Source organism: Tachysurus vachellii, chromosome 4, assembly GCF_030014155.1.
Source record: "Tachysurus vachellii isolate PV-2020 chromosome 4, HZAU_Pvac_v1, whole genome shotgun sequence".
NCBI lineage: Eukaryota > Metazoa > Chordata > Actinopteri > Siluriformes > Bagridae > Tachysurus > Tachysurus vachellii.
In genome coordinates this window covers 20,192,894-20,442,899 of record NC_083463.1, presented here as the reverse complement: position 1 = coordinate 20,442,899, position 250,006 = coordinate 20,192,894, and the positions used below count along the sequence as shown (strand labels likewise).

Genomic DNA, 250,006 nt, shown 5'->3' with positions numbered 1-250,006 from the left:
ACTTCTGCTCTTATTATTGCTGAACAGGAAAAACAGGGCATGCTCTGAAACTCCTCTTTCTGAGGTTTGTATGTTGAGTTATTGAAGAGAGTAGATAAAAAAGCAGGTTAGGGCTGTTAACTGCATGGCTCGTCTTTTAATGACAGGAGAATACAATAATCTCAGTTCTGCATATGATCCTTTTCTCAAGTGTTTTCCCGCCAAAAAAGTGACCCATCAGGGAAAACTAGCTCGCAGATGGGCCGTGAGCTCACTCGATGAGTGGAATCATCTGTTTGCACTGGAAAGTCCCTTCACTCTGTCAACAGTTTAAGGACTCCCTGAAATTCAGAAGATGATTCACTGAGAGACACAAAAACCAAAGCTTAAGTAAGTTGTAAAGCCAGATCTTAAGTCACGTTTCCTGAAATATGTGAAATGTGTTAATGGTATATTTCCAGAGATCTCTCTCTTATTACTTTTTTTTAATCACTACTTTGAATAGCATGGATAACTACCTGCTTTATTTGCTTGTTAAGTATGTATAGAGTAAAAGACAAAAGCAATAATGACTCATGTCACTGTTTGCTCCTGCAAGCCCGCAAATCCATGTGAGTCTTTCACAATTTATCTCCTCTTTGTGGGTCAAACATAAAACCTCCAGCTGATCCTACATCAGCCATCATTCCCACTAGTCCCGGAAAAGACCTGTGACTAAGAGTTTCCCAGTCTGGACCTCCTCTAAAGATTTTGTACCTGCATTTTGCATCACAACATCCTAAACACAAGTGGAATAAATTAAGAGGATTTGTATTCATTTGGTTAATGATTCATCGTGTGGCATAGTCATAGATGTCAAGATAAGTTGAAGTTGTACAGCAAGATTGAAAAGGAAGAACTCAGACCTGTTTTATATGAACATTAATAAACAATACTTTTTATGTTCCTGTTACACATGGGGATTTTTAAGCATTATATACTTAGGGCTCTGTAACATGACCTTTCATTAGTTCTTTTAATCTTGGTATTAACTGTTTGTCTTTGGGGTCCAGTGGGAATCTGAAATTCATAGCTGTTTATTTTTTTTTTTTGTCTTGAATGAGTTTTCTAAATCTGCCAAAAGCAACCAGAAGTAACTTAAAACCTAGAACCAATACCAAATAATAAAACAGAGTCTTTGTATATAATTTTTGTTTGTCAAATCCTAATTAAGTTGTTGGCCAATTAGAGTGGTTGGTTAAAATAGTCAATTACAAGGGTTAAAAAAAATGAGTCCCTTAAAAACAACTCTGATATCAACACTTTAATAGGAACAGCTGTGTAAGTGGAAATGGCCTTGTTAATAAGACAGGTCAGAGCAGGCTGGTTTGAGCTTACAGGAAAGCTATGGTAACTAAATAACCAGTCCTTACAAACATGGTGAGCAGGAAAGCATACCAGAAACTATAGAAACGAAAAATATATTGTGTTATTTCCTTCAGTCAAGATCTGTAATATCGCAGCTCTCTGCCTGGAAAATGATGTGTGTGTGTGTCTGTGCACTTTGAAATAGTGTTTCACTCACAATACCCTTGCTGTGCCATGTAATGCCAAAGGTCTTTTGAGCCTTGAGGGGAAGATAATTTGATGAAAGCAGCAGTGTTTTTGATTTCTCCAGATGTTAAGGATGGCTAAGGTTTTACCTCCATCTTTGTTTGTCAGCCTTCAATTCTTAGTTTCTAGATTTTACAATATCATCTTGGCTTATATTTCAAAATATTACAAGTTGAGTAAAATGTGTCAGCCATGTGATGCTAAAAGCCATCAAACTAATGAATTGGTAGGTTTTTTCCTGCCTGTAGGCCAGTCAATTGCTTTAGTTTCAGTGTGATTCTTTAACATATGAGTGTTGGGCATTCTAAGTGCTGTCGTTCCCACTGTTTTCCAGACCCCCGAAGTGGACGCCTAAATTGGTCACTCCACTGGTTGCCTCCCCTTATTCTACACCAACCCCCATCGCACTCAACACAACACACAACACACACATATATACACACACTCGTTCCCTCTGTGTGCTCCCCTCCCCTCATCCCATGCACTCCTCTCCTTATTTGGGCAGAGTACTTGAGAGCGTGGGGCGGCTGGGACGGGGTGGGGAAGAGGGCAGAGAGGGAGCTCGGTTGACACATGAGCGAGAGAGAGAGAGAGAGAGAGAGAGAGAGAGAGAGAGAGGGAGGGAGGGAGGGGGAGAGAGAGCAAGAGAGAGCTCTTGCTGTGATTCCTTAATAAGGAGATGTCTGGAATTTAAGCCCAACTCACTAATAGAGCAGCCTCTTTTTCTACACGCACACTTATCATCTCCCACCAGCACACACACACACCATATAACTTTGAAGTAAGGTACCTTCCAGGTTCCAAAGGAGTTAAGTGCTCCAGTATCACCAGTGGTATGTTTATGGCTTATATATATGCATTCACTAAGCTGCTGAAAGGCAGAACTTCAATTCAGCCAGAAATGGATGTTTAGCACTATCGCTCAGGGAGCACAGGCCCAAAGGGCTCAGGTTTAACTCAGTTTTTTCAGCAGACCAAATTTTGGTCATCAAAAGAAAACAAGTAACCCCTTTTAGCCTTGCAAGTCTCTTTAGCCCTTACACATCTGTGCTGCTTAATCGTCTACATTAGGCACAGCTCATTTTCACACTGCTTTGATCACCAAATATTAGGCTCACAACCTATAATAACGATGATAAGATCTAAGTAGTCTTTAATCCGTCATCTTTGCTTGACTTTTTTCCTTTTAAGCCCAGCTCGCACATGTATATGTAACCTACTTCTGTTATACAACATTGAGTTAACAATGATAACGATTAACAGACTCCTTTCACATAGACCTTATTATGCCTTGGAAGCAGTTTGCTGTATCACTAATTAATCTGTCCAACATTTTTAGACCACATCATAGCCTGCATTTGCAGTTAGACTGCTCCCATTCCAGACGGGCTCTCAGTTTTTTAGTTGTTTTGCTCATTCACTCTCTATGCCTGCCAAGCAAAGCTTATTCTTTCAGCATGGCCGTAACCAGAGCGCTTCAAGTATCCCCCCAGGAAGGTCACGTGCCGAGTCAGCCGTATTTACCCAAGCTGTGTATTTTAGTCAACATCAGCAGAAAGTGAAATAAAAGAATGAATTATGTGGGTATAATAGTCACTCCTGGGACCTGAGTCTTCGGGAACAATACCACGCAAAGAGAAGCAGCCTGAAAAACACTTAAGATCTCTTAACCAGTTTCAGACGTTCCGACAGCCACATTGGACCACTCTCTCCCGACCACAAGAATTCTTTCAGGCCTGGCCTGATTATTGAGGCCTTTTTAAATGGGGGTTTTATATAATGTCAGAAATTCGTTTGTCATTTGGAGGGGCATTAGCATTGAGGAAGTCACAGTCAGTATATGGTTCTTTATACACACCATTTTATGAGCAAATTAGAAATAAAATGTAATGGCTGCTAATTTGATGACTTTTGCAGTGATTGTGACATCTTCAGGTCAGGTACCAGAAACTCTGTTTGCAACCGAACATTATTTGTCTGATAGAGTTTTGCTGCCTTTTTTTTTTAGGGATTTTCTAATTGATCAGCATATCTGTACTTATATGAACAGTAATGTAAAAGTACTCTTATATGAACAGTAATTTATTATCACTCCTTTTCCTTCTTTTGTAGTCCCAGAATAGTGTGTGGGCTCGTGGCAGGGCCCGATCAGAGCCGGCACCATTGCGTCAAACGAGTGGAGTGCGAACGGGAGCCCTCGGCAGGGGCTGGAAGACGGCGGCGATGAACTCGATAAAACAGTGGACAGTGATGCAGAGGGTGTATGGAGTCCCGATATCGAGCAGAGTTTTCAGGAGGCACTCGCCATCTACCCACCCTGTGGTCGCCGCAAGATCATCCTCTCTGATGAGGGAAAGATGTATGGTATGTGAGCTTCATGTGCCCCTTTTTTAAATGTTTTTTTTGTTTTTTTTCTTATTAGGCAAACATCACTATAATGACAAATTAGTTGCATGCCTTTCTGATTTTATTTGTGTTCCCTTTTTTGCAAATAAAGCAAAGGATAAAAACTGATTATATGGTCATATCCAAAAGTATTATTTGTCTACCTTCTTTTATGGGGTTCTGTTTTTTTTTTCCTCCTAATTTGATTGGCCTCCTAGTCCCATGAAGCCAAAATCAAACAGCTGCGTTTCTACAAAAAAAAGTGTCCTCAAATGGCAAGAGCAGTAAACGAGAGGTTAGGTTACTGCTTTCTGATTCACTGTAACCATATTTGGTTGTTTATAACCTCGATCTAAAACACCTCTAATGAATAGGTTCAGATATTTTAAATAAGTTCAAATACAGTGATTACATTGGAGAGAAAAAACAAATCTGTTTACCAGCATGAGATTTCATTGTATCTAAACTTTTGTGAAGAGCACAGCGAAATGCATTTTAACTGATTAAAGCACATTTTAAATCTTTTTAGCTAAATCTATTATTATTCATTTTTCTTAATGGCATCAAGGAATTCTAGTGTAAAACAAGCTTTGGTCATTTTTTAAACACTCCAAGTAGATTTGTGTGTGCTTATAGCTTTATGAAATATTCAGTACTGTGCAAAAGTCTTAAGTGACCTAATAAGTGACCCTAATATTATTTACAATACACATTTGCAATATTTTATGCCTCCTGCATTACTGAGTCAGAAAATCTAAAAACTTAAAAAGATTTAGATTTAGATTTCCCAATGTTACAGGTAAAGGCTCGTTTAAACCTTCCAGACAGTTTTCTTAAAAATCTACACAATGTACCTGAGATTACAAATTTTTTTTTGGCACTTCAGATGCATTTTTTAGTTTATTACTGATTAATTCTCTTCATAGTGTTTCTATGCAGAAAACAATAAATACATTCTTTTTTTTATTAAAGGAATCTTTGCTTTACTGCATTTCAAAGTCTTTTGCCCAGTGCTATACATACTCCTAATTTATTTTTCTTCATTTTTCCCTAGCATCACAGTTACTACAGTCAGTTGGCAAGCCTAGTTGAATTTGTGCATTATATGAAAAAACGTATTAATTGCTGGTCACAAGTGTGCATATGACAGTGTTTACGGTGGATTTTAGAGCATTTCAGGGATTTGTATGGTTCAGATGGTGTGCGAGTGTGTGATCGCTGGAGGGAAAACATTTGCTTGGTGGTTTGTGGGTGTTTTCAAATAGAGAAAGTAAGACAAAGATGGAGAGAGCTGGATTAGACAGACCTGAAGTTTATAATATTTTGCACACTTGTGTGACTGAGGTGATGAAACAAAGGTTGAAGTCCACCAATACTCTCTGTCCTTTTAGACGCACATGTGCACACGCACACACACACACACACACACACACACACACGTGCACACACACACACTGCCATGTCAGTCACACCTGTTCTTTCAGAAGAGCTTATAAGCCATGCTTAAAGCAGCACTGTGATGCTACAGTTAATCGTAATATTAACCTACTTAATTAAACATGAGTGAAAGCTTATTTTTATAAATTGAGTTAATGAGTAAATTGAGTATAAGTTGTATTAATGTTTTAAGATTGTTGTAATAATGTGTCAATATGAAATATTCTGCCACTTTAAACATATTTAAAATATATATCATATATAATGGGTTTAAAATATTAAATTCTCATATTATTCAAATATTCACAGAAAAGGCCACAGACATAAACAGATCATAGCCAGCAGTTGTATTTTTCCTCGTGCTGTACTGAACAGGCCTCCACTTGCCCTGAGCTGGGGATGAGAAGACCAGGCTATAGACAGGTTTCTCTTGTAGAGCACAAACAGGACGATTTTTCTTCTCTGTTTTTCTTTCCCCTAAACTGGTTTGCTTTATCTAAGATCATTAGCAACTTCACTTCCTAGTTTGTTAGGTTTTCTCTTATATACTGTCTTTGTTTCTTTCTCTCTTCATTCCCAGAGTTGAGAAAAGTGGCAGAACCAGCTCTGTTTGTCTTGCTCAATCATAGTTTTATTTTTGATTCTCTTTTTGTTTTTCTCTCTCTCTCTCTCTCTCTCTCTCTCTCTCTCTCACTCTCTCACTCTCTCTCACTCTCTCTCTCTCCCATTCACACACACACAGGCCCCTTCTATTCAAAATTAGATAGATCATTAGTCTAAACTTTAGTCTACATTTGCTGGCAAGTTCCAGTTTTGTAACATCCACTTGGACGTTAGATTATCATTAATTGTATATTTGTCTGTTTTTCCCAAAGTATTCTTTAAAACGTATCCTCCACCTACAACATCTTTCTTTATTTTTCTTTGTACATATTCAGTTAAAATGAACTACTTGGATATTTACTGTTCACACAGCACATGAAGCTGGTACCAGAAAAAAAATGCCATTGGGACTATTGCATTGCTACCATTTTTCCGGCACAACTTGTGCTTCAGTTACATGGAGCATTTCCCTTTATGTGCTGTATGGAAATTTCATCACCAGAGTCTGCTTTGATTTATTATGATTGTATTTCTATTTTTAGAGGCACACCTGATTTCCAAAGATGTGACCGAATGATCCAAGCTTGGTTTCCCAAGGCCACTTTTCAGGTTCTTATGGAACAGGCTATGTTGGAAAGTCTGTCATAATAGGGGAAATTTTAGTGAATCAATAACGTTTTAGAAATTTTAGATGGCTATGGAGACTCATAATGAAAGAAAAAAAAATCTAAAGTAGTTAAACATGTTCGATGACATTTTGAGTACTGAAAAATGACTACTGAAATACTGAAAATCACTGTAGCCAAATCTTAAGAAACGCACATGTACACTGTAATTGAATTAATTATAATAAGTATAATAGTTAGAAATTATTTTATTACTTATTACTTAGAAAAATAATTGTCCCTGTGTGTGGATCTGGGTCTGGAACTAGTCTGTGCAGGCAGGCCAGACCATCTGTCCATCTGGTTCAGTGAATCTACAATGTTTAACATTTGATTTATGGCTTTACACTGTTTCCATTTGTGGGGTCATACTGTTTTCCTGGGAACTTTTGTTCTGACCACAGACCTGTAGTGCATAGCACCAGGACAGTAAATCTTAAGACCTTGATTTTTATGTGCTACAGTACTTCTTATTTGGTAAAGCTTGCCATATCTCAATCTGTGAGATATTTGTATTTCACTTGAGAAGAGTGGCTTGATGGCACAAAATAGCGTATCTTTCCACCTTTAAAATCTTCTGCTTTTTGATCATTGATCTTGGGGGAGTAATGTGGAAATGCTCCGAAATATATAGAAACCAAAATCTATGGTAATAAAGAATGTTACATTTCTCTGGTAATGTTACAAACGCTGATTCTCCCACGACCAATTTGCTCCGAATTAAACAAATATCTTGCACTTTTACACTTAAATATGCTTTGAAAACAAACATTAACCAAAACTTATGACCTTTGCACTTGCTCTCGACTTTTTTATTTTTTTGGCTAGTGAGCAGTCAGGACCCCTGCGGCTGTCTCGAGTGCTTGCTCTTTTCCATAGCTGTAAATGCCTTCTCCGCTTACACTCAGTCATGTGAGGGCCCTGCCACTGAAGAAGTCCTCTCACGAGTGGGATGAGCTCAGCATTCCTAATTCCACCACTGACGTGAGGCCAAAGGCATGCCGACTGCTTCTGTGTTGGTATTGCTGCCTTGGTCAGTCATTAGGGGGTGTCAATTTTGTAAATTTTTTTTTTTTAGTCGTTCTATTTTTTTTTTTTTTTAATGCATTCCTTATTGACTTCCAGAGCTGCACAATGGGTGAGAACTGGTTTGTGTGAATCCATCGAGTGGATTTTCAGTTTAAGTCTGAAACCGTTCTAAACGCTGTTAATTGAAGAGGAAACTGATCTGTTGGCCGGACTTGCTTTTTTCTTCTCTTTCTTATGGAGAGTTGCTGTTTTACTTCAGAGATTGGCTCAGGGCACAGTTAACTGGCAGAAATGCAGTCAGTCTGGTTCTGCTGTTACGATACCATATATATTTTGGTCCAGCACTTTAGGGAGGATAGAGATTTGGACCCTCCCTTTAGGGAAACGGGTTGAGCAGGGCCCAAATGTTTCATGAAGAGATATATCATGTGTGATGACTTAAATATTTAGTAGTATAGATATGTTTGATAGACTACATGGGGTGAAAGAGTTTAGCTAGGTTTAAGAGGGGGAGGAGTTCAATTTTTCTGTAAAGGTGGAAATTTCCACAGGGCATGCCGTTAAAAAGCTGGCTGGACATGTTCTGGCACAGGAAAGGTTAAAGCATCCGCCCCCGGCCTTGTCCCAATCAAGGTGAAATGACAACTGGAGCAACTCTCTCTCTCTCTCTCTCTCTCTCTCTCTCTCTCTGCATGTGCGTGTATGTGCCTACACGTTGACGCACATGTTGTATGGGTTTGCTTGTCTGTCACATGACTCTGGTGTTGCCGCTCCTTTGCCCCTCTTCCCTTGTGCTGTATGATAATTGTATGGATACACTGGTTACAGGGTACAGTATTCTGATTAAGACCAGCAATTGAACGTTTGGCCGAAATAGTGAGAGATTTCAGGGGAAGGGGAGTGGTAGTGAATGAGGACTGTCCACAGCAGATGCAAGAGTCCATTGTTGTGAGGGATTTTGGGGTGGGGGACTCCAGCTGCCCATTGTTGGCAGAAAAATTTAAGCTATTTTTCTCTTTCCCTCTCATTCTGTTTGCTTCTTTTCTTTCTCCACGCATACTCCTGGCTCTTCTTCATCCAGTCAGGCTGTGTGGGGCAGATGTGACAGGCGCTGAGGTATGTAAGGAATGCGGAGGCAGAGAGAGAAAGAGAGAGAGAGAGGCAAAGGCATATGCGGGTGTGTCAGTAGGGGGAGGGGAAGAGGGGGGAGCATATGGCTGGGAAGGGCTAACACAGTACATGTGTCTCTTGCTTTCTCTCGTAGCTTTTTTCTGTGTCCCTCCTCTGTTCAAAACGGCACTGTTTGACTTTTATGGTCAGAGAGAGTGAGAACAAGAGAGTGACGGATCAAGAGAGATAGAGAAAAAGAAGGAGAGACTGATGGTGAGAGAGAAATGGTGGCAGGAACCGTAGGGGTGTCGAAATGACATGATATTCATATGATACACAATATGATAAACACCACACTATAGCTTTGGTAACAAACTGAGGTACAGTGCAGGAAAATTTCAGTTCATTGATATTGTTAATTATTGTAAATGATTTGATAATAAAAGCTTTGTGTGATATATATATATATATATATATATATATATATATATATATATATATATATATATATATATATATATATAATTTTTTTTTTTTTTTTTTTTTTTACTCTTCTGTAATGTATTGAATACTGTTATTAAATCATAACATAGCCTAGCCATAGTAGTAAGCATTGTGCCTGCTTATCTCATATTTGGTTATTTTGCCATTTTTCTGTCTGTCCATAGGAAGGATTCATTTAAAAATTAGGAAATATAAATTCATCATAGCACATTTAATAGCAGAAAGATTGCTGTTAGTTATGTTGGATGTTAGTTGTATTAGTCTTTTTCTGATTTATAGCAAGTACCTAAATTATATGCCTGCAATTTATTCTAGTGGTTTTATGGTGATTTGATGATTTTCAATAAGCAAATGATATTAATTTGGTTGTAAGTCAGGCTTCCAGCAGTGCCCTTTTCTGACAATTGAATGACAGGACATGAGTTATAGAATGAGACAGGTCCAGGTGTTAGACCACTAGCAGGTCCATGGTTTCAAATTTCCTCCTGCACTCTGTTATCCTTGTGCATGCAGAAATAGCCACTCTCAGTGCCGTATTACAACAGAAGAAGGGGAGACGGCATGGCTGTTTTAAGGGAGGTTTTTTTGTGGTTAGCAGCATATGATCTCTGTACATATGCACACACAGCCTGTTGCTCTGTGTATAAGCAAACACACATATTCTCATATACTATTTTATGTACACATATAGACACAGACATACATCAATCTGCCATAATATTAAAGTCACCTGTCTTATAATGTGTTCACCCCTTTGTGCCACCAAATCACCTCTGATCCGTTGAGGAATGGACCTCTGAGGTGTACATCCTTTGAGTCCTGTAAGTTGCGAGCCCAGCCTCCATGGAACAGACCTGTTTGACCAGTACTGTCCACAACAGATGCTTGATCCGATTAAGATCTAGGGAATTGGGAGGATAAGTTAACACCTTGAACTCTTTGTAATGCTCCTCAGAAAGTTTTTAATTAGGGGGTACAATCAACAAAGTAACATCCACATGCATATCAGGACCCACGATTTCACAGCAGAACATTTACGATGTCATCACACTGCCTCTGCTGTTTTGTCTGTTTCCCATAGTTCTTCCTGGTGCTATTTCTAGCTCGAAATAAGCAACACACACACAACCAGATGTCCACATGATGTAAATTAGGATGTGATTTATCGGGCCAGGCAACCTTATTCTATTGCTCCATGGTCCAGTTTGGATGAGACATGCAGAGCACAGACAGCTTCTGAGATGTACACTGATGTTGGGAGGACACTTCCAGTGCCTGCCAAATACGATTAAAAGCATTATGTCATATTTAGTAAATAAAAATCTAATGCAATATAGCAAGATGACCTGTAGATTAATATTGTGCATTTTATGTTATCCGGGTGCACGTTTTTCTTTTGCAACTGATCTTTAAACTTTTGATCAGTTCTCTAGTTAATGTATAGTAAAGTTTTTATACCTACAGTGAAGTTTATCGATGTGGCTAATGCTCAGTGTTAAACACCACTTATCTATGGCCAGTCTGACTTTATTTATTTTCTATTTCTGGTCATTTACCTAATTAGTGAATCAGGGCTTTCTGTGGGTGTGAGTGAGAGCGTGCATGTGTGTGAGAGAAAGAACATGTGTTTGAAAAAAGGTGTGTTGAACATACACTTTATTTGAGTGCCACCTTGTGGTGAAGGAAAGAATGAAAAGGGCACTTTGTCAAAATCATTGTTGTTCCTCTGTCTCCACAGGCCGTAATGAACTTATTGCCAGGTACATTAAGCTGAGGACTGGAAAAACCCGCACAAGGAAACAGGTACTTCATTCTTCCTCAAACTAACTCCCTTCTTATTTTATAGTGTTGCATAAATCAATACAATTTAAAACATGAGGTACCTTTATTTAAATTATCAATTTTGTTTAAACACATTTTTTTTAATATTTATTTAATGAAGCCCTGGATTATTTGTAAATGTGGATACACACCTTTCTTTTCCAACACTGTAATCATGCTTGTGGCGGGTTCTTAGTAAATTATGAATATGTGTGCATCTTTCTGTGTCAAAATGTGTATGCATGGGTGTGTTTTAAAAGCATTTTACACTCCTTTAGGTCTCTAGTCACATACAGGTGTTAGCACGGAAGAAAGTCCGCGAGTTCCAAGCGGGTATAAAGGTAGGTGTCTCCTGCTAGCCCTCAGGGCTAGCATGCAAACACCAGTCTCTTTCCTCTTTGGTTATGGCTTCTCTTTTCTCTCTCTTTCCCTCTTCTCTCTCTCTCTCTCTCTCTCTCTTTTTCCTCTTGCCCCCTCTATCGCTCTTCTCTTCTGCAGGTTTCTAGCCATTTGCAGGTTCTTGCCCGGAGAAAATCTCGCGAAATACAGTCAAAGCTGAAGGTATGCGCTTTCTTGCGGGTGGGGCAGGGCTTTGCAGCATTTGGCTTTGCACTAACAAATCTGAGATAGCGTTACCTTATGAAACCGTGTATTCCGTTGTACCATTGGATGACCAAACCCTAAAGAAGAGCCCAGTGAAAGTCCTCTTAAAACAAAGGCTGCCTGTGTTAGATGGACGTTTGAGTGGTGTGGGTGGAGTTCAGTATTCAGCACTCTTTTGCTTTGAAGCAGTTAAGGCTAAAAGTGCATGACTGCTCTGCCTCTAGTCTTTCCTGAGGCTCCCTGTTTCTTTACCCTTTAACCCTTGTCCTCCTTTCATCCAGAGCCCCTATGTCCATCCATCCTTTCGCCCTGACCACTTGCACCCTGAATTCTTGCAGCACAATCCAGACAGATAGTTTTTTTTTTAAAAGTTTATTTTTTTTTCTTTCTCTCAGTTATCAGTTTACCAGCTAAAGAAAATATACATCATATGTGCGTTGTATTGTTGTGTTATAATGATTCGGTCAGTAAGTCCTGTACGAGGTGTGCTGCTTTGTTTAACCATGGTAAGGTAGACCTGACTTCAGATTATTCAGGAGGCTGTGCGATTCTTCGTGGAAACATATTAGCTTGTTTGTAATCTCTCCTAAATGGATCTACACATTTTAGCTGATGTAAAAGTGATCACCTTTATCTGACTTTAAACTAATTGTGTTGCTTATTAATCAATTCTTCTTCCACTATCTCCTTAAATTGTTTTTTTGTATTGTATTCCTAAACAGTTTTAAATGATATTTAAGCATGTAGAGCATAATGAAAGCCTGCTTTCCTACAAGTAGTTCAAAATGATATCCACTGTTTGTTTGTTTCTGTCCTTGGGCTGGGGAATAGACTTTTAGCGGACATCTCTCACATATTATTAGAATCACATCTAATCGTATCTGAGAGAGGAATAATCCAAAATCACTGCGAAAGAGCACACTAAATCTTGCTCCTCTGGATATTGTACTAACGGTCTTTCTTTTCTTTGATTCAGGCCATGAACTTGGTAAGTTGGATTTGGATATTTGTGCATTTTCTTGGCTTTATCACATGCTGCGCAGCACTCCTAATGCCCAGCACAGCTCTTCTGCTCTCCACAGCCTCGCCCTTCTAAACGCATTGTTCCTACGTCTTTACAAAACCTGGACATTGTGTCTCCATTCATTGCTTGCTTCAGCTTATTTATGTCTCATGACTTGTTTGCTTTTAGTGAATCATACAATTTGTGTGCAATAAATGGAAATTTAGAAATCAGCACTAACTACCAACTAGCGAGAAACTCTAAACATGTATAGAGTAGTTTGGATTTCTGTATTAGATTGTATATTATGTAAACAAAGAGTAGATGTTCCTGTCGAAAATGCTTGCATGCCTCGAATGTGTCCTGATTTAAGCAACCTTAAAATCTTTTTTAAGGCAGGTTGATTTGATCCTAGGTTGACCGAGCTGTGAATTAGGACAAACTGGCAGGATAAATTTAATTGCTTTGTTAAACTGGTGCTGGACCTGGCTGTTGTGTTGAACTCAGTATTGCCTTGTATCACAGCGTGTGCTCAGGAGCTGACCTGTTGATCACTTCTCTTAACTGCTTCTGCCTGTCTCCTTTTTCTGCTTTTAGGGAAACCCAGAGGAGCACTATAAACTAATCGATTTAATTTGAAGTTAATTGCACATTGCCAAGTGCTGTCAAAGTATTTGCCCCTTCCTGATTTTGCCACACAAATGATAATAATTTTGATGATAATCAAACAAGTTGTAATATTGCACAACGTTAATCAGAGTAAATACAACAGGCAGTTTTTACATGATGATTTCATTTAAGGGAAAAAAGCTGTCCAAACCTACCTGACTCTATGTGAACAAACATGAATGAACTGTGATTAACCACATTTTTTTGGGAAGCGGAGTTAAATTTCACTTGAGACACCCAGTCCTGATTACTGCCAGACCTGTTGGATCAAACAATCACTTAAATAAAACCTGCCTGACAAAGTAAAACATGCTAAAAGATCTCAAAAAGCATCATATGATGCCGTGATCTAAAGAAATTCAAGAACAGATGAGAAACAAAGTAATTGACATGTATCAGTCTGGAAAGGGTTAAAAAGCCATTTCTAAATTTTTGGGACTCCAGCAAACCACAGTGAGAGCCATTATTCACAAATGGGCATAACGTGGAACAGTGGTAAAACTTCCCAGGAGTGGCCAGGCAACCAAATTTACTCCAAGAGTGCAACGACGACTTATCCAGGAGCTCATAAAAGAACACAGAACAACATCTAAACAACTGTAAACAACCGCCACTTTCCTCATTTAAAGTCAGCATTCATGATTCAACAGTAAAAAAGACACTGGGCAAAAATGGCACCCGTTCCAAGGTGAAAGCCACAGCTGACCGAAAAGAACAAAAAGGTTCTTCTCACATTTGCCAAAAATGATCTTGACTAGCTCCAAGATTTTTGGGCAAATATTCTGTGGACTTTTTGGAAGGTATGTGTTTTACGTCTGGTGTAAAACTAACACAGCATTTAATGAAAAGAACATCACAGCAACAGTAAAACATGGTGGTGGTAGTGTGATGGTCTGAGGCTACTTTGCAGCTTCAGTAAGCCAAACTACCTCCACAGTGATGCGATAGACTCATTGGCAGTTATCACATATGCTTCATTGTAGTTGTTGCCACTAAGGATGGCCAGGTAGGTTTGGACAGTTTTTTTTCCCTTAATAAATGAAACCATCATTTAGAAACTGCATTTTGTATTTACTCAGGTGATCCTTAATTGTAATATTAACATTTGCTTGATGATCTAAATGATTTAAGTGTGACATATGGAGGAAAGAAAAATTAGGAAGGGGTCAAAATACTTTTTTACATCACTGTAAACCATATATTTACTGTGTTTGCTTGTGTGTGTAAATATACACACTCATACCATTTACTTTATTACACAGTTTTAATTTTAGTTTATAACAAAATATTGATTCTTTATGTGCTCTCTGATTTTTTTCTCTCTGGCATTCTTGCTGAAACTGTCTGCATTTGTTCATATTTCCGATGTTTTTCCTTTATACTTTATGGACAATAAACTGTTCAATTGTTCTAAACCCCACACAATGAATATCCAATTTTGGTGTGTGAAATACTAGCCTAACTGGTGTGTTCTGCTCATTCTCAGGATCAAGCATCCAAAGACAAGGCTCTTCAGAATATGGCGTCGCTGTCCTCGGCCCAGATAGTGTCTCCAAATTTGATCAAGAGCCAGCTTCCTCCACTGCCCCAGCCCCCATATGCACCACCACCTCGGGTCAGTAGTTCTAATTTGGCCCCAGACCCTGGATCACGTCCAACCTAACTGTCCATGTACTACTTTTAATTTTTCAGTTTTTTAATTCTGCTTTCTTTTTTCATTTTTAAAATTCTGCTTTTATAGTTTTGGCCGACTCCAATCCCAGGACAACCTGGACCCTCTCAGGAGTGAGTTTGATTTTAAAAATCTATGTGTAGTTAGTATGCAGGTCAGTTTAGAATAAGACAAACTGATGCATAGCTCATTCATAACAAATATATATTAAATATGACCAAGGAGATGCTGTGAACTACAGCACAACATAAGAAATCACAACTGAAATTATCAGTAGATAAATAAGTGTGCTATAACTATCCAGATGTTTAAAATAAAACTATTACAATATTGTTATTTTTACAGCATCAAGCCTTTTGCACATACCTACACAAACTTATCTGGAACTGTTCCACCTCCCATATCAGGTAGACTTTTTGCTCCAGATCATGTCACTAGAGTGCATGTCATGTTTGTGTTGTGTTTCACTGGTGCTCTTCTGTATCCGGTGTCCAGCGTACGAGCCTTTGGCACCCCCTCTGCCCCCAGCGGCCACCGCCGTGCCTGTGTGGCAGGACCGCACCATCGCCTCCTCGAAGCTGCGTATGCTTGAGTACTCTGCCTTCATGGAGGTTCCCAGAGACCAGGACACTGTGAGTGAATATGCACTGTATAGACGGGTGTTTTGTGTCATTTGAAATAAAGCATTGTCTTATAATAAAATGAATGGTGGCCTTCTTGAAAGCCACACCCCAAAATCTATCTATCTGGGTTATGGAAATTGGCTCTATTTCAGGAATACAATTTTTGATACCTTGTGTTTTCATGTAAGAGCAGTCAGATCTAATGCTTTGGTTTCTGTTTTACAGTACAGCAAACATTTGTTTGTGCACATCGGTCAGACCAACCCGTCATACAGCGATCCTCTGCTAGAGGCAGTGGACATACGCCAGATCTACGACAAATTCCCAGAGAAGAAGGGAGGGCTGAAAGAGCTTTATGAAAAAGGCCCACAAAATGCTTTTTTCCTGGTCAAATTCTGGGTAGGTATATTTCAGCAGTGCGCATACTGAAGAGGATTATCACAACTATTCCTATAGAAATGAGAATAAATGATATGGGTAGAACTTAAGCTAAGACTTTAATCTGTTTTGCATTTGTGATTTAGGCGGATCTGAATAGCAGCGATATGCAGGATGGGCCTGGATCTTTCTATGGCGTCAGTAGCCAATACTGCAGCACTGAGAATATGACCATCACTGTCTCTACAAAAGTCTGCTCATTTGGAAAGCAGGTGGTAGAGAAAGTAGAGGTAAGTTGTTGTTTATTTCTCCCTTATCTTCAACTAAAAAAGTCACTGTGCAAACAACAAACTTTTTTTCACTTTTTTCGCATAAATGCCCTGTTGTATATTTCTTTTTCCTAAACAGCCATGTAAATATAAATGTTCTGTCCAAGTTGTATAATTGATTGGTCGTATTTATTATATTGCATTCGATCAACAGACAGAGTATTCAAGAGTGGAAGGTGGAAAGTGTGTGTACAGGATCCACCGCTCACCCATGTGCGAATACATGATCAACTTTATCCACAAGCTCAAGCACCTGCCTGAGAAGTACATGATGAACAGCGTTTTGGAGAACTTCACCATTTTACAGGTTAGACAACACAAGTTCAGTCACTTATGTATGCATACACAGATTTGTATACATATTGATCATGTATATTTGCACATGATATATATGTGATACGGTTTTGATATTCTTTGATATTCTTTGTTGTCACATAATGGTAATTTTATGGTTTTGTATGTTTCAGACTGGCATTATGAGTTCATGATTTCTTTTACCTTTCAGGTGGTGACTAACAGGGAAACACAGGAAACTCTGCTTTGCATAGCATTTGTATTCGAAGTGTCAACAAGTGAACATGGGGCACAGTACCACGTCTACCGCCTTATTAAAGACTAGCCACTCTGCCCAGACGGGTTTTGCCAATGGACATTGTCTTTTTGTCCAGACGTCAGAGCAATACACCAGCATGTAGCCAAGAACGGAGGCATTTCTCGTTTCCGTACAGATCGGATTTAAAGTGAATAGAGGCTCGAATACAGGGCCATGCACAAATATAACTTAGAAATGACTTATTGCTCTGTTAAAGGACAGTGTTTTTTTATACATATTTAAATGCCTTAAAACAAAGTGGGTCTCACAGGTTTTATTTGCATACAAATTCTAAATGTTGTTTTTTTTTTTTTTGCCCTTTCTGTTTTTCTGAGGGACTATGAATGTTGAACATGTTGGCAGGAAGGTGAAGTTTTGGCATTGGAAGACAATGTGTGTCTTTAGATGCACAGTACATAATAGAAGTAAGGAAAAGGCCAAATAAAATATATTTTTTTCACCATGACCGGTCTGATAAAAAGATACTTCTACTGTTTCCTCTACATGGGAGCAATATCGAGCAATTAGTTGAACATTGTCACAAAGTAACAAGAGCTAAGGCCATTGTGTATTGGGTTAAGTAAAAGACAAACAGTTTGAAATATAGCGTGCAATGCTAATAGGCAACACCATTTTTTTCCTGCCCATGTTGAGAGTGAGGAACACTGCAACATATTTACTTTGACCTGTCCTTGATCTGGAAAGGAGGTGTCAGAAACAAGAAGGTTTACACACCCACTATACAAGTCAGTGAAAATTACAAGTGCCTCTGTCCAAAGAACTCGGTGTGGGTGACATTCTGAAGTGCCTTTGACTACCTCTTGACATAAAACACTAGCAAATATTTGTATTGATTTGATACTAGAGCATGATTAAGCATTTAAGCCTTTTTACTCAATCACTTCAGTTCTTTGTTCAGTTTTGTTTATTTTCAACTTGTAACGAGTACAATGACACACGAGTAAGCATTAAAATGGCCTTGTTACAAATGGAGAATGGCACATTGTACTAAAGAGGGTTAACTAAATGGATAAGTTCATTGTCAGCATGTAGATGTGTTTTGTGTTAACTTATCAGATAAGATTTCTTATCTGTGGCTGCCTATGGGTAATTTTGTGATGGTAGTGGTACTATACCCCTTTTTCAAATTTTTGTTGTTTTTGACAATTGAAAGTCTTGCCTTTTGTTATCGTGTGTTCTGGTACTTTTCGGATCCTTTAAGGAGATTCAGCATTCTAAAACTGTGCCTTCTGGATTAATTTCTCCCACACAAGACCGTGGGCCATACATGTAATTTGAGTTATTCTTTCAGTTAATGGAGAATAGTGGGGATTCCTAAACTTCCTAAAATACAATCTGCTAAATGTATTTTAACTACAAATGATTTTTTTCATTAAAAAGGTGATAAGTGGTTTCATCTTTGCCATGCCATTCCCCTTAGTCTACTTAGTGATAGAAAGCTGTCTGACCTTTGTTCTTTATGAATTGAAATATTATCAATACCCAGAAAGCATCAATATCTAGTTGCAAACTGAACTCACACAAAATTTTCATTGTCTCCCGGCAGAACATACTGCTTTCACCGCTAAAGGAAAAACCAATCGAATATACAGTTGCAGGGTTCTGAGAGTATTTGATTCATTGAATACCTTGTGATAGGTTTTGCATAAGCTTTAGTTGAATTTACTGAAGATTGAATTAATAATTTAGAAAAGACATTTGCCCATAAATCCATTCATCCATGCTGTTCATGCTAAACGGTACTTCGTGGTATATTGACAATGACAAGCTTAAACTGTTTTATGCTATCATTGCATTGGTACAGCCTGAGCATATAAATGGTGGTCTCTGTGAACTTGATGACAGCTTCCTCAATTGTACTTTTTTTTCTTTCTTTTTTTTTTTTTTTTACAGGCTCCTGTTTTTTATTATTATTATTAATTATTAATTTTATGTTTGCTCTTTGACTTTCAGTTAATGCTGTTTGCATCAATTGAAAATAGTGTGTTACTGTTGAGATTTTATATAATAATCTAAACGGTGTTGGAGTTTTCTTTTTTCCCCTCAGTACCCAGTAACGGTTTCACTGTGACCTTGGTTACCAAATGTGCATTGAAGTCATTTATGTTATATACAATGTGAGGGTTTTGTACAATATTATCTAAACAACAATACCAATACAGCAATACCAATAAAAATGTCTTGGCTCCCCTTGGGACATTTGTGTGATGAAATGCTGACTTGATAAACCTGTATTTTCCTTCTCTTGCCTCTGCAAAAACATTAAATTCAACTATTTATACAATAAAATACTAAACAATAACTAAATAAATTTCTAAAAGTATAAACTTCTCATACTATAAAAACCTCTTGTTGGTCACTTCCTTAAAAATTACTAGAATAATGCATAATTATACAATTTTAATTAACATTCTAGGGAACATTTGGTGTTTTTATTTGTCTGTTCTGACTTCTGTCATTCTAAACCTTGTTGGACAGTAGATTACAATGTAACTGTGATTCTACAATTAAAAAGAGGACTGCCGGGACTGACTCTTTCCTTTTGGAACTAGTAACATTTTCTTGCTTGCTTGTTTCAAATATTTATAATAATACATAGCGATAAAAGATCTCTTATACTATGACACTTGTCCTTTATCAGTTACACAAATTCTGTTGCTTTTTGAGGTGAAAATCGTTAACATTTTCTTGTAAATATTAACACAGCGTTATTATTAGAGTAATTAATCTATAAGTAGTAACATTGCTTTCAGTTAAATTCTAGTCAGCTAGGAATATACATATTATTAATATACCTAATATTTTTTGTGCACCTGGCTGCCTCACAACCCTCACTTGCCTAACAAGTATAATTGTACCACTCCAATTCTTAATAGTGGGCAAGGCGTTATTTTCCTTCCATATTGCTCCATTTTTAATCAAAAGATATGTTTGGTGATTACGTACCATTTTTATTTTCCAAAATGCCTATGAAAATGTATTGTTTTGCAAACATCAGATGTTCACTTTATGATGAGGATTTCTTCTGATGACACTTCCATTCAGATCATGTTTGTGCAACCAATCATGCAGGAATATCCAGTATACCTTTAGGTTCTTAGTGTCATATGTTTTTTGTTTGTTTTTTTCCTTTGCCTTTCTGGCTAGCATGTGGAAAATTCTATCAGTTTTCCAAATCTTGCCTTGAATTCCAAAGTTCCCTATAATTTAATTAATTAATGACATTTTATACATTGGAAGTTGTGAGCTGTAAGCACTTTGATATGCTAGTAACTCTCCCAATGTCTTTGTAGTCATCAATTAGCTTCATTTTCAAATTCTTTATGATAACCCACTAAGAGTATTATTCAATTCAATTAAATTTAATTCGAGTTTATTTGTATAGCGCCTTTTACAATGGACATTGTCTCAAGGCAGCTTTACAGAACATAAACATAGAACAGAAGATAAACATAAGGAGTAATATAAAGAATTAATATAATAAAAATTCAAAATATATATAGTTCACAGTGTGTGTGTGTATGTATGTATATGTATTTATCCCCCAATGAGCAAGTCTGAGGTGACTCAGGCAGCAGTGGCAAGGAAAAACTCCCTTAGATTGGTAAAGGAAGAAACCTTGAGAGGAACCAGACTCAAATGGGTACCCATCCTCATATGGGTGACACTAGATGGTGTGATTACAAATATAGCAATCAGGCAAGTGTTGTATTGGTGTAAGGATCACGTGGAGTTCAGATCTCCTCTTAGTGTCACAGAGTCCAACTGGAGCTGGTAGATCTGTAGATGTCTCAGGATTCTCACAGAGTCGGCCTCATCTCGTCTGGGTGTCTCGGTGTCATCACCTAGTGATGCCTGACTATCAGTATGAAAAAGAGGAAGCATGTGTTAGCTTTCTCCCTCTTGTGGTGCTCGCTGTCATATGATAGAGGAGAACTGGCTGGTGGGTGGAAATTGGTCAAAACTAAAAAATGCAGAGCAGTCATTGGGGAAAAATGTAACTATACATTTACATCAGCAAAATAGTGTTGTTTTTTTAGTTGTTTGTTATAGCAGTAGTGTTTTGTCAGTAGTCATCAATTAGATTTATTTTCAGATTCTTTTTGACAACACTCCACTGAGGGTATTATGCCATCCTGTGATGCATGACTAGAAGTTGGAAAAAGATGTGGTTGGCAGCTTTAACATGTCTCAGAGGAAGCATTTGTAAGATTTCTCCCTTCTGTGGTGAAAGCTGTCATATGATAGAGGAGAGCTAGTTGGTGTGTGGGAATTGGCCAAGACTAATACAGGGAGAGCAATCAGTAAAGGGAAAAAAAGAATTATACTGTGAACTACTGATGAATATTATTTATTTCTCTCTTTGGAAACCCATCATCATGTTTATTGAATTCTAGCATATCTCCTTCACCACCTTGAAATGTAAAGGGAGAGAAGTATGAATATCATGTGTACAATAAATCCTTTCTATACATTTAAAACCTTGAATATAGGCCCAGAATATAAACTCTTTATGAGAGCATTCACTCTGATAGATGTGTCTCACTATGCTTCTTCATGTGTAATCTTTATTCTGTTTATATGTACATTATTGACATCTTGCATTTTCACCAAGTTAAAGCAATCCATTAGCTCCTGGTGTTGAACAATGTAGTTACCAATGTATATATTCATATAAGACTATTTTTTAAACGTTTGCCGAGCAAGAACGCACTCAAGTGGTAAAGAACTTTCTTTAGTTTATTATCTTGTGGATGAAATGATATAGTACACAGATTAACTTGCAAAAACTTATTCAGTGAACATCTGGTGGTCTGTTGGCTAGCTCGGATATCTGTGAACTTCTGAATATCTTGGTGTTGCTGGAGTTGAAAATAAGGGAACCAGTCAATGAACTTCCAATTCCTTGACACAGTTTACTGTGAAACTCACAGAGAAGTAATAATGAAGGACCTTTGTTGTGTTTGACTGGGAACTTGTGTACTACTGCTGATATTTTACCACCATAATCATATTATTAATGAAATACACTGCATTTACTTCCTATATACAGTTAAAGCCAAACATTTACACATACCTAGATTAAATATATTCATTCTAGGTTTTCACATCTCCGCATATTTCATGATACCAGACATTTATTTTGTCAAGCCAGTTAAAGCATCTAGTTTGTTCACATCATGGGACACACCAGTGAGGTGAAATGAACAAACTAACCCCGCCCCCATGTTGACGTCACCCAGACCCGGAAACAGCAGGGTAATGAATCGGAGACTGTTATGCCTCTGTGATGTGACAGATCACGTTACAACAACGGAAACTTCTCAAGTCTACCACATCGTTTATAGCGGATACATTTTTTCCAGGTTTTTTTTAACTTGAAAAGAATAACGAGTGAATTAAAGGTAACCGTTTACAACGTTTCATTTAAGCTGAGCTCTCCTAAATGATTCTTTAGCTAGTTAGCTTTAGCTGCACTGTAAATACTCACAAGAGTCATTTATCATGACCGTTAAGTCAGGTCACTTTTTACATAGTTTTATTCATTTTTACTTCACATACTCTACTTTTTAAACTCGTACATATTTAATACATATTTAAAGTCACAGACATAAACGCATTAACTGTCGTTTTGGGATAAACTGCAAAAGTTCTTCAGAAAGCAACAAAGAGAAGTTTCCTGAAATATCTAAGCGTTTCCGTAAACAACACTCTACTGAACGTACCGTCTAACTGCTTATAAATGACCTTCTTACTTTCTAACTGCTTATAAATGTTTTTATTTTGTATTAGTGTGTTATTACTGATACGTATATAGCCACAAATGGTCCCACTGTTAAATCTAAATGACCTGGGTCTTTATATGATTAGAGTCTTCTACTGCTACTGCTACTACTACTACTACTACTACTACTACTAATAATAATAATAATAATAATAATAATAATAATGCACAATCATTTATTTTAATGTACAACTGGGTATTTAGTTTTCTGGAGAAATTGTTATATTGGCAATAGCACTGGCAAATCATAGCTTAAAGTTTGAGAAAAAACACTTGTGCCTCATTGTTCATACTGTTTATAATCTTTACATAGTTCATAATCACATCTGCAAGCTTTTTCTTCACAATCTTTGATTTGTGATGTGACTAAGCACCATCTTTTCCTTGCTGACCTTTTTGTTTCTTTGCTGACATGGCCTTTTTTCTGCAGAGGGGATCACACTTCTCTCACAATCCTGTGACAGCAGTCATGCCTCTAAGACTACGTATCTTCTCTCTCAACTGCTGGTGAGCACACATTCATGTATATATATATATATCTTAAAGTTAAAGCTTAACACACAAAGTGTGTGTATGTATACTATATATACATACACACACCTTACATTGCTGCTTTCAATGGAAGATTGGAACATCTTAAAAAGTAATCTCAACTAAGCTGCTTAAGGACAAAATACATGACTGGAAGGAATTTAATTAGCTCTACCTTTTTGACTCCTAATCTGACTACTTCTAGGGTAACCGCTGAATAATTTAGTCAAAGGCAGTATCAGGTTTATCACAGTTTATACTATGCTAGAAGACGAGGTATGGCGTTTTTGATATAACATAATGTGCCATAAAATCTTATTATGCCCAGTCACGTTGCTTCTTTGTTGCTTTGTGTTTCTATGTTTGTGCTTTTGCGGTTTTAGGGGAATTCGTTACCTTAGTAAGCACCGCGCTGAACGATATGTCATGATTGGAGATCTGCTAAGCAAGGAGCAGTATGACGTGGCATTACTGCAGGAGGTGAGATAAACACAAACACAAACAAACACACACACATTCTCATTGGCAGCAGAAAAATCAAAAGTGCAAATGTGCATCAGGATTGATTTCCCTCTGGAACAAAAGGAAAACTAAAACCCTAGAATATCAACTCGCAAGTGAATAGGAACAAAGATCACAAGACAAGGAAAGGTGTCTTGGTATGGAAGCCATTATGAAACATATTGTATTTTTTTTATGGTGCCTTTTCCAAATTACAGAATTTAATACAGCAAATGACAAACCAGCCAGAGACTGGTAGACTGCAGGACCCAATATTTCCATTATCATTGGAGATCACAGATTCTGACAGTACCACAGCCATCCATGGCCAGGACTTCTAGGGAGCAAAACTGACATGCTCTCTGGTTGGTAGGGATTACATTACCCTTTCCCTTGTCAATCACTGCAACACTAGCCAGTTGTGAGTCTCTGTGCGGTTATGAATATGTAAGAGGGTAGATATCACTTTCCTCAGGATGCCTTCAGCTACCTTGTAATGTAGCATGAAGCAGCAGTCCAAATAGATGCAGCAACTGGCTTCCCGTGTCTTGGAGGAAGAAAGAAAAAGGAAGAAGCATTTATTTGTCATATATCAATATCAATGTGAATTGCTTTTCTTCCCATTTCACAGCTTGTTAGAAAGTAGGAGTCAGAGCACAGGGTCAGCTATGACACCAGGTTAAGGTCTTACTCAAGGGCACTACATTGGCAGTGTTGGGTCTTGAGTCTATCATTGATGCATCTGGATGTTTACGCCTCTTGTCAGTGCAGATGCTGTCGGCACTCACAATGGGCCTCATTTGTCTTTTTTATTTCATTTTTATTGCTGTATGGCTCCACTCTGTAGTGCAATTATACTTATTAAAGGTTGTGAAACATCACCCATCTGTCTGTACACAGCAACAAAGTGTTATTGACACTGTAATACTAAAAGGACTTTGCTTCTTACATTGATCAACTTTTAATACTTGCAAGAATGCAGGTCACAAGCAACATATACTCAATAATACATAGTGCATTGTTTGTTAGCCTAGAAGCCTCACTTAGGAGAATTATAATGTTATTAATTTCCTACTTTCTACACTGATTCAATAACAGTAACATACAGATAATGAGTTTGTGTTTCATACTGAGGCATTAGGCAATGCTGCATTTTTTTGGTACACATTTACATTTACAGCATTTGGCAGACGCCCTTATCCACAGCGACGTACAAAGGTGCTTATGTCTCTATCACTGAATGCATGAACTCTGGTTCTCTAGGCTACAGACTTAAGATACCATGAGCCTAAATCACTGTTCAAAGTTTTTTTTTTTTAAATACACACCTACAACAAACATGGAAGAAAATGTTAGTTGAAGTGTTTCCATAAGTCGTATGGTAATAGCCATTGACTCAGCTATCCGGACACCTAGGGAAAGTTTATTCCACCACCTTGGTGCCAGAACAGAAAAGAGTCTTGTAGTATACTTACCTCTTACCCGGAGAGATGGTGGGACCACTCGAGCAGTGCTGGTAGCTCTGAGGGTGCGATGTGCAGTGCGAGGAGTTATGGGGGCTTTGAGGTAAGATGGAGCTGGTCCATTTTTGGCTTTGTAGGCAAGCATCAGTGTTTTGAATCTGATGCATGCAGCTACCGGATGCCAGTGGATGGATTGCAGCGGCGGGGTGTTATGCAAAAACTTAGGCATGTGGAGACTGAACAAGTACCTGAGCTTCCTGTGTGGACAAAAATGGCCAAATCCTTCTAATGTTGTAGAGAAGGAACCGACATGAGCGTTTCACATTAGCAATATGCGAGGAAAAAGACAGATGATCGTCCATGGTTACCCTTAAGGTTGCAAGCTGTGACTGAAGGGGAGATCAGATCGTTATGCAGGGATATTGCAAGATCATGACCTGGGGAGGAATCACCTGGGATGATTAGCTAGGATTGAGCTTCAACTGATGAGCCGTTATCCAACGATGATATATCTGCCAGACAAGCTGAGATCCGAACGGTAGCAGTGGTATCTGAGGGTGAGAAAGAGAAGATAAGTTGTGAATCATCAACATAGCAGTGGTAACAGAACCCGTATGAGGAAATAACTTTACCGAGAGAGTGAATATACACAGAGTAAAGAAGAGGACCAAGTACTGAGCCATGTGGGAGACCATTGAAGATTCTGCGTGGAACACATGTCGCTCCCATGTTACCTGATATGAGCGTCCTTCCAGGTAGGAAGAAAACCATTCCCATGCTGATCAGCAAATCCCAAGATTACTGAGGGTGGACAAGAGAATCTTGTGGTTGACCATATAAAATGCTGCTGATAGGGTGAGGAAGATGAGGACTGATGACAGCATTTAGTTTCTTAGAGACATCCACAAGGGCTGTCTCTGTCAAATATGCTGCTTTAAAGCTAGACTGGTTGGGATCTTGAAGGTTGTTCTGTAATACCGGTTTGTAGTTAAGGATGTCTGATGAATCCAGTGCAGGTTTCTTCAGGATGGGAAAAACCCTTGCTCTCTTGAAGGTAGTTTGTACATTACCAGATGATATGGATTCATTGATGATAGTGGTGATGAAGGGCAGACGTTCTTGCGAGATGGTCTGGAGCATTGTGGAATGGAGTGGAACCAGTGGGCAGGTGGAAGGACTGCAAGGCCGGATGAGTTATAAAATCTGTTCTGCTGCTATGGTTGAGAAATTCGACAACAAAGGAGTAGGGGAATCCTGACTGTGAGATGTAGATGCAGTCGGGGCAGAAGGTCCTGTAGATTTTCTCAATCATCTCATGGTAGAACGAAGCAAAGTCTTCTGCAGTCAGGGAGGATGAAGCAGGTGGAGTCGGGGGGTTGAATAGAGAACAGATGATGTTGTGGAGCTTAAGGGGGCCTTGTGTCGAAGCTTCAAGCTTTTCCTTGTAGAAGGAAGTCTTGGCAGAAGTTATTTCTGATGAGAACTTGGCCAGGAGTGTACGGTAAGAGTCAAGATCTGCATAAAGTTGTGATCTCTTCCACTTCCTCTCAGATGATCTTAGCTTTTTTTACCTGAATAACCTGATAACCTGTTTGCAAGGATGGAGGAATATTGGCTAGAATATTGCTGACCAAGTTCATCTGTTTTTTAAGGAAGTGGTTTAGTCATGTTATTATGGAGAAATAAACTCAGATAATGCAAAAAAAAAAGTTTTTGCTTCTACTTCTGGTCTGTGGTATAGGTTTGGAGTGAAAAAGACTTCTACTTCTTGAAAACGAAGCTTAGCAGCACACTTCCTTATTCCCATTATTTTAAAAGGTAAGTTTTGACCTTTTCATTTATGTATTTATGATTAGTTTACTATTTTATGCTGTGTAAGAGGTAATATTATTTCATGAATACACCCATATGCATTACATTAGCAGTCTTAAAATTCTTTTAAAGTTTTTAAAAAGTTAGAGATTCATTGTGATAAATCAGAAAAAACTTTGTAATTAATGTTATCATACATTCTTATTTGATTTGAACCTCTGCTTCTCAGTGGATTTTTTGGAAGTGGACTGGCGGTCTTTTCCAGGCACAGAATCCATGATGTCTTTCTCTACAAATACTCCTTAAATGGTTACCCCTACATGGTGGGTTCATACTGACTGTTTATTTTTAAAAGACAAATACCAGTTTGGCAGATCCTTTTGATTCGACTGCTGCTGTTAAACCAAAGCATTAATTTAAGCAGTGAATTCTTAAGTTTCTTTTCTATAGAAGCATGGCCATGACAGTAGATCCACCTGCACATGTTTATATTAATGGACTCTTTTAAAATACTAAGTTTTAGCTTCTATAGTAGCAGCTTATTCAAAAGCACTTTTAAGGCAGACCCTACACATAATAGTAAAATGTTAAAAAACTATTAAAACAATTCAAACTTTCTTTAAAGATCTTTTTAATGTATCAGCACTTTGTAAAAGTAAGATGTAAAGATGGTACTTTTCTGCACCAGGAAAGTTGCTGGTGAACTAACAAACTAACCAACCAACTAACTAACTAACTATTCTTTTTTCTTAGGAAAGTCTTTAGGATGGAGGGCCTTGTGTTTCTCTATAACACAACAAGCTGCACTAGTTTGTCTTATTACATTCAAGTTCATCCACTTATTACTTAACTAACTTACAGGAACAGGATTAATGGAGGTTTCACAAATTGTATTGTAACTGTAAACAATCACAGTATGGCAAATTACTCACTCACTCACTCACTCACTCACTCACTCACTCATTCATTCATTCATTCATTCATTTTCTACCGCTTATCCGAACTACCTCGGGTCACGGGGAGCCTGTGCCTATCTCAGGCGTCATTGGGCATCAAGGCAGGATACACCCTGGACGGAGTGCCAACCCATCGCAGGGCACACACACACACTCTCATTCACTCACACAATCACACACTACGGACAATTTTTCCAGAGATGTCAATCAACCTACCATGCATGTCTTTGGACCGGGGGGGAAAACCGGAGTACCCGGAAGAAACCCCCGAGGCTATGGCAAATTAAGATATTGCAAATTACTATTTAGTAAAACAGTTTGGGATGTGATGTTTCACATAAATAATCAAATTTGGGCTGGTTATCACACAACCCTGTCATTGTTTGCATTGCCCAAAGTGTTTAATTCCTTACATAAAGCAGGATTATAAATGTCTAGCTGGGTGGATGAGTGACTTTCAAAGAGTATTTTCTTCTGTTTCAGGCCCATCATGGAGACTGGTTCGGGGGTAAAGCTGTTGGGAAATTACTACTGAATATCAGTGGGTTGATGGTGCATGTCTATGTCACTCATGTAAGTCCAAAATATATATAGTTTTCTTAATTGTGCAGATGCGTGTTCAGTCCTGTATTATATTGCTGTCACTTTCCCCAACAGCTGCATGCTGAGTATTCCAGAGAACAAGATTCCTATCTCTCTCACAGAGTGGTGCAAGCCTGGGAACTCCAAAACTTTATACGGTATTAAACCACTCTCTGTTTTTAGAACAGGGCTGTTAAACTCATTTATGGTTATATGTGAAGTGGGCCAGACCAGAAAAAGTCAGTTTAGTAAACAATTTTACATGAACAAGGTATGTTCTGAATGTACTAGAAGCACAAAACAGACCTACATTTATACTGTTATCATATATACACAGTGGCTTATCTAAGTGTTCACCCTCTTAAATTAAGAATATGTTCTGATTCTTCATAAAATAACCTCTAGGTAAAATCAATACAACTTACAAATAAGACAATGTACGAGTTGTGATTACATCAGTATATACTACCATTACTGTGAAACCACTCAGTTGGTTATTTTATACTTTATATCTATCTATCCTTTAAATGCAATGCTGTCTACATAGCAATTTTATTTTAGCGCATGGATTCTAAGTGCATTTGGTGGGCATGATTATAACCTTTATTTGGCTTGTCCCTGCCTGTTGGTTATATATTTGTCTATCGCAGTGTACCATGCACGTACACATTCAGACTTCGGGACAATTTAGCATTGCCAGTCTACTTATTCGCATGCTTTGAAAAGTGGGATGAAACTGGGGAAGTTGGGATCCCACACAGGGACAACATCACAGTGTACTTATAAACAACAACAATAAAAAAAAGCTATAGCATAACTGTAATGCCTTTAGCTGTGTGTTTTTGAAATCAGAAGTGCGTTCTAACACAAATGCTTCACTATATGTTTAAACACTTTTAATGAAGTTTAAAGTACTGTCTGTATTTCCTCCCACTCAGACACACATGTGCTGGGGCAGATGTGGTGATATTAGGGGGAGATTTGAACATGCATCCTGAAGACCTCGGTGTAAAATTGCTGCGCAGCTACGCTGGACTTCGGGACTGCTTTATTGAGACAGCTAGCTTTGAAGTGAGTACATAAACAGTACTAAAATTGAGTAAAACTCATACACTCCAGTGTATGCAACAAGATGTATTTTCATGACCAGGCAGAGTGTCTTACTGTAGCTGTGTCTCATTTGTTAAGAGTACATAGCGTTTATTTTTCAGGGATGTGAACATGGATTCACCCATATAACAGACAACCCATTCACAAATACTCATGAACTTAGTCCATTCGGAGGAGGAATCCGTATCGACTACATCTTATTCAAGGTGATTGTGTTTGATTTTACTGTTGGACAGATCACATCAAAATTACACCTCCCTTCAATACCTCTTTTTTCAGGGACACTCACTGTACACACTTTTTTTTGCACATGATGTCTACCCACAGCACTGACTCTAGCACACTGCAAATTAGTGAGTCTTGTGCTGGTGTGATTGTTTTGAAGAGTGCAGCTCAGATTGATGCATGCATAATAAACTGACAACTGGGTGTTTTATTATATGAACGCAAAATGAATCTATGTAATTCCAGAAGGAATACTCCTTATGTTTTAAACTTCAGTATAAAGTGATTCATATTAGCGCACACAACATACAAGACATAAAAATTAAAATAGAATCTTGTATATAGTGCTGTATTTGATTTACAGGGATCAGGGAGAGTGGAGGTGAGCTGTAATTCTATGTCTACTACTAAGGGCTTCGTTCCTGGGTATGACTTCCCTTACTCAGACCATGAAGCTCTTAGCACTGAGCTGCTGCTTTGCCCTTTGAAATATGAGAAGGGAGAAACAGACTGCAATGCAGGTAATGAAGATTACTTTTAGAAATTTTTTTTTTTGTTTGTTTAACAGTTCCTCCTTGGTTCTCTTGTTAAACGCTTTCTCTGTTTTCCCTTGTATTGTTATTTAGCCAGTCTTTCTGAGCTGATAAACATTGTGACAGAGGCTCGTACGGAGGTGAAGGTAGGCCTGCACTGTGCTGAGCGCATGCGCCACACGGCTGCACGCACAGGGTTTATGGGCCTGGCCTTGCTGCTGCTGGAGATGGCCATAGCTGCTGTGCCAGTATTCTCGCTCGGAGCTGAAAAGCCTTTCCCCAAAGCTTCTTTCTACCTACTGGGGGCACTGTGCTTTGCCATCCTTCTCTCTGCTCTCTTCCTGTACATTTTTTACAGCATGGAGGTGAAGTCCCTAGAAGGTACAGAGGACCAGATGAGGCTTGCAGTAGGTAGCCTGCAAGAACAACTGAAGGAGCTACCTAAGGTTATAGATGAGGACGATTCTCAAAGGGAGCCTGACGCTGTAGAACCAGAAGACTGAATAACCATGATTCAAGATTCAAAATGTGAACACTTAACTAAATGTCTTGGGCATTTCCCACCTGTGTGCACAAGTTTAAGCTGAACCACACTCCACAGCATTCTGATAGTATCTGCCTCATTTTGGATAGTTACAAATCTGACTGATAGATCTTATTCTCTCTATGCTCCCAATCACACCTCCCAATTTGAGACGCAAGTATCTGCTCCTCATACTGTAGCTACTTTCATTGTCTAATGTTTCTTTCATTTAAGTTTTGTTAACAGACCACCATATGCTTAAACCAGTCTGTAAAGATTAATGTAAAATTGTTTGCGAGACAATTGAAAAGAAATGCAGAAGAAAATCAGAATAATAAATGGAAACATTTGACCAGCAGAAATTATTTATGTAATCACAAATGATCACTGAGGACACGTTCAAAATGGCAGGTGTGAGCGAGTGGCTATTTATCTCTGCTGTCTACTTGTGATTCAATCACACAGGACACATAATGCCAGCTGTGAATGGGGCATATCTCTTACTGACTTGCTTACTTGAGTAGGCTATATATTCTTCACAAAGGGGAGTTATTAGCACCACAGGCCAAAAAGCTTGTGTGTGGAAGTTTTTATTAATAAAACTATGTGTCATAATGATGAGATTGCAGACCAGCATATAACTAATGGATAGACGTCTGTCTCAGGAACTTGATCGGACCAATTATCTTGCTTGGTCACAAATGGAGAAGAACAATAATCAAGAATATCACTGAAAGATAATAGTAACCAAATTGTAAGCAATAACACTGTACTGTATAAGCAAATATATACCACAGCCCTGATTCTCCATTTTGATTAGTCAGAATGGGTTTCTTAATTTCCATTATCACCCTGCTGTTTATTATTTTCCTATAACAGCACACCCCATCATGTTTATCCCTAACACTTCCATGTCACATGAGAAAAATCTTATTTATTGTAGCAAGTAAGGCGTATATTCTTTTTACATTGCCATTATGGGTTTTTATTAATTTAACTAACAACACATTTGATTTATCAGGCCCAGAAGATATATATCTATATTATTTTATTTTATTTTTTTCAGAATGTTTTTTTTTCCTTTACGTAGTTTAATGGCCTGTTAAATTGTTTCTGATTAACACTTGTATTTGATGTTTACACAAACTTTAACAAGTTAGAACTACACATTTGAATTTATGTCTTAAAATAACATTTACACTTAACTCTGTACTGTAATCATTCACTCCGATTTTAATCATTCACTCCCATTTAATCACTTGACCATGTACACCTACCACAACATCACTTTCAATGTAATCGTGTTTGCATACCTCATATATCTCAGTACACATATGGTATTGTCTGCTTTCTGTAAACCCTATATGCATTACATTTTACTCATTCATCTGAGTATGATTTCAGTTGTTTCAACAGATGCAGTTTTTAGATGAAATAAATTATTCTTATTAAAAATGCAAAGCGGATATTTGTCTTTAAATATGTGTATGATTGATGGGTATTACTTGTATACAGTATATTAAAGATGATCTCAAGGGACCATCACAAGGCACATATACTGTATGTTGTCTTTTGTTGAACAGGCATCTCATTCTGGGACACTAGGTTCAACGACTAATTGCAATTAAACACTTACACCACAAGGGTGCAGTCTTACTGTTCAGACTGCTTTTGCTTCAACCCGATTTGAAAACGAATTTAAGGACAGATAAAAAAAACATTGATTAACCCCAAATACGACAGACATGTATGATATTATGTTTTATTACTGTCAAATTGTCTACTCAAGGCCTCATACTGAGTAGTCTGATGAGTAGAATCCCCAGATCTCAACCTAAATAAACACCAATGAGAGATTTTGGTGTTTTAGAAAGCACTTTCTTTCACTATGAATAAAAAAATACCAAAAAGATATTTTGTTAAACTGTCTTGGTGAGTTTGGAGTGTACAGAACTTTACTAAGATACTTTATGTTGTTCTATTTGTCCATTCAATTGTCACCCACCTATATGTGCATAAGGAATTATAAAGCCCGATTGTGACTAAATTAGCAGTGATATCTTCTTTCCCACGCCTCATCTCACATTTCCTTATACTGTGAATGTGTAATGAACATGTTGTAACATGGAGGCTTGTATCACTAACGCGCCATTAGCTCATAGGACCACGCCCGAGTGCGCGCCCTGAGCCGCACCCTTACACTAGCAGTGTATTAGAACACAGTCCGACGTGCTGCTATTGTTGTGGCGCACTATTGAGTGCTGTAGTGTTCGGATTTGGACACGACCCCGGTCCTGCCCATGGGTGCGGCGGATCTTTCTGGATGTTTATCACCGGGATTTTCTTTTCTGTAAACCAAGCCCAGGCCTGTCTAGTGAGAAACGTACTGAGAAAATAAGCCCTTTTTTTTTTTTTTTTTACATTTAAATATCCTTCATTTTCAAAACACAAGCATCATAATGATAGTTATTTGCAACACCCACGAAATAAAAGTGACCCTTTACCAAAAAAAGAGAATCACGTATTTTTGCACCTTAATTATTTATTTATTTTAGTAAGTATTTCCTTTTTTTTGCCCCCCTGAGACCCAGAGGAGGTCGTTTTTTTATTGTGTAATGATTAGCTGCTGAAAGATAACCGTTAAATCGGTTGGGTCTGAAAGTGCTGGCGTTGTGCTGACTGGCTGCGTGTCAGAGGGAAGGGTGTGAATCCCTAGAAGGGAGGGAACAGGTGAGCTTCAGGCTACCTGAGTCAGTCAGGAGGAGAATCAGGGACGTAGGATCACACATCCGTTTGTCTCAGTTCTCGTGTGCATTCGTGGCAACAAACTAGTGTCCAAAATGACACTGGAACCCTTGAGATCGGCTTTATCTCTCGGGGAGATTGGAGAGACGTCGCTGGCGCTTCCGTCAGACGGGGATTCCCACACGGGCAAGCGGCGCGTCATGGAGCAGGTTAGCACCATGAGAAAGAGCAAGAGCAAGTACAGAGGATCAGCAGGAACACTGTCCCCCACCAGTAAGTACATTAACTCATCCTCCCAACCACTCCAATTCACCACTAGTTCTAATGTTTACATACTATCACTATTTATATACTAGGACTATTTCTAAACAATAACTATTCATATACATTACAACAAAAACATCAACAACAACATCTCTGCCCGACTCGTTCTTTATTAAAGATTAGTCAAATAAACGAATTGTGTAAGTGAACTCTCACTCAGCTGCTCAACACAGCAACACGGATCGTTATAGGCTGTACATTAAAAAACTATTAGAATATTTATATAAAAGTTGGTAATAATGTCAAATAAATGAAGACAAATCGATTTTTCTGACACCTAAACACAACACTGGACTTTTGTAGAGGTGCTTATATAACTTAAACATATATAACTCATGTTTATAACTATATAACTACAGTTTATTACTTATAACCCCAGTGTATACTCTAGTGTATAATATCCAGGATTAATGTTACATTCACGCTTCCTAGTTGAAATAAACTAAACTTGAGCCTATAGAGGAAATTGGACATAATTTATATAAGCGATATTATTTGTATAATAATTAAATCTTATTTTGATGATTTATATTTATATTTCTGCAAATACCATAGACCTACTTATATATATACGTATATAGAGATAGATAGATAGATAGATAGATAGATAGATAGATAGATAGATAGATAGATAGATAGATAGATAATATTTCTACAAGTTCCCGTAATGGACCAATAGTTTGGACATGTATGCAAGGGTAAAAAAATTTTAATCTGGTAATCATTTATATTTATTATTACATAAAATATGTGTATTAAAAAAACAGCATTGTGCCTAGTTTCCAGAGAAAACATTCTCCATGCTCTGTAAATTTAGATAATTAGATTTATACACTGTATACACTTATACTTGTCCAAAAATTAATTCCAAAAAAAAAGGTTGTTGTATTGCTTTTGTTTGTTTTTCTTGACCACAGCCTACTGCAGCAATACTGAATATTGTGAGTACTGAGTACTGAGTACTGTGCCCCACCTGTTAAATAAGTTAGTAATTTTCCTCCGCCATTTTATAGGGCATTGTCCTGCGTTAGCTCAAGCACCTGTGTTGAGTTTATGATTGTGTATATGTACAACAACTTTGTGTTGCATAATCATTTTCTGAATAGATAGTGATTGTTCAACAGTAGCCGGTCACGCTCCAATGTAATAAGTACCGAATAAAATATAAAGGCTGCATCAAAACAGTATTCCAGGTTTATATACGTAAATTATTTAATTAGTTTTATTTATTTTATATACTTATTTCAAGTATCTGTACGCAACTTTACCACTGCAATCTTCTTTCAAATTAGGCCCCAAGAGTGACAGTGTCTTTTACGAAAGCAAGTTTCCTTCTTTTACAACAAATGGATCGGACTTGCATGAGAGCACTTTCGCAAATGGACATGCAAAAATGGTAAGCTTTATCTTTGTACTTAATAAATACACGTCATTCTATTTTTTTAAATGAAAGGATAATGAACGAATGCCTTAACAAAAGGTCAGGTATATGAAAAAGTGAAGGGCTGAGCTTGTGTTTCAGTGTACAAGTCTGAACATATACAGAACCTTTTTGGTTGTAACGATTTTTTCTGCACACACATTTGTTCAGATAGATTACTGCAATATACAAAGAAAGTCTTTTCACTTAGCGCTAACTTATCAGTTAGTTAACAGTTTGTTAAAAAGGTTAATATCGTAAACATTTATTGTGCTAGGTTTGACTAGGGTCCAAAATCTGATCTACCTAGAGATGCTGGGGGACATTCAAAACATTTGTGTTTGTAATAAGATAAGGGGAAGTGAATGTGAGAAAATGTTCATGTTTAGGTGAACACCGACATGTCAAAGCATAGTAGTTGCAAACACATGGAAGCTTCTTGTCCAAAATAGTCAATTAAATGAATAAAGAAAGAGAAGACTAAGCAAAACAGTTAAAGAACTAAAATTTATGTAAAGTAATGCATTTGAATTATTATTTGTTATTATTATCATTACATGATATTTTTATTTTAATAGACTAACTGACTGTTGTAACCAGGACAGTTGTAGGTATGAGGATGAAAACTTTTGACTTTTATAAATTCTCTAAAGTGTATTAAGTGATAATGAATGAGCCAGGTAACAAAGTTCAATACATTTATTCACAATATGCACACATACATTCTTAATTGTATGACTTGATATGCTAAAATGGCTCTGATAGTGTTTCTTTCATATCACTTTGACAATCGCGAATGTTACGATTCACGTCGATATATCAAAATTTTAAAATGTTGAGCAGTGTACATCCCTATATATTACTGTTGGTCATTTTATTTTTAAATGTTTAGCCACTTACATCTTACCTTTCACTCGTTGACCGTTTAAAACTGAAGTGCGCTTGGCCTCAGTGAACAGTAAAGCCTGACGAATGGTATAACGTCACTAAAGGCAGCTCAAATGAGAACTTTTTCTTGGCATGCAGTATCTTTGCGGCATCATAGTGGAGTTTTTTTTAGGCAATTTAGTTCTAGTAATTTAATTTTTTATATACATCTCGGACATGATAATGTGATAATGCTGTACTAATTTATAGTTTACAGTAAAAAACTATTTTTTATAGTAAAGTAGCAATGCAAAAAGCTGAGAGTTAAAAAGTTGAATAAAAATACAATAGCAAAAATATTAAAACGATTCTAAATAGATTTATTTGATGAAGATCATGAGATGTTAACAAGTGAATTTGGATTAAGAAATTGCTAAATAGGATTTTGGCTACAGGCCTCAGGCTGTAAAACCTAAAACAGATTTATTTTGTTTTGAATGATTTTTGTTTTTTTATACCTCATCCGTTTAGAGAAACAACATTCGATGCATTTTGTGAACATGACCTTTATTATATAATTATACGGTGTTCAACAGCTTTGTGTGTTTATGTGTTGGGCGTGTGTCAAAAAAAAAGGCTTAATGCTCTGTCAGGAAAACTACTGATAATGATGGATTGGTCTCTGGTTTTGTGTTTTGACGGCAATAAAGTGTGAACATAGTTCTTGCTTATCTGAGGTCACCCCCGGTGCATTAGTCAACGGAGTTTGTCTGATCTTGTCTTTTGCGTGAATTCCCATCAATTATATTCAGGAAACAGTTGTTGACAAAAGTTAAACTTGTAGAATGTATAAAGTTGTGGATATTTGCAGAAAGAATAAATGATACATAAGACTAAATAAATAAAAGAAACCACTCATGTTTCTAAAATGCAATTGTTTTGCAATTGTTTTTTCTTTTGCGGACAGATTTCCATGAACAAATGATTCCATGCATCAAGTATTTTTTTTAGTTTTTATTAGATTTAACTTCATAATAAATACCATATTTTGTTACACCTTGTGAAGAAGCATAATATTTTGCCTATACGTTGTACATAGTTGTACAAATTTGCTCACACATTGTAACACTGCATACTGTATATGCAGATATTGTACACATTCTTATCCACTTGTCTGATCCTCTTCAGAGGAAGAGAATTTTTATTTTGCTATCTTATACTCTTCATATTCTTGCAGGTTTTGGTGAACAGTAAATTTTACATGTGATCACACAGTGTAGGTTTTGGTTAACCACATTCATGTGTCTTGCCTGTTTATTTTCCAGAGGCAACAGAAGCAGGGCATGATGCAGAGGAGTGTTAGCACAAGGTCAGCCAACTATCACAGGGTTCAAAATAACAGTATGTTACCGAGCAGCCTTCCTGCTATAACCCAACCCTATGCGGACCTCTATGCCAATCAAGGGGCCATGAATACTAACACCACCCGTTGGAGCCAGAATTTCAGGCATTCAAAAAGCATGGACAAGAGTCAAGTCCAATCTCCACTCACCAACCCTGTACAAGTGAAAGGGAACAACAGCTTTCAGAGCACCAGCAATCAATTCTTTGCCAGCAATACCATCAACAAGAGACCTCCCTCTGCCCACTCAAACTCTGAGCCCAAGCTCTCAGTGGCAAGCAGGACAAAGAGTGAAATGAACGGGTGAGTTAGAAGACCTGATGTCCATCATTAGGTTACTTCCATTTTAGTGATCTCTGGCATATTTCTTTGAAAGGTCAAATGAGTGACTAAATATTTCTTTGGTGTTGATTACCAGAATGAATGGAGAGGCAAACATGTATAGTGTCACATTAGTAGACGCGATAGTAATGATCACCCATGGGGATGAAAGGCAGCAGCTGCATGGAGCTTCCGTTATTCAGCATAAAACATTCACAGATGACAAGGCCAAAGAAGAGGTGAGCAAAGAACATTTCAGCCATGCCCATATTTGTATATAACACATGTAATGTACAGAAATGATGAACTGTGATACTTAACACACTGCAAAAGCTTTACTGAATGTCAGCTCAATATTTCAGCCTGTATCCTTACTGTAGCAGTGTGTGTTGTCATATAGTGATTACAACTAAACTTTTGGAGTTTATTACTGATGCAGCACTTGAACATGTTTTTGTGATCACAGTGTTAATAAAAAATCTGATATTTGCATATTATACTCACTGAACCAGTGAACCCAAACACTAAAGTAAATACTGAATATGAGTGCAACTGCCATAATATGTTAAGTAGTATGTAGCAACAGCACACCACTTTTGGCATAAATGGGTTTAGTCTACAAATCATGTATTTTAGTAAACTGTCAGAGGAGTTAATAGCTGACATCATTGAATAATTTTCACCATCTGAATTGAATATTCCCTCTCTTAGGTATTGAAGCTTAATGGCATTGCTCATTTGGTGGCCTTGCTTAGCAGCTCGAACCCTGACATCCAACTGACGTCTGCCTCTGCATTGCGTAATCTTGTCTTCAAAAATTCAGCCAACAAGGAGGAGGTACGGCGCACAGGAGGGTTGAACGTGGCTTTGCAGCTACTCCGAGACACTAACTCAGCTGAAACTCAGAAACACGTAACCGGTAAGCAGCTGCACTCTCGTTTACTTTGTAGTCTTGGAGAGCTGTACTGTAAGTCCTGTAAGTCGATTAATTCAGAACTAGGATGCTGCACATGGTGGCTTGGTTTAGCATACTAATAAATCAAGGATAGAGTCTTCATTAGATAAAGATAGTATTTATTGGAGATTTAGCTGAGACTTCTTAGGCCTTGCGGTTTGTTTTTCTGGTGAATCATATTTTATTACATACCCAAAGCCTGATTTTATCCTGATTATATTAGAGTTAAATATATAAACAAACAATCAAATAAATATTTTAGTATTTAAAAGCTAATCTTTTTAAATTATAACCCACTGAATAAGGAAAGATATCATTAGAAGATCATCTACATCTTTTGTGAAGTGTCTGAACTACAAGTTTAAGGTTGTCAATTATCTGCATCTTTCTTGAACACTTAACCTTTCCCTGGTTTATTTTTCCATAAACATAACTTTATTATTTTCTTCTTGCATTTGGATTGTTTAAGCTTTCAGTGTTTCTGTGTCAAACCAGGTCTTCTGTGGAACCTATCTTCGGAGGAAAGCATTCAACCTGATCTGCTACGACAGGCTCTTCCGGTTCTTACTGAGACAGTGCTGCAGCCGAATGCAGACACCTCAGCCATTGGGTCTGAAGTTGAATCTCGCACTGAGAGCTTCTGCAATGCCACAGCATGTCTACGGTGAGCCACACTTACTGCTCTGATTTTTCTTGAAAGTGAAAATGTAGTGGGGGGCACGGTGGCTTAGTGGTTAGCATGTTCGCCTCACACCGCCAGGGTTGGGGTTCGATTCCCGCCTCCGTCTTGTGTGTGTGGAGTTTGCATGTTCTCCCCGTGCCTCGGGGGTTTCCTCCGGGTACTCCGGTTTCCTCCCCTGGTCCAAAGACATGCATGGTAGGTTGATTGGCATCTCTGGAAAATTGTCCGTAGTGTATGATTGCGTGAGTGAATGAGAGTGAATACACTCCGTCCAGGGTGTATCCTGCCTTAATGCCCGATGACACCTGAGACAGCCTGACACAGGCTCCCTGTGACCCGAGGTAGTTCGGATAAGCGGTAGAAAACGAGTGAGTGAGTGAGTGAGTGAGTGAGTGAGTGAAAATGTAGGCAAATTGTTAAGAGGACCATAGTGGATGATTTACATTTATGCTTCTGCTTTTATTCACTTGATTAATTTCGTGAGTAAAATATTTATCATCACACTGATGTCGTTATAGATGTCACAACGTTCATATCTAATTACCCCAAGTCTTCCTTTTAATGTTGAGTTTATTCAAAAACAGATGGCATAACAATTAATAAACTTAAAATTGTATTTGCCAACATGTATCAGATTTAAGTTTAGTCTAGGGAGAAGACAGAAGAATGACATTGTGCAAAATGAGCACTTGACTTCAATGGAAAGAGCCTGAAAATGTCTACCGAATGTTGATTTATTTTGGCAGCAATAAAATGGGGGGTAAAAACAGAACAGCAGAGATGGCATGATGGGAGATGTGGCATCTAATTGTAGACTTCGTGACACTTGACAAATCAAAATCTTGTCACTCTGTTCTGTTTTTGTGAGACAAGAAATGAGTCTGTCATGTTATCATAATTATAAGACTGAGCATGAGTCATTACACACATTGCTAAAACAAAAGGGAAATTCCTTATCTAGTTTACATCCTGGGGCTGTACTGAGGGTGTAGCTGCAGTACATTTACACCAGACATAGGAACCAATATAAAAAAGTCCCTTTTCACTGACAACAATGCCTACTCTACAGTGACTAAAGCAGTTATTAGGTCTGATTGTATCCGGTGGGACATACAGCCCACCAAACATATGATCAATAATGAACAATGTCAGAGCAACAGTTATGACTGAACAGATGTTGAGCGTTTTGGCTGTGATTGTTGCTGCTCTTTCTCAGCCTCATACTTGTAAAACCCACTTGATGATGATAAAAGCTCTTTCCCACAGCCTTAGTACGTGGGAAACAACACATGGTTGTTATTTCAGTTAACCACCAGCAAAGCAGACTTAAACAACTAACACACATTACGACCTCAGCAAATTTATGTTGTTAAAAATGGTAGATGAAATTCATGGTTTAAACGTGCGACAGATGTGTTAGTTGTGTTTCTAGGTCATTGTTTTATCACATCAACCTATGTTGGACTGTTTTCTCATAACAGATATTTATATAGAGATGAAAACATAATTATATGATGTATGGTTGCATTTGTTACAAGCTCTGTGTGAACATGTTTGTTTACTGGCCTAGATAGAGCAATTAGTAAAATTTATTTAAAAAAAATAAATAAAAAAAAGGAAAATGTTATGTTATATAATAGTAGCCTGTTCACTCTTCTTACCAACAGAAATCTCAGTTCTGGCAAACTGGCAAACCGGCAAGCCTTGCGTAACTGTGAGGGCCTGATTGACTCACTAGTCAAACACTTGCAGTCTTCTATGGACAACAGCCAGCTGGATGATAAGGTATTATTCTCTGCTAACCTGGGACCTGGTTTTCACTCTCATTAATGATAAATTGGTATTTTACTGCTATGTTGCTAAAAGGATAAAGTAATGTAAGTGGAAGAAATTTCCTATACAGAAAATTAGGTTTTAGATGATCTGTTAAATATTTACAGTGATGAGAATGTTTGAATGGTAGCTTAACTTGCCAGCTTTCATTTAAACATTTACCAGGAGCCTCTGTATTTGTAGTCATACATTTAGTAATAAAGATGTGCAATACAATACACATGGCCTGAGGTGAGTGTCTAATATACATGGTAAGTGGTAAACATTTATCATGTCCTAACAGGTGTTCTGTATTCTGCTATTTGCCCGCAGTCTGTGGAGAATTCTGTGTGCGTTCTGCACAACCTCACCTATCAGCTGGAAACCGAGGTGCCTGCTTTGTTTAGCAAGATAAACAACCAGGCTATGGCTTCTGAAAGCCGCGCTAACGCCGCTGACACCGGCCCTATCGGCTGCTTTAGCAACCAGAGCCGCAAGATCCAGCAAGAGGTCAGTTTACTGTCAGCAGTGTTTGAAATGCACTTAAGTAACTGAGTTAAAGGCACAACAGCAGATCAATTTATAATTCTGTAATAACTAAACTTACGTTCATTTTGTAAACTGACGTTTTATTATTTTTTTTCAATACAACTCTTAAACATTATCTTGTGTTTGTTTCAGATCATTTTTTGTAATCAGATTATTCCAGCATGAACAATTCATGTGTTTAATTTCATATGAGTATATTTTTAAAATCAAATTTCTATTAGAGTTTGATTGGTTATTTTAGTTCCTTTGCTAATGACCTGTTTTTTTCCATTTTGACAGATAAAGGGGCAATTCATACTTGTTTATGGATATTATTACATGTTGTTTATATTGCTATTAGATGCATAATAATATGTATTGTAATATTAGCTTCTAAGCTGGGAGATTAAGAAAGTAAAATTGAAGTAAATTTTCGCTGATGATGCATTCCCATGTCTTATGAGTCATATTTTGGGTTTTTGTTGTCTTGAAGACCAACATCGAATCCACAATGATAGATGACTTCGATCCCAAAGGCAAGACCCAACTTATTCACTCAAAGACGCTGCAGTCTTATCTGAAACTGCTGGACTCGAGTCAGAACACAAACATTCAGGAGGCGTGCTGCGGAGCTCTGCACAACCTCACTGCCAAGAAGGGCATCGTAAGATCAGATTTTTAAATCATTTCCTTGCTTAATGCCTAGCTAGTAATGCATTGTTTTACCTGGTGCCTCCTTTTTTAATTATACACCAATTAAGGAAACCCGAGTATTGGGTTTAAATTCTTCGATCAGTCAACACATTAGCGATTGTCTATCACTGATTTGAGCACTATTTTGAATGGACCAATATTTAAAAGTTTATTTTTATATCAGAAATATAAATATGACAGCAATGTAAAAAGTGTTTTTGTGGAATATAGACATGTCTAATTGTGTCCTCAAAATGCTTTAGTGTTCACTAAAGTCTACTTAAGTTTAGAAATTACATTTTAAAAGTTTCTCTGTATTCAGAATCAACTTGTGGTTACAATATTCTGTTAGTTAATACTATTCCTCACTTGAGCAGAGCAGATATCATGCGCTGAAATGGCTTAAGTTTGCCGTCAGAATTGTGCGTAGCTTGAGACACACCTATGTTTTTAGCCAAACTCACCCAAGTGCACGTAACTCATGTGTAATAGTGTGAGTAGCGCTTAAGTCATGCCTGTAATTCAAGTGTAATGTAAAGCATTAAATAAAGGGAACTGTTTGCTTTTAGGTGATAACACAAAGTGTATTGCCCTTTAAATAACAATAATACCGTATTAAATCTTGACAGACATAAAATGCTTGATTTTTAGTGTTAATTTCTTTCATTAAAATTGAGGTGGTTAACATGCAATAGCAAGGATGAACTGGATGAAGGATTTAGAATTAGTAATTCTAAATAAATGTACTCTGTGATTACCATTGGTTATCTCTTTACAGTGACAACTGTCAAAGATTTGGTTATATTAGGCAGCAAGTGAACAGTTAGTCATGTGACGGCAAAGTCAGTGACTTTGACAAGGGCAAACTGTGACGGCTAGATCAGAGCATCTCCAAAACAGCAAGTCTTGTGGGGTACACAGTGGTTAGTACCACTTTTGGTCCAAGTAAGGACAAACAGTGATCCACTACAGCTCGGCTATTCAATTGGCGGGTTTGTTCCGGCCCTTCAAGTAGCCTAGTGTGAAAAAGACAGCTCTAGAATACATTTAGTTCATACGGACCACAGACCTATAGTTATGAAGTGACGCGTGTCTGTTCCATTCAGCACAAGCTGCAGTCACGTCACAGAGTAGGAGTCATGTGACGTTAGGCGAGTTGCTCGAGCAGCCTATCCTGTGAGATGCGATGACTTACAGAACGATGACAGATGAGAACTTTTGTTAGTATCATTTCCTCTGTTCATTTCTTCCTTCAGTTTTTTCACACAAAAAAAATTTGAAAATTCGGTGAAACAACATTAACCCTACTTTACCCTAGCTCTACTTACATTCATTTTCCATTCTTTCTCATGAATAGCATTTACACGAGTAATCCCTCATAGGCCAGCTCTTGCACCACTGTATGAGTATCGCTCTGACAACATACTGTATACACCCGATTTCGCTGCTCTTGCGAAATCTAAAAATGTCATTTCTCTCATTAGAAGTCAACCTAAATGTTTGCCAATTATTGAGATGGCTGTTGTAGTTCAAATAAGCATACCAAAATTATTTATTTTGACAAAAATACCATGAAACTGTTATTTTTCTTATTGTGAACCTTTTAATAAAGTGCACTTAAGTTTATGTTAAATGAGTTAAATTCTAAATGAGTGTGATATGGCTCACTGATTTACCCATTTGAATGTAGAAACAGTCTACTTGGGTGTCGTATAATGCACTGAAGTTGTTCTAATGCAGTTTCAAAATACAACACGAGCATGTTTAAATGTAGGGAAAATAGCTTATGTACAACATATGGGGTCCTACAGTATATTGTTGTTGTGTCATCACTCATATTGCAAGCCATATCTCTCCGGCCCGTATTTGGGATACATTTCATAATCTGTCCACATGTCAAATTAATTAAACAGCTACAGGGTAATGGGTGTTTAAGGCTTATAGATATGCACGAGGAGCGAAAACTGGATTGCACTGTGTGATCAGACACTTCTCTGCCATAGCCAGACATTTTCATTAATTTGTGCTATAGTAGCTCTATGGTCCAGATGAGCTGGCGTTTGGTCCTCATTGTACTCAGATCCTTATGCTTGCCCATTTTCCATGCGTCTGACTAATCAAATTCAAGAACTGAGTATTTACTTAAAATATTGCCGCTGTAACGAGATAATCAATGTCTTCGTCTGTTTGTGGTTTTATTTTACACACACGCACACACACACACACACACACACACACACACACACACACACACACACACACACACACACACATACACACACATTATATATAGAATTATATTATATATAATGTAACATATTATATACATAAGTTTGTTTTCAAAGACCATTTACTTACAGAAACTATTCATGAGGAGCTTGCTAATGTGTGTTATCCTGTGTGTACATTTTAGGTGTCAGATGTGATGAGTTACACCATTGTCCAGAGGCTGAATGGTCTAAAGTACCTCTGTCCACATCTACAATCACAGAATTTGTCCCTGAAGAACGGCATCACCACACTGATGGGGAACCTGTCTCGAATTCCCTCACTGCACAAAACTCTAGGTAATTTGACCTAGATAATATTGTAATATTAATGTAAAATTATGTAAAATTTGTAATATTGCATTTTGTATCCTTATCCTGGTTGACTTTCAGGAGTAGTTTGTTGTATACTTGGAAAAAAAATAAGCATATCTTTTGCTAGAGCATATTTTTGTGAGTATAAAGAACACAACAGGATGAGACTCAAATTTTGTGTCTACGTGCGAGACTTTGAAGTTGGGAGGGACAACATTTTTTGTTTTGTAGGAAGCTCTTAGTGTTTAAAACAGGAAGCAACTGAAAGAGACCATTGACAAACGGTACATGAATAGTACATGAATCCTGTAGTTCTATAATGAATGGGATTTATTTCATTAATTATAAATGAATTCAGAGTTCTGTTGGCTGTCATTGTCATTTCTGTGCGTTGCTTATAATAAGTTGTGTAGTGCTGCATTAGTCTGGCTTGTGATACATTGCCGTTTGCTGGCAAGATGTAATGATAATTTACTCTGTATGTATGCTGAGTAGGTGTTTGCATGATTTTTTTTGTTGTTTGATGGGTTTTTGTCATTCTACACAGTATTACTTTTTATATTGTTACAGTATCTCACAAAAGAATGTGTACACCCCTCACATTTTTGTAAATATTTTATTATATCTTTTCATGGGACAACACTGAGAGAAAGCGTGAGAGCGATAACACCAAATTAAACACACCAGCTCCCCATTCACACCTGATACCTTGTAACTCTACCGAGTCACATGACACCGTGGAGAGAAAATGGCTAATGGGGCCAAATGTGGACATTTTCTCTTAGGGGTGTACTCACATTTGTGGCCAGCGGTTTAGACATTAATGGTTGTGTGTTGAGTCATTTTGAGGGGACAGCAAATTTACACTGTTATACAAGCTGTACACTCACTACTTTATATTGTAGCAAAGTGTCGTTTTGTCGTGTTGTCACATGAAAAGATATAATAAAATATTTACAACAATGTGAGGGGTTTTCTTATGTCTGTTAGATACTGTATATCCTAATGCCTGCTGAATGTGGCTAGTGTGTTAAGCTGGTAATTAGCTGTATATGGAGTTTGATAATATAGATACTGAGATTGATGTTTGTTTTTGTTGATTTTGTTGATTGTGCTCTGTTTACGCACGACAGCTCGTCAGGCTCTTCCCAATGTCGTCAAGACTTTGAAATCTGACATTACTCCAGAATCTGACAGCGCCATGGCAGTAGCCTGCCACACGGCAAACAACCTGCTGAGGGCGGACCCTGAGCAGGGAAAGACGTTACTGAGCAATGACCTGATCAACTCGCTCAATAACATGAGTCAAAACATGTGAGTGTCTTATTCAGAGGGAAAACATTCTACTGGTATTGTGACAGGTATCTGTTCTTATCTGCACTGTTATTCACAGAACCCTGCCGAAGGCCAGTAAGGCAGCAGGAGCTCTCCTTCATAGCCTTTGGTCTGACAAGACTCTTCAGAGTTTCCTCAAGAAGGTGAGGTGTTTACCCTGTGTTTTAAATCTAATAATGCTTTTGTACATTTCTTCTATCACAAACTGTGATACAACCAAACATACACAAAGCAATACCAGAGCTACTGCATAAAACCTAGAAGTTTTTCTTTGCAAGACTATGCAGGCCTGTGCAGAGTTTCATATGCAAATGAATCCCTGATAAGGACTTAACCACCATGCAGAGTACCTAATATGTAATGTATCACGTATGCATTAACAGAATACAAAATTCTGTTAATGAAGCTAAATATAATAAAATCTCAGAAATACTGTATATTACGGTCCTAATTATACGCTATTATGTTTAACATATTTTTTTATAGCAGAACTAAGAGAACGACTTGCAACAAGTTAAATTTCTTTCACTGTGTTAATAATAAACTAGGAGTGAGAAATCATGACCAAACAATGCAACAGCTATCAGACTTAGAGCTATTAGATACTGTAATCTTTAGATGTAGTTTCGCAGGTATGAACTTGTAGCATCTGATTCCATTTATGATGTTTTACTGTTATTTGAACCGGAGTGCAGTTAAATGTTTAAATTTGATTTGTCAAAAACAGATAGCTCGATATTAACACACTATAAAAAGCATATTTATGAAAACGTTTACATCTTATACATCTAATTATGAATTACTAAAAAGTACAATGAGCGATTCCTTAACATACTTTATGTATTAGCATATATATTTATGAAATTATTTTTTTTATTTATGTTTTGTTTTTTTTTTATGAACAAAATTTTTTTTATCAAATTTTGTTTAAGAATATGGTCTGTTGTGTGTTATTTCTTAATCAATATCCATAATCAATAATAGGCCACAAATAGTGGTGCAGTTGTGTAGGAAATGTAACCAGTTTTAAAACTGTAATCAACACCTGTTGTTTCTCACCATTTCAGTGCTTTGTCTACAGTTTTTTGCATTTATTTAAATTAATTCCAGCTTACAATGTAAAAAAAAAAAAAACACCCGGCAGCTAAAATTCAAGATGCCGAGAATACATGGAACTAGTTGGAATTGTTTGTTATATAGTAAGATAAAACTCCAGAATTGTATAAAACATGTAAAGTTTTATAATGGACCTAAAGTTTAATAGAGTATATATTTATTGACAGAGACAGGTGAAAGGGCTCGTAAAGTTTACTTTTAGCTATGTGAGTAGAAGAGGTGATATAATACAGCGAGGAACTTTGATAAGAATTGCTTGTGTTATAATTAACAGGCTCTTTCACACACAAGATTAGACACAAAAAGAGCACTGTGACAACGTTGTAGTCATATGCTTTTGCCCTGTCACATTCTTCTGCTCCCGATAGACTGTTTGACATCCAGGAAGAAATACATTTGAATGCTTTCATGATGAGTATTGATATTTATCAGTTATATACTGTATATATAGTTAAGATCTAACTTTTGGGGGGGGGGGGGGAGCTTTATTAATACTCATGATCAAGAAAGACTATTTCTAAGTGACAGGTGATATTTGTTGGACAGTTAAAACAGCTCTTTTAATTAAATATTTAGGAGTGAGTGAACATGCTTGAACATTCCTTTAATTTACTGACGCTGTGTCTAAATACTGGCATTGTCTAGGTCCAGATTTGAATGTAACCAGTGCTCAGGTGGACTTCTTTGTAAGACAGCAAAGAAATTGAACGTTAACATTTTTTATAATAATGGTGTCAATTTTGGAAACCCACGTTGCAAATTCCCTACTTATAAATTTGGCTAGTTTGTTCGCTGTCTGGATGTTTGACGTGTTTACATCTCCATAGCAATCATAACAAAGCGGTGGAACTTGAGAAGTATTACACATTTTTGCCAAACCTACCTGACAAATGTTTTTTTGCCAAACCCTGCCTTCAAGTAAGCCATCAGAAATGTTGTGTAATGCACATACAGTATGTGCAAGAAAGATCCATGGTAATGAGGCAGTGATACATAAATATACTCAGCTGGTCCAGGACAAAAACTGTGAAATGTCTAGAGGCTGTTCACATACACAAACTTCATTTTGTGGAGCTTAATTTCTCCTGCTCCAACCAGAGCTCTGTGCACTCTGACAGCTTGGTAATTTATGTCACTTGAGTTTCTGACATTCTTGACAACATAGATCTGTTTACTGCATCGTAGCAGATCTTAGCATGTAGCTGCAGAGGAGGGGTGGAGATGACAGAGTGTTTTATATTAGGACTGGGTGTGGAAGGGTGGATAGGTTTGGGTGTGTGACTTCTGCTTTCAGGTTAAAGTTGTTCAAACGTCTCCAAGCCAGTAATGAGGGTAGCCTGGGTGAAAGTAGGTGTGTGAAAGTAAGTCCAGAAAGTTTCAGTGAAAGGACTTTTGTTTGTGATTACGCAGCAGTGGGTAAAAGGTAAGGGGTGTTGAAAAAAAAAAAAACGTGTCTACCGGTATGCTTTCACTGATTTGAATCTTACCGTGCTAGTTTCCATGACAAAAGTTGCTGTCGTATCTCACTTTTTGATTGACATAGGCTTGCAGGGATTTTTTTTTCTTTTTCTTTTTTTCTGTTTATATGTAAAAACAAAACCCACCCAATGTTACTAGTTCTTTCCTAGAGCTGCTTTATAATGACTTTTTGTGCAACATTTTATTTGAACAGCTTTTATTTCATATTGTTATAATTATTTACAAAGAACAAAAGTCATCAGTATAGATTTCACTTTAAGGATTGTAAGCATAGTGTTTATTTTAATTTAACATTAAATCAATTAAATAATATTTTGTGTTGGTTTAATAATTCATTTTTGTTTTTTGAAGTTTGGATTACTGGATTGTTCTCTTTTGGATTTGAATTTTCATTTTTTTGTGTGTTTTAAGGATAAATTAGTCACAAGACTGTTTTGTAGTAATCATTTCTATATAAAACTGTGTAATGTAACAGACTTTTGAATATTTTATAATACTATTTTCTTCTTGTTTGTTCTTTTTCTCATTTCCAGCAAGGGATGACTAAGAACTTCTTTGTGAATGATATAACTTCAGCTGCAATTAGGTCTCTTCATATTGTTGAGTAAACTGATCATCATGCCGGTGACTTCAACAAATATCCAACTCTACATAACAGCTACAGAAAATAACTTGCTTAACTATACACATGAAATAAATCAGATATTCCTGTCCGCTTTGAATATAAAGAACTGCAAAGGTAAAAAAAGGAAAAAGCAGCTAAGGGGAATGTAAATGAGCTTCACAGCTCTGAGTTTGCACAGAAATTGGGAAAAAAAAGTGTATTTCTTTTCTTTATTTCAAATAGATTCTTTTTGTGTTGCATGGAAGCGCCATAATGGGAACATATTACGTTTTTTTATTACATTTATTACATTGCATCTAGTTGATGAATTTCTGTTTTGAGTTTGATGATGATATTCTGACATGGATCTGCCTACATGAGAGGGGATAAACTGCAACTTTTCATACCTTTTTATTTGAAATAAATGTACATGAATAAAAATGGATAAATGTCTCAAAGATTTAAGTTTTGGTTCCTGCCAACCCAATACAGTTAGCCTTAAGGTGAGGTATAAGACACCAAGGTATTATTATGCATATTCATGTTTTTTTTTTTTTTTCAGATTCATTACATTTTAATAATTTTTCACTTGATCTTACCGTTTGAAGAGGGTGTCTTTGTAATTGCTCATTTTATTCAAGTCTCATGTTTGAGTTGTTAATATCAAATTTTTTCAGCAGAAACCAAATAAAGCTTTTTGAAATGGTGTTTTTGTTTATTTTATATTCGTGGTGATTTAAAGGTAAATTCTCCCCTTCGACATGTTAAGCATATTTATACTGAAACATTTAACAAGTGCTTGAAGATTCTGCTGCTAACTTTTAATCTGTTGTAGTTTATTTATTCTCGTGAGAAGTTAGCAGTTCTTTGTTTTGCTGCACGTATGTCACAGGAAAACATTGCTAATGCTATTACAGTGTTTTACAGTGTGTATCAGGAAAATAAATTAGTTATCTAAAAAAAAATGATGAGTCAAATTTTGCTGTTAGAAAAAAAAGACCATCAGCTCTTAGCAATATGATCTATTAGCCATTAGCACCTGTTCTACTATATATGTGCTCTGTCACACCTGTCCACTTCAATACAAGTAATTGATGGTGATCTAGGACAATATGCTCATACTGGAAGACAATAGAATGAGGTCAGATTGTTGTCTGAGGGCTTTAAACTGTTCTGAGAGTACCCAGACCTTGGACTGGTCTTCCTGATTATTAAGGCAGAAAGTACAGAGAAATACAGAGGTTTGTTTTCTGATTGGCACTCTCCACTTGGCTGTTAGCTTTGTGGTTAATCTCACATAAAATAGCTTCACATTTAGGCTTGTGAATAGAAACTAATCCCAAATACCTGAACAATACTGAACAAGAAGTCAACAGTCTGAAAGATAATGGCAGAGCAGGCGAGGGAATCTGAGAGTAAACACTGAGATTTTAGTGTGTGTATTAGTTCTGGGAAGGGGGAGCTTGATGATGTCACAGCCGCTTATGACAAATATCAACAATTAGCCTGTGTTATGAAGCATGCTGTGGCACTACGTAACTTCATTAAGATTTTGATGGAAACATTTCACTTCAATTATCTTTACTTCAAGATATAACTGTTGCATTCTGGATCAGGTGCACGGTTGTGAGTCAGTGCAACATGGCTTAAATGTTGACAAACCTCAAGAGTATTCTGCGATAAGAAAAAGCCCAAACACCTCAAGTCAAAGAAATATAGAACAGTTGTGTGTCTTGTGGCTGTCTATAGAGCAGAATGCTGGCCAGTGACTAAGTAGCACAAACAAATCCTCCATGTTATGGAGATGAAGATGTTCAGATGGCTGATTAGCCTGAGCCAATTTAATCATGTGATGAATTAAATATAAATGTTTTGGATATTTCTTGGTCAGTGGAAATGCTTATTGCACTGTTCAAGCACAACATTGGTGTCTTTTGGGGAGATGGGAGCAGTCAAAGACATGGATCATGTTATCTGCTTACAAATCACACATTTTAATCTTCTTTTTATTTATCTATCATTAAAACTAACTTCAGAAACAGACATAACACCCTTCATTGTAATGTATTGGTTTCTTATTAGTTATGTTTAACTGTAATCATGGATGTTTAGTTACTGATATGAATATGGTCACATTTGTAAAACTAATGAAGTTCTTACAATAAGAAGATGCACAAGTCATTTAGATCAAATGTAGGTAAATATCTTGTTTGTAAAACTATTACTAAATAAAAAAAAAAAAAACACAGATTACCTGTACTAAGAATATAATTTTTTTTTTATTCCTAATTTTGCTATGAGGTCACCATGGTTGTTCTACAGAACATCATGGATAAAAGCTACATTTTCCACATTGGCATATTCCACTGATGACGATCTTCTATTTTCTCAAACCTCTCTTACTTCTGGGTCCTTTGGTACTAAAAGAACAAAAGCAAGAGAAAATGGCTGATGAGACAGATAAAAACAGTATTGTCCAAGCTTGTTAGTAAAGAGGAGCTCAATTTCCTCATTGTGCATTGTATAAAAAAAATAATATAATCTTTACTGTCTATACTTCTATCTGATTTAATTTAAAAATGTTGAAGAAACACAGTGTCTACACCACAACATTTGACTATACACTAATCTCCTGCTTCAAGATTCTCTTCTTCCATTTCTCTCACTACCTAATTATCTGTCTTTCTGTCTCTCTGTCTGACTCCTCCCTCCTCACCCAAATTTTCATTATATATGTCTTTCTCTCCATCTCACTCTTTCTCTTTGTATCTCTCTCATTCATCAACCTGCCTTGTGCCAGCCTGCCTACAACTGATTCTACGTTCTCTGGCATTTTTCCTCTGGCACATCTCCATAGAGAGAGAAAGAGAGAGAGAGAGAGAGAGAGAGAGAGAGAGAGAGAGAGAGAGAAAGGTAAATGAGACAGACCATCTGAGCTGTGAGAGAGACCTAAAGATCCTTTTTGAAATAGGTGTTGGGATTTGTATCAAGGTCATCCCACATGGAGCAAAATATAATCATAATTTAGTAGAAGCTCCTCTTTAGACACAAACAATAGTCAGCAAAGGAATGATTAGGTGAGTTTGGAAAATGGATGGACTTGTATTGTAATACTGAATCTCATCCCAGACATTACTTGGTAAATTAAAGGTGACTACACGTTTCGCTTATGCAAGCTGACACAGATTTGCTGTGAGTCAAGTATATATCTTAACTCATAGCAAATCTCAATATCACCCAGAATGCCATCCTGCCTTCATAGATCGTGCCAGGTTGCTTTTTTATTTTTAGATTTTGTTTTTTAAAAAATACAAACCTGTGAGTTGACTCATGCACATTTCTACCTTTGTGGACACTGACCAGGTGTCCAAGAGATTTAGAGGACATTATATTTTGAATTCCAGGTCTGTGGATTATTATATACTACTGGGTTGTATAATTATACTGCCTGACTTCACACACGGCTTAGTGTGGCTTCTCAGCTGTCCTTACTCCCTGTCTTTCTCTTGCAATTGTATCCACCCAGGTTGGATGTCTCTCTGTGTGATCCAGGGAGGGTTTCTTTTTTGAGACACCGTTATTTAACACAGTGCTTTTGTGTAGTTAGTCCCAATGGGCCTAGTTCAAAGGTCGTGGCATAATGGAAACCAGCTGCTACTTCAAACAGAAGTTCAGGAATATGACACAGTGACATATAGATACAGATGAAGAGACTCAACATTTCCAGGGTCTTGACTGTAAACAATTTATATCTGGTTTCTCCTGAAAGGGAATGCACACTGAAATATATATGTATATATATCAGGATACTGAAATATTGGCCATTTCTGTGGTTGATAAAAGATTGATGAAAACAATAAATATCAGAAGTACTTACGTTTTCTGATGGTCGCTGACCCTGTTTCTCAGAACAGTGACCTACAGACAGAATTACAGATATGACACAGAAACAGAGATATGTCTCTACACAAAGTATCCATGACACTTATATATGTGGGAAGCGATCCAAGGACCAGATATACAAAAGAAACATGTAGTTCTGCCAAGTCTGGCCTAGGTGTGAATGACACAGTCAGTGTGAGTTATGGTTTAATGGCTGTGTCAACAAAAATACATGTGAAAGTTTTGATATATTACATTCACTTTCACAGCGAATAGTTTACCTCGTATTTTTGACGTGCATATTTGTATTGCAGTTCAAATTTCTCTGCCTCAAGTTGGTACATCCACTTCCAAAGTTCACTGGCTTTTTCTCTGTATGAAATGAGACATGATAAACAGGATGAACCAGTCTCTGAAATGACTTCGGTTGTCTGTGGCAGACTTTACAGCATTTAGACTTTTTTCATGCCATGTTTTTAGCATACAGTAATTGTGAATTATCTATATCGAAGCAAGTTGGACATTTGCAGTGTATATCTTTCTGTCAGCTCCGTACCTGAGCTGCTCAGCATTCAGTTCTTCAACCTTAAGCTCCTTACGCCGTTCACTAAGAATCTTTTTTTTCTTCTCTCTCTCTGTTTGTTTTTTTGCTGTTCCACGCTTCTCGGTCTATTAACCAAAGCAAGATAATAATCGAGATAAACCAGGTTAAAGTTATTTAGTCACACCAAAGAATGAAAGGATTTGCAAGCATTACCTTATGCAGGTATCCAGTGAACTGTAAATTTGACAGAACCTTCTTTTTCTTGGCATCTTCCTCAGCTTTTTTCTTTGCTTCTTCTTCCTCTTTCCGTGCCCTTTCTTCCTGAAGAATACACATCTAATTAGTTTTCTGTGGATAAACTTAAAGTATTGAAATGGTCTAATTTGTTCACTCACTGCCTGCTTTTTCTGATGCTCTCGCTCTTTTTCTGCACGGATTCTCTGCTGCTCAGCTCTTTCTGCTCGTCGTTTTTCCTCATTTTTAGAATTAAATACAAGTGTCAATAAACATGAAAAAGTGTTTTGATTAGAATACAATAAAGCCCTTCAATGATCAATGTTGATAATTACTGATAGTGATTCATTCAGTAGAAAGTATTCTATCCTGATCAGGCTTACAGTTAAGTTGTAACCTATCTCAGGATCACTGGGTGTAAGGCAGAACACACCCTGGATGGGGCACAAGTCCATCACAGGCCAACATGCCCACACAAATTCACACACTCGGTTACACCTACAGGCAATTTAGCATAGCCAATTCAACTACAAGTGTCACTTTAGGAGCTAGGTGGAAATTGGAGAACCTGGATTAAACCCACGTAGACAAAGGGAGAAAAAATGAAACCCCACACCTTGTTGAAAACTTGTTGAAGCAACCTTTTTCCAATATTTGATTATGACAATATTTTATTCGAGCATGATTCAAAAGCAGTTTAGAAGTCACCTGATTTTGGCTACCATATGAACGTTAAGGTTCATAAAAGATGCCAGAACCATTGATCATCATAGTCAGTTGACTGATTAACATCTGCTTTCAATGGTAAAATTGCCAATTCTTGGTCCACTTCTTTTGCGTCCATCTGTTTTTTTGCCAAAAAGCATGATATTTAACTCAAATTTCAGAGTTACATTCATTTTGATGTTCCGTGAGTGAGAATTTAATAACATAGTTTTTAGTTACAGCATTCCATCATAGGCTTACTTACAGAAACATATTCATGCGATTCAATTATCAGAAATTAGAAATTAGATATTGAAAATTAAATCATTTCTATAACTGAAAATTTTTAGTCTCACAGTGTTATTTGTTAGGCTGTTTGGCTAAATGTTGTTATGTTTGTCTAAATTATGGTGCTGTGTTCTTCACCAGGGCTCGCATTAAATAGACTTTTGTCTCAATTTATCTACCATGATTTAAAAAAAGAGTGCAGTATTTTATCAGGGATCCAGAAGCTATGAAATAGCAACACTACCTGCTGCACCACCTTTTGGTCATAACTTGCAAAGCTGTTGTATGTAGCAGAAAGTAAACAGTTTGCCTTTTTTAACTCACCATTCTACTGGATAGGGAGATTAATTCCTCCTCTTCTTTTTTGCGACTCTCAAAGTGTGTCTCAATTAGGGACTGGAGCTCTGTCAGGTCCTTCTCCATGCGCTTACGGTGGATATCCTGCACAACCAACACCAGAACATTAATTTTATTAGCTTTATATTAGTATAGTATTAGTTACAGTAGCATCCATTAAAAATTGCTTATTGTATTGTGTAATTGTGTCCGATTGTATTTTTTTCTATAGTTTCTATGTAAAAACACATTTTTACATAGAAACTGGAAATCTGACAATCACATTATGACTAAAAAGAATAAAATGTTCGGTCATGCTTCAACCTGTACTCACATCAAAGTCAACTTTCTCCCCATCAGGTATTTTGGGAGGTACCATGGGTGGAAGAAAACCTCTGAAATTGAAAGAACAACAGTAAAGTCAAGTTTTTCCTCCTCTAAAACATTCATGAAATTTAAATGCTTCTTCCCAGAGTCTCTTACTTTGGCTTTGGCTTTGCCTCTTCTGTGACACCCATTGATTATGAAGAAGAAAAATACAGAAAAGAAACTCTGTAAACCAAGGTAACCATGTAAAATACTCAAAATATAAAATGAATATGCTTTTCCTTACCTTCATCTCCATGATCCATGGCTGCACCTACAGAAGGAGAAAGGCTCTAGGTTTTCTCATAGCTATGTAAGGACAAGTATAATACAGGCCCAACAGAGTGGTCATAAAATACTGTAAGAAGCTGTGATCAAGAATAATGTGCTCATATAATCAGACTGAGAGGAAGAGGCAAACGTCTGATTATATGTGCTCATATAATCAGACTGAGAGGAAGAGGCAAACGTCTGATTATTCACTCACTCACTCACTCATTTTCTACCGCTTATCCGAACTACCTCAGGTGTCATCGGGCATCAAGGCAGGATACACCCTGGACGGAGTGCCAATCCATCGCAGGGCACACACACTCTCATTCACTCACGCAATCACACACTACGGACAATTTTCCAGAGATGCCAATCAACCTACCATGCATGTCTTTGGACCGGGGGAGGAAACCGGAGTACCAGGAGGAAACCCCCGAGGCACGGGGAAAACATGCAAACTCCACACACACAAGGTGGAGGCGGGATGTGCTAACCACTAAGTGGCCCCGTCTGATTATTATTAAAACAAATTAAGATTAAAACAAAAATAGAGGTTGAAAAGGATTCTTACTACTGCCTGAGCCATTGGGAATATCACATATTATCAGATAGACAAATAGATAGATAGATAGATAGATAGATAGATAGATAGATAGATAGATAGATAGATAGATAGATAGATAGATAGATAGATAGTAGGCTCAATCTAAAAACTACATATAATTTTTAAAAGGACAGGTTCTAAAATCACATCCTAAGAAACCTAAAAATAGTTTCTCCAAAAATTCATTGTTATTATTTATAATCTTTTTTTAAACATGTTTCTGAAATTTGTAAACATGTTTCCAAAAATTTGTATATTTTCATTTATATTTTATGATATCAGAATTGCAAAAATCAATGCTGTAAAAACAATTAGAAAATAATGTATCAGTTGTCAAAAAGCAGGAATATATATAACAAACAGACCTAATGTTTCTTACTGTAAACATGTTTTATTATATTGATAAAAATAAGCCCTTTCTAAAACTATGCTCAAGAAAAACAGTTTAATACGTAGTACATGTAATACATTTTTAATGCAGGATTTTTTTTGTTTTTGTTCACTTTTCATTTAATGGATGAATGGCATGTATAGTGCATACAAAAGGCACCAATCCCCTCCAGTTTGCTTCTGTAGGTTCCCACCAACCAGTCTGATCTTCCCTATTACACATGTATGTAAAGGGATGCAAAGAAAAAAGAAAGTGTAGAAATTCAAATCTTGTCAGACACAGTGTACAGTAAAATATTCATTTAAATACAAATTAAATTTCTGTTAAATAAATAAAGTAAATATTTTTCTTCCTATGCGTTGATTCAATAACGCCTGTCTCTTTAAATAAATCTCGATGATATGCTGAAGGAAAAAAATTTGGTGTTTAAATCTAGTCCTTTATTTACGTTTGAATACCTGCTTTGGGGTTTTAATTTATATAGCCACTGTTTTGAATCATAGAGACAGTGGTTATATTAAAACAATTGGGTTTGAGAAGATTTGACAGCTAGCAAAGTAGACATCTTGTAACATCTGCAGATCCTGTTGGTAAATGGTCCCTGTACAATTATGCTGTTGAACAGACAGTAGCACAACATCTCAACAAGTTTCTTCCTAAAGCCAAACAATTCTGAGCAACCTAATGGAGAATTTGAGGAGCATGTAAAAGTAATATTTTTGCATTTTATTTCTTGTGACTTTTACTTGGTGTTATCATTTCTGTATTGCCCAAAAGTGTTGTTTTCTCCAAGCAGTAGTGACTCATTTGTCTGGTAATCTACATCTCTCCCAGACACTATGACTGGCACCAAAGATTGCTATTTGCCAGTCTGTTTTAATTTAATACCCAGGTGAACACATCAGAAACAAAAATGAATCTAGATGAAAAATTATTAACATGAATTTCAGAATTTAATGTCTTCTTTTGGTTTTAATCTGACAGTGTCCACATATTTGTGTAATACCTGACAATCGATGTTAGATCAAATCCATCAATTAACATAGATAAAAAATGTATATTGTTCATTAAAAGTTTGGAATATTGAAAAGTCATTATATATTCATCATTCATCATCATTCATCTTCTACCGCTTATCCGAACTACCTCGGGTCACGGGGAGCCTGTGCCTATCTCAGGCGTCATCGGGCATCAAGGCAGGATACACCCTGGACATAGTGCCAACCCATCACAGGACACACACACACACTCATTCACTCACGCAATCACACACTAGGGACAATTTTCCAGAGATGCCAATCAACCTACCATGCATGTCTTTGGACCAGGGGAGGAAACCGGAGTACCCGGAGGAAACCCCCGAAGCACGGGGAGAACATGCAAACTCCACACACACAAGGTGGAGGCGGGAATCGAACCCCGACCCTGGAGGTGTGAGGCGAACGTGCTAACCACTAAGCCACCGTGCCCCCGTCATTATATATTATTTTGAAATTTCGTTCTGTTTCTGTTACTTTTTGTAAGTTTTGAGAAGACCAATTGTTTTGCATTTGCTATACACTAAAGACATTTGGGACCAAAAGATAAATATGCAATGATAGACCAGAATTTCAGTTTTTATGTACTGATAATTTTTAAACTCCCTGGCACTTTTTGTTTAAACCAACTAATTATAAATGGTGGTCAGAAATATTGGAACATGCAATTGCCCAGGCATGCTATGTTAGATTTACTCTTTAAAAAAGTAATAGCTCCTAATGTCTATTTTTTGAGCTCAATGTCTAATCTTTTGTATACTCTTTTGATTTGAGCCCAGAGATTCACCTGTGAAAATGATGAAACCGTCAAGACCACAGAGCTGTCTATGGGAGAAAGCAAGGCATTGCACTAGCATTGGGCATAGTCAGTAAAAAAATTGGAATATAATGAAAAAAGAAGTGTATAAATAATCAAACATCTAGCAGTTCAGCCAAGGAAACAACAGCAAGTGACAGAAACAATAGTCAGTGATAAAAAAAAAAAAAAAACAATAGTCAGTGATATCATTCACATCCTCCACAGAATTTTGCCAATAGTATCACAAGGAAGAAGAGATTTTGTGAGCAGAAATATAAAATGCCATAAAGAAAATGCTATTTTGGAATTTGCAAAGAATGTTCAACAAAGATTGACCTTTTCCAATGTGACAGAAAAGGCCAAAGTGTGGAGCTTATCAGTCAAGCAAAGTGGCGGTAGTGTCATGGCTTCTTTGGAATTCGCAAAGAATGTTCAACAAAGATTGACCTTTTCAAATGTGATAGAAAAGGCCAAAGTGTGGAGCCTATTAATCAAGCATAGTGGCAGTAGTGTCATGGCTTGTCTGCTTCTGGAACAGGTTCACAAATCTTTATTGATGATGTAACTCATGATAGTAGGAGCAGAGTGAATTCAGAAGTTTATGGAAACTGATTCAGACTGTCGACTTACAGAGAAATGCATCCTATCTAATTAGGCGGAACTTGGTCAGAAGAATAATGAAACAACAGTTTTAGGATGTCAGTGGGTTAACAGCTTCATGCAGTTATTGTGTGTTTGTGTTTGTGTGTGTGTGTGTGTGTGAGCACCACAGATTTTCCGCACAGATTTACCAGGTTATGACCTGCACTGTGCATTCCATTTCAGTAGAATAATATTAATTTATGTGTATATTCTTTCAGTAGTTTTTGATAACCTTCAGAGCTTCACGGCTTGCTGATCATTGCTTGAATTATAAAACCGATGCATTATTAGCACTGGCTGAATCTGAACTACCTTCCTACTTCTGTCAAAGTTTGGGGAAGTCTTCACGGATAAAAAGACCCAAATGCCGGGATAACATAAAAAAATGGGTTTATTGAAGGGAAAAAAATAACAAAGGGCTTGAAACGCAAGGAAACCAGAAACTCAAAACAAGGAAACACAATAACAGGAGCAAACCTAAGACAAGGACTCAGCAAAAACACACACAAGATAACTGGTATAAATAGGGAAGGCTATTATTGAAACACAAGGAATAGGTGTGCAGAGGTAGGAACGGATTAAGGAAAGGACAGGGCTAACACATGTGAACACAACAAAAACAAAAGCACATGGTATAAGACAAACAAAGTCAGCCAGAGTGTATAGCAAGGGAATAGTTGAAAACAGTCGACACCTCCTCCTGCTTTACCTTCTGCTTCTACTCTTTCTCAGCCCCCTTAGTGCAAATTAGCAGATAGCACAGTGAGATAGCAGTCATCCTTTACAGCCCAAAATATACCATTTTGTTAATACAGAATTTTTTATGTTCATTAATTATGTATTGCATCTGTTACTTTATCTTGCTAATAATTTACAAACACACACACACACATACACACATCCACACACAAAGGTTGTTACTATTATGCTACAAAATCATGCGAATCAACTCAAGTGTGTGAGAACATCAAAAGCTAAGTACTAGTGTACGGTTATAATTAGGTCATATGACATAATTATTCCAGATTGAAGACAAAAGCCTGTAAAATCTAGTCTAAACGCTTTCTAATGCAAAAGAAAGAGAGAAGTAGTCGTGAGCTTTTCTACAGAGAATTGAAAGTAGGAGATAGAGTGAAATTAGCATTGTGCATCTAACAATAGCACCTCTCTCTAGGGGTCTCAGCTAGCTCAGCCACTTTCTCCCAACACAAAGCAGCTTTTCTTACTATCCAGTGCAGAACGATTACAATTACATCCTCCCCTGGTTTACCAGCATGTGCCAGGAAGAAAATGGCAACTGGATAGCTTAATAGAGGCCTTTATTTATCACATATACATTACAGCACAGTGAAATCCTTTTTGGAGGCCGGGGTCAACCCTGGAGCAGTGAAGATTAAAGGCCTTGCTCAAGGGCCAAACAGTGGACGCTTGGCAGTGCTGGGGCTTGAACTCCAGTCCTCCAAACAACAACCCAGAGCCATAACCACTTGTGCTACCACTGCTTAATAACATAACCACAGTTTCTTGGGAACACAAAACAAGTTCAAAAGAGCAAAGGTGTTAGACAAGAGTGTGAAGACTGTGTTAAACATGTAATTGTTCATAACTGTTTTGTTACAGTTGACTGGGAGTCTACAGTTAAATAAATAAAAAAACATTTCTGTGGCATAGTTATAATTGTTATTATTTATGAGCGTTTGAAAACACTTAAAGAGAACACTCCTTAATCAGAAAAATACCTCTGAGCTCAGAAATAGACAAGAGCATTGAAAAAACACACTTCATGGATTGTAACACAATGCTTCATTCCTGTGTCTTTGTTCCTTTGCCAAAACCTGCAGCAATTCCTGACTGGGCTGAGCCGACATTGCCCAAACAAATCCACACCCATGCAAAAAGCTCAGTCTTTTCTAACAGATATTATGGAAAGTGTAGTCCACATGTGCTCCAGTGGGTGTGGTGCTCTATGACTGTTGTTGTCTGAAGGTCCTGTTGTGGCAGGATCATAAAGCTCCCTGCTAGATTATTATCCAAGCTTAAAGGAAGCCAGTGAGATAATAAAAAAAACACTGCCCCAGCCCTATTTCAGTGCTGAATAAGTGTTAGTTGCAAGGCATACATGAAATCTGTCACACTGTGTGTGTATAGAACTTGCAGCATGTGATGTTGTATAGTGATAACATGATAAATCCTTACCCTCATTCTCCCTGAAAATCAGAAACAAATCAGAAAATTATTATTATTTTTTAGATTAACCACCACACGACCTTAGTATTGTATAACATAATTTATTCTAAATAACTCTGAATGGATATTAACATTTACAACATTCGGAAATATTTAATCAGTACTTACTCGTAATGAACTTCTTCTGTATCTGACATATTGGACTAAGACCTGTTTCATGAAAAGATAAGTAGTTTGCTTTTCTTTTCACAGTCAAGTTTTTATATTATTACATTATTATATCACAAGATGACGACAACAACAACAGCAACAGCAACAATAATGATTATCAGCAACATGGAATCTTTCATGCCATGAAAATTGATAAATAAGTAAATCCTTAAATAATTGAAATGATAATCAATCAGGACTGAGTTGAATATCAGATCTGGATGAGTTTTATTTATGCATTTAAAGCCACATTAATTAATTAGAAATAAAGAATATCTGCTTTTACCTGCCCCTGTGTTCTGTAGGTCTGGGGTATCCTTTAAGAGGTCTAAATACCCCCTGACTCAGTCTGAACTCTGAATCAAATCTGAACTGGTTTATAAACTGCCCTTGTATCACATGACTAACTTTAGGGCTTTACATGGTTAGTAAAACACTCTGTGTAGTATGAGTGCAAACATGCCTCATGATGGAACAATAGCAATCCACTGTGTCTATTTATACAGTTTATGCACAGCTGGCCAGCAATGAACTAATCCACCTAACATGGCTCTCTGTTTGCGCTTTGCTCTAAAGAGGGTTAGTGAAGAAGATGTGAAGTGTGGATGGCTGATTTGAAACTAGAGTATGTGTGGCTCGTCAGTTCTTTCAGGGGAGGCTGCGAGATTGGAAGCTTAGAGCACATGGATGCCTGACTCCACTCCAAAACCTCTGATCTGTCAGGCCAGACACAATGATGGCAGTCCACAGCTCATTGCAGTCTCATAAACAGGCCACAAGTTGTTGTTTTTTTCTTTGAAAGCTAAAAGAAAGTGCCATGAAAAATGCAAATGGCTTCCTGTCCTGATTTACAAATGTTGCTAAAATTAGGCTAATGAAATATTTAAATGACAAAAGTGAATTTTATATGTTAATCGTGTAAAGTGCAAACATTTGCTAAGAAACGGACCACATGGTTGCTATTTAACATACATTTACACAGTGCATAGATCAACAAATGTACAGTATATACACACACACATATATACAATGAAATTTATTTTTAAGCCTCAGTCCAGTGCTCTGTAGGACTGTCTGTTTCTCTATATTCCAAAAAGAGGAGGTTTCAGTGACAGCTGCTTTATAACTCACCAACAATGCATCTCTGGTCAGTCACTAATGTGAACTGATTTGATACGCTATCATTATGTGTCGGAAGGTGCCTTTATCACCTTGCTAAATCACTGAATGCTCCATGGGTTTTCTATTAATAGACAATTCCTTTCTTTTTAATCAAATGTAGTATTAGAATACAGATATTTTTATTATTTTTTGCCAGTGATTATTGTTCTAACACAGACTAATCTACATATATTTTGCATAATACAGACAAACAATAAACAAACAAATAATGTGACCGTTTGTGATCTTTACCACTTTATAGCTGATCTGAATGTGAATATAATTAATTATGGGCATGTCATCCTTTCAGCCTGCAAAAATAATCAAATCCTTATTTGATTCAGACCAATGTGCCACATACCATCATCCTGTAGGCTCTTGTGTGAGTAGTGAAACTACATTCTCTAACCCAAAATGTAAAACACTTCTGGCCATTTCTATTTAAGCCTGATACAATAAACATGATGGTACTCCAGGAAAATGCAAAAGTTTCTTGTAATGTAATGTGCTATCTGGTTGGCTAGTGCACAAATAAAATCTGACAAAATCCATCAGGTCATCCACTGAGCACAAGAATCTCCTGTAAGACCTCCAAAAAAGCTGTATGTGTCGTCTCATTTGATGGAGATTTGGGGGTTTGCACTTCTATCAGTTCTATTAAGAACTAGATGGTTGGTGAAAATTATTTCCGGTGTCCATCTTTAAATTCCAATGTTCAAAGTTTTGTTGAGGTCTGTTCTGTCTGTATCCAAGCCCATGCTAAAAGACAACTTCTTTAAGGTCTGCTTGAGCCCTTAACTGTTCCATACCAAACCTTGCCTGTCATCTCCAACAATTTCATCACTGATCTCCAAAAACTTCAAAGGTAATACCATCATACTAACGAACCAAAACCAAATGTCACTTGTGAATTTTCAACAAATTTCCCCTGGCCATGGAGACAGAGGATGCCATTTTCACAGAAGTGTTCCAGTATGATGGAGTTCAGTTTACCTCCTGGGTATGGCAAGCCTTTTGTTCTCAACTGACCATAAATGTCAGTCTGTCTTCAGGGTATTAGTTAAAGGAGATAAGCTTCCGAAGAACATAATACTCCACCAACCAAAATAGATTCAAGTGGCTACCTCCCCTGGGCTTAGTATGCTCATTGTCTCACTTAACCACTCATCCACAGGTCTCACTCTGTTTCATTGAGTGCTGGGTTGCCAGCATTTGCTTTACCCCCCATCAGGGGAACCCTCCAATGTTCTGTCAGTAACTGGATAAGAAAGCGCAAACAGGCCAGTGCTATTCATCAACAGAAGAATCAGGAAAATAGACGTCACCACAAAAACATGCCATGACAAAGTGGTCAGCTGCTCTGGTTGTTCACACAGGATCTGAGTTTGAAACTCCCATCACAAAAGCTAAGTCCTTATTTTATTGGTCCTTTGAAGATAAACAATTCAATGTGACAAGATAGTTAAACAAGTTATTACCACCTTACTATAGAATAGCTCCATAATTCTATAGCTCACTGATAAAACCACCAGTATCATGATTCCAAGCAGCTGAACAGTATACTCTGTATAATATATAATATAATCTGGCAGACTAGGAGGGTTTAGGCTGTGAAGAAAGATCAAAGATTTGGGAAGTGACATCCACGACACTTCAACTGTAGAGGATTTCCTCAAAGAACGCTCAGATTTCCCTGCTCCTTGTACCTTGCAGGGGCTGTTTGGGATTCTCTAACACCTCTTAGGGACATTCAGTGACATCTCTTGTTTTTTAAATGTATGAAACTCCAGTACCTACATTAAATGATGCACTGATGAATTTTATTTGTATTAAAAGGCATTTTAAAACATTATTTAAAACATCTTAAAAAAGCAAGAGATACGGCATGCTACCTACATTATGTTACCTACTACTAAGTATGCAGAGATTTTTAATTAGGCTATTGTTTTCAAATACTTTTAGAGATTGCTTTTGATGTGTATTTATTTCAAATTCTGCATTATTTTGATACTGCAAGACATCAACAATAAAAATGCTTCTTACCTTTTAGTGATGTGCTTTACTGCTTCAATGTAGTTATTAATTTATACTGAATTTTAGAAAAGGCTGCAACTATGGGGGATAATAGGCAATATTCCTTGTACAATGTAGCCTACTCTGTCACATCATTAAGATGTCAGTTCATTTGTCATATGTCTTCTTCCCCCTCCGGCTGTTTAGACAACTTCAGACAGACCCCACCTAAAATGCTAAACTACTGCACGACTGCATATCTGCTAAGTGGTGTGAACTGAACCACAGTAAAGACACAGAGGTTTGCGGAAATCAGCAACTGAAGAATAAAGAAAAATTATTCTGTTTTTCCCTCTGGTGGAGCCCTTAAAATGTAAAACCCTTCAATAAACCTACAGTGGAGGAATGTCATCTTGCAGATGGTTTGTTCAGATTTTTATATTTTGAGAAAATGTCATAATGAATTTGTCATCTAATAAATAGGTTTTTTTTTTTTTTTTGGATTTCTTCAAGTTATACAAAATAATCAAAATGTACAACATGCTAAAAAGTTAGCCATCAAGAAACTTTTATATAAGGTTATGCTCTAAAATACTTACTAAACATGATCATTAAATTGACCAGTTACATCAGGTGTCTTCAAACATTAGAATCATGAAACTATATAGTGTATATATATATATATATATATATATATATATATATATATATATATATATATATATATATATATATATATATATATATATATGTGTGTGTGTGTGTGTGTGTGTGTGTGTGTGTGTGTGTGTGTGTGTGTGTGTGCAGGACTACAGTGGACACAATAAACTCTGAATTTTGAACATGTACTTTATATATGCTGAGGCCATATTCAAACTAACGTAAGTCCAGAGTAATAAGAAATAATTCTAAATTACATAAATCCGTTTTCTAATTTTTTTTGGTTAGTGTTGAACTGTTTCCACAATTTCAAATGTCACAAACTAAATTAAAACTCTTTCATTAGCAAATAATTAACTTAGTAATATATATTATTCTATATTACCATCCTCTGATTTATTATCATTTCCAGATTGAAGAATTAAAACTCCGCCACAATTATCACAATTGCTAACTACAACACCTTTCCAACATCTATTGTTTGTTGAGTTGTGACACAGGTTTCATCTTCATTTCAACAGTTTATTGATTGTGACTGTTTTGTCCACAGCGCCACCTAGCATCACATTGTAGAAACAGCATGTGTGCTGGTCTCAGATTAATCACCATTAGTCTTAAAATATCTGAGCACTTGTGTATTTATGAACATTGTAAACAGCATGTATTAGTGAAGGTAATAATATAGTCCCCCGAGGTATTGTATGAACAGCATTATAGGTCATTCATTCATCTTCAGTAACCGATTTATACTGTTCAGGATAGGAGTACACCATTTTACCACACAGTGCACCCAGACAGTCACACCTAGCCAGAGTTTAGAGTAGTAAATACACCTCGCAGATGGTGTAAGCAGGGTGTGAGGAAAATAGAGAAACCTTCAAAGACAGTACAAAACCAGGTACCCTGTAGCTGTGAAGTGGCAACTCTACCTGCTGCAACACCATGCTGCCTGGTGTAGGGTAAAGTTTTTAGTAGTTGGATAAATAATGTGCCAACATAGTGGATATAATTTACCACCATTATACATATACATTCCCCTAACATGCTATATATTATATAAATCAAACACTACTGATAGATCACAGCAAAACAAACTGGCCAGTACTAGTTAGATGAATAGCATGTAATTTGTAGAGTCTTATTTAATATGTTCCATAAAAACAAACAAACAAACAAACAAATAAATAAATAATAAATAAATTAATAAATTAATCTGCTTAGTTATCTCTCACCCATCAGAGGCTACAGTTGGAAACAACCAAAAGAGATTTACAGCACAGTTGTTTATATATAATTATCTATATGATAGCTTTTATTAGATTAGAGCTTTTTATGGCCTCATCAACACTTTCAATCATGATATTCCTTGATTATTAATCACATGACTAAGTAGGTTGGAGGACAGAGTGGACACACGAGAAGAATGTTTATAGAAATGAATAGAGTTTATTGAGACGGTAATCAAAGACTATCAAACAAAAATGTTTCTATGGTCTGACAATCCAGTGTTGTAGTTCTGGTCAACTCTGACTGAATGTGTATATATCTTGACTCCTGGCAAACCATATAGATGCTTGTCAAGTCACTTTATACTGGACTGAAATATTTGATGATTCAGAGCAATGAACATTAAGAGACTTTTCTGACATTGAAATAAACTCACACATACTCTGATATAATAAACTGAGTGCTACACAATTATATGCAGAAATTATAGATAAACAATAAATGATTTGTATAAAGAAATTTACTTGGCAGTATGCCGACAATAACCTAGGATGCAGATGTCAGCATTGCTGCCTCTTCACACTCGACTGATCCCACATTCTGCTAAAGGGAGAAAAAAGTGTTAATCAAAAGTGTTAAGTCCCAAAACAACAAAAGTTTGTGATTCAGAGATTTTCTAATAATTTAGAAATTTCACTTCATAGAAAAACTTTCTACATTTCCCTTAAGTCTCAAATAATCAGTGAAATAAATATAATCTAAACTAAATTAAACTAATCTAAAGTAAACTAAACTAAACTAAACTAAGCTAAAATAATAACTTTATTTTACTCTTACAAATAAAACTGGTTCAGTTTTTTGAGGGTCTGATATCAGTGATTAATGCAGATTAAAGCAATCATCGATGTCAACCACATTATTTCCCCAGGATATATAGCTGAGCTACTACAGATTAAGACTGCATTTTTCAGACTTAAGATTCTACTATGTTTTCATCAATGTCACTGTTATTTAAGTGCGGCAAAAAAAAAACAAAAAACATTGTTTTCCAATCATTTATACTTTTAAAATACTTCTCTGACAGATATTGACAATGTTCCCTTACGATCAGAGTGTGAATTACTCTGTGTATTTAATGCCTATATATTACAAAGCACAGATATTTTAATCAGAAGCCGCAATTTCTTAATATTTATATAAATAAGTTTTGTTTTTTTTGAAAACCTATCCAAAATCTTTATATGTATTTTATGAAATCAGAGGGTTTGTTGGGTTTGTTAAGTACTCGTTCCATTGTATATACTGTATATATTACTTAAATATGTAAGAAACACACTGTGTGTGTGTGTGCGTGTGTGTGCGTGTGTGTGCGTGTGTGTGTGTGTGTGTGTGTGTGTGTGTTTCTTACATGTTTCAGTAATTTAGAGGTTGAATCTTTAACAATCCTTAACTGTAGTTCCTATTTTTTTAAAGAGAGTGCATTCTAATTATGTGACTGTTTTTATTAGGCTTAAGTGCGTTGCTGCTTTAACAGGGCAGGATCGGATATGTATGAAACTCATTTCACTCATAATAAAATTATTGTGTGGTGTCTATTACAAGCCTGGTTGTTTACTCACTTGATTACTGCACAGGTCCCTTGGCAGCATCGAACATTTTCTTACGGCCTTCCATTCCGGACATGGCCTCCACGTTTTTCCTCCAGTCACTAACCTCTACAGTTTTTTCCTGCAGCACGCAGACACACACACACACACACACACACACACACACACACACACACACACACACACACACACACACAAACACACAAACACACACACAAACACACACACAAACACACACAAACACAGATTTTATACACAGATTTTGTGCAATCTTTGATATAAGATGCACAGAAGTCCTCAGATCACTACCCCACCTTCTCTGTGTCCTCTTTCTTGACTGATTTGAGGTTTGCTCTCAGGTCTAATGACACTTTGTGTTTGGAGCCCAAGAGAGAGCGCAGGATGGCATCTGCTGACACTCTTACCCTTCTCAGATTGGGCCGCTTAAACTTCCCTCTCAAGTCTAAAACCTTAATGTTTAGATCTTTTATCTGCATAAAGGAAGACCATACAGATTTATAGCAAGGAGTATGTTATGCAAATCATTTTTTTAAACACATATGAGTGAGAGTTTTAACCTCTCTGGTGTTATGTAGCACTTTTGCTTCAATATCATAGCGCTCCTCATCCACCTCGTCTATCTTGGCATGAAGCTCCCGACACAGTTCCTGTCAGTGTTAGTTTTAAAATGAATGTTTCAGAAATTCTTACATAAAGAATGTAAAATTTGGTTGTTTTAATCTAGTTTAATGATTGATCTAGTGTTTATTTGAGTGTACATACTTGGAGCTCTGCAAAAGACATTCCACTAGTCTGTAGAACAGGAGCATTTTCTGCCAGATATTGCTGTTTTTCCTCCTCTTTATCCAATGCCTCCTGCTCCAACATCTCTTTAGCTTTAGCAACCATCAGGCTCTGCATACACATACAGAAATGGCACGATAGAGACCATGATTTTCATGTTAAATGAGTCTTGGTAAGTGATTTAATACAGCTCTATTCATCTCTACATTTTAGCTCATTTAACAGTTCACAGTCATGTTTCTCTATAATCTACTGCACATACAGTACATACCTTCAACATTAGTTTACGTGAAGCTGAAATCTTGGACTTTTTCTATTGGATATTAAACAAAAGCACAGAGCAAAATTTCAGAGTTTGTTTAGTCAAATCAGTTCAAGAATATTTGCAAGAATACTGATATAGCTATGTCTTTATTAGCATGCTATATTAAAATTAAAATTAGAAATAGGTCGCAGTAGTTTTTTTTTGCTACAGGACACAAATATCTATAAGTGTAGCTCTGTAGTATTTAGACAACAATACAAAATGTAAACGTCACTTACCTCTTGCCTGCAAAGTGAAAAAAAAAAAAACATTGTTAAGCAGTGACTGATATGAATAATAAGTATTCTTTCCTTTTTTTCCCATCCTAGTCACAAATCAAAGTTCTGCGATAGAAAATTCTACTAAAATGTTCCTATCGCTACTGTCGCATTCCAGATTTTATTAAAAAATTCCCACTGAAGCTCCTTGTTGACAATTCGGGCTAAATATAGTTTTCATTTGCTGTGAGGGCAACCACAAGAAGATGAGATGGAAGGCAAAACAGAAACACAACTCACTCAGGCATCTTTACAATGTGGATCCAACCTAGAGGACAAAAATAAAAGCTTTTGTTATAAAGCTCAGCACCATGGGGAGAATTAAGTGCTTTAGCCTTCAAGACTAACCGAAGAGGTCAGGTTTCAGTTGCCAGCATTACAAGAGTAACAAGATGCATTGTGAATATAACAAGAGCCATTCTAAAGTTTGTCTTGAATTCAAATTAATAATTTCTCACTTTTGATAAATTGTATTGTCATATTGAAATAACTCTTGGAGAAGTTAAAGAATGTCAACCCATTCACTGGAAAAGCCTGTATCTGTGAATGGATTAATCATTTTCAACCTAAAGTTAGACACATAATTGTATAATATTAAAATAATATCAAATCATTGATTATCAATAATCCATGCTGCAATAAACATAGTAATACACTGTATAGTAAAATTAAATCACTTTGCTTTGCAACTCTGGGCCACTTTGATGTGATAACTTTGGCCACACACACACACCTTAAAAAGAAAGTGTTGTCTGACACAAAGTGTGTCTGTGGATAACGGCATGCCAACTCTTTCAGATAACAAGCCGGCTTTCTCCTAGATTTCCACCAGTGCTGTGCCATAAATAGACTTGCATCAGGCTTTTTAAAGAGCTTTTGCCTTCTGTAAGTTTTGAGGAAACTCTTGACAACATCCACTTTGAACAAAATTTCCTTGTATGTGAAGTAAATTAATTGTACAGCTTGGAACTGGAAAATAATACTATTCTAATTTCAACATTTGAAATATTACATATTTAGCAATAGTAGTTTGTAGTAACAATCAGTTTGTATACTATTAAAGGACAAGGCTGCTTGAGGTTTCATATAACAAAGAAAAATAACAGTAAGTGAAAAATGTGTCTGTTTTCACAAATTATGAATAATGTATAAGTTAATTTTTGTTCATTTTTATTTAAATGATCATTTTTAAGACAATAACTTAAAGTAAAGGTATGCGCTTACCTCTAACACAGTGATGAAAGGAGGGATGCACCACAAAATGATGCTCAGAAACAATGTCTCCTTCTTTTAAGCCAACCCCTTATTGTTCTTGCCTTATTTCTCACTGGGAGATATTTATAGAAGCACCGACAAACACACACACACACACACACACATACACACACACACACACACACACACACACAGAGCTCTTATCCAGCACTTCTTTTTACTTCTAGAGTTGCTTAACAATGTCCAGCACCTACTTTATCGTTACTTTATCATTCCAGTATCACTGTATCTATCATTGTCTTTGCTTCAGTCCCAATAAACCTCAGTTTGTTTAAGTCAGAGACACAAGAACAAAACAATTCTATTATTAGGAATTTGCAATTTGTATATGAGTGAATTACATCTTTAATTCTTTGGAAAGTTTTTTAATTTCTTGTTGGATTTCATGATTATGGCTAAGCTCATAGTTTCATTAATAATTCATTCTTTTTTTTTATAAAGATCTAGTTTGCCTGGATGGTAGAGATGCTAGTCAATGTTTTGGTAAACAAAGAAGCTGTCTAGTTGCACCACAAAATGATTATGCATGTTTAAAACAGTGTTTTTCAAACGTATGTTAGCACGTAGCCATTACACCGATATATGCTTGGTGATATCCTCATTCAGAAACCATGGGCTTTAATATAGATTTGTCCATTCTTTCCTACTGTAACAACCTCCACTCTTCTGGGAAAGCTTTTGCTCATTCAGCCAAAAGAGAATTAATGAGCTCGGGCACTGATGTAAGGTGAGAAGGCCTGGAAATTCACAGGGGAATTTTCACACTAAAACCAGTTTTGGACAAGATCCCATGGTTCTCATGAAGTGAAATCTTAATGCTACAGTACAAGACATGCTAAACAGTTGTGTGTTTCCAGCTTTGTGTAACAGTCCAGGGGAAGGTCTCCAAATGGGTGTGATGGCCATGTGTCCACATACTTCTGACCATTGAGTATGTAATGTTTTTACAGGTTCTACTAAACAGTCTAATTATAAATATTCAAAAAATATAAGGATGTTAATATATTTCACAAAATGAAAAGTAAAGGTTTTTTTTTCATTTATTGCAAGCACGTCCTGAGGTTTCAATAACAGCAGTGTTGAACCCTCTCCGTAGTGAGAACTGCTCTGTGATCGTTCATAACATTTGTCTCATACTTTGAATATTAAAAAAGCTGAAGGATATTTGTTTAAATTGCTGTATGCTGAGAACAGCTAAAAAAAAGTTTAAAAATCCCTCTAGAGTTTGGCATGGCTAGGTTTATCATGTCTGTTGGGCCATGTGTTCCACAGAGTGGCTTAATGACTCTGCTATCATTATCCGCTTCATCTCAGTGTGTCCTCATCCCAACCCTCTTTCCCGTAACACTGCTTCTGATTAAAATAATAACTGTAGACAGCTCAAATCTCTGTGTCTTGATGACTGGATCATAATACTCTTCATACAACGGTGTCTAAACATAGTGCAGTATACCAGCTGATGCTACCACTTGGGTCTGTGTGTATAATGTGTGTGTGCTGTGAGACTTAAAAATGTATAACTCGGATTGTTGGCTATCGTTGAACTTAACTTACCCTCTCTCCCGAAGGACACCACATATCTAGCATGCATATTTGTTTGTAGATCTATTTGCCTGTTGTCAAAATACTTAGATATCCATGCCCTTGTTAACAAGCCTCTGCAGCAACATGAGAGTTTTGGTGTCGTGTGTGAACATAGTTTCCTCCACAGATTGATTATTAAGATGATTGTCAATTCATATCAGAGCACATTTGGTCACTGCACCCAGTCATTAATCTTAAAGAGTATATGAAATGGTAATGGAATATGATTTTGAAATCCACATCTGCTGTGAACTGTTGATTAGATATTACCAGCTCAAGAGAATCTACAAACACACTCAACTGAGTTAAACATGTGTTACGTTGACTGATAGAGCCTTATCTAATGTTTGCTGTTAGCAACACACCTTTTAGCCTAGATATTAGCCTGGGCATTTTTTCATCATAGTTCAACTGTTTTGCATCAAACCTCAGTCCATCTGGGTTCTAATGAATCTACTTATAGGCTCGTAACTACATTTACATTAGCATTTACAGCATTTGGCCTTACAGGCGCCCTTATCCAGAGCGACGTACAAAAATGCGTAAGTCTCTATCATTGAATACATTAACTCTGGTTCACTAGGTTACATACTTAAGATATTATGAGTCTACAACACAGTTCAAATATTTTTTTCTCTTTAACTGATTGATAGAGTTAATTACAGGGCTAATAAACAAACTGGACCTGTTTATAATATGACGCAGACATTTCTCTTTAGTGCATCCTGTAAAATGCAGAACTCCAGACAGGCAGTTTGTGTGTGTATATGGAGGTTGTCTAAACATTCACACTGTGTCTTGTACGTGATAAAGCCAGCTCTCTCTCTCTGGTAAATCCCAAATGGAAACAATTGTGCTTTGGTGTGCCATTATTTCCAAAGGCTAAAATGCATGTATTTATAGCTTGGAACCCATCATTATTCCAGCAAGGTCATCTAACATTTAATAGCCACTTATAATGAACAAAGTTTTAATCATTCTTTTGGGTTGTTGATATGAGCAAATTTTACATTTCCATATGTTTAAATTTCCCCTCCCCTCTACCGCCACCACATCCAACCTCTAATAAAACAATAGATTCAGAAATGTAGCATTAAATAATGCAGCATTTTTTCATGAAAAAAAAACATATCTATCAGGGACTTGTATATATATATATATATATATATATATATATATATATATATATATATATATATATATATATATATATATAATAGAGATATAGATAGAGATAAAATCTGCATTAAAGAGATAAAAAAAAGCCAAAATCTGCGTTAAATTGTTTTTTTTTAATCTGCATGACACTGTACCTGAGAAAACTAATGCCACAACAAATATTGATTTGATTTAATTTAGTTTAGGGGCATGAACATTGAGCAGTATACATAAGGACCCCCTCTAGTGGCAAAGCACTCTCCACTTTTTTCCATGCACAACACTGTGACTGTTTTACCTTTAGAGTGAAGACAAATTCGCTATTGATGTGAGGTCTGTTGTATATCTAAAGACTTAAACCTGCCTTTAAAGTATTTCATTTGAGATTAGCACAGGAGAGCCTGTCACTTAGCATGTAGCATCTCTTAGTCTTTCGCTCTTTCATGTGTCTGTGTCTTCATGGCAGCATGCTCGCTGTCAGTGCCGACAGACATAATCCCTCATTGTTCATCAACAACACTCACTGCTTTTGGATGTCTCAATGATGTCAGAAAGAAACAATCAGGTCATCTGCACGTGTTTATCATGCATCTGTGTAGGAAGGTTACAGCAGTCTAAAGAGATTTATTTTCTTCACTATTAGACATGTAACATGTTTCTGTTTATTCATAAATGTACCACAGAGGCATAAATTTGTAATTTGTACTAATGTATAGTATTGCATAAAGAGTTTATATATTTTTAAATCACCAGTGTGGCTTGCTGCTGACTCAGTGAAACAAGAATAGTCATCTTAATAATAATAAAAAATTTTGTCACAGTTTTAAAGGCATGTTAACCTCTCATTATTTTTAAGATGAATTAAGAACATTTAAACCCTAGTAGATATAAAACAGTATGAAAACCTCAGCTGTTTGATAAACCCATAAATGAAAGTGTAGTCATGCTGCTTCTGGAATTTAGTCCATGTAAATTAATGCTCTTTTAATGAACAGATAAAAGCTTAAAAGCATTTCTTTGTGCAAATTGCAAGCAGGTGGCAAGTGTAGTATGCAGGAATCAAAGCAGAGAGCTCAGGCAGACTCTTGGTCTTGTGTACTGCTTTTCTACTGGGCATGGGCTAGTGCTCCTGCTCCCTGGCCGAACCCAAAACCCTTCGGCCCAAAGTTCTTTGCATAGCAACCTGTAAATCCAAAGCATTGACAGTGTTACACATTTCAAATCCACAGTATAATACCAGAATAATACATAGTCTTGCTGTTTGGGGTTATGGGGTCATCATTAATAAATTGTAGGGATTTTAATTATGCATTTGTCTATTATTAGCTAAGTTAAAAATACCCTGAGATATTGTATTTCATGTTAATTAACTCATGAGTCAAAGTGACAGTACTAACGATAGAGAAAAGGGTGGAAAGGGGTGAAGCTCTCAAGTTGTGATAATGTAATAATGTAATTGGAGACCTGGCAATCATTCCTTATTTATATGTAGATTGACTTCCCTGCTGTTTTTATTGTTAGGGAAAAGGAAACTAATTTGTTATATTTTTTAACTGAAAAATACAGTGCTCTTATGCAACATGTGTAAAGGATGGCAGGTCTGTAACCCATTTATCTCCATATTATTCAGTTTACTCTGTTATTAGAATTAACTGGTTATTAATTAACTGATTCTTGAGTCCTGGAGCTGAATCATAAACACAAATGTACTCCAAGAACCAGATTACAAAATGCTGGGATATTTGATATAGTAACATGATACAATTTCCTGCACACTGTTAAAAAGTTCAACAGATGCTCACCTTTGCAGTAGATCTCTCCATCTTTATCAGCTAGTGTGGTGGACTCCAGGCTCTTTCCACACTTAGCACACCTGAAGCAGCTCTTATGCCATGACTGGAAAAAGATACACACAAAATAAATACCTCTCATGCCACCTAATTTTACCCACTAAATGCTGGGCCATCTTCCAGTCTACATTGTCTTTCCATTATAATACGTGTGTGTACATTAAGTTAATAAATGTTGCAGTTCATAGCATCATGGTATTTATTAATGAAAATAAAAACAGCAGAGATGTCACTTACATTTCCAGCTCCCACCACTTTTTCTGCTGCATAAACAGCTTTGCCACAGCGAGGGCATACATCCGAGCTGCCAAATTTTTGTGCAAACTTGGAGGCATTGGGGTTGTTGGTAGGTTGATGTTGTACCTGCCTATATATATGAAATATGAATATAAGGGCTTAAACACTCTCACTCTCATTTTCTACCACTTATCCGAACTACCTCGGGTCACGGGGAGCCTGTGCCTATCTCAGGCGTCATCGGGCATCAAGGCAGGATACACCCTGGACGGAGTGCCAACCCATCGCAGGGCACACACACTCTCATTCACTCACGCACTCACACACTACGGACAATTTTCCAGAGATGCCAATCAACCTACCATGCATGTCTTTGGACCGGGGGAGGAAACCGGAGTACCCGGAGGAAACCCCCGAGGCACGGGGAGAACATGCAAACTCCACACACACAAGGTGGAGGCGGGAATCGAACCCCAAACCCTGGAGGTGTGAGGCGAATGTGCTAACCACTAGGCCACCGTGCCCCCAAAAAAACAAAACAAAAAAACTGAAACAGTTGTGTTAATATGTCCATTTAAAAGCCTCAGCTCATCACTAATAAATATCAATATATCAATAAATATCAGTGAATCCACTTACTCCACAGGTTTAATCCCCAGTCCTTCGCCTGAGTCCATGCTCAAGGTTCCAGCACCACCACCATAACCATAGCCTTTTGGACCATACTTTTTGCCGTAGCATGATTTGCAGTAGATCTCATCCACGTGTACAGCTACTGTGGTGCTGTCCAAATTTTTTCTGCACACCACTGAGTGGAAACAAAACAGAGAAGAGAGACAGCTGTTCAGTTGTACACTGTCATGTCCTTTAGTGAGATGTTGGAGTCTACTGTATTAAAATGCAGTTTCAAACTGTAGTGATTATTTTTAGGTGGGCTTCATTTCCATAACCTGCTTGAAAAATCAAGTCAGTTGTTTTTCAAGATACAGATAGAGCATTGTACTGCCAATGCATGTTTTCAGCCTCATTGTACATGAAACCTGCCCTAAATACTTGTATAACACAGCATGTGATGTCTGCCTCTCAGTCAAGCATTCTTTTGCCTTTAGAGTCTCTGGGCTGTAAAAATTCTTTTCTTACAAAAAAACAAAACAAAAAAAAAACACTTTTTTTGAACTTTTAGTTCAAGGCTAGTTCACAGACACTAGTTTATATCACTGCAACAATGTTGTGTCTAATCCAGATATAGTATTGAGGACGGGCACACACTAGAGTCCCATATAAGGCATCCACCACCAAAATGACGTTCATCTCCTGACTTCCTAATATGGGCACACTTGTGTAAAGTAAAGATATTAGTCTTCTTCACATGCAACCTAATAATTCAAGGCATTCCATCGGTCTTCATGGATGTTTTAGTGATTCTGAATTAGATTAAACAATAATAAGCAGATAGGAAGCCTTGCCTATTATAACCAAATTCCCGAAGCTGGTGACTTACTGCAGAGAAAACAGGACTTGTGGAAATACTTCCCCTCACACTGGACTTCCTCTGCAAAGTACACAGTCTTTTGGCAACAGCCACACCTGTTTCCCCCTCCGAGGGGCATCCTAAACACACACACACACAAACACCACACACATTCAACCGTCAGATATTTGCAAGAAAACATGGTCAAATATATACAGCAAAACAAATCTAGGAACATGATGTAAATGAGCAGTGATTTTCAGAATAAACTAGAAAAATGACATAATTTATGTAACACTGACTTTTTTTATTTTAATAATTTAGCCTCAGCTCAGCCATATTTTATGCCTGCACAAACACATATATATCTGATTCATGGTATTTATTAATCTTTCCAAGATGGCAGCACATACAAATAAATAAATAAATATTGAAGTTCAAAATGTAGTGTACAGCATTTGAGATTATATGGTCCATACATAACATGAACAGACACTGGAAGAATATAATATGTGGAGCATCAATGTCACTTACCTGCAGTCAGTGTGTTGTAAGTGCTGTAAATGGATGCAGCTGAGTAAGAGTTGTGAAAAGTTCACCGTTGCTCATGGTAATATCAGAGAGACAGGGAGGGAGAAAGTGGGCAGGACAACAGAAATAGACAGAGAGAGAGGGAGGGAGAGTGAGAGGGAGAGAGCGGGAGAAAAGGCAACTCCCTGGAATGACGCAAATTTCTCTCATTCCAGTCTTCATCTGGATCCTCTCACAGTTATTTTTTTGTTGATTTACCACAGCTATACTGCCTTCCTAAATTGGCTTTGCATAAAGCTCCTAAAGCTAATTCCTTATGATTTCTTCATTTTTATATGTTTTTTTTCATACATATGAGTTATGATTATCTCAAATAGATCAGATAAACAACCACTAAACATTATAGCAGAGATGGATACATAATAATCAATGAGCGAGGATTGATTTTGATTAGTCTTGTGCCTAAATGATCTAGTATTACATGATAACATAGCATAGCATTTGTTTTGACCAGCAGACCTCCTGCTGTGTTAGTGTAATCAGTACTAGAGGTTTGTCTGTATTTCCATACAAGGTGTTTGTTATGTGAAACCGAGTCAGCATGAGTCCATCACACACACACACATCCACTTACTCACTCTTTCCACAGGACACCATAGAGATATGCTTGTTCGCTCCATTCACACAGGATAACCATTCCAGGATAAATTGTTTTGCTACTATATTTTCCTAGCTAACATATTCAAATATTCAGAGGACACAACCTTTCATTATGCTTTGTGCTGTCATTAAGGGTTTGTGAATTAAAATATTTTAACAAGCCGAAGGTGGTTCAGTACTGAGAGCTGGTTTTGACACAGTTAGCATTCTTAACAAAATAAAAACAAGGTCCAGTAAAGTGTTTTTCTTCTTCTTCTTTTTGTTTATTTTTGTATTTCAAAAGTACATTTGGGTAGGGACTCTGTTACTGAAAATAATGAAACCCTTTTTAGAGGAAAAAAAAACACACAGTACAGAGAGGAAATAATATTCATATCTGCCAGATTCAACTACATGTCGGGACATTTAGTCCACAACATAAACCTGATTTATGCTCTGGTGACAAACCCAACACTTGGATGCAGCCACATTTCATTTGAAATAGAAGGATATTTAAACTGGCCCGAGAGAGAGAGAGGGAGAGAGAGAGAGGGAGAGGGAGAGGGAGAGAGAGAGATTGAGGGGGTTATATTGGTTTTTAAATAAAAGCTGCATTAAAAAGTAGCTTTCTCTTTAGGCTTAATGCCAGTCAAATATTCCCACAAAGTCAAAAACCATCAAAGGCAGATAATTTTGTCCCCACAAAGATATAAAAACATGCTTATACATAGTACTAATCTCTATACTAAATTGACTCTTAGCAATAATATGGCTGTAACTACCGTAGTCCAAACAAGGACTAGTTTATCATGTATTAGTATGGGGCATTTGTTCTAAAGAGCCAAGTAAATGTTTACACATAAAAAGCATCAGAACAGAATATGCAATGACATATTTTGTGGTTTAATTAGCCTGTAGATAACATGTATATGTTATTGCATTTCATGAAATGCCAAAATGAGCCAGAAAACATGAACATAATGTGAGAATGATTTATTTAGCCTACTTCATTTCATACCTTATGTCTTGTCTTCCTGCCTGCAAAGATCGTTTCAAGTAAAGAGCCAACTTAAACACTGTTGTACATTTAGTCAGACTGCTTAAAAAAAGTAACTCAAACATTGCCAGCCATTTGATAATTGATCAATGAAATGTACATCATCCAAATCAGTTAAGTTTGTTAACTTATCACAGCTGCCATATTTTCCATCAAATGTTTAAATGACATTAATGACAATCTTTTTACTTATCCCAATAAAGCCCAGTGTAAACCACCAACAGACCACCTTCACAGTATTTGGCAAACACCCTTATCTAGAGCGACTTACATTCTTATCTCATATTATACAACTGATATTAAGAGCCTTGCTCACATGCCCAGCAGTGGCAGCTTGATGGACCTGGGATTCACAGTGACAACCTGCTCAGTAGTTCAACACCTTACCCACTATGCTACCGTGACCTACACCTGTTCTAGGATCCCTAGCTGGAACATAGGGTGCATTTGGGTGATTCAACTGCACCTCATGTGAACAGGTTAGATGGGCCTAAGAGCACATTTCAGACTTCCAGGACTAAACAATTTTCATTTTTATTTCCATTTTCACCCAAATGATTCTACCATCCAAAGCCTGTGCCTATCTCATTCACTTTTACATTTACATTTCTGGCATTTAGAAGACATTCTTATGCAGAGTGACTTACATTTTACTTCAATTTATATAACTGAGCAATTGAGGGTTAAGGGCCTTGCTCAGGGGCCATACAGGGCAGCTTGGTGGACCTGGGATTCAAACTCATGACCTTCCGATCAGTAACCCAACGCCTTTACCACGTCCGACGTCATTCAGGCACCTTCATATTTCATGGTACTTGTCCTGCTTGTTCTCCACTACAGCTCGCAATTCCAAATACACCATAATGCCTATGCTGGAAACTCTAGGTTCTCTTTTCTTTGATGGTGAGGATCTGCTCCTCAGCCATACTGTATGTGTTGGCCTAGCCACAGCATGGTAATGTCTCCTCTGACATCTCTTATGCTTCCATGAGTTGTTTGATCACACCCAAAAGTTCCAGGAAACCCCAGGACTCCTGGAAAGCTTCTCTACTGTTGATAGCTGTTTTGATTTAGCTGTTCCTCAATAAAAATTCAGAGAGATGCTCTGCAAATTTGACAATGTGAAGCGATTTAGCAGGCCACCATAGATATTAAATCTGAAAAAATTAAATTGGTGATGAAAAGTTATCCCTAACTGGAAGTGCCAAACTCAGCTTCATTATTAGGACAGACAGGAATAATCGGACTGCAAGGCTGTATTAATGCCTGCAACATGACACAGGGAATAGATTATCAAAAGTGCACTTAAGTGTACTTATATTTATATACTGAATTAAACACAGCTGAAAGGAGAAAATTTGTTAATATTTAGTGGCATTCTGGGCTATATATAATATCATGTAAATATACCACAGGTTGTGATAGGAAAAACTTACACTTATACAATAAAAAAGTCATATTTGCAAATTTTTGCTTTTTCATTCTTGTATCTTCAGCCAGCTCTGATAATCACCATTCCACAGGACATGCCAGAAATATGCTGGATATCTGATCCTTCAATCGAAGTGAGACAGAGGGTCTGAAACTCAACCTTTGTGTGTGTGTGTGTGTGTGTGTGTGTGTGTGAGAGAGAGGGAGAGAGAGAGAGAGAGAGAGAGAGAGAGAGAGAGAGAGAGAGAGAGAGAGAGACACACACACACACACACAGAGAGAGAGAGAGAGAGAGAGAGAGAGAGAGAGAGAGAGAGAGACAGACACACACACACAGAGAGAGAGAGAGAGAGAGAGAGAGAGAGAGAGAGAGAGAGAGAGAGAGAGAGAGACACACACACACACAGAGAGAGAGAGAGAGAGAGAGAGAGAGAGAGAGAGAGAGAGAGAGAGAGAGAGAGAGAGACACACAGAGAGAGAGAGAGAGAGAGAGAGAGAGAGAGAGAGAGAGAGAGAGAGAGAGACAGACACACACACACAGAGAGAGAGAGAGAGAGAGAGAGAGAGAGAGAGAGAGAGAGAGAGAGAGAGAGAGAGAGAGAGAGAGAGAGAGACACACACACACACACACACAGAGAGAGAGAGAGAGAGAGAGAGAGAGAGAGAGAGAGAGAGAGAGAGACACACACACACACACACACACAGAGAGAGAGAGAGAGAGAGAGAGAGAGAGAGAGAGAGAGACACACACACACACACACACACAGAGAGAGAGAGAGAGAGAGAGAGAGAGAGAGAGAGAGAGAGAGAGAGACTATTTCTAGTACCCAGTGGTCAACACGACACATTAGCCATTGTTTTGTTTGCAGCTGTACATTAACATGCACACTAGTAACTAGTGTGTTGACTCGGTGTAAGAACAGGGAACTGAGGTTATTTACTGCTTTATGAAAATACATAATTATTACATTTCATTTTAAACATCTATAGATTTGCCAGGATACCAACTCATCACATTACTGTAAGTACATTCAATTGTCTTGAGTGGAATTTGGTTATTACTGTAATAACCAATGTCACCTAGTTTGTGTCTGTCTCTATTAGCCTGCTCATTAATGTGCTTAATTGCTCTAAACATTTTAACCACGCACGTGTCAGCCAATCAGCGCGTGACTTCCGGTTTTAGGAGGACTTTACTGCACTGCCGTGTGAGTGAGGTGAAAATAGTGCAGGCTTTTTTTTACACATCACATACAAACCTTATTAGACTTATGGTGCGTTAAGAGATGAAGAGGTGTAATAATATAAGGCTCAAATAAGTCTGATATGCCAATCATATTTTTAAATCGGCGTATAACGGAGTCATGTTTCAGTACTACAAAGACCAGAATCCCATAACGACCCTCAACCAATCAGGACCTTCACTGTTACCATGACAATGTGACCAACATTACAATGTGGGCTTCATCCGCTTTTTTTTTGTTTTTCTATTTTTTTTTTCTATTTTTAACACAAGGGGAAAAAAAAAATAAAAACATTCTGAAACACTAAATCTTTCGTTGTAATGAAAATAAACTACAATATTATTGATAGTTTGAGGCTGAAAATGGCGAGGAAACGGAGTCGATGACGTCATTCGCAATTCATTATAGGAATTGTAGTTGTTTTCTCTACAAAGCCACTTTTGTAAATCATAATTAATCTCGTGGATATTTAGTTTGGTTTAAAATATAGGGATAACAGACTGAGAAATGTACTGGGGGGTCAAACCTTCCTTTTAAACCACACAAATAAATTATCCTGATATACTTTCAATGTAATTTACATGCTATGATTGTATTTGAACCCGTGACTTGCATGATAATAAGCAATAGTGTTTTAGAAACCACAAAGTGTGCTAAATATTAGCCTGGATTTTAGTTTACTACATTTTACATATTTCTGTTTAAACTTTTGTTTTATAACGCAACACTACCGCAGTTGTGTTGGTGTTTTGTCGTTTTCTAAACTGGCCAGTAGGAGGCGCCCTTATTCACTTATTAGATACTCTGCCTTCAGCAAGACACACCCTTTTTTTCAAAGGGTTCATTGACCATTCCCTGTAGTCCCTCTCTCTCTTTTCAGAAACAGGATTCACTTTATTTACTGGAGGATTACATGCTACATCCTTCTCCATTTGATCTCCTGTGTCAAATCAGAATATTGCCTTTAGATTATGTCTTGGCACTTAATGATGCTGCATTATATTCCAGTCTCAAACATTTGACTTTCTCTTTTGTCCTGCAGGCCAGCTATCCTTTACATCTCTTAAAAAGTGTGTAGGGGTCATTCCTCCATTTTCAAACAATGCTAAAACTTAACTCTACATGATATCTCTATATTGTTAATCCCATTTCATCCATTTATCTTTATATCAGAATAGTGGTGTGCAGCATGGTGGTGCAGTGGGTAGTGTTGTAGTTTGTTTCCTAATCTTGGATTACTGTCTGTGCGATTATTCACGTCTTCTCCCCATGTCACTGTTGGTGTTCTATATGAATATATTCATATATAAATTTAAAATGTCTAAAAGGGTTTGCTACAGTATGTTTTATTATAATTCATTATAACAGTGATATATACTGCAAACATTTTGACATGTCAGACTGTTCTCTCAGTTTTTTAATCATTTTATGTAGGCAGACAATGATTTAAAAGTGAGAGACTGTGCTGTAGTAGGTGCCATCTCTCAGGATCCACTCAACCTGTAATCATTAACACCACTCCAGTTCAAGAGAGACAGAAGTAGGTGTAAATAAGTATCACGTTGACTGTAATTAAAACCTAACAATGCTAAAGTTACAAACGGCTCCTCTTAAACCATTCAGAGAGCAAAACCTGAGTAGGTGTTTTTGTAAAAACAAAGCAGTAAAACTCCACTAAATCTGAGCATTAACTGAATGTAAGAAAAGAATTCCATTATGCATTTTTTTTTTTGCCCATATATACTGCTGCATGTGATTCGTATGTGAGTTGAAGCTTACTTAAAATTATTGCATTTTTTTTTTTTTTTTTTGCATATTCAGATTGTCCTTCTTATTTGTGTATTTGGGGTCTCCTTGTATTTTACAGTGCAACGTAATGTAATGGACCACAGACCGTATATACCTCAGCTTCAGTCCCAGGTAAAAATATCCATCTGACTTGGCGGCCAGCCAAAGAGTCCATTTCCCAGCTAAGAAAATCAGTATTTCAATGCAGGCAGTGGTTTCGGCACAGTAGGAGCATTTTTAAAGAGCCCATTTTCTTTTCATCAGACACAGAGACGGATGTAGGAAGATTTTCTCTTTAACAGCTGCAGCCTACACAGTGACAATGTTAAACTATGATTTAAATGCAGTGAAGACCGGATTCTGATACATCATTTTTCAGTTCAGCAGATCAGTTGGTCTTATTGTGGCTGTACAGGCTACTCAAGTCAAGAACTCGTGTGACTCCTTTGCATGTGTCAGCGTTTTACGTGGCATTGTACTTTAGCTGCTCCTCCCATTTTAAGTGAGTATATTATGACTCATACTAAAAGCAGATCAGTCACAGTTATTGCTTTTTGTGTGAACGTAAACCATGGGCTAATATAAACATTCATACTATCTGTTTATATAGTAAGGATCCTCCATGACAGATTAAGAGCTACTTAAAGTGATTTCAGCATGAATGTACATTTAACTTTTGAGCTCTTTTGCTTATTGAAAAATTTCCTTTCACTCTATGATTATATTATTTTAATTAGGAATTTAATTCTAATCATTATCCATAATGTCATGCCATCAGGTTTATGTGATTTTAAGTATACTAAACTAAATTTGAGAGAGTTTTGGAGCTCCTATACTTAAATTCCCTTTTAATTGGACATCTTACCTGTTTTATGAAAAGAAGTAGAAATAAACCTGTCACAGGTTAAACCTGTCACAATTATTACATAATTGCTTAACCATAATTATTCAAACTAACCATGAGCAATCATTTGATTTAGATTTACATTAACGTGTATGCAGATAGTAAAGAGGAATGTGATGTTGATGCTGAAAAATTTCAATATGTGCTCTCAAGAGCTACAAACCATGAGCTATATTACATGGTGTACATGGTTTAACCTCATAAAGTAAAAAGTCAAATAGATTAAAATATGACAGCATATGCTAAGAATGCAGTGATTTAATTCTATGTTAAACAGTGATATTGAACTTAGACACAGTCTCTAAAACTAAATGGCAAACTATGGTTAAATGTTCATTAACCTCTTTGTGTTTTTTTTCCACAAAGAGGTGTTTCTGTTTTATTAATCGTGTCACATAAATGCTGACGGAAATGTCCTTTATTTACAGTTTCAATATTCCTAAGTAGCTGCTCTCTTTTAAAGGGGTATGTACTATATTAGAGTAGTATAAAGCCTAATCTTCTCAGAATTATATATATGGCAACAATAGGGGAAAAAATAATTCATTCATCTACAGAAACACTTTTATTCTGGTCAAGATCACAAATGATCCACAGCCTATCCTGGATATTGTGGATAATCCCTGGATGGTATGCTAGTCTATCAAATTGCACTATGCATACATGTATATACATTCACACACTCATTCATATCGAGGAGCAATTTAGTGTAGCCAGCGCACCATTCTACATGATTTGGGGTGGAATGAAACCAAAGAACTTAAAGGAAACACACATTCAATGCAGCGCACACACACACACACACACACACACACACACACACACACACACACAAACACACAAACACACACACACCAGAGCTAAGGTCTAAACCTGGGACACTAGAGCTGTAAAGTGGCAATTATTTTTATGACAGTTTATGATTAGTTTTATGTCTTAATTGAGCCAGAACTAATACAGGGAAACAAATCCCAAAATACTTTGTAGTAAACAAAGCAAGCAGTCATGTGTGTCCTTGTTGCTTGTCACAAGGCAAGATGTGTGATCAGTAGTGCGATTGTCCTGAGGGCTGAGACTGGTCTGTGAGCAGGATGAAACAATGTGGATTTGTCTCAATTGTCTCTACTAACAACATAGGCTCCTATAAATTTGAAGCTTTGGCACTTATCAGATATCTCAGAAGGGGAGAAATAATATGCAATCTGTAGTCACTAGATACATTTACCATAATTTAGAAGTTAATTCAGTGCAGAAGCTTGAGCATTTTCATGTAATGGTATCAACTAAGACACAATGTGAGAAAGGAATCACACAGCTGTTTGGGAGAAATTTCCCTCGAGGTAGTAGAACGAATCAGCTTTTAAACCTTACAGTTTATTGTGAAATTGTCTTATTTGCTTTTCACAAGCTAAACGGCATCTGTCCCATGACTGCAAAAAAAAAAAAGCCTCAGAGCTAACGATAACACTATAGCAACTGAGAAGCATGCTGTGGCTCAAGATTTACTCAGATATGAGCAAAAAGTAAAAGTTGTGTTAGAAAACCATTAGAAGCCCTTTCCACTGAGAGCTACATGCACAGCATATGAATCACTGTCTGTGAAGCATCAGTCAGCACTCAAGCATTTGTGCTGGACAATGTGCTTTCTGACAAGCTGTTGTTTCCCAGGACAAACGATATCCTATGCCCGTGTGGAAAATTGCCAGGAAACATACATTGCCATAGAGATATTAGGAGGTATGTGATGATCTCATGGTGACTGTACGAATGCGATATACAGCGGGTGTCACACGTTTAGTAAAAAAAACATTAAAAGTATAGCCTGTAGTCCCAAACTATATATTGTGCATATTTGTACAGTGTGAGTTATTGCTGAAATCAGGACAAGGATTCAGTGTTCGTCAAAAGGTTACACTATTTATAATAGCATTCCTTTAATATTTACCTACATTCTATCAAACCAATTTATCTTTTGTACCCTTGTATGCATAAGCCAAGTGTATTCATGTAAATACAAAGGTAGTGATTTAAACCAATTCAAATTCTACATATTATTAAATCCTAACTGTAGAATTGCTGTTGTGGCCATACTGACTCTCTGAGCACAATGTGAGTAATGCCCTTGCCTAGACACTCTGTCTCCTCTGTAATATTGACGCCATCAGCAATATTTACTGGCCCTCCCTTTCTTTGGGGGAACTTACTATGTAGCCAAGCATGTTTATTTATGTACAGTGTTAATTTACAGTATATACAGCATTTGCTGTTATGCACACAAATTAAACTTAATTGACAGACCATCTCTATGTTGGTCTGGAAAATAATACCTTTATACTTTATTGACTTTTTTCAGTAAGTGCTTTATACTGGTTGGGGTGATTGTGGATCTGGAGCCTATCTCGGGAATACTTAGCGACAGACGGAAGTACACCCTGGATGGGAGGATTAGTCCATTGCAGTGACTAATATCTGATAAGAAAAATCACAATAACGCATTTCTTCTAATCAAGTCTTGTATTTCCTAAAGTAATTATTTTTTATCCAAAACAAGTCTTGTTGCCAAGACACTATAATAACAATTCCAGAATTACAATTCTGGCTTCTTTTCTCAGCCATTATTTAAGGTTGCCATTAGTTAAAAATCTTAAACATTTTATAAGCTGAGTTGCCAGATTTCTATATGCATTTATCAGCTGGTTGTTTGAGCCTGTGTGCCATGTAGTGCTCTCTTTTTGTGTTCTTAACCCAGTTCCTCTCCTCCGTGCAGTAGCCTCTGAATAGAAACCACCCACACTCGGTTAATTTCAGGGCTATTCTGTTTCTGTCTTACATTCAAACTGTGTCACTTGCTTAAACACCATGATTACAAAGTTTCCAAGCCACTGACAGTATACTGTTTGCTTCTTGGGTCTTGTAATATGTGTTGTTATTGTATAAATGTGTAACTACAGCGTCAAAGTGTGACATTTACTTGTCAACCAATGACAAATGTCCTGAAAGACCACCCGGGTCTCCCTTTCACAAAAGTCTCCAAGATTTAGGTTTGTATGTCATCAGAAATGTTTGTATAGATGCAAACTGATTTATGACTATTATGATTTATGAATGTGCAATGCTTTAATCTTCTAAATGTGAATTTTCTTTGAAACTTCTATCACAGACCAAGACAACAGTGTCATTTTGGGAGTTGCAGTTATCATTCGAAGCATAGAAGGTTATGATAAATTATAAACCTTATGGTTAAGCTTGAAGTTTTAAATACTTCATTACATTTAATTTAATATATCAATGGTACATGCTTAGTTTAATCTCTGCAACACCATTTAAAGTACTTTTGCCAGTTACTGTATATTGGACATTTTCTTCTCCTTCCTGAGACAATTTTGTTGGTAAAGGAAACATCCATTCTGATTCTTCACGGTCGAGTCAAACTTCTTATTTTTGTTTGTTTCAAAACCCTCAAGGTTTTCCTGAAGTATGTGTCTGCTGCGGGCATGTTACACTGAACGGCAGGACTGAAAACACATGCAGTCTCATATAACCAGCTTAACATTCTGACCGCTAGTCAGTCTATAAACAGGCAGGAAGACTAATCCAAACATCTGCTACAGCAGCTCACCCTAGCTCCTTAAGTCAATCATCGGATTAATCGATTTGGCACTAAAACAATTAAAGAACAAATGAGCATAAAGAAGAAGAACTGTACACAAAATTAGACTAGCTAATTTGTGTTTAATTTGCATCACTAATGAGGCAGCAGTGTTTTGTATGATGTATATACAGGACAGGGCAACACAAGCATGGTCAAAACTACAGACACAGTAAGGTGTGCTATCTCAGGTTATCTTGTGTTTGTATTATAATAAGGATTTAATTTTACTGTTGCACTGTAGGTGATTCTATTGGGTGCCATTTGTGTCTTACTAATGTCCATCATTTGTAAATGCCGGATCACGTCCCCCATATGTGGGATCTGTAAAATTCTTGCCACAAAGGTATATGATTTTCTAGAGTGTATTTGTATACTGTAGAATTACAATTTCCCTTAACTGGAACTAACAGGCCTAAACATGATTTTGTATGACAATGCCACATGATGAAGACATAGTTTTTCAAGATTGGTGTAGTAGATCGAGTGGTCTTTACAGAGCTCTGACCTCAAACTCACTGCATATCTCTGAGATGAAATGGATAAGTGCCTAATCTCTCTAATGATCTTCTGTCTGAATGAGCACAAATCTACCAAACAATATTTGAAATCTAGTGGAAAACTTTCACAGAAAGAGGAAGGAACAACGGGAGATCAAACTCCATATTAATGCCATGCCTTTGGAATAGTATGTTCAGCTAGCACATATGGGTTTCATGGTCAGGAGTCCACATTATTTTTTCATATAGTGTATCTATTTAGAAAATTTACTGCATTTTTAATCTCGACATCAACCTTGTGTGTATGTTTCAAATAAGAAGTAAAATGTCAAATGGATAAAAAAAAAATGCAGTTTCTTGGATTCCAATTTGGAAAATAATGGGACTAAATGGCACTTCAGTCATGATCTAACCCTGGTTTGAATAAATTGTTTACTAGTTTCCTGTTTTAATTACTTTTGTCCAAACATATAAATATTACAGATATTAAATTTGTGGGAGAGATGGGAATAGATTCCATTTGCACTCTTGGATGTAGGGCAGTGTTATAAATCACTTCATCCTTTCACATCAGATCTGCAGTTCACATGACATTTATAATGATAATACAAAACAGTCCTTTCCTTCAGCCTCATGTTAAACATCCTCCTCTGTGAATTGTTCCTTTATATATAATGGAATGAGTCTCTTAGATTCCTCTGGAAAAGACAGACTGTGTTTTAATTGTGTTAGCTGTATGACAGACTGAGGGTGAAGACTCCTTGGCTGTCAAGCGAATGGAGAAGGAATTGAATTAGGAATGTCTGGCTTTGGGAAGAGCGAGACTCAGACAGGCATGATAAAATCTTGTCTTGATTCTTCAAGGGTTACTGATGATGTCACACTGACACGGTTTAAACCAGACTAATATATAGAGAGCACCAATAAAAAGTATTGACTATGAAGTTTTCTTCACTTGTACATCTTTCGCTGTGAGCTTAGATCTGATCATCAATCGTTTAATTCCTGTTACACACTACAGCAACATAGTTGTGATTCTGCTTCCAGGGTTTCTGGTTCAATCCTGAGCTTGGGTTATCGGTCTGTGTGCAGTTTTGCTTCCCAAGTCCCAAAAATATGTCAGTAGGTGGATTTGCTATGTTGAATTGTCAATAGGTTAAAGAAATGACAATGTTTGTGTACACGGATGAATAGATGGAATGTTAAGAAGTAATATATCTTTGTTAGACCGTACATGTCAATTTGATCTATCAGACACTGTCTCTCTCTTTCTTTCTTGCTCTCTCTGTCTTAATCTCCCCCTCTTCACATCTTATCTATCCCAGTTTGCCATACTCTTCTCTCTCTCTCTCTCTCTCTCTCTCTCTCTCTCTCTCTCTCGCTCTGTTTGTTCAACACTTTATCCCTTTTTCTTTTTGTTTTTTTCACACAGTACAAACTCTCACACAGTACCTGTAAAAAATAGCACTTTGTTCATCTGTCAAAGTTGGTTCAAAATTTCTGTTATGGCTCTGTAGCAATACTAGTTCAGTAGCTACAATCGTCTGTGTAACTGCTAGTAAGGCTGGTATGATATTGTATCTATGTGCTATTGTGAGTATTCCTCCTTCAGGCAATAAAGGGTTTTTTGTGAAGATTAGCTAAAATTTTGGAAGTGATCTGTCTCAAGGACAAGCTGTTTGATGGTAAAGGGGTGAGTCAAACTGAAAGGTGGTCTGAATCCGTGTAGGAAATGACCCAGAGGGTTTTGGCATGATGTCATTACTACAAGAAATATGAGTCACTGGTGATGAATGTGTGTGTAGTGGCAGCTATAGTTGAGTTTATGCCTGGTGTCTGTGTGAAAGAGTGCATCAGTGTGTCACTTGCCAAGTTTAAAGGACAGATACAAAGAGAGAGAACGAGAGAGAGAGAGAGAGAGAGAGAGAGAGAGAGAGAGAGAGAAAGAGGTCCCCTCGGTCCAGATGTCTCTACTCCCCTCCCGCACACATGGAAATAGCGGCACGTGGCTCATCGAGGCTTTGTTAGACAGCATTAAAGGTTTATTTCACCACAGTGGATAAGAGTTGGCACAGCAAACACAGCCATGCGCCACTGAACATAGGAGTACTACTGGATTTTATTATTGATTATATTAACCAAAAGGACAAAAGCAAGAATACAGAGATCCCAGGTGAGATTGCACTTTCCAAAAATAATTTATTGTTTAATTGTTTATTGTGAATTTAATTGTATATTTATCTCACACTGTTTCTGCTACTCTCTTTAACCCCATCTCTCTCTTTCTCTCTCTCTCTCTCTCTCTCTCTCTCTCTCTCTCTCTCTCTCTCTCTCTTTATCTATCTCTGTCTCTGTCTGTCTCTTTCTCTCTCTCTCACACACACACACACACACACACACAAACACCACTTAGTCACTGTTCAAATTTGCCTTGTCATGAGAAGCCAGTAAGGCACCTGCCTCACTCCTGAGAATATATATCCCCTGTTTTTATAGGAGACCTTTGCTGGCTGATTGATTTTTATTAAACCATCGTTATTATCATCATAATCATTTTCAAAAACCTACTGTATATGAAATTTCCATGCATTGTCAGAGTTGTTCTTCTTGTGTAACTCTTTAAAAAATCTTAGAGACACGGAACTGAACATCAGAAACATGACATCCCTATTAGGTCACTGAGTAAACTCATCCCTTAGGGTTTCTTCTCTGAAACTATCCATAAAAAGCTTTCTGGGGTAATGGAGAGGTTTTTGTCTGAAGAGAATTTTTTTTGACTTGCATGTGAATTCCCCCACAGTATAAGGTAACAGTTCATATTTCAGTATCAGTGTTTCCAATCCCATTATTTTGTCAAATTTATTGAAACCTTAATGATTATATATAGTCAAGAACATAATTATTGTCTCCCTTAATGAGAGTGATGCAAACGAGCAATATAACATGGATAATTCATTTAAAAATAATTTATTAAGAGATCAATAGAATTTATTTTTCACACTACTACTAATAAGAATAAGAATAACAATAGTTTATTATGCAGTAAACAAATCTAAAAATCCTAAACCTAAAAAAATATTTTCAATTAAATCTACATTTATTATTGTTCTCTAGATGCATAAAGTCTAGTAGCTGTGCTGTTACCCTTGACCATGTCCTGTCACCCAACGGTAAATATGATGTTTGGCATGATGTATGATTTCACCACAGTTGGTTATTGAGCTGCACAAATTAGGCAACAAAAAATTTAACCGGTGTGTGATTCCAAAAATTCAGAGCAATAATAAGAATAATAGTCTGGAAACCCAGAAAGAGGTTAAATGAGTTTACTGATACAATGACAATTCCAGGTTGTTTTGCATGTAGTGGTCCAGGAGCTGTTGTGATGATTAGTAACAGTATATTTTAACATAGATTAAGTTCTGTCTGCTAATTATCAAAATTGTTCTTTATATAATTAAGTGTTTTGCCAAGGTCCTCAGGTTGCAGTTATATAAAAAAAACTATTAGGCATCTCTAGGGATTTTGAGCTCTAAGATGCCTTAATTTCACTGCAGAGAAAGTGTAATGATACAGCATATGTAAACAATTCTGTGCTTCCAAATTTGTGGTAACATACGAGTATGATGGTCAGGTATCGGAATTATAGCGTAGTTGTGAGGAACTGTCATGAATATGGCTATTGACTGACTGCTGAGCACTCTGAGAATCTGACTAGCACTCTTATATTAAAGTGTGAGATGTCAGGTATGTTCATTACCGTTTCAGTTATTGGTAGATGACAATGAGGTTCAGCTCCTCTACAAAACCCACACCACCACTCACATTCACCCCAGAGAAAGAGTGCATTCTGGTGGGACCCAAAATAATAAATTTATAACCTGTTCTCCAATGAATGTTTAACGTAGCTGCTATTAAGACATAGTGAACTTGAATCTTCCATAGAAGCCCATAGAGAACATGCTTCACTGCATTTCTCTGGGAGGTGTCTATGGGCAGCGGCTTCGGAGGAGACTTTCACACTGGCTGAATTGTCAGGCAAAAACATTGCATGTAATTAATGAACAGTAAAATACTGCAGTGAAATATTTTATCATCTTATTCAGAAATACTTATCAATTGACCCAGAGTGAAAAACAATATAGACACTTTGGTAAACATTCCATTGCTACATTTTAATTAGAAATTTAAGAGAGGCCAGGCTTCCTGTGTACTTTTCAGCAATCATCTGTGATCTGTAGGTGAGGGGATTGTGAAAATTAGTGATTAAGAAAAATGTCCAGACAGAAAATAACTCCATAGATAGGATCAGTAATGTCCAGAGAAACCATAGCAAGATTTACTAAAAACAAAATACCAAAAACAGATTAGCAGTTAATGAGGAACAGGATAAACTAATGATGAGGTGGAGCTGATGGTTACAAGAGTACTCAGGAAAAACATCAGGAGAAAGAGTGTTTTGTGAATTTGTTTATGCAAAGTAAAGGCCTTTCCGTTACTGGTGGCCTTCTTGAAAATAAGTAAAAATGAATACAAAATGAGTAAAAAAAACATGCAATGAATACAAATTAGAAAAGCAAACAAACAGAAAAGAAACGAACTAACAGAAAAGTCTAACAAGAGGAGCCCTGAACAACTCATTTCCCACATCTCTTTCTGTTCTTAGTTTTATCTTATATTCAGAATGAGGTGGACTGAGGAAGCTGCGACAATTGAATTTGTTAAACGCTCAAGTCTTAACCTCTTGACAAAGACAACTTCGATTTATGCTAAAATATCTTAGGAGAACTCCTGTGCTATTAATTTTCAGAACTTCCAGGACAACCAGCCAAAAACAGCACAGCAGGTATTTGATTTGTGATGGTGAAACATGCCAGATTTGTGCACGCTTACATTTTAATATATACTATAATCCACAGAAATAGAAGAGGGTTGAAGGCAATTTATTTAATAATAACAACAATAATAATAATAATAATAATAATAATAATAATAATAATAATAATAATAATTTATTAGTTATAAATTGTTATAACTCCGTCCAGGGTGTATCCTGCCTTGATGCCCAATGACGCCTGAGATAGGCACAGGCTCCCCGTGACCCGAGGTAGTTCGGATAAGCGGTAGAAGATGAATGAATGAATGAATGAATAAATTGTTATAAACTTGTTGGCAAGTTGTTTTGAAATATTCCTTTAAAATATTAAAAAAAAACTTATATTAAAATATGAAAAAAAAATGCTGTATTCTTAATGGTAATAGTTGAAATATAAATATTTGAGATGGAGCTTTTTTGCCTAAAGTAGTTCAGTTTAATCGCCCTGTAGTGTTATAGCTTAATTGTCAATGACTGGGCTGCAATTCAGTGTCCAAATTGCTTTTGGGAGGGTCTCTTCAAGTAAACATGCACACACTGACCTGCATGTGCAAACACACAGGCACACACAGTAGCATAGTTGGTCCAAAGCAACAACCAAACCAAAAACCCTAATACACATGCACGCACAACTGCGAAAAAGCTTACTTCTTCCCACCCTTATACAGATAAAACAGACCAGTGTTCTGATCTCCGCACAATGATTGTTAGCAGACCAAAAACCAAAATTTGTGATGAGAGAGGATTGTGGCACTGTTTGACATTTTCACATAAATCTAATTAGACAGAGTATAAAATCTACAGAACAGAATCATTTCAGATTATGACATCATATGTGGTTTTATTTTACTTTTTCTTATTGGAGAAGTGAAGAGAGAGATGTGGGAAAGGTTAGACTTGGTTAAACAAAATGTTCAACAAAAAGGTAATGGTTAATAAATTAATGGTTAATAAATGATCAATATCCACAATCCCATCTGTTAACTGAAGGTAGCTCAAGGTTTTTTTTGAGAGATTAGCTTCCTAAGCACACTTTATGCTCACCTGTAATTTGCACACTGATCTTTTCTAAGAATTCTCCTGTAGTCCACATGCTGCATTACAGTGATTACCTTTTGATGGCCGCATTTGTGTCTGTGTGGATTATTAAATTTTAAATATTATTATCTTACTCTTCTGCCAGGACCATGAGTGCTAGAATAAAGCCTGTGACTAAGGATCACAGTGGCTCGGGGATCCCTCTGCCCCAGACCATGAGCACCTTCTCCAAGCAGAACACCAAGTGCTCAAGCAGCAGCTTCATGAGTTCACCTGCACAATATCATTCAGGTGGACGAATGACTTCCTCCTCGTCCTCCACCTCCAGTATTATTACCTCTAAGGAGCTGCTGAAGGAAGCTTCTTCAAGGATTCAGTATCAACTGCAGAGACCAACTCCACACAAGACCTCATTTAACCACACGACTGGTTCTCGCTCAGCCTACAGTAGCCCACAGGTTCCTAAAAGGGACATGCTGCGCTCCAAAGACACTCTGGACCTCCGTAGACTCTCTGTGTCACAAGACAGGTATCGAGACCTGACAAGGAATGGCAACAAAAACTGGAAAACAAATCAGGTACAGTTTAAGAGTCTGGATAATGCAGATGCTCCATCATCTTCTTGCTTGACAACGCGAGAGGTCCAGACAGGAAAAGCTGGTCTGAGAACAACCAATGGGAATTTGATTTGGGGATCCTCTTCTGGTAATCATGCAGGCTTTAACAAGCAAAGAATCAAGTTTAAAAATGGAAGCACTGTGAAAGACATAAACTCCTGCAAACGTACACCACAAACAACTGAAGGAAGTGAATCACCTCGTATGGTTGCAGTGGCACCTTTCAGATTCAAGTAAGATGACTGAGTTAATGCTCAAACAACAACTAACACATTAAAAGTGACACTATTGATTTATATTACAGTATTCATCACAAGCTGTGATTAGTTAAGCTTAAACAACTTTAAATATTTATTTTTATATTTAAAAACCATGTTTCTTCTATCAAATACAAATTTGCATGGCGCCATTTGCAGTATTTTCAGGGTTTATTTCTAATAATTGTACAATACTATTTAGAAGACATGTCCATGTCTCTGATCCCCAGACTTCAGGTTCAGGAGGATACAGACATGTCCTCTTTGGAGGATGTGAGTGACTGCTCCTCAGACTCCATGGAAGTGTGTTGTGAAGATTTGGGTAAGCCTTCCCTAAATTATCCAGAGTTCATGACCAGAATCTTACACTTGCTCTGTGACCTATTATTAAATGCCTTTGACTCTGAATGTGGACATAATGTTAGGCTGGCAAAATTAGATGTAATTACTGCCTGCGCAATTGCTAGGTGCAATGTGAGCATGCTATTTTGTCTCTGTTTCCACATTCAGAACCCTGCCATACACAAGTGAGCTGCAGTGCTTAGGGCTGGTTATGTCGTTTTTTATGATACAATTTCCATGATCATCACTTGAACTTACAATGAATCGCAAGGGTTTGCTCACCCTTAGAGCAAAAGAAAGAAGACAAATATTTTTTTTAGTTTTTCACAGACGTTCTTTTTTCACAAGTAAAATAAATAATTGGCAGAATGGTGCTTTTTAATACCCTCACCTACCAGTTTAAGAGCTATGCCTATTAAATCACCTGAACATTCATGCAATTATGCATTATTCCAATCATGTGACAGCAGATACAGATAAAGAGCTCACATCAAACATCAAAATGCTCACATCAAACATCAGAATGGGTCAACATTTGCTTTAAGTGACCAACCACAGGACGGGTGATGATGTAATTTGAGTTTTTCAGAAACTGCTGATCTCCTGGGATTTTTACTCACAGAGTCTCTAGAGTTTGCACAGTCTTGTCTTTTCTCAGTTCTCTACTGCTCGGTTTCAGTGAGCTCATGTACACTGTGGTTTCAGACATCAGACATCCTCTCCAGTCAGACAACTGACTGGAGAGGAACACAATGTGGTCTTCTGCTGTTGTAAGACGTGCGTCCACTTCATTCAAGGTTTATTATGGAATGCATTCTGAGATGCTTTTCTGCTCACCACAACTGTTAAGAGTGTTTATTTACGTAAGTGTATCCATCCTATCAGGTGAAACCCTGATATTGTCCTCTGATTTCTGATCAATAAATAGATCTCACACTGACAGAGTTGTTTTTATAGACTCTATAGTCTCTATTATGATTGAAATCCCCAGGAGTTCAGCAGTTTCTAAAACAACAACAGCATGGACACTGAGATCACACTTCCATCCCATTCTGATGTCTGATGTCTGAATATTAACTGAAGCTCTTGTCCTGATTGGCTGATTGGATAATTATAGGTGGTTTCTTTATCAGTTCTGTTTATGACATATTTTATATGACCACCCTTTTTCTATATAACTACTTCTGACTTCTTTCATATCTGAGTAGCTTTAGGATTCTCATCAGTCCAACTTTAATTTAGTCCTCAGTATTATAAAGTTTTATTTGGGCAAAGAATTGATGGTGGGAAAATGTTAAACTAATTATAAAAGATTTCAGGTATTCCCTTTTTTCTAGTTGATTTGTCTTGTTGCAAGAACAACCACATTTTCTATTTAACTTTAACATCTGCAGCTGTGTAGAACTGTGTTTATGTGCACTCATGAGTACTATTACTTTTATACATTACACAGACAATTAGAGAAAAAAAAAACATGGCCAGAACACAATTCTTCAAATCTCTTATCTCACTTGCATACTGACAGATAATTCTGTCCTGATACCTATCTGTCCTTCTCAAGATCCAGCTTTTCTTCTTAGTGACTCTAACAGATTCTACATGGGCATAAAATATAACGCTTGCTCAAAGATTATTTTTGCCAAATACAAAATCTCCTTTGTCAGTTTCATATTTCCATTGATTCTAATTAATTCAGGAAACTCTAATTAATTCCAGCCACGTGTTTCTGTAATTTATTTGACTATTAATTAGCTTTGAATCACATACATTGTGAAAATACAACATTTTAATGGCTCTTTATATTATTATGCTATAGCTAAAAGTTAATATGTATTTCCACAGTTGTTCGGCTTTAAAAGGACTTCAGAAATGTTCGGTCTAGTGAAACTTTAAAACTTGCCAGCAGTTAGTTGTGGGAATCTACTCTTGGAAAGCAGTATATTGATTTAGATCAGTTCTAGAGAGTCTAGGCTTAGCCTTAAACAAGCAGAACTGGCTTACTTTTGATGGTAATATTTTACATTATTTTAATACAATAATGCTAAAGACATTATGTTGGAACATTATGAGGCAAAATCTGTGACAATTTCCAAGCTTTGACAGCATGGGAAAACAAACCCTACACACTTTATTGTCTACTTCTACTTTCCCAGAGTTTCAACATTCGTGGTGTAGCTTAAGAATATGATTAATCATTCCCAGTGCCTGAAAAATCCTCCCTGTTTTTTCTTCTGTTTTTCTAGGCCATCACTAACTGTGTTGCAAGAGGTTATAAGTTTCATATGCAAGTTTCAGGCTCATATGACTGAAAGAGAACATGAGTTTTAAAAAAGTTCACTGGCTGATTTTGAAATATATAGGACATAATTTCCCATGACTAAATTTTTCCTTCAATACTTATTTTGTGTTTGCCTGCATGAAATAAGAAACTGGGTTTAGCAATATGTAGTTTCAGGGATGTTATGGATTAACAGATCATATTTTTGTAGACACACCCTGTGAAAACAATGGGACATGCTAATTTCCATATCACTTTTAAAATTTAAACGTTTGAAATCTTACTAAATAATCAATGAAATCTCTCAGGTAATGCTAAAAGGTCCTGGTTAATGTGATATTCAATGGCACTTGCTTTTTAAAGACTCTTATGTGTAGTTGTATTTCAAGCAATCCTAGACGACAGTGACGATGCATTGATTTCTAGTAATTATTCAAAGGAAGGCAGCTGTGAAGGTTTTTAAATGGTTGCAGGGTGAAGCATGACATATGCCACCCTTTAAATCATTAGATCAGATCTAAGGATCCAGTTTCACCCAATGCTTCTGGGCCTGTGATTCGATGCCCCTCATGGTTTAGGTTTTGGATACAAAAAAATCTGTTCTCCTATGTTAGACTATTGTTGAACCATTTTCATTGGATTCACATCATTGGTATGCTTATTTAAAGGCAGATGTCAACAGTCCTTACACAGATTTAGTATTGCCTAAAAAAAGACTACCCAGTCTGTAGTGTTCAAAGTAGACGAGAATTAAAAAAGGTGAGAATTAAAAAAATATATATATATACACACACACACACACAATGCTGTATATTGTAAATTGCTTTTTATATATAAATTATATACGTTATATATGTTTTCTGATAAAAAACCTCATGGGGGCTGTCTGTAATTTTACCTGTAGAAACAGAAGAAGTGTAGTAAGTTTTAGTAAGTCTTCTTGTAGCCTTTAGTAAGAGGGCTGGAACAATCAAAGCAAATTCTCTAGAAAACTCCATGAAAGTGTGCATAAGATGAAGTGCAGTGTTAAAGGCATATATATAATTTTTTCATTTGTTTACATACATTTAGGATATAGTAAAATCAATCAGGTTTTGTCAGTTATTTCCATGGTATAATGGCACAAACAGAGCAGCCTTAGCCTTGGGGATGCTCACGTGTCTACTGACAGCTGTGCTGTTGGCTGGCCTTATCCTTTCAATGGGCTGCAGATGTGGGGGAAACCTCTCCTGAGAAAGGGTGGTCACATCAGCCAATGTCTAATACTGTGTCTCATATAGCATTTTTCAGTGTACATTACTGGCAGTCATTCTTTACTCCCAGTGCTACCAAACATACACATATACTACTTACAAAATGTATGAACAAGAAAACAATCTAGCAATATTCAAGACAAAGACAAATCTGAGAACTGAATTCTTAAAGCGCAAAGTCTACACACACAGCCAAAAGTCATTAACACATGAAAGCAAAATGAAGGCACAGAACCACGTGAGCAGAAAAAAACTAGTTCCATTCAGTTTAGATCTTAAATCGGGTATGCAAACAACAACGTGGCACATGAGAATGAGGCACAGAGACATGGGAATCAGATTAGACTGGAGTGATGGCTACATCTGGACTTCCTTGAACTTGGAACAGACTACTCACAACAACTGCTGAAATAATTTTCTTCACAGAAAGCATTAGCATAACAAGTGCTATGTTTAGTACAAGTCTTAGATTATGTAGATCCTCTGCCATACAAGTCTATAACATGTGCCATATAACATATTACAACAAGCTTGTTAGTATCAAACAATCCTCTGGCTCACAAACAGCACTGTGAAAGAAAATGTATCACTTCACCAGCACTGTAATCAACAATAATTTAATCACGTCAAAAGATGTCTTTATAACATGATTAGTATTTGTAATTTATGGATTTTGTATGAATAATCCCTATAAAAGCATGTTCTATGTGCTAATCTTCTAGTAAAGTAAAGTAAATGCATGTGACTGAGGTTTATTTAACAAAAAACAATATTTTTGTAAGTTCTGTAAAACTAATGATGACAATGATCTTTTTTGCATGCATAAAAGTGTTTATATGTATTTCTCATGTTTTAAAATTAACTTCAACACTCAACATCCTCTAGTTTTTCTTCCTGTGATGATCTCTACAGGAAGTTTGCTATGCACTCAGTGATGTCATCAGATGTAGCCTGTAACATCAACAGCCTACTGGTAATGAAGGAAGACAATAGAGGCTATTCTTTTAACTTCCTTTTAACCCACAGTGACTTCAAATGGTTTGTGTGACTGAGAATTACCCCCACAGTCAGCATGGGGTTGACAAAGTATCTATATCTCAGTGGGAGAGTTTTAAGGCTTTTCTTTTCACATAGTGATAACCAGGTCAGTTGCCCCAGGCATTTCATGCAGTGCTCATTCTTGGTCATGCACGCTAAGAATGATGAGGAACTGGGGCATTCAAAAAAAGAAGAGGGAAAAGCTAATGCCTACATTTGAAGCCCTCTGTCGCCATTTTCACGGTGCATTGTGGCGTGCTGGGAATCTACAGTCCTTATGCCTGTTGTGATGTCAGGAGCATGGTTGCTATGGAGACGGCTTTTCCAGAAGAGCATTGTGGAATACTCCACAGAGATATGTACATGGACCGTCATGTACTGTATGATGATCTTAGGGATCATCTCAAAATACCTCATCCGTAGCATGTATAGATGCTGCAAGATGAAGCTGAATGTCAAATGGTGTACAAGAATGACGTCTTATTTGTAAAAGGACCTGATGGAAATTTTTTGTTTTGCTGAGGCTGGAATTCATTGAGCAGAATTATGACTTCCTGCATTATTTGAGGCTCAGCAGTTTACATCATTTGATGCTTAGCATTTTACAAAGGTGATAACGGAAAAGCTTGCTTTGACCTCCAAACCAACACAACTGTCAAATTATGTAGAACAAATAACTAAGACAAGGTTTGAAATATAGTACTATATTTTGCTTATATTTTGTAGAAACTTAATATGTATAACATATTATTTATAGAGGTAAAAATGGTTATGAACAACAGTGTGGTATAATATCCTTTCTACATTAAATGGTAAGGGGATTTTATTTTCCCATGTAATACAGTAACAGTGAATTTAATGACTGTGCATATCCGGTGGGGGAGGGGCTGAGAGAACAAAGGGCTGGGGTAAATTTTGCAGAAACACATCAACCAATCTTCGATTCTAGAGGTAGATTAAAATTAAAGCATGCACTTACTCATCGCCCCCTTCTTCTCACACTTTCTGCTGAGAATGAGTGAAACATTGGTAAATGTTAGATAGTAAGAGAGAAGGAAAGAAAGAGGGAGGGGGAGGATGGAAGAGAAGAAAAGGGGGAGGGATTGTTGTTGCGTCTGCCTCTGCTGCTACCCGGTTGCTGTGCATTTCAGATGTAGTAGGGTCTGGTGAAGGGAGGAGAGAAATGAATGAGAAAGAAAGAGCGCAGAGAGACAGAAAGAAAGGGAGAGCTAGGGCAGTAGTGAAGCAGCAGGCAGGCAGGAAGGCGTAAGGAGGAAAAAGCAAAGCGAGGACAGAATTTGCATTTTCTTCCTGCCTGCTCAGAGAGGAAGGTGGAAAGAAAGAAATAGCTGAGCCTGTGGATTCTCCTTCTTTTCTTTTATCTTCTCCTTGCTGAAGCTGCTCTAAATGCTCTCCCATAGAGGGAGAGGTTTGGGGTAGCATAGAAAAGGAGGTTGGCTTCCATACTAGATCTAGCTCAAGGAACGCGATCATACATCCAGGAAGGAAAGCAAAGTAGCGGGCATGGCTGCTAAAAGGAGCAAGTCTGGAGTACCACAGAATGTGGCACGGAGCGAACTAAAAGTCTACCGTACAGGTAGCACAGAGGGACGCATCCCTGTGCCCACCAACCTGCGCAAGCAGAGGTCTCTGACTAACCTAGCTGTTCTAACGGATGCAGAGAAGAAGATGCAGCTCTACGAACCCAAGTGGTGCGATGACATGGGCAAGGCCAGTACTAGCCACCTGAAGACGGGCAAACCAAAGCTAACAGGCGTTGGAGGAGGGCCTGGTAGTGCCCAGCTTTCACGGAACCTGTCCAAGTCAGAACATTCTCTGTTCCAGGCCAAACCCAAGCCCTTTACCCCACTTGCTGCTCCTGGTGCCCTGGGCAAAACCCAGAGCCGCATCCCCCGGGGTCCATATGCGGAAGTAAAGCCTCTTAGCAAAGCTGCAGATGATGGAAAGTCAGACGATGACATCTTTTCCAGCAAGGCAAAGGCTGCAGGCAAGAAGACTGCAGCTGGGGGTCAGGGGGACTCTGAGGCCAAAGGCCAAGGTGAGGAAGGTGGTGATAAGCCCTTTTTGAAGGTGGATCCAGAGCTAGTGGTCACAGTTCTTGGAGATCTGGAGCAGTTACTCTTCAGTCAGGTGCTTGGTGAGTACACCACAGTGTGTTTAAAAAAACATGTAGTGTCTGCAGATCTCCAAGCTTTAACCAAATCTGCCTGAAGCACCTAACATATCTATATCTAACATACATTCTAAATTCAACCGAACAAAATGCCTTCTATAAGCTGCTGTGCTGATGGGAGGAACACAGTTTGGTGTGACATTGCAACCTTACTTACAGTGTTTGCCATTGGATAATTTTTACACTTGGTTGTCAGAAACTGCTCTAAATCATATACTGAGAGAGATACAAGGAGAAACAGCTGTTCGCTACTGGACATTATTCTCTGTGCATTCACATTGTTGCAATCGGTTTGGTCTCTAGCACTTCTGTCTTTCTTGTGGAAAAATTTATGCTCTAGATGATCCCTGTGTGTCATTTCATGATTATTCTGAGCTGCTTGATGGCGGCATTTGGCACATGGATCCGCTTTCCGTTGTCTGCCCACTGCAGTGCCTGAGTGTATGCATGTGTGTGGGTGTGTATGTGTGTATGTGCTGGTTTTCAAGACTGGTGTTGCTCTACTCTGAGCTGTAATGAGGTAATGGCTGCTATCAGGGAATGGCTGAAGAGAGGGGAGCAAAATAAATTTGGCATATATTGAATTAATTTGCAGCTTACACTGATGCTCATCCTTATTTCCGTTCCAACCACATTTCCACAGCCATTAATGCAACCTTGTCTGTGATAACAAGCATGAGAAAGAGAGATACCTTGTTGCTAATCACCACCAAAACCTTTTTTGACTTAAAAGCCATCATGCCACAACAAGCTGGTATATCAGGGCAATATATTCTATTGTGTGCCTCAAGACAAAATTTGTCTACTGTTGATTTTTCGTGATTGTTGCTTCTTATTCATCATTTCCTATAGGAAGATCCAGCTTCCTATAGGAAGGTTCAGCTTGGATGTTGTATTTCGTTAGCATGTAAAAAGGACATGTGAGGTGTCAGAGAAGAACAATGCTTATTATTATGGTCAAATATGAAGAAGACAGTCAAAAAAATTACTTCCATCTATTTGATCGCTTGACATTTGTTTCTATCTTCTGAGCTATTTAAATTGCAGAAGTAACAGCATCCATATAAGTTCCTTATCTTTTATTCCTACCAAAACAATGTTTTCCATTTACCAAAATATTTACCATTGATTTACATAAGACATGGATGCACACGTTCCCGCTTTATTAGTCCAACTAACCTGATGCACTGAATAACGTATAAATAAATGACCAAACCTTGGTGAGCCCATATCTGTGACTCCCTAGACATTGTTAACCTAGACAAATATTATTAGTTTAATACTGTTTAATATGGACTGAGGTCAACTAAACAACCTCTCAGTTTAGCTCCCTAGCATACCTGGCAGTCACATTAGGTATATTCATCGCACATTAGGTATATTCATAAACACATTAGGTATATTCATCGCTACGCATGCTTCTTTGCTGACAACAAATCTAATTATTCTATTACTGTATATATCAATATGGGAGGTAATGTTAGTTAGCTAGCCAGACAGTTAATAGAGAAACTAATAATATATACTGTATGTATATGTTAATCCTTGCATTTCATGACTATTTTGTTTAAAGTAAACCTATATAGCCAAATCTATCACATTGCCTAATAGGATAACAGCATCTACAAAAAGAATGATCTGGTTTTTTAATTTTAGATGCAAAGGAAGCTATACAGATTCACTCACTCACTCTCACTCATTTTCTACCGCTTATCCGAACTACCTCGGGTCACAGGGAGCCTATGCCCATCTCAGGGGTCATCGGGCATCAAGGCAGGATACACCCTGGATGGAGTGATAACCCATTGCAGGGCACACACACACTCTCATTCACTCACGCAATCACACACTACGGACAATTTTCCAGAGATGCCAATCAACCTACCATGCATGTCTTTGGACCGGGGGAGGAAACCGGGGTACCCGGAGGAAACCCCCGAGGCACGGGGAGAACATGCAAACTCCACACACACAAGGCGGAGGCGGGAATCGAACCCCCAACCCTGGAGCTGTGAGGCGAATGTGCTAACCACTAAGTCACCGTGTTTTTATTATTCAGATTATTAAGAAGGTTATTAAGAATATATTATTTAGGTGGTTTTTATTATTTAAAATGTACAGTATCTATATACATTATGACATTTTCAAGATAGCACTTAATTAAAAAAATTAATTAATAAAATGCATCAAAAATATTATCTAATAAAAGGTAAAAACAAAAAATCTCCTAAACCTGGCTAATTCATTTGTTAACATTTATGTTTCTTTTACAAATTATATTAATATCCTTAACATATCCTTAACATATGTATGCAGTTTCAGTTTAGAAACAAATCTATTTGGCACAAATATATTTTTTTACTTGATTTAGGTTTATGTGTAGAAAGGTTGCACAGTTACCAGAGGCATGTCAAACTGATAATGGCAAGTAGTCTTAAGAGAAATGAAAATCAGGATAATATATTAATAGTCACCAGTGATGTGTATTTAATTTACAATTTATATCTTCATAAGAACTGAAATAAGTGGACACGATGCATAGACGTTGTACACAAATATGTCTTGATTTTCTGGCTTAGTTTTACTGAAATGACTTGCCGGCTAATGATAGCAAACATATTGTCTCAGGCTAACATGTAGCTTCCCCAACAACAGTCTATATAAAGGGTTAGAATTTCAAAAGCAATGTTACACAGTGACTGAGCCTCGGTGACAGGAACACCCAAAAATACAACCCAAGTAAAAAAAATTAGTGGTTCTGTTAATATCATCTATTAGTTGTTGAACTGTGTTTATCAGTATTTATGTCAAGAATAAACCAGAGAAGACTGAAGTTCAACACTATTGATCATCATTTCTCTTCCATAATGTATGTGTCTTTTCATAGCATATCATTTTGTTAACGTTTCAGGGTTCTGAGTTGCATACTTCAGGATAATGGACATCCTTATGGACTTCATCACTTCTAAGCTTTCTCAATCATGGCAAGAGAAACAGCATACTTAAATACACTTGAATAGAGAATAAAACATTGGTTTTCACTGTGCATGCAGCTGCTGTGTTACAATGTTGTGCAGCTGGACTGGGCTCTAGGCCCATGCAGAAACTCTGACTGAAATATCTGCAGCAGGACAATGGGTTGAATTGAGAAGCAGACACAAGAGACAGAAACTTAAGAGCCTGTGGATACATTTGGCTCCTCATGCTTGGCTGTGGTGCACTGTACACAACAGACTTCAGTTGAGTTGGCAGCATTAAAACAGAATGGTAAAAAGGACAGACAGAAACCAAAAAAAAGAATTAAAAAAGAGCCAGAAAGATATGTAGCCAAGTCTAGAAGGTACAATGTTTCTTTGGTATTTTTTTTTTTTTTTTTTTTTTTTTTTTTTACAAAAGGAGAAATTAACATGCTGAGCATACAGATTGTATTTTGGTAGAATACAAAATGAGGAACCTGACTGTGTTTATAACATACCACCCCAGATCGGGGAGAGTTAAAAGGAGCAAGGACACTGCAGTAGAGGCAGAAGCAAGGAGGGGATACTGTATGAAAACATAAAGCAGAAGATGTAATTTTGGTGGTTACATAAATACACAGATAATCAGGAGCCAGTAAGGACCTACAGTAGTTACGGTTTTATACTGTGACTGTCTGTGTGAGTGACCTACTTCTACCACCCAGGAAGTAAATGTGTCGCTCTGGACTCTGTGACCTTAAAATTTAATTTCTGCACCATATGTTTCATCCCACTAAGCTGTATTATAGCATACTGTGCATGGATGCTTGTTATTACATACTTTGGGCTGCATTAAGCATTAAATTTATACTGAAATGTAAGTGTACTTTGATAGTTCTTCAGTTTCTCATGCCCCATTTAGAATTGTTGTCCATTGGTGTGTTACATAATACTGAACTCATTTATATAATATATGCTCTGATTTATTTACAGAGTGATTGTACGCTGTAACTAAATTGGGAGAACAATTACATGCCTCTCACTCTGCTGATCACTGTTTAATTGATAAATTTGATCCTGTACATAATGTACTATTTATATAACTGCAATCCCTTGAGTGACTGCTAATTAGGACACTTGTTAATCCCTTGGCTCCCAGGGGAATGGTGTATGACTGACAAGGGATATTCGATTCTGCCATAACCCTTGTACTGTCCTGGAGTCCCTCTCTCTCCCGCTCAATACGGCCATTAATAATGTCAGAACAAGCATCATGCCTAACTGCACCATGGGATTGATTGGTCATGCTGATGACATGCTGATCATCAATGTATAGGCCAGGTAAACCAGTTGCATGCAGAAAGTGGTGTGTGTGAGATACATGTTTGCTTTATAAATAGTCACATTCATTTTCTAAATCGAAAAGATGCAGTGATATTCTGTAGCCCTTTCTACTTATTTTGTTACATTTATTTCATTATTTTTTATGCGAAATTGTTTAGGCCTCACTGTCCTCATAATTTTATAGGGTTCATGTTGAAGAGATGGTTTTAAAGGAGGAGACATGGCTGATGGAATGACTACTTATTTAGTCATTTATCTTTAACTGGTTTTAACTTGTTTTTCAATAACAGTTCACAAAGCTCATTACTTGAGCGTGGCTATTTTAAATCCCCTGCATTATTATATTAAAGTAGCATTATTCTGTGGGGTGAAGGCTTAATTATCTGGCTTCTCCAGCTCATTTCATGTGGATGGGTATATGGGCAAGACACTGTTCTGCTTTTTATATTTGTTGCTATGCCACATCCAAAGTGTGACCTTTATGAAATGGCTTGATAACATTTGAAACACTGTGTGTGTGTATGTGTTATTTAGTACTGCAGGGACAATCACTGCAGTCAGATTTGCTCCCTTGCTGTCCTATTTAAGAAATCTCACTGATGAAAATTCATTCTTCTATCTATGTTATGTTTATTTCACCTGGTTCTCATTAATTGATTGGTTGATCTCTTTTTTTTTGCACGTTTAGAGTTACGTGTGATTCAGCTCTTGACCTTAAGTCAGTTTTTCACTGTGACTTTGACTCAGTTGAGTTCACTGCCAGGCAGGTTCAAATAACCACAATATGTCAAGCTGAAATTCATGTATTCTGCTGTAAATGCACCCAAGGTACAGTGGAATGCCATTAAATGATTTTTTTTTTCCCTCCCGGACATTGAGTGTTGAATGAGTTGATTTGAGTCTCTGTCAACTGTCAACAGTTAAAAATTTTATTTTCTCCCCACCTAAGCTTCATACTTTGTGTCATCCTTCTATTTGCTATCTGTAGCAAGAGCTATTTTAATATCTGCCAAATAGTGAGGGTGGAAGCCACGTTGTTAATTAGGACAAATTTGATTAATATAATCATTAAGAATTATTTTCATACACTATTTACGAAGAAATATATCGATAATTAACTACTCTGTAATGTGACTATTCTATTAGACATTTATATATGGTCATAGCATCATATATCATATTGTCATTTTTTATTAAACTGCCTATTTGTTGTATGTTGCATAAACACCACCTGCTTCTTCAGTCAGCATTTTCTATCCTTTTTTTAGGAAGGCACTTTAAAACAAATTTTATTAAACAAAGCCTTTAAAAGCGTGTCATGGTGCTATTGCAAAACCCTTACATTTCTAAGCAAGATAAATGTATTTTAAACTAAAAATTTGGTAAGAACTTTTAAAGGTGGGGTCTCCGATGTTTGAAAGCCAACGTCGATATCACCAAAACAAACACGCCCCTAACCCAAATGGGTCCCACCCCTGTATTGATAGCTCCGCCCACACATACATAAGTAACCCAGGCAACTAATGTAAAGAAATGTGTCTTTATCATAACTGAAGGGAAGAACAATACGATTGCAGATAAACAAACAAGCAAAAATGACACACAAGCATAATCATGCAAAGGACGGCATATATTAGTTCTGTGAAACAAAGCAAAACCAACGTTACTCACCTATCGAGAAGGAAAATAGCAACCTCGGCGTCTTAAGTAAAGTTGGTCACATATTCACAGATTGGAGTTTCCCGAGTCAATAACTCCTGAGCTAAACGCTGTTACTAGCAAAACGCGGTTGTAGCTGCCTCTCTACATTACTACGATAGAAAAGAGGTGTTATTTGTGTAGTAACAGTGTTTAGCTCAGTAGTTATTGACTCGGGAAACTCGAATCTGTGAATATGCGGCCAACTTCCCACTCCTTCAGTTCTTTCCAGCGCTGGAAAGCTGATCTTATATTAACACGGGTCCTACTTCTTGCCTTTTCGTAAGCCTTTCTTCGCTTTCTTTCTTTGATTTTATCCTCCATTTCAATATTAAAACCGCTTTCTGCTAATGTCACACATGCGCACTGAACACTCTCTCCGCCCATATTGAGAAGACCCGCCCCTTTTTGCTGATTGGCTACACGTTTGTTTTGGCTACATGTTTGTCGTCCCGACTGAGTTTTCTGAAACATTTCTCAAACAACGGAGACCCTACCTTTAAATATTGAATTTACCTCTGCATGCATCCAAGTATACAAGCATCAATGGGAGATACTTGTGTGTGTTTGGAAGTGATGATGCTGCTAGGTTTTTCTCTACAGGAATAATTTAATAGTCTACAGTATAGAAAAATAAATGCTTCTCAACCAGAAATGTTTATGTGTTGTGAAAAAAAAAGTTTATTGTCAAATTTGTGGATGACATGTCAGGTAAAAGTGACTGTTATTGAGCTGCTGGTGTCATTGGCAGATCGAGAGTCTCAGAGAAAGAGGACTGTTCAAAATGTTCTGGATCTCCGGCAGAATCTGGAAGATACCATGTCCAGTTTGCGAGGCACCCAACTCGGCCATGGGTAAGAAACAGCCATATACACATACATATATTTACATACTCAAGAATATTGTATATTTACAACGTAACTCATTGAGCTTAAGAAACCAATGCTGCTTGTAAACAGCATTTACTGTGTAAAGCAGTCTTTGTACAAAAACAAGGACCCAGTCATAGAGACTCTCACTCACACACAAACACACACACTTTCACAGACACACACACACGCACAGACACAAAGATGCTTTGCGGAAAGTTGCCACATTTGCTGTCCAAACACCTGGCTTTAATTCTTCACAAATACAAAACTGCTTGTACAGCTTTCACTGTCAATAAAAGCCAAACTCCCTTTTAAACCCACATACTATCTGTCCACCTCATATCTCTGAGTCTTTTAAGAGGAGCCAGAGTCTACTAAACACATTAGAGAGCTATACTGGACATGCTGGACTTAGCAATATCTCTGTCCACAGCGTTTTGATCTCTTCAGCAGACCTGTGACCCACGATCTTAAGAGAACTCAATATTTTAGATTCCTGTGGGTACACATCATATTCATCTTCCTTACAAGAATTTATTGCATATCTTTTTCTTTTAAAGTCCAGTTAAACAATATTTGAGCTGCTGTGATTTGTTTACTAATTTTGAGCAACCAGAATCCAAGAAAAATTTTGTGTTTTACATAAACACAAGAGCAAATGTCTCAAAATTTTAGCAAAAAAACAAAACAAAAACAAATATAATATATAATTAAAAATAGACAAAAATGTTTTCCTACACCGTACTAATACAGGCATTACAGTCCATTGTTAACTGTCTAATTAACTAATTGCACTGAAAAGGCATATATGTTCTAATACTTATAAGCTTATCTAGAAATCCAGTATGACATGACCTAAAATGATTGTTATATTAAATATAAAATGATTTGATGACTAGAATGTTTATAGTGTAGGAATTCATTTCTCTATGAAATGTGTTATTTTGCAAATATTCTTTTTAGTATTTTTTATAAAATGCTTCATTTCAGTAGACGGAACATAAGGTTTACTGTATTATTGACTCCAAACGGACAATGTAGTTGCTTACTAGCCACTTTTGTAATTGCATTATCTCTATTTAGTCATCTCAGGGCATGTAGTGGTACGCCTAGATTTTCTCCACACCCATACAAGTCTATCCAGATTTTCCAGGTTTTGAATTCACATCCTGAATTAAGAAAAGTGTCTCTCACCCAAACTTTTCTTAGTCCTATTGTTGCAGGAGTGACAGAATGACATGCAATCTACTGTAAATCACTCATCAAATGACACGTTAGAACAAAGCGATTCTTTGAGCATAAATAGTTGCTTAATTTACTATAATAACATTGTTGAAGCATTTATCTTGAATGTCATATGACTTGTCAAGCCACCCCTCTTTTTAAATGCTCTCATTATGTGATTGACATTTCTGTAGTGGGAATTTGAAGCCAGGTTCTGCATCTTCACATACTTTTTTCAGATTTTGTATGATTGTTGTTGAACACTTGAACATTGCCTCTTCCATTTCATTTTGTCACATTTGGGTAGCAATGTTGATGAATAATTTGTTGAATAGTTTGTTATCATTAATATCTAAAATATACAGAGATATTTGGGCATAAACTAATACAAAATCTAAAAATGTTTGGTTCTTCTTTTCTCTCAGTTGCCTGGACAGTAGCATGTGCTATGACAGTGATGACACCAATGCCCGTAGTGTCTCCAGCCTCTCCAACCGCTCCTCTCCACTGTCCTGGCGTCACGGCCAGGCAAGCCCCCGCTTGCAGGCTGGCGATGCCCCCTCTTCCACTGGTTACCCGCTGGGTTCAAAAGCTGCATCGCAATACACCTCTCATACCATGCCTGCCCGCTGCTCCAGCCGCCTCAGCAACACCTCCCACATTGAACTCATCGAGAACCTGGACACAGGAGATGGCGACCTCAAATCTGGCTACCTGAGCGATTCTGACCTAATGAGCAAGAGTCTGAATGAGGATGATGATGATGATGATAATCTTGCAAACGGGTAAGGTCTTATTCCTGTTCTAGAAGGAAAGTGATCGGGTCTTTTTGGGGCATTAAGGGTACATATGGCCACAAACCAGAGCCTTTTTTTAATGTATAAAATAGTGCCACCTATCAAAAAAGTAAGCTATTATGTGAAAATAATACCGCCACAGAAAATGACTACACTTTGGGCCAAATTAAAAATAGTAACACAGCAGTCTCCAAAGCAACAGACTGCTCAAGATAACCTTTTTTGAAAGTCAATTCTGAAAGACTGTAACCAGAAGGTGATTCAATTCTATCTCACTAGTTACAGCAAAAGGAAACCCAGATTAATGTTACAGATAGCTCCTGCTATCCTCCTAGACAGTACTCAAGCAACAGAATGATCTTGTGAGATGAGTGATCAAGTCAAGTCAAGACAAGTCACTTTTATTGTCACATCACCACGGCACATGTGCCTTGGTGAGTGAAATTCTTGGGAGCGAACTCCAGAAATTGCAGAACAGTTTACATACAGTAATTTAAACGAAATTAAGAACAGTTTACATATGGGTGAAAATGTGCAAAATGCTCAATACCGGGTGAAATGTGCAAATGTGAAAAGATGCAATATGCTCGTACATGGTCAGTACACACAGTGTACTATTGGACATATTTACAATGCACTACACATTATATACAATATGTACTTTTATATATTATGTATGTATAAGTATTAATATAAATCTAAATAAATATAAATCTTATATATATATATATATATATATATATATATATATATATATATATATATATATATATGTATATATATATATATATATATATATATATATATATATATATATATATATATATATATATATATATATATATATATATGTTAAGGTGCAACAGACTGTACAGATACAGAAGTGTCCTGTGGTAACAGATAGATTAATGTCAGGTAGATTATTATATTAAATAAAATGCAGTGTGTGTGTGTGTGTGTGTATAGTCCAGTGTGTATAAATGCGGTGTGTGTATAGTCCAGTGTTGAACTGTTGGAGTTAAAGTGCAGTGTGTGGCATACCATATTGTGGAAGTATGCTGTATGAGATAGTTTAAAATGTATTATTTCTCAGAAATATGCCATATTGAAACACAGTAGACAGACAGACAGGCAGACAGACAGATAGATAGATTCTTTTTTGATAGATAGATTCTTCTTTTTTTTCAAACTGGACACTATTGTCTACTAGCCTCAGCACCAGCAATTCCAGATGGTCTAAATTTGAACCAAAGACAGGAACTTCCTTTAGATAAGCTTGGCAATGCAGTTGTCCAGATTCACTTTGTTGTTCACCCAGACAGCCCGTAAGGCATCTTGTTACATTGTGTTTGTATCTATCCAGTGTCAAAAGGTCTTCTCAAAGTATGCTCTGACAGTGGTAGGAAACAGACTCATTAGTTTAGACAGCATAGTCAACTGTACTTAGCACCACCACTTCCAGGGGTCTAAATTTGACCCAAAGACAGACTTTTGATAAGTTGATTCTGCCCATTTTTTAAATGTTGACACAGCTACATGTCAGAAAGGTCGATTAGGTCACTGGAGTTCTAACATCACACAAAGCCATTCATAAAGCTGTCAAACAAGATCTAAACTGTAAATCGTCCACACACCCAACAATAGCAGAATCATCTGAGATCAAGTCAAGGCAAGTGATTTTAATGTCATGTGTCCTGATGTACAATGAAATTCTTACTTGCATGTCATTTCTCAAGACCACACAAAACAATTAAGAGATATGCACAGCTCGAAGACATTACAATATCCATCCTACATTCAGCCACAACACACAAAAACACAGTATACAACCACAGGAGAAAAACATGTACATTGTTAAGAACTTCTGTAGGTGACGTGACACCAATTTGTATTGAAAGTCAAAAGGGCAGAGGGTAAACAGGAAATGAGAAAGGACCATCCTTGGGGGCCTCCTTTGTTGCTCACTACATTTTTGGACTTATAGTTCCTTTGCCTCACAGACTGTGGTCTGTTAGACAGGAAGTCTGTGATCCATGAGATGAGATCATAAGGACACACACCTGCATTTCATTCAGTTTCCTTCCTTGAAATGGTGACTGGGTTGTGTTAAAAACGGAAGAGAAGTAAAATAAAAAAAAAAAACATTGTTCTCACAGTACTGCAAGTAAGATTAAGCCATCTGCAGGATGAAAATACTTACTTACCCAATGTGGGGCTAATATGCAAGTAGGAATGGGGTCCCACGTTTGATGAACAAGTGGCCCAAGACCAAATCTTCATGTTAAGAGATGTTACTGTTACTGGTCCATAATGATTGAGGCCCCTAAACCTACTCTTCTAAAGTATTTATACTACGCACAGTGCTACATAACTGAAGTACTGAGCCATCCTCAAACAATCATGACTGCTGCTGATGAATAGGTATCAGCAATTCTGCTGATGACTGTTAATGTGTTCTCTGTGAGGTGTGAGGAAGTGGATAGTTGAGAGTTGAAGTGTGACAACCAGCTGGTGGCCTGGGAGATAGGTGATAAAAGCTGATGGTTTTCGCATTACAGTTGGACCTTATCTGTTTTCTCTTTTTCCCATCTCCATGTACCTACTAAAATTTCCTTGTTATTTCTTGTAAAAAAAAAACCTTCCTGAAGCTAATCTAGGTTTGGAAAAAGTATACATGGTGGGGAATATATGTATCTACATAAAACTACAGTCCACTACACTATTAAATCTGTACTTATATGGTTTGTATAGCACACATCAATTGCTTTCCTTCAGAGCTCTATTTGGAGGCTTTATGTGGCCATCGTGTCACTGTCCTTATGATTACAGGTTGCTGTTGGAAAATCAGCCTGTACTAAGACATAAACAGAACTCGGACGTGGTCTAATCTGCCACGTGTTAGCTGAACAGTGAAGCTATAAGCGTAACTCTTATTTGATTGCAGAAAGACTTATGTATTATTCTGCCTGAATGACCAGCTAAAATAGTTAATGGAATCTAGTTAAAATGCTGGAGAATAGAATATGATATAAATTATTTGTAATTTGCATATAGACTACTTTACCTTTACTACTTTTCCTCTGCTATTCACATGAACCTCATTTTCCATTACGAGGCAAGCTGAAGTTTAAATGTCAGTTTTGTCCTTTTTAGTTCAACCCTACTTTCAGACTGTCTCCATTTTAGTTCTTCAGGAATTAGGCCCTTCTCTAGGGGAACAGTGTTGGATGTGCTAGAGTTGCTGTCATGCGTTATCACGAAATAACATCAAGCTTGTAATGATCTACAGCATTTGCCTTTGGCTTATTCTTGCAACCAGATCACAGCCTTGATGTTATTCCCACACTCCCTCTTGTGTTCTGTTGTCAAGTCAGCTTTTATTGTGAAATGTAATCAGGATGCAGAGTATATGAAAACAATGACATTTTTGTGCTACAGTAACATGTTCTTACTTGTTCTTACTTGATACTGATATTAGTCCGTTTCACTTAACAACAAGTAAGGGCATTTGTTTTAAATGCATAATCAACACATTGAAAAGGCAATAGTGCGGCATCAAGTTTGAAGTTTTTAGGTCTTCCTTACTTGAATTCTCTTTCATTGTTTCATTATTAAATGTTCTATCTGTGCATTAGGTAATTTCTTTTGTGGTGTAAAGCTGGCTTTTCACTATTACTTAAAATCGATAGTGCCATCCAGAATTATTGAGAGTCTTGATGAAAAAATATAATACTATAAAGCTCAAACTGGACAATTCATTCATCTTCAGTAGCATCTTTACCAAACAGCCCCAAAACACAATTCACCACAGTCCTTTACAGATACTATATCAGAGGTATCAGATGTTTTTCCATGTATGAAGTTTCCTTTTGTTGACAAATACAAACGTATGAAGCCACTAAATCAGCGGTGTCCAATCTTATCCACAAAGGGCCGGTGTGGGTGCAGGTTTTCATTCCAACCAAGCAGAAGCCATACCTGATTCCACCTGTTTAATCAGGTGTTCCTGGCTTTTAGTAGACTCTGGTGTGGCTTCTGCTTGGTTGGAATGAAAACCTGCACCATACCGGCCCTTTTCGGATAAGATTGGACACCACTGCACTAAATCCCACTGCACTAAATTTTTCCAAACAATGTGTTGTCATAAATGTGACATTTAATTGGTGAATTTAAAACTTTATTATCTCATTATCTTGAGCGAAATGTAAAGGTGATACAGCAGTCTCCTAGAAGACAGTTTCCACCCCTCATATGCATTGTGTACAGTAGAATGGCGACACAAGACATTGTTTTTTTGGACAGTGTTTAATTACTCTTATTTATTAAGTGAGAAAATAAGATAAATAAGATAAAAGCTGAAGATAAAATTATGTGTTATATAAACAGTTTATTGTCTAAATAAATTATAGTATTTGTGAAATATAAAGTTGTGATTTATGTTGTGGTAATAGAAAGATGAAGGATGTAAAATTCAACACAGAAATGAGCATTTTATTATCATGTTATTATGCCAAAAATGCCCTGTAAGATGTTTTGTTTGTTTGGAGGTTCTTTTACTATAATACAATGTGCTCTGTTATATAGTTCAGCAAACTAATGGAGTTGGAGCTGAACAAGGACCGAAAGCTTTGTTATGGTGCTTTTTATCTGAATGTTATTGCACTTGGCCTCAAAGTGCAGTGAACACTGGAAGAATGTTAATCAACCTCATTAGTAGAGTGACTTGACTGCTAAGGGTAGTGCAACCTAGATCATAGTGCCTCAGTCATTCTGATAATATTAGTCCCAGAAACATCATGTCTGGGCATCCAATAATATTAATATCATAGCATGTTTTATACTATTTAATGGCTCCATGAAATAGTCTAAACATGTTTTATACTTTTTAATTGAGCCATAAAACACGATATTTTAAGTGATTACTGAAAGACTAGCTGTCTGACTGTCTTCATTTAAAGTATGATATATGCTCAATAATTTTGCATTAGACAACTTTGTAATACGCCTTTGTAATAAAACTTTGTAATAAGCCTGTTCGCTTGATTTAATAATGGTAGGCTATGCATTCCAGCTGTTTCAGAGATGTCCATTACAGGCAGTACTGAGTGTTGTAAATGGGTGAGGGATGAAGGTCTGAATTATTCAGGGTGCTCAGCACTAAACTGGGGACTTAGAACATGTGTGTTAAGACAGAGGCTGGAAAGTCTGGTTCCTCTGTAAACTGCCTAGGATTGTTCGCTGCTTTTGTGGTGCCTTGTAAATCGTAATTGGCAAGTTGTAATAATGTCATTTCCCGCCTTGTCATGTTCAACATCAAAAAAACATGATAGTTTGTCTTGTTAGCTCTGTCACAGCACATAAAGCACCTTTAACTGCATTTTTAAATTTACATGCCTGAGTGGTTGTTGGTATTGTTCATGCAACACTTTGGACTTAAATGCAACACAGGAAGAACAGCAGACAATTGTGAGTAGCTTACCAACAAGCTAGCAAGCAATCAATAGCAAGCAGCAACAAGCTAAATAGCTAGCAGTAGTTATAATTCTAATGTTAATGATTATTTTCTCAAAACAAAGATTAGTGATGTTAGTGTAATAGATTAACCATGTACTGTGTCTGTAACAAACCTATTTTACAACTAGAGAAGGGGTAATATTCATTGTTCGCAGTTTAGACAGCATGTTGAGCTGACGTCATTCATGTGTCTTAAGGCAGCTGCTTTTTAAGAGGGCTGAAGTGTCAGGATTCTGTGTAAACCTCTTGAGATGTTTAGCTTTACCCTGGGTGATATCATGCCATTTTTGATAGTACCTATACCCCAAAGATATACATCATTAGTATCTACAAGGGCTTCTCCTTGGTCGTTCGTCATGTACAGTAAGCTGCTCTAACAAGCCACTTGGCCACATCATTTTATGCCCAAAACTCACCGTTGTTTCATTGTTCAATTGCTGTTGTAAGAAACTTGAATAAGAAACTTGTGTTAATAAAATACCTTTCCTATGTATGTATACAATACAGAGTTGTGGGCTAATCCTAATTGTCTTAGAATGTAGGCTGCATTTCTCAGCTCTAGTCAACATATCCTTCAACCTGGAACATTGGTGGAAATTCTTTGAGATTAATTGAAATGTTATGTCTGTGGTTTCATCATTTTTGTAATACTTTATGTCTAAGCTGTAGAAATAGGCAGTAACAACACAACAGAAATGCACAGTACACATTGAGCTATGAGCTTGACAGTTTCATGTTTGGACCTTCACAATAGTAGCTTGGAATAAAAAAAAATGGATGGGGAACAAAATTAAGCCATAGGACCAATATATAATGACTATTAATGTTGGTCCAAAATGTAAATGTCTGAACACACAACCTTTATTTATTTATTTTATTTATTTTAGTTTTTTTATTTATTCGTTCTTATTTTATTTTATTTTATTTCATTTTATTTTATTTTATTTTATTTTATTTTTGGTTTTTCCTGCCATTTACAACTGGGCACTTTGTGCAGCCTGAATATATCAGGTTTCTGTTCTGACAAGACTTTTCCAAATGAAAACGCAGGTGTGTATGCTCCCAGCCATATTTAAAACTGATTTAAATCCAACTGCTTACATTTCAGGAGGAGATCTGTGAGGCATTTTAGCCAGTGGATATACAAACTAAATACATCCATGTTTCCAAAATCTTCCAATAAGATCTATTTAACAAAAGTTTTTTTTTGTTTTTTTTTGGAATATCGCTCATTAAATTATTTGATTTTAAATGTTCCTCTTGTTGAACATATACAATATGGATAGCAAAAGTCTACAAACCCCTGTTAAAAAGAACATATTTGTGATGTAAACTAAAGAATAAATATAATTAAAGATAAAGACTTTCTGAACATTTTCACCTTTAATGTAAATATACAACTCATACGCCATTGAAAAGGCCACATTACAGAGAAGAAATTCTAATAATTAAATTGAATAAGTGTGCAGACCTCTAAACTAATATGTTGTTGAAGCACCCTTTGATTTTATTAAAGCACCTACTTTTTTTTGGGTCAGAGTTTTGGCTCACATCTTGACTCGTGCACAACCTACTTTATGGTCTACAGGTTTCTATAAAGATTCCCCAAAAATTCCTGGAATTCTAATGGAGTGTGCGCAATCAAAGTAGTACCAGGCTTTGCCTCTTGGTAGTATAAACGTACAATGTTTACCATGTGTGTGGTATTTGTGGTATTTTTTTTGAAGTTGTGCACATGACTTTGTCTATTTCTTCTTTTCAATGCCATTGGCAGAGATTAAAGAGCAAAGAAGTTGAGTGAAATTTAGTTTTTTGAATGAAAAGCTGCTTGATGAAGAAGTGACTCAGCTAGAACAAGCTTTTCAAGTGCTCTGTGTCCTGATGCATCTCTAAAACAAAAAAAAAACACGTCAGGTCAAATCACACATGAAGACAATGATGATTACATTTTTTATTTATTAATGGTTTTAGCACAAAAAGTTATTGGTGGGTATTTTAAAAACCTTTTTTTGAGTTATTTTAATGGCCAATATATCATTTTATCTAGCCTTTCCAACACATATATACACACCACACAAGCTATAAACCACAATGCCACAATTAGGGCTGCTCTCTAATAACAATAAATGTGATTAAAGCGATTCATGTTTATTTATGTTCAATTGAAATATGTTGTTTGTCTTTTGTTGTTTTAGAAAATAAAGATCGATATTAGAATCTTTTAGTAAAATAGACTTTTACAGGGAAAAAAAATTTTGAACACTAGTTTTTGTTCATACAAAGTTCATTCTAATCTTGAATTTTGCTTGAGATCAGGTTGGTTTTACTTATTATATACCGATTTACTGGTTTTAGCCCAATTATTTTTAAAAAGTAGGTTAAATTTAGAGCACCGTGTTTGTTGGTAATAATTGTTGCACAGTTTATTAATAACTTCAATAACTGCATCAACACTATTTAAAATAATATTTATCAGTGAAGGATATTGCAGTTGAAGTTCTTTGTATTGATTGAGGCTCATTTTTATTGTAAAGGGCCGTTATGCCCATAAGTATTTTCCATTGATTCTTAGTCTTCAAAAAGCTACTGCGTGTCTCTTATTTAGAAATAAGAGACCTGCAGCCATATCACCATTTTGCAGAGAAGATTTGCCAACCCTCCTGTGTACTCTTTTTACATTGTTTCCTTTGCACACACCCTGTCTTTGGACAAAATAATATTGTGTGCTGTCAGTTGTGCTTAATGTATTTGGACACAAAAGACAGCAGATCTTGGGCAGCTGGCCTGTTCATATCCACCTAGAGTGGAAAAAAGAGTAATCTGTTTGGTGGGGTTTTTTTTTAGCCTTTGATGGATGGAGTGAGCTAATGTTTAAGACAAAGCATGTGATGATAACAGCCTACACAGAACTCCCTTTCCTTATCTCTGCACTGTATTTAACATGTATGTAATGAGAAACAGAACAGATCAGAGCTAAATGAATGAGCATTTGAATATAAAAAAAATCATCTTTCACAAATATCAGTCTGTATGGTAACATTGACATTTGAATTCTGGCTGCATATAAGGTACTAATAATTTGCGGCATAAACCAAAGGGTGGGGATTGACAGTGTGGGAGAAATGACGCTGGGTTGCAGGAGATGATCCCACCCACTCTCTCTGTCTGTCTGTTTCTTTTTTCGCTCAATGTCTCTGTTTCTGCCTCTCTTTTTCACTCCTTGTGCTGCAGCAGTGTGCCTCCGAGCATGCGGCACATGGATCAGGATGTGTTTCCATAGCAACAATAGTACCCCCCCAACCCACCCACCATCTTCAGTGTGACCCGATGAAAAGCAGTGTGGGTGTGTCAGTGTGTTAATGCGTGGATGTGACTGGAATCCTAATATAGACAGAAATAATGGAATATTTGATGTACAGTGCAATAAAGTGACTTGATTCACCTTAAGGTTACATTGCATGGCTCTTGTTCAGCTGGGTTTGTCATGTGTCATTTTCCATTTACTCATCTCTTTCAGTCTCTAAACGTGGCAGAAATATAAGTGCTTCAGAGCCATCAGAAAGATATATGGAATTGTAAAATTCTAGTGTCGAAGTATAATATTTTGAGTTGCATCACATAATAATAACATATTAAATTTATTTTGTTAAGGTGTAGTGCCAGTTGAGCTATCAGACCATCAGCTGGACACACACAACAAACAAAGCAACTGGGGATGAAAGAGTTCCTACTGCTATTCATGCCACTAGCACCCATCTCACACTGTTACACGTTGGGGCTTGCCTGGGATGGGTAGCAGAGTGTAGGTCAACTGTGTTAGCAAGGTCAAGCTGGAACATGACTTGACAATGCATTCACTACTAAGTCATTCCACAATTCAGAAAGATTATTGTGATGCCACATTTTGAATTTATTTTGCACATCGACAGTGATTTGGTCACAATATAAATGAACTTATAAAGGAAGACATGAAATTATGTGTCCACAAGAAAGATCAAATAACTATGATAATAGAGTATTCTGTGTGTGGCTTTTTTACACAGAGTACAGAATACTGACATATTTTTTGGCAGGTAAAATCCTTTTGCAGTGATTTTCCAGCCTAGTGTTTAAAAAGACATGCAAAGACTAAATGCAGGACATCAGTGAAACATACCGGCAGACAACATCATTAGCATGAGTGCTCAGCTCTTGCAGTCTAAATCTATTGTTTCTCTGGCCTTTTGCCACTTCATTTTTAAAATAAAATTGATTCTGCTCTGTTCTGAAGGAATCTATGGTTCAAATGAGGTTATTTCAAAACATAGATGGATTCACAGAATAGTATGGCAACTATTTAGGTCAACTATGGGGTTGAGGTTATAAATGCCCTAATTTGTGTCATGTGTAGCTTGCTCTCTCTCTCTCTCTCTCTCTCTCTCTCTCTGTCTCTCTCTCCCTTGCACTCTCTCCCTCCCTCTGTCTCTCTCCCCCCTCGCTCTCTCTGTCTCTCTCCTTCTCCTGTCTCTCCCTCTCTCTCTCCCTCTCCTTCTCTTTCTCCCTCTCTCTCTCCCTCTCCCTCTCTCTCTCTCTCTCTCTCTCTCTCTCTCTGTCTCTCCCTCGCTCTCTCCCTCTCTCTGTGTCTCTCTCTCCCTCTCTCTCTCCCTCTCTCTGTCCCCCACCCCACCCCCCTGTATGTGTGTGCGTGAGCCAGAGCAACTGTTACACCTATGCAAAGAAAAAGACACTGGTCTGGCTTTGCTTATATACCAAGAGAGCTTACAGTAAATGGCAGGATAGGAGACACACCCTAAAGTAAAACATTACCTCATGATCTTTAGTACAAGGTCATTAATGCAGATTTAGCAACACCATCTGAACGCATAAGGCACATTTACAAAGTTGTGAAAACATCATTTGACTTGTAATGAAAGCGCATTACTCTGTAAATGTTTTTCTTCTGATTTATGTGCATTGTGTAATCAGTAAGTAATGATGGTTGATGTGTTATGCAGTTTAATCATATGATCCACTGTGTGATCAAATAATATAAGGTTATTTTTACTCTGGATATATTATTCTACGTAAGAAACAAAACGTTTACTTAATACTGGTAACACCACAGTAGTAACTCACAGACAGCACAGTGTCAGAGTTGTTGGGTTGCTTTTAGTAGGAAACTTTATTCATTAGATTATTCAGCAGCCCAGATACATAGAAAAGTATTGAGATGATAACAAGTGAGAGCTGGTAACCAATCAGGGGAGAGAATGAGTCTAAACAAACCAAACCCGAGTCAGTGTAATAGTCAAAACAACACTGGATTTACTATTATTTTTTATTGCTGAACGTCTTGCTGGTTTATCCTCTTGGAAAAATTTATATCTTTACCCAGTGGTGAAGGTGTTTGGCTAGAGAACGCACAGTGATTAACTAGTCACTGGTTTCTTTATACTTTTTTTTGCAAACTGATTGATATTGGGTGAGAGTGAGTAACCCTGGACAGTGGATTAACTAATCTCTGATTCACAAATAATCCAGCCAACACAGCAGTGTACTGTGAGATTACAGCAGAATTGATATGTATCATAATGTTAACGTGCCTATAATTCTGAGGAAACAGTAGTGTGTATTAATATTGTCAGTCACAAATACTTGAGCTGTGTTTAAAGTGTGTACTACTATACTGGAGAGTCTGGCATCATTACAATTTAGTCAAACTACATAGAGCACATTATGAAGTTTGGGACATTGTCTTGATTCTCTGTGAATGTGTATTGAGATAGAACTCACAGCTAAAAGATTAATGTAATATAAACTGCGCTTCTGCAGGCAGCTTACAACTGCATTTTGTCTCAGAGAACTCATAATGGCAGTCTTACATCCTGTAGTTTCAAAAATGCAAGTAGACAGAGGAGTCGTGATTAGGGGGCAAATAATTGTTTATGGACATGATGACATTTTTCTTTTACCATGGTTATAAGGCTAATAGGGAAAAGGAACTGGCAATTTTAATCATTTCTGTCTCTAGATGTAGTATTAGAACATATTTTCTTTCAGGATTCTGTCATTACAAATAGTAATTGTCAAAAAAAGAATACACAACAAGAGTTTGTGCATTTCAGTGAGATGTAGCAACACTTAGAAGATCCAAATCTAAATCTACACCTTCCTTTAATTCAACAGTGACAAAACTCCTCCCTATTTTTACAAGCCAGGTTTGTTGAAAACAGGCTTCCTTGTTTTACATTTTCTGCCCACACCTATCCCTATATATCCCTATGTATCTCTTTGTACAAGAATTACAAAGCACACAGTCTTAATTTCACAATCGGTTAGAAATTTGCTTTTTGGTATCTTTAGTTTTTAACCCAGAACAAATCTATTTGCTTAGGTGTCTATGGCTATGGCTGTGTTTATAATTAGGCTTAAGCATTTTAATCTAGAGGCAGGTTGCTATGTCATATAATAAGTGTAATAATGTGTGTATATGTGTATATAGTATAAAATGTAGTATATGGTTTCATAAACTGCTTCTAGATTATTTCTCTCAGTTAACATTACTTTTTCATGGTATGTTATTATTTTTACTCTTCTGCATTCTGTATTACTGTCAGTTGAGGAACAAAAGAAACATACTGTGCGTGGCCATGTTTCTCAGTAACAGCTGAGTGGTGGGCGCAGTAAGTAGAGCTGATAAGAGGCTCTATTAGTCTTCACACAAAGTAAAACTTATCATGAACGATAAAGAGACAGTGTTGGTGGAGATAATCTGCCCTGCAGATCTCTGCATAAAACCACAACATAATAAAGCAAAGGCATAAATTCTGTAATTAATATGGTTTATGTGATGCTGCTGCTGAGGTTGACAATAAAACAGATAAGAACTATTAGTGGTTATTTGATTATAATCACACTAAAAAAATGAAGAATAAACAAACAAACAAACAAATAAATAAATAAATAAATAATAATAATAATGCTTCATTGTCTGAAGTCTCTGAATATCAAACTTGGAGATCTGAGATGAAATAGATTTTTCCTAAAAAGGAAAAAAAAGGTTTAAAAATAATCTTGATCTGAACACTGGGTGTCGCTATCACGTAAAACCAGATCCAAAGGCTGATCAGATCCCAATGTGTTCCTCTCCAATACATAATGTTATAATGTTAATACGGATCTAAGACTCTTTCTCTTTTAACCAAAGTCACTAAAGATAATATCTCTATTAAGCATATATGAAAGGGTGCTTAAAACTCACTAATCTGTATATTAACCTTTACTGTGTATGATTCTATTTAAATGCATTTCTCTCAAGACATATATTAGTTTTTCCATCTGGCTCCTAATAAGAGTAAGAGCTGTTTGGACAGTGTGTCTTGGACTAAGGCAAACATTTCTGGGTCAGTGCCCTTGGTCAAGCTGCTCAGTCTGTGTCTGATGAGTGTTGTAATAGACAGATGTGCCTGTGTTTATCTGAACACCAACAACACTGATAAACAGCTCAGATTACATCCAGCTCTTTGCATTCATGCATGTTGCTTCAGATTTTCTTCAGATTTGTATTGATGGCCTACAGACCAACTGTAAATATAGTCTGGAAGTCTTGATGTGTTTTTGGGCCCCAAAAAGAAACTATTTAAAAATAGTTACCTGTGCTTGAAATGTTCACAAAAATAATTGATAAAAAAAGGGACATGATTCACTTTGTGGATTTTTTGTGTTTACCAGATGATGTGCTCTCAATTGCACTTCACATCAAGACTTCTTTAGAACTCAGAGCTCAGATGCATTAAACTGAATAATAGATAAATGACGATCTAAAATGCTTATTTGACATGATGCTCTAATCTGTGGCTGGAAAATAGAGAGTACAAAAAAATAGCTAAAGTGAAATACCAGAAGTGTCTTAAAAAATAAATAAAAATAAGATTTTGTTGAAGAAACATAAAACATAAATACATTTTGTCACTGATATTATTATTATTATTATTATTATTATTATTATTATTACCACCTAATTACTTAAACCCTAGTCATGGTGCGACCCAACACTGCTTGCTTGATCTTTTTTTTTACTTGGGAGGTGACAGAAAACCGCAGCCATGTATGAAAAGCAAATTCTTTAGCCATAAAGTAAAATGTGATGTGAACTGCAACCACTTTGTTTTGACTAGACACAAATCAAGCAAGCCACAAAATAAACCACAAACTAACTGTATTGGGACCATCTCTAGAGGTGGCCTGAGCATGGTTCACTTATGGGCTACGTTAGATGGGCTCATTAGTGTCTTCACATGTGGATAAAAATGTTGTCATCATTCTAAGCATTCTAAGCATTCTAAGACCACTTGGAACGCTGAATCAGTTAGAGAGAAAGCACCTTTATTTATCATTGTTTTCAAGGTACCCTTTTTTCAAGGCGAGTGACATGAATCTTGTGGCACTTTCTGTCCACAGACAAAACAATGACTGGAGGCTATGTGTTTATTAGAATCTTCATACAACTCCCAACATATGCATACTGTCCCTATTGAGATGCATACATCCAAGGTGTGAATCATCTTGGGCCACACAGAGAATGTGTATTTGTGTGTCAGACATTGCCAGTGGAAAGGCATCACCACTACACCAAACGAAAAGAAGGGTGTGAGAGACACAGTCTAAAGCTCTGTCTATATTATCAAGGAACATTGTGGCTAGCATTTCACTCACTTTCTCATGTCATACATTCATTTACATTCCTCAGTCTCTTTCATGTGTAGATCACTGAGCTCATATGCAGAATAAAATCTCTTCCAGGTCTCCCTGGTGAGATCTCACGGACAGGGAGGAAACTCTCCTCTTCAAAGATGCACAGTGATAAATGTGTGGAAAGCCTTGTTGCATTAGTCTAACGTGAGCTGTCGTCTGGAAAAACCATTACGTCTCACTGTTACTGGCCTAGTCTAAACAGTTAATGTAATGACCAGGATTAAACACCTCCTGTGATCTTTCTGCAGCCTGTATTGTGCAGTGTGAGTGTTTCATTGACATGGGAGAGCAAAAGGGAAGTGTTTCTTCTGCTCCTCCAAGTTCCTCATTCCAAAAATCTCACTTGTGCCATTACAAAGGGGCACTGTGTTTGACTCCACAAACATAGCTTGTTGCGAAAATAAAGCTGACTGGTGCAGATGGGACCGGTTGTACTGGTTTGTGTGTAGTATATGCTATCTCAGGACTATGGCTTCCCTGTTAAAAACTTAGCCTTTCCCATCTGTCCACCTTGGCATGAGGACGCCCTTTGTGTTTGCCTTCAAGAGGACCAGGCTTAAAATTTGCCTAGTCAGCATTAGGATTACTGTTTTTTTTTTTGTTTATAAATGATTTAGTTACAGTGTAGATGCATGTATTTCAAATGATTAACCTTAACTTTCAACCTAACATTACAGCAAAACATCACACGCATGAATGTAATCAGGATTTGAGTGTGTTCATGTATTGATCAGTTTAGTATTGGCAACTTTAGACTCGTTGGCTAAGCGGTGTGATACATCTGGGCACAATTATAGGAGAAAGAGAGGTGGAGACCGACGTGGTGGACATGTCTGGGGGTGTCGCCCACACACACACACACACACACACACACACACACACGAGAGAGAGAGCGGATAGATTACTTCTCTGACTAAACCGTTTGAATGGAAGCGTTTTGAATTCAACTCCAACCGTCGGATTTAAATTTGTGGGCCGAAGATGAGCGCACGTGCTGACGTCCATCCCATAAGGCCGCGTATCAACAGGACCGCGTTACGTTTCATGTGAGTAAAACGATTTTTTTTTTTTTGGCTTGAAATAAATGTGTTCACAAACTCCACGTACAGCAGCGTTAAAGCACTGTACGTCCACGCCTGCTTTCACTGAACAGACAAGCGAAAGGCAGACTTTTACATGTAGGTACAGTACCGCAGTGTTGTCTTGTTTTTTAACGTTTTTTTACATCTTCTGCTCTTATGACACTTTTCTGTTAAATAACTCGATTTAGGACAATTGTTTGATTGTATGCTTTTCTTTGAATGATTATGCTTGTGTGTATAATTTATATATATATATATATATATATATATATATATATATATATATATATATATATATATATATATATATAAAATCAGCTGTTATACACTGCAGTCTTTCTGTTTGTTTAAGCCGTTATTATAATCACAGCGGTTTCATTGTTTACATTAAGTTAGAGATAAAGTGTAACTGTACAGTCTAGTTTCACTTCTCCTTACAATCTCGCTCTATACGTTCATTTTCCAAATGGGAATCTGGACACAGCTCTTCCACTGGATGTGGAACAGTTAAGTACGAGTTGGAAAATGTCTAAATATGACTCCTGTAATCTGTTTTTTTTTCTTTTACCTTTAGTGACAAGAGCGTTTTGAGCTTCTATAACACCATTCAGAAACTAATAACACCATGAGATGGGTTAATATATTGAACTCAACATTCATTTTGGGTTAGTTACATTGTTGTGTATGAATGCTGATAAATGAATGATACTGATAAAACTTTCTAAGACTGAAATGTCACAATGTACATAGGAATAAGGAATAAAACGCTTGCTGTTAAAGGAAAATCATTCACAAGGGGATGGTGTGATGTGGCATGATGCGAAACACCCCATCATGGATTACTGCCCTGTTACAACATGCCTCCAATTGTTTTACTGCCCTTATACAACGTTGATTTGCTCATAAGTATGATTATGAATGTAGTAATGAATGGGATTTATAAAACATTTAATGCTACATGTAATATTGCATTGCAGAACCTCCATAAGACAAGTTAGTTCCTGTTATCAAATGTTAACGCAGTTGTGCAATCAGTCAATCAATCACTCTCTCTCTCTCTCTCTCTCTCTCTCTCTCTCTCATAGTTAATAAGACAAAAATATAGTTTGTCATCTTACATACAGACATTTTGAAGATTCTTGAAAAACCTGCTGAACATTGCAAAGCACTGACAACCAGAACTCCTTTTGTAAATATTTGACGGACATTAACTTACAAAAATTCACCATTTCAATCACCATGCTTTTCTCTTCTTTAAGCCGTTTACTATTATGCTTTGATTATGCACCACGTCTGCCGTAAAAGTGACAGTGAATGAGATGTTACTGAAGAAATGATATCGTATTAGAACGAGCACATTCATATAATTAGATGCCATTTTTCATTTAATTGTAACTGGATTCACTGTCAGATCTGCTTTTATATATAATTATCTTCTGGGTCGAGAATTCGGTAGCACTGTGATAGGAAGCTTTATACAGACCAAATGTAGGCACTTACTAGAAAATATTGCCTTTTAAATACGAACAACAGGTGTGTTTTGTTGTTAATTGGGATTCATTTACTACCATTTCCATAATTTTGCTGACACCCTGTAATTTAGGGTCTCTTTGATCCTAATGTTAACCTTTACGGTATCCTGGAGAGTTCTTATAAACTTCTGGAGAGTTCTTACATTACTGCACTAATCATTGAAGTTCAAGTACTTTTTTGTGTCTTAGAAAGATATTTTACAGCTTGGACTTTAGCTTACTTCAAAGAGGCAAGCGTAGCAGATTTGATTAGTTTGAGGAAAACCAGAGAGCAATTCAATGGCAAGGCAAGTTCATGTTTAAAATATCGCAGGTCAGGGGAAGGCTAAAGTTGGATGTGCACTGCTAATTAGAGTAATTCTAATCTTTTAGATATGGGTTTCAAGATTTTTTATGAAGTATAGATTTTCATGTTTGTCAAAGGAGGGTGTTTAAACTGACTCACTTTTGGCTTGAAGGATGAAAGGTAGGAGTTGTCCCAAAGCCCCTGGTGTTTTTGGCATTGAAATTGAACTTGGGAGGGGTACAACACACTATAATAATTACACCTATCCTCTAGCCAATATTTCAAACCCAAACAGTCACCCCACTCAGTCATTTCTCATTTTTTAAAGTCACAGAACAAGTATATAACTCAACCAGCCAACTTGGATCCAATCCAGCAATAACAATAGCTAGATTTTTGGGGTCAATTACTGCTGACCAACTAACTTTCCTTGTCTGTCAGTCTTTGTTTCATCTTACAGACATACATCTAAGCTAGCTGAAAGCGAAAAGTCTGAATTACTACCACACGCACCCCAAAAGCCCATTAAAAGAAACATTGCCACTACATCACCAGACAGCCCCCTTAGCTGTCTGTTGACCATTTTTCTCTAGGCAGTTAGACTTTGTAGAATTATGGCAGACTAAATTCAGTATTTAAATGTGCACTTCTCAATTTCTTTTAAGCTTCCTGAATTGAGTGCTAATATTCCAGTTTTAGAAGAAGAACCAGTTTTATAGTGAAGTATTTGTGTTATGAGTTCTCAATCAATTTGTTAACTTTGACCCCTCTGTTTACTGTGTTATCACTATAATACACTCAGTTGTGACAAATCTAAACTTAACGTCAATCTTATTTGCAAAAACTAATGTCAAATAAATCAGGAAAAACAATCTCTTTTCTACTTTAAAGCGACTGTACATCACCTTGGCATTCCCTTGCTCATCTGTTTTCCTTCAGATCGGTGTGTGGTAGACTGGTGGCCTTGTGGCAATCACTGGAAATCTGGCACTGTTTTTCACAGCTGTGTAAAGGCAAAGTGAGATTTTTTGGATTGTCACAAAGTGGCGAGAAATAAATAGTCTTCTGCTGTGTCTTAGAACCCAGTGTAAAGCTGTTGGCTCTATTAATATGCCTGAAGGTTTTTCTTCACGTATTACTACATATAACATAATGGCAACAAATAGGCCCATATTAATGGCTGCAATAGAACATTATTAAGTATTTGTACTACATGTGAGTAGTGAATCTTGCTGACACATTGCCTTAAAGTGTGTATGGCTACAAAGTGCCACTCTTGCATTTTCAAAGAGTACAAATGGAAAGCTCTGTGGAAAGGGAATAAGAAATGATGGTTGTTCTTGCACTGTGGCTTTTGGAGAGCCATACAGCTACAAAGCTGTCTAAGCATGCCCATTCTCTCCCCGGTACTCACAACCTGTGATTAACACTAACTGCTGGCTTCTTAACTCAGCCTTCCAAGATTCACCAGGATGTTTTTGTCCTCCCCCAGCACTTTGGCACATCCAGTTCCCCTTTTTCCATTGGTGAAGACCGTGCTTAGCCTGTAACCACTGAGCAATTTGGGCTCTGCAGGGGGGATTTGCAATCCCCATGAAATGCTTATTGCTAACTATAGATGTCAAATTCAAATCAGAGACATTTAAAGAAATGAATGAAAAATGTAATGGAGAAAAATTGGGAGTATTCTCCCATGCAGAAGACTCCAACATTTCATGACGATGCAGATGGAGCTGTTCACACTCAGGGTAGATCCACAATATGCATATATGAATGAAATATTATCCTGTTTTGATAAATCAGCAGGGTTGAAATGTTGTGGATTAAATTTTTGCTCAGTGTGAATTACAAAAAGACTGTGTTCTTCTTTATTAGTAGTTTTGTAATGTCTTGCTCAGAGCCAAACATAATTACAGTGACAGATTGGGCAGTTAAAGTGACGCTATTTAAATAACAATGATGGCTGATTTGGAAAATTTCACGATGGCTGATTTGGAAAATTTCATTATGTTGTTGTTAAAAATACTCATTTTGTATAATTTGTTTCTGCTCTTATTAATCGGTTTAATGCACATGAGACAACAGAAATATTGAGCAAATTATAAAGATTATGGGTGTTTGGAGTACAGGCCAATGAGATTTTTGCACCTGTGCTCATTGATTTTGACAAAGATATTGCTGATCTGCTGTTGTATTTATGGACAAAGTCTATATATTTATATATACCATTGTTGCATTGCTAGCACTGTGTGTCAAAGTATCGACTTTGAGGTGATTTTATTTATTTTATTTGAAAACACTTTATTCTCATGCTATTACAATAGGCCAGGGATTAAGAGGGCGGTTAGTACAGCAACAAAAGAAGATACAAAAGTCAAGTAGAGGGATTTTTTAAAAATATCTCCTAACATTTCTGTTAGGGCTTTTCACTAGACTTTGTGTTGCTCCAAAATCTAGAATTTATGCACATTCTGTCATAAGAGCATTAGTGAGGCCAGGCACTGATGCCAGGTGAGGAGGTCTGGGGTGCAGTCAGTGTTCCAGTTCATACCAAAGGTGTTCAGTGGGGTTCAGGTCAGGGCATGTCAATGGAGTTCTTCCACTACCACTACACAGAGGCATTGTCATGCTGGAACACGTTTGGGCCTCTTAAGCCCCTTTTCCACCGAGGCAGTTCGAGTGCTGGTTCGGAGCCAGAGCCTAATTTAGAACCAGTTCTTTCTTTTTCGACAGCCAAAGCACCGGCTCTGAACCAGGAAAAGTGGTTCTTAAGTAGCACCAAAACGCCGCTGGTCTAGACTTAAGAACCGCTTGTGTCAGGGGCTGTGGGCGGGGCTACTGTTAGCGCATTTGATAATGTACCTTAAGTATACTAATGTTTAATACACTTTTACTTTACCGCGATATGATACATTATCAGCACACGATAGTAAGTAGCTACATGCTAAGGCTACCTTTTTACTGTGTTAATGATAAAATAACATTATGTACTTTCTCGATAACAACCTCCGTTTATACAGATTACATGGAGCTGCACGTACACGTTGGATTCGCCGCGTTTGGATGCTAATTTAGGTTCACAAAGCCATGAGCATTAACAGTAAAGCAACATCCGCCATTGTTGATGTGTTTGTTTTTGCCGCTGCTGCGCTAAAGTTGCTGGGACACGTGACACGTATACAGTGACTTTAGACTCGGCTCTGTGACGGCTCTTTAGCCGGTGGAAAGACAAACCAGTTCTTAGAAGGTTCGCCAGTGGAACCAACTTTGAACCAGCACCAGCACTAGCTCTGAACCAGCACCCGGTTCTTTTTGGTGGAAAAGGGGCACTAGTTCCAGTGAAGAGGACTTTTAATGCTATACCATACAATCACATTCTGTAAAAAAAAACAACACATGGGTGTGATGGTCAATGCATAAACCTTTGACCAAATAAATGCTTGAAGAAGAATGACGTTGTTAGTCTTTGTTGAAGACCGCTACCTACCCGGATCAAGTTGCAATAGTCCATTCTTAAAATGCAAAAGGACTTACAAGCACCGGATTTGCCCCTGTGGAGGAAAATGGCCCGATCCTCCTGTTGCTTTAAAGGCAAAACCTGTATGATGGTGACAGATGGTGACCCTGAGTTTCCAGTGAGATCACGAGATTATGTGAGATCCATCTTCAGGGATATCCACCAGCTCAGCCTTGCTGGGGTTTTGTTTCAGGTGATGAGCTGCCAGTCATGACAGTCATTACCAAATATTGTGAGCTCTGAGCAGAAACATGAGTGTCTGAGGGAAGAAAGAAGAGGATGAGTTTGGGTCACCAGCATAGCAGTGGTATAAAAACTGTGTGAGGATATTACCTCACTGAGATATTGAGTATTCCGTGAGAGCAAAAGAGGACCCAACACTGAGCCTGTGGAAAGTCTGTATGGAACAACTGTGGACCATCTCATCAAATTTATCCATGGATGGCAGTTTCATGATATAGGTATATAGGATATACCTACATTTATTTCTGCTACTCACTTAATTCACTCAGTTATTTGCATGGACATTGACAACCTAGCAAACTAGTTCCAGACAACGAAGCAGTATATCATCAGACTTCTGATAAATGTAGTCCTCAGGTAGGTGTCACTGGCTGCAGGATTATTGGAGAAATTCAATTAATGCAAATTAGCAGTATTGCCATTTTGTTGGACTCATGTTCTCGAGCAGAGGGGAGGTGGTAGTAAAAAGTTTCAGTATATGTCACAAATATTTTCTTGAAAACCTTTTCACAGGTCATGATTGATCGCTGATGACAATGGAATTGATAATAATAAAACCCCAGAGAGAGAGAGTGTGTGTGAGTGAGTGAGTGAGAGAGAGTGAGAGAGAGAGAGAGAGGTTATACAGCAATGTCTACAAACACAAAATAATCAGTGTATAAAGGAAAGGGTGAAGCAAGATAAAGCAATCTTTTTTTAATTGGTAAGTCTACCAGAATCCTGAGACTTGGCTGTGCTGTTTAATTTGATTAAAGATAAAGGATAGCTAAAATTATGGTTAAATATTTTTTTCTCTGATTTTAATGGGAAAACAATGGAAAAATCAGCTGTAAAATAAGGACATTTCAATTTAAACAAATGGAAGAATGTCAGATTGGACTGTCTTGGACTTTGTTATTAAGATACTTGAAATGTATATTTATTATTTTTGCTTCTTATTTTCCCCTGAATAATTAAATGTATTTCCCCAAAATAGAAATATATATTAATATATGTCAATATTTTCAATACGATTTTTTTAAATGCATTATACCAATTTATTATACCACTCAAGAGCCACATGAACAAAGCATCTCAATAGGTGTAATTTCATGTGTAGGACTGGACGGCATACACAACAATTGCATATTATGATAATGTTGTGTGGAGTGGTCACTTATATATTACAGGTTACTGTATTATTAGTTTTGCAAAGTTGCAATGTTGAAAAACATTGTGCTGCTGTGGGTGTGTGCGCGTGCGTGTGTGAGCTCACCTGCAGGTGTGTGTTGGGTATTATGCAGTGTGAATCATGCCACTCCCATGCAGGGCAGTGGGTAAATCCTGCCAGTCTGATTAGCACCAGCCAGATTGTCCTTTTTCAAACCACATGGACACCCTGCTGGCTGAAAACCCAGACAGGACAGTGGAGCAGCATTGCCTTTCACAGCCAGTGATTTTTACAGCCATCTCAATGTCACAAAACCTCATTCACCGTGCGATTATTCATGTTGCATGTAGTTTGCTAATGAATTGGAAGAGTGCTCTGTCTTTAGCATCCTGTCTGCTGCACATGTCACTTCAGGAGCAGCTGGGGGCTCAGCATGACTGTCTCTCAGTCTGGTCATATTCAGAAGATGTCTGATTGTTTAAGAATATTTTTTATGGCCCCTGGAGATATTACAAAGTAACGTTCACCTTTCGTATACTTCTGAAATTTGTTTTCCGGAGATTGCAAGTGAAAATCAACCTTTCTTACTGTTCTAGCATAGACAAGATGTATTTGTTGTCAATTAAAACTTGATCAACTCTATTTTTTGTCTCTTGCTTTATCTCTCTGTCCCTGAATGTTTGCAGGTGGGATGAGAGCAGTTCAATCAGTAGTGGTTTGAGTGACGGCTCCGATAATCTGAGCTCAGAGGATCTGAATGCAAGCTCCTCACTGAACTCATTACCCACTACGCCAGTCGGCTCCCGACGGAACTCTTCTGTCATGGTAGGTTTTCTCTGAACATTTGCAAGTCACTCTTCTACACCAGTCCTAATTCATTTCTTTTAAGTTTGACTACAAAAATATCCTTCTTAGCTTGTGGGAATACCTTCAATATATCCCAATTTAGTAATACTAAACCAAATATAAGATTTTGTTACTCATTTTAAGCCACAGTCTTGTTTTATTCTAGAAAGAAGCAAATATCTCTTAGCATAAGACACATGATGAGTTATACAGTCTGTTAGCAGTGGGTATGAAGGACCTTTGCTGCTCTGTGGCTGAACCAGTCTGGAGATGAAATTACTCGACCACATAGTCATATGTTTATGCAGGGTTGGAAGACATTTGATTATTAGCATGTTACTAATGTTGGGAAATGTTCTTGTTATCACTTGTAACTATAGCTCTGAAGACGTGTTTTCCAGACCAACGCCTTATTTTTTTCACAGGCTTAAACTTATTACAAAAAAATGCAGCTTGTTATGTCAATGAGAGAAACCACAAAGCTCTCTCTGTCCTCAGATTTTCCAGGAACTGCCTTAATAGGCAACCCCTTACAGAAAACGTACCTGTATCAAAAATAACACACATTTTTTTTATTCTTTAAAAATTCCAAAAATACAAAAATTTGGTATTTGAAATTCTTTTGAAATGTTATTTTTTATTGTCTTTCATAAAAGGTGAAATTTAGAAATAACAATGTAAAAAAAGTTACTATATTATATATTATTATATATATATACTACTTATATAGTACTATAAAATGTTACTATACTAAAAGGTATTATAGAAACAATAATGTATTTGTTTAATCTATATAAATGAATTAATATAATACTTTAATTTACTTTGCAGTTGGTATTCTTGCCAGAAGTGCTGTTACAGATAATTAGTCAGCTTCTGACCAATCAGTTTTGAGTATTCAGCAGTGCCATGATATAAATATCTTCCATGGGACAGTATTTTTGCAGATAAACTAAAAATACACTCAAGATTATTGAGGTCTTACTGTCTGAATCTTACTTTTAAAAAAGCTAAATATTATGACATATCCTGGAAATATTATGTCATAAATATGATATTTTTATCCCGTCACATTGTCTTTAGCCCCATGCAGTTAACACAATATACCAGTAACTGTATATAATTTGCAGAGCATCATTCAGTAATGTGTAACCACTATGTATATGCACACTGATCACCTTCTGAGGAACATTATACTAAAAATAAGTTTTGCTCCCGAAAGAATCTCAGTTGTTCATGGCATGGATTACACAAGATGTTGGAAATGTTCCTTTGAGATTCAGCTCCATGTTGATATGATTGCATCAGGCAAATCATGCAGATTTTCAGGTGTCCTCTCATGCTGTGAATCTTCTGTTTTACCACATCCTAAGGTATTCTACTGCATTCGGATCCAATGACTTCCAAAAAGAAAGATTTTGAAACAACTTTTTAACATGGAATATTATCATGCTGTTGTGTGTGAAAATCCTAGAAAAGCAGGATTTCTAGAAATATTCAGTACCTAGCACAGAAAGTCATGCCATGGGCAAAATCACATATTACAATTTTTCCCAGATTTCGATGGTTGATGTGAACATGATCTGAAGCTGCGGGCTCACATCTGCATGATGTTATGCTTTACACTGCTGCGTTTCGATAATTGCATGAAGGAGCAGGTGTGCAGATGTTCCAAATAAAGTGCTCAGTGAGTGTATATACAGACAATAAAACAACCAGAGCGTTGTTAAACAGTGTTTGTGTATGTGTTTAGAAAAAGGTCTGATAAATTATAGGCATAAATATCGACTTCTGTCCAAACAGTTTCATTTATTATTAGTTATTACTCATTAAAAAATTACAAAAAATTACATCCATTGATTAATTTGAAGCCATGTTGCATAATCAATGGAGGGGAACTTTTAACAAAGTGTTATTTTGTGTACTGACATTGGATTTTCTCGGTCAGAATGTAGCCTTGGTTTTTGGTGTGAATTTACTGCTGTGGTTAGGAACATTCGTTTGTGTTAGTTTATGGTTCATATATCAAAGTTCGTTTGTCTGTTTCAAGTTCATCTCCGACGCCAAAAATAACAACCAAAAATCATGCAAAACAGAAGTCTGATCAAATGAGATTCCTGGCTTTGCTTTCCTCTATTTGAATTCGGAGAATCTGAATCATATTGCATAATTGCTTCCTGGCTTGAGATATATGCTAAGCAGCGTTTACTGAGATCTTTGCTCAATATGCTGGAAATTATATAACAAGTGCAGATATTCAGGCTCAGCAAGGAAAGAGGAAAAAATAAAGTCACATTAATAGACTTGCAGGGTTGGTTGCTATGGTGATGTGGCCTGCTTGAGATATTATCATATGATGGATACATGCAAGCTTTTATGGCACATTCTAAAAGAAAGGAACGCAGATTTTGGCATTAATGTTGATGCCTATTGTAGCATATGATGTTCACATTTGTCTGTATTTTTCAACCACTCGCACTGACAGGTCAATAAATGGCAATCACATATCTTCCAGACCCATAGATAGCAGGTAGGGTTTCATTTGCTTCAAGAGCTTTGAAGCATTCCTATCTGACTTTTCCATGGAGGAAAGCTTTCTTGTCAAGTGAACTAGCATATGGCGGAGTCGTTAATATTTCAAAGTATATTATTATCTTCAAGTCATTATGGTTGAATAGTCACCTAATTTATTTGACTGCTGTATTTGTGTTTTCCATTACAGCCTATGTGAAAATATAATATCTTGCCATGTTTCATCATTATCATACCATAGAACACACATGGCTAAGCAATAAAGTTACTTTACTGCTTATCCATGTAGGAGACTATGTGGCATTTTCCACACATTAGTGGATAATTTTGATTCCAGTGATTTTACTGGTATGTTCATTCAAGTGCATCTTCTGTGTTTTTTATGCATGTTCACACACAGTCTAAATACCTGAGGTTAGACCCAGGGCTGGTTGTGATTGTTTGGGGGTTTTCCCAAAACAATTTGTGATTTGTGCATTTCCATACATCACTTTTGTGCATAATGTTTTATAGAAAGGTAAGACCTGGGTTCATTCACGCTGAACAACACTAAAGTGTTGAAGAACAGTGCTTTCTGGATATTTGGGATGTAGGGAAACTCCCAGGAAACCCTGCAAAATTTTGCGTACAAGAAATTTTGTCATGCAGGCCAGCACGAGGCATTCGATGTTCAGAATGCACTTTATCATCATTTACATTGGACTCTCACTATCAGTAGTGAATAAGTAGTGTATTCCCAGAGCAGATGGCTTTTACACCAGACCATCATTTTCAAGTGGACCAGGCCAGGGATGAGTTATGTGAAAAAGCTTTCACACTTCGTCAGACCTACTAAACTTTTAGTGCAGACAGCCTGGGTGCACAGTGTGACAAAATATTAGCCAAGATGATATGAACAAGAGAAACAAGAGTAGTCTTGGTCTTAGTCGTGTGTGTGTGTGTGTGTCTGTCTGTCTGTGTGTGTGTGTGTGTGTGTGTGTGTGTGTGTGTGTGTGTGTGTGTGTGTGTGCGTCTGTATGTGTGTGTGTGTGTGTGTGTGTGTGTGTGCATGATCTGAAATAAAATCAAAGCAAGTGTATCGCAGTTCAATGTTATCTAGTAGATACACTGAATGATTCAAATTTTATTTAAATATATTGAATATACAGAATGAATGAATGATTGTGTGTGTATTTCTGTGTCTTCTCAGCTGCGTACAGATGCAGAGAAGCGCTCTCTGGTGGAAAGTGGTCTTGCTTGGTACAGTGAGGACAAGGCCCTGCAGAAAGCAGACAGTGGAGCCTATGATACAGGCAGCCTGAAGACTGAGTCGTCCAGCAAATACAGAAAGAGTAGACCAGCAGAGGGCGCTGTGCAGGAGAAGACCGCAAGACGAGAACTGAAAAAGCCACAGAGCCTGGGACAGCCAGGCAGTTTCAAAAAGGGCCAAAATCCTCCAGTTGGCATCACATCTCCCATCACACACACATCACAAAGTGTGCTGAAAGTGGCAGGTGAGAAAGAGGGCTCAATTTCATCTTACTGTTGTTCCAGTTGTTTTCCAGTTACATGCACTTTTACATTATCCAAAAAGATGAGATCAAGTCCTCTTCTGAAAGTGCATAATAATGCATGCACACATACACACAAACACACACCTGCACCATTGTTGCATTCCTTCTCAATATCAAAGCTTTTCCCCCCATGTCTTGATGTTAGAGATAGTATTTCTGCTGCATGATCTAAAGTACAGTAAATATGTGTATCAACTAACATGCAGACAGGAAAGCACCGCCGCTTATCCGTTATTTCACCATATCTTCATAACTACATTCTTATCCAAAACATAAAACTTTTTTTGTTGCTCGAATGCCCTGCCTCACTCAAAAAAGTGTTAATGGGTAAATTTTTTTTAGCCAGTGCTGTCAAACATAAGCTCTTTGAATGAAGAGCAGATTTGAACTCAGAATAATGTCTCTTCAGTAAATATAACAGTGCTGCCATGTGAGATGCCGAGAGTCGCTCTGTTGTGGATGTTAGAATCTGAATAACATGGGAGGATGGGGAGAGATCTAAATCCAGTACTCCTTACTTTGTGTACTACCATTAAGTCTAGACAGCAGCTTTGGTTATTAAAGACATTTGAATTGCTGTGAATGAGGCTGTGATTGCATTTAGTTCTTCTTTTACCTGGAAATGGCATTTTATGTAACCTTTCACTGCCGGAGTTCACATGACATTTAAATGTCAAAGACCAAGCACAGTTAATTGAAGGATAGTTGTGATGCTTCAGGTTTTGCATTACAATGGCAGGTAATTTTCCTGAAATATTTTTGCATTATGGCATATAAAAATTCAACACCACCCGTTTTATCACTGGAAATAAGAACACAGAGATGACCAAGTTTAGAATGTTGATCAAATTGACTCTCGGTCACTTTCCGTAATTGCTTTATTGTGGTCAGTGTGGTAGTGGATATGGCGCCTTTCCCATAAATACTTGGTTTGAGGCGAGAATACAACCTGTATGGGTCACCAGTCCATCACAGTTAATAAAATTCATTTTGATTAAGTCATTTCATTAGTTGTATTTATGTTTAAAGACAATAATGTTTAACACATGTTCAACATAGACTATATTCACTCTTTATTTATAGGGATTCTTTATTAGTATATTTATTAGTATACTCATGTCATAGAGTAGTCTCAATGCAGGGATTAATAGCATAGAAAGCTTCTACTAATAAGTGAAGCTCTTATTGACAACAGATTCTCTAACACTTGAAAGTTGGAAGCAGGTGTTTACAGACTGAACTGAGCCAAGCAGCTACAGTACACAATTTATGTTTGTGAATGGATACATAAAAACAACGCTTTTCTAAACATAACACTTAAGATAACTGGAGCACCTTAACTTGAAGTATATTTTTTTTGAGTGTTTTTCAAGCAAATAACTTTTGGCTTTCACACTAGCATTTAAGACAATCTCTTTCAGATTTGAACCACAGCACATCTTCCCAGTACAAAAAATAACTTATAGAACGGAATGACTTTTTAAGTACAGGTAGTACTTGCAGACGTACAAACGTTAACGCAAACACCAAGGCATGTACACGCCAAACCTCTAAAGCAAGCTGACTGTGTTATATCCTGCATGTTGGCAGTTATCTGGATAGAAGGCAGCCAAGCCTAGATCTGCCATCTTGATATGCCATTGTGATATGAGATGCACTGCAGCCGGACGGTGTGGTTTCGGAGTACTTGCGGCGCGCATTTTTATGAGTTATTTGGCTAATGTGTTGTCCTCTGTGACAGTTTAGATGCTATCTGATTACACTATGGCTTAAGTAAATACAGATGGATTTGTGCTTACTTGTGTTCTCTATATGCAATGAGTCATGTTAAGTAGACCCAGATGCAAATGAACAAACCGTGTTGAACACATGAACTAACTTGAAATAAAAGTGAAGTATGCTGATAGGGTTTGTCATTCAGTAGTGTACTTACTTTGAGTTTCACTGTTTATGTGCTTATTATGCACAAAATGAAACAAAATTTCTTAGCCCTAATGCTTTTGTTTCAAAATGATAATTTCTCTACTGTGATTACGATGTTTCTTTCCCTCTCTCTTGGCAGCACCTAAAGGAGACACAAAGGTTGTGGATAAACAGAAGTTGTCCCTGAAGACTTCAGGCCTCCAGCGTTCCCGCTCTGATGCAGGTCGGGACAGTGTGGAGCACCGCAAACCACCCTCAGGCCTTGTCAAGCCCACTGCAGGCAGCTTCGGCTACAGGAAAACCCCTACCACCGGCACAGCCACTGTAATGACAGCGGGAGGTGCCACCATCTCTAGTGGGTCAGCCACAGTTGGCAAAACTCCTAAGTCTTCGGGGATCCCAACCAAGCCTGTGCCTGGAGGAGGAAGTCGAAAGAACAGCCTTGATGCCAGCAATGGTGAGAATGGCTTCCTTGCACCAAATGCCCGTGGCAGCATTCAGTACCGAAGTCTCCCTCGGCCTGCCAAGTCCAGCACTATGAGTTTAACAGGCCGAGCCAACTCTCGTCCCGTTAGCAGCAGCATTGATGCCAGTCTCCTTAGCCTCAAGCCTATGCCTACTTTACCTGCTACCATGCCTACTAGAGGAAAGGATGGAGGTAGTATAAAGGCAGGCAGCCGCCTGAGCAACATTGGGCCTGTTAACCAGACAGACAAGGAGAAGGAGAGGGCCAAGGCCAAAGCTGACCTGGAGAACAGCTCTCTGAAGAGTGAGAAACAGAGAGAGAGCTGTGGAGAGAATGCAGAGCAGATCCACAGGACACGCAGGACCAGCACAAGTAAATACCCAGAACTGAGTTCTCCAACTACGACACCAAGGTAAGAATTTACATTCATACATACAACAAGGAAAATTTGAGTGTTCATGGATGTCTCAATGATTACGCCTCTGAGCTACTGATCAAAATGCTGGGTTTTAAACTGCTACTGTTGAACCCCTAGCCATGTCTCTTCCGGGGACGCTGTATCATATCTGACCCTGTGCCCTGACCTTAGCTTCCTAACATGCTGGGCTCTTTTTCCTAAATGGCAATGCTGCTTGTGCCTTTATTTATTTGCCTGGCTGTACACATACATTTTTACATGAATAAGTTCTTAAGTACTTAAGCAGTGGATTTTTAAGTTACTCATCAGATGCTCATCACAAGGTCTGCGGCTCAATTATTTAGGTTACAGTTCAGTCTGTACTCGTTCTGTTATGTTGTATTCACACTGATAAATGACTGCTGTTAGTCCAGATTGTCAGAATGTTACTCTTAAGACACATGTGGCTGTAGTGAAAGCTGTGTTTGCACAGGAATTAAATGTTCAATGCTTTGCTTGCTTAGGTAGAGTTGTCTCATTGAAGATGTGTGTGATTCCTGTCACACATTAAACTGCATAACAGTAAAAAAAAATGAATTTCACTAAAACATGTTAATCCAGTACATATTTCACATATTTCATGTCTCCTGACTGTAATCTAACAGTGACTGATTGTCTTTCTTTGCTAATGAAACAGAATGCTGGCTAAGTCCCTTGCACATCCTCCGAGCTTGGCACACCTTGACAAAGTGAACTCCAACAGTTTAGACTCTTGTGTGACTATTGAAGACCTTCCCCCAAAGATTCCTCCATACTCCAAGCTTCAAGACCTGGTGGGCTCACGCGTGCCCAGTCGTCTCACTCCCAGCCCAGCTCCAGTGCTCAACATCGACTCGCCAAGCTGCTTCTCCGGTCAGCCTCTTTCACTGAGCAGCTCCCCCCTCCTATACCCGAAGATGTCTGGTGTACACCACAGCATGGAGTCCCTGTCTCTGCATATGAGCCTGCCGCCTAGTGTAGAATTCAGAGACCAGGAGGAGTCTACAGGCAGGACAATGGGCACATGGGGGGCAGGCACTCGCACATCCATCACGTTAAATGACAGGTGGGCTGGGATCTCAGAGTTACAAGGATAAATGTAGTATACCACAGAGGGATAGTATGGTTCTAAATCCCATTTGTGCTTGTAACTGCTGCCCTCTGTTGGTATAAGCATAACGTAGCTGTTGAATTCTCTATATTGAGATATTTATAAACACACTGTAGTCAATGAGGTTTAATGACATGTCTGTTGATGCAAAGATTTTTGGTTTATTTGTTCTGTTTTCTCTATCTCTCAGTTTACAAACTGACAGGAATACCTTACCCAAGCAAGGCCTATGGTACGTTTACTTTACCTTCACATCTCTGCCAACTTTGCTAGAAAGTTGCTGTTTGTTAACACCATATAGACTTATAGGCAGTAACTCCTGGACAGTGGACAGTTTAATCCACTGTCTATGATACTTCAATGTTATACAGTAATCAATATTAATTATTCATTATTCTAAATATAACACAAATAAAATCGCTTTGGCTATGCTGACAACCTTATGACAACACATCATGACTTACAGGCTGCTACAATTAATAAATCAGATTGAAAGAACTAAAATTGTGGGAAAATGAATCTAGAACTTTTTTGAAATCCACTTTTCTGAAATTTACTTCTCAAACCGAGTCTGTTCAGCTCTATTGACATCATGTTTGCTTTGTGTTCCTGTAGTCGCTATGGCAGTAGCCAATCGGAAAGTGAGGCAAAGGAGCGCCGCCACTCCCACACGATAATGAGCATGACTGAGTCCGTGAGCCCACCCCAACTTCCATCACCCACTCACTTGAGCCAGTCCTTTACTGGCAAAACACCACCCACCAATGTGGGTGAGTACAAGTATATCAGCATCGCAATGCATAAATCATGCAGACGCAGGTTAAGAGCTACAGTTAATGTTCTTATCAAACATCAGAATGGGGTAAATGTGATCTCAGTAATTGTGATTGAGGCAGGGTTGTTTGGTAACAGATGGCCTGGTGTGAGTATTTAAGAAACTGGGAATTTCATGCACAGCAATATCTAGAGTTTGTGCAAAATTGTTCACAAAATAACATTGAAGAAAACATTGATTAAAGAGGTCAACAGAATGACCAGAATGCTTTTAAACACACAGGAAGGCCACAGTAACTCAAATATCCACTCTATAATAATGGCAAGAAGAAAAGACAGAACGCGTTCAACCTGTCGAACCTTCAAGTGGATGTGCTGTAACAGCAGAAGAAGATATCAGTATCCATTCCTGTCAGCCAAGAAGAGAAATCTGAGGCTCAGAACTAGACAGATGAAGTATGTAAATAGACCAGGCAACCATTTTCCAGGTTTCAGGGACCCAGTGCCCTCTGTAGCCTCAGATCACTGGTCTCAGGTGGCAGAGGTGCGGTCTGGTCTGTGTGGTCTACTGCTCAAGGTTTGATGTGTTGTGCACTCTGAGATTCACTGTACAGAGATGCCATGTCACTGAGACTGCCTTTTCTCCCTATGCTAATGTTTGATGTGAGCATTATCTGAAGATCTTTATCTGTATCTGCATAATTTAAATGGACAGATAACTGCATACATGAGAAGGCGTACCTGTTGTGATATTTGAGCTCTATAGTCAACTTTGTAATCATTTGTGTATTAATCCATATACATTTGTCTGTCTTGTGTCTGTCAAAGTGGCTCCCATTACAAGCTCGAGCACCACCCCTCGCATCACTCGCTCCAACAGCATCCCAGCCAATGAGGGCAGCTATGACCTGTATGCAAGTTCCCCACTGGGAAGCTCCATGTCACTGGCTGATCGACCTAAGAGCATGATGCGCTCTGGATCCTTCCGGGAGCCTGGAGAGGATGGTGAGGTGTTCTATGAATTAGGATGCTTCTGTCTGTTATTATTATTATTATTATTATTATTATTATTATTATTATTATTCAATAGTAAAATATTTTTATTTATCCAGAATATTAATCAGGTGACCTGTAATTCAAGTGTTAATTATGCGACACTAAATGTGTGGCTAAGAAATTCCATATTCATAAGCTGTTCACAGATTTACCAGAACACCATGTATAAACACCATGTATTGTAATTGAAGTATTTTCCTTCAGTTTACATTGATTTTCATATCACCTTATGGATCTGTAATTACTTTGTTACCCTACTTAATTTTGGATCTCGATGCCCCTTCTATATTAATGGTAGCAATTATTTTGCTGTGTATTCTTTTGCAGTCCACGGTTCTGTCCTCTCCCTGGCCTCCAATGCATCATCCAACTACTCATCAGTAAGTACGACATAAGTGTCCAGAAGGAAGCACAATGGTCTCATACTCTAAATTCTATATTTTAATCTTATATATTAGTTCTTTTTGCCATATAAAATACTTACAGTAACATACATTTAGTGACTAAATATATGTATATGGCCCAATAATCTTTCTATGCTGCTCTCAGTCCTGAGCTTTATCCTTCTTTCTTACTGCTCCCACCTCTACTTTTTTTCATCTTGCGTTCTCAGACAGAGGAGAGAATGCAGGGAGAGGTAAGTCTGTCCTTTTAACAGCTTCCTTGTTTCATGTTTGTCTGTGATTATGGCTGTATTCTTTGCTTTATCAGTTGGCTTTCACATTATAAACATAATGTTGTCTAGTCCTTGAATAGTTGTAAGTTTGCCTGCAGTGGAACAGTATATAGTTTATCAACTCCTTCTTTAAGCTACTGCAGCTCACTGTTTAAATAACTCAACCGTCCTCATTCTCATACATGTTTTATGTTATAGGCTCACACATAATTAATATATGTGTCACCTTTTTTTTTTTTTTTTCCAAAAAAATCATCATTACTCTCTGGATTAGTAACAGAGATAGGAGAACTAACAGACAGACTTCTATCTCTTCACAGCAAATCCGAAAACTAAGGCGTGAACTTGAAGTATCTCAAGACAAAGTGGCCAACCTGACAAATCAGCTGTCTGCTAACGTATGTACCGAAATGTTCCAAACACCAGCAGAACTTGTATGCAGCAGTTTCCTGAAGTAACTGATTTCACTGAGCTGTGCCTCGTTATTCTGTAATTTATTTATTTATTTTCAATTTATTTGTCTTGTGTGTGAGCTTGTGTATGGTCTGTGCAAATGGGCTTTTGCTATTTTGTGAACATATTTTCATGCACCATCATTGATATCTTCGTAAATTCCCCTAAAATTAAATCTAGGTTCCTAAAAAAACATTTGGCTCTCATTATTAAATCTAGAATCAGGAGTGGCACAACAGAAAAACATTAACCCTGTGATTGGGAGATTGGCAATCAGAGAATGCCACAACCATCTGAGAGAGCAAAATTGACCTTACTCGCTGCATGGGAGGGATAGAATAATCTCTCCCCTCTCAATCAGAGTGACACTGACCAATCGTGGGTGTCTGTGGGCTCATGTATGCAGAATAGGGTAGATAGCACTTTTCTCAGAGTGTGTTCAGCTGCCCTGTGATGCAGCATGAGCAGCAGTGTGAAAAGATGCTCTGGCTTCATGTTTTTTTCAACGAAACATGTGTCAGCCTGCATGTGTTCACCCTGTCCGGTTGGTAGATTTCATGTCATAGGAGAGAGCAAACTTCTGGGCGGGTAATTAGCAAATAACCAAATGGAGAGAATATGGGATACAAAAAAATCTATTTTACAAATCATATTTTACCATCTGAATAATGATTGTTGATGCATAGAGTTCCACCTCTCACTGACAACGTCCACTAACCTACATCATACAGATCCCCCCCTTCAAAACCCTTTTTTACAGAACTGGGTTCAGTGAACAATCAAGCACCTATTCCAGCACCTCTAGTGCGCTTTTGTATTTGGTCAATAATTTAGTATTCTATGATTGTGACATGTGCAGTGGAAATGATCTCAATCTGATCCCAGTACTGTCTTGTGAACATGTGAATATGTGAGCGTGTGTGTGGAAACATGATTGTGTGAGTGAGCAGTATAACCCTGACCCTAACACCACTGTCCCTCTCTCCTTGGCTGATGTCCTCTTCTGGCTGTGGGCTGGTATGCGGGTCCTCGGGGGCTGCTCGCTCTAGCAGGCAGGCCAGGTTTGTTGGACTGTCACTTCCAGCCTGTCCCTTGTTGCTGTTGCATGACTTTTAACCTCGTCCCCCTGCAGGCCCCACACCCCGCCAGCCCGGTGCTGGTTGATGATGTCAAGTGGAGCTCATTATCAGGTGTCATCTGGACATCAGCTAAATGCTGATGCTGTCATAGTTTTGTTGATAACTATAACGTTTGTGGAAGGATGGCTCATGAGCAGTTGACCAGTACACACGAATTCCTAGGAACTCAACAATTGATTATAATAATCATTTAAAGTGTTTTTTAACAGTATTAATAATTTCTGCATATACCTACATTTAAATAGACAATGTAAGTCAGCATGCACAGTGCTACCAGAATCACTTTGTGGTGTTCTTTCAAGCATAATGTGCATAAAGGCGGTGTGTGGACAAATGCCAGAACTCGTGTACTTATCCTTCCATCATTCAGGTCAATTTCTGTTCACCTCATCACTTCGCCCCTCCATATCCCACAGACTTTCTGCATTGTCTTCTCCCATCCTTTTCTCCAGCTTGGATGGAGACACGTGCACACACTTGTGTGTGAGGTGTACTCAGTGTTGTTATGTGTGTCACTCTGTCCATCACTAATGCTGACATTCTATTGCAGGCCAACCTGGTGGCAGCTTTCGAACAGAGTCTGACGCTTATGACTGCTCGTCTGCAAAGCCTGTCAGTCACCTCTGAGCAGAAGGTAAGTGTGTGTGTGTGTGTGTGTGTATGTGTGTTGCATAATATTAGTAGACTTTTGGGCAGACATTCGGATTTTCTATCCCTGAGGCCCCTTTTCCTTAGAGCTTGTGCCGCTCCAAACCACAACAACAATCTATTGTCTGTCCTCTAACTGCTGCAGTGTATAATTATAAAAACAGGCCAAGTCATCCCATTTGCCCAGGGCTTTTATTGCCTATGATTAACTGGCTAATAAAATAAAATAGAACAACATGAAAAAGAGTCTAATAATACAGCAGACCTGACAACCCTGAAAAAGAATAATACCTAGACTCACATTATTGATCTGCTAAGTGGTTAGATATGTCTGAGTGCTGACTGGTGCATGAAAGCAAAGCAAACAAACCGCATTCTCAAGCACCGTCCCAGTTACCATCACCATAAACATTACTGCTTTCACTTCTGTTTTCTTTTAGGCCTTTTTACTCGATTGTCTTTATTGTGGGATGGTGTATCAAATTTTCATCCTTGAAATGCTGTTTTTGACCATTTTCTTTGAACTCAAAACATTCTACATCTATCTTGATGGAAAGTGAGGTTGCCAAAACAGTGCGACTCTCAAGCTCAGAATTCATGGGCTTCTACATTACTACTGTAGATTGAAATGTGGATGTTGGTGTGGCTTCCAAGGGGATGTGGCTGTGCAAATGTCTACTGGTTCATCTGCTAAAAAGAGGAGTTCTTTCCAGCATACTGCAATGTCAAAAATGTGGTGCTCCTAAGCATAAATGCATAAAGGTTGACATATCTGATAGATCTGAGAGACTTGGTTTATTTACCCCTCTCCGAACCCCACAAATTGCAATAATAAATAATTAAGTAATGTTAGCATGGTACCTGTTGTTCAGGATGGTTTCAGAATGTGCTTGTGTCCTCAATTAGATATATTGGTGCTTAAAAATAGCTTTTATGTGTGCTGGTACAATTTGAACATTAGTTTTGAGCGTGATCAAATGCTGGTTGTTGATGTGAATTAAAAGATGCTGTTGGTGGTGTTGGGAGTTCGCTTCAAGAGAGTTGAAAAAAATGTGCTTCTGGTTTGTGTTTTTGAGCAACGGTTGCAGACATTGGTTCAGTTCAATCGGGAGTATCATGTTTTAAGTGTTCTGCTTTATAAAGCACTGAAACTTCTCCACTAATGAGCTCATGCTTTCAGGAGGCACTTAGTATTATCTGTCAAGGCGCTGAGAGTGCAATTCAGACTGTGTTTCCATTAGCCAAATGTAGAATCAGGAGGGATGAGGAAGATATAAAGGTGAAAACAGAGTGAGACACATGCATTATGCTCATCAAAAAAAGCTTGCTGCAACATGATACAACTACAATGTTCACCAAATTTACTTGTTAGTGATACCTGCATCTTGAATGTCTTGTACTTGCAGGACGCCGAGCTACATGACCTAAGGGAGACCATTGATGGACTGAAGTCGAAAAACACAGAGGCCCAGGATATCATCCATGGAGCACTCAGCACCTCTGACTCCACACCCAAAGGTCTGGATACAACTCTTCAAACACAACACAAACAGGGAAAATGACCTGCAGTTCTGATCCTGATGTCAAAACAGTGGCTCTCTCCACCCCTTGTAACAACATCTCTCTCTCTCTCTCTCTCTCTCTCTCTCACACCAGAATTACAGATAAACAGGCAGAACTCATCTGAGAGCATTGCCAGCATGAACAGCATCACCAGTCATTCCAGCCTGGGGAGTCTGAAGGAACAAGATGCCAAGAAAAAGAAGAAGAAAAGCTGGGTAAGATGATATAATCTGCTCTTACTGTAGCCAACCACAGCAAGTTTTCCTGGCCATATCTTTGATAATGTGGTCACACATTAAGTAATTGCTCCATGCGTTTATTGGATTATCTGTCACTTATTTCAAATCTACTAAAAGATCCTTTTTTTTAATATTTGTTCCCCCAGACCTAGATGTTATTGAGCAGATGCAATATGAATGGCTTGTTTTCTTATGGTAACTTGACCGTTTGTTGCAAAATTTCAGTTTATTCACAAAGATTTAACCAGACAAATTATTTAAATACATATACAGGTCTCAGTTGCTCTGAGCAAAAATAAAATGGCAGTCAATTACAGCTCGACCAGTCTGAAAATACAAATAAATAAACAAAATTTTCTTTGTTCAATCAGTAGTGAAAACAACTCATAAATACGTTAGTTGTGAATACAAACTCTTTATGGTAAGTGAACTCCTTGTTGTACAGCCTTGACTGATAAAAAGTGAAAGGTGCATGTTTAAGGTCATTCCTGCCAGGCTTTTTCTAACCTTAAATTGTGCCACTGTTCTTTCTATAATACATAGTATCAGATTTATATAGTACTAGCTAGCACACAACAAACATATTTTCAACAGTATTCCAAAGATGTCAGTTAGCTTATACATATCCTTAGCCTCTACAACCTGAATTTAAACTTTAAACTGTGAAGAGAAAGTGTAGCTGAAATAATGATGTACCAGTGGTATCAATACATGTGGTCTTTGTACATCCTTTAACATCGCTGATGAATGAATTTGTCACGGTGCACGACAAAGGCAAGTGAGGATCCAAGTGCAGTTTTAAACGTTTTAATAAACCAAGTCAAGAAACAGATAACAGACAGGAAAATCTAGGCAACACACACAGAGCTAACGGGAAACAGGAACACAAACATAGACAACGACTAGCAACAGGGAAGTGAGCAAACAGAGTATATATACAACAATTAAAAACAGGGAAAGACAGCAGACAGAAACAGGGCAGAAACACAGACAGACTCATTACAGAATTAATGACTTCAATCTAGAAGAGTACTTTAGGAAGTGATCAATTTCCTGTCAGCTTCCCAAAGAGGTGCAATACTTAGTAAGTAGAATAAGAGGTCAATAATTTTCATACTCATTATTCACCATTTCTTGATCTCTCAAACCCTGTAGATATGGGAATTTCAATCAATTCTAAATTCAACAGCCAGCAAAAAACTTTCTACTGATTATCAGGGATCCTTTTGTTAAATAACAAAATAACAGAGACACTAGTGTTCCTTAAATTTTTCACCCATCTGTATATTTCTGTCTTTTTGTCCTCATTGTAATTTAAAACACAGACAATCCAGAACACCAGTTTCCCTCTCTCTCACTCACTCACTCACTCACTCACTCACTCACACACACACACACACACACACACACACACACACACACACACACACATATACTTTCTCCATATATGCATTATTGTGTGCTATTGCAATGTGCATTGAATACAACATTAAGTATGAGTCTGATCTTTTTCCTATGCCTTCCCCTTCTCTCCTTTAAGGTGTATGAGGTGAGTGATTTTCCCAATCCTCACTATTCTGACCTAATCAGAAAAAAGCTTTTTCTTTTCTTTTCTTTGATCCTCCCTTCTCTGACCATTCGACACCAATGACTCATACTTTAATGCCATTTTTTATTTAAAAAATGAAGGCTAGATCAAGCAAATCAAGACTAAGACTAAATTTACTTAATATGTTGTTTAACATGTAAGTTTGTGGTGTTTCTGTTTACCTTGTAGTTTAACTCTGATTTAAAACACAATTATTATGTGGTTGTTAAATTTGGTAACATGTAAGGTGGACATATTAGATGATAACATATAACATTATTTACAGTTTACAGCTGCTGCTGTAGTTGGATTCTGCATTATGAGGAGACTGACAGGCTTATAAATTCTCACCACTGAATATAGAAATTTGGATCTGAAATTATTTTATTTCCATCACAATAGGCATGCTTACTCATTCCATGAGTTTTTGCTGCTTCATTTGCTTAGTGCACCTTCATTTACTTGCTCTGATATTTTCTGTATTATATTGTATTACAGACTACACAATGCAGGAGTCATGTATTAAGATATATCTGTATGTTGTTCTTTCTGTTTCTGCAGTTGAGAAGTTCCTTTAACCGGGCTTTCTATAAGAAGGGCTCCAAGTCGTACTCGGATATTGAGGAAATTGCCACCCCAGAGTCCTCAACTCCTTCCTCCCCTAAAATCCACCACAATGTAGAAACTACACCATTCTCACTAAATGAATCGACTTCTGCCTCCTCCTCTGGGTAAGAGACAATTTCTCTCTCTTTTTTTTTTAATTGGGTCACATAGCGCAATGTTGACCATATTCTCAGACACCAACAAAGGTTAAAAGAAAAGGTGTTTTTACTTCAGACTGGGTGACAGCAGTGAGGGCACAGAACCCGAGGAGAAGGTGGTTTCTGAGCTGCGTTCTGAACTCTGGGAAAAGGAACGCAAACTTACAGATATCCGGTTGGAGGCCCTTACTTCTGCTCACCAACTGGAGCAGCTACAGGAAGCCATGAGCAAGATGCAGGTTTGTGCACACACACATGCACACATACACCATGCATGTAATAAACTAGTAAATAAACAGCAATAAATGTTGCAGAACAGTAGACATTAAAAATCTCTGTAAACGTCTTTTCATACAGATGATGGTAGAAAATTTGAAGGCAGAAAATGACCAGCTGAAGACGGGTGCCTCCAGACCTCCAAGCTCCACTTCCCAGTCCTCCGGGTTGGGCTCTCTGGGCACCTTATCACCACGGCAGTCTGTGGCATCTCTTAGCAAAGCCTTTAGCATGGGGGCAACTGAAAGCTTAAACACAGGTGAGGTGAAACAAGTTTGTGCACACCCTGTTAGATTTAGCAGCTGTCAAATGTGACCGAGTAAAATTTATATAGGTCTTGATTGGAAAAGGATTCCTAATTTAATGATTATTGCTGTGTTGTGCAGTAGGTAGCATGCTGCCTCATAACTCCAGGGTCTGTGCTTGGGTGACTGTCTGTAAGGAATGTTGCCTGCTTTCCTCTGGTTTCACTGGTTTTCTCCCACATCTTAAAATTATACCAGTGGGTTAATTGGCTACACTAGATTGCCCCTTTATGTGAATGAGGGTTTGAAGGTGTGTGCTTGGTTATATTTTTCTCTTGGATCGCTTTCAAGTTGTATTTGCACCTCGATCACTGTGATCACTGTTCTCTAATAGGCTCGAGATTCACAACACTGATCAGTGCTAAATGAAGAGAAATTCATTTAAAGGATGATTATTGTTGTTTATAAAAGATTCTTATAATACAAATAGATAAAATCCATAGACAAACAAAAAAAATTAAATGCATTGTAGTTATATTATGTATAGAAAATATTTAATTCATTACTTTTTTCTGGCAGATGTATTTCAAAGTCCTACCTCAACCCTGCAGAAAGATGAGAGCATTGTCAGAGTGCTAGTGCGAATCCCCAACCATCAAGTCTTAAATGAGGTATGTCTCACAACTACATGTCCTTTGTCCAGGACTCATTTTTCCAGAAGATATAAGGATGTTTAACAATAAAGTTGACACCTTTTAACACAGGAGGCTAAACAGCTGGAATTCTTCATTGGCCTGGTTAAACTCAGTGGGCAGACTGATTGGTGCACGCTTGACTCTGCTGTCTGCAAAGCTTTTAAGGTGAGTTGCAGAGCTGCAGCCAACTACTAATGTAAAGTATTCATTATCCACAATTTGCAGCCTGGTTAACATATTGGCACTAAAGTCTTCTTTTTGTGTTATAAAGACATGAACATAACATTAGGGTATAATTGTAACATGTCATTTTGTGATTTAAGTTTGAAAAATACAGTAATCTTTACCTCCTCTGCTCCCCCAACTTATGCTTTATGCTTATAAAGGACTACTTGTCAGTGGTGGACCCGAGCTCCAGCCTGGGCCTGTCTCAGGACTCCATCTACAGCTACAGCCTCAGTCATCTGAAGAGGGTGCTAGGATCTCAGCCACCAGAGACTCCACCAGTACGCTGCCTTAACAAGACTTCCACCTGCATCAACGTGGCTCTTAAAGGTTAGTGGGTAAAAGCAGGTTAAGTGGGTTATGTTGATTTTTGTAGTACATTGCTACTACCATCTCACATGATCTCACCTATATTGCAAGCTATGTTGGTCTGCACCTTGGTGTGACTGCTGTGTTCTCACCTGCACATATAAACCACACACCAAAAAGGAAAATGTACTAGGGTTCAGTTCAAACGCATAGGCATAAACACTGCATATGTACATGCACCCCAAGTCTCAGTATGAAAGAAAAAAAATTAATCTTGCAGCTTTCCCCAACAATCAGAGAAAGTCCTGACTGGCTGCAAAGTTTCTTTTCAATGCTACCACTACTGTAGTAGAGATATATGACACTTGGTTGTACATACAGACTCTTCCAAGGTCAAATTAGAGGTTATTTTCAAAGCAGACTGCACTCATGTCAGTTTATTTAGACCATTTGTGGCCACTATTGAAATAAACATCATATGGCTCAGTCTGTGGACACTCAGCTGTTGGTGTCACCTGTTTCTTACTATTGTTAGTTCTTCAGAATGAACCAGCTTGGTTTGATTTCCCTGAGGTGTAAAGATTCTAGGGGAATTCTTTTCTTGTCACAGCATTAAAACCGACTAATATTACTATTTACAAATTAATTATATTCTGTCATCAGGCTGCTTTAAATAGTTAGAGGTCTATATACTCTTTTCCTAGTTAGCTCTTTTAAGTTTTAAGAGCACTCAAATTTAAATCGCAACATCCCCCAGTTCCATTATATATGCATCTCTATCTCCACTGTACCTTTGCAGGTCTGAAGGAGAAGTGTGTGGACAATGTGGTGTTTGAGACACTTATCCCGAAGCCTATGATCCAACACTACATTAGTCTGCTGCTGAAGCATAGGCGCTTGATCCTGTCAGGGCCCAGCGGCACAGGGAAGAGTTACCTCTCCTCCCGCCTGGCTGAGTACCTGGTGGAGCGTAGTGCCCGAGAGATCACCCCTGCCATCGCTGTCTCCTTCAACATGCACCGTCAAACCTGCAAGGTAAACTGCACTGATTAGATAGACTCCCAAAGTTGTTTACCTTAAGGGCAGTAAAATGATATTTTTCATGTCCTTGTGTCATATTGAACTTTTGTTCATTTCATGCAAGTGCTCCAGTGCTTGACAACTTCATAATTTGTTTGTTTAATTTGTTTTTATCTTCAGGATCTCCAACTTTACCTGTCTAATCTGGCAAATCAGATTGACCGGGAGACTAGTACATCTGAAATCCCACTGGTTGTCATGCTTGATGATGTTCATGATGCTGCATCCATCAGTGAATTAGTTAATGGTGCTTTAACATGTAAATATCATAAATGGTAAGTGAATGCTATAGTATTCTTTCCTTTTCCCATTTTTTAAAAACGACGATATATTAATGTCTATAATATCCATCTCTTAGTCCATACATTATAGGTACCACAAATCAACCGGTGAAGATGACCCCCAACCACAGCCTGCACCTTAGTTTCAGGTGGGTGCAAAAACTGGATCCTATCTAATCGTCGATGAGCTTAACAGAAAACCTTATGTTAAAAACCGGGGACACAGTAGCTTAGTGGTTAGCACGTTCGCCTCACACCTCCAGGGTTGGGGGTTCGATTCCTGCCTCTGCCTTGTGTGTGTGGAGTTTGCATGTTCTCCCCGTGCCTCGGGGGTTTCCTCCGGGTACTCCGGTTTCCTCCCCGGTCCAAAGACATGCATGGTAGGTTGATTGGCATCTCTGGAAAAATTGTCCGCAGTGTGTGATTGCGTAAGTGAATGAGAGTGTGTGTGTGTGTGCCCTGTGATGGGTTGGCACTCCATCCAGGGTGCATCCTGCCTTGATGCCCAATAACGCCTGGGCTCCCCGTGACCCGAGAATAGTTCGGATAAGCGGTAGAAAATGAATGAATTAAAAACCTTGTTATTTATCAGAAAGAGTAATAAATTGCTAAAAGCTGCATTGGCTTATGATTATAGTTAGCCTTGGCATAATTTTTGTCAAGGACAACCTCTAATCTTTGTGTTCACTTTGATTTTGAAGGATGGTCATGTTCTCCAATAACGTGGAGCCAGCCAATGGGTTTCTAGTACGGTACCTGCACAGGAAGCTAATGGAAGGAGAGAACCCCAGAAGCTTGATGAATGAGGATCTACTACGGGTGCTAGATTGGGTGCCCAAGCTCTGGTACCACCTCCATACATTCCTGGAGAAACACAGCACCTCAGACTTCCTCATTGGTAAGACTTTTAATGATGTCTTTTTAAAAATCAGGCCAATAATATCTAATTTAACATGAATGCAGATTTACATTATGTTTTTTCATGCATTCTAAAAACTGATGCTAATATTTTAACCTGTTGCTAATTAACTTATCAACTTAAAAGACAATGAAATCAAAACTTGGCTTTATTTGTCTCATTTCACCAGTAATACTTGACGTTCTGCTACACAATACAATATGAATTCTGAAATTATTTCCTATTCACATACATACATGTAATTCTGGCCTTGTGTTTGGGCTGCAGGGCCGTGCTTTTTCCTGTCCTGTCCAGTGACAGTTGAGGAGTTTCGCTGTTGGTTCATTGACTTGTGGAACCACTCAATCATTCCTTACCTGCAAGAAGGAGCCAAAGATGGTATTAAGGTGGGTCAGTCTTGCCTGGCAAGGAAAACAAAGCATGAATATTTGGTCATCATTTCACTGATCTGTAAAAAGTCATTAAACATGCAGGTATTTTTTTTTTAATCTATAAGAATGATGTGTGGAACATATGATTTCTATCTAATCAGATAGCTAATATATTGTCAGTAGGCTCACTTTCATGTATAATAATTAGGTTTTACCTACACAGAGAGTGCTAGTGCTTTTTTAAGTCTCAAGTTTTGTCATGTGCATGAAGGGTTTTGGGTGTGAAGAATGAAATTCTTGTGCTACAGCTGCACAAGAAAATAATGTCAAACTGTAAACACTGAACAGTACAAAATTATAATTGTACTCTAAACCTGTAAACATTATAATGAACTTTAAATCTAAAATGCAGCCAAAAAGTAAGATTAAAAAAGTGAATAGCTGATATTCCACATTTAAAAACATGGCACATAACAATACAAATGTCAAAAATTGAAATCTGATATTTCTTTTTTAGGCGTTCTTGAGCTGCTTTAGCTCATCCAACTGACAATCTGTGTTTGCAGTAAATCATTTCTTCTATACTTATATAATCATTATGTACATATGTAATCAGTGCGTTCTCCTGGCACAGGCACATGGTCAGAAGGCAGTGTGGGAGGACCCAGTGGAGTGGGTGCGGGATTCTCTCCCTTGGCCCTCTGCCCAGCAGGACCAGGCCAAGCTCTTCCATCTGCCTCCGCCCAGCACGGGGCCAGCCAGCCCAAGCCAACCTGGAGACGAACGGCCACACAAAGAAACTCCTCCCAGCTCCATGGAGTCAGACCCACTGGTCAGTTGCACCAATTTTTCTAAAAACATAACATGAGTGAAGTACGAGTTTCAGTTGGATTTGTAAAAATGGAATACGCCACAATTTATTGACAGTTTTCAATTGTGATTGTGAAGATAGGGTGCTGTTCAAAATACTACGATGACTTCATTTTAATTGAATTTGAGCTAATTCCTTTACATAAACTCAGCAGTGCTGTAATTGTAGGTCTAATAGTCTTTCTAATCCTTTTCTCCTTACTGTCTTATATTTGTTATTGCAGATGGCAATGCTGCTAAAACTGCAGGAGGCAGCCAATTATATTGAATCGCCAGAAAAAGAGGCAGATCCCAAACTGCCCACGCTATGAACACAAATATATACTGAGCCTTCGCGGATCTTTCATCTCTTCACTGGTTCTGATGAAATTCAGATGTTCTAATGCAAACTCCTGAAATATATCTTCATGTCATAAATTACTAAAAAAAAGTCTGTATTCTTCTAACAGAGAACATAAGTCAGTTTTCTTGGTTGGCTCACCTTGTTTGCTTTCCTGTTTATATAATGTATGTACATTGCAAGAATATCTGTTATAAAATGTGTCATTAAAGCCAATAGATACTTTTAGTCACAATCAAATAGGTACTTTTGTTACAAACAGAAATATATAATGCTCGTACCTAGAGACCATGTACACTATACATTTTACATTCTGCATAATCAGTATGTTTTTTATTTTCATGAGCATTTACTGTTCCACTGCTGCCCACTGTCCAACTCAAGGAAGCAGGTGTTAACTGCTAATCGCTAGCATGCACAAACGCATTCGCCTCACAGCTTCTGAATGGAGGAAAACAGTGCATCTAATTGAGCACCATCTCTTCATGCAGTGATGAGTGTGCAGCAGCATTGCTGCTGACCAAGCACATATGCCTGGCCCTACATTTCGGTGATTTTCAACACAAAATTTAAACTGCATGCTAAAGCCTGTGATTGCTTTGAAACTTAAACACCTAGGATTTCTTACCTTTTTTGCATTAAAAGGCACGAAAAGTGTGCCATTCTGTCCCCTGTAGGGGGCAGCATTCATCTCAAAGCCTACATTGCCATACTACTGGCAGTGTTTGGGAAGTCAGTGACAGCACCTCAGCCATACATAGAAAAGAGCATAGAGAGCTTTCAAACAGATTGCAATAGCCAGATGCTATTTCTGTAAGCTCTCTTAACAACATAACGTTTCTGTATTCTTTTTATGTAACAGTACTGTAGTTAGATTTTATTCGGCTTCGAAATTAATCTCAGCTCAGGGGGTGGGTAATCTCAGGCATTTAGGTATGATTATTTAGTATCGTCGTACTCTCAGTTAAAGGCTCTCTTGTAGCATATGGTGCAAATATCTCAAAATGCAAAAACCAAATATTTAAGTGTTCAGACCTGCTCAGTACCAGCCATGTGTTTTAGAGTAGGAGAGAAACTGCCCCTACAGATGCGCATTAAGAACTGCTAAAAGAGAACTCTAGGAATGCATACGATTCTGTTTTGATTTATTTGGTGCTATCAGACATCTCCCATCTCTAGGAAAATGGCTATTTTCCCATTCAGTGGTCTTATATTAACAGTCTAGGTGCTTTATCTCAGAACAATAGCCTTACGATCTCATATCTAATAGTGGCATCTTCATGAAGTAACTATCAGACACTGTCTGTGCTCCTTTCTACTTCAAACAGCTGTGGCATGTCTTCACATTATTCTTCATCTGGTGTTTCCATTGAGACTTCTCATAAGCATATTATAACAGAATTTTTCTGGTAATGAAATTAAAAGGTGAAGTTGTGTGCTGCTTTATCAGAAGATCTGACATTAGGCCACGTAGTAAACAGCTGAGGCATGAACTTTCGATAAGCTTGACTAGGAATGTACTGCATAAACTAGCGGATGTGCAATTGCACAAAATAAGCAGTGGTGGACCAGTAATTTCCCTCACCTTTACCAGAAAACACAAAGCATATCAAAATAGGCATGTTTACAGGCAAAACTGGTTTGAGTGGATCAGTTGTAAAATTTCCATCATTTCAAATGGTTTCTGCATTGATATTTTTATTTTTGCCTTAAACACTGTATTGTGTCATTGTTCATCAATGTAAATATGTTCCTGACAGAAGGGGTGTTAAAATGGTCATATAGGGTTTGTTATCTAGATGAGTAAAAAGTGCCACAAACTCCTTTAGATAGGTATTACTTATATTCACATACAGTAAGATTGTCTATTTCTGAAGCTTATTTGCGCTGCTAATCCCAACCTGCTGTGGGAGATTTCCATTTAATTACATCCCTCAAGACTTATGAGAGCTTGACAGGTTTTTTTTTTTTCTTCTTTTTTCTTTTTTTGCCATGCAGTGGCTTTCATTCCTAAAAAGAGATTGAAGGACTTCAAGTCCCATTTGCTAATCTATATTTCTTTTAAAAGGTTATGAGGATAGATTAGCATTTATAATGTAACAGTATTATTGGTAATTTACCATAAAATTGCAAGTTTGCTGGGAAAATATGGCTTAACCCAAGGGGCAAATATTTTAATCTTTTCTTTATGTGTTTTGTCTTTCTTTGATATAAGAGATAAGGAGAAATCAAGTTTTGCCCAGCCATCAAAAATATCTGTGCCTCATGTTTGCCCCTGTATGAAATAGGATGTTGGTAACAGATGCCACTGTGCTCTGCCTGCATCATGTCTCTGGTTCATGTGCCTGTAACTGTGATGGCTGTGTTGTGTTGTGCTGTGTCTCCCTAACAGGACTATTCAACAACTTACTGTTGACTTTGAGTGGTAATGAGGGAGGATGATAGTGATGTGCTTTTTTTTTGGTATATGTTCTCTCTCTCAGCCCCACTTACAAATGTTCTCAAGTGCAGAACACAGAAGCTAGACTACCACATAAACTATACTACCTGCTTGAGGGACGATCATTATTGGTCATTTTATTGGACAATTCTGAGAGCATTACATTTGTATCACAGAGTTGAATCGGATGCAAAGAAAAAAAAAATCTTGTTGGCCAAAGTTATACTACAGTTATTCACTCATGCAACAGATCTGCTTGAATGATTTATTGAAGTGTACAACTACAGTGGGCTATGATAATAGTCCTAGGTCAAGTTGTTGAACAGTCCACAAATTCCATACAATGCTTGTTATTGATTCAAAAATTAAAATAGTCTATTATCAAAGGTTTGGTATCTAATGTAACTTGCAATGTGCAATAGATGTGCAATGGGTTTCTAAATGTTGTAAACGCATGTCACCTTTGTGTGAAAAAGAATTTGGAAATGGTCTACCTTATGTTTGGCCATTATAATAGGATATAGCCTTCTTGTTTTGAATTTTCCCCAGATAACTGTTGAAATCGAATCATTTTCATTTTTGTACATAATGTCATAATTGTATACATTGTAAATAGCCAAGTCATTTGCGACAACAATCATTTAGGATCAGAAAACTAGTAGAGAAATGTGGTTTGTAAAGGAGAAGCTGTTTGTTTGGAGTGGCCCTGTAAACCTGTAGGGAACTGGCATGCTTTCAGAGGTCTCTGCATAACCACACATCCAACGTTACACATCTGCCATAATAAAAACCACACCATGTTCTTTAACATTTGGCTATGCTGTGTTTTATCTACTCAGTATAGCAGGATGCTAGACTAATGATGCATCTTTTTTTTTTTTTTTTTTAATAAATAAAAATGCTTTAAATATTTTTGAAGTAACAACTGTACTGAGGAACCACTACGTTGGCCTATTTATACTCAGTTCATGAGTTCATTACTTGCATAGTATATTTCCCTGTTTTAGGGATCATTGCTGTTTTCCTGGCGCTTGAGACCCGATGCACGTGCAGTTGCTCGCTGAGGGCGTGACGTAAAAAGCTCAGGCAGTGGGCGGAGTCTAGAGTGGCCACGCGCGCTATATATATATAAGGTCGCCCCGCCTCTGCGAGACGCAGTCGAAGGTGCCGATTAAACAAGAGGGTTCTTTTTCCTGTGGAAGATCATGCCGGCCAAGCCAGCACCCGTTAAGAAAGGGGCCAAGGTGGTGAAGAAGGAGGTGCCACCACCGAAGCCAGAACCTGCACCTGAGGCGCCTCCAGCTGAAGCTCCACCTGCCGAAGCGCCACCTGCTGAAGCCCCGCCAGCTGAAGCCCCGCCAGCTGAAGCCCCACCGCCCGCCGCCGAGGCCCCTGTAGCCGCTGAGCAAGTTCCAGCCGAGGCTCCCAAAGACGGTACAGTTTAGGGCCATGACACCAACATAGTCCAACTCCATCCTCCTTTTCCCCTGAGCTTTAAACAACGCAACTTTTTATTACACTGATTTATTACACTCGGTTCTCATTCAGCATGCTGTAAAGCACTAACCAGTTCACTCACATCATGATGTATTCAAGAGATGTATTGTTAACTGGCATGAAAACATCCATTTTAAACATCTACAAGTAACTTCCACTTGTAAAGTCCACTCTAATAGTATACATTTTCTGCACACAAGTTGCCCTTTTTTTTTTTTTTTTTTTTTTTTGCTATTTTTACTCTGCTTTAAAGAAGCTTGGTGAGGAATTATGGACATTGCATTGGACATATTGGGCATCTAGAGCTCCAGAAAACAGCTGACTGCTTACAGTGGAATGCTTTTAGGTCTCAGCTTCACTGGGCTGGAATCTTGAACTGAGTCTCTTCGTGTCACCAGCATTTCTTCTTTTGTTATGCTTAAGGCACAAGTCATATTTAGAATGCAGTTAAAAGTACATACGTATATAACTATACTGTAATATTCAACTTTAATGGCACTTGTTGAATTTATTTATAATTCATATGTTTATGTTTATCTGGACGATCGTTAAGTGTGACGAGTTAGTGTTAGTATTAATTCAGCAGTCCAACTCTTAATTTGGCCCTGGGGATTCAGACACTTCAGTAAAGCCTAAGTGTAAACCTAAACCCTGATGAGATCTGGTTTATCTGTGCCAAAAATACCCTCCTTCCACTTAAGCATGATATATCTCTGCACTTAAAACAGTCTATTACATTACAATTGACAAATTCTGTTTAGTAGGCTCCTTAATGTATTCACTTCATTAACCAGATTCGATTCATGTGATGCTTTTTCTTGTGTATATTATCTATTAAAATAAGCTACATTTCACAGACTAATAGCATATGGCTGTTTAAAAAAATTCCTGTTTAAAGCTTTTTAATTTCCTGTTTTGTGAGTCATTTGTGAGTTGTCATCGCATATTTATTTCACATTATTGTACTTGCATAAGTAAGCTCGAGCAAAGCCAAGCTTTTAATGTTTTCTATCAGATGAACAGTTTAAAGTAACATCTAATATTTAGAAATAAGCTGCTGCTGTTGGTAATAATATGAACATCATGTTCTCTGTCAATTTGTTTTTCATGGCCAACTGTTTTCAACTCCAGTCCAGGGGAGCTACTGACCCCTCTTTATCCAACTCATGACGGGACGGGTGATGTTGAGTTGGATCTCTATCCCCAGGCCTGGAGTTCACAACAACTGGCCTAGGCTTGTGTTTCACATTCCAGTTTTTGGGAGATAGTACATATAGACAGATAATCCAACTTTTTTGCTCCAGTGCAGCTCCAGCACAGATGTACAAAATATTTAGTGTTAACTAATACGTGAATCAGCTGTATTAGCAGCCCATGAAGACTGGATTGGGAAACACTGTCTTATAGGCTTTCATCATTGTGTCCACCAATCCAGCATATAAACGCATTCCTGTGCTTCGTCCTTTTTTACTAACGCTTTAATGTCTGTAATCAGCTGATGCTGCCCCTGGCCAGGAAGATGCTGCACCTGCTGAAGGGAAGGCTCCTGCTGACGGTAACATGCTACTGTATATTAGCACTGTGCTTTTCACTCTGTGGAAGAAGACAAGATAATGATATGTGGCTTTTATATGAAATTTTCCAGGATGCAAAACAAATCAGTACTAAATACTTGCAATGGGGATCATATTTACCTCAGAGTTAGTACAGGTGCTTTCTTTTCTAGTACTGGTGCTTTTCTCACACCAGTTATTCAGTGAAGTAATTGCTAGGTGTGTTGCAATAAGGATATTATCAAATTGTGCTGTATTATGGACATATTATAGGTTATGGAAATCTACAGACACATTTTTACTCCATTCCTTATCATAAAGCATCTGATGGTTGTCATTCTCCAAATCTCCTGCCATATGTATTTAGGGAGCTGGTCTAGGACCGTACATTGTTTAATAAGTATATAAGTACTCATGCAGAGTCTCGTTCTAAAGGAAGTTCTGCTTGCTATCTGCTGCATTTAATAAAGCCTTGCTTATTTAACAACAGCCCCTGCTGCTGAAGCTCCACCAGCAGAGGAGATCAAAGCTCCTACACCTCCCCCTCCAGCAGGTAAATCATGTGCTTTCTGCTTCTCCACCTCATTATTCTGTGGATTCTACTGTGGGCCTTTAGTATGATTTTCCTGGGGATTGTGAATGGGAGTGTGTGGGTGTGTGGGGGGTGATGACTGTGGATAGATTGGCACACCATCCTTGGTATATCACTATGTCAATTTCCTCTGTTCCTCTGGTAGGTGATCAAGATAAAGCAATTACGTCATCTTGATCAGATTATAAAGATGAATAAATGAACAAACTTTATAAGTTTGAACTCTGCTTGTTCTCCCAGAGCCCACCAGTGAGCCTTTGGAGTTGATTGTAGAGGATGTCAATGATGTTTCGGTCACTATCCAGTGGAGACCTCCTGCTACCATTGGGAACGCTGGCTTGGATGGATACATTGTGGAATGCTGCAAGGAAGGAAGTAAGTCTCTGTATTTGGACATATAAGACATATCAGGTCAAACTAAACATATAAAATCTGTTATCATCTCTTAAGATCGATGTCACTAATCTTTAAGTGACACTACATTTGCATTGCATAGGATTCTTGGCATTTTTCAAAAATAAAAGAGAAGATTTTACTGATCATTTGAAGCACCAATGTAGTAGTGCAGTGAGGAGAAAACTAACATACAGGTTCACTGGTTGGTCAGACTTCTCAGTTGCACCTGTCCCCAAAGTGTCAAGAGTAGATTTATACCCATACCTATCTCATTGCCCTATAAGGGGTGAGGCATTTCTAGCAGTAGCACTGTAATGGGAATGTCTTGCAGACTGCATCCCTGTAGCAGTAGCAACAATTATTTAAAGCTAAGTGAAGATTAAAAATAGTAAATATAAAATAAATTGCATTTGCAAATTTTTCAAATCGGTGCTAATGATGGTGCAGGTAGGACGTGCAGGACAAAGCAGAGTATTCATTCTGGGAATAATGTTAAATATTATTTTTAAAAAATATAGATTTTATATCTATATCAAATCTAAGGTCTGTATCTAAGGTCTGTCTGCCATAATTGACAAGTTCTTCTCCAAACTTGTTTTACACTGGGTCTGAAAAAAACGCTTTATTCTTCTGTATACATCCTCTGAATTGAACTCCTAATCATGTGTTTTTTAGCTGGTGATTGGAAAGCTGTTAACGAACAGCTGACCATTTCCTGCCGTTATGTCATTAAGAACCAGACCACTGGTGACCGTCTCAACATCAGGGTGGTGGCTATGAACTCTGGTGGCCGCAGCCCTCCTGCCACTTTAGCCGATGCCGTCCTGGTCAGAGAAGTCGTAGGTAAGTGCAGTTTTCCAGGCCAAACATTTGTACCTCTCTGCTACTGAATAAGTGCTGGTTATGTTCTCGTACATTCTAAAAGAGGGCTTGTCTGCCTGCCTTACGTTCTCCAAAGCGTTGGGAAAAGTGTGCAGGGAGTTTTTACCACCGGTTGTGTAAGGCAGTGTTCCTAAATCCAGCGACACATGTAAAGCAAAGTTGCATATTGTTTTATTAATCAAAACCCACCATTATCAAAGGTGTAATATTGAGTTTTTACAGTTTCTAGATGATTCTCTTTAAATATAAATACCCAAACTTCAATAACAAAGAATAGGTTGCCAATAACTAATGTCAAATCGTAAATAAAATTATAATTTCTTTTGCTTTAAAAGATACCCAAACATGATATTTTATACATTTTAAATAATGATCCTCATATTTGAATAGTTGGCTTATGTTCATAAATTTATGTTAAAGCAGTCTTTGGAAATGATTTTACAGTTAAAGGAAGAGCTGGCAGCAAACGATTTGAAACGCTTTGGCGTAAAGGTAGATCTTGTTGAAATGCTTAGCTCAGGCTCACTGAGGTGGTTGTCTTACAAACCTGAATGTGTTGGGAATAACACTACTGTATGTGGCTTGAATACTACCAGAAGCCAGTTTGTTGCCAAAAAAAAACCTGGTTGTACATGATGTTTATCCACCATTTGCTCAGAACACTTGCTCAGGAGAATTATATGCAGTTGTGTAAGATTGACTTAACCATGCAATTAAATGCATCTAAAGAAAGACAGCATACATGCAGAATGGAAAGTTGAGATATATTGGAAGGTAACTTGATTCCAATGTACGTACTTTTTCTGCGCAATACGCACATGGAGGGGGACTACAGTGGCAGGTTCCTTTCTATTATTGATGGCACAATGGAAATAGGCATCTTATGAATTAGCTCCAGTAATAATGATGACAATCCCAGTCACAAATCATGGGAAAATTGCTGGGAAGTTCTTTTCATTAACACGGATTACATGTGAAAGGTTTTACATGGTTGAACAGACTGCATTCTGGAGCGGTGTCAAGCTACTTACCCCAAGAGCGATGGTGACAAATGTGAACAGTTCATGCATGGGGGTGGGTGACATTCCCATGTGTTTTCACACTGTCACAGCTGAGGGCATCGCAGGGCAGAGACACCATATTTGTCTGGAAACAGGTCATGGTTTCAGAAAGGCAGACCACAGAAACACCAATGCAGGAGCTCAAATGTCAGTGATGTTTAATGAAGGTTTTTAAAGAGTTGGTTTATTTATTTACAAATGTATATGTACAGTAACACTCGCTAGCAGCAATTTGGCAACATATGCCAGCCTCAGCAGTGCATATCAGTTTACACGAAGACTTTATGGCTGCATGTGTGGTCTTGTTGACACTGTAAGTGCAAAGGTAACATAAGAGTGCTCCTGCTGAGATGACTTTTACACAATGCTAACCCCAAAAAACTACAATATCAGTGGAGTCTGTTTGCCTTGATCTGTGAAATGATTTGGTGAAATCATAACTGAAACCCCCTACATTTGCTCCTGGAGCTCAGAGTTTTGGTTACACAACGTAACTCAAGCTCTGCATCATACATCAAAAGAGGGTAGGATGTGTCAGACTGGCCTATTTACAGCGTTGATGAGATGAACAGGTCTGTGGTCAGCATGTCCAATGGCCCAAAGTAGATTGGCACTACAGCTTTAACATAAGTTAACGATTAGTGTTGTACAGAACTGAACTTGACTTCATCCTAATAGGAGGTTTAATCTGATTTCAGTGACTCAGTGACTTTTCTTTGCACCCAAATCACTGTAAGTTAATTCAGGGACATGGTTCAGTTGGATCGAATCCAGTTAACATGTGTTGCTTGAAAAGTTTAGCGGTCTAATTTCAGCACTGAACTTTGTTTAAAAACTGCATAAATATTAGTGTGACTTGCACATCACATTTAAAATTAATGAGTTAATAACAAATGGATAACAAATACATAAATAGCACAAATTAAAATGAATGAACAGAATATATGATTAACTTGTAGCTTCATGGTGTTGAGCTAGAGTTGGTGTTTTGCATGTTCTCTCCATGTTCATCTGGGTTTCCTCGTGGTTCTCTACTTTCCACCACACTTGTGTGTGTGTGTGTGAATGTGTGTGTCAGGGGCCTGTGATAGACTGGGTTCCCATGCAGGGTGTATCAGTCCCACCTCACACCCAGTACTCCAGGGATAGGCTCCATATGCATTGCACCTCTAAAGTGTAACTGAAGATGAATGAATATATTTAGCAAGCTATATGTAATTTTGGTTCCCCTATAGATCGCCCCAAGATTCGGCTGCCACGTTTCCTCAGGCAGCGTTATGTGATGAAAGTTGGAGAGAAAGTCAACCTTGTCATCCCCTTCACTGTATGTGAGCCTTAAATCTCCAGCACTGTTTCGTATAATAGCAAGATCAGAAACAATAAGATCTTTGTAGTTTGTACTACTTGAATGAAGTTCAGGGTCATTTTTTTCTCTTCTTTACAGGGCAAACCCCAGCCTGTTGTCACCTGGACAAAGGACGGACAGCCCATTGACACCAAGAGAGTGAACATCCGCAACAGTGACAGGGACAGCATCTTCTTCATCCGTGCAGCAGAGCGAGCTGACTCCGGTGTCTATGAGATGTGTGTTAAAGTGGAAAGCTTTGAAGACAAATCCCAGCTGACTCTGCAGATTATTGGTGAGCCGTGAGATTGTGGCTTAAGCTCACGATCAAAGATTTAACACCAGCAAGCGTCATGCCATTTTTCTTCCTTTGAGATTCGTTCACTAAGAGCTACTTATGGCTCGATTACATTGTCGTTGTTTTTTCCACCTTAATTTCAGTAATAAATTGTGGGAGGAATTTGGTATGGAACGTTTTAACAGGGGGGACATCTTACACATTAAGTTGGAAGAAACAAGTCCAAACCTTATACCTAAGGTTAACCCTAATCCATTCCTTTAATTTGTAAATGTTTTAAGTTTAATAAAATGATGTAAATGTTTGATGCCTCGTGGTATCTTTAGGTAGCATGTTAGCATTTGGTTAATGCTAAGGTGTTGTATGGAAATCTGTCATTTTCAACATGATACTGTTTGTGCTGACCCACAGAACTGCCAGGTCCACCAGCTAGCGTAAAGATTGTGGATTCCTGGGGGTTCAATGTTGCTTTGGAATGGACTGAGCCAAAGGACAACGGAAACACAACCATCACTGGATACACAGTGCAGAAGGCTGACAAAAAGACTGGGGTAAGAGCTTCTTCTTGTTTTGGCCACTGTAATCAAGATTTCCAGCTTTGTAGATGGGCAATAGTTGCTTTTTTCTGTTATGTGTAGAAATTGTTTGGATAGGGCAACAACTTTGGCCGAGCTGACATTTAGTTTCTTCTTATCTAATCGGCTGAGTTATTAACTATATTATTACAATGAAATACATATCAGTTCTTTACTGCTTATTGAAATGCATTACTGACCCCATATAATGCTTATGAATAATTTGTACGTTTTCTCTTTACAGGACTGGTTCACAGTGCTGGAGCATTATCACAGGCTGAATGCAACTGTCTCAGACCTGATCATGGGAAATACTTATGCTTTCAGGGTCTTCACCGAGAACAAGTGTGGAATCAGCAATGATGCCACTGTTACAAAGACCACTGCCACCATCCAGAAGACAAGTACAACTAAATGTTTCTTTATATGTATTATTTGTGGTCAGGGGTACTTACGTTCCACGTACCTTGTATATTAACACAATTGTTTGACATCATCGAACGTGTCGTCTAAGTATCATTAAACTGTCTGGGAAGTTATAACTCAGTAAAGGTTGTTTAGAATGTCCAGTGGAAGATTAATCTTCTTTATTAATCAATTTTTATTTTGTGATCAGGTATTGAATATAAACCACCAGACTACAAGGAACGTGACATAAGCGAGGCCCCCAAGTTCACCACGCCCATGCCAGACCGCTGCGCCACTGTGGGCTACTCCACCAAGCTGCTGTGCTCCGTCAGAGGATTTCCTAAGGCATGTTGTTTTACTTCATCTTTACTGCTTGTCCTTGACTGCTAATGATTAGACGTAAATGAAATGGTCACAAACTATGCAATTATAGATAGGTGTATTAATATAATGTAGTACACAGTACACCAGGCAGCAGTAACCCACCATTGTGTTGTAATAAAAGTATAATTTGAAATACTGTTCACTGAAAGATGGCAGCCAGCTCATCATATTCAATAGCAAAAAGCTCTTGGGATAGAAATTAAATTGAATAAATTCACACTAGTGAGAACTAGATGAGTGGCATTGTTGCTTGTAGCCAAGAGAGGCCCCAGCAGTCATGTTATTCAACACCCCAGGCCTCTTACAAGTGAGTATAGCAGGATAGAATACTTGCAGGGGTTTTGGAATTATGGTTCTAATTCATCCATCAACAAGCTATTAGCAAATAATTATACAGTTCAGAATCCTAGCATTTACTTGAAACTTGTCTCTAAAGGGGTATGAACCAAATCACTTGGCTTTCTTTTCATCTCCATTTTCTTTCTCTGCAGCCCAAGATTCAGTGGATGAAGAACCAGATGATAATCGGTGATGACCCCAAGTACAGGCAGATAAACAACCAGGGAATCTGCTCTCTGGAGATCCGCAAGCCCAGTAACTTTGATGGCGGTGTGTACGTGTGCAAGGCCATCAATGAACATGGTGAAGCTCTTGTCTCCTGCAAGCTGGAGGTCAAACGTAAGTCAAACAATTTATAATATGTGTAACAGGTATTAATAAACAGCACACAGCTTGCTTTTACAGAAAGTTTTAGTGTATTGTCTTTGGTTAATGAAGGTCTCCAGCTGGCAAAAAAAGGGACCAGCATTTATTTTAATGGTTATATATTACATTCAACAAATGCAGAATTAGTCAGATTTGGTGATCTCCATTATAATATATAATATACTGGTAATACCAGAATATCAGATAATATTTGAAATAATCAGGTTAAAAATATATTATGCTTGTTTAATATCATTATGCTGTTGAATCCTTTAATCCAGCGGTGTCCAATCTTATCCACAAAGGGCCGGTGTGGGTGCAGGTTTTCATTCCAACCAAGCAGAATCCATACCTGATTCCACCCGTTTAATCAGTTGTTCTTGGCTTTTAGTAGACTCTGGTGTGGCTTCTGCTTGGTTGGAATGAAAACCTGCACCATACCGGCCCTTTGTGGATAAGATTGGACACCTGTGCTTTAATCTGATACATCTGAGGCAGTATTACTGGATGTAATTCAAATCACAGGTTTCTATTAAATAGGTTACAGATTTAAAAGAGACTAACTGATTAAAAACCTTGTTGTTATTTAACAAATGAATAACTATGAATATGGTGAAATATTTATTTCAACATTGATGGAAGCAATCCTGACTATCTGTGCTTAGTAGCTGTCAAAGTTTTCTGCCACGGGAAAGTCTTCAGGACAGAGCTCTGCTTTGCACGTTCCGCTTTCTTGGTAACATGACAAGCTACAATTTTCATTTTTAACTGAGAGTGGAAAGAAAGAGGCTGGTGATGGAAGAATTGTTACTAATAGATTGTTGCTACAACATGAACCGTGGATGTTCCACAACATTTGACCCTAACTAGTTAAAAAACACAGCATGGTGTTTGTTAATACATCAGAAACATTGCTGTGGTTTGAAAGAAGACATGTTGCTAAGGAAAATAAATCACTGCAGGTGGTTACAGTAACCTCACTTTGCTTCAGGCACAAAGCACTTAGAACAGAACACCCACTTGTACTCACTTGCACCTTTTTCTGCCCCTACAGAAGCAGTAATTCATGATGCTGATAAGAAATAAGGTAAAGAGCCATGTTCATGTTGATCAGTGTCTGTACTGTGAATCGGATCAGTGGTTGTTCCTTTACTTAGACATAATATCACACATATATGATTGGATATTTATTGGTATTTCAAGATTCACCCATCAGGGACTAATATCTGTTTGGCCATAATTGGCTGAGGTGTTCCAGATAGGCAATTTAGAGTCCTGAGTACTTTACATCTATTTGGGTCTTGACAACTGTCTCTCCCTTGACCCCATCCCCCATGAGCTGACCTTATACGGTGGGTGCTAAATTTGGATGGTGCAGTCTCTGCCGCTGCAAGGTTCTGACTTGTACTGCTATGTAAATTAAATCTGGAATGGCTCCATATGTGTAGAACGAGAAAGGAAATCATATTTCCTGGACTCAGCACCCTGCTCCCCATTAGGCCCCCGGGAGCCGACCGTCACTCGCTTTACACCAATAAACTCCTCTGCCTACATTTACTGCATGAAAACTATAATTCTCTGTGAGTCAGGAATCACAATTATTTATGTATACTATTTATGAATACTGTGTTGTAATAATGCAAGTGTATAGAAATCTGTTTTTAAAAGTTTTTCTTAAGTAATTTATGGCAGTGTTTCATTTATAGCAGTTTAGCACAAACAAAGGAAGGTTAAAAAAACAACAAGAATTTATGTTGCTTCAGCTGGCATAATTATAGCTAGAGGCCATTTACACCTGTTTGTTTTTCATTTCTGCCTACATTTGTTCCAGTCCCAAATTAGGAGCAGCAGGAACACAGTTTGCTCAAAAGGTAAGGCAACCCGTTTGAGATCAATCTAATATTACGCCTGAAATATGTTGATTTGTTGTTAAATGTGATTTACTGAGGTTTTTGCTTCTCTTTTTAGGATTCTCAAGACACCGGGTGCTGATGCAGAGAAAAGCAAAAAAAAAACAAAAAAAAACACATGAACTGTACATATGAATGAAATAACCCGGGACATTTATTGTTTTTTGTCGTATGTGACACTTCAACTCACAAACAGAGCACATCTATTATATAGGCAAAACATCGATGACCTGTGGCTGAGACAACTGTTTATTTGTTTCTATTTATGTATGTATCTTCTGATACCCGACACTGTCCTTATGTTTAAGACTGATCAAATTTTGGCCTCTTAAAGGGATTATCTGCAGTAAAACGGGAAAGTGTTTCGTTTCAAAATAAACTTATGCCTTCAATTTGTTGTCATTGTTTGTTGTCTACGTTACTTGTTAATATAAGAAGGGGAACATCTGTGGCATCCCATTGGCATATCATAGTTAACTAAATCAGTTGTTATTAAGTTACAAGGTGTTTTGAACTGATGCCTGTCACAAATTATATGTGTTTTATAGGAAGCTAGATTTCTGGTTTAAAGCTCACTAAATTAATAACAATTTAAATTTAAATATATCAGAAATGATTATGAACCTGGAAAAGTGTAGTTATTATAAGAAATCCTTTAAGGAGTTCAGAAATATTACATTATACATATTTGCCTAATGTTTAATATTATAATAGATAGATTAGCGTCATGTAATAAATCTGTGAAATCTACAGAATGTTTGATTCTTCTTGCTTAGATCACTCAATATGAAGCAGAACAAAAGAGCAATAAAACAGGACATATATCACATTTGTGCCAGATGTTCCTCCCAAGAGGCACAGAAGCCTTTATAAAAAACATAGGTGAAGCTTAAACAGTTGGGTCATTTCAGGTTTCACACACAGACAACCTTGGACCGAGCAAAGCCATGAACATAAATAAATAGAGTATCTTGGCAACACTGCACACATGCCATTCATACAACTTTCACTTGTACTTAACGCTACGCAGAGGACACCATGCATGACGTCCATTATCACAACTTCCTAGAGTGTCATGCATAGTGTTACAAGATGTTTGTCATGTACAGGACTCACAATTTTCCCCACTTGTGCATAACAGGATGTCATATTACTTACATATGTTTTAAGTGTTAACAAGCATAAAGACTTACTTTTTAAAATGTTTTCACAATTTGTGCCAAAGGTAACTATATAAAAATGATAAGTAAAAATCAGTAAATACATTTTAAATGATAACTGAAGTCTGTAGTAAAATAGTATATCAATATTTTTTTTACAAAAACCAGACAGAAGCACAGTAACATGATTCTCAGCTTATTACGGACTACAGAAACAACAGCATTATCACCTTCACTCACTTACAATGAAAATATTTTTTACCCCATCTTTTCTAATCTGAGATTAATCTTTAAAAATGTGTCCCTCAGCCATGAAAGACTCCAAGCTGAATAAAATACAACAATTTTGGAGGATCGATTTGAGCAATCGAACTTCATTTGCATGAATTACTAAATTTTTTTAGATAAAAGATAAAATTGTGGAGCGGAGAAAGATAGCATCATTTTGCTAATGTTAGCTAGCTACATTTATAGCTTATGTAAAAAACACTCATGAAGGAAGATTAATGTTTGAATTTGTTTAAACAGCAAGAAGGTAATCAGAATTAGATGAGGAGAAACGAAAAGTCAAACAAAATTTAGGTTAAACTCTGCAGGTTAGCTTGAGTATCTGTCAGATTAGCTTAGCTTCTCCTGCTTGACTTTCGAAAGGTTTACTGTACTTGCGCTGATATTTCACTCTTTTATTTCAGTAAAATTCTCAATTTTCCTTTAACACTAATAGTAACAGCCTTTTTGTTATGGATGTAAAGTTACCATGCTAATGCTACATCCTGCAGCTAAACCTTATTGTGTACAGTCTGTGCTGCAGGCTGTGTTCAGCAGGTGGCGCTGCTATTTCACCAGCACATCAGACTTCTTGCACCAAGTCGTTGGTTTCTTTACTATCTTTTTCCCATTCTAGTCACATATAGAGGTGTATCTCCTTTAGGGTTTTATTCGTGGTCGTATTCCAAGAGAATTACATCGCTTTTTCTTGTTGTACAATTCAGCAGGACACCTAAATGTGAGAGTCTAAAACACACACTATTGTGTAAGTACCATTGTATGTTCTAAGCAAGCTCACATCTAAATAAAAATGCAGATGAAAAAAAAGTCCGCTGGCAATTTAAGCACAATATTAAATTTGCAAATGAAGTCCTGTTTAGATTTAATACGACGTGATTTAATGTTTGTGACAGGATCATTCACAGAAAAGGCTACGTTTAGAGGAAACTGGGTCCTCTGCTCATTCTGACTGAAACTACAGCGCCCTCTGCTGTGTGCAATTAGAATAACAAGTAATCAGACAAATTCAAGAGACTGTTTATAAACAAAACCAAATAAAAATACAATTAAAAACCGGACCTGCTACGTAATATGGCCATGAGATGTATGGACATCTGACCATCACACCCATATGTGCATTGAACATCTTATTCCAGATTTATCGCCTCTTTTCTCTCATAATGTACTTCACTCTTATGGGAAGATTTTCCACTAGAGTTTGGAACGTTGCTGTGGGATTTGTGCTCATTTAACCTCAAAAGCATTAGGTCAGGTTAGAGACCGATGTTAAACAAGGAGACCTGGCACACAGCTGGTTGTTTAGGGCTCACTGCGGGACACTGGAGCTTTGTGCACATGTGCCTTGTCATGCTGAAACAACTCGGGGTCCTTTAGTTCCAGTGTTGGAACTAAGACATCCTTTACAAATGTATGCTTCAAATTTTGTGGCAAAAGCTTGAGGAAGATCTACATATGGGGCGCAAAGTGTCCACATATCAGATGTTCACATATTTGTCACCAATTTGTGTATATATTGTATCAGAATAATGATCTACCCGTACCCGACTTCCTGTTACAAAATAAAGCTAGATTTAGAATTTCAGCGATGACTGATTTATATAATTAAATAAATATTATTATTATATAATTATCATGCCATCTAAAATAAGAAACAAGCGTATTAGGAGGAAGGAGTTAATGCTTGCATTAGAGGGTAAGGCCAAGGAAGTCTAACTTTATCCATGATTCTATGACATATGATTTTAAACATGCAACACTGAGGAGTAGCTAATGAAATACAAACATCCCCTAACAGTTTTTTTCATTGCCATTCCATTAGCTGCTTGACGTCTTGTTATTGTTTGCATCAGTTAGAACATTGTGGAAGCATGAAATAGATCCGATCAGTTTTTGGGTGCATGTCATTCATTGCTGTTGTGTCAAGCCAGCTGAGCAAACAAATGATGCTTTGTGTAATGTACACCTGAAAGCAACATGATTCAGCAGGAGTTATGGAAATGCTTTTACCATTTACTGCACAAAAAGGACACGGAAACAAGCCACTGTTTGCTGAGCTGGCAGTGTTTGTGTGGGTTCTGTTTATTGTTTATAAGCCCAGGAGTAAAAATAACTGCCAAAATGATGTCCAAGTTGTTCAGTGTGCATGAAAGCTTTTTTTTTTTTTTTTTCAATTATGTCTTGCTTGAATTTTTCCTTTAAATTATAACTTTTCTGCCTAAAACTAAATCCTGCAGTGGCAAAGATTTCTCCAGATGCAGCAGAACAACACCATTTAGATGTCTGTTACTCACTAAGAGGTTTTGCATCCGCCTCAGACTCTGACAAATCTAATCATAGATTCACTTTTGGGTTTGCCTGTCCATTTGGCATTCAGAGACACAAGTCGTATCCCAGATGTTATTAGAGCATTGATTTCCCAACAGAAATCGTACCATCAGTCACAAATACTGAAAGGGCTGTTGTGTGTCAGCCCCATAAAAACCTTTTGAAAAAGAACATGACAGTTGTGTTCATTCTTATAATCCAGAATTAACAGCAAACATTAGATTTTCTATTTATCAATCAGGTGTAGGTTCTAGTTAATGCGTCATAGGGAATTTCTACACCATCAAATCATTTATATCTTTGTCCAGGAAGGCCTGCCTTTATCTGATTGATTTCAGATGCTGATCAAGTACATTTCATTAGAACAGAGGCACCACACAGCAAACCAGAGGAAAGGAGCTGACGAGGAGCTGAGAAAAAAAATATCTGGATTTATAGTTGAACTAAGAGAAACAAACCAAATGTGAGTCTTACTGATAGTTTTTTATATATTGCCTTAAGCAAATACATATACTGTACCCACATGCTGTGAACAGACTCTTGGCGTTGGGGTATACCGAGGCTGATGAAAGCGAGCAGAAAGCGCATTATGGTGCAGTGGCTGCGCTGTAGTGAGCGAGAGGCTGACAGTGAGTAATGAGGTTGCTGATGAAGCCAATTGGTGATGTTATTCTGGAGTTTCTGACTGCAAACCCATGAAGTCTATGGGCTGTTCTTGCGAGTTCTCCACAGTGTTGAATAATTTACACACAGCACATTACCTACATGCTGCTCTCAACAAAAAAGCACAAGCAGACTAGGCTAGTGGTACTGCAAAACTACTGAAAAACACCTTCTTCTTCTTTTTCTTCTCCATCTCCCTCCCTCACTCCCTCCCTCTCTTACACACACACACACACACACACACACACACAGTGGGATGCTGAGTGAGCAGAGGAATCTGCAGCCAGTCTCCCAGCAGCCCTCCCCCTCTTCCTCCTCCTCCTCCTCCTCCTACACACACACACACACACACACTGCTCACTTCCAGTTGGAATTTGATATTTTGCATCCATACGTCTATAAAACCGCAAACTAGCATCCTAATGAACAGTACGCTTCTATAATGGCGCAGTTTTTTTTTGACATACTGGTACCATGCGGTTTGGGACAGAACCTACATACTGACTAATGTAGTAGGCATATGAACTACTGTAGGAGAGGAAAGGGGTGGGGCCACTTCGGAGCGCGTGCGGCGAAAAAAAAAAAAAAAACCTCGTCCAATCAGAGAGAAGAATAGTTTTCGTTGGCCAATCAGAGCGCGCTGCCGGGAAATACAGCAGCGAAACGCCGGAGGCTGCGATGCTGAGAAACGATTGCGGTGTGTGTGAGAATGAAAATGTGTGTGTCTGCGCATCCGCCGGTCCCAACACCGAGACCACTGTTTCCCGGAGTGTGAATGTGTGTGAACGTGGGGGACCTTAAAAGAAGAAGAAGAAAAAAACACTGCAACACTACAAAAAAAAGAGAAGCTATTATTTCTTTATTCTTTTTTTTATAAAGAGGATAAAACCAAAGTGCTGTGAATTTTCAGAGCATCTCAGAGTGTCCTGCCGCATTTGGTGAAGTTTTCTGTCCCCTCCCTTTCTCCTGCATCTCCTGCATCTCCTGTCGCAGTACACTAAGCCCAAGGTAAGCATCACTCTTCTCCTTGCACTAGGGATTTATTATTATTATTTTTCCTTCACGTGATGCTTTTTATTATTATTATTATTATTATTATTTTTCCCCAAGTGATGCTATGCAATATTCTATGTTTTTTTCCTATTTTTTTTTTCTTTTGAAGTTGGTTATAGACAATGAAAATGCTGTGTAGAGGACTTAAGTGGTGCATGGATGGGGATGGGGATGGGGGGGGGGGGGTGCGTGAGGGGGATGGGGGGGTGGAGAGGAGAGGAGAGGAGAGAGAGAGAGAGAGAGAGGCTTCTCTACAGTCCCAACTTTATGTCCCCGCCCAGGCAAAGTCTGCGCTCTGCAGTGTCTGATTACATAAGAACACCCGATGTGTGAAGAATGCAAAATAAGGGTCGGACAAGGTGGAAACTGCTCAGTAACTACAGGAACCAACCCAAGAGTTAGACCTGATCTGAGGTTAACATCCTCCCTCCCAGGACACGCTGCACTACAGCCGCAGTGACACACAGGACGGTCAGGACAGTGTATTAGTCATGTTCCTATCATACACCTGAAACTAGGATGTCTCTAAAATGTAAACTTGCCTCGTGAAATATTCTGAAGTAGCTACAGGATGTAGCAGAAGTATTAATAGGGATAAGAATAAAGTCACATACATAAAAATACTGTTTTGAGGTTGATCTATCTATCTATCTATCTATCTATCTATCTATCTATCTATCTATCTATCTATCTATCTATCTATCTATCTACCAATAAAGCTAGGTCAGCCGCTTTTTGCTGAGACAGCTCTTCTGAGCACCACTCACATTGATGAGCTTCACTCCCATAAATCTTGAGCGCTGCTTCTCATTGAGAAAATATGAGGTGAAAGAACTGAATATTTTCTATTTCCGGATTTTTGATAATTTAATTTTTATTATTTTTAGATCTTGTGCTTGTGTTAATGTGATCTCTGGTGTTGGTGTTTCTGTGTGTTGTTGGTGTTGTTTATTCAGTTCTTATTTGAAGGGTGTTTCAAGCAGACTGGTCTGAGGTGAACGATAAGCATTCACCAGCATTGTGCATCAGATTCAATAAATCTCTGGTGCTGCCACATGTAGAAATTCCCTCCCAGAACAATGGGATCTGCAGTGGTGTGATGAAAAAGGAAAGCAATTCAGGAGGTAATCTCTTCGATTGCAGGGCATCAGGGAGAACAGCCAGTGTGGTATCAGACTTAGGGGTTTAGAAGGGTGTGAGGTTCTGTCCTTGCCGGTTAGACATAATGAAGGTACTTGCTGAGATATAAAGCAGAGACCCTCACACACTCACATGTCTCTCTCTCTCTCTCTCTCTCTCTCTCTCACACACACACACACACCCACCCACCCACACACACACACACACACACACCACTCTCCTACTGAATAGCTGAATAGCACTGGCCAGATGGTATTATGTGTGTGTGCTTTTGCAGGGCACTGAGGGGAAACAACTCATCCACAGTATGTCTTTAAATTGAACATCTAGTTGATGGCTCATGAAATTGCATCGGGTTTCCCTGTAGTAATAATGCTGCAGTTTCACACTGTGTATCAGGATCATTAATAATGAATACAGATGAAATATATACAATTATAAAACAAACAAACAAATAAATAAAAGGTAACATCAGGGTGGTGCAGTGGATAGCATTGTCACCTCACAAAACCAGGTTCCCTAGATTATTTCTGAGCTCAGGTTACTGTCTGTGTGGCAAAGCGACGTACAAATGAGGAAATACAAGTGAAAAACATCGCTTGACCTTCTTGGGTCAATTGTGAACATTGCAAGTCTCTTCTGTACTTTATAAGGCCATCGTCTTCTTTGAACAAGATCCTACGTTCCACCTGATTATAATGAATGTTTATTGTTGTGGAACATCCACAATAAAAGTCAGGTCCTGCTTAGCAGCTGTAAACAATCAATCAATATGTTTATTTTTTTAGCTAGGAATCTGAAAATCCATTACAGCTTTATCTGTAAACATAAACGTTAAATAAACAACTCCTTAATTGGTTTTATTTTATGTGTTATGAGTAACTGTATGTGTCACGTGAGTCGTTACTATAGAAACAATACTGTAGTAGAACGAGTGTGTTAATATCAACCTCCTGAGCTACTGCCCAAGCCATGCTATATTTTTTCACATTCCCTGCTTTATATTAATTGCCTTTTTTTGGTTAATAACATAATTAATGACTCTGCTAAATTTATATCTCGAAACAGAAGAATAAAAGGAATAGTTACTAGCCGGACTAGTTACTAGCCGCTCCATTCCTTTCCTGATTTGCTAGCATTACACTGAATCAAGAAGAAATCTAGAGAGAAGCAGCTGAGGTTCACACCAGTAAGTCAATAAAATACAATATAAACAGGTCTTGAATTATATAGCCTTTTGTGCTTGTTTGGGTAAACATTGGGATAATAAAATGCCATGACTGTGATAACTGACAAGCCCATTGTATGTGAAAGATCAGTGTTTGACAGGCTCATGAAGTCTTATATTAAAGTGATTCTCCGTATTACTACCTAATTTTTCCTTTCTCCCATTATTTTGCCATGTTTCACTGTGCCTGCTGTCACTGTCTGTTGGCAGCCTGTGGAGGATGTTTCACTTATGTCTTTTCTTAAAGGCTTTATTAAAGGCTCGTCCACATCTTCTGTCTTGTTAATCAGCACCTCAGCTCATTTCGCAGCGTCCTACCCTCAGTAGAGTTGTGAAGATAAAGCACACAAAATCTTAAGCACCATGCCAGAGTATACACATCTCTAATAAGAGCACTAAAACAGCACTGGCTTTAAATCCAGTTGGACTTTTATGATGTTTACTGCAGAGGCTAAGGGCTGCTTGGAAACTTTCAGTCTCGATTACCTTGATGACACCTTGCTTCTAGATGTCAGTGATGTGAAAGCTGGAAAGAAGACAGGACTGTGGAACATGATGTACTGACAGTTCATTGCCTGTAGGCTGGAGGAATTTTCTGCTGACCAACATAAAATTGGTGTGCGTGTGTATGTGTGTGTGCACTCCTGAATCCATTGATGAGTGTGGCCTACAGCAGCTCAGTCTGGCACAGACACTCTGTTACACATGGTCACTGGTGCAATGTGTACCCACCGAGTAGCACACACACACACACACGCACACACACACACACACTGGCAGAATCTCCTTGCACTGCTGCCAGATTCCTCAGTGGAATCATACATTTAAATGACTGGTTTTGAATTATAGAATTATACCACATTAGTGTGTGTGTGTGTGTGTGTGTGTGTGTGTGTGTGTGTGTGTGTGTGTGTGCGTGAATGAGACAGGCATGGAGGGAAGAAAAATACTAATGCTGCCGTGTCATGATTATAAACAAGGACGGAAGGGGAAATTAATCAATGCTGACAAAAATGAGCTAAACTAGCAGACTCAACGAGATGGGTCCAGTTGCAGCCTGAAAACATTTTTTTTATTCTGGTTGCCTTTAATGCTAGAAAAATAGCCAGCATGCTAAACTAGTACCGTAAACTTAAGCCATGGAATATATTGCTGCAACCATAGACATGAAACAGGTGTAAAGAAAAAGTAAAGAAAATTAGATCAATAGAGGAAAAAGCCATACTGTTTGTGTGTGTGTGCGTGTGTGTGTGTGTGTGTGTGTGTGTGTGTGTGTGTGTGTATTTGTGAAATGAGGAGGTGTTGAAGGAGGTGACCATATGGTACTAACCTACAGAGATGATGAGCAATCAATAAATGAATAATCAATGCAGAAGCCGTAGTGCTTGGAAAAAAAGCAGCTGATGTATAAACACACACACACACACACACACAATTGCACACACATGCACACACACGCACGCACACACACACATACACACACGCATGCACACAGTGTATCAGTTAAGTGGTTAAGGGCCTGGGTTGTTGATGAAGGTCAGTGTTCAAGCCCAAGCACTGCCAAGCTGTTGGGCAATTTAGTAAGGCCCATAATACTTCCTGCTGCAGGGGCACTGTATCATAGCTCCCCCTGCACTCTGACCCCAGCGTCCTCAGTTGGGACATGCAAAGAAATGAATTCCACTGTGCTGTAATGTATATGTGCTGATAATAAAAGCTTCTATCCCCTAATTTCATTCATTCATTCACACACATATATAGATAGACACTGTAGATGTGGTAGCCTAGTGGTTAAGGTGTGGTCCTTCCACTACCACTTGGAAGGTTTTGAATTTGAATCCCAGGTCCATTAAGCTGCCACCGATGGGCCCCTGAACAAGGCCCCAATCCTCAACTGCTCAGTTATAAAAACGAGATAAAGGGCATCTGCCATATGCTGTAAATGTAAACACACACACACACACACACACACACACACACACACACACACACACACACACACACACACACACACACACATACATATATATACTCCACACACCAAAGTGTTCATTTTCTATTAAGAACCATTGTGTGCTTGTGTGCTGTGTGTTTTAGTATTGTTAAGCTAACAAAAGGTAACAATAGTCCCATTGGAGATATTGAGAAACAGGCAAATATTACAGAAGATTTACAAACATTGGACATGTTTACATTTTCTTTAGCTACAGATTAATGAGCATGTAAACTGTATCAGTAAACATTTTAACAGCATTAACTAAGCGTATTACAGAAGGAAAGAAGGAAGGAAACATCAGTGTCACTGATTTGTCATGTGAAATCAATGTGTCGCAATTCACTGACACACTACTTTTTTTTTAAACAGTCATATGAGACTTACTCTTTAGGTTATATGTTTTCTGATGTATTACTAATCTTTCCATGGTATCTGCAGTGAGATCTTACATCACATTCTCAACCCAATTCTTAATTGTCAACGTCTGAAAAATTTGGAAATACACTTCCATTATGGGCAAAATGTTCTAGAATTGAAAGTGATGTCAAAATAAGCAGTCATTTATTATTAAAATGTATTAATACTTAGGGATGCACAATAACAGCTAATATAATAATGTTTTTAAAAAACATACATTTTTGAAAAATAGTTACAGTTCATTCATTCATTCAGTACCACTTTATACTGGTCAGGATCACATTGGCTCCTCTCCCGGGAACACTGGGTGCGAGAAACCCTGGACACACACACACACACACACACACACAAACACACATTTACCCATAGGAGCAATTTATACTGTAGTTGTCAATCCAATGCTGTGTTCAGCTAAAGGTTGTAACTCATGTTTTACCACTTCTGACTACAAAACCTGAAAACAGACCTGCTGAGAAACAAACACACACACACACACACACACACACACTGGCAGAACCTCCTTGAATGGCTGCCAGATTTCTCAGAGGATTCATACATTTAAATGACAGGTTTGAAATATATCACATTACTCTGTGTGTGTGTGTGTGTGTGTGTGTGTGTGTGTGTGTGTGTGTGTATGTGCAGTAGGAAAGGCACGACAAAAAAACAGAAAACAGCCCTCAACTCAGAATGTCCTCTGAGGAACAAGGGGTGGTCTCTTCAGCTACAAGTTCAGCACTTGGTGTCAAATCAACATGGTTGAACAGCAGAGTGCATTTAAAAAACTTATGCTGTATGTAATTTATAATTCAACATACAGACATATCACTCAGTCCATTCAGGATCTCAAGATGTTTTTTGTGATTGCTGCGACCAAAAAATGCTGGCTTTTCCTATTTGTTTTTGTGATGCAATTTGCAACTGTGCTATTTTTTCCCCCATAAACCTTTGATATGAATTGGTGTGATGCACTGACTTTCTGATAGCTGTACTCTATTTGACACACATGGTTTGAAGAGAGCTTTGTGTTGAATGTTTGTTGTGGTGATGACACACGACATGTACTGGCCCAAATCTCCAGAACATCTGCACTAATTTTGAAAAATTTCAGTCCTAGAAATATCCTCCTGGGAGCTTGCTTGATTTTTCTGCGATCACAAAATCGTGAAATCCTGGACAGAATGATCAGCTTGTTGAAGCACTGGCTATACAATTTTTTGTTAAAAATCACTCATCACAGCTGACTACACTGCTGCTAACCAATCTCAACATGGAGGTATTCATGGTCTTTTCCAACACTGTACCTCAAACACACAGAGGTTAAAAATGAAGTAATTCTTTCTTCCGAGGTAAGTCTAATGCAGCACAATTTTCTTGCATGCTTTTGGGAAGTGGAAGGAAACCAGACAGCCCACTCAGTCTCGAAGAGAACACTTAGAGAACTCCACACAGACAGTAACCCGAGCTCAGGAGAGAAACTGAGCTCGAGTTATATAATTTCTGTTAGAAACCAACAACAGTCTTCTTTCTAATTGTACGTTATAAGAATTTATCATTAAATTTGTAGATCAAAAGTAGACTGTTATCATTAAGTCAATGTGGCATAAATTAAAGAAAAATGGATAAATGGATGGAAGGATGGATGGATGAATAGAAGGATGGATGGATTGATGGATGAATGAATGAAAGAATGGATGGATAAAAGGATGGATGAATGAACGAATGGATGGATAGATGGATGGATGGATGGATGAATGAATGAATGAACAAATGAATGAATGGATTGATGGATGGATGAATGGATGGATGAATGGATGGATGGATGGATGGATCAATGAATGAATGAACAAATGAATGAATGAATTGATGGATGGATGAATGGATGGATGAATGGATGGATGAATGGAAGTGAGGATGTCATAACAGTATGCATTCATCCAAACTGAATCAATAATCATCAACAATCCATGTCAGCAAATTAATCTCACCACAATATCAGTAGATTATTTTAAATGAACAGAGCTATTATCATGATTAAAATAAGTTTCATTTCACAGCTTTGTTTTCAACAACACCAAGAATCAAAATGGCCAAAATCCAAGTAGTCTGAATGAGTGAATATTAGTGTAGCAGTTTTTTCTCTGCCAATCTTTGTTGCATTTCACCTTCCACAAAAAGGAAATATAAACAATAAGAAAGTTCAATAACATTATTAACACACAATTTTAAGTTTTAATTCCATTTAACTTTAAGTTACTTTAAGTTTGATGATTTCAGGACAAAAAACAAACATAGTCCATAAGTCTATATGTTCTCATTTTCGGGTTTCGAGCCAATGCATTATTCAGCAATTTTTATGATGATTTTGTTTTTGCCTTGAATGGCAGCCTGGAAGCCATATCCATAAATACACTACTACAATTTGTGTTACTGTTTATGCAGCTCATTAGCATATTTGTCCTTATTTATAACTGCTGGGTGATGAAAAATTCAGTGTTTTCTTTTTTTAACACACAATTCTTTTTCTTATTAAATAATTTATTTGTTCATCTCCTGAGCACTGAACACAAGACAGGCTCAATATGCCAACAATAAATTCAAAATAAATCTGTACTACCTACAGGACTGTACTAAATAATGTATAACATACTCTATAAGCTTCCCGTCAGAGTGCACGCCAGCCCCCGTGCCTCTGCAGAGAAGCACTGCTCTGCATTCTGATTCAACCTTTTGCTTCTGTTGAAGACTCATTAACGTGTGATTGATGATGTGTGAAATCACCACGATCAAATTACCAGATCAAACCATGAGCCAATAAAGTTAGGAGACCAGCTGCAGGGGCCTATAAGGTGCTGCATGATCAGATGTACAATCTTGCTGCCCTCTTCTGGTATTATGCTATTAGAGAAAGGAAGAGAAGTTATGTCAGCTTAAAAGCCGATCACATGTGACTTCCACATCCATGAATAGCTATTATAAGTTATTATATTTATATTATTGTCATATTATTCATACATAATGCTCTGAATGTACAATTGAGGATCTTGCAGATGAGATTAAGTTGCATTTCTTTGCATATTAAAATCATGCTTGTGTGTGTTTGTGTGTCTTAATACACACAAAAAGTTCCAGTTAAATAGATATGAGCTAGTCTTTCTGTGGGCTAAGCCTTTTTCAGGGTGTTCAGTCAAACTGACCCAGATCTAGATACTCTAGACGCTCTGACTCCGGGGTTGATAAAGTATCTCGTACCTTTCTACCTACAGTATCCCCAGACCACCTGAATATACTATTTTGGGCATCTGAAAGGGTAACAAAGTGTGTGTGATGGTGCATGTGAGTGTGTGTGTCACAGAGCCATGTAGAGTGTTAGAAGGAGTGCATGTGGGCCAGGGTGCCTGACTGGCCTAATTTGTTCGACCTTCGTGTGAAAAAGAAGGGAAAAAAAACGCACTGCAGAGAAGAGGAGAGCTCAGCCTAATTTGTGATATACCCATCTGCCACTAAGAGGCCACAACTCTTCCAGAACAATCCTAACAACTAACTGGCCTTTCCAATCAGCTGCAGCCAAGCTGATCTGCTCAGCTACTCGTGAAATAACAACTCTATCACACCCTTACTGCAGTGCCGATATTGATTAGTGTTACTTTTAACTGTAGTAGTGGGTTTGAGACACCTTTCCTTGCAGAGGATGACGAGTGCTTTCAATAAACAGTGATGTCTCAGGATTAGTCATTTTGCTGAATGCATTTTGCAAGATAAAGAAATGCATTCTGTTGCAATAAACATAATGTTAATTGAGAGTATTTCCATCAGTAAGTTAGGACCATATTAACTTTATATTTATATATTATCTTTTTCACAAAAACTTGCTGTTAAGGCCTTACTGCTGTTGGGTAAGCTCTTTTGCATTAGAGCAATTCCTTAATTTATTCATTCAGCTTTTTGGTCAGGCACAAGTTGAATGTTATCTTGAATATACACATACACACTGTCATTTAAATCACCCACTTGTGATTTAGGGAGGTGGGAGTAAAGGGGAGAACATGGAGGACAACCACATAGACACAGGGGAAAACAGTAGCCTAAGATCAGTGGACACTCCAGCATGGACACTGGAGATGTGAGGTATCATCATGTCAGATCCCTCTGTCCATTTTCTGTGCGGTTTATCCTTCACAGCCTATCCTACGCAGCCCATCACAGGGCCCAACTGCCACACATTTACACACATCAGACAATTTAGAGATGCCAATCAGCCTACGTTGCATGTATTTGGACTGAAGGAGGAAACCAGAGTACATGGAGGAAACCCCTAAAGCATGAGGTGAACATACAAATTCCTCTCACACCAGATGGAATCAAACCTCTAACCCCAGAGGTGTGAGGCACTTTCAGATCATACGAAAATATACAGTCATACTATACAGATCCACTGATAATTGGATATTGACAAAGTTATTGTTATTTTAGTTGTTTACCACTGCACATTGGTATGTATATAAAAGTAATAAACGATGAAATCCTGTATAGTTAATGATTGTCTGAAATCTGGAACCCATAAATATCACCTGATTCTGGGTTTTTTGTCTTGTGACACTATGACTTGCCTTTACTGCAGCTTTCTACACCTCCTGCTTGTTCTTGGGGGCATTTAGCCTTCAGCAAATGATATACAAGCTCATTTTGATTCAGGTCAAGTGACTGATTTTAATTATTTCATTTCAATTGTCATAGACGTCATACACAGAAAAATAACGCAACCTTCGGGAAGGAGTCATTCATATTTCCTTCCTTTGTTTAATCAAGGCTTAACTAAATCAAGCAATTTCACTGTTTTCCCACTAAAATAAGCTTTTAACCACATTACCTAACCCACTGGTTCCCAGACTAGGAGTCGTGAGAGAATGTGTGAATTGTTGTACAAATTAATCAAATGTGGCTGTAAAGATGAAGTGTTACTATTCTGAAGTTTGATTCGCATTCAAATAAGTCTCATTCACGTGCACGTGTTGTTGTAGTCATCTTCACCATCCTGACATGCCGCATTACTGCGGGAGCTCAGCAATAAAAATGGAAACACTTCTCTATCCATCTACCTCTGCATGCTCCTGTATGCTGGATGACACAGAAAGAAGGCAAGAAGTCAACTTATGCCTAAGTCTCCTATATAAATGTCGAAATATATCTATAACTATATATATATATATATATATATATATATATATATATATATATATATATATATATATATATATACAAAGAGAGAGAGAGAGAGAGAGAGAGAGAGAGAGAAATAAGACATGACAAGACTTGTTTTATATGATTCTTAGCTAAATGTTCATGATTGCGATAGTCATTTGGAAAAACAACCTGGTTTATAAATCATGAGTATTTTCTATGGAATATACCACGTTTGCTTAAGATTAAATACATCCCACATAGACAATGTTTATCTACGTGTATGTTTAAAAGAAACTAACTATTATGATTATTAGGCTATTAGGCACTGTAGCAGTGAATGAAACCCAAAAGGCAGTGGAAAAGGACAACCAAAGTGCAAACGATAATTGCTTGAAATTACTGTACAGTAGAGTGATCATATTCATTCATATTTCTAAAATCATTTATTATTTCTTTAAAAAATAATAAAAAGTCTGTATAAATTGACTCTAAGTGCCTTTATTGTGGTGATTTAGACCTTGCCAATTATTAACCAATGTGTGATGTGTGTTGGGTGACGTTGGCACGTTAACCAGTGTTGGATTTTGGAATTATAATAAATGTCTTATGCCATATCATATTTTAATATGACTTTAATTAAAATGTATAATCACAGGAGGGACAGGGAATCTGCTTTGGTCTATGTTCCTCAGGGGAAAAAAATGTTTCAAAGCAAATTAATAAAAGCCAGCTTTATTGCATAGAATGTAACCTGTAGGCCGTTTCCTCTGAGCTATGGTAACTGAATATGTTTATTTGGACCCTGTTGAAGTATTTTGCTCTGATTGCCATGGAAAGCAAGTATATTCTTTTAGTAGGCAAATATTGGCGGTTTGGACAGAAGGTCATAGCATCTGACAAAATCAAGAGATTTATGTTTATTCAATTACTGAGATTTTAGATGATTTATACTCAAGAGAATCAGGTCAGGAAATCTTATAAGAAGTGATGCGTCTTTAGTGAAGATAAAAAATGAGAAGCCTTGTAGGGTCACAGACAAAGACTAGCGTTTTTTGTTTTTTTTATGTTCGTGTGCTAGATTTAGTGACATTTAACTGTGAAACAGAAGTATCAGAAATGCAGGTATCTGTGTTTCACTACCGTCCTCCAGACATCTGCTTCTACATAATGTTTCTTTAAACAACCAAACAACTGCTTTTCTAAAAAAAAGAGCTTATTCTCTAAAGGGAACTCTGACCACATCCTCATTATCTCTACATTACCATGGACATATTGTTCCCCTTTCAACAAAAATTCTACACTGGGTTACCTCCTACCCACTATCTCATCTATACTGCAATCTGTTACATCTTACATTTTGGCACCATTGCTGCAGTCTCTTCTTCAGTCCAGCATTGCAAACAACACAGAACCTTCTAGATGAAAAATGTTAGTATTCTGTAGTATTCTGTCTCAGTCCATACAAGAACTTAAGATCTATGTTCTATAATGTCTTATTAATTTAAAAACATATCCTTGATTATCTATCTAACCAAGTGCTTACTATTAAAATCACTGAGCACTTGATAAGGAACACTATAATAATACTACAGTAGGTACTGGCTTCCCTTTGTTCTCAAAACAGCCTCAGTTCTTGGATGGATTTCACAATGTTGGAAACATTCCTTTGAAACAGATTCTGGTCCAGGTTGACATGATTGAATGAGGCAATTCATGCAGTTTGTTTTAATTCCTGCTAGTGTTTCATGCTGCAGATCCCTAGTAATCCCAAAGGTTTGCTATTGGATTCAGATATCTTGAACACAGAACAAAGACATGCATGGTAGGTTGATTGGCATCTCTGGAAAATTGTCCGTAGTGTGTGATTGCGTGAGTGAATGAGAGTGTGTGTGCCCTGCGATGGGTTGGCACGTCCAGGGTGTATCCTGCCTTGATGCCCGATGACGCCTGAGATAGGCACAGGCTCCCCGTGACCCGAGGTAGTTTGGATAAGCGGTAGAAAATGAGTGAGTGAGTGAGTGAGTGAGTGAGTGAGTGATTGAGTGAGTGAACACAGAACTCATTGTCATGTTCAGGAAAAATGTGTGAATTATGGACATGAAGTGATGTACATTTAACACAAGGCAGCAACACAAGGCAGGTCAGGTTCATGGATTCATGCACCAAATTCTGTCCCAACCAACTGTGTGCATTACCAGAAACAGAGATTCAAATTCCAACCTACTGTCGAGTGTTGTTGATCCTGTACCTACCTCAGCCTCAGATTTCTCATCTCGGCTGACAGTTTTTCTTTTTCTGTTGTAGTCCATCTAGCACAAGGTTCAGTGTGTTCTGAGATGTTTTTTCTGCTTACCACAACAGTACAGATTATCTGAGGTACTATAACCTGTCTGGCAGCTCTGACCAGTCTGGCCGTTCTCATTTGACCTTTCTCATCAGCAAGTTATTATGATCAACAGAACTGGTGCTCACTTTTTATTGCACTAATAAATTCTAAATAAACTCTAGAGACTATTGTGTTTATGTAAAGAGTACATGAAATTCCCGGGTCATATCTACATGTTGTTTTGCATTGAACTGCTGCCACATGATTAGTTGATTAGATGATTGCAGTAGTTGCAGTTTAGTGCACAGGTGCTCCTAATAAAGTGCTCAGAGAGAATAATCATACCATTTACATTTTAGGGTGCTAAACATCTCAAACATAGCATTGTTTATTTTTCTATAATTCACTTTGATTCACATCCATCCTATGGCTGCTTAATGTACAAAAGATGTTCAAGCACTACATTATTCATTAATTCACCATTTTATTTCACATTGGAGGATTTATGTGTAAGCATAGCAGAGGTGGGAGTAAGTCACACATGTGCAAGTCACAAGTAAGTCTCAAGTCATGAATGTCAAGTCAAAGTCAAGTTGAGTCTTTTTTTAATATTTGTCAAGCAAGTCTCAAGTCTCAAATTTGTGACTTAAGTCTGACTCCAGTCAAGTCGAGTCCCCCATCTCTGAGTCATTTAACTCAAGTCCGAGTCAAGTCTGAAGTCATGAATGTCAAGTCAAAGTCAAGTCGAGTCTTTTTTTAAATATTTGTCAAGCAAGTCTCAAGTCTCAAATATGTGACTTAAGTCTGACTTGAGTCAAGTCATATGACTCGAGTCCCCCATCTCTGAAGCATAATCACAGATTACCCCTATGTGGTACACCTCCAAAATCTACACACCATACAAAACCTGATTGGTATTAACAGAAGGAGGTTTGAATAGTGCTGGGTTTACCACAAGATCCGAACAAAATTCATTCCAAACCAGAATTAAATCAAATACAGTAGCTTCAAATTATTTAAAAAACTTAAACACAACTAAAAATTTATGTGAACTGACAATGAATCTGTGAAGCAAGAGAAATAAACGGGCAACGACTTGGACGTGTGCTTCATTCCATTTTCATAATAGCAGTTGAAGAAAAATGATTATGTCTTAAATAGTTACTGTAAAAATTACAGATCTAATGTGATGTAAGGAGATTTTTGTTACTCTGTCGACTGTAATTCTGAGTAAGAGGCTAAAAGGAAATACTATGATAAAGGCCAATCCATTTGCAGCTCACAGTTTCTTGGAAAAAATAGTGTACTTCTGCCATAAGAAGCTGCATTCTGTTTCATTTTTTCATATGAATTCAATTACTTTTTTGTTTTAATCTTTAAATCCATCATCACTGATGCTGACTCATAATTGAATATTAGAACTATGCTGAATACATTTTGGGCAGTGGCTGTGGAGCAGCATGAAGTGTTGTCTCAGAGCTCCCTGATTTGGTCCTCAGATTACCTCCTATGCAAAGTTTTGAATGTTCTCTCCATGTTCTTGTGGGTTTCCTTTTGATTTTTAGGTTTCCTTTATATATATATATATATATATATATATATATATATATATATATATATATATATATATATATATATATATATATGTATATATTCATCCTAACCCAGACACGGAGAAACCAGTTAATGGAAACGAATGAATGAATGAGAAGTTTGTTTTAAAGTCATCTGTTGCCTGAATAACAATTACTATTATTTTGGTGTTTCACAATTAACATTTATTTTGGGTTTATTTTCAGGCAGGGAATCTAAACAGACATCTAAATTAGAATTTGATGTAATTCTGGTTTCAAAATGGCTGCCACTACTGCATTGTAATGTTCTTTCCTCACCCTTTAAGTGGTTAGAAACCCAGAGAGAAAATATGGTTAAAATGATTTACTTCAGCTCTTACTTATGATGCGTAAGTGGTTATAAGCTTTCTTAATCTGTTAGCTACATTTGAATTATTGAATTGAAGGATTTAAAAATATCACACCAAATGTCTTTGGTGAAGAACTTTGCCTGTTTAAATGATAAAAGGAGGTTGAAGACGTTTACCGCTCATATTAATAATGCTTTTCCTTTCAGTGAAATGTAGGGATTCTGTTGACTGAAACTGTCACGCTTCACCTATGCATTATCACATTAAACTCCCCGTGCTATAAGGAAGAATGCATCAAGCTTGTCCTCTGTTTGTGCGGCCGTGAGCGAGCACAAAAGAGAAAGTGCTGCCTGCGCCCTCTAGCTTCACATTTCCTTGTTAAACCCCTGCATTGCAGCAGTAGTTGCAGAAGGAGAGAGAGAGAGAGAGAGAGAGAGAGAGAGAGAGAGAGAGAGAGAGAGAGAGAGAGAGAGAGAGAGAGAGAGCTTTTATCTCTTCTTCCCACACTCAGAGAGAAAATGAAGTGTGGCGCAAATAACATCCATGAGAGGCTCAGGACACAAATGGCCTTCACCATGCCAAATTTCTGTATATCCCTTTAACCTCCATGTTTGTTCTGTGGCTGTTTTACACTCAGTCAAACAACAGAAGAATTTTGTGGACTCACCTCGTTCTCTTGTTAAATTACAAAGCTATGGCAAAAAATTTGCTCTTACAAATTTGGGTGTCAGAGACCCTGTGTGTGTGTGTGTGTGTGTGTGTGTGTAGGTCAGAGAGAGAAAGAGAGAGAATTATTAATAATTTAGTGACCTTTCTGATTCAGACCCATTCCATATGACCAATCACTGTAGCCTTTTAAAGATTTTTTTCCACACTTGCTTATGGCCCACATCACCTTCAATCAATATGATATGACTGGTGGAGATAATGCACGGTGTAGTCTAACGGTTATTAGCATTTTGACCTCTGAAAATTTGATATCATTAAAGGGTGCAATGTACTCAAAGAGAAACTGATGAAATCCTAGACATTATCAGAGCCTATAATTTATTCCCACTACAGAACTGAAAATGGTTGGCATGCGATTTTAGAGTGGATTTGGAATAGCTAGGCAAGAAAATCACATACACATATGCCGTATTTCATCTCCACTACGTTACCGTTGGGTTTTGCCATTAGCCAGAGGCAGGAAAACAGGCTTAGTTTCAAAGGAAAATGTCAACAGAGCTTTAAAATATACAAGCAAATATATTAAGGTGTGACACTGTGTACTACACGTATAATAGATAGAGCAAATTGTTACATATAACTTATACATATAAACAAAATGGATACGTTCAGTTTGTTCCAGGTTTTACTATCATCTCATTTCTTATAACAGTAAAAAATATCTGTGAAAGCTGCTACAAACTGGGTCTAGACTCAGTTTCCACAGAGAGACAATATGCCTGCAGCAGAAAACACATTCCCAGAGGATTCCTGCTTGAAACAAATAGTATCAATTTTGACTGCTAGGTAGTGGTATACGTTTACAGGCTGGTGAGTCTCCCGAGTGACATCATACCTTATGGATGCGTGTGGTATTTGGATCTGTTTTTTTCCACCTAAAATCCAAATATTATTATTCAATCCAGATGTTAAAGAACAAAGAATTAGTGTGAAATTTGTGATTAAGCTGGAGCAAGCTTTTTAAGACCACTGCATTCTGGTGCAGGAAATCGCACATCAACAGAATATGATGATCACGTTTTTTTTGACATTTAGAGAATTTTTTTCATAGTGAGTTTGTTTATCTGTTAATGAAAAAGCAATTTTACCAGAAAGTGCTTAGGTGTCTGATAGACAGCATAACACAAGGAGTGAATATGGTGGATGTGAAGTAATAACCACATGGTTTTCTGGTTAAAAACCATTCTCAAGGACGCAGTGTTTGCAGGCATATTGTCGTAGAGCATGATGCAGTTGTGGGTGCATTACATTTCTGAACGTTTTTTCCTGCTGCTAAAACACGATCGTCATTGTCCTGATGTGTGGATTGAAGATCAAATATCAGGTGCACAAACAGAATAAACAACATCAATACCACACGCATCCATAAAGTATATCAGTCAGGAGACTCACCAGACTTTAAGGGACAAAACCCTGAAGTACATCGAGTGCACATGCACTACTGAATTTTTCTGTCCCCTTTCAGCCATGTCATTTTGAGCACTTTTCCCTGTTTGTATATATAATTCTTAAGATATTGCTTGTTCTAACATACTACTGTCTGTGTGGAGTTTCTCATGTTCTCCTGTGTGTTCTTTTGGGTAACCTCCTACAAATGTGCCATTTTGCTCGGTTGGTTATACTTTACAGCCTGTAGGAATGAGTAAATAAGTGTATGAATGTCTTTGCATGGTTCCCTCTGTGGGGGTATAAACCTCACAATATAATGATTTGACATATCACTGATATGTGACAATTGTGGGTTTATTAACTTTGCTGACGTAGGGAAGGACTATTTTATATCCTATTTAGATGTAAATGAATTTGCGAACCTTTTTACTCATCTGTTAAAAATTATGAATTTATCAATATAATCAATTTCCAATCAGTCTTATTTATGCCTTGTTTCTGGGATCGAATCTGTTGCCTCACTTCATTTGCATCATTGCCTTTAAAATCAATGGTTTGATTCAATTTGGTAAATTGTTACACCTCAGTGACCTAGTGACTAGCATCCAATCCAGGAGGTATTCCTAACTCCAGTCTTCCTCCACAAGCCTGACCAGGATAAAATGGCTACAGAACATGTATGAATGATCAACATAATTGGCAGCTGCCTTACTCGGTTCCACAATGACTCCTATAGGAGCAGATCATTTATATTCTCACCCAGAGGAAGATAATGCATGACAACCATCTATTTCCTCGTTAGCTGTTTAGCAGACTACTAGCAACAGTGTATGTGCATACAGAGCCACCACACAAAAAGCATAGGTGTACATTTGGATAAACAAAGAAGAACCCTGTTTTCTCTAAAACAAATCATATGCCAGTCAATGAAGGAGTTTTTGCGCTGAGAGATTTGGGCTCGCACATGAACGTAAAATGTGATTGTATAAATGCTTCATAGTACACAGTCAAATGACTTCTAATTGTGAGGATGGAATCTGTCTGTACATATAGCTCAAGAAACAAGATATCATAATATAATTTCCTATAAAGATACAGACAGTCAGACAGACAGATGTATAGAAGTAATTAGAACATGAAAGAATGCATCAGATGTCTGTACACCCACCGTTAATTAATACATACTTCTTTTAGTCAGAGATAATGTGGTCATGCCTCATAATTTCTGACAATTATTTATTCATAAAGATGTCTTACTACCAGACTACTCACGTTAATCCTGTTCCAAAATTAGACCTTTTCACAGAGTTTTGGGTTAATTAGATGGAAGTGAGCACACACATTTATGCGTTGTACTCTATATAGGGCAAATGTGGATGTGGGTTATATTATCGTCCTTTTAGTAGTGACTCAGAGCTTGAAAGGATCACATGTCACCTATCGAGTATATTAAAACGATACTCGATCACTGTTCCCGACTTTCTGAACATTGTTTGCTTTTATCTCACTGACCAATCAGTTCGCAGTTCCTGAGTGTCGTCTTGTGCAAATTCGAAGTTTCAGTACTTGTCTGAAACAATACAGAAATCATTGTGGAGTATAAGCTGATGATTAGTACTGTATAGCCACATTTTGTTATTTTTGCCTTGTGAGGACTGGCTAATTGTACTGGGAGTGGCAAGCTCCATGTGGTGAAAATTGATCCATCCGTGTTAGCACCATATGGCAAAGTGCCAGCATAGCACTGCTTCTTTTCACCCTCACACATACACACACACAGTCACACACAGAGGTATCCCTTTATCACTAGAGAGGCTGTTATTTTGCAACCATGATGTTTTCCATAGACTATATTCGTTCATATTCATCTTTATTTCATCTCTTTCTCACTCTTTCTCTCTTTCTCACTCATGTCCTCATGCTGCATTCTCCATAAACTCAAAACTCACTTTCAGTAATTATTTCCATACACGAAATAATATATATTTACTCGAAGGCTTAGATCTTGAACCTACATAGAGTATGAATGTTATCTTTACACTCATTACTCACTTTAGAAAAGGCAAAATATCCAAAATGTTTTACTACAAACGTCTTAGCCATGATAGAATATGTATCTGAGCTGACATAATTTGCTCATTAATTTAAATCTTCTTGTAAAGCATTCATTTCGATAAAAGCCAAATCACTGCTCTGACAAGCTGGGCTGCTGCAGTGACTGCCAGGCCTGCCTCTTACTCTTACATTATTAACAGCTCCATATCCTGAAATGTCTCTTTTGGTCACTATTAAGAATATTTTCTGTAATACATGAAGGGAAAAATCTAAATTGCAGTGTGGTTGTCCTAAACTAATTAAATGTTGGGGATTTTATGACATGCATAAATCTTGTTGTTTCACACGAATGACTGTGGCAGCGAGACAAATGTGCTCTGCTGTGTAGTTTCAATTCCTAATGATGTGGGGGTGTGATGAATTGTAACTGCTGTTTTCCACGGAAACCAAAGAAGATATTTTCTACCTCTGTTTGTGTGCTTGAGGCCTGGCTGAAACCCAATTTATTTGACAAGAAGATGCAGGTAAACTGCACCACCTGGACATTTTTTCAACACCTGTCCCAAACTTTCTACTGTGCTTCATAAGAAAAAATATACACTTCAGCAGGAACATATGCTTGTCATCCTAAGCTTAAAAAAGAAACACTTTTCACTTGTCGCTCATCTCATATCTATCTCTCTCAAATATACAGTAGGATTTCTAAATTTTGCAGAAGGCCTTTATGTCGCATTTTAATCATAAAGGAAATTAGGATTTAAATACATGTTTCTGTAATGTAACTATCAATATGGTTTTACTGTAGCACCGGTCGACTGGCTGTTCTTATTGAATTAATATATTCACTCTCTAGGCAGTGTATTAGGAACAACTGAACAAATGAGCATTATCCAATCAGGCAATCATGGTCAAGTGCTTCAGTTAATAAATAATAAATGAAAATAAAATAAATTATTTCAGTGATTCAGTTATAAATCACATTGTTTTCCACTTCTGTCAGGAATATTTGTCTACACAAGCTCACTGAAATTACCAGTGTTGTATAAAGTAGTAGAAGGCAATACTTGAGTAAAAGTACAAGTATCGTACTAGAAAAAGACTTTGGTAGAAGTGAAAGTTACTTTTTAGAATATTACTCAAGTAAAAGTCTTAAAGTATCTGATATTTACTGTACTTAAGTATCAAAAGTCATTTTCTGATATTTAATGTACTTAAGTATTTGAAGTAAAAGTAAAAAGTAAAATTTCAGTGATTTTCGGTAGGCATAAGATCAGGGGCAGTTCTAGGGTCTCATCTTTAGGGGTAAATAAAACAAGAAGAGTTTTATATTATATATTATATGACTACATAGTAAGCCAAAAGTTATGGGATTATTAAATGACAAAAGTGGGCACCAAAATTTTATGCATGATGTAATGTTGCCAGTCTTGAATCAGATCAGTTCATGTATGTGTGCATTCTCTACAAACAGTGTGTCCAATGAATGCAGTCATTAATAAACTAATATTCACAAGACAAAGACCAAATCATTAAATGTTATTTTTATTTAGTATTGAATGGATTGTTTGCATTAAAGGGGTGTTAAAACACGATTTCACTTTTCTAACTTTAGCTAGTGTGTAATGTTCCTGTTTGAGCATAAACAACATCTGCAAAGTTTTAAGCAAAGGGAGATATTTGCTTTTAAAGAAATCATTTCGAAGGACTACACGACATTCCTCCAGGGTTGCTGACGTCATTAACCCAATATTTACATAAACCCCTCCTCCGAGAATATTAAATAAGGGGGGGGGGGGGGCATTTTATATTGCTGTGGAGAAGAGTTGTTGTGGTATAGTTAGTAGGCTGGAGTGTCGTTGCAACGATGCCGACATTTGTTATTTTCATCCGGATTGCAGGTCCACTTTGTTCAGCCTTCCTAGGGACGGGGAAGTTAGGGATCAATGGTTAAAATTTATTTTTAACTCGGTCCCTCATAATTATTATATAATCATTATTAGATTCCCCCAAATCTCGCTCTCTGTGCTGCACATTTTACGGAGGAAAGCTTTTATCTATTAAATTATTAGAAATTAAATATTAAATTTAAATTCTATTAAATTATTAAATTATAAATGATTAAATTATTATTATTATTACTAAAACTATTAACACATGCATAATTTTGGTACTAGCTTATTACACTACCTTCTGTATTTCTTTGCAGCAGATGTTTTCCTCTTTTTGCAGTTATTACATGTAGCTACACCTAATAAAATAAATTTTTTTTTAAATAAAAAAGGTTCTTGAATGCACTTTTGTTAATAGACAAACACTTATTGTTGTAAATTAAACATCAATTATTATAATTAGTACAATTAAATAACAACGTCTCTAAAAAGTATGAGACAACAAAAAAACATAACAGTCTGAAACGTCGTTTGACAGCCGGTTCTTGAACAGGTTCTGCTCGATCATCTTCACTAAAATTGTCTGGGTCCGATTCGGGATCAAATCGATATGGTTTTATTGACGCCATTGTTTCTAATGCCACCAAAGCACAGACTACTGGTAAAGGTAAAGGGCGTGACGTAGCGAATCACAACACACTGGGCCAGCTAACCAATCAAAGCCCATTGCTATTTTTGAGGGACTGGCTTCATAGAACCCGGAAGCCATCAGACCGTTTTACAAGGAGTGATAGAGCAGTGTAGAATAAAGGTAAAATATATGAAAAATAATGCAATTTTTTTAAAAAGCGAAGCATGAACACATGTTACAGTGCACCCCACAAACAAAATCAAGCCTTCGAAAAAACGTGTTTTACCACCCCTTTAATATTTTGTTTGTGCTACAACTCTGGTAATAAGAATAGTGACATTTCACTGCTTTTGGTTGGCGTCTTTGCGGCTTTCAGCCGATTAACGTTATAGATCAGTGTTACTCACTGTGCGGCTCGCCAAGCTTTAATATGCGGCTCGCATGGCAGTAAATAATACGATGATATGAGCAGGGAAGCATAGAAAAACGAATGTGCTCTATTACAAATAATAATAATGTATATTTATATATTATTTAACTCGTCACTGACTCACTGCGTTCTGCGCAATAGCCATTTTTTGGCGGCCTGCCAGAAGCTAGTTTGTGTTTCATGCTAGTTAACAACTTGTGTTTACTGTACACACGGACTAAAAAATGGATCGATTTCTTATCAAACAATCCCGTGCACAAAATGGACAGTGACAAAAGAGGTAACTGATGAGGAGCATGCATCATCCGCAACTCGAAGACTGAATAACTTGGCATACTTTGCGGTGAAAGTGGCTCTCCTATTGACTTTGTCCTATCAGTGTGGCTCACATGAAAAAAATAGTGAAGACCACTGCTATAGATAAACGCCTCCCGCTCTGACTGCGCGTGCACGCTGCGCGTCCCTGTGCTTCTCCGTAGAGCGCGCGGACGTGCGTAACGTAATCTAGGAGCAGTGATTCACCAAACCTCCCTTATTGCAGTCACACACGTTTCATTCATTCATTCATTCATCTTCTACCACTTATCCGAACTACCTCGGGTCACGGGGAGCCTGTGCCTATCTCAGGCGTCATTGGGCATCAAGGCAGGATACACCCTGGACGGAGTGTCACACACGTTTATTCTGATTTTATTTTGTAGTAACGAGTAACGAAGACGCTTATTGGAAATATAACGGAGTAAAAGTTTACATTTTATCTAGGAAATGTAGTGGAGTAAAAGTGAAAGTCGACATAAATTTAAATAGCGAAGTAAAGTAAAGATACATGACATTTCTACTTAAGTACAGTAACGAAGTATTTGTACTCCGTTACATTACAACACTGGAAATTACATATACAGTTGAAGACTGGAAAATGTTCAAGCGATGTTATTGCAATGTTCTCCACGTTTGGGGAGCTCACTGCAGATTCATATTCCTGTTTTTGGCCTGACATCAGTGGACCTCAGTATGGCCTTGTGCTGTTATAGCTCGAGGTGAGATGCTTTTCTGCTCACCACATTTGCAATGAGTCGTTAGATGAGTTACCATAGCATCCTGTTTCAGCGCATTTAACAATTCCATTCTGATTGCTCATATCACAAGGATGAAAAAAGCATAGTTTTGTTTTGCACAACATTACATTCAAACTCTGAGATGGTATGAAATCCAATAGAAATACTGTATATTTAATATAGATATAAATATAGAAATCTATACAGATTTCTCTAAAGCTGCTGTGTGAACATGTTCTTTGTTAAAACTATAGAAATAAAATTGAATTGAATTGAAAATCCCAGGAGATTAGCACTTCCTGAAATACTCAAACCATCAATCTGACACCAATGCCATGGTCAAAGTCCCTGAGACTACATTATTTCCTAGTTCTGATGTGTAATTTGAACATTAACTGAAGGACCTATATCTGCATTGCCACATGAATGGCTGACTGGATAACTGCATGAACGTGCAGGTGTACAGGTGAGTGTATATTACTGTCATTACTACATAAAGTTGTCAGTCAATGTATACACTGCACTACCTCATAACTGACACATTTTGAACAAGTGGCTGAGTGAATAGTTTGTTCGGAAACAATATCTACATTCACCAGTTTTGTTGTGAACACACGTCTGTTCCCTGCTGCCTCATTCCACTGTCTAAAACAGTACAGTTCCCAACGGGAGGAGGATTTTACATATTTATCATTTAAGATTGTCCTCCAGTACCCGTTTGGGCGTAGCTTTCTGCATGCAGCAGTGTGTGAGCAGCATCCTAAATGAGGAGAAAGAGGCAGAGGCACAGGAAGTAAATGAGTATTAGAAAGGAATCAAGGGAGAGCATGTGTATATGTCAGTGTGAGAGAGAGAATTGAGTAGAGGTAATGAGACGAAGAAAGAGAGAGAGAGAGAGAGAGAGAGAGAGATGTGTGTGATAAAGGGTATGGGTGGTGTGACAACATTGAGAGAGCTCTTGTGTGTGTGTGAGATGGGGGTTACTGTGCGTGTGTATGTGTGTGTGTGTCAGCGAGCTCTGCTGCAGTAGAGGGAAGTGAGGGGCGCTGCAGTTTGCTCTGATGGAATAGTCATTGGGGGATGTTACCTCACCACTGAAGCATTAAGTCCACCACTCGTTTTGGATGGGTGGCTCAAACTGGAAGGATAGAACCATTTACTGGTAAGGGATTTCCCTTTTTTCTTTTTCTTTCCTTCTATCTCTCCTGCATGCTCTCTCTTTCCAAACTCCAAGCTTCTATGCTACAGTTCCTTTGCATACTTCTACAAGATTTGCTTTATAATATGCATAAGATTATTTCATATTGGGCCAATACAACATTCACTGTTTTTAAACTTGTGAATGAAATCATTGACTATTTAAAGCCCAAGTTCAATCGAAGAGATAAAGCTGTCATAGCTGATGCAGCTGATGAACGCTGACAGTGACTAATTAATTATGCAATTCACTAACATAGCCGCAGTGCCATATCTCTAATTACTGGGCTATACGGGCTGCACGTAGGTTATGAATATTTGTTGTCCACAATTCTCATACGTAAGCATCAGGGCTCTGCATTACAGACAGTAAATGGTCTCAGAGCCTCAGTGTAACCCCATAAGATTACTCTTAATTCGATGAACGCTTTATCCTAATAGATTCCCTGTCTTCTTCTATCAGTACTGTACAGCGCAATATAGGTAAAACATACTGTATTATATCTGCTTTTCTCTGAGAACATGAACGTTCAGAGGAGGAGTTTTTGCTCTGGTTTGAGGTGTTGATTTTTATTGACTGCATCTGGGGTCAGACCAGGACAAGCACTTCACACAGCCTTCACTCCAAAAGTCACCTGATTTTGACTCTCAAGTTGATACCTACTACCTACTGTAAGCCAATTTTATGAAAGTAACTCTAGTGTTAGTATGTACAGGTTATGAGTAATAGTTTCAAAAAAACAACTGCAGTTGCATCATGAATAATCATTTCAGCTTTTACGAATAAATGATTAGAACATTATCGCGATTCATGATGCCATCAAAACACCAGACTTTTCTTGAAAGAGCTAATAATTGTTTAGGATGACTCAGAGATAGTATATCCTATTGTATATGTATTGGATAATTTCTTATTTACCTTATGATGGATGGTGTACTTGTTAGTAAAGCACTGTGAACTTTTTTTGCAGTATATGTATGAATAGTGCAGAAGCCTCATCCGTTTAATGGGTCTACATTTTAACATGTAACATATTATTTATACTTTTCCACTTTCCATTTACTTTTCCATTGACCATAGCACTCTCACATAGCACGTACTGTATGTGTCACCTACACTGGTCATGTGCAAAACTTAAACACTATTTTCCACTGAATGGGTTCCATGCTAGCTGAATTGAGAGTCCTACAGAATTTTCCACTCATTGTTCCTCATCTCCATTTTCTCCACATGTTTAGCTATGAAAAATAGATTACTTATATAGTGCATATTTAATATAACAAAATGGTTTCCGTAAAGCTTTATGAGCCATGATGTAACCACACTGTAACAAACCAGCTCAGGCTCTGCATTCTTTGCCAGTGACTACAATAACCATCAGCCCCTGCATGTCACATAACCCTGCATTTCACACATTCACAGTGCACTCATTACTCTTTTGCATTTGCGTTAATCAGAAATCCTATTAGGTTCCTATGTTTCAGTGTGTCTTTTTCAGTTGTCTGTTATCATCTTGTCTAATTTGTTGCTCCACGTCCATAGCTTTGTTTGCAGTTTTTTATGTTTTGTATGTTTTATTCTTTTGGTTTGCACTTGTCTGTGTTATGTGGTAAAACATTTGAAACTGTGCTTCTTCATAAAATGTATTTTTTTTAGATAAGGGACAACACTGGACATCTTTTTTTTTCTCCCAATTTACACAAAGACACTTGCTACCCACTAGATCACAACAGCCAGCAAACAGGGAAGGTGAAGGCTAGAAAGTGGTTTCTCCAACACATATAATCTCAGCAGATGTGTCTTTTTCAACTGCTTCTCGTGTAACAGGAAGAGAGGAAACACATCCTTCTCACCCAGAGAGTTGGACCAATTATGCTCTCTTGCACTCCAGGCCATGGCTGGCTGTAATGTCATCCGGATTTGAACCTGCAATCTCCAAACGATCAGACAGAAGCTTATCTGAGCCAATCAAAAACCTTTTATTAGGATGTTATCTTGGCTTACTCATTCAAGATAACAAATATTACTACATGCATGCCCTGTTGCTTTATGTTTCTTCTTGTGCTATAATATTCTTCTTACAGTACTTCTAAAAATTATCAAGAACCTGCTGAATTAAATAGCTAAGGAATACAGATCAAATAGCTAAAATCAGATTATTTATTTCCCAAAATCTCCATGCACCGTTTCCCTAAAAAAGCTAAAAGCTAAGTGATTTTGATCCTTCATTAGAGAGTGTTACATTTTGTCAATGACCATACTTTCACAGAAAGAAGCAATTGACCCACCACAAAGCATTTCCCAAATCCCACTGGGAAACAGATTAAATTGCACAAACAAAATTCTTAGATTTAAACTTTTTGGTTCAGTGACTATATCTTGTTCTGAAAAGCTCATTATGTAGCAATTTTCAGAAGTCACTCAAAACCCCATTCTCCAAAAAAATCATCCAATCTCAACTAAATTAACTGGCAAAAAGTCATATGGTCTGATGAGACCAATTTCAAAAGGTGGAATGATTTCACAGTTCCAAAAGGAAAAAAAAGCACATCAAAAAAAACCAATACCCACAGTGCAGTATGGTGGTGGCAGCGTCTTGCCTTTCTTCAGCCAGAACTGTGGCTTTTATCAATGAAAGAGAGAATCATGAATCTCTACAAATACCAGTCAATTTACGTGTCTGCTGGAAATGAAAAGGGATTTCACCTTTTAGCAGGATAATGACCCAAAGCATACATCAAAATCCAGTTCCCAGACCCTTAATCCAACTAAAACTCTGAATAGTGAGCTGAAGCCTGCTGTACACAGGAGATTCCCTTACAGTTGAATGAATCTAGAATGTTTTTGCACTTTTTAAACATCCAATTCCAGATTTAATCCCCCTTTGGTGTTCTAATAAGGATTTGCACTAGATTTTGGAACATGGCTCTGTTGAGTTTTAGTCATTTAGTCACAAGAACATCATTTGGCGTTCCAGTTCATCCCAAAAGTGTTGACTTATTGTTCCTCCATTCCAGCCTTGGTAAATTATATCTTCATGGCGCTTACATAGTATTGTAATGCTGGACCAGTTTTGAGTTTCTTTGTTCAGGTGAAGGACGTTGTAAAGTGACAACATGCAAAAACAGCCTGTGCAATTGTGTGCTTCCAGCTTGGTGGCTGCCGTCTGGAGAAGACCCACATTTGGGTCATGGTGGGTCATGTCAGGTGTCCATAAACATTCGGCCATATAGTATATGGTCTAGATTTTTTTTGGTCAGTTGATCAGAGAAGCAGCTTACGTGGAAATCTTCTCTCATCCAGATGGTTTCTGTATCACAGAGTAATGAGAACATAAATATATTATACAGCTTACTATTTGTTTTTCAGTATGTTACATTTTGTATGACAAGTCTAAAATATTGTTTAATATAAGTTTGTATGGACATAAAAGTGTAACAGTAGTCAATGTTTTTTAGTTTCAGCAGAACAGGTTCGACCAAGATTAAACACATTTGACTTTGAAAGACCGTAGCAGTGCTCCAAGCAGGAAAGGTAATTAGGTACAGCATGTCCTTTCTCCACTTGGTTTGCGGTGGCCTTGCGTTTAAGTATTCTGTCTCGAAAGCTATCCTTATTTTATGTTGCTGCCAACTTTGGCTCTGTATACTCTTTATACTGTTTTCTTCAGAGGAGAAAAGGACGCCAGCTCATTTATGTCTGGTACATTTTTTTTTTTACATTGGATAGGACATTGTTTCTCAGTCAGAATGCCAAGGACTCACACACTGCACATTTGTGCTACCTTCATTTTCACATACTGATTTAACTAATTCAGTTGAGTAATTATGAATCCTTCCAACTGATATGTGTGTATAGAACAGAGACAAAAATAACAATGTGCATTATATGAAGTACCCAAGACTGAGAAGGGATGTTGCAAAGCCTTGGTTATCTCAAGCAAATAACAAGATTCCTTAACAAGATTTATTCGTCCCATTTCATTTAACAAATTTTAGAAGTGTGTATGCAATAACATTGTAGGTTTGAGCTCTAGATGTGATCTAGTTGTGAAAATGGTGCTTTAGGCAGCAGGTAATGTCGAGGCTCAGACGACTCTCTGTATTGCTGAATCCAGCTTGTTTTCTTATATACTTTTCACAAATGATCATCTACCCCTTGTGGAGCATTTTTGTTTTGTTGGCCACTTTCCTCGATTAACTGTTACTGCCCAAAGGCTTGATGGAAAATGGTTTGAGAAAGTGTCTGTACTTCATCAACTAAGGAGATATTACAGTACATATCCCAGCTGTTCTAACAGAGCATAAAGTAATTAAATCACCAAATAGCAAAAAGAAAAGAAAAATTAAATACTCAAATATCTTTTTATTCAGATTACTTGCACACCTTGTCTGTCATGATGCAGACAAATATGAGGCAGTGAATGTGTATTTCCTGTCTAAAGATGTCAGGGTTAATGCCAGTGAGTTTGGGAGCCACATGGATTGGTTCTTTCCAATTGTCTAGCTTGATCATTTACCCGGAGCTGCGAAATTGCCTGTCTCCTAAACTCAGACAAATCACTTCTTCATCTCCCTGTCTCTCTGAGGGAGATTGAGAAACCAAGCGAACGCCACATATGCTGTATACAGTACAGATCAGAGCTCAGCTTTTCCGTATCACTGGTGACAAGTGTAAAATAAATTGTGCCTTATACATACTGTTATGTATTGAGTTGTAATGTGTGAGCCAGGTGAATCCTGTATCTGCATATATGTCTACCATACAGTTCCATTGGCCAACAGATAAAAGCCAAACCCCTGGTCTGTCAGAAGCTCTTTAATATACATATGACAAATCCAGTGTGTAGAGAAAAGCATTCTAATAAGACTCTGTACTGTCTGATAAGATGTGTGTTACGGTTCAGCATGTACTTTTGGCCATTTGCTTCTGTTTATGTTCCGTGTCACGTGTCTGCCCCGCCTTTGTTTACTTCTTCCCGTCTCTACACACCTGTTCCCTATGTGTTCATTGTCATGTCTATTTAACCGTATCATCATCAGTGTATGTCGTTCTTCCTCGTCCTTTGTCCTGTGTAGTTTTTGTCTTTGTTCCTGTTCTTTGTTTTATAAGTTATTAAACCTACTTATTTGAAGCTATCCTGCATATGGGTCTGTCTTCCTCCTCCCGGGTTGTGACAATGAGAGTGAAAAGCCCAGACTCATCACATTCCCTGTGCAGGCAGAATGGTTAAAAATACAGGACGTTGTCAATCAATACCTCAGCTAGAGAGCAAATGTCAGTCTAACATGGAATGAATTCTCTGGAACAGTGGTGTATAGGGAGTAAAATTGTAAAATGGAGGCTCGTACTGAATAAGGATCTCATGTTCTTCCTCTTGTAAACAATACAACATTGATCATAATCATGCTGGATCAATCAATTGCAGTCGTTTCAAATGCAAGGAAATAAATCCGATCTCTCAGAGAGCACTGGTTAATATCAAGAAAGTGTCAGCTTTATTCAACTCAGCACTGTTTATTTTCTCAGTTACTACCTGGCATAGCAGGACGTCGAGAAATAGTGTAGTGCAAAATGTAGAAAAGAGCAATGACTAAATGTGAGACTCAACAGAACAATATACTGTACCTCTCTCTCTCTCTCTCTCTCTCTCTTTCTGACTCACTCTCACTTTCCTAATTAATGATTTTAATCTTCTTGTATTTCTTTTTTGGTCTTTTTTTGTTACTGGCGTTGTTTAATATACACAGACCTGAATGTCACTGCTTAATATGTTCCTGCCTCACTTAGAATTCATACAGAAATAAACTGAGCTTATTAAAGCTATCTACATTAAGTCTAACAAGAAAGAGTGATTCATTAGATTTAGCCATTGGCATTGTAGTAATAACACATTTTTCAATTATGTCAGCGTGGTGCAGGGTTGCTGTAACTTTGCTTTTTTTTCTCTTTTGTTGCTTTAATTATTATGTTAACATATATACTGTATATCGATAGAAGAATCTGCTTGAGGTGGTTTTAGGAAGGAGACAGAGGATTGTCAGTTGGTAATATATGGGGTCAGGGAAAATGTTGCTCAAGATGCGCATTCAATCTAGTTAATGGAACACTCTGGTTTATTGAGTCCTTTCCAGATTGGTGACCTACTGAAGTGTTTTTGTTGCAATATACAGTTTAAGGACATTTATAAAACAGGGTATGATTAGTCACACCCAAAAAAAAAAAATTCTGTGACGAAAGCTTAATGTTAACAGAATACATTGTACTGCATTTCATTGTAAAGTTTATTTGGAATATTAACAAATATTAATCTTGTCATTTGTTGAATACACTTTTACCTTCACTCGTGAAAAAATGACTGTAAAGCACAACCTCTTATGAGAGCAGTACATTATGTGCTTACTGTTAAGGACCTTGGGTTTCTACTAGCTGATTAAATTAGTTTATTTCTGATCTTCTGAATCCGGAAAGTTCCCTGAAATGAAACCTGGTTTAATATAGGTTTTGTGTGTCCTATTTGTGATCATATGACGTTGTGATGGTGAAGTGTATCCAGTCTTTGAAGGAGGGTGAAAAACTGCATATTAATGTCTTTATTTTTTAAATGTCTTTAAGGACATTTTGTGTTAAGACAGTAGAGCTCTGTGTATTATTAGTTTAGGCTCAATAAAGAATGCTTATGTTCTGCTGCTGTGGATCTTATCATACTTTCTTTATTTGTTGCAAACAGTTTCATTAAGGTAAGTGAAATGGGCTTCCATGTTTTATCAAGTGCTACAAATGAAAATATAGACATATATTTTGGGTTGCGTTATTGACGTGTGCTTTTACACACAAGACGATTGGAAGTCACGGTCATGGTAGCAAACTCCGCTGGAAATAATTTCGTTAGTTCTGTTTGACATAATAATAACTGTGGATGATCTCATTTAAAAATCAACATTTATAGAGAGAGCTTATTTTTGAAAACATTTTTGACTGATCCACTTTTTGACAATTTCATTGACTAATCTTTATAACATCCTGCTTGGACATATCCTGTATTATAAAGGATTATTTATTTTCAGTGTACAGGAAAGATGACAAATGGAAATCATAACCTGATTTATCCTCTTGGTATTGTCAAAAGAATCTCGTCAGATCAGGTTATTGAAGAAAAATCTCCAATCTCAAAATGTTAAATTAATAATGCACAGCTACTAAACAAGACAAGCCCTTTTAAGACAAATGTCTCTTGGCAGTTGTGGTTGGAAAGCCTCATGCTCTTATGTCTGTCTGTGGTTTTCCGCAGTGCTGCGTCCCTTTCGTTGGATTTGTGTGGCTGCTTTGATACACATAGCACGGAGCTGTGTAACTACACCTGTTTATTGCTGCTGCATGTTGTTTATATACAGGTTCCACATTTGGTTACTAAAAAAGAGCCTTTGACAGAATGCAGTGCTTTTACATGACTGACGTATATAGCACATATATTTTTTTCTGCATTCTTACTGTTATTGATTGAAGAGTCTGACTGTAGGTTTTCTGTAATAATATGTAACTAATTTATATGTGTGTCCCCCATCTGTACATTGTTAGAAGTGTCAGTGTACCATGCTACAAGATTCCTACAAGGCGGCTGTTCCAGCGTTTTCTATCACTTCCGTTTCTAGTCATTTTTCGGTCCTTAAAGAGTGAGTTGTGTGTATGTGTTCTCTTACAGGAACACTGAGTGCCTAGCTGGAGATCATGAAGTGGAACCTCTTTAAAAAGAAACCAGAAGCCATGGTGGGTCCTGAGCCCACAGGTTTGGGGGGAACGCACCCACCAAGCACCATGACGATGGCCCCTGGCCCTGCTCTCTCCACTGCAGCAGACAACGCTACAGAGTCTGGAGGCTCTTCCATGGATGACATCTTTGAGAAGATCAGGAACAAATTCCTTAATGAGATTGAGACAATCCCATGTAGGTTTATCATGATGTATTTTTGCTGACATATGCACCATCTTATCTTTCAATTACTGGAACCTGATAACTGGATCCAATGTGCTGACAAAACTGTCTCTATTCCACAAAAAAAATGAATAGAAATCATATGAGATTAAATCATCATCATTTTATAGGAAAAAGGGACAGAAACATGTCTTTGCATGGTAAATTATGGCAACTGGACATACAGTGCAATCTTTTGGATTTTGTTAGTTGATAGGAAATTTGGCCAGTATTTTTTAACCCTTTTTACCAGTACACTATTTTCAGAAATTGTCTAATTGGACATTTTCAATAAGTATTAACACTTTTTTTTATGCAAGTTGATTCATGACACTGTTGGCTTTCAGTGGGAGATGTTTTTACCTCCGTGTGAATAACCTTGTAAAAACATTTTAATGGTTGAAGCAAACAGCCTTCAAATTTTAGATGCTTATGAAGAGGTTTTTAGGGCATTTCAGAGAGCAGATACGGGTTTGATATCACCATTTACTTTAACATATAAACGTATGTTTTTGTTTTTATTTTAGATGTTTTCAAAAACAGGCTAGATATAGGCTGGTTTAGATAGGCTAGATATAAACAGAAATACTTGTAAAAAACTAAATTCAGTGCTGAACATTGACTCAACCAAAACAGGATAGGAAAGGAAAAGTGGCAGGGTTGAAATGGCATTGTAAGTAGCTGATAAATGATACATACATCACATCATTGTTCATTTATCCTGAAACGCTATTCTTTGCTAGTAATTGAACATTTTAATGATATTTATACATACATTTGCAGCATTTAGGAGACCCCCCGATTCAGTGCAACTTACAGAAGTGTTCAGTGGTCTTCTTCAAATACATATCCTCATGCTAGAACAAATAGGTCAGGATGACAGGATCTAAGAATAGAATTAAACACAAAAACGCTGTTAGAGGGTAGTTAGGATGAATACTGTACAGCAACAAAAACATTTGTTCAATTTGTTTTGAAATTAGGGCATTTGTTTTACTTAGTGAAAAAATAGGTCTTTTATATTTTTATATTTACCAATTAGAAAAAATAGAATTAAATTTAATTGCAATTATATTCTGTAACACTGAAGATAAGAAGAGCTAGCTTTAATTATGATGCATGAATAACAATCATTTTAAGACCTTTTAGTACATGTCGGTTAGTTAATTAATTAACACATAGTGGTAAAGTAAATCAAGCAAAAATCACCTGCTATTTAAATAATAGATAATAATAGCTTCTACATGAATAAATGTCATTAATGTCATGTACTAGTACTACAGTGCGATTTGAAAAGAATTATTTGGAGAATGATGCAACAGGTCGAGATGAAATGATTAGTGTTGATTATTAGTGCGTCTTACTAAAGTAATCCAGCTCTTTCCAGTGCTGTTTGTGTTTGCAGCTGCATACAGCAAATTTTATCACGGATTTGAAATAATTCATCTTTATTTCCTATTTCTTCTTATAGAGCAGGGTTAAGATTTAACCCTTAACGATGTAAGAAGAGATCGTACTTAAGGAGATCGTTGCATGAATTCATAAGACACACGTCGTGGTTACAGTTAGCTCTTCATTAATTTGTGATTAGTGCATGCCTTAATTGCTCATTAGATCCTGTTTAAGTGTTAGTGTAAGATTATTTATGCATTATTATTGTAAAGTGTTACCTTATTTTTTTATTTTTTTTTGTATTCATCTATATCCACATCTCTCTCTCTCTCTGGCTGTCTCTCTCTCTGGCTGTCTCTCTCTCTATCTCTCTCTCTCTCTCTCTCTCTCTCTCTCTCTCTCTCTCTCTCTCTCTCTCTCTCTCTCTGTATTACAGTGCCTCCCTGGGCACTGATCGCGATTGCCGTAGTGGCGGCTCTTCTCATCGTCACCTGCTGTTTTTGCATCATCAAGAAATGTTGCTGCAAGAAAAAGAAGAACAAGAAAGGAAAGAAGGGCAAGGATGGCTTCAACATGAAGAATATGCAGGGTGCAGATGTATGTAAAATGAGCAGGGCCAAAAGGATCCAACCACCAAACAGACCACAATAAAGATGAGATTTCACCATAATTTGCTGGACAGGAGAAACTGCTTATGCTTAAATTCTGTTTCTGTACTGCATTGATCTATTCGCAGTGCTTTAGAGTTAATTGTACAGAAGTGGACCGATCTAGCTCAGTGGTTTTATCCACATGAAAGCCTGATGTCAATGAAAATGATTTACAGATTCTGCTGAGTTGACAAGAAATAAGAACAGATGTGTGTGAAAGAAAAAGTCCATCCAGTCATATTTTTTTGCGACTTCATTTCCTGTGTTGTGAGTAACGTGGGTGTTGTATCTCATTGTGTTCTCTGATGAGAAAAGACACACTGACAAAGCAGTAAATGAGCGCCAAGTGGTGTGATGAGAAAAGTACAGTAAACATATCCAAGCATTTCTTGAACTTTGAATAAAAAGTCCTCCAGTCTTGCGCTCATCCTTAGGAACATAAACAGAGTTCCTTTTATGTTGTGTGTCTTTTCTCAGACTGGTGTTCTTGGTGTTGATGTGGCTCTCTCTGCTGTCTCTCATTCTCCTGGTGTGTCTCTTGAGTTCATCCTCTCCCTCTCTCTCTCTCTGCTCCTTTCCCTCCCGCTTTGTGTCTTGTGTGTGCGTGCCACTTTGCGTGGCGCTCATGGCTGGCGGCACTACGGTAGGTGAACGGACGAACGGCTCAGCTCTTTGGCCGCCGAGTGCTAGCATATGCCGTGCGGGGCAGTGGCTGAATACCAAATGGCTCCCTGTTGAGCATTTAGTGCACTACATAAGGTGTAAATTCCTGGCTGTGTACAAAACTTCATACTACATGGTTTTGGACATAGCAAAAATTTTCTAGAACCTATGTAGTGTACTTTATTTCTAATAAGGAGCCATATGGGATTTGGTCAGGGTTTGGCAGAATGGCCATTGTAACTTCCTTGGTTTTTTTTTTTTTTTAAGACTTTTGCTGTCATTGCTTGACAAGAAAGCAAAACACAAAGAAAAAAAAACACAGGAAAGTTACAATGCAAATGATTACATGAATTGTACAATAACTAGCAGAGTAAACTTGATGACATGCGAATGAAATAACTCACTAATACTGACAGGTTATGGATTCTTGAGTTAAAGGCAACCCATAAGACCCATAACAGTGGATGCATGTGTTAAAGGGCATAGCTATTTTATGGGAAAATTTGAAAAAGTAAATAACTGGCTGACGATGCTTATTTTAAAGTCAGGTTAAATGGGTGGGTAGACAACATGCAAATGAACATTGCAGTATTTGAGGAATTGTAGCACTGTGCTGTGCCCTTTAATTTTCTGCTATAGGGAGATCATTAGGATTGGGCTTGAGACTGACAATTTTTTTGGTGGCACTCTGCTAGGAGCACACATAAACAACAACAATGCACACATCATCCTCATCTTCTCAATACACAAAGCACTCATATTCCCACTAACCCAATCATAATGGGTTCCTATTATTTTACACCTAAAATCCTAAAGGATAAATCATTTCTGATGGCTGTCCATTTAACACGTTCTACAAGAGACCCACTCAGCTGATATTTCTAGTTATATCTTCAATTTTTTAGTTTACTCTCACATGGAATTAAAAAATAGTTATATACATATAAATCTAATAAAATTTGAAAAGTTAAATAGCTCTTTTTATCTAGCCATTAATAAATGTAATGGCTAATTTATAATATACATATACAAAGTTCCAAAAGAAATTATTCATGTTCTTTAATTCTGCATATGGTCATTGTTGAAAAAATGAAGAAAAAAAAAAAATATATATATATATAGAATAAAAAGAAAGAAAAATTACAGGTCAGCACTTTATCATCCAGAAATATCTATTTCACTATAAAGCATTTTTCCTCACTGGTTATTCCTGTGAGTATTACTGCATATCAGTGAATTAGATCATGCTCATGAGAAAATGGGCCAGGCAGGACTAAATTATACACAGCGATGTTGAACAGCAATTTATGGACTTATACATTTAATTTGGGCTTGAAACCATGTTGTTTAATAATGAACATGAACATGAATATGAACAACAACAACAACAACAACAAACATCTTTAAGCGTGGTAAGTAGGATTGGATGGTTTTGCTGATGATGTAAAAGAATAAAAAATATCATTAAACAGATTAAGTACATGTTTCAAAAGTGTTAGATAAAATCCATTATCTGTGTTTATAACTTAAAAATGCTCAATATTGCTAACTTCCATTTATGGTTAGTTAGCATTCTGGGTTTTCCATTAAACCCCGAAGATAGAAACATTGATATATGTGCGATATTTCTACTGAACATCCATGAAAAAAAGTGTCACCAAAAAAAATTGTGAGCTTAAGTCCTTTGCAACACCCAGCCCTGAATGACTGCATTGGTACGAGGCTGCTGTGACAGGTGTATGGTTAGGAGAGGCCGGTAGGAGCACACTTACACCCTACTGCACCGAGAGGCTAACAGGAACCCTGAGCTTGTGGCATGCTGCAGACAGGAAGCATAAACATCTCCATTGAAAATCTTTCTCTAACCCCATATCCAAATGTTTCCTCTTCCAGAAACAACAGGACGACGACGATGAGGACGGAGAGACCGGTTTAACTGAGGAAGAGAAAGAAGAAGAGGAAAAGGAGCAGGAGAAACTGGGCAAGCTGCAGTATTCTTTGGATTATGACTTCCAGGACAATAAGGTTTATATAAAATTATCTCTGACTTGTCTTAAGGTCTTAAAGGCATTCCATTTTACTGACATCAAGTTTGTAGTGTCATGTATGTAGTGTCATGACAATATGTAAATATTGTCCAATTTAAAAGGATCACCTGCACATTCACTTAGTTATCCATTCAGCATAAGATGCACATGCATAAGATGATACAAATAAAGAGCAAGAGCTAGAGTTTCACTGTTCAAATCAAACATCAGGAAAAGGAAAAACATCTTCACAAAAATCTTTACAAACATTTTTTCCATCTTCAACAGTGCAGTTTCAGTTTCCAGTTTCTGTGTCCACTGTAACTTCTGAATCGTATTCTTTGCTATGAGAGAAGTCCCTGATGTGGTCTCATGCTGCCGTTCTTAAATCTTATCTGCCTTAAGATTTAGCTTGTGTATTTTGAAATGATTTTCTGCTAACCATGGTAGGAAAGAGTAATTATATGATTACAGTACCTTCTCCTCCCAGTGAGCTTGAACAGGTTTCCTCTGCTCTCTCTCATCAATGAGGTGCCACAAAACAGCTGTGCATTGGATGTTCATTTGTGTGTAAATGCTAGAGTCTGTTATGAATAAAAATTGATTATGTGAAATACCTCAACCAACCATGCTATTGCCAGAGATTTTTCATTCTGATGTTTGATGTGAACATTAACTTAAGCTCTCGTCCTGTATCTGCATGATTGTATACATTGTACCACAGGATTGGCTGTTTAGACATCTGTATGTGTTCCCAATAAAGTCTGTGTATATATCTAAAAATTTGACTATCAATTTTACACATTATAGAAAATGTAGCTAATTCTAAAGTCTTCAATACAATAATATAAGTCCTTCTAAAGTCTTTCTCTCCTTCTCTTCAACCGATTCATTTGCCAGCTGACAGTGGGGATCTTGCAGTGTGCTGACCTGATTTCAATGGACTCTGGAGGAACCTCTGACCCTTACGTTAAAGTCTTTCTCCTACCTGACAAAAAGAAGAAGTTTGACACCAAGGTGCACAAAAAGACACTGAATCCTGTATTCAACGAGACTTTTGTTTTCAAGGTATGTTCTTCTGAAACCATTTTTTTTTCTGATTGTGAAAGTACTGTAAACATTATTTCTAGGAATTTCCAGAAAGAGAGAGAGAGAAAGAGACAGAGATGTTAGGAATGTGAGTCATATATACGAATCATAAAAGATTTGAGAGTAAGAGTAAGTGTTGATTTGCATGACTTTATGTCTATTATTGAACTGTGCTAATGTAATGAATTTACCACCTGGGGAGCTTCCCATGCTCCTGCATGTCCTACAGTAGAGGAGAAAAGAAGCCTTTATACTTACTATGTATAGTGTAGAGAGCTTAAATTAGATGTGAATTTCCCAAAGCACCCTCCTATGAACGTTCCACAGATATATGTGTGGCAGCCATGGAAAACCTTCACATGGTAACAATTTTGATATTTTCTACTGTACATTTTGACCTACATTTGTAACCCAATTTATTTACGGAAAGCAACATTACCGTGAAATGTTGAAACTGTTTTTCAGTTTAGAGTTTATCCCTTTTATTGACACTCACATTAGAGATAATAATGAAATAACTTCTTTACTTACCTGTATTTAGATTTAAAACTGATGTGTAGCGTAAATCTTAAGTTCTTCTTTTTTTTCAAACCAGGACCAGGCAAATATTTAGGATAATCTAAGTGTTGTAAATGCATCACACATTAATGAACATGGTCTTTCTGTGAACCCACAAACTCACTGGCACTTGGGAAAAAAAACAAACAAAAAAAAAAACAGATACCCTGTAAAAAAATTGTTTAATTTTTTTTTTTTAATCAAGTAATGAATATATATTAGGTCACACACCAAACTCCACAACAATGTCTATCTCATTACATGAGTCACTAAACATAAACCTCATTATTGTGTCTTAATTCAGTTGTTAATGCTTACATACAAAGTGTTAGAAATTGTAATCTTAGCAGCCAGACTTTTATGACAAGGATAGAAATTCTGTTTTCATAAAGAAGATGTCAAAGTTTATTACGGACTAAAAGCCTCAGTTTTGGTCAAAACCCATTTTTCTATAGATTGATGAATCAGCAGCCATCATAACTATATTATACTATTCTAAGCTAGTCTGAGTATGTGCATATTGTTAATGTTTTCCTTTTAAAAAAAAATATCATGTCAGTAAACAATCCCAAAATACCATTGTTCCGATACAGTTCTCTGAGTTCTTCAGCACTGCTGGCATTTGTGATCTGTAGCTGCAGAAATGAGCTATAGCTGCATGCAGTCACTAATTAGTTACACAGGGAACAGAAGGGTCTCCGGTGGTTGGCTGTACAGCTCAAACTCACTGACTGGCTTAGAGAGAAACGATCTGGGACAGAAACGATGCCTTCATCTTCTAAGCATTGTTGGACTGCAAGAAAAGCTGACTGTACATATTAAAATACCTACATTCCAGCCTTGTGTGTATAGATAAAAGACAGCAAGCGTGCCAGAGAAGAAAATAAATTCATGTAAAGCCACTATTCCACTAGTCCACTATTACTAATGTGGTAAGTCAGAATCTGCAGTCCTGACAGCATACTTAATATTTTGGGAAGCCAAACTAGATAATGATGTTCAGTAAAGATTAGGCTGAAATAAGGGTTTTTTTTAACCACAGAACAAACACTGAATGTATATGTGTACTGTACTGAATGTGACATTAAAAACTCTGAATGCAAAAGTGAAAGAATGGCCTTGTGATAGTCCATGTGCATCCTGAGCCATTTACAGTTGAGGAAAGGCATTATCGGCATATTAAAGGAAATTGTTTTGAATTCAAACATGTTCAGTAACACTGACCTTAAAGGAAAGCATAACTGTGAAGTGTAACAATATAAGTTTTTCAATTTTTCATATATTAACCTAATTTATCTCATGTTTAATTTCATACACACTGTTGCCTATTCCAGGAGACTGATTAGGGCACAAGGAAGGGTACACCCCGTACAGGATGCCAGTCTAACAAAGGGCACATTCACACACAGTCACACACTACGGACGATTTAAAGATGTCAATCAACCTACAACGCATGTTTTTAGAATGGGGGGAACCAATTTATTAGATGGAAACCCCTGAGGCACAGGAAGAATATGCAAACTACACACACACAGATGCTGAAGTGTGAGGCAAATGTGCTAACCACCAAACCATTATGCCACTCTTCCCCCAGTTATGAACTAACTGTTCAGTTTTGTTCGGTGTTAGGGTTTGGTAATTTGGTACAGATTTTTGTTCAGTTTGGGGACATTTGCCCTTGATTCTATAAGACAAAAATATATTTTTTTCTCTTTAGGTGCCCTATCAGGAGCTGGGAGGAAAAACTCTGGTTATGTCTGTTTATGATTACGATCGTTTCTCCAAGCACGACATCATTGGTGAAGTCAAACTGCCCATGAACACAGTGGATTTGGGACAGCCCATTGAGGAATGGAAAGACCTGGATAGTGCTGAGAAGGAAGAGGTGAACTGTCTGATGTCCTTCATTTGACTTAAACTGAAATTCATACAATGAAATTGAAATGAAGCCGAGATATTACTATTTTTGTTCATTCAATTTCCTTTACATCCAACACCTTTGACAAAGTTAGTGATTATCATTATCTGACAGCCCAGAATAAGATTAGGAGCCATTCAAAAATCTCATTTCTTTAGTGGTTGTGCGAGCAATATTATATTTTCCTTTCTTTTTTTGCTCTATAGCCAGAGAAGCTTGGTGATATCTGCATTTCACTAAGGTATGTCCCCACTGCCGGTAAGCTGACTGTCTGCATTCTGGAGGCCAAAAACCTGAAGAAAATGGATGTGGGTGGATTATCTGGTGAGAAAAATGGCCTAATCAGGTTGTTGTATGAGGAGTTTGTAATCACAGTTGAGAAGATTATTTCAAAATCGTCCTTCTGTTAAGGAATACTGATTGACAATGGAATCAGTAATGAACCCTTGAATTGGCTCAGGAAGTCAACTTTTCTAATCATAGTTTATTACTTTATAATTACTTTCCATTTAAAGCTAAGGCAATAGGTAGAAAAACATTTCTGAATTTCTTCAAGATTTTTTGCAATTTTTCTTACTAAACTGAATGAAACATGACTAGTTTGTTTTGAGTTCTAGAAATTCAAAAGATGCGTTTAGTTAATAGCTGTTTGGGATGAATCTCTGGGCAGATCCATATGTGAAGATCCAACTGCTACAGAATGGCAAGCGTCTAAAGAAGAAGAAGACCACAGTGAAGAAGAATACACTGAACCCGTATTATAATGAGTCTTTCAGCTTTGAGATCCCACTGGAGCAGATGCAGGTATGATCTTACAACAAACTTTGTAAAAACACAGAGTACAATCATCTGTCGAATGAAATATTGTTAGTGTTTACTGACAGAATTCCGCAGCTAATTTTTGATAAACCTTACCCAAAATTATGTACTGCGCCTCTTGAGATATGTGATGTTATAATAAATAAATAAATAGATAGTTAAATACTACTTCTACTTCTATTACTACTACTACTACTACTACTACTACTACTAATAATAATAATAATAATAATAAAATATTAAATGTGTTTAGTATTTTTTTTATTAGTAGTATAAACCAGAGTTTTTTCTGTAACAATAACAAATAAATAAAAAGAATAAAAAAGAATATTTATTATTATGATTATTTACATTTATTCACATTTATGGTTTTAAAAATATCTACATAGAGAAGGTGGATTAGAGTGTTGTGAGAGCAGAAATGAGGCTGTACTAAGAGTCCAAATAATCTTGAGCTCATAGGTTAAATATTTAAGTGTAGTGAGAGTTAAAAAAAAAAAACAGAGGACTGTCTGGAGCACAATAACTTGCCTTTAAGCCTGAGGCATAAGTTGTGTTTTGTTTTTGTTGTCAAAAGTAAAAGTAATGTGCCATAAATGCAAGAGACAATTTTAAAATGGAAAATTAAAAAACCCTAATATGATGAAATATGACCCTAACTGTAATGATTATAACTGTAACTGTAACCTAACTGTAATGATTACTAAAGTACAGATTTGGTACTGAAGAAAATATCTTACACATTTATTATTCACAACTTAATAAAATCTAAACAAATCCGATTAGTTTACACTTCTGGAGAGATCGAGGTCTTGTGTTCGAAGTTTATATGATAAGACGCTGGTATCAGGAGACCTGAGTGCATGCGTAGAGGGGTAATGATGGAGGAGCTCAGGAAGGTAATAATGGAGCATTACTAGAGCAAGGATTTGTAATGGATGCTGACTAAAACCAGGAACCAGTGTAATTTATAAATTATAGAAGTGATATAAGCAGATTTTGCAGTGAGTGACCTGCTGTATGTTTCAGGCAGGATACATACAGGAATAACAGGAATAACAAGCAATTGGTACTGAATGCATGGACCATATTTGTATCATGTTTTGCATTGTTAGTGAGCGCTCAAATGTCCTAAATTGGTTCAAAAAGGTTCAAAATCTAATGTCCAGGTTTCACACTACAAATAATACTGAGCATGTTAATGCTAATGGTGTGATATTTGGATTTTAAAGATTTCAACTAAAAATGAAAACTTCACTTTTATCAGTGCTCAGTTTTAACACTTAAGATTGCACTTTATCCATAGTTATATACCTGGGGTATGAAATTCAGATCATTTAAATGTTATTTGTATAGCACTTTTAGCAATATATATTGTCACAAAAGAACTTGAATGAATTGATATACATTTTAAATATCAGTTTATCCCCAATGAGCAAGGCAACAAGGAAACATCTTTGTGTTATGAAAAATCCCAATGGTTTATAGATGGCTTACTTGACCCGTACTATATAAATGTAAAATTTAAATGTATCTCTAATGAGCAAGCTACCAGAGACCAGAGTGACAAGGAAAATCTCACTGAGATGATATGAAAAAGGAAACCTGATTGGTATAAAACAAAAGGAGAACTATCCTCATCTGGGTGACACAGGATAGCATGATTTTAAACACCTTAGCATGATTTTAAACACCTTTCCCTTTTATGACTGTGTACTCAAAAAGTGCTATTGCATAACCAGGAAATGTATTTTAGTTTTAACATGAAGTTACCACTTGTTCAGTGATGGAAACTTGAGTGCAAATCTGTACATGGCAGTCCTAAAGCTATTATAGTGATTATAGCTCATAAAGGAAGGTATCTGGGTATCATCAGCAAAACCATGAAAGCAAATTTTGATCCTGCATAATGTTATTCAAGTAAACAAGTAAATAATGAAAAGGAGAGAGCCAAGCACTGATCCCTGGGGATCACCACAGGCTATTGTAGCAGTGACAGATTTTTGTTTGATGATTGTAACAAAAAAGATGCGTGTTTATAAGATAAGATTTGAGATTTGAGAAGTCTTTAACACCAGCAGCTGAGAAAAGGGAAATTATTTTGTTGTGAAGTATTGTATTGAAGACAGCAAAGCGGTCATAAAGATGTAGAATAGTGATGACCACAGAGTCAGAGACGAAACCAGAGAGAAGCTTTTCAGAAAGATGGTTGTCATTTAGGAATGTTTGTGACTGTGAGGGTATAAATCATCCCCGCAATTTAGCCACGGAAGGTCAGCTTTCAAGCAAGACAGGTTCAAGATGCGATCTCGTAAAAATGGTTTTAGGCAATTGCGGTTTTAAGAGCAGTAGTGCCATATCCTGACTGAAGTTGCATGTTAATGAGATGACAGGTGGGTATGGAGATGACAGAGACACTTTTTAAGGGGCAGAGCAACAGCAAGATCAAGCAGGCAGGAAGATACATTAGGTTTAGCGATAAGATCAGAGATGGTGCTTGAGTCAGTAAAAAATAAAGTTTATCTGGGGTTTTAAGCAGCATATCGTTGTTTTTGGGTGAAAAGGAGACTATGTGGTGACAGTGATGAATTTTACTCATTTTGTTCATTCATTAAGGAAGCTGAGATTTGTGTCACAGGAGTTTTTTTACTAACAGCAAAGGGGGGTTTGGGAGTGTGGCCAGTTTCACTGATTACACAGTCAAAATTTAGCATGTAGTGCTCAGGTGTAAACTAAACTAAACGGGAAGAAAAAAATAAAAAATGACTGTGATCAGAAACCTTAATTACAGATCCAGAGACACAAAGCAGTGAAGCATATTAAGTTAAGTGTGTGATTGTGATTAAAGAAATCAACATCACATTGAAACATAAATGGACATTATTTTCAGTTAACAAGTACCAACATGAATGTTAAATTCTTATAGCACGAAAGAAATTCAGCAAGAAGCATTACAGCAGTAGCAGGGATCAGAAGAACAATGTTTAATGCAGTTATTCGAATAATACACACAGTATTATTATTAGAAATAAGCGAGTTTACTTCTCTTCAACCTGACTCCTGCTTGGGGAATCTGGACAGGGTGTCGAGGCATTGAGATGTCTATAGATATCCATGTGTCAGTGAAAAAAAACCCACATGGTTTTCTGTTCTAAAAATTTGATTGAAGCATGCTGCTTTTTCTGACAGAAGGTGACAACTAAGTGCCTTTGCAGAAGTTTAAAAAAGTTTGCTTGGCTTCACCACCCACTGCAGACATGTTTATATGCTGGTGAAAACTTTAATTTATTATCAACGCTTATGCAAAGTTCTGTGTGTGAATTTTATATAAACCGTTAAACAAGAATTTGTCAAATAGAACGAGTGTTTCATTTTTAATTATTTTTACTAGCACACAAAAGTAAAAATAAAATGGTGCAATTGTATTGTCTTTGATCTGGAACTCTTTATATAGCTTAGATCCTGAGCATGTCCTGCTATGACATTGAATAACTTTTGGAAGTTATTAGTGTTAACACAAACAAGTCTGCAGCATGGCTTATCTCACTTTGCTGAAGGTTGTTGCTCATCGTGCAATTCAGAGGGAATTTTTCAGGGTCAGGACTTTTTTTTTCTGAAATCTCCAAATGGCTTATCAGCAGCAGTCGATTCCAGAAACTAATACTGATAAATTTGTGCTATCAGCTGGGGCGTGACCTGGAGAGGGAAACAATGTGTACAATTTCAATTCCTGTGAGGATCCTTTCAGCTAAATGATTTTTGGCTACAGACACTTTAAATGTGATGATTTGTATATATCAGATACATCACAACCATCAATGAGTGATGGATGCTGCCATTTTTTCTTGGCAAATTCTTTATGTATTTCCCCTACACTGAAGTATAAGCACATGTGAAGCAACTTCCATGCAAATGCTGGCTTTCCCACGATCAGATGATTGTGGGGCAGAAGTATCCTAAGATGTGTCATGTATATACAATCACTGATTGATTTTAAATTACAAACAGAGAAATATTAACCAGCACATCTTATTATCTGTCTTTTGGTCAAATTCTGTCTGTTTCTGCATTGCACTAGTAATCAAAGCCTGCACAAAATATATTGTTAATTGTAGGTGTGACTGCATTTGAGCAGTGGATACACCTGATTTTCTATCCCACTCCCTCTAGGTCTCATTTTCTCCACAATTCTGTTGCCTGTAATTTCACACACCAGACAGCTCTCCCAATCATAAGAAAACTGCCAGCTGAGAAGGGTGAAGTCTAACATATGCTCCTCTGAGACACGTGAAGCCAGTCAGCGGCATCATTTTTAATTGCATCACACACTTTGAAGAAAGCTCTAGCCATCGGCTTCCACAGGCAGACACCTGATTATTGGTTAGTGTCACTCTGATTGAGAGAGTAATGCCGTCCCTCCCACCCAGACAACACAACCAATATTATTCCCTTGGACCCTGGCCGCAGATGGCTGTGCTATCTTCTGGATTTCAATCCCATGATCTCCTGACAACAGGGCGAATGTTTTCCTATTCCACAGATTGGTAGCCATGTATCCCAGTATTTAGTGTGTTTAAGAATTCTATATTCTATGCATAGGAAACGATTTTTTTAATACTGTGATATTCCATGTAGATCTCTATCTTTTTACTACCCAATTTGGTCACCTGCAATTTCCACCCACCATCCAGACCTTTATATTATATGAAAGCTGCCAACTGAGAAGGGTGAAGGCAAACAGGTACTTCCTCTGAGACACATGAAGCCAGCCAGCTCCATATTTTTAAACTTCATCACACACTTTGAGGAAAGTGTTATTCATCTTCTTCTGCATACACTAGCTGGCAGACCGGCCACTTGTGAACTTGTGACGATAGGGCGAATGGTTTGTTAGCCCAGTCCCAATTTTAAATGTTTGAGACTTCTACATTTTAAGCATAATAATCAATTTTGTAAACTTTATTTTGCCATTTAAGTATTTTTTAATGAATTTTAATGCCGTCTTTTTCTTGATACCTAGAAAATCCTTGTGGTGGTCACCGTCTTTGACTATGACAAAATCGGTAAGAATGATGCCATTGGAAAGCTCTTCATTGGCAGCAAGGCCTCGGGCACAGAGCTGAAGCACTGGTCTGACATGCTGGCCAACCCACGTCGCCCTATCGCTCAGTGGCACACCCTGAAAGAGGAAGAGGACATAGACGCCACACTGGCTGGTCTCCACGCCAAGAAGTAACTTCACCGCTCTACTAATTCAACTAATCAACTAACCTCCCTCCTCAACCCATCCAAACCCAGCCACCACTGCATGAACACGGACCAACCACTGCCCATACCTTCTCCGAATAATGTTCAGAATAATGTACTTGAAAAAGTTAACATTGCTGAATGTAAAAACACCATGTCTCCCCAAAAAACGGTTCATCCTGTAGTGTACTGTGTACTGAGTGGAAGCGTGGTTGAAGGAGACAAGTTTTGTCATTCCAAAGCAGAGGGATATTTGCACATTTCATTTCACCTTCATAACATAGACATGCAATCTTCATCTTCTATGGTCAGTTACCATCAACAAAGCAAATTGATTCAATGAAATAATATCATTGCGTGTATATAAGAGCAAGAAATTGCTTAAAAAATCTGACTACCTGATAAAATATATTGAAATAATACAGTAATAACATATATAAACAATTATATTCTATATTTTTCACACCTTATGTATCAATATTTATTGGTTTCAGTAAATGATGGGTAGCCTTGACACTACAAGGCTTTTAACTGGTTCTCTGTGCTGGGATATAAGGCAATATATACAATTTACACAATTTAGCGAGCTTCATATTTCTCATGAGAAGTAAAGTACGTCCAATGAAATTGTTTACATGGTGTATGTAAATTCTTACGGCTGCTAGACTCGACTTTAGCTTTTAGAAAATCTAAAGGTTAAATGTACTTTTGAGACGAAAGAAGAACCAGGGCTACTGTTTTAATTATTTATTTATCTATCTATTTATCTATTTATTTATTTTAGAAAGCGTTACAGCTAACATGGTGGCCTACCTGTTGAAAAACAGTCTAATAACACAAAATAAATAATAGTACTATACACTAAACCTATACCCTTTAAATCTGATTTAGAAAGGATTAAATAGTAGAGATTTTTGTAAGGATTTTAATAGAGATTATCCTGGTTATATTGCCTTATTCAATAAGGACTAAATTTACTTACATTAACATACCATTTACAATCCACTTAAACTTTCCAAGAACGCTTTATAAGAACAAATCAGTTGCCATCGCCGAGTATGGCCATTAATTTACAGAAGCTTCAAATCCATTTTCCATTTTCTTGATTGGTGTAATATATATAATGACACAATTTAAGCCTCTGATTAGTTCACTGCCTTGTTTGTTTGAAGGAACTTTGCCTACAATCCCAAACAAACTCATTCAACACCATACAGTCAGAAAACATTTGCCATTTGAAATGCCAAAGTAATAACGCAGGTTTAATATGAAGGGACGCGGTTCACTGGAGATTCGACAAACATCGTCTTATCTCCGTTATTTTATGTTAGAAATCGAGGTGAGAGGCAACACTTAGTTCAGTCCATTAACGGCCACTTCTTTCCCTCTGCTCTCCCCTAATTGTGCTGTACATATGCGTTGATAAAACTTTGTTAATACAGCATGTGTCTATACCTTGATGTACATAGAAGCATGTTTTGAAGATAGAGCATATATTGTGTATGTGTGGCATTTGTCATTTTGATAATAAAACGTAGAGGAAAAATACAACGACTGCACATTTTATTAAATTCCCCAAAGCGGGTATAGGAATTACTGTAAATCTTTAGCTGGAGATTTAAAGCCTTTCAGGTTACTTTATTTTCCTCGGAGTGTTACTCGGAGCTGTGTGCTAATTTTGTTTTATTCAAATGTGCCATATTTATTGTGGTTGTGTTTTGTGATTTGATTGTTGATTTGTGAGCTTTGTCATGCTTTCTTTATGGTCATTTTATGTCCAATCAACATTTCTTTGTTATTTCTTTTCTGTTTTTCTGTCCGATATGTTACGTTAAGTTCTGTTCTGTTATGTTTGTGAATACAATGCTAAATTTGATTTTTCAGTGTTTTTCTGGTTAAAGAAACCTGTGTGTATTTACAGTAAGAAAAGCTAAGTCAGAAGCCATATGTGTGGTCCCTTTTCCACAAAACCTAATAATCGTAGAATGAGAACATGTACCTCAGTGACAAAAAAAAAAAAAAGATCACACACTCTTTGTACATCCTGTTGATTTAAAAGATGTGAAAGGAAATGTGAGATTTAAAATATATATACATATACAAGTAGCTGTCTGTTGAAAGGCAGTATAATGGTTTCTTTTATTTTAATCAGCAGATCACAGGATTCAAATCACGCTAAAGCCATGCTTCATGCGCACATGTTGTTAGTCATAGAGTGTTCGTATGTTAGTAGTAGCTATCCCTACATCTGTGTAATCCAAAACAAATTGATTTGGTGTTTCACATTAATCAGTACACAAATGCTTGCAAAAAGATATGATTAGTAGAACAAGTACAGTTCTAGTGATCCACATGTAACAGTGGCATGATTTTCTTATGCAATGTGTGTCTATGTTAGTGTATGCCTGCGTGTGAGTGTGTGTGTCAAAAGTATTTACATTAATCAAGGTTTGAAGGTTTGCCAGATGGCTGACAGACATTTATGAGTGTCTTAAAACTGATCAGAAGAAAACCTTTCACTATAGATTATTAATACATAAATGTTGTTGTAAAAGCCTGTTATTTAATGTAACATGTGATCCTTTGTTTTCTTCCTGACATCCGATGATTTCTTTGAACGAGGCTACGCATTACTTTATGTAGGAGTTACGCCATTATGTGTGGGCCTTTTTACAAGATTAAAATGAGGACAGTTTCATGTCTGTCTTTGGGGTGGAAAATCTGTGACTAGCCTACTGTGAAAAAGCAATTTCTTTTATTTTCAACTTGTGTGTATGGAGTGAGTCCAAAAACCCCTAACAGGCCTTGTCTTTGGTTTCATGCTTTGCATCATGGAAAGTCTAGAAAATGGATTTTATTTATTGGTTTATTTATTTATTTTTTCATCTTGAAAGTCTTGTTTTCTGAAGTTCCATCAAACGTTTGTTTTGTGTCTGGAACATTTGCTCTTTAAGTCTTGTCCAGCTGCCATGGACGTCTGTGCTGCTGCTTAGGACGTTGCAATAGGACCAATGAAGAAAAAATGTCTTCATCATCTTTTTTTTTTGTTTGTTTGTTTTTGTATGTGTGACCATGATTGAAAAGCTACAGGGGATCATTACACCCCTGCCAAGCAGACAACAAAATCCCAGTCTTCCCTGGGACACTGGATGCCAGATGACTGGCCCCTTGCCCATGCTGAGACATTTAATTTCACCACCTGTCCGGCCCGTATTGACAGCAAACACGTTGCTTACACCGTAATGTCTACACATGCTTACTAACATGATCTAACACCCTTGTTCTCTGTATTCATTTCATGGTGGACCCACGTAAAGACGTTTCCAAAGACCTGCTCGTCCTCGTCCATTGTGTCTCGTGTAGAGGTACCTGTGTCAGTGATTCCTTTTGTGGATGCTTTGGCATGCTTTTATCTCTTACAGACGATTCCATTTACTACCAGAAGATAAGCCTTTGCGACTCCTGTAGGTTATTGTCATTCTGTAAACCAATAATGTCAGTACTTGAAGAGATACCAGCCACTTAAAAAAAGGTCTACATGCAGATTCATTCATTGGTTATCGACTAGCTAATCATATGAAATAAAGCCTTTTAAATATCTTTGCGTGGAGTAGTATGTCAGTTTTTAACTACATTCCTATAAACTAAAGGGACATGGTCTTATGTAATGTCTGCAAAATGAGAAATAACATTGAGAATTGTATTACAGTAGATTATATTCTTTTTATTGGAAGTCTGTTAGGATTTTAGGATTAGAGCCTACATCATGCTTGAGCAATGCACTTCTGAATCATCTTTATCATATATAAACCCCGAAAGTGAATGCTAGCATATTATCATTTCCACTACATTGATTTAATAGCATAGTTTTAGTCTTAATAATTAGGATTTCATTATTGGCAGACATTCAAGACATTGAAAAAAAAAACTTTTTTATATTTTAAGAAACTATTCTATGGTTAGAAAGTGATGCATGACAGAGAGCAGAACTACTGAATTAACCAGACTGTTTCATTTAGGATTCATGAAAATCTGGGATTTTAAATACAAAGATTAGCATTACAGTTCTGAAATATATTGTCTTGCACATGTCAGAATTGCTTCTGTTACTCTTTAGGGTATTTGTCACTGACTTTCACATCCACAGTAAACTCCTACAAACGCAGCCTTCATAGAAAACACCGCCCAAGACACAAGGACTCTGTTATGTTCATAGTCAACAAATCACATGATAATAACATTAGCGTTTGGCAGATGCTCTTATCCAATTAATCATTTGTTCAGCAGTTCTCTCTCTCTCTCTCTCACACACACACACACACACACACACACACACACGCCTAGTGTATTTTATAATGACAGGTATATCAGTTTGAGCCCTTGGTCAGAAGATGTGTAAAGGGGTTTTCAGTCTCACTCTGGTTGAGAGGTAACACTTGGTGTTTTGACTATCTGACTTTGCAGAGAGAGTTTATGGTGACAAACACAAATCCAAATTTTAAGGCAAAATTCAAAATCGGACAAAGGGACAAAGGTCAATGTTCAAAAGATTCAACATTATTCAAAAAATAAATTCATTCAATTAATTAAAATAACACAAAAGATTGAAAAGGTTTGGTTAGGATTTCATAGTATTTCAGTCAAAATCTTATTAAGAATAGTAATCATTAAGATACTCACCATCCACTTTAATTAGGAACATCCGTACAATCTGCACTGCCCAATCATGCTGTATTCAAAATAGCTAATCATGTGACAGCAGCACTGCAAAAAATGTCTGCAAAAATAAAAATGGGGAAAAGTGTGATCTCTGTGACATGCATCCTGATACCAGATGGAATGATTTAAGTATTTCAGAAACTGCTGATCTGGTATTTTCACATAAAATAGTCTCTAGAGTTTACACAGAATGATGTGAAAAACAAAAAGAGTTGAGTTTTGAAATCTCAAGAGCTCAGCGGTTTTTGAAATGCCCGTCTGGCACCAACAACCATGCTAGAGTTAAAGTGACAGAGGTCACATTCAGAATCTTCTGGTGTCTGTTGTGAAAAGAAAATACAGCAAGTGCGTTGAAACAAAGGGCTGGGGCTGATTTTTTTTGTGACTCAGACTCTAGGTCCATGCAGTGATTCCACACAGTGACACGGTTAGCATATGAATTTGGGCTTATTTATTTAGTCCCACTTTACTGAAACATCCATGACATCAGAAGTGACAGAGAAGACACTTATAATACAACAGTGGGTGTAATGAACATGAACACAGTAGATTACTTTCTCACTTCTCTGTTCCTAGTCAGTGGAGACGACACTGGAAACAAACAGACTGAGCAAACATTGTCTAATCAAAGTGCACATTCATGATACAAAACGACTGAAGCATAAAATTGTGTTTTTGGTTTGAGCTAAAGCTTTTCTCTTTAACGTGCCTGCTATACAGATGAGACATGAGATAATTACAAACCTGTTAGAGTTAAAAAAAAAAAAAAAAAAAAAAAAAAGACAATCCCTCATGAGGCTGAATGTCTGTAAGTGATTGTGTTTATATAAACCTGATTTATTTATTTATTTGTTTGTTTGTTTGTTTGTTTGTTTTAATAAGACTGATAATGTTCAACCATAATGGTATCATAACTGCAATCCTGATTTCATCATAGGCAGTACAATATTTTTGCCCTCCCATTTATTATCATCTTTACAACTTACAGCCAGCCGATGTCATAAGTTAATCGTTTAAAATAATTGTAATAAATTCAGAATTTAAAAGAAATAGGACCAACAAGGGACTTATGATGGACTATCACAAAACATTAAAATAGTTTATCATCTAGGTATAAAGCTGGTAAAAATGAACTGGTTCATTTGTGTGTTATTTTGTCTTATGCACTTTATGTAAACATCTGTTATGTGGAATAGTTTATTCATGGCAGAACTAAATAAAAAGCAAACAGCAATGTATTAGATCTGTCATATTTCTGTCTATATCAGTCTTTTCTGTCTTATATCATCTACTTTTAAATGATTAGCATTTTCAGCAAGAAGAATGTATAAGTTTATGACCCAAACAGTACTGATTGTTTCCCTTCCACCGTATAAGCTGGGTGCGAGCCGGGACAGAAATGATGAATCCTTTCTTAAGCATACAAAGTCTGAATGTATCTACACATGCAGCATAGCAGAAGTATGTGAAGAAGCTCAGCTATAAGACTACAAAGAGCATTTACACCTCAACAAAACACAATTCACAAAGTGGCTAAATGAACAGACAGAAAAACTGACACAAGCAATCAGCCACTACACGATACAAACACAACCAGACACTATTCATTCATTCATTCATTCATTCATTCATTCATTTTCTACCGCTTATCCGAACTATTCTCGGGTCACGGGGAGCCTGTGCCTATCTCAGGCGTCATTGGGCATCAAGGCAGGATACACCCTGGACGGAGTGCCAACCCATCGCCGGGCACACACACACACACACACACTCATTTACCCATGCACCCACACACTACGGACATTCAAACTCCACACACACAAGGCGGAGGCGGGAATTGAACCCCCAACCCTGGAGGTGTGAGGCAAACGTGCTAACCACTAAGCCACTGTGCCCCCCAGATATTATTATTATAAATTTTTTATTTTTTTTTTGCTGAGTTTCATTTTCTCTTACTCTGACCTGGTAATATATACTTATTCTAAGTACCAGAATTACTAAAACACCTTGTAGTTTTTGAGATATACTCATTTTAAATGTCGTTTTCAAACAAGAGGCTGAAAAATAGGCCTAGGGTTGAACAGGTAAAGAGTTAAATCCAGCCACACTGTGGGATTTAAGAAGCAGAGAATTAATGCACACTTTTAATCTGTGTCGGAAACGTTAGGTCCGTTCACTGAACATCCTTTTCAAATGAAGAATCTGAATAATTCTCTGAAGATTGTGCCAGTAATGAATTAAACCTTGAACAGAGGGCTTGTTATCTTTTCCAGAGGCAGACATATGAAGAGAAAAACCCTGTGGTTATTTTTTGCTCATCGACTCCCCTTCACCAGGCCACAAGAACAATTTCATTTTCTGCACCGTCAAGATTTTTTATTTTTTTTGGCAGTAGCACTTTTTTGTAAAGCTTCACCGATGCGGAAAATACTGGACAGTCTACAGTACGCCACGTGCTCTGAATCATTCTTCTTGCACAATTTCATTTTCTTCCAAGGACAAATATGTAAGTGTCAAAGAGGAACACAACTATTTCAGGATTCCCGAATATAATTTGCTGTGTGGGTGAAATATAAATTCCCATCACAGCACCACAGGAAAAATGAATACAAACATTTAAATAAGCCTTTTTTGCCCACAAAATCAACATGCAGGTAATGACAAAATTTGAAGTCAAAGTCAAGACCTAGGACACGCTGGAGGGACTATGTCTCTCGGCTGGCCTGGGAACGCCTCGGTATTCCCCCGGGAAGAGCTGGAGTAAGTGTCTGGGGAGAGGGAAGTCTGGGCGTCCCTGCTTAGACTGCTGCCCCTGCGACCCGGCCCCGGATAAGCGGTAGAAAATGGATGGATGGATGGAACTGCACAAAACAGTTTTATTGGATTTAAAAAACTTTTAGAAAAAAAGTTTTTAGAACTGCAAGGTGTTTTAGAACTGCAAGGTGTTATGGCTCACTGTGAATGTAGATGTAAGCAATGACAAATTTACACCTTAGAGAAAAAAGCATATATACACTATATTGCCAAAGGTTTTGAGACGCCCCTCCAAATCATTGAATGCAGGTGTTCCAGTCACTTCCATGGCCACAGGTGTATAAAATCAAGCACCTAGGCATGCAGACTGCTTCTACAAACATTTATCAAAGAATGAATCTCTCTCAGGACCTGAGGAGTGAATTTAGCGTTGTACCGTGGCAGGCTGCCACTTGTGCAATAAGTCCATTCGTGAAATGTCCTCACTACTAAATATTTCACGGTCAACTGTTAGTGGTATTATAACAAAGTGGAAGGAATTGGGAACAACAGCAACTCAACCATGAAGTGATAGGCCACGTACAATCACAGAGTCGGGTAGGGCTGATGCATACAGTGCCAAAAAGCTGATAGCTTCAGACCTCCAAACTCTGTGTAGCCTTCAGATTAGCTCAAGAACAGTGCAAGAGCTTCATGGAATGGGCTTTTAATGGCCGAGCAGCCTTACATCACCAAGTAAAGGAACTTAACTGGCCTGCACAGAGTCCTGACCTCAACCTGAAAAGTCCTGACCTCAAGCTTGAAATTCACCTTTGGGATGAATTGTGAAGACTGTGAGTGAGGACTTCTCGTCCAAAATCAGTGCCTGACCTCACAAATGCGCTTCTAGAGGAATGGACAAACATTCCCGTAAACACACTCCTAAACCTCCTAGAAGAGTTCAAGCTCTTATAGCTGCTATGGTCGAATGGAATGCCATTAATGTTCATTAAAGTGTGTGTGTGTGTGTGTGTGTGTGTGTGTGTGTGTGTGTGTGTGCGTGTGTGTATTATCTGCACAGAGAAGCAGAATGAAATAAAATATTTTTGTCTTCTAAGTGCATATTTTTATGTTGTCCTAAATACCCTACTTTTGGCCATATGAGCTATGATGGCTAAACACTATAAATTACGTTAATTTGCAGCTTTCATAGTGCCATCATAGTGCTTTCATAATGCTTCAAAAGTCACGCTGGACAAAATACCAGCCAAATGTGTAAATGTGAATATAAAGTTTGGACACAACTATTCATAGAAGGATTTTCTTTCATTTTTTTAAATAATGAAAACACTATCGAATTCTGAAAATTGTGCAAAGAAAAGTGATAAACAAATCAAATAAAATGATTTTTTTTAGCATTACATTTTTTTAAAATTCTATTTAGAAATTCTATTTAGTTGTGATAAAATTATTTCTTTTCTGTATATAGTCAGTGGAATTTGTGTAACCAGGAGCTTCTGAGCAACTTATAAGTATGAGCATCAGCATGATTTCTGATTTCATTATAGATTTAACATACAATCCTTCCTGCCTGTGCCATCAAACATTGGAGAGAGAGAGAGAGAGAGAGAGAGAGAGAGAGAGAGAGAGAGAGAGAATATTAGATATGCTGAAAGTTCAAGACATCTTCTGAACTTCACACAGAAAGCTTTACTTGATGCTTGTCCTCTATCTTTGAGAGCACTAATTAATTTTAAATACAAACGATTTATCATTCACTTATCATGTCATTTATTTATCACGTGGCAGCAACACAATGCAATAAAATCATATAAAAGCATCAAAGCTTACATTAAGTATCTGTGATTTCCACCATGGCATGGATATCGGTAGCAGATGTGTCCACACACAACGGCCTGTAGAGTTTACACAGAATGATGCAAAAAACACTGAGTGAATGACAGAAGATGTCAGAAGAAAATGGACAGATTGGTTCAAGCTGACACAGAGTTTATACAGACTCATAGAATCATACTTTTCAACCGTGTTGAGCAGAAAAGCGTCTCAGCACATGCACGAAACATCAAATGTGGATGGTGAGGATAAAATGTCTCTTCACTGGAACTAAAAATGAAAGATGAAGTGAACTTGAGTGTCCTGCACTAGAGCCATGACCTGAACCCCACTGGACACCTTTGGGATGAAATGGAACACACTGACAGGTCTCTTCATCTGACATCATTGCTTGACCTCACTAATGCTCTTGAGGCTGAATGAGCACAAATCCTCACGTCCCTGCTCTAAAATCTAGTTGAAACTTTTTCAAAATTCAAATAATGGAGGTTATTATTAAGAAAGATTACATCTGCAATAAGACATTCAGCATGACCTATAGGTGTAATAATCAGGTTTCCATAAACAACTGGACATATAGTGTGTACGTAGTCATTACCTTCACTACTTACATTTGTCTTACAATCCTTAGCCTTAATTCTTAATTATTATATAATCAAAGTTCACAGTTCTTTATTTGACACATATACAGTATATTACATACATGTGATGTAATGGAGTGAATTTGTTTTTCTTTGCTCCTCGTTCCACACTGCAATAACGAACAGAACCAACAGCAATCTAAATAATTGTCTGGCATACACACATCATAAACACAGAATATACTGAAAAGTAATAAACAGATCAAATTAAGTAGACAATGGAGTAACTGTAATGTGAATCAAATTGAATATAATCGAGTATAAACAATTTTAACAGAGACAAAAATTATTTGCAAATCATTCTCAATATTCATAATTGTAGCAACTTTAAGCCTCCAAACTATTATCGTTACACACTGGTGAGATTTTCTGCTGATGTGCTGTCAGGACTGTAAACTGTTTCAGGGGCTTTTATGCCTGAAGTCTTGGCTTCGGTGAGTGACACACAACTCAGTGTTTTCATAGCTCTCCTGTGCAATAGATAATGCCACACAACTGGCTAAAGCTTATCTGAGCAACCAGTAATCATATTTATTTTGGTTACCAAATGGCCGAGCTAGGAAAGCTACTGTATATCAAGGATGATTTCTGTAACAGCTCAAACTATATAGTTGTAAATATCAACATGAATTGAACTTATAATATTACATATAGTTTTACACAGCGCTGCATGATGGAGTAAATATTTATTATTGTTACAGATATAATTGCAGTCACAACCACCCACATCCTCCCTTACCTACATGATTAGACTCAGGGTTGGAGCACAGTTTGGAAATCTTGGATGGAGATTTATTATAATGCAGGTTACAACGTACAATTAATGGCTTAATAAATCAGTGACTACAGTCCCAATTTTTTATTTTTTTTTTAATTTAAAATGTTCACCTAGGGGGGGCATGGTGGCTTAGTGGTTAGCATGTTCGCCTCACACCTCCAGGGTTGGGGGTTTGATTCCCGCCTCCGCCTTGTGTGTGTGGAGTTTGCATGTTCTCCCTGTGCCTCAGGGGTTTCCTCCGGGTACTCCGGGACATGCATGGTAGGTTGATTGGCATCTCTGGAAAAATTGTCCGTAGTGTGTGATTGTGTGAGTGAATGAGAGTGTCTGTGTGTGCCCTGCGATGGGTTGGCACTCCGTCCAGGGTGTATCCTGCCTTGATGCCCTTGATGCCTGAGGCTCCCCGTGACCCGAGGTAGTTTGGATAAGCGGTAGAAAATGAATGAATGAATGAAAGAATGTTCACCTAGGGATGAATTTTCATTGTCAGTCATGATGGATTCGCTCTTGAAAAAGCCCACAATTTCCTGCAGCTTCTCTTTAGACTCTTCAGTGAACATTTTCCTTTTGGTTTGATGCATTCTGTCTAATATTGCTGTTATTTTGGAAATGTAAACCATCTAAAATTGTGAGACTGAAGTTTACTATGTGAGACGGTGTGGAGTTTTTTTTAAAGCATCAACAAAAGATCATTTTAAGAATTTCATTTAAGTTGATCACTGAAAGGAAAAAGTAATGAATTAAAATGTTTGTTTCTAATACAGGAATGTTGACCTAAAATGTGAAATAATGTTAGTTTGTTTTCACATTTGCCTCCACATTGTGGAGAATTATAACCATTTGAAGTTAATATGTTATGTTTACCGCAGAATTAAAAAAAATCTTTATAATTAAAATACAGACCTTAATACAGAAAGCTTTAAAATTATTAATAGATAATCAAATATGCAATATACAGTATTCTTGCAGGATGCGATTCCACTCCTGAACACCAGAGGGCGGTGTGTCATTTTTATTACATAAATCCTTCAGTGTGCGACTTTCAGAGCAAAAGTGAAAAAAAAGGAGCGGTGTAATGAAAAAAATTGACTCTGTTAACCTTTGAGGCGAAGATCTGTCAACGTAAATATATCAGATGGTTGATTCCTTCACGATGTTTAGCTTCAAATTGAAGCATTTTACGTAGCGAGTTTTCAGGCAAGTAGCGTGTGAAAGGCTATTTTAGTTCTTTTCACTGCTGCTTGAGGGTTGACTTTTCGGGGTCATTAATGCGCATGTGCAAACTCCCGCGCATGCGTGTTTGTGTGGAAGTAAACTTTCACAACGTCAATTATTTTCGTCACACCGGATGTTAAACCATAAACACGGTGTAACAGGAGCGTTTTGTGTCGAATTATTTCGTTTATAGAGTAAGTGATCAGTGTAGTGTTTACATGCTCATTTGTTTACACTGTGTACAGCACTGAGTCGTATGTTAGGTGCTAATAGGGATCTTGTTTGGAGGTTGTTGTGGTTTAATGTTCAGTCTGTGGAGTTTGTACTCAATGTGTATAAATGTGTTGTTTTTATTTAGCTACAGATCAACACCATGTCTGGGGATTTGGATCTGTCGCCACCGGAGGTTCCTGAGCCCACGTTTTTTGAGAGTGTTTTACGTTATGGTCTCTTTCTTGGCGCAATTTTCCAGCTGGTCTGCATTTTAGCCATAATTATACCCACCTCCAAGAGCCACGAACAGGTAACACATACAGACCAGTGCAGTGACACCGTCAGCATCCAAGTCAAGAAGCTTTTATTGTCATTACAACCATATATAGCTGTTGTAGTACGCAGTGAAATGAGACAACGTTTCTCCAGGATCCTGGTGCTACATAAAACAAAGACAGAGCTATAAGGACTTAGTAAGTTAGTCCTAGATACATAAAGTGCAACCTGGTGCAAACAGTGCAGGACAAGACAGAAAGACAGCGCAGGACAAGACAGAAAGACAGCGCAGGACAAGACAGAAAGACAGCGCAGGACAAGACAGAAAGACAGCGCAGGACAAGACAGAAAGACAGCGCAGGACAAGACAGAAAGACAGCGCAGGACAAGACAGAAAGACAGCGCAGGACAAGACAGAAAGACAGCGCAGGACAAGACAGCGCAGGACAAGACAGAAAGACAGCGCAGGACAAGACAGAAAGACCGCGCAGGACAAGACAGAAAGACAGCGCAGGACAAGACAGAAAGACAGCGCAGGACAAGACAGAAAGACAGCGCAGGACAAGACAGAAAGACAGCGCAGGACAAGACAGAAAGACAGCGCAGGACAAGACAGAAAGACAGCGCAGGACAAGACAGAAAGACAGCGCAGGACAAGACAGAAAGACAGCGCAGGACAAGACAGAAAGACAGCGCAGGACAAGACAGAAAGACAGCGCAGGACAAGACAGAAAGACAGCGCAGGACAAGACAGAAAGACAGCGCAGGACAAGACAGAAAGACAGCGCAGGACAAGACAGAAAGACAGCGCAGGACAAGACAGAAAGACAGCGCAGGACAAGACAGAAAGACAGCGCAGGACAAGACAGAAAGACAGCGCAGGACAAGACAGAAAGACAGCGCAGGACAAGACAGAAAGACAGCGCAGGACAAGACAGAAAGACAGCGCAGGACAAGACAGAAAGACAGCGCAGGACAAGACAGAAAGACAGCGCAGGACAAGACAGAAAGACAGCGCAGGACAAAAAATTACAAGACGATACAAAAAAAGACATCACACAAAAGACAGAAACAGCGCTGACCAGTGTAAATACTGTATGTTCAATCAATATTACGTGTGTAGAAATACTAGAATGAACACAGTATTATATCAGCAGTTACATGAGATAATGTAAAGGATCTGAACTCAAAAGGTATTCAACATACTAGTGATTTAGTTTTAGCAGTATAAATGATTCATTATTGATTGGACTGGAACTCTCAGCTAGATATATGCATGTTTGATGTTCTTTGATTCATCGTAATCAACTGCATATCATATTATAAGTGATGGCACATGAACAAGAAAGTTTTCCTGAATAAACTAAAATAGAAGAAGGTTTATAGAGAGAAAGGAAACTTTTACTGACTGTACATAGTTTCAAAAAGGAGGTTAAAAACGATGAAAGTTCAGATGATTGGTCATCGGGAACAAAGCCCACCAGTGATTGGTTTATGCGAGGATCAGTTATTCTTTACACTACAGTACTTTTAGATTGTTCCTGACTTCTGGTCATAAAGTTGTGTGTCGCTGGGCTCTCTTTTTAATCACGAAATCATTTAAAATCACAAAAGCTGTGTAAATCTAGGCACAAATGAGATTTTGCTCTGGAGAAGAGAGTCATGAGAGACATGGCAACGTTGTGCTTCTGGTCTGTGACTTCTGGCTCTGAGAGTTCCTCAGTCTCATAACACACAAGAAATGTACTGTTGTTCACGCATAATATATTTTTAATGAATTGTGTTGGTTATGTTTCTCAAAATATAAACAGACTAGTGTCCTTTTCTAAACTATTGGATACTGATCAGATAGTCTCCTTTTGATTACAGGAAGAGACTTCAGAGCCTTCTGAACACAAAACCTCTGAGCCGAGCAGAAAACCCAAAGCACCCGCACAGCAAATCCGTCAAAAACTAAAAAAGGAGAGCAAGAAGAAAAGATGAGACTGAATAAGTGTGTGAGCAAAATTAAAAGTCTGGTACTGTTATGACACAACAACAAGTAAAAGCACTCTAAAGTTAGAATCTTTCATCATGGACCATCGGAATTAAAGACTAAAGTCATCCTGCAGCTGCTTACAGTTTATTTACTGCAGTAGAGCTACAACTCGGATCAATATACACTTCAGTCATTCATTAGGTTACCATCATAAAGCTGGTGGTTAAAACGTTCATTTATATTGGAAGATTTCAAACATTTCAAACTTTTTTGTAAGTCTGTATAATAAACTGGACTCTTGGACCACACTGGGTGTCTTCCTATTGTCTAATTGTCAGGGGTGGGGATTCATTACTGTGTTACTCTGGCCAAATTCACAAATATGGTTGGACTGGTTGCTTGAATTGAATGGGTTTAATCAAGTCAAAAAACAGTAGGACTTTAAATGATGACATCTTGGACATAATGTGTTCTGTCACTGGAAAGTTCTGGACCAAACCCATCGATGGATGGTAGAAATTATGACTTACTCACTCCACAGTCCTCCAAGGGCTGTCTTTTAGCAAAGATGTAGATTTATTTACTAGATTTTGCTTATTTAAAAGGGAAGTGCATTATACTTATAAAAATGTGATGTCTAGTCTAAAATTAGCCATAATGTTATACGACTTGCATAAGTCATAATGACTTGCACATGGTTTAAATGTCTGAGTACTTGCTTTAACCTTCATTCTTGGAAAGAAGATTCTTCTCGTTCTGTGTGTTTAAAATATTTAAATGAGCTCTTCCGTAGTAAAACTGAGAGAGCTATTTGTGTTTTGAGCTTCATAATCAACTGAGAAATCTTGCAAGAAGCAGAACATCTCATTAATTTAGCTGGAAGGTGTATACTGGAATTATGTGCTGATTTATAGTAAAGTGGAAAAAAGGGAAATTTTTTTAAAAAAAATTTATTTTTTTCAAAATTCTATTTTGGTCACAATTATTTGGACATACACTCCTCTTGTTATTGTTAGCAAATTAGTTAATCCATTAATGATCAGATTTGTATTTTAGGCAATTTTATTTGTATTCAGTGTACAGTCATAAATACATATTTATTAAATGGATTTTTATTCTAAGCATAGCGAAATTACATCTGTGAAATAAGATATCAGGGTAAAATTTGAACTGACTAATATTTCATCGTTGTACTTTCTCTTGCAAACAAAAAGTCCATTAAAACTGAATGACATCATAATAGAAAATAACTGCTAACAAAATAAAGCACTTATCATAAACCTGGTGTTAATATATTATTTGTTGAGAGTTGTAGTAGGTTCTGTAGCATGGTATTGCACCTCAGTTTTGTATCATGCCTCTTTTTATGTCCATCAATTTTGTGTCAACACTCAGGATGCTTTACATGACATTCAACAGGGAGCATCTGATCTTGATGGGTAGCTAGAATGATCTCTATAGTGCTTGTACCTCATACTGTTTGTTACATTTCAATACTAGCAGACTAAAGCATACCTGAGAACTAAAGGTGCTGTTTTACACAGCTGTCTAGAAAAGGAATGTTACAAAAAGATGTTAGCAGCTGTAAGAATATGTAATATAGCAGAGAAAAATTACAGCAAATCACACAGACAAGATTGGTTCTAACACTGACTCCTGTTGCAGGTGCAATCAGCAATCATTATTATAATTAACAATTATCACCACACCTTTAAAAACATGATATGACAAAGAATGTGTGCAGATGTGAAGGCTGAGGAGTTGTCCAAAAGTTATGGCGGTCTCTTGGAGGAAGACTGATTTTCAGATCTAGTCGTCATCAATGGGGTGATTAATGAGATCTTTTCGGATCACTTCATTCACTGGGAAAAACATGAGAGGAAAAACACATGAATATCTGGATGTAATTCTGGGTTCATGCTGTTAATGGAATAGAAAATTCTTGCTTAGCTGTCATACACAGGCGTTACAAAGAAACTTAATTGTTCTGCACGGTAGTAGCGCAGTCACAGTCATGGTTATCACCCTGCAACCACCCGAGGCTTTGCTTGGCTTGTGTTCTATTGCTGAATAGAGATAATAGTGAGCTAAAATTGGAAACTTTTCTACCTCTTCAGTCTAAATTTAGAACAAGGGCTGGCTGTAACAGGTACCAACGATCCTTAAATAGAAGCATAATGCTGACACTGATGCTTCCACTCCCACGACAGCCAGCACAAATCTGTTCGTTGGCCTTAAACCAAATGCTAAATATAATACCAATAATTACTCAGCATACTAATGCTGGTTAATAGCTTTTAACCTTTTCAAAATCAGCAGATAATTTTATAAATTTGCCATTTCTATACATTAAAACATAGTAATAGTGTAACAGTGAATCACAGTAAACCGTTAGACAAAAGAACAAAGAAAAAAATGTCTTTTTCACTACATTGCTGATACCCCCCCCGGTAAAATCAATAGTCCCTTCATGTCTGCTCTAATCATTACACTGAAAGAACTCAATACTGAACTAGCTTTAGCAGAGACTATTTAAAGCACTGACCTACTTTGTGCAGGATCTGAAGGAGGCCACATTTTACACTCGAATATACATTAAGCTGTAGCACACACTATAGAAAACTGTCAATACACAAGACATCAACTGCTACGCTAATAATGCTGTGTGACTGTGCAGTTAACAGGTTTTCATCATTGTATCTATTTTCTAGTGTATGGGTTACAGCAGATTTTTTTAAAATCTAATAATAAATCAAGAGTTTATTTTTTGTAGGCAGTTCAATTCACAGTTGTACAATTTGAGGCCAACGGTAACATTCTGTAAACCACAAACCATAACCTTTTTATTCTTAGAATAGAAATAGAAACGTCTAGATTTGATCCCTGCCTTTACACAAAACCCACCATAATGATGAACTCAGCCTCCTCACCATCATTCAGGTAAGTTTCGTCCAGATTTTCCCGCTTGACTCTTACAGGGCTGCTGGTTCTCTGATGCTCCACAGGCTGCTGCTGGTTGTAGCTCTGCAGTAGAGGAGCTGCTCTCTGCACAAAGATTCTCTGATTGGTTGCATCCAGGCTTGGAAACATAGAGACACCAGCCTGGTAGTTGTGCCCTGCCATGATGTGCTGATAACTGCTGGGTTTGAGATGAGAGCCTGGATTTGGCCCTATGGCAGTTCCCGGACCTGAGCAGAGGGGCTGCACTCCAGATGCAGGGTGATCTAGGGGAGGCTCGTAGTGACCAGGGCTGGTGCTCAGGGCCTCTAGCTGGCTCTGATAGAAGGCTGAAGGCTGATGGAGCTTTTGGTACTCCGAGGACGGTGGATACAGAATAGGACTGTTGGTCCTCTGGGAAACCTGGCCTGGCATACTGTAGCAGCTGGTAGCGATCTGGGCGGTGTGATGGCACAATTGTGGAGAGACACCTAAGACTTGGGGGACACTGCAGGCAAGCTCTCCATACTGATACTCATCCAGTGGCTCGGCCTTTATTGGTGGAACTGGAAGAAATGATGGGTTTATTGTTAGATTTAAATAAAAAAAAAATAAAAAACAAGAGCTGTATTAATAAGTGAGTGTTTATATTAATTTAATTCTCTTTAAATGATAATCAGAACACATAATGAAAAGAAAATTTCGTTTGAAAAGAAAAATATTATTCCAGGGACTATGACTGGTGCTTGTGTAAAATCTCTTGTTAATTTAACTGTACACACTGATAAAACCATGTACACATACTCATCCCGTTGCCAATTTCATGACAAGAATCAAAACACAAACAGGATACTGACGTTGGCTGAGTGGTAAAAAAGGGGCATCAAAATCTCCCACAAAGTGCTACTAGCTTTCTGCTCTCCAAACAGCCTCTTAACCAGACACGAGGGGGAAAGCCTTCTAAAGCCTTGTCCTTATTCTTACAAACTTTCTACTCACCATTCCCCCCACTTCAATATAAATAACAGACTACACCCAAATAACTATCTAAACTAGTTTATTTGTTAAACTAGCTACAGCTAATTAAACTAGTGTATTTTTATTCTGGAAAGTATGCCTTGTACATTCATTCATTCATCTTCTACCGCTTATCCGAACTACCTCGGGTCACGGGGAGCCTGTGCCTATCTCAGGCGTCATCGGGCATCAAGGCAGGATACACCCTGGACGGAGTGCCAACCCATCGCAGGGCACACACACTCTCATTCACTCACGCAATCACACACTACGGACAATTTTCCAGAGATGCCAATCAACCTACCATGCATGTCTTTGGACCGGGGGAGGAAACCGGAGTAGCCGGAGGAAACCCCCGAGGCACGGGGAGAACATGCAAACTCCACACACACAAGGTGGAGGCAGGAATCGAACCCCCACCCTGGAGGTGTGAGGCGAACGTGCTAACCACTAAGCCACCGTGCCCCTAATGCCTTGTACATTTATAAGAAAAAAAAAACATGGCGTACATGTGTGTAAAATCAGAGCTTTACACTCTAAGCATGTTCCATTTGTTGTTTCAGAAAAACGGTTATTTCTACCACTAAAATCTGATTGGATATTAAAAGTAAAATGGTGCTGTGTTGAGTTATAGTACATAAAAAGCACAACTAACCTCAAATTTTATTAATGCATTGGTTCTAAGCTCACCCCCCCCCTTTTTTTTTAATAATGACAGCAATTGCAGCATTCGGTAGGCAGCCTTATCGAGTGCAGCTTAGAGAAGTGCTTTTTTTGGTTAATAGCATGTGCTCTGTGTTGAGTTTTGAGGACAATGGGTCACAGAGAAAAGCAGTCACCTGGGAGTGGCATGTAGGTGAAGTGTTGTGGCTGACTAGGCTTCCTTTTCCCGTTCAGCACACAGAAGTTGACTTTGACTGGGTGATAGATGTTGGGGTCTCGATACGGAGGAATTTCTACATACAGCATGTTCTGTGACGGACAAAATGTCAATTCAGCTTCAAGAATCATTGTACAGTCATAAGAAAAAAAAATCAGGCTATGCTATTCAATTCACCACATACTGACTAAATACTTACTGCTTGACTTTTTTCTCTGTTGACTATGGCTTCCTTCTCCCATACCTCCAAGCCTTCTGTAAGAAGGAATAATCAAAGCTTTTTTAAAATGCTTTGTGATTTAGAGCAACAGCACGTTTTCTACACATGACTAACAAAACTGAACGCTTTATTGTAATTTTTCCATTTCTTCTCCTCTAGTATTAACCACACCAGTTTTCTGGAACATCGTTCACACCAAGAACCCTGTTCAATGGTTGTTATTTTCAACTCCCACTGCAACGTTTCCATGACTCTTGTGCACAGGCAAGTAAGCAGCAAGTCCCTTTCAAGTTCAGTATGTGAAGCACACCCTCCCCTCACACCTCTGTTGATCTGCCTACGCACTCTGAGTAGAGGAAAGGAAAAAGAAGACTCTGCTTGTAGATGGTATCGCTGCAAACTTAACCACATCCGCTCACTCCGCACTGCACATTTCAATGGAAAATATCTCTGCATTTACCAATAAGGTAAAAACTTCATGGGTGTTAGCAGTATTTCAGTACACTTCTTTACACTGCCTCACACTGTCTTTGTGGTCTGATATAACAGCTGGCCAGCTGTTGTCTAATGTGGCGTTTACACGTTCCTATTATTTATAATATTAACAAAAAGTACATAATATATATATACATACATATATATATATATATATATATACATATATATATATATATATATATATATATATATATATATATATATATATATATATATATATATATATATATATATATATACAGTATGTTGAGAAATATACAACAAAATTAATAGTGTAGGACTGTTTTGGAAAGATTCAGTACGAGAAGAACTAGAAACTTTCACAAAATGTGTAATCATTAACAAAAAATAAAAATCTATTTTAAACGGTTACATTTGGAAGATCTAATTGCAGGAATTTAATTACAATGAGTGGGAATAGAACTTTCTCTATAAACAATGACAAGTTGATTTGTGGTGTGCTTGTGCATCTTGCTGCTTTGCAAGCTTGTTATCTGTTTCCCGTTCTTACTGTGATGCACCAGAACTGTGCTGACCAGACCAGATTACAGTATACAATGCAAATTCACAGACTGGCTCCTCATATGCAAATCAAGACAATACACCTCCAAAAACAAATGACATGCTAATGTTACCTGACAGCAGAGAACACTGGCCTGGAGGCTGAAGTATTGGTTATTTAAACAACCATGCTATTACTAATGACTTATGAATAATGAAGATTTGTCTTGTTATCCAAAATATATACCTAGAGTTGTCTCACTAAAGAGCACCCTGGACTCAGAGGTGAAGTTTTGACCGGTAAGGATCATCTGCATTCCCCCCAGCACTGAGCAGTGGTCCAAATCCTGCCTCCTCACCTCTGGAGTTTCGCGGCTAGGTCTTTGAGCTAAAATGGTCAACAAAATAGAAAACAAAAATACACTTTTAACCATAACAGCAAGGCTGTCAACTGCTTAATCACTATAATCTGTCTGGATCAAAACAAATCACTTAATTCTTATCTATTGTAAAACAATATGATTTAGTTTTTTCAACATTGAAGTATGCATTGGTTTAGCTTCCATAATAAAAAATCTATTATTAAAAGTCATAAAAACACTTTTTTTTTTTTACTAACGACAATCAAAAAGACACAGTCTCGCGTGTGTCATTTCTTAATGTGCCGTGAATCAAATCATGAAAACATATTATTAAACTAGTGAATTGAATCAATTCACAAATAAACCCCACAATACGCATAAATAGAACGTATTAATTGTATAACTGATTACTAATTAATTATTTCAATTGTTTTATCAAATCAATTAATATATTTTATGTGATAGGCTACTGAAATAACAGTATTTTGTCAATCCAAGTTTGCTCAATTTTGTTGGATCTCCACTTATTAAAGGAGCAGTTTGTAATGTCCAGTAATCAGCATTTAATTTCAGTGATAACACAGAAAAACAGTATACAAGTGTCTCTATTTCTTTGACCTAAACACAGCTGTTTTTTTTTTTATCTCTTTTCCTTTATATGTAACTCATTACTTCACAGGGGGAAAAAAATTGTCATTGTTTACAATGCTATTTTAACTGATTTTACAAACAGCTCCTTTAAATTTTTAAGGCAAATTTAGTCAAAAGAAAAGGCAAAATAAAAAGTTGGCACTGTTATTGTTCCAGCAGATCCAACTAGGATTTAAGTACTTACAGCACTCGATGGGATTTGAGGACACTTGTAGAGAAATCCACTGGCCTCCAGGCTGAGGCACATGGACACGAAAGACCAGACGTACACGTGTGTTCTTCCGTCCCACGTCTGTCTCACCTTTCCGCAGCTCAATATCAGCATTTTTCAGCTTCAGTATCCCAGCACAGTCCACACTAAAAGTGAAACACAAGATACACATGCATGTATACTCACACTATACTGAGAGATAAAGTATCTGTAAAAAGATGATGTTTATTTAGACTGCAAATTATAATAAGATTTGCTTTGCAAGAAATGCTCATTATAAACAGTTTAGTAGATTAAATATGACATGATGTGCCAGTGATCTGGCTCTCGAATGATAACGGACATTCAAGTTTCAAAATTAATCTGTAAGAAACCTTTTCTTATTCTTCAAAAAGATTCAACATTGGCATTTGAGAAAAATATCATACAAATTTGAAAAGCAAGTTTGAACATAATTTCTTTAGTTCTCACATTGCTCGCATGTTGTCTTTGGGTTCCAGCAGCAGCTCCAGAACTTTGGTTCCGTTCAACATTTTCTCTTGGCTGCTGGTGGTGACGGTTTTGCCAGTGATGCGGTGGACCTGGTAAAAGGCATGTGGCCTCATGGCTCTCTCATCAGCTGTTCCAATAAATACCTGCAGTGCCAAAGCTTCTCGTCCCCTGTATCCGTGCAACTACACCCACAACAGTTTGTGTAAATGTTATACCAAATGATTGATTACACAACATCTGTCAATTAATGAGTCAATTACAAAAGTATACAAATCAGTGTAATAGATCTTAGACATTGTTACAGATAAACTGATCGTTTTAGTGAAACTAAAATGATTTAGTAGAAATCTTTTTTTATTGTAATAACAAAGCTACTGATTTGAGTGCTTGTTTTTTTATTGCTCTTTGTACAGTAGATACTGATTGATCCATTGCATTCAGAGATGTCAGTCATTTCACTGATTGATACAGCAGTTCCAGCTTGTCATTACCCATAATGTTAGTCATTTTATGAGAATAAATAATAATAATAATAATATTAATAATAATATTAATAATAATAATAATAATAATAATAATAATAATAATAATAATAATAATAATAATAATAATCGGATAAGCGGTAGAAAATGAGTGAGCGTGAGTGAGTGAGTAATAATAATAATGTTTAGCCAGCTGTCTGTCCTGCATTTTAATAATAACAACTAACAATCTATTCTAATTATATTATTATATATTCAAATAATATTATTGTTATAATTCCTAAATATTAATGCAGTGTGTTTATTTTATAGTGAGGTATACTATGTAGCTTTTATGATACTGAGCAAAAGAAATTCAATTGTTGTTGTAAATAATGTGTACGTCAATGCACTTCTACCCAAGAAGCTGTGCTTCTACTCTGCTCTGCAGAAAGATAATGTAATCTTTGGGGTTATGTCATACTAAAGTTCATGAGGTTTGGGTTATAAAAGGCATATATCGTTGGCTAAAATGAATTAAATTGATTTCATATATACATGATGTCTATATTTACGTATATATATATATATATTTATAAATATATATTTGTACACTACATATATATTCATACTCTCTGATTACATATTCGGCACACTCATGTCAACGCTAGCGTAAACATGTTCTTCACTCTGAACTTTTAAGGCGATCCTGTGCTTTTCTTTTCATTTTCATACTTCTTTAGTTTGGCTATGATAATGCTAATGATAAATGATTTCTGATAATGATTTCTGTAACTTCAGCTGTTTTTTTTTTTACCAATGATACCCCCGTAACAACATTTGGAATTAATGACCACAGTTTTTGTCTCTCCTCCCCGTACAATAAATCAATCATTTTTAATTAGCAAGCATTTAGTTAGCATTTTTAACGGTTTAACTATTCACTGTTTCATTTAATATTCTCATTCTTCTCATCAATTCATTTTTGGTTTCATTTATAAATATCAACTTTTTGATTCTTTTTTGAACAACTTTAAAATTCTCTACATTTTACTATATATATTTGACTACACAAATATATATTTCCACATCCACACTACTGAACTTTAAATGTCTGTGTTAAATTGGTACCTTTTATTGAACAAATTACTCTGTGAAGGAACTGAGGGACAGTCATAGTGACAAGGAAACAGAGCATGCCCTGTTACAGTAAATGAAAAAATACAGCCTCATTTGCATAAATGTGAGCAACAACAGAAAGAATACACTTTCCCTTTCTTTGTTGTCTAGCTAACAAATTGCATAATGTCACCAGTCTCAACTCTCTCATCCGTCAGTCTCATGCTGCTCACACCATTTCTCTAGAACTCTTTCACGCCCACTTTAAACCCCCCACGCACACCTATGTATTCAGGTCAAGCTCACTCCTAACCATAAAAGACAGTCCCTCTGTACCTGAACCACAGGATGTCCTCCTGACGCTGCTTTAACAGCTCCTCTACTGCCTTCAGTCTCATAGTGGGCTCTGTGGTGCTGTCTGGGTTGAACCTCTATATTCAGCTCATACTGCTCTGTGCAGCTGGGAAGCGGCCACTCCAGAGCAGGCAGAGATGCCAACGACATGCTAAGAACCAACACACAGAAATGGTAACATGTGTATATCTCAGAAATCATGTTATAGTAACAGGAAACAGCTCACTAATATTCGGCAGCTTTAGATTTTTCTAATTGTGTCAGTTCTATTTTTTAAGAAAAAACATTACATAAGGCTCAGTTATCTGAATCATTTTTACCAGACCATAAGGATCGATGCTAAACCTTCTTTTAATCATTAATGGTCTAACATACTCTGCTAATTGGTTGATTTACCTGCACATGGCTGTGGGCATCTGATTGAGCAAACCTAGGGGTTGCAAGACGTATACTGGTTCCATTATAGGTTCCCGCTTTACTTCAGCGAGTACGGCATGCTCTTTTTGGCTGCATATAGTGTACTCCTGAAAAGTCCGTCCAATCTTTGTGGGCACTGGTTTAGCTAGGTGTCTGTTGATGCTGTCTACAAATTCATCAACATTAGCTGCTGGTCTACAAGGCTCAACCAACTCTTCCCTCAATGCATGAGGAGACGGGCTTCGTGAGCGTGGGACCACCAGGGCAGGGTTCTGGTATTGCTCATAAGTGCGCTTTCCTTGAGGAGAAGTGGAGCGTGAACCTGGCCGTGAGGAGGAGGCAGATGAAGGCCTGCAGTTCAGGATGGTCTCCTCTGTGATGCTGGTGCGTGGGGAGGTATTTGGAGAAGTATGGGGTGAACCTGATGCATGGATGGCCTGAAGCCTTGGGCACAACTCAGCTACGGTCATGGCAGCTAAACCTCCACCTCCTGAAGCACTAGGAGAAACACAGGGTGACGGTTGAGGTGAATACACCTCAGAGTGCCAGCTAGATGACGTGCTGCTTGCTGGGCTAAGGTTCTCCCTGTAGGGCAAATTCTGATACGAAGGTACTGCTAGACGCCGACTGATATCCACTGGTGCTGTTTGGACATGCTCCCGGTGCTGGTGGTGTAGCTCTGAGCGTGTGATCTCGATGCGGGGGCTAGCTTGGGATGAGAGTGTGTGACAGAGAAGATCTCGCAGTTCAGGTTGATAACAGTTGAGAATGTCATCAGACGGTGGAGGATTATAGGAAGGCTGATAGAGGGACAGATTGCTGTATTGAGGATGGTCCTGGTCAGTGTTGGACGAGGGTGGATTAGTATTGAGGTTTGTCAAAGCATCAAGCTCATCTGCTTAGGAAAATGAGCAACATGGGAATGAAACAGGTTAATGTTGCAATACAGAGAGATAAAAAGAAGAATAATCCAGGCCATTTGTTATAAGGTGAAGCAGGCAAACTACGATCCCGCCATTTTAAATTGGAAATGTGGCTCAATTGTATGCTAATGAAAATCATTAAAATCTCCCCAATAATAAACAAAACATTTCTTACATTTTCAGACCAGTTTAATGTTGTTGTTTCTACTTTGGGGTTAAATTCTAAATGTACTCATATTTGCAAACAATTCATATAACAATAAAAGGACCAATGGGGGTAATTGTGTAGCTTGATAAATCTGATACAATAAAGATAATGAAGTAAAGTTAATTATAAAGGATGGACTAACAGACTAATAGAAAACAAACACAATTACAGTGAGTAAAAAAAAAAAAAAACAGCTGCCAAACTCTAAAAGCACTGTGTGCTTTTAACAAACCGGCTTTTTTTTCTAAATAGTAAGAGGTTTACTGACCTTGGTCATCATGTGGGATGTCATTTCCAGTTTGGCTACAAAGAAATAGAGGAAAAGGAAAGTCCAGTTCATCCTGGCAGCTTCCATCAGTGAAGCCGACAGCACTGTTTTCACCATTAATATTCATTGGGGGAAAAGTTTCCGAGCTGTTTTTTTTTTGTATTTTTTATAACCAGCTAAACGAAGCTGAAATGCTCCTAAACGTAATTCTATCTGAGATTAAGAAATCCCAGGAAAAGTTCCGCAAATGATATTGTTAAAAAATTCTTCCTAAGGCAGGCTGTAAAGGTCTCAGAAGTGAGGTGACTGACTGACAAACCCAGAGATGTGACTGAGGACACGCGAGACGATCAAAGAGCGAGACGACTTCCTGTTTTAAAAGAAACACCTCCGAAAAAAACTTGTGGTGAACTGTTTCTCAACCACCTACACACAACTTCATCATTGTGTCCTTCAGTTATATACTGTATTCGGTTACATAACCAGTATTATATTATATTACATTATATCCTGGTTACAAAATATCCAGTTTTATACGGATTTAAGACGTTTATTTAACAGGTATACAAAATCAACAAATAGAGAATGTTTCAATGATTCTGGTAAAAAAAAAATAAAATAAAACA

The 250,006-nt window shown here is 37.5% G+C and overlaps 11 protein-coding genes and 1 long non-coding RNA gene across 25 annotated transcripts; 7 read left to right on the top strand and 5 right to left on the bottom strand.

The window, feature by feature from the left end:
* The first annotated feature begins 3,461 nt into the window (after positions 1-3,461).
* tead3b (TEA domain family member 3 b) lies at positions 3,462-19,229 on the top strand. The gene is made up of 14 exons (XM_060867266.1): positions 3,462-3,512; positions 3,696-3,936; positions 11,044-11,108; positions 11,405-11,467; positions 11,625-11,687; positions 12,706-12,717; positions 14,888-15,016; positions 15,143-15,186; positions 15,419-15,480; positions 15,569-15,705; positions 15,922-16,095; positions 16,221-16,364; positions 16,558-16,710; positions 16,909-19,229. The coding sequence occupies exons 1-14, from the start codon at positions 3,462-3,464 to the stop codon at positions 17,020-17,022; spliced, it is 1,452 nt and encodes a 483-aa protein (XP_060723249.1). The 3' UTR covers positions 17,023-19,229.
* Positions 19,230-22,274: 3,045 nt separating this feature from the next.
* Positions 22,275-32,498, top strand: smpd2b (sphingomyelin phosphodiesterase 2b). The gene is made up of 11 exons (XM_060868282.1): positions 22,275-22,421; positions 23,232-23,308; positions 23,716-23,812; positions 27,038-27,114; positions 27,338-27,431; positions 28,548-28,637; positions 28,722-28,804; positions 29,585-29,717; positions 29,858-29,962; positions 30,346-30,502; positions 30,608-32,498. The coding sequence occupies exons 2-11, from the start codon at positions 23,271-23,273 to the stop codon at positions 31,015-31,017; spliced, it is 1,284 nt and encodes a 427-aa protein (XP_060724265.1). The 5' UTR covers positions 22,275-22,421; positions 23,232-23,270; the 3' UTR covers positions 31,018-32,498.
* Positions 32,499-33,772: 1,274 nt separating this feature from the next.
* On the top strand, positions 33,773-50,609 carry pkp1b (plakophilin 1b). Its single transcript, XM_060868279.1, has 13 exons — positions 33,773-34,055; positions 35,399-35,502; positions 37,719-38,098; positions 38,214-38,355; positions 38,828-39,035; positions 39,567-39,735; positions 41,421-41,538; positions 41,899-42,075; positions 42,587-42,757; positions 45,200-45,353; positions 46,502-46,682; positions 46,762-46,846; positions 49,832-50,609. The coding sequence occupies exons 1-13, from the start codon at positions 33,878-33,880 to the stop codon at positions 49,904-49,906; spliced, it is 2,142 nt and encodes a 713-aa protein (XP_060724262.1). The 5' UTR covers positions 33,773-33,877; the 3' UTR covers positions 49,907-50,609.
* A 1,342-nt stretch (positions 50,610-51,951) lies between these two features.
* tnnt2b (troponin T type 2b (cardiac)) lies at positions 51,952-56,738 on the bottom strand. Its single transcript, XM_060868280.1, has 10 exons — positions 56,505-56,738; positions 56,375-56,396; positions 56,226-56,286; positions 55,880-55,996; positions 54,724-54,801; positions 54,542-54,649; positions 54,341-54,453; positions 54,066-54,156; positions 53,780-53,820; positions 51,952-52,322 (listed from the first exon to the last, which is right to left on the bottom strand). The coding sequence occupies exons 1-10, from the start codon at positions 56,521-56,523 to the stop codon at positions 52,283-52,285; spliced, it is 690 nt and encodes a 229-aa protein (XP_060724263.1). The 5' UTR covers positions 56,524-56,738; the 3' UTR covers positions 51,952-52,282.
* A 735-nt stretch (positions 56,739-57,473) lies between these two features.
* LOC132844632 (uncharacterized) lies at positions 57,474-62,846 on the bottom strand. Its single transcript, XR_009648358.1, has 3 exons — positions 62,687-62,846; positions 62,359-62,400; positions 57,474-62,210 (listed from the first exon to the last, which is right to left on the bottom strand). It is a non-coding gene; the product is annotated as an uncharacterized LOC132844632 (long non-coding RNA).
* A 4,845-nt stretch (positions 62,847-67,691) lies between these two features.
* Positions 67,692-70,286, bottom strand: tnni1b (troponin I type 1b (skeletal, slow)). Of its 2 annotated transcripts, none has more exons than XM_060868277.1 (6): positions 70,144-70,286; positions 69,852-69,983; positions 69,647-69,736; positions 69,383-69,559; positions 69,081-69,189; positions 67,692-68,064 (listed from the first exon to the last, which is right to left on the bottom strand). In XM_060868277.1, the coding sequence occupies exons 1-5, from the start codon at positions 70,150-70,152 to the stop codon at positions 69,085-69,087; spliced, it is 513 nt and encodes a 170-aa protein (XP_060724260.1). In that variant the 5' UTR covers positions 70,153-70,286; the 3' UTR covers positions 67,692-68,064; positions 69,081-69,084. The 2 variants fall into 2 exon arrangements, with proteins under 2 accessions (XP_060724260.1, XP_060724261.1); XM_060868278.1 differs by having other exon boundaries at positions 67,692-68,061.
* Positions 70,287-75,037: 4,751 nt separating this feature from the next.
* On the bottom strand, positions 75,038-78,703 carry csrp1b (cysteine and glycine-rich protein 1b). Its single transcript, XM_060868276.1, has 6 exons — positions 78,564-78,703; positions 78,060-78,169; positions 77,198-77,366; positions 76,559-76,688; positions 76,274-76,367; positions 75,038-75,654 (listed from the first exon to the last, which is right to left on the bottom strand). The coding sequence occupies exons 2-6, from the start codon at positions 78,166-78,168 to the stop codon at positions 75,578-75,580; spliced, it is 579 nt and encodes a 192-aa protein (XP_060724259.1). The 5' UTR covers position 78,169; positions 78,564-78,703; the 3' UTR covers positions 75,038-75,577.
* Positions 78,704-91,771: 13,068 nt separating this feature from the next.
* Positions 91,772-161,240, top strand: nav1b (neuron navigator 1b). Of its 6 annotated transcripts, XM_060868269.1 has the most exons (31): positions 91,772-91,945; positions 95,832-96,536; positions 96,791-96,882; positions 110,416-110,518; positions 112,186-112,545; positions 135,301-135,439; positions 139,182-139,485; positions 141,608-142,346; positions 143,029-143,436; positions 143,672-143,713; positions 144,097-144,251; positions 145,084-145,260; positions 145,639-145,691; positions 145,925-145,948; positions 146,308-146,385; positions 148,130-148,213; positions 149,634-149,745; positions 149,884-150,005; positions 152,179-152,348; positions 152,458-152,620; positions 152,739-152,916; positions 153,482-153,573; positions 153,667-153,762; positions 153,984-154,152; positions 154,931-155,166; positions 155,332-155,486; positions 155,570-155,641; positions 156,194-156,390; positions 156,679-156,797; positions 157,417-157,614; positions 157,877-161,240. In XM_060868269.1, exons 2-31 carry the CDS (start codon positions 95,836-95,838, stop codon positions 157,961-157,963), a joined length of 5,625 nt encoding a protein of 1,874 aa, XP_060724252.1. In that variant the 5' UTR covers positions 91,772-91,945; positions 95,832-95,835; the 3' UTR covers positions 157,964-161,240. The 6 variants fall into 6 exon arrangements, with proteins under 6 accessions (XP_060724252.1, XP_060724253.1, XP_060724254.1 ...); XM_060868270.1 differs by lacking the exon at positions 145,925-145,948 and having other exon boundaries at positions 91,773-91,945; XM_060868271.1 differs by lacking the exons at positions 91,772-91,945; positions 95,832-96,536; positions 96,791-96,882 and adding an exon at positions 102,620-103,629.
* Positions 161,241-161,595: 355 nt separating this feature from the next.
* mybphb (myosin binding protein Hb) lies at positions 161,596-172,430 on the top strand. Of its 2 annotated transcripts, XM_060867126.1 has the most exons (14): positions 161,596-161,866; positions 163,425-163,484; positions 163,973-164,035; positions 164,315-164,449; positions 165,146-165,313; positions 167,649-167,737; positions 167,858-168,053; positions 168,468-168,607; positions 168,876-169,035; positions 169,248-169,384; positions 169,915-170,101; positions 171,183-171,215; positions 171,960-171,999; positions 172,097-172,430. In XM_060867126.1, exons 1-12 carry the CDS (start codon positions 161,638-161,640, stop codon positions 171,212-171,214), a joined length of 1,596 nt encoding a protein of 531 aa, XP_060723109.1. In that variant the 5' UTR covers positions 161,596-161,637; the 3' UTR covers position 171,215; positions 171,960-171,999; positions 172,097-172,430. The 2 variants fall into 2 exon arrangements, with proteins under 2 accessions (XP_060723109.1, XP_060723110.1); XM_060867127.1 differs by lacking the exons at positions 163,425-163,484; positions 163,973-164,035.
* Positions 172,431-177,183: 4,753 nt separating this feature from the next.
* LOC132844624 (synaptotagmin-2) lies at positions 177,184-227,054 on the top strand. 3 transcript variants are annotated; one of them, XM_060868266.1, is made up of 10 exons: positions 200,291-200,386; positions 200,933-201,082; positions 208,821-209,063; positions 210,919-211,079; positions 213,689-213,820; positions 214,723-214,890; positions 217,188-217,355; positions 217,595-217,712; positions 218,059-218,192; positions 223,228-227,054. In XM_060868266.1, the coding sequence occupies exons 3-10, from the start codon at positions 208,847-208,849 to the stop codon at positions 223,441-223,443; spliced, it is 1,314 nt and encodes a 437-aa protein (XP_060724249.1). In that variant the 5' UTR covers positions 200,291-200,386; positions 200,933-201,082; positions 208,821-208,846; the 3' UTR covers positions 223,444-227,054. The 3 variants fall into 3 exon arrangements, with proteins under 3 accessions (XP_060724250.1, XP_060724249.1, XP_060724251.1); XM_060868267.1 differs by lacking the exons at positions 200,291-200,386; positions 200,933-201,082 and adding an exon at positions 177,184-177,482; XM_060868268.1 differs by lacking the exons at positions 200,291-200,386; positions 200,933-201,082; positions 208,821-209,063 and having other exon boundaries at positions 210,936-211,775.
* An 8,304-nt stretch (positions 227,055-235,358) lies between these two features.
* On the top strand, positions 235,359-238,169 carry manbal (mannosidase beta like). 4 transcript variants are annotated; one of them, XM_060868264.1, is made up of 3 exons: positions 235,359-235,376; positions 235,753-235,917; positions 237,753-238,169. In XM_060868264.1, the coding sequence occupies exons 2-3, from the start codon at positions 235,768-235,770 to the stop codon at positions 237,864-237,866; spliced, it is 264 nt and encodes an 87-aa protein (XP_060724247.1). In that variant the 5' UTR covers positions 235,359-235,376; positions 235,753-235,767; the 3' UTR covers positions 237,867-238,169. The 4 variants fall into 4 exon arrangements, with proteins under 4 accessions (XP_060724247.1, XP_060724245.1, XP_060724246.1 ...); XM_060868262.1 differs by lacking the exon at positions 235,359-235,376 and adding an exon at positions 235,435-235,588; XM_060868263.1 differs by lacking the exon at positions 235,359-235,376 and adding an exon at positions 235,496-235,588 and having other exon boundaries at positions 235,759-235,917.
* A 736-nt stretch (positions 238,170-238,905) lies between these two features.
* Positions 238,906-249,693, bottom strand: LOC132844622 (nuclear factor of activated T-cells, cytoplasmic 2). Of its 2 annotated transcripts, none has more exons than XM_060868261.1 (10): positions 249,381-249,693; positions 247,961-248,876; positions 247,547-247,715; positions 245,610-245,812; positions 245,112-245,284; positions 244,162-244,302; positions 242,895-242,950; positions 242,655-242,787; positions 240,766-241,364; positions 238,906-239,723 (listed from the first exon to the last, which is right to left on the bottom strand). In XM_060868261.1, exons 1-10 carry the CDS (start codon positions 249,505-249,507, stop codon positions 239,721-239,723), a joined length of 2,520 nt encoding a protein of 839 aa, XP_060724244.1. In that variant the 5' UTR covers positions 249,508-249,693; the 3' UTR covers positions 238,906-239,720. The 2 variants fall into 2 exon arrangements, with proteins under 2 accessions (XP_060724244.1, XP_060724243.1); XM_060868260.1 differs by having other exon boundaries at positions 240,792-241,364.
* Positions 249,694-250,006: the final 313 nt, after the last annotated feature.

Bases quoted from the DNA above. Each gene is read 5' to 3' on its own strand.
- tead3b (XM_060867266.1), top strand. From the start codon at position 3,462: ATGGCTGCTAATTTGATGACTTTTGCAGTGATTGTGACATCTTCAGGT. The intron at 11,109-11,404 runs GTACTTCATTCT...ACACTCCTTTAG, and splicing joins AAACCCGCACAAGGAAACAG to GTCTCTAGTCACATACAGGT. The intron at 15,187-15,418 runs GTGAGTTTGATT...TTATTTTTACAG, and splicing joins CAACCTGGACCCTCTCAGGA to CATCAAGCCTTTTGCACATA.
- smpd2b (XM_060868282.1), top strand. From the start codon at position 23,271: ATGCCTCTAAGACTACGTATCTTCTCTCTCAACTGCTG. The intron at 27,432-28,547 runs GTGGGTTCATAC...CTTCTGTTTCAG, and splicing joins TAAATGGTTACCCCTACATG to GCCCATCATGGAGACTGGTT. The intron at 28,638-28,721 runs GTAAGTCCAAAA...TTTCCCCAACAG, and splicing joins TGCATGTCTATGTCACTCAT to CTGCATGCTGAGTATTCCAG.
- pkp1b (XM_060868279.1), top strand. From the start codon at position 33,878: ATGACACTGGAACCCTTGAGATCGGCTTTATCTCTCGGGGAGATTGGA. The intron at 42,076-42,586 runs GTCAGTTTACTG...GTTGTCTTGAAG, and splicing joins GCCGCAAGATCCAGCAAGAG to ACCAACATCGAATCCACAAT. The intron at 46,847-49,831 runs GTGAGGTGTTTA...TCTCATTTCCAG, and splicing joins TTCAGAGTTTCCTCAAGAAG to CAAGGGATGACTAAGAACTT.
- tnnt2b (XM_060868280.1), bottom strand. The intron at 54,454-54,541 runs GTAATGCTTGCA...TTTGGTTAATAG, and splicing joins TCACTGGATACCTGCATAAG to ACCGAGAAGCGTGGAACAGC. The intron at 52,323-53,779 runs GTAAGTACTTCT...TTGTTCTTTTAG, and splicing joins GTCAGCGACCATCAGAAAAC to TACCAAAGGACCCAGAAGTA.
- tnni1b (XM_060868277.1), bottom strand. The intron at 69,737-69,851 runs GTATGTACACTC...TAACACTGACAG, and splicing joins TGTCTTTTGCAGAGCTCCAA to GAACTGTGTCGGGAGCTTCA. The intron at 69,190-69,382 runs GTGGGGTAGTGA...TGCGTGCTGCAG, and splicing joins AGAAAGAGGACACAGAGAAG to GAAAAAACTGTAGAGGTTAG.
- csrp1b (XM_060868276.1), bottom strand. From the start codon at position 78,168: ATGCCCCTCGGAGGGGGAAACAGGTGTGGCTGTTGCCAAAAGACTGTG. The intron at 77,367-78,059 runs GTAAGTCACCAG...GTTTCCACTCAG, and splicing joins CAAGTCCTGTTTTCTCTGCA to TGGTGTGCAGAAAAAATTTG. The intron at 76,689-77,197 runs GTAAGTGGATTC...TCATATATATAG, and splicing joins CTGGGGATTAAACCTGTGGA to GCAGGTACAACATCAACCTA.
- nav1b (XM_060868269.1), top strand. From the start codon at position 95,836: ATGAGTGCTAGAATAAAGCCTGTGACTAAGGATCACAGTGGCTCGGGG. The intron at 143,714-144,096 runs GTACGTTTACTT...GTGTTCCTGTAG, and splicing joins TTACCCAAGCAAGGCCTATG to TCGCTATGGCAGTAGCCAAT. The intron at 155,167-155,331 runs GTAAACTGCACT...TTTTATCTTCAG, and splicing joins TGCACCGTCAAACCTGCAAG to GATCTCCAACTTTACCTGTC.
- mybphb (XM_060867126.1), top strand. From the start codon at position 161,638: ATGCCGGCCAAGCCAGCACCCGTTAAGAAAGGGGCCAAGGTGGTGAAG. The intron at 164,450-165,145 runs GTAAGTCTCTGT...TGTGTTTTTTAG, and splicing joins GGAATGCTGCAAGGAAGGAA to CTGGTGATTGGAAAGCTGTT. The intron at 167,738-167,857 runs GTATGTGAGCCT...TCTTCTTTACAG, and splicing joins ACCTTGTCATCCCCTTCACT to GGCAAACCCCAGCCTGTTGT.
- LOC132844624 (XM_060868267.1), top strand. From the start codon at position 208,847: ATGAAGTGGAACCTCTTTAAAAAGAAACCAGAAGCCATGGTGGGTCCT. The intron at 213,821-214,722 runs GTTTATATAAAA...TTCATTTGCCAG, and splicing joins ATGACTTCCAGGACAATAAG to CTGACAGTGGGGATCTTGCA. The intron at 218,193-223,227 runs GTATGATCTTAC...CTTGATACCTAG, and splicing joins TCCCACTGGAGCAGATGCAG to AAAATCCTTGTGGTGGTCAC.
- manbal (XM_060868264.1), top strand. From the start codon at position 235,768: ATGTCTGGGGATTTGGATCTGTCGCCACCGGAGGTTCCTGAGCCCACG. The intron at 235,918-237,752 runs GTAACACATACA...TTTTGATTACAG, and splicing joins CCTCCAAGAGCCACGAACAG to GAAGAGACTTCAGAGCCTTC.
- LOC132844622 (XM_060868260.1), bottom strand. From the start codon at position 249,507: ATGAATATTAATGGTGAAAACAGTGCTGTCGGCTTCACTGATGGAAGC. The intron at 241,365-242,654 runs GTGACTGCTTTT...CATTTCTTCCAG, and splicing joins CACCTACATGCCACTCCCAG to TTCCACCAATAAAGGCCGAG. The intron at 239,724-240,791 runs GTGAGGAGGCTG...TGTTTTTCCCAG, and splicing joins CGAAACTTACCTGAATGATG to TGAATGAAGTGATCCGAAAA.